At 42.7% G+C, this 243,793-nt stretch overlaps 1 protein-coding gene across 1 annotated transcript; it reads left to right on the top strand.

The window, feature by feature from the left end:
* The first annotated feature begins 213 nt into the window (after positions 1-213).
* Positions 214-234,803, top strand: NIBAN1 (niban apoptosis regulator 1). The gene is made up of 14 exons (XM_030205896.1): positions 214-471; positions 111,905-112,035; positions 119,910-120,041; positions 124,932-125,046; positions 151,284-151,451; positions 189,850-189,965; positions 200,585-200,689; positions 210,724-210,886; positions 214,609-214,796; positions 223,430-223,591; positions 223,976-224,086; positions 224,437-224,544; positions 231,481-231,592; positions 232,319-234,803. Exons 1-14 carry the CDS (start codon positions 417-419, stop codon positions 233,554-233,556), a joined length of 2,904 nt encoding a protein of 967 aa, XP_030061756.1. The 5' UTR covers positions 214-416; the 3' UTR covers positions 233,557-234,803.
* Positions 234,804-243,793: the final 8,990 nt, after the last annotated feature.

Below are 243,793 nucleotides of genomic sequence, written 5' to 3'. Positions count from 1 at the left end.
TGATTTGCTTCTTTGGCTCAGTGGAATCAATTAGCTAGTGTCAGCCTCATGACAGCAGAATAAATCGGAGGTATGTCAATTCAGATCCATCCAGCAGGTGGTGCAAATCCATCTCTGTCTGTGGTGGTGTCATGTGCCATATGAAAAAGAAGTTTTGTAATATTAGTAAAGTATAGGGAGGAGTTTCATGGGCTGCCTGCCTGCTGAGCAAGTTTCATTGTATGCATACTGTTTGCCTCTGGCAGGAAGTTTGCACTATACCAAAAACAGTTAAATTGAGGAGGAGAGGAAGACAGTACCCAGTAGACCTACTTTCTATGCTGAGTACAGCGTGAGATTCCTCTGCTATCCCAAGCAAGTAAAAAGAGGATTTTTAAATCTGCCCAGTGAGAACCAGGACCCATTCCTCCAGCAGAATGGGGGGATCTGCTTCAAGTCAGCTGGATGAAAGCAAGTGCAGCTACATTAGAGGTACATTTTTCTTGTCTGCAATGTAACTTTGAGATTTTCAGTGCTTTCTTACAGGTGCATACAGGACAGATATGCAAAAACACAAAAGTACTTTTCTCTCACCTGCATCAGGGCTGTAATACTTGTGAATCAGAATAACTCAGTTGCATTTTATTTGGCAGGGAGTCATATGTTCTTTATGTGCTCATTTATTTATTTATTTACTACATTTATATCTCGCCTTTATCCAAGATGGGTAACAATAGTCACATACATAGTCTTAAACACGTAACAATCGCTGAGCATATGATGATAAAACATGATCAATAAAATGGATGTAGCCTCCCCTCAAAAAAACACACAGTCAGACATTTAAGTCTGGAATGGATTTCAAAAGTATTGGTCTCAAAGTGCACTGTTCTGCAGGGAGGAGACAGTTACTGTACACTAAGCAGTATGACGCCCGTACCTTGTTTTTAACAAATTTCAAATAAAAAGACAGATCCGAGTTCATTCAGCTGTGAGCACAGCCAGCAGTTAATGCATCCTCTGTCTGCTTCAGATGTGGTGCAAAAATAATTTGCGATCTTCTTATTGTACCTTGCAGACACAGTGAACACTTTTAACTCAGGCTGCATGAAATTCTTTATTTTCTTTGCTTCCCCAAAGGTAATAATGTAATAGAATGATTAAGAAGGGATGTATACATCATATCCTTTTCTATCGGACACTTCCAGAAATCATGCTCTAGCATTAGCAAAGTTAATAAGTTTTAGGTCTGTGCTTGCAAATAGAAATTTGTGGGAGTGGCTCTGGATCAGATATATCAAATCATATTATTGGATCGTATTTTGTTCTTAATGACAAACACAACCTGGAAAAGAGATATATAGAAAGTGATATCAGAAAGGGTTTACTTAGGCTACCAGTCTGCCTGTTGTGTTTATCTATTGTGATGTCACAGGCAGAGTCAGATTTACAGCGCATATGCCTCTTGTCACAGGATCTTCAGCATCTTTCTGACCTCTCTTCGCCCCCTCCCCTCCACCTATAGCTGACTTCATGCTTTCTAGTTGGGATTTTCTGTCAGGCAATGCCAATTTCCCTACCTGGAACATTTGTCACTAACCTGGAAGCTTTTTGAGCTTGCATCTTCCCCCCCCCCCCCCAAAAAAAAAAAAAAAAAAAATTACTACTGGTGCTTCCCATAACAGAATGGATTTTCTCCCCCTTCCTTCCCACTGGCAGGAGAGTGCTAATTACATTAAGTGCTAATTATTTTGCTTACACCTTTTCTGTAGTAGCTCAAGGTGAATTATATTCAGGTACAACTTTCAGCAGTATCTATTCTCTTTTTGCTTCAGTCTGAAGTCCGTATATACAGTACCACTGGGCGCAGCAGACTGGGGATCTGTAAATCTCTGACCTCAGACTGAAGCCAACAGAGGAAGAGAGGCATAAATGGGCCATACAGTGTTCCTTTCCTCCTGCTGGTGGAAGATAAAGAATGGGAAGAGGACTGTGCTAGGGGGAGGGGGTTGGAGATGAGCCGGCATTAGGGGGTGGCAAACAGGGCAATTACCCTGGGCTCCCATGCTACAAGGAGCTCCCAAGCCACCTTCTTGCTGAAGGAGGCATAGGTTGAAGGCCAGTTTTGGGGCCTTTTCTCTAGTTTCTGCCCTGGACCCCTGAATGTTTAACACCAGTTCCGGGGTTGTAGGGGGGAGGGTAGAGCTGATATTGAAGCACAAGACCTCCCAACCTTACCATGGATTGATACTTGATGTCATCTTCCATTTGCCATTTTTAAAATAAGTTTCTTACCTTATTTTAGCGTATGGCACCCTGTGTTGAAATGGTGCCCCCTAGGCATGGGTCTACTATGCCTAATGGGAAATTTGGTCATGGTCATGTGGCTTAGTCTGTGGTCTTCTTCACCACTAAGGTTTCTTTGAGTCTGTCCCATGTGTGTTTGAATTTCTGTCACAGTTTTGGTTTCTTTTGTCACTACTAGAAGTCTATTCCAGATGTCTACCATCTTCTCAGTGAAAACTTACATTCTCACATTCTTCTTGAATCTGTTTCTTTTCAGCTTCGTATGATGATCACATTTCTCTGTACATCTTAGATCTCCTAATCCTGGCAAGACTTTCTTAGCATAATCATTCATTATTCTAAAAGTCTGCCCTTCCAAAGTCTGTGAACTTTGTACTAGGATAGAGTGGCTCTGATCCAGTGTTTACGTTGAACCACATAGAACAGTGATTCCTGGACCTCAGATTGTCCCACACCATAGCTTCAGGACAGCTATCACCATTTGTCAGTACAGTCTAGTGTCACTTTGTCACAAGTGGGTTCCTCTCTGTAATAAAGTAGGACAGATGTCCCACAAAAAAATACATACAAATAAATAATAGAAATGAAAAATAATATTTAATACAAAACAATATACAAGGAGGTGAACATTCAGGTTAGAAAATATATTTAATATGTAACGTAAACAAATATATATGAATAAAATGACAAACAAGAGGGATGACTTCTACCCGTTATCTACTAGACAACCAGGGATTGGGAATAAAGGCTACAGGGTGGGGGTTCCTTGGGGGGGCTTGTTGATATTCCAAGGAAAGAGAGGGAGGGAAGGGGGATTGGAATTGAGGCCTGTTGATGCTCCACTGGGAGGGAGGGAGGGGGATCGGAACACTTCAGGCCAGTATCTGTAAGTTAAGTGCTAATTATTTTGCTCACACCTTTTCTGTAGTAGCTCAAGGTGAATTATATTCAGGTACAACTTTCAGCAGTATCTATTTCTCCTCTTTTTTGCTTCAGTCTGAAGTCTGTGTATACAATACCAGTGGGGATCTACAAGTCTCTGACTTCATACTGAAGCCAACAGAGGAAGAAGCATAAACAGTCCATAAGTGCTCCTTTCCTCTTGCTGGTGGGAGTCAAAGAATGGGAAGAGGACTGTATTGGGTGGGGGGGGGGGGGGGGGGGGGGGGGGGAAGCAGGCATAGTTAGGACTGCTTTTTGTTGGTCCTATATGCCTGCTTAGCTGTACAGGTACAGACACTGAATATTGCCGGCACTCGTATAACTGCTGGCTCCTCCCTGACTCCACCCCCATAATGCCCCATATAACCCAGTTCCAAAATGGCTAGTTAGTGCTGATATTCAGTGGCATTGCCTGGCTAAGTGCCATTGAATATCAGCAGATAACCAACCTCAAGCGATTTAAGTAGGTAGGGCAGGAGCAGATATTTACTTTTCTCTGTATGAGCTTTGCTGAATTTTCAACGTGAAAGCATATGTGTACTTCTTTTGTCACATAAGGTTAGGCACCCCATTGTGTGCATATGTGCTAAAAAGTAACATTTAATCATATAAGCACCCTAAGTGCTACTGTATGAGGGCATGCATAAGTGCTATAGCATGCAAATGCACGGGGTGTATATATGGGATATGGGCGTGTTTCCTAACTATGTGAACAAATGATAAAATATTATGTTACATGCACTTTGCTGCATTTAGGGATGCTCAGTTACAATAGTAATTTTTAGTTGTTGGCAGCTTCTACAAGAGAGGAGTTAATTTTAGTAGCCCTTCAATGAGGCCTATGCTCACTCCTTTTATTATCTTTGCTAGCCAGGGGTCCAGAGGGCAGGTTGTAAGCCAAAGACCTTTTAGGATTTTTTTCAAGAGCTTCCTGGTTGAATGAGTCCCAGATGGCTGTGCATGGTGGAAGTGTTCTCCTCATCAGCTGGTGGGGGCTTTGATGGGACTCCGTTACTTAACAAATTAAAGGTGTTTACCTATATAAAGGTGAGAAAGCATAGTTGCCTTCTATTAATGTGAAGTGAAAGGAAGGAAAACACCGTTTCTTTAAAGATTTAATCAACATGTTGCTTTATATATATTTATTTATTTAGATTTTGCTCACACCTTTTTCAGGGGAAGATGCATCAATGAAACGTAAAACAACTGAAAACGTAAAAGTCATTAACGTTTTAGAAAAAACGATGGATGCACTAAAAAAACAAGTCGCACATGTTCGGTGCGGTATTCTAAAGTCGGATGCATGAAAGAATCGTTAAACTGGTGTAATCCCTGCAAGCGGTAGAGGAAACGCATGCGCACAACCGCTAAACCTACGATATCACCGTGGCTATTGTACGTCCTTTATGGACGGCCTTGCCCCCCCGCCCCGCCCGAGGTCGCCGCTGCTCCCCGCTCCCCCCTGCATTAAAATCGTGACTTTTTTTAGCCAGCCCCTCCTTTCCTCTCTTTCTGCTTTTTTAGAAAACACAGCTCCCGCCATCCTCCGCCCCCGTGCCCCGTCCCCGCCGTCCCCCCCAGAGGTCGTCGCTGTTGAAAACACAGCAGCAAGACTGATATTTAAAAAGTTGAAATACGAAAGAGCAACTCCATTGCTTGAAATGCTACACTGGCTTCTAATCAAGGCAAGACTGTTTTTCAAAACTGGCACCCTCATTTTCAAAATACTATTTGGAATGGCTCCTGAATACATGCCAAATCTGACAGAAATCTGTTATGTGTTTGCAGCTGAAGGGCCAGGAGCAGGACTGCAGAAGACAAACACAAATAGGAACGGAGGGGTGGTAGTCCCTGAACAATTTTCAGAGGACTGTGTTTGTAAGGAGCTGATGGACAAAGCGATGGGGATGGATGGCATACATCCGAGGGTACTGAAGGAACATAGTATGTGGCAATGAAGATATACTTACTGGTTAGCACAGGAACGTTCATGCTTCATCCCTGGAATGGATAAAAAGAAGCTAAAAGGATCAGCGGCAAAGGTTAGGACATTAAATCAGGCATGGACTTTGTTTAAAAATACCATCTTGGAAGCCCAGACCAGATGCATTTCATGTATTTACAAAGGTGGAAAGAAGAGAAAACGACAGCTAGCATGGTTAAAAGGTGAAGTGAAAGAGGCTATTAGAACCAAAAGAATGACCTTCAAAGAATGGAAAAAGGACCCAAACAAAGAAAATAAGAAGCAACACTGGCAAGTTAGATGCAATGCATTGATAATGAAGGTTAAAAGAGAATGTGAAGAGAAACTTGTTGTAGAGGCAAAAACTCATAGTAATACCTTTTTCAGGTGCATCAGAAGCAGAAAGTCTGTGAGGGAATCTGTGGGACCATTAGATCATTAATGAGCAAAAGGGGCACTCAGGGAGGACAAGGCCATAGTGGAGAAACTAATGAATTATTTGCTTCGGTCTTTATGGAAGAGATCTATCTGTATCAGAAATGGTTTTCAAGGTGATGAGGTAGAGGAACTGAAAGAAATCTTGGTGAACCTGGAAGATGTACTGAGCCAAATCGACAAATTAAAGAGTAGTAAATCACCTGGACCAGATAGAATGCATCTAAAGGTACTGAAATAACTCAAACATGAAATTGCTGATCTGCTGTTAGTAATCTGTAACCTGTCATTAAAGTTGTCCATAGTACCTGAAGATTGGAGGATGACTAATGTAATACCAATTATTAACAAGGGTTCCAGTGGTAATCCGGGCAATGACAGACCAATATGCCTGACGTCAGTGCCGGGTAAAATAGTGGAAACTATTATAAAGAATAAAATTATGAAACACATAAATAAACATGGTTTGATGGAACAGTCAGCATGGTTTCAGCCAAGGGAAATCTTGCCTCACCAATGTGCATCATTTCTTTGACGGCATGAATAAACATGTAGGTAAAGGTGAAATGGTTCATATAGTATATCTAGATTTTCAGTAAACTTTTGACAAAGTTCCTCATGAGAGACTCCTGAGAAAATTAGAGTCATAGGATAGGAGGCAATGTTCTGTTGTGGATTAGGAATTAGTTATTGGACAGAAAACAGAGGGTAGGGTTAAATGGCCATTTCTCTCAATAGAGGAGGGTCAATAGTGGAGTGCCACAGGGATCTGTACTGGAACCGGTGCTATTTAACATTTAGAAATGATCTGGAAATCGGAACAACGAGTGAGGTGATTACATTTTCAGATGACACAAAACTATTCAAGATTGTTAAAACACATGTGCTGCTTTGTAAAAGGAATATGTAGGGTGTAAAGAAAACATATGTAGGGTGTAAAGAAAACACATTTAAATCATTGCAAACTGTTGAAAACACAGCAGCAAGACTGATATTTAAAAAGTTGAAATACGAAAGAGCAACTCCATTGCTTGAAATGCTACACTGGCTTCTAATCAAGGCAAGACTGTTTTTCAAAACTGGCACCCTCATTTTCAAAATACTATTTGGAATGGCTCCTGAATACATGCCAAATCTGACTGAACTATTCCCAAGAAACACAAGCCCTGAAAACAGAGGCTACTTACTTCTTCATCTACCCAACTGCAGAAACATAACTTACAAAACCATCTATACAGCTGGATTTAGTTATCTGGGCTCCAAATGGTGGAACTCAATACCCAAGGCCACAAGAAGTATTAACTATCTTCAGTTCAGAAAAGAACTGAAGACCCTACCTTTTCAAAATTTATACAGCTAAATGCATAGGGTAACGTCAAATTCCACTCTACAACACACTACTGTAACTTCACTCTGTGACTGCAACACACTATGGTAATTTCGCCTAACTGTATATTGTAAGCCAAATTGAACCAAAACCTGTTTTTGGATAATAGTGGAATACAAGAATGCATAACAAACTAACTAACTACCGTATTTTTCGGACTATAAGACGCACCGGACCATAAGACGCACCTAGGTTTTAGAGGAGGGAAATAGGAAAAAAATATTTTCCTTTTTCCCTCCTCTAAAACCTAGGTGCTCCGGTGCGTCTTGCCGAGTTTTGGATCGCCGTCCTCTACTTACGCGATGCCATGTTCCCTGGTGGTCTAGTGACATCGGGGCAGGAAAGAGCCCCCTCTTTCCTGCCCATCGTGCTGCTCTCCGTGCTCCTGACTGCTTCCTGACGGTCTCGGCGAGATTCAAAATGGCCGCCGAGAATCTCGGCAGCCATTTTGAATATCGCCGAGACCGTCAGGAAGCAGTCAGGAGCACGGAGAGCAGCACGATGGGCAGGAAAGAGGGGGCTCTTTCCTGCCCCGATGTCACTAGACCACCAGGGAACATGGCATCGCGTAAGTAGGGGACGGCGATCCAAAACTCGCTACCTTCGGACTATAAGACGCACCCCCCATTTCCTCCCATATTTGGGGGGAAAAAAGTGCGTCTTATAGTCCGAAAAATACGGTAAATAAATAAACCCTTAGTGAGGGCTTTTCTGCGGGCTTGTTCATGCAATTGAAATACAATAGGGAGGTTCACAGAGCAGAAAGTTTAGTTTGTTCAGTCTTTTTGCCCAATCTTTGTACTTTTTTTTCCAGTTTGTTTCACATATTTTATTTAATAAAAATGTTTAAAAATGCACATTTGAATTTATTAACATGCAGTAATTCATAAGTTGCAGTCTTTGTAAACAGCGTAGTTACAAACAAACACAGCAATGGACAATGAAGCTGGGTTCTGAACCCTTTGGGATTAGAGCGTTTGATTGGAGCTCGTTGAGCGACTTTGAAAGCAATACTGCATGTAGTACTCATGCCAATGTTTATTTCTCATCAACATATTTGATTTAAGGTGACCTGTGTACTGTATTAACCAGTGACATTGGACTCCTGTTACAGGCGGGGTGGCCGAAACACAAGCCCGTATCGAGTCGTGCCTTGTTTTATCAACACCATCACTGACTGTGTGTGTTGCTTCATTGTCATCTTCACTGTGTTTATTTGAAATTCATAAGTTAACAGAGAAATAGCCTAATGGTTTGAACAGCAGTTTGGGAACCAGAGGGCTCAAGTTCAAATGCCATGTTAGCTTCTTGTGGCCTTGGGTAAGCCACGTAACCTTCTATTCAATTGTCTTGGTTTGGCTAGGGATGGTGCTGGTAATCTCACCCTGTTTAGGACCTGCCATTGAAACTATCACACTTCTGGTGGTCCCCCAAGCTGTTCACAGCTGCTGCTTGTGGGTGGCAGGGATGAAACAGAATTCATAAGTTAATATGTGCTAAATTGATTTTGTGCATACTTAAGTTTTTAAGGTGCACTACCAAAAGCACATCCTTAAATCACAGGTGAAGGACAGCTGGCTCAGCATGTGTACTCTAAAATGGAGCTCTCCACAGAGAAACATTTGTGAAGGCCAATCCTATAACTGGGCATGTGTGGTTATGCACGCAAGTGCCAAGATAATTGGTATTATGCACGTATGTGTAATACGTGCTATTCTATAACAGAGTGTAAGTGCTATAGCGTGTAACTGTAAGCGGGCAATACATGTGAGTAGTTCATGGGAGCGGCATGATGTGTCTCCAGCATATGCATGTAACATATAGAATACTAAGGTTATGCATATTGCATGGTGCATAGGCACATCCATTTACACCTGATCAGTTTGACCAAGGTACCTTACCGGAAGAGATGTGTTGTCCCCTAGAGAAGGGAGAAGGCTGGACAGCTTATGATAGTGTTTCTCCAGATTTAATTATGAAAATCTCCTCTAGTGTTAGCAACAGCTATTGTCTTGAAGACATATTTAGACCTGTAGTAATAAAGGTACTTAAGGAACTTTAGGCACCTGTTTTTTTTCTGTAATTATCAATAGAAGTTTTGAGCATGGAATAGTTCCCAAAATATTTTAAAAAGCAGTGGTAAGACCATTAGTTAAGAATAGTAAGATGAATAAGAGCTTGTTGGATAATTACAGACCAATCACATCACTGCCTTTTCTGGCAAAAGTCATGGAACGAACTGTGTATAATCAATTAGTGGAATTTCTTGATACACATAATATATTGCATATTAATCAATTTGGATTTAGGCCACATCATGACACAGAAACTTTGCTATTATCTTTGTTTGACAGTGTGCAGACTGATTTTAATGATGGTCAGCATTTTTTGTTAGTGGTTTTAGGTATCTCAGCTGCTTTTGACATGATAAACCACCTGATCTTGTTGAACAGATTGTAATCCATTGGTACAGAAGGAAAGGTTTTGACTTGGTTTATCTCCTTCCTCTGTGAAAGACAATTTTATGTAGCACAGAGGGAGGATGTTTCCAACTCTAAACTGTTTAAAACTGGTGTTCCTCGGGGATCTTGTTTATCAGCAGTGTTATTTGACATTTTTTTGTTGCCATTATGCCAGTTGTTGAATTGCTTTAACATTCAATTCAGACTCTATGCAGATAATATCCAGTTCTTGGTTCCATTTGCTAGTGCAGTGCAAGCTACTTGTGATATGTTGATGTTGATGATTCATTCCATATATGTTGCTGGATGAAAGCAAATTGTCTTAAATTGAATGTTAATTAAACCAAGATTCTGCTGCTTGCCACATATGTTTCTTTGGATATACCTTCCAATTGCAAGTTTAGAAACGAGAATATTCCAATTGTGCACAAATTCTGTAATCTGGGGATCCTTGTCAATTCCATTCTGTTAATGAGAGATCAGGTACACAAGATTATTAAGGATGTGTTCTATAAGTTGAGACAGGTGCAGCATTTAATGTCATTACTCAAGCCTTATAATTTTAGGGCAGTGGTACAAAGTTTAATGTCACCAACCAAGCTTTGATTATTGCAATGGGCTGCTCACAGGGATCCAGAAGTACTTTATAAAAGCTTTACAAGTAGCCTAGAATGCAGTAGCTAGGATTCTGAGTGGTGGGAATTGATATAAACATTTTGGAGTAGATTCTATATATGGTGCCAAAAAAATTGGCACCAAAAACAAAATCCCTAAATTACCACATGGATTATAGTATTTGCCGAGCACCCATCCATGTGACTAAATTTAATTATGGGACTAAATTTAATTGCGCGCAGTTACGCCAAGTAAAACTTGGCGTATATGCCAGTGACTAACATAGGTGCGGAGCAGGTGTATTCTGTAATAATACACATAATTTGTAGAAATGCCCACAACCTGCCCATTCCACACCCATGGCCATGCCCCCTTTTCAACTATGCGACTTAGAATTTACATGCATCACATTACATAATATGTTTAGACAGTTGTGCGCATGAATTATAATTAATGACAATTAGTGTCAGTAATTGCTTAAATGGCAATTATTGGCACTGATTGACTTGTTAACTAATTAAGTTGCATGTACAAATCCAGAATATGACCAGATTTGCATGCGTAATTTAAGTCACGGTATATAGAATCTGGGGGATTCCCATCGAATACAGAATCCAATATTAGATCATTTGTATAGTCTTTAAAATAATAAAGTCAAAGTCTCCAAAGTTTTAGTTTCCAGATTTCATATATATCAACCACTGCGATTACTAAGATTGGCCAATCATATTCTACTAGACATTCTCTTATTTCGTGTGATAAAATTGGAGGAATTCAGGAATTCAATCTTTTATGCTGTGGGCCCTATGCTTTGGAATAAATTGCCTCTGAGATTAAGAAGGGTCAGGAACATGAATAAGTTCAAAAGAGAATTGAAAACCTTTCTTTTCATAAAGGCATTTGAGTTGGTGGAAGAATGAACTGAGAAGTTGGAATTTATCAAAGTCAGAAATTGGTTATTATTTGTTACATGATAGAGGTATATAAAATAATGAGTGGAGTGGAACAGGTGGATGTGAAGCGTCTGTTCACGCTTTCCAAAAATACTAGGGGGCATGCGATGAAACTACAGTGTAGTAAATTTAAAACAAATCAGAGAAAATTTTTCTTCACCCAACGCATAATTAAACTCTGGAATTCGTTGCCGGAGAACGTGGTGAAGGCGGTTAGCTTAGCAGAGTTTAAAAGGGGGGTTAGACAGTTTCCTAAAGAACAAGTCCATAAACCACTACTAAATGGACTTGGGAAAAATCCACAATTCCAGGAATAACATGTATAGAATGTTTGTACGTTTGGGAAGCTCGCCAGGTGCCCTTGGCCTGGATTGGCCGCTGTCGTGGACAGGATGCTGGGCTTGATGGACCCTTGGTCTTTTCCCAGTGTGGCATTACTTATGTTCTTATGTACTTATTCCTTTAAAGCTGAGGCTGTTTACTCACAGACTCCTGATGCAGGTGGAAACGCCGAAACACGGCACCGTGCCAAGTTTTAGAGATGCTTTCACTACAATGAATTCGTCATACACTGAACTTCATATGTCTTGGTCTGTGTTGGAAGTTCCATTGGATACCCTACTCTTTTGCTTTTTCCTGGCTGAGAACCACCATTCTAGTTAAAGGGCTTCATATTGAGTTGAGATAGAATTGGCTTACTTTCTAGAATAAAATAGTTTATTTTGTAAACTGGATTGAGAATGCTCAGCAGAAATGACTTATGTACCATCTACTGGTTACATTCCATATGTCTGACCCTTTATACATGTGTGTGTGTATATTTATGTAGATGGCACAGAGATGCAAATTTCCCCTGAAATTTTGAATGGAGGAATGAACAAACATGGAAGAAAGGAGGAAAGTGGAAATAATTATACTTGAGTAGCAATAAAGTGTATGGTGTATACTGTGATAGATAAAACCATGTCCTTGGGTCCCTGTTGCCTTCTCACTACAGGATTATCTATAAGATAGCTTTGAAACTCCAGGGTCAGAGGAGAAACCTGGACCGGTCTCAGAAGAGATGTGGAATTGTAATGCTTGATTGGTTCAGATGATGTAGTAAGTAGGGGGAGGAATAAAGGAGGGGACAATATACCACCTTCTGTGGTTTTTGGAACTACATTCAAGGCAGTTTACAGGTACTTTTTGGACCTGGGACAATAGAAGGTCTTTTTTTTTTGTTACATTTGTACCCCATGCTTTCCCACTCATAGCAGGCTCAATGTGGTTTACATGGGGCAATGGAGGGTTAAGTGACTTGCCCAGAGTTACAAGGAGCTGCCTGTGCCTGAAGTGGGAATTGAACTCAGTTCCTCAGGACCAAAGTCCACCATCCTAACTACTAGGCCACCAAGTAACTTGCCCAGAGTCACAAGGAGCTACAGTGGGAATTAAACCCAGTCCCCCAGAATCAAAGTCCACTGTGCTAACCAGTAGGCTAAACCAGGATCAGAACCAGATCCAGGACCAGGACCATAGGAAGATAAAATAACCCCCTTCCCTTCTTATGTGATAAAGTTGTAACTGCCAGAAATCTTATGCAGCAGACAGACTGGGAGAGGAGCTGCTGTGATCCTTGGAGGAGGGGCAGCAGTAGTAGTACAACCTCGGGAAGCTGATAGCTTGAACCTAGGAGGGCACAAAGTGCTCAAGAACCTGGGAGTTGGAGTGCACAGCCTTTTCCCAGTGTGGCATTACTTATGTACTTATGTAGATCTGTATATTTTATGTGATCCTCCAAGAACCTTTGGATTGAGTGTATTGTTTTAAAATACATAAATAAAAATAAATAAATACATAAGTAAATTGACCTGGTGCAAGTGGGCGTGTCTAAATTTAGGTGTGCCAGTTTGGATGTACATCAGTGTCCTGTATCAGAAGCGGCACTTCCAGATGCTGTTATAGAATAGGGGTACCTAAATCAGGGTTCCCTGTTATAGAATTGGCCCCATACCCCTCAATATTCAAAATAATTTAACTGGTTGGTGACAGCCGCTGACTGGTTGAATCGCAGATGCTGACTATCCCCGAATATTAAGTGGGAGATAACTGGTTATCTCTGCTGAATATTTGTGGTTAGCATGTAACCATGAGCCAGTTACAGTGGGGGAAATAAGTATTTGATCCCTTGCTGATTTTGTAAGTTTGCCCACTGACAAAGACATGAGCAGCCCATAATTGAAGGGTAGGTTATTGGTAACAGTGAGAGATAGCACATCACAAATTAAATCCGGAAAATCACATTGTGGAAAGTATATGAATTTATTTGCATTCTGCAGAGGGAAATAAGTATTTGATCCCCCACCAACCAGTAAGAGATCTGGCCCCTACAGACCAGGTAGATGCTCCAAATCAACTCGTTACCTGCATGACAGACAGCTGTCGGCAATGGTCACCTGTATGAAAGACACCTGTCCACAGACTCAGTGAATCAGTCAGACTCTAACCTCTACAAAATGGCCAAGAGCAAGGAGCTGTCTAAGGATGTCAGGGACAAGATCATACACCTGCACAAGGCTGGAATGGGCTACAAAACCATCAGTAAGACGCTGGGCAAGAAGGAGACAACTGTTGGTGCCATAGTAAGAAAATGGAAGAAGTACAAAATGACTGTCAATCGACAAAGATCTGGGGCTCCACGCAAAATCTCACCTCGTGGGGTATCCTTGATCATGAGGAAGGTTAGAAATCAGCCTACAACTACAAGGGGGGAACTTGTCAATGATCTCAAGGCAGCTGGGACCACTGTCACCACGAAAACCATTGGTAACACATTACGACATAACGGATTGCAATCCTGCAGTGCCCGCAAGGTCCCCCTGCTCCGGAAGGCACATGTGACGGCCCGTCTGAAGTTTGCCAGTGAACACCTGGATGATGCCGAGAGTGATTGGGAGAAGGTGCTGTGGTCAGATGAGACAAAAATTGAGCTCTTTGGCATGAACTCAACTCGCCGTGTTTGGAGGAAGAGAAATGCTGCCTATGACCCAAAGAACACCGTCCCCACTGTCAAGCATGGAGGCGGAAATGTTATGTTTTGGGGGTGTTTCTCTGCTAAGGGCACAGGACTACTTCACCGCATCAATGGGAGAATGGATGGGGCCATGTACCGTACAATTCTGAGTGACAACCTCCTTCCCTCCGCCAGGGCCTTAAAAATGGGTCGTGGCTGGGTCTTCCAGCACGACAATGACCCAAAACATACAGCCAAGGCAACAAAGGAGTGGCTCAGGAAGAAGCACATTAGGGTCATGGAGTGGCCTAGCCAGTCACCAGACCTTAATCCCATTGAAAACTTATGGAGGGAGCTGAAGCTGCGAGTTGCCAAGCGACAGCCCAGAACTCTTAATGATTTAGAGATGATCTGCAAAGAGGAGTGGACCAAAATTCCTCCTGACATGTGTGCAAACCTCATCATCAACTACAGAAGACGTATGACCGCTGTGCTTGCCAACAAGGGTTTTGCCACCAAGTATTAGGTCTTGTTTGCCAGAGGGATCAAATACTTATTTCCCTCTGCAGAATGCAAATAAATTCATATACTTTCCACAATGTGATTTTCCGGATTTAATTTGTGATGTGCTATCTCTCACTGTTACCAATAACCTACCCTTCAATTATGGGCTGCTCATGTCTTTGTCAGTGGGCAAACTTACAAAATCAGCAAGGGATCAAATACTTATTTCCCCCACTGTATCTTGGGGGCATTCCAGGAGAAGGTCAAAGTTATGCCCCGATATTCAATGCTGACCAGGCAAGGTTAGCACATAGATAGGACTGCATAAATAGTGTCCTATCTTTATGTGTTAGCTGATGCCCACTTAGTGCTGAATATCAGCTTAACCGGGCATGTGATATCTGGCCAGTGAAAAATCAGATATTCCATGCCACTCGCTGGAAACGGTCTGGCATTGAATAACTGGGGTCAGCGCCGGTGCCTACTGCTGACTGAATATGGGGTCCATAGTGTTTTTAAAGATCTTCAATAGTTGTGTTGCAAACAATGACTCAAAAAGGAAACTAAGTAATAAATCTGCATTGCCTATGACATGGCATAGCAGGGACTTGGCTGAATGGTCATTCTAAATCTGTTTACTTTCATTGCACTTCTGTGAGAAAGAACATGGGGATGAGAACCGAATTCCCTGCTTCAGTTGATGAATATGTTGTCAGATGTAGAAATTAGCAAATACAATGCAAATTCTTCTGTTTCTACAGAGTGAGGCAAAAAAAAGAAATCCTAGAGTTTTTTTTGCCATTTTCTCAGCAACCACTTTGAATTTCAACGAGAAATGTTACTTACTTATTTAGTCATTATACCTGCTTATTAATTATTAAACAACATTTAATTATCTTAAGCTATGCCGATGTTACTGATATTTTAGAATTACTACTTAGTGATTTTTGGTCGTTAATAATGTTCAAGCTAAAATACAGTAAAATAACATCATTCAAGTGATAAAATTAACAGTGTGTCAGAATTTCACAGCCATTGTGAATGGTGAAAGTATCCACCCCCAGCTTTAACACAGGCCTTCAGTTGCTTTGGGAAATTCTTAACAGCCTTGTGGATCGATCGATGCCTGTGGCAGGCTGTCCCAGATCATCTTCAGTGCTTCTTTGAGTTCAGTGATTGTTTGCGGCTTTGGGTGGAGCTTGTGATAGACCTCCAACATTGCTTCCCAGACAAAAGTCTACATCACTGTGACATCATTAATAATGAGCTGCTACCCCTTTTTTTTTCCAAATAATGATAGTTTTACAGTGCAAACACTTTTGAACACGCGAAAACCGCTAGGTGGACATGCTAAAAAGTCTGTAACTTCACCATGTTTGAAGATAATCTCATTCCACTTGGCACATAAATGTAGATAGTAACAGGAAATAAAGCTTTAAATTTTCACTTTGAAATTCCAAGTGGTTGCTGAGAAAACAGCAAAAAACTTGTTTTTTTTTTTTGCTTCACCCTATGTATTTTAATACAGCAAGTTTCAACCAAAAACTAAAAAGCATTTACTGCTCTTAACAGTACTTCCAAGTCAGATACCAGAATGCCCCCCCCCCCACACACACACAGAGGACAATAAACGGGTGTCTATGTGGAGCTTATTCTGTAAAGGAAATTAGGCGCCTACTTTACTTTATAGAATACTCGCATAAGCAGGTACATATGTGCTTATGTGGTTGGCATGAACACTTACATTAGCCATAGAGCTGATATTATTATTATTATTTATTTAGATTTTGCTCACACCTTTTTCAGTAGTAGCTCAAGGTGAGTTACATTCAGGTACACTGGATATTTCTCTGTCCCAGGAGGGCTCACAATCTAAGTTTGTACCTGAGGCAATGGAGGGTTAAGTGACTTGCCCAAGATCACAAGGAACAACAGTGCTTACATCTAGATTCAAGAGATACAAACATAATTTACAGAGTTCCATAAAGTTCCATAAAGTGTGAGCCCTGCCTACCTGCAGACAATGCATTATCCAAGATATGTATGCAATTGTAGAATTCATAAGTATCCAATATCAAGCTTATGCTTAAATATATATAATGTATAACTACAGCTCTAAATATGTCAAATCAAACTTTAATATACATCTGTAGTTACTTCTAATCAAGCTTCAATTCTGACTTTAAGCTAACGAGCAGAGGCGTAGCCAGGTTTTGATCTCAGGGGAGCAGACTTTTATAAAGCAGGTGCCGGTTGGTGTCAGCTAGACAGTAGTGTCTGTGTTGTTGCTCAGGGGCTGTGGTGGGCAATGATTAATACAGGCTGTCTCTGTTGCGTCCTGCCTACAAGGAAACAGTAAGTTACATCAGGAGGCAGGACACAGAAGAGGTCCCTGGACAGGCAACCTGTCTTCTTAACTTCAAATAAAAATATTCAAACTGTGACCATCACCTCAGGAATAGCACACCCAGTCCTTCCACTGCTAGACACCTTGTTTAAATCAGATGGGCTTTTGTTTGTGTGGTGACTCTACAGGATGTGAAGAACACTAGTCTTGAGCATTTTTATTTTGGGTGAAAAGGGCCACCAAAGGTGGCCATTGCCCCAGAGCTTACTTTCAAATAGGGCTAGACACTTTGTGAAATAACACAAACCCTGCAAAAAGACACCCAAAACCTATACTGAAAACTTACCACACCAAAACAGCCCTAACCCACCTTTGAAAAGACAATGCTGTAAATATTACAGTGGGACCTAGAGAAGTGTTTTCCTAGGTGGTCCTGGAGTACCCTCTTGCCATTCAGGTTTTCAGGCTATCCACAATGAATCTGCATGAAAAAGATTTGCATGTAATAGAGGCAGTATATGCAAATCAACGTCATGCATATTTATTGTGGATATCCTGAAAACCTGCCTGGCAAGGGGGTACTCCAGGACTGCCCTAGAACACAAAACTTACCACACCATAACAGCCCTAACCCACCTATCAGAAGACAGTGCTATATATATATATATATATACTTACTATTGGGAGACTGGAACAAACTGCACTGTTACACATTCCTACACAGATACTACATGCTGGCAGAATCCTTCACCTCAGTCACACATGCAGAACATGGACAGACCCTCATCTATATAACATAAGAGTAGCAATACTGGGTCAGCCCAATGGTCCATCTAGCCCAGTATCCTGTTTCCAACGTGGCCAACCCAGGTCACAAGCACTTGGCAGAAACCCAAATTGTGACAACATTCCATGCTACCAATCTAATGCAGAATAGGGAGCCACAAAAAAAAAAAGAAACCAAAAAAACAACAAAAGTTGAAATAGAGATCCCCCCCCTGCCAAAGGAAGCCAGACTCTAAACAGTGCAATACTGGTAAAAAAGAGACAGAAATGCATTTTCTCCTGTACTTTGCAAAATAAAAATAGAAAAAAAATGTATGTTTTACAAAGCAGGTACATCTCAGTCCTTACAAAGTATTAAACAAAAAAAAACATTTTTCTACCTTTGTTGTCTGGGAATTTGGCTGGTCCTAGTCTTTTTTTCCATGTTCCATGAGTCAGCCTTACAAATTCTTTTCCAGGTTGGCCTGTCCATTTCTTCTCTCACCTCTTGTCTTCTTCCTTTCCTTCTCTACATCTGTTTGGCACTGATCTTTTGTTTTATGCCCCCACTATCAAATAGCTGTGTATAGAGCTGCCAAGTGATCCAGTTCCAGAAGAGAGATTTTTCAACCAGTCCTAGTGTGAACTCGCATCCCAAATTCATGTGGGATTTGCAGTCGACCTAAATGTTGAGATTTGGGCGTCCCCGACCGTATTATCGAAACAAAAGATGGATGCCCATTTTGTTTTGATAGTATGGGTTTCCCCGCCCCTTTGCGGGGCCATCCTGTGAGGATGACCTCATGAAAACTTGGGCGCCTCGTTCGATTATGCCCCTCTGTGTGATATAAATATATTTTTTAAATCCTTTATCCTCCACCTTTCAAGACACTGCCTATCCTGTTGGATAGTGATGGCACAAGGAAAGCAAGTTTGGTCCAGTGAAGACTAACTCAAAATAACTTGTTCCTTAGCTGGGCCCTAGTATTACCATATTCTACCAGCAAGAATAATTTTTGATGCTGTTTTAGTGATATTCAACTGTTATTTCTTTACTCCTCCAGCTTTTAAGGCACTGCCTATCCAACTGAAACAGCTTTAGCATTGTTACAGATGGACCAACAATAAAGAACAACAATGTGTATGCAGCAGATCATGTTTGCTTGCTTTGAACTGTACAGCTATGACAGCTACGTGGGGGGGGGGGGGGGTGGAAACAGATTAGAAATTACCCAAATTGGCTTCCTTGTTAAGTGGACTAGATAGGCTTACTTCCATTCCGGTCAATTAAACCTTCCTGGGCAGCTTTCTCCAGTCCCCCCCCCCCCCCCCCCCCCCCCGAGCTTTGCATTTTTCACCTTCTCTTCTGCCCGTCTCTCCCGTCTACTCTATTGCAAGTTCCTGTTTTCTGCAGAGGTGGGACGTGCCTGAGGAGAGAGAGGCCCCAATGCTGACAGAACGCTGATTGTGAATTGCCGGTGCTGCGCAGGAGGGAGAAAGCTTCAGGGAAGTAAAAAGTGACCACGTGGAAGGGAGAGACAGGCAGAAGAGACTGGAAAAGATTAAAGACTCGAGAGGGAGGGAGCAGAAAAAAATATTTATTGGCACGAGGCGCATAGGCACCATTTTTTCTAAACCGCTCCCCCTGCTCCCCACCTAGCTACGCCACTGCTAACGAGGACTATCAGAGATGGACTTCCTTGAGAGAAATTTCTCTCTTGAACGGGAAGTAGGTATTATACCCAGTTCTTCACTGGTCCAAGTTCTTAATAAGATTTTGTCATTTATTTTTAGTATATTTTATACTAGTAAAAAAGGCCCGTTTCTGACTGTGTGTATGTTTGATAGAGTGTGTGTGAGAGTGACTGTGTGATAGGGAGTGAGTGAATGTGTGTGTGTGTTTGACAGAGAGAGTGAGACAGAGTGTGACAGGGTTGATGCTGCTTTAGTGGGAGTGGGTGGCAGGCGGTTTAGAGTTTGGTCAGCGTTGTTGTGTTGTGTGGGCTGTTTGTAAGAGTGCTGGTAATTTTTTTTTTTAAAGTTTTGAGGAGAGATGCAATGAGTGTGTGTGAGGAACTGAGGGGTGGAGGGGTTACCATTGCTGGAGGGTGGGGTGTCAGTGATTGAGTGTGGAATACATAGAGTGTGAGTGCCTATGTATCTATGTCCTGCATCAGTGTATGTGTGTGAGTTGGGGGTGGGGGAGGGGTGTTAACTGGGATCCTGGTTGGAGGTTGTTTAGCGTTGAGTGAGTGGTGATGTATCCATGTCGTGTGTGTGTGTGAGATTGACAGGGGGAGGGGGGCTGGGGTTTTTAGGGGGCTGGGAGGCAAAGGGGGGAAGTGGGAGTGGCCATGTTGTATCCATGTCCTTTGTGTGTGAGATTGACAGGGGGAGGGGGCGTGGGGGGGTTGTAGGGAGTTTGGGGGGCGAAGGGATCTGGTTTTGGCTGACCTCATGTGTCGGGCAGTGGCGTACCACGGGGGTGGCATTGGGGGTGGTCCACCCTGGGTGCATGCCGGTCAGCTACGTTGGTTTCCATGCTCCCTCTGCCCCGGAACAGGTTACTTCCTGTTCCGGGGCAGAGGGAGAATGGAAACCAACGAAGTTGACCGGCCTGCGGCACCACCCACCCCCAGAGGCGTGCACCCGGGGGGAGGGGTTTGTTCGCCGGGATGGGGGAGGTCGCAACACCGGGGGGGGGGGGGGGGCGGGGTGCATTGGCGGTCCACCCTGGGTGTCAGCGCCCCTAGGAACGCCACTGGTGTCGGGGCTCATTGTGAGGGAAGTGAGATGTGTGTCCATGTTTTTTTACAGCAGCTTAGCAGTTCTTCTGTTTAGAGATTGACAGGGGGTGGTGTGATGGGGGGGAACTGGGATCGTGCATCAGTGTGTATGTGTGTGAGAGGGTTGATGGTGGCAGGGTGTGAACTGGGATCTGGTTTTGGCTCACCTCATGTGTTTGGGCTAATTTTGAGCCAAGTCAGATGATTGTCAAATTTTTTTTTTTTACAGCAAGTTGGGGGTTGGGAAGGGTGGAACTGGGATCCTTCATCAGTGTGTATGTGAGAGAGAGGGTTGATGGTGGAAGGTAGGGGCAGGCTTTGCTAATTGTGAGGCTGCAGTGTATTTCTGTGTTGGTGTGTGTGCCAGTATCAGAGGAGAGTATCAGAGGTGGGGGTATGGTTTGGAAACTGTGAGGCTGCATATGTGTATTGCTTTGTGAGACAGATTTTTTTTTCAGCCTTACCTTCTTTGTTTGTGCTGGCTGTGGTCGTCTGCCTTCCGTTTACTTGATGGGTTTTTTTTTTTCTATCATTCATCCTGTCTGAGTGATTGAGTTGTTATGGGGGGGTGTGGCTTGGTGGGCAACCTTCCTTGTTTCTCCTCACTGTCCTCTTTAGAGATTGACAGGGGGAGGGTTATAGGCATAGGCGGTCGGTGGCCCAACTATTTGGGGAGGCTAAAGGGGGCGGGGTTATGGGTGGGGCCAGGGGTGGAGCTTAAATCCATAATTGTCTGATCACACACAGAAAAAAAAAAAATAAATGTCACAATTAATACCTTTTATTAAATTTAGATATTAGCTATGTATCATATGTCAAAGAATAAAGTGGTTGCTCAAAGCATATACTAACCACAATCGCTCAACTGCAAAACACTATGCACAACTTTGTGCAAAAACACACTCTGAACCTTACTGTACCATAAATATTACACTGGGCAGAACCTAATACACCAATATACCACCCATACGGAAAATGTAGACCGTCAACAATATTGAAACAAGGGATCATAATATCACAATTCTCATGTAGAGCCACAAAACATCCTAATTCATGTTTAATGTGGGATAAAATGTCATAAATAAGTAAATAAACTTTTAATGTTGAACACCTAATTCTCAAAGTGGACATATTCCAAACACTATAATGAAAATAAAATGATCTTTTCTACCTTTGTTGTCTGGTGACTTTGTTTTTCTGATTGTGCTGGCCCAGTATCCGATTCTGCTGCTATCTGTCCTCTTAACTCCGTTTCCAGGGCTTCCTTTCCATTTATTTGTTTACTTTCCGCATTTCTTCTTAATTTCTTGTCCTACATCCGTAAGTAAAAGCTGGGTCCTCCGCAAACTTGACTGTCCAGTGGATCCAGCTTTTGCCTATTTTCTTCATCCATGTGCAGTTTTTCTACTCTCTTCCTTTTCTGTTATCTCATCTCCTTCCTCACTCCTCCCTCCCCCTCCATGTCCAGCAACCCTCCTCTCCTCTCCCCCCCTACCCTCCATCTACCCATATCCAGCAACTCTCCTCTCCCCTGCCCTCGCCTCTCCCCTTCTTCCACCATGTCCAGCAACCCTCCTCTCCCCTTCCCTCCATCCAGCAACCTTCCTCTCCCCTTCTTCCACCATGTCCAGCAACCCTCCTCTCCCCTTCCCTCCATCCAGCAACCCTCCTCTCCCCTTCTTCCACCATGTACAGCAACCCTCCTCTCCCCTTCCCTCCATCCAGCAACCCTCCTCTCCCCTTCTTCCACCATGTCCAGCAACCCTCCTCTCCCCTTCCCTCCATCCAGTAACCCTCCTCTCCCCTTCTTCCACCATGTCCAGCAACCCTCCTCTCCCCTCCATCCAGCAACCCTCCTCTCCCCGTCTTCCACCATGTCCAGCAACCCTCCTCTCCCCTTCCCTCCATCCAGCAACCCTCCTCTCCCCTTCTTCCACCATGTGCAGCAACCCTCCTCTCCTCTCCCGTCTGCCCTGTTTCCTTCCTGCCCCCCCCCCCGCCGTACCTTTAAATATTATAGTTTTGCTGGAGTCGCGGGCAGCCGGCATTGAAGACATCGGCAGGCTTACGCCAGTTCCAGCAGCCTTCCCTTCCCTCGTTGCAAGTCGGATGATGGCTCCGCCCTCGTAGAAACAGGAAATACGTCAGAAGAGGGCGGAGCCATCATCCGACTTTCAACGAGGGAAGGGAAGGCTGCTGGAACTGGCATAAGCCTGCCGATGTCTTCAATGCCGGCTGCCCGCGACTCCAGCAAAACTATAATATTTAAAGGTACGGCGGGGGGCGGGGCGGGGCAGTGGCGGGCTGGGGAGGCTTAGCCTCCCCAAGCCTCTTATACGGGGCGCCTATGGTTATAGGGTGTGTGAAGGGGGGGAACTGGGATCCTGCTGTGAGACAGAGTTTGTTTTACGTTGTTTCTCTTGGCTGTGCTGCTGTCTGTTTCATTTGCTTCAGCTGAGTTTTTTTTTCTATCACTCATCATGCCTCAGTGAGTGAGTCCTTAGGGAGGAGGTGTGGCTTGGTGGGCGACCTTCTCCAGCTGTCCCGACTCCCTTCCCTTCCTGTCAGCAGGTTTTTTTTTTGTTTTCAATCACTGAGGCTGCCTCATGCGATTGGTTGAGTGTCATTGCTCCGCCCCCGACGTCATAACATTTGACGCGTGGGCGGGGCAGACACTCAAGGAGCAAAAAGCGGTCTCAGCCACCTCACTTTAGAATGTTGGGAAAGTGAGGCTTCATTAGAACGTTGGAGGTGCGTTTTATATAGATAGATTGTTTTCTTCATTTATTCTTTTATTATGTAAACAAAGTACTGTACTTATCTTTTTATCTTTTGTCTATGGAGATTCTGTTCTATGTTATTCTCAGTCTCCTTTTCTTCGTTGTAGGGGAAATTATTGTCCACAGATTTCAGATGCTAAATGAATTTTGTGCCAAGGAAAGCAAGTGATTATGCTGCAGTTTGATCTATCTACAGCTTTTGATAAAATTGGCCATGCTTTAATGATCTTTTTGTTAAGTGAAATAGGAGTTTCAGGCTTGGTTCTTAACTGGTTTAGAGACTTTCTAGGTCACAGGATTTATAGGGTAAAGCTAATGGGAGCTTTTTTTGGGAAGGGACTACATGAACTAGAATTCCAGTTTTATACATAAGAACATGTGTTTTTACAGAGCGAAGGTCCATCAAGCCCAGTACCATGTTTCCAACAGTGGCTAATCCAGGTCACAAGTACCTGGCAAGATCCCAAAACAGCAAAACAAATTTTATGCTGCTTATCCTAGAAATAACAGTGGATTTTTCCAAGTCCATCTTAATAATGGCTTATGGGCTTTTCTTTTAGGAAATTATCCAAACCTTGTTTAAACCCTGGCACATGATATTTTAATGTTGATGCCTGCTTTAGATGATATTTCTTAAACTTCTCAGTATATAGAGCAAGTGGAAAGCTGGTGCCTGACCTATTATTTAAAATTAAATAAAGATAAAACCAAAATATTATAGATCAATATCATGCATAGTTTGTTACTGGGGACACCGTCTTTATCTTTTGGCTTATCTTTTACTGTTGGTATTATAGATTCATGACTTTCCTTGGAGTCTTAGGTAAATTCAATAGTTAGATCTTGTTCAAGCTATGGCAACTTTGAGTGTTAAGATCTTATGTTCATTAAAATCAATTTCATATGATTCAGGCACTAATCCTCACCCAACTGGATTTCTGTAATGCACTGTATGCAGGAATTTCCATTACTTCCAAAAACAAACTTCAATTGTTAGAAAATATTGCTGCTAACCTCTGGCTTCTGTATAGCGTGACTTAGGTTGCTCATGCAAATCCGGTCATATTGTGGATTTCCATGTGCAACTTAATTAGTTAACAAGCCAATCAGCATAGAAAATTAACAAGCAATTATTGACACTAATTGGCTTTAATTAGAATTTAAGTGCACAACTGTCTAAGCATATTCTGTAACATGATGAGCATAAATTCTAAGTTGCATAGTTGAAAAGGGGACATGGCCATGGGCGTGGAATGGGCAGGTTGTGAGCATTTCTAAAATCTATATGCGTTGTTATAGCATATACCTGGTCCGCGCCTAAGTTAGTTGCAAGCATTTATACCAGGTGTTAGGTAGAGTAAATGGGCATGTCTACCTTTTAGTCACAGGGACGGGAGCTACTTATGTTTTTAAAACCACACCTAAGTTTAGGCAAGGTTTATAGGAGTGGCTTAGTGGTTAGTGCACCAGTCTTGTAATCCAGAGGCGGCCAGTTCAAATCCCACCTCTGTTCCTTGTGGTCTTGGGCAAGTCACTTAACCCTCTATTACCTCAGGTACAAACTTAGATTGTGAGCCCTCCTGGGACAGAGAAATATCCAGAGTACCTGAATGTAACTCACCTTGAGCTACTACTGAAAAATGTGTAAGCAAAATCTAAATAAATAAATAAAATAGTGCTAACCAAGGTTTTTTCGGTGCCAATTTCTTCAGTGACATATATAGGATCTGGCCCCATTAAGGACAAATAATACGTTTGTCTTTTATTATGCATTATTTGGCCATATTCATGCATTATTCCCTTAATGCATATTAGTAATTATCCCTCTTACAAATCTATCTATATGTATAATGTACTGTATATTTCTTTGCGTGGTCATTGGGGTTCCCTCAGTTCTCTTGTAATTTGTTTGAAAATGATAAGCAAAATTTAAGAAAGAAATGTATCTTTGTAGTGACTATCAAAAGAAGAAGAACAACAACAAAGATCACTGCAGAAGAATTTAGCACTTAGGATGACTCTTCCAGGGTCTGGTGATATTAGAAGGTGTTGTCTAAAGATGAAACACTTGGAAGAATTATCCTAAGCCCTACTGAAGTCTTAAAGTGGATGTAGAAAAACCTAATGTGATTTTCAATGAGGCATTTCAGCGTCATCAATTCATATTTTCAGCACAGTTGATGTGGTGCATCAGATTGAATAGCATTAATCATGGGCGGAGAAAAATGCTTAAAAAGTTATATTCTGCAAAATGTGAGGCCTAGCACCCATCAAGAGAAGTCTTTTCCTCCTTGTAGTGCCAGTCTTGCCTATGGAGGGGTCTCTTTAGGAGTTGCGTTCAGTTGTAACGGTCTCCTGAAAGGTCTCAAACAAGCATTCAAAGGTGAGGGAGTAAAAGAAGAGGAAGCCAAAGCTAATCCAAACAATTGGGTTTTTATTGTTTCTAAAGCACTGTGGCTCAATTGTCAAAAAGGCTCAACACGGCCATGTTTTGGCTGGAGTGCCTTCATCAGGAGCCTTATCTTACCAACAATAAGGATTGGTACAATGTTATATACATCAAAAAAATTGCTGAATCCGATTCACGGGTACGAAGCCAAAGTGCATCATCAGAAAGATCTCATCAGAGTTTGGAAGACAATTTAGTACGTGGCACTTCAAAGTTCATTTCATCTACAAGTGGTTTTCTCATTTTGAGATCATGTAGAAGTGTGTAATATGATTGAGAATCAGAGAGTAAGCAGCGCCATGGGCTATACTTTAGAGATTGATGTTACCACATCTCTCACATGCCATAAATATTTCAGTTGCAGGAAATGTGGTTGGTATTGAAGTATGATGTTTTGTGTTTCCTGTGAAACTTTGCAGTAGCAGGTGCTAAGTTCCTTAAATTTGAAAGCAAAAGTCTCCTCTGTGCTGGTAATGTGTCCTTGCAATTGCGATGGTGACATACAGGATGTCCCAGTCATTCTACAGTCTCTGTCTTTGGCTCTCAAATTGTGCTTCCAAAGCTTAAACCTAAGGCATTTGTAATTTACTACTGCCTCACAGTCAGAATCTTTCTCAGAGATTTCCAGCTGTGCACTGTAGGTTTCCCCTTTCAGTTGCTACACAATGATGTAAGGTTAAAACAATGCAATTTTTTAAAGAGAGATTTTAGAATTGTACCTCTCTATTGAGGCATGCAGAACAAAGGAGATGGTCAGATTGGTTAACTGGCTGAATTTCTAATATCTCTTTCTCTTTCTGAATCATGATCATTGCACTCCAAAACTTGGACCACCCTGTCCTAGATCCTACTGTTGCCTGGGATGGCTCAGCAATTAAGCCATGTTTTTTGACACAGCAGCATTACAAGCATATCATGATATTTGTTGGGGCTGTCATCTTGATGCTTGCCATAATCTGAAGTCATTCTATATACTAGCACGAATTCTCACATTTTTGTGGGTAGTCAAAAAATGCCTATGAGAAGCTTTCTTTTCCCATAGAAATCTGTGCATTTTTAATAATACATATTGCTGTAATTCTTTTCCCTCTTTGGTTAAGGCAGCATCCCAAGATATTCCAAAAATGTTCCTAATTAACAAAGGGCTCCTTTTACTAAGCCGCGCTACTGATCCCCCCCCTGCAGCAAATGCAACAAAGCCCAAAGAAATTGAATGGGCTTTGTCGCATTTGACGCACGGGAATCGCTAGCGCTGCTTAGTAAAAGGAGGTCAAAGTTGCTTTCTCTCAAGTTTTATAGTACTACTGGGTTATGAAACCACACACTTCAAAAGTTATTTAAGGGACTAAATGAAACAACAATCAAGTATGTGCTTTTTAATGTATAATTATTATATTTCTTTAAAAGTTTTTATATACCACTTATCCATTTGAAGACAGCAACCAAACAAAATAAACACACAAAAAGTATCCATCAAGCCCCACCCCATTAAAACAACAAACTAGGCATGTTCATTCATTTGAAACCAAAGGAGAAAAACAAAAGCAGAAGAGACCCCTTTTGAGAAAACAGCACAAAAGAAACAACAAAATAAGGGGGCAACCACTGAAGTTCCAACTTTGGGACATTTGTTAACAAATGAGAACCATAGAATAAACACCCTAAATGTCCACAATGGGGAAGCCACTGCTTTCCCTGGGATCAGTAGTATGAATTTTGCTACTGTTTGGGATTCTGTCAGGTACTTGTGACCTGGATTGGCCACTGTTGGATACTGGGCTAGATGGACCATTGGTCTGGCCCAGTATAGCTATTCTTATGTTCTTATGACTGACCATTTAGTAAAAGCCAAGAAATGCGGGTGCAGAATTGTATCAGAAAAGCCGGGGTCCTCAGAGGGTTTGACCTTGAAGGGTGAAGCAGGGCTTGAAATATCAATCTCAGGGCCCCCATGGACTATTTCATGAAGACAGCACTGATTAAAAATTCTCAAAATTTGGGAATATTATAAATTAAAGCCTTTTGCCATAATATTTTAAGTTGTATCTATCAAAAATAAAGTTTTAATTTATTTTTATCCTTCTGGGAGCTAATTATGCATGTACAACATGACTAAAACATATAAGTTAGGCTGCCACAGCAAGCTTATCTGATTACTTTTCCAAAAGGATCTAGGATGAGGAACATTTCTGACCAGTTCCGGTGAAGTTTGAGGTTTTACACCAGCTGGCTTCTCTGCCCCTGATGCAGCCGGATTTTGGTGAAACATGGCCACGTCGGGTAACTGTATTTGAATCCTGGGAGCTTTTATGAATTAATAAAGACTGCTTTTCTTCATAATGCCTACTTTTCTTTAGTGTTAGCCTTTAATACAAGCCGAGCAGTCTGTTACCAACAGTATACCAGGGCTCTCTAGATGCCTTTTCTGATGCCCCAGCTCTTATGTGTGTTTGGGGGTAGGGGGTGGGATGGGAGGAAATTGCAATACCTGTCTGGATCCAAGAATGGACAAGTGCTTTGGGGCTACTGCTCCTTGGGGGAGAGGGGGCTCAGATGAGACTACGCATGATGTTGGATTTCTGGACACAGAGAGAGAGCCTTAGGCTAGGGACTAAAAGTATTTTTGTATAACTTGAGGTGATAGTGTTTGCTTGCCTTGCAGGACTTATATAAAGTTAATTATGGCCAAATGTTCTGTGGGATAAAACATGATCTAAAGCATGGTGTGAGTTCTGGATTACATGAGTGGACTAGAGTAACCTTCTAGCTATAGTGCCTCATTTGCTTTTCTTGTTTCAACATGTTCCATGTAATATGCCGCTTCAGGTGGTCAAGGGAGCTTACTTCTCGAGTTCTATGTGGAATAAGAAACTAGCCAGAATCCATATGCAGATATTGTTTCAGCAAAAGGAGGTGGGAGGTATGGCTATGTGTAATGTCAAATGTTTTTTATTGGGTGGCACAAATTCAGTGTCTTCGTGTGTGTGTAAATGAGGAGTGTAAAGAGGTATTATCAGATCTGTTGGAGCTGGGGTCCTGTTTATTTTATTTTTAAATTTGTTATATACCTTCTGTAAGCTCAAAAGCTATTGAAGAGGTGTACATTCAGGCAGGGGCGTAGCCAGACCTTACGGTGGGAGGGGGCCAGAGTCCGAGGTTGGGGGCACATTTTGAGTGCCGCCCCGCTGCCACCCCCCCACCACGCCTCGCTTCACCTCCCCTCCCCCTGCCACCGCCTTGCGCCTTCTCACACCCCCCTGGCCTCGCAAATACCTTTGCTGGCTGGGGTTGGGGACCCCTGCCAGCTGAAGCATTCTTCAGCACCGTCTCCAGCGCAGTCATGTTCCTGCCCTGCTCTTCTTGCTCCTCCTGTCCTGTGCATGCTGACTTCCTCAGTTTCCTGTAAAGGAGCGTCAGCATGCACAGGACAGGAGGAGCAAGAAGAGCAGGGCAGGAATGCGGCTGCGCCGGAGAGGGCACTGAAGAAGGGGCCTGGACATAATTTGCGAGAACCCAAGCCCCTGTGGCCCCCTGTAGCTACGCCCCTGCATTCAGGTACAATAGGTATTTTTCTGTTCCTGAGGGCTCACAGTGTAGGTTTGTCTATGAAGCAAGTGACTCGCCCAAGATCATAGGGGCCGCAGTGGGATTTGAACCAGACTCACCTGGTTCTCAGCCTGCTGCTGTAACCATTAAGCTACTCCTCCATCAGTCTATTCCAGGGGCTGACTGACCATTCGGGCAACTGGGCAGTGCCCAAGGGTCCAGGGGCTCTAGGGGTCTAGAGGCTCTGCCCGGTTGCCCACCGGTGCCACATATTACATCCCTCCTCTGCCCTACCTTGAAGGGCCCTGGTGGTATAGTAGCCTCTGTGGAGGCAAGAAAGAATCCCACTCTTTCCTGCCCACTGCCGCTACTCTGCCTGGCGATGCTGTGTTTTAAAAATGGCTGCCAAGACTTCCTGACTGCCGAGACCCGCAAGACTACTGCGGTAAGTCATGGCAGCCATTTTGAAAACACGGCAGCGCCGGGCATATTAGCAATAGCAGTCAAGAAAGAGTGGGGTTCTTTCCTGCCCCTGAAGAAGCCACTAGACCAGAAGGACCCATCAAGGTAGGTCCAGGGAGGGCCCACTTTGCCTCAGGGTGTGTGTGTGGTGGTGGTGGTGGTGGTGGTGGCAACTGCGGCGGTGTGGGAGCTGGGCTGCGGTGCAGTGGTGGGGTGGTGGGCAGTGGCCAGGGGGGGGGGCCCAATGACCTTTACTGCCTGGAGGCCCTGGCCACTGTCAGTCCACCCTTTGGACTATTCCCTCACTGTTGACTGCAAATGCTGCACTGCCTTGTGTTAGATGACTCTACAGAGATTTTCCTATTTTAGCACATACATTGAAGACCTAGAGAGCAGTGGTTAAATATCTGGGGGAGCAAGAGTTGGCTATTTCTCTTGATGTCCCTGGCAGACAACCTGTATTTTTCAGTCTGTTTCTTCACTGCGTCACCACGGGATTGGTGGCAGAAGGGACTGAAGGTAGTAGGGCAGTTATGGGAGGTGGGGTCATTGAAATCCTCTGAAGAAGAACTAGTAAATGAATTTGATTTGGCTAGGAACTCCCTAGGCAATTATTTGCAGTTAAGGGAGGCTGTGCAGAGGGCTAAGGGGGGAGATGGAGGTAGTTCACTTCAGTCAACTTCAGTCCATAATGGGAATAGAGGAGGTCTATAAAATGCCCCATAGTTTGCTGTTGGTCTTCTACCAAGAGCTACTAGACAGAAGGGAAGGGTGGATGTGTCATACTTCGGGAGTGGTAGCACAGTGGAATGAAGATCTACGGTTGCAATTAGATGAACAACTTTACATTAAACTTATGGCAGGCAAATTGCCAGTTGCATACAAGTGCCTACTTTGGCAGATTTTTAAGTTCCATTTTTTCCCCTATTACTGCGAGTTTCCAAATGTGGGAATAGCATTTTCTTCATCTGGCATCTGCTATCCAAACTTTCCTCATTTGAGTTTAGGAAGAAGACATTTTGCTGATTGCATAGTTTATTTATAGTTATTCTTCCATACATCTGATTTATATAATACTACACTTTGTAGTGTGCAATACAAATTATCTTTTGCTTTTGGTAGCTGGCTCTTCTGGAATGCATTTGCAAGCAGTTTAAGATTGGATTCATTCCAGAGAAAGTCAGATGCAAACTTGTTCTTGTAGTGTGAAAGGTGCACTTGTCCTAAAAGTTTTGTTTGGTATGAGTTTGTAGCAGACTTCAATGTCAAATGCTTCAATTGTGGTGCATGCAGTGCCTCAGAAATCTTTTGTACTTGAACTGAGGGTGCCGGCATGGATCACTGCAGTATGTACCATGGTAACAAACCAGGAAATTCCTGAGTGAAAGCAATTAAGTCACTGCTATTTTTATTCTTTAATACTGGCCAGCCCTACTGGTTTTGGTTTAAATTCACTGGTGGTGTTGGGAGGTATATCTTATCATGATGACCAGAGTATTCCCAATTTTTGGAAGGGTCAAGAGACTATAATTTGCATGGAAAAAATATGCTGGCTATTACTGTAGCTTTCAAACGTCTTACTGCTCTTTCCTGTCATCACATTTTTAAAATGTAGTTAACCTAAGCATCCATACTGTTTGCAGGTACAATTTCTTTGTATAATGAAAAGGGCTGGATCATCATTCTTTTAGATCTATACAGGATGTATTGGTGAAAATTCCCTCTGTTAAACAGTGTTGATTGTAAACTACTATAAAGACCACTTAAAGAGGTTTAGCCCCCAAATTTGGAATTGCATTCTGGGGGAGATAAGATTAGAAAGGAACTGTAAGATATTCTGTAGATTGGCTTTTCCAGCAATGGTTAGACTCCATTGATTAATAATAAATTTAGATTTATATTTTATAGGATGATTGTCTGATATTGTTTGAATAAGTTAATTTGTTATCAATTAGGAGGCTAATGTAGTAGAAAGACTAACTATAAGATGATGTAAGTTGCCTTGAGCTACTACTAGGGATGGAAGTGGGATAGAAATGACAGGAGGTTGTTGAATTTCGTCAGCATGTGCTTCACTGCTAATTTCATCATCTGTTTCATCATCAGCCGTTGCCTGCGTGTAGGCGCATATCTGGACATCAGTGCTGTCATCAGCTGCTTGTAGATCGTAATCAATAGCTACGTAGTGATGAAACTCCTTTTCAGTAACACCTGCTGGGATGTCAATAGCCTGTTCATCTGACGCGCTTGCAACAGCTGCATTTGTTTCGTCCCTCTCCACATCCCTAACAAAGTTTGCCCGCTTGTAGCAGTTCACAATGGTTACCTGTGTAGCATGATTCCAGGCTTCTTTCTGCATATGTAGGGAATCCAACAGTGATAGATTACGAGCCAGTTCAACAGCACGTTTATCCCAGTGGCGTAGCCAGAAGTCAATTTTTGGGTGGGCCAACAGGTTGGATGGGTGGGCACTAGACAGTGGTGTGCTGGTAAATGTCTCCCCGGTCCCCCCCCCCCCCCCCCCCCCCCCGTCCACCTGTGCATCCCAGGTTCCAATCTAATTCATGTTTAATGTGGGATACAATGCCATAAATAAGTAAATAAATATAAACTTTTAATGTTGAGCACCTCTATTCCAAACACTATAATGAAAATAAAATAATTTTTTTCTACCTTTGTTGTCTGGTGACTTTGTTTTTCTGATCATGCTGGTCCAGTATCCGATTCTGCTGCTATCTGTCCTCTTAACTCCGTTTCCAGGGATTCCTTTCCATTTATTTCTTTACTTTCTGCCTTTCTTCTTCATTTCTTGCTCTATACCCGTAAGTAAAAGCTGGGTCCTCCGCAGACTTGACTGTCCAGTGGATCCAGCTTCTGCCTATTTTCTTCATCCATGTGCAGGTTTTCTCCTCTCTTCCTTTTCCCTCATCTCCTTCCTCACTCTTCCATCCCCTCCATCCATGTCCAGCATTTCTTCTCTCTCCCTTCCCTCTCCTCCAAACATCATGTCCAGCAACCCTCCTCTCTCCGGCTCCCTAAGCCCAAAGGAGTAGCGCTGTAAGCACCCCGCTTCAACCTTTCAGCTCACCCTGCTCCAGCCACCATGCAGCGAAGTGGAGGAAGAACAGCTACCATGTGGCTGCGTGGCACCCCACAGCCTACTACTACTATAAATCACTTCTAACAACCTCCCGTTGCTGGTCCCGCTGTGAAGGAAGAACACACGGCCTCCGTTCGGCTGCCCTTGCTGCACGTTGCCTCACAACCTCGCTTTTCACCTCTCATCCCTTGCTGCTCCGCTTAACATGCAGCGGAGTGAAGGAAGAACACGCGGCCTCCGAGGTGTACAGCCTCATGGTCCCGCACCCTCATTGCTTCGCCACCTGCCTCGCCTAACTCCCCACGCTGTATCACCTCCGTTCGGTTGCCCTTGCTGCACGTTGCCTCACAACCTCTCCACGTTTCCTCTGCCGCGTCCTGCCCCAGCAGAAACAGGAAGTTCTGATAATGGGGACGGGACGCGGCAAAGGAGACGCTTCCGGGTTAGAAGGAGGCAGCGTGAATCGCTACCGCTGCTGCTGAGACGGAGGGAGATAGGTCGTGCGATGTGGCAGCGGTAGGCAGCGTCTGGGAAGCGCTTGAGAGAGAGGGAGGGAGGCAGATGCAGGATCGGAGCTCAGCCTGTTCCCTCCGCTCTGCTGCCTCCTCTGCTGGGTGGGCCTGAATCCAAACTGGGTGGGCCTAGGCCCACCCAGGCCCATCCGTGGCTACGCCCCTGGTTTATCCTTGCCAATCTGGTCATCCATAACGCTCATCAGACGACGTAGCACAAGAGCCCGATAATGTTGTTTGAAATTGGCTATTATGCCCTGATCCATAGGTTGGATCAGAGAGGTAGTGTTTGGTGGCAGGAAGACCACCTTGATGTTAGACAGCCTGACATCATCACTGTGTGCAGCACAATTTATTTATTTATTTATTTATTGCATTTGTAATTATCCCACATTATCCCACCTCTTTGCAGGCTCAATGTGGCTTACAATTCATCATGGAAATTGGAAATTGAAGAGAATATACATTTGGTTTACAGAGGGTATTGGTTACATGGTGTTGAAATACATAATAGTTTTAAAGTAAAAGACATTATAAGACATTTCTGGATATATTAAAGAATATACAGTTACACGTGCTGGTCTTTGTGATATATCTTGTCGAAGAGATAGGTTTTCAAGTTTACGGAAATTGGTCAATTCATAGACCGTCTTCAGGTTGCGTGGTAACGCGTTCCAGAACTGTGTGCTCATATAGGAAAAGGTAGATGCGTGCATTGAGCAATTATCACAAAGCAACAAAATTTGATGCTTTTGTGCCCGCATTCTAGTGTCTAACTTCTTTAGCCACTGCTTCCAAATTTCCCCAGTCATCCATGAATTTGCGTTAGCCTCGTATGACACAGGAAGTCGCTTAACATTCTTGAAGCAACGGGGCTGTTTGCTCTTTCCAGTGACGAGTGATTCCAACTTCTCACTTCCATCCATATTGCAGCAAAGGAGGATTGTCAGTCGGTCCTTCGACGTTTTACTTCCTGTAGTTTCGGCTTGTTTGAATGCAAGTGTTCCATCAGGAATCGCTCGCCAGTAGAGACCGTCTTCATCAGCATTGAAAATGTCACGCGGTGCAAACTCGTTCAAGATGGTAGGAAGAACTGAAACAACCCAATTTTCAGCACCAAGTCATCAGCGTCTTGTTTTTCACCATGCTGTTTCTTGAATTTTATGTTGTTCCTCTCCTTCCATCTTTCCAACCATCCAACAGTGGCTTTGAATTCAGTTAGTCCAAGACTTTCAGCTAGCTGATTAGCTTTCTCCATAAGCAGTGGACCACTGACAGGAAACTGTCTGCTCCTGACTTGAGAAAACCACCGAAGAAGAGCATCTTCCACCTCCTCAGCTTTTCCCACCCGTTTTCGTTTCCAGTGTGGATTTGTATTGTTTTGCCAGTCTTCCAGAAGCTGGTCTTTCTGCTTCAAGGTATGTGAAATTTGACTGGGATTGACATAATAGATGTTTGACTTTTTCTAATTTTTTAAGAACTTCTATTCATTCAGCCAGTGTTAAAGTCTTACAGTTGTGCAACAACGACTCCAGTGTACACTGTAACAACATTCTTTCGCTTCTGCCTGTGGCAGTTAACCAACAAGATTTCAAATTTACCGCCACTTTGTCACGCGCCAATCGGCTTTCATATTCCGCGCGTGCGCTTATGCAGAGTCTTTCCTGCAGAGAAGTGGTCTTAAACCATGTATATAAGCAAATCTTGCACTTATCAGTGGTGCGCTAAACCGAAGTTTGTCCCCATAGAAATTGATGGCGCCAAAAACGGGACCGAAGTGCGGCATGCAGTTAAACAGAGCATGCGCTTATCCGACGTGCACTTAAATGGAGTGCACTGTAATATATATATATAAGCAAATATATATATATATATATATATATATATATACTGTATGTATATATATAAGCAAATATGGCATGCAAGCTTACAATATAGGTGTTTTGCAGAAAAGGATTACACAATATAGAATTTGTAAATATATAGATATTGTTACAACAACCATGAAAACCACGTACGACCACCTTCAATTCAGGAAAAAACTAAAAACCCACCTGTTTCAAAAGGTTTACCCCACCAACCCAACTTAAATACCTGAACTCAATGTGGACTCTAAAAAGAGGAAGACCTTTCTTCCCAAGAACCATTTTTCGCAACCTGGTACAGTCTACAGTGCTTAGTCACTTAGATTACTGCAATGCACTCTACGCTGGATGTAAAGAACAAATCATCAAGAAACTTCAAACCACCCAGAACACTGCAGCAAGACTCATATTCGGCAAAACAAGATATGAAAGTGCTAAACCCCTAAGGGAAAAATTACACTGGCTTCCACTTAAAGAACGCATCGCGTTCAAGGTATGCTCCTTAGTTCATAAAATCATTCATGGAAATGCCCCAGCCTACATGTTAGACCTGGTAGACCTACCACCCACGAACGCTAAAAGGTCATCCCGATTCCCGCACATTCCTTAATCTTCACTTCCCCAGTTGTAAAGGCCTAAAACAAACTAACGCATGCGTCAAACTTTTCTTACCTAAGTACACAGTTATGGAACGCATTGCCGCGCAACATAAAAACTACTTATGAACCAACAAACTTTCGCAAATTCCTGAAGACCTACCTCTTCAACAAGGCATACCAACCTGATCAGCAACTATAAATGTATTATCTCACCACCTTATCTGCTATCTGTACTGTTATTGCTTATATCTGCTTATTTAACTTTCGCTTACGCTATTCTTTATGACATCCCCAACTACCTATTATAAGCACTGTTTTCTACTTATACCTATCTGTTCAATTTTGATTACGCTACCCTGTATGCAACACTAACTGTTTTCTTCTAATCCATTTTCTACCAATAACGACACATTGTAAGCCACATTGAGCCTGCAAAGAGGTGGGAAAATGTGAGATACAAATGCAATAAATAGATAAATAAATAAACTCCGTGACACTATAATACCACAGTCCGTACTGATCACCAAACAATCTCATCTGTTCTTGCTATCCTCTTTATGGTCCCACCACATGTTCCTTCATGTAGTCCCTACCCTTCTACCTCAACTAAACCATGATTTGTATTTGTTTTACTCCGGAGCCTATCAACACCTCTCCGGTACCATGTAAGCCACATTGAGCCTGCAAATAGGTGGGAAAATGTGGGGTACAAATGTAACAAACAAACTAAACTAAACTAGGCAAACATACATTTGTGGGTCTTCCTACTATGGAGCTCCATTTATTTATTAAGATTTATTTACCGCCTTTTTGAAGGAATTCACTCAAGGCAGTGTACAGCGAGAATAAGTCAAACAAAAGCAATAGACAATTGCAGCAATAAAAATATTCAAACAACAATACAAAGTATGGCATAGTATGCTACATTATAATGCCAACACAATATGTAAGAAAACATTTTAATAGACAGCAAAAATGGAACATATAGATAAAAAAAGATAGAGTAACAGGAGTAAGAAAATAAGGGACTAGTTAAAGAGAGTTGCAAATGAGGTCAGAAAATTCTGCAGGACACAAAACACATCTTGGAATCCCTATGGATTGAAATTCCATGTCTAAAGGGGAAAAGGATAGTAATAGGAGTGTACTACCGTCCATCTGGCCAGGATGCACAGACAGATGTAGAAATGTTATCAGATATTACTGTTCTCATCCTCTCAAATTATTCACTTTCCCTGCCCCCCCCCCCCCCCCCCCGCCAATCTTCATTCTTGGTCTTCTTCCCACATTTTGGGGTCCTTTTACTAAGTGGCGGTAAAAAGACCCTGCAGTGGTGTCGGTGCATGGCAACCACAGGGGTCCTTTTACTGCCACCATTTCTGGGGGGAGCCCTTACTGCCTCCTATTTAGATGGCAGTAGAGGCTCCTGAGCTAACCCAGCACTAAAAAATTCGAAATAATTTTTGAAAGCCAGAAATGTCACACGGGGGGAGTCAAGACTAACGCTGGGCTCTTGCAGTTGCCCAGCGGTAGGGCTGAATTGCCACATGCCAAGCTCGCGTTAGCCCTACCATGGCTTGGTAAAAGTGCCTCCTCATCTCTCTAGAAGTAGCAGAGGAAAATGCAGAGCCTAGCGGTGGGCATGTTGGCACTCATAGTTTGTGATTGAGCATGGGGACTAAGCAAACACGTGTTTTGAATGGAGTGTCTGCATGATTAGAACTAAAGAGCTGTTTCCAGGAGGCAGAGATCAGAGAGAGTCCTGGATTTCTGCCAACCTTATTCTGGTGCATAATGTGACCTGTAGCACAGATTTCAATGGGTAGAAGCAGGGATTATAAATAGCACATTGAATTGGGATGTAAGTTCAAAAACAGAACTGGCCAAAAAGCTTCCTCCTGGAACTGAGTAACTTGACAGCTTTGGAACAGTGAGCTCAAAACCAGGGAGGCTGAGCAAGTCATTTTCACACTCCATTACCTCTAGTACAAATCAGAGTTGCCAAGGGTGTACTGCCCCAGAGAATATGTATCTGAGGACAGGGGCGGCCTGACCATTAGGCCACCTGAGGTGGGGGCCTCATGCGGCACTCTTCATGGGTGGAATCTCTCCACTCTTTGGGGAGCGGCCATCCTGTTCGTGGCATTTACCTGTTTCATCACGTTCCAAACCTGGCAGTGGCAGCGATTCCCATACACTGCCACTGCCACCGGCGCCCGCCTCTTCCCTTTACTGCGGCTGCCTCTCTGATGTAACTTCCTGTTTTGTCAGAGGCTCAGGCAGCCTCAGTAAAGGGAAGAGGCAGGTGTCAGCGGCAGGGCAGTGTATGGGAATCGCTGCCGCTGCTGGGTTTGGAACGTGACAAAACAGGTAAACACCACGAAAGGGGGGAGCATCTTGGCCTGGGGGGGGGGGGGCGGCATCTGTCTGAGGAATAGATTTACAAATTTTTATATGTGAAAAAAACTTCACAAATGTAAGAAGCAAAATAAACTGATATCTAGTTTTCTCTTTAGTGCTTCTGAATGGATATGGACAGAGCAGTGCCGTAGCGAGGGTGCCTGACACCCGGGGCGGGTCACCGCTGCGCACCCCCCCCCCGGGTGCAGGGCATGGCGCCACCCCCGAAACGCACCCTACCTTGCAGCGGGGGGCAGGCGAGAGGGCCGATCCGCCCCCAGTGCACGTCACTGGGAGCTGCGTCGGCTCTGCTGCTTCCCTGCTGTCTCTGCCCCGGAACAGGAAGTAACCTGTTCCGGGGCAGAAAGAGCAGGGAACCAGCGAGCCAACACCCCCCCCCCCAGCGCTTGGACCCGGGGCGGACCGCCCCACCGCACCCCCCTTCCTACGCCACTGGGACAGAGCGAGCTGGTATTAGGATAGTTTTCAATGTACTTTGCGCAGGTTATTGAAAAATTAGAAGGATAAATTCCCTTCATAGTACATACACAAATAAATGTGTACCAATGGACCTCTCCACTCCAGTCCAAATTTGTAAAGGGAAGCTCTATTTATATGAGATTGGCTGTTTCAGAGACACAAACATTATACACATGCATGCAGTCCCTCGCAATTCAGTCAGGCTCTGTCTTCTCTTGGTTTTCTTCTTTTCTCACAGGACAGTCTTACCAGGTAGTTATCCCCTCCTTTTCTGCTTCCCCTCGGCCCCTGACCTGTGGAGTGCCACAGGGCTCTGTTCTTTCTCCTCTTCTTTTTAACTTGTTCATTAGTCCCTTGGCAACTTTTATTCAGTTTTATGGTGTTTCCTTCCACTTTTATGCTGACAATATCCTCTTGCTTTTCCTAACTAACCAATACTCACCCTCAACACAAACACTTCAGGATTGTCTAGAGGCAGTTCACAAATGGCTTTTGGAGCATGGACTGATTCTAAATGTTGGTTTTTCTGGAGATCAACTCCAGGTACCTCTTTAAGTCTCTTTGGCACCTCTATTACCCCAGTTGACTCATTCAGATATTTGGATATTATTTTAGACTCACGACTGACATTCTCTGCACAGATTTCCCAACTATGCAAAACAGGTTTCTTTATTCTTCGCCAACTTTGGTCAAATAGAAATTATTTTGATCATGATACATTTTATCTTCTCATCCTCTCCCTCTTAATATCCAGAATTGACTACTGTAACATAATATATTTAGGATCCCCTCATTATTCTTTAAAGTGTCTTCAAACACTGCAAAAAACTGCAATCAAGCTTCTCTGTCATGCTAAAAAAATGGACCATGTTTCACCTTTACTTCAGAAAGTTCGCTTTGGGTATGTAAATTGTAAAAGTTATAAATAAAGAATAAAAAAAATATCAATGCCTATTGAGTAAAGAGTTATTCATTAACTTTTGACTATTATGTTTAAAGCTTTCTGGTTGGGCTCACCTGTGAAGCGTCTGTTCACGCTTTCCAAAAATACTAGGACTAGGGGGCATTCGATGAAGCTACAATGTAGTAAATTTAAAACGAAATCGGAGAAAATGTTTCTTCACTCAACGTGTATTTAAACTCTGGAATTCGTTGCCAGAGAATGTGGTAAAGGTGGTTAGCTTAGCGGAGCTTAAAAAAGGTTTGGACAGCTTCCTAAAGGAAAAGTCCATAGACCGTTATTAAATGGACTTGGGGAAAATCCACTATTTCTGGGATAAGCAGTATAAAATGTTTTGTACATTTTTGGGATCTTGCTGGATATCTGTGACCTGGATTGGCCTCTGTTGGAAACAGGATGCTGGGCTTGATGGACCTTTGGTCTTTCCCAGTATGGCAATACTTATGTATTTATGATTATTTGGTAATCTTACAATCCTGTACTCACCCACCCGTTGTTATGATCGCTCAACGATTACCGTTTAGTTTTGTCGAACCCCAAACAAGCCAGTTTAGAATCTGGTGGAAGAGGAGGTAGGAGGCATTGTCAATGGCTCAAAGGGGGAAGGAAATGTGGGGATAGGGAAGGGGAGATGAGATGCTGACCACCTTGAGAGGGAGGAGATAGAAGGGAAGGGGAGATGCTGGCAACCTTGGTGGGGGGGTGGTAGAGAGGGAAAGTGGAGATGCTGGCCAAATGGGGACGTGGAGTTGAGAGGGGAAGGAGAATTCCTGGCAACCTGGGGGGGCATGGGGAGAGCAAGGGGAGATGCTGAACTATGGAGGCAGAGGGTGGGGTGTTAAGGCTTTGAGCCACTCATAGGGGGGTTGTATGGTTGAAGTTTTGCCTTGAGCATCTGATACCTTTGAACTTGCCCTGGTAATGAATTGTTCCTACAACCAACAGATGGAGTTACTAAAATGTGGTACCATATTAATACATGCCAAGGCTGTTGTTGTTTTACTGTAGGTACAAGTTTTGATTTTTGTTACCTCCACTGTTCCCTTGTCTATTTTACTGTAGGTCTCATTTATGCAATGGAGCCTGGTTACTAATAATGGTGCACGTTAGTAACTCTAGTTGCTGGTTAGTCATGTCAAAACCCCAGAGAGTCCACAGGTCAACGCAGTAGTCATGTCTGTTTGGCTCTCATGGATCATGTCTCATACCTCTGTTCTTGAAAAAATTGTTAAATGACCTTTAAAATACAGTCTAGAATGTGTTTTTTGTATTAATAAGATTCACTGCTGGCATATATTTATGATGAAAAATATAATGGAGATAACATGCAGTTCATACCAACTCTCCTTACAACAAACTGACTTCATCTCGTAAAGGGCTTTAGTGTGTTACCTCCATGGATCTGTGGTCCAACTCCTTATAGGGAAATTACTTAAACATATTTCCCTTTCTCCACTGCTGTCTTCTTCCTTTACCTAATCCATTTCAGTAGGGGATTAAGCAGTGCGTAAAGGATTAGACAGTACCTTGCTTCTTCCACTGGGCCTTCCTCTTAAAGATATACCGGACATGGACACATATGGGGAAGATCCAGTTTGAATAAAAGTTGCATACTGAAAAAAATAAGTCTCGATTCTTTGATCATTTTCAGAATAGTTGCGTTAGGAAACATTTTCCCCTACAGTGAAAACATTTACATATCTTTGGGATTGGGAAGATGTTGGCTAGGTTTTCTTTTCCGTTGTCCTGCAGACATAAATATAATGGATTGGGAGAGAAAGCAATACACTCACATAAGAAAGGCATGATTGAGTGTGCATAAAATGGAATTTAGCACACATTACAAATGTGTGTGACTCATGCTTTATATCCTGTGGTATGATCCTCTTTTACCACTCATTGGAGAGTGAGTCATTGTGATTCTAAACTAGCTTGTTTTTAACTTTTTTTTTTTTTTTTACATGGGAGCCCATAAACATTTTAAAGAGAAAGACCTGCAGCCCTGTGGTAGGTAGAATTGAATTTCTGCTCATAAGAGCTCCTCTCATTGACCAGGAGATGCAATTTTGGGATAAGGAAATGCAAATTAACTTTCTTATGATTAAAATATGTAGAGAAAGGGTTTTGATATGATGTACTTATAGAGACATTGGAAATTCTGTAATCAATGCTTGCAGAAAATCCCAAAAGACTCTACTAATAGTAGCATAAGTCAGACTTTTCAGTGACATTACTAGTTGCTGAAAGGAGCATTACACTTTTGCCCTTTCCATTCTGAACAGATTCTAGAAGGTAGGAGTTACTCCAGTGCCCAGTATTCTAAGAAGGGGACAGGACTTCTCTGGAGTATATAACCCTGTGTAGGGGCAGACTGACAGTGTTCTGGGCCCCCTTGGGCACTACCTGTGCCCCCCCATCTGAACCCTCCCCCCTACACACACTAGTGCACCCTCCCCAGTCCTAACTTGAAGGAGCCTGATGGTCTAGTGCAGGGGTAGGTAACTCCAGTCCTCGAGAGCTGCAGGCAGGTCAGGTTTTCAGGATATCCACATTGAATATGCAGGAAATAGATTTGCAAGCACTGCCTCCATGGTATGCAAATCTATCTCCTGCATATTCATTGTGGATATCCTGAAAACCTGACCTGCCTGCGGCTCTCGAGGACCGGAGTTGCCCACCCCTGGTCTAGTGGCCTGTTTGGTGGCAGGAAAGATCCCCACTCTTTCCTGCCTCCTGCTGCTGCTCTGTCTGACACCATCTTGTTTTCAAAATGCTTGCTGAGACTTCCCGTGGTAGCTGTGCGAGTCTCGGCAGTCTTATGAGTCTTCCACAGGGAAGTCTCAGCAGTCATTTTGAAAATACAGCAGCACCGGACAGAGTAGCAGCAGCAGGCAGGAAAGAGAAAGAGTGGGGATTTCAACTCGGGCATTCGGCACACACTCAGACGTATCAACCCCCGCCCCCTTCAATACCACACTACAAGCCGTATCTTCGATAGAATTGGATTTATTTTGGCCGCAGCCAGGAACATCAAAATTGTTACAACTTAAACAAATTACATTACATCTTCTACTAATCATTATGCCAGCATGCATTTCTACCCGGGTACACAGCTTCTACACGTAGTTGCATATTCTGGGCCACAGGCCAAGCCGTACCAAGCCCCTGTGGCCCCCTGTGCTGTTTTCCAAGCACCCGACGTCACTTGGTGTCTCCCGTTGAAGGAGGCACCTACCACATTTACAAAATGACGTTCTAGGCCTCCCGGCCGCCCAAGCCAGGAGACAAGCTGTATACATGTTGTTTCCCGTTGAAGGAGGCACCTACCACATTTACAAAATGACGTTCTAGGCCTCCCAGCCGCCCAAGCCAGGAGACAAGCTGTATACACGTTGTTTCCTTATAACAAGGCTGCTCACATGCAAGCCTACCATTTGCATCAACTTGATAATTTTCCACACAACTCTTTCTGCAGCAGTAGTTACCCCAAACTTGTAACTGTTATGTGTCAAGCTGCTGTGTACCCATTGCTGGCTGTGCGTAAACATTGTAGTCTAATGCCTCGCTGCGACAAATCTTGCCTCTCAAGTGGGTGGGCGGGTGGGCGTTGCTCTTCTCCTGCTTCCAAATTCAAAAGGACTTCCTGTGCAGTTCAAATTCCTCTCTCCTCCTCCCTTGCTCCTCCCCTTCTTTCCTGCCCCCTCCCCTTGCTACCCCTTGTTTCCCTCCCACTACTACCTCTGCTCTCTAGCTAGGCCCTCCCTGTACCCTCCCCCACACTTCTGTCTTCGCTGGCCTTCAGCCCGGTTGTGGTCGGCCCCCCTTTAATGGGTGTGCCTGGTGCTTTCTTGCCTCCAAAGGGGCCACTAGATCACCAGGGCCCTTTAAGGTAAGAGTGGTGGGGGGGGGGGGCCTCTGGGCCCTCAGGCACTGCCCAGTTGCCCCTATAGTCAGTCTGCCCTGCCCTATGCAGATTTCAAATCCCTGTCTTTGATTTGCCTCCTGGTCTCTGACCACACATTGAAGGAAGAGTCCTCCAGTCTAAAGCCATAGCCAACTAAGTCCAAACAGGTCTAGTGGTAGAGACACCTGATTTATTTATTTATTTATTACATTAGTACCCCACGCTTTCCCATACATGGCAGGCTCAATGTCCCTAATCAGGACTGTGTATAGGTAGAAATCTAGGAGCAGATACAGTAATCGGAAGTTGCTTAAGTTCTCTGCTGCACCCTCTCTTAGAGCTTGGGAGTGTGAGTGAAGTTGGGCTTATGGGGTTAGATTCAGTAAATGGTGCTCAAAACTCAGTGCCAAAAGAAAATTGGCGCTCAGTACTATTCTATAATGGGCACTCAAAGATGACTTCCCATTATAAAATGGCACTGAGTGCTGACTTCGGCACCCAAATTTGGGCACCATGACTTGTGCCTGCTGAAACCAGGTGTATTTCCCACTGCCCAATTTGGATGCACATCCCTGGTATTGTGTAAAACTGCATGCAAATTTTAGGAATGCTTTTGACCCGCCCATGCACCTCCCGTGGCCATGCCCCCTTTTGGGTTGCACACTATGGGATTTGGGTGCACATTGTTATAGAATAGCGCAGAGCAAGATGTGTGCACAAATGCAAACTGGTGCCAGTTAGCACCCAATTGTTGGTACTAATTGCTCCTTTTGCCGGTTTAGTTGGGCGCACACCTTGGAATCAGTGCCTAAGTTTGGGTACCATATATAGAATTTGAAGGACTATGTAAATCCAGCTGGGCATATCATCCAAAGGCTGAAGGAAATACAGGCAGCCTCCTGGGCAGTGGTATAACCATGGGGGGCCTTGGGGGCCTGGCCCCCCCAGTTTGGGTTCAGGGGCCCCACAAGGTCTGCTGGTTTGGCTGGCGGGGGTCTCCAAGCCCTGCCAACAGAAGCTTTCCTTTGACAATATTTGCCGCTGTGCTGCCTGCCCTGCTTTACTCCTCCCCTGTGCGCATGCTCATTTTTAGTGAAAATCAGCATGTGTCAGCTTCATGCAGGTTCAATTTCAGTGAAAACAAGCATGCGCACCAGGGTGGGAAAGCAGGGCAGGCAGCTTGGCAGCGAATATCACCGCAAGGCTGGTGGGGCTTGGGGACCCACACCAGACCAGGTATGTGGGGTTATGGAGGGGGTCGAGAGCAGCGGGGAGGAGGGACACAATTGAGGTCTGGCTTACGCCTGTTCTCCTGGGCATACCACCTCCACTCAGGACTAGTTTGCTTCAGAGACTCAGGAAGCCTGAGACTCCCAGCACTGCTAATCTCAGAGTGCCGATTATTTTTGATATCTACTCAGTGCTATTTTTGTAGGAAAAAAGGTGCCGGTACTCATTATGGGCAGGGTCACCACATATGGCTCCACCCCTATGATAGCCACACCCACATTAGTCACACCCCTTATACCAGCCATGGCGTATATAAACAAGCATCATTGAAAATATTATACTAGTATAAGAGAAAAAAATAACTTGTGATTTTTTTTTCATTATAAATAATTTCTGTAAGCTGTTACAGCTCCAGTATACCCAGTGCAAAATAAGACAGCAGATGTACATTCTCAAATTGGACATATTCCAAACACTAAAATTATTTTTTCTACTTTTGTTGTCTGGTGACTTTGTTTTTCTATCCATGTTGGTCTCAGTCTCTGATTCTGCTGCTCTCTATCTGTTCTCTTAACTCCGTTTCCAGGGCTTCCTTTCCATTTATTTACTTTGCTCCTTTCTTCTTCATTTCTTGCCCTACATCCATAAGTAAAGGGTCCTCCTCCATGGAACTGACTGGAGGAGGTATAACGTCGATCCAGCTTTTGCCTATTTTCTCCATCCATGTGCAGTTTTCTCCTCTCTTCCCTTTCCCTCATCTCCATCCATGTGTATCTTCTTCTATTTTCTTTCCTCCCCTGTATCCATATCTAATATAATAATTTGCTCCTGCAACGTTCCAATGTGTCTCACTGGGATCGTAACCATCTCCTGACGTCACTCTCCTCCAACGTTCTCTGTCCCTCCCTCCCAGTTCCAGGGTTCCCCCTCCCTCCCAGTTCCAGGGTCATCCCTCCCTTCCTCCCTCCCTCCCTTCCAGTTCCAGGCCCCCTCCCTCTGATTTTTAAAACTCATCTTCACTTACCATGTTGGGGTTACGGCGGCCAGCAGCAGCGTTAAACAGCGTACAGGCTCGGCCCTTCTCTGTCTCTCAGCTCTGGTCTCGCCCTCATTTCCTGTTTCCGCAAGGGCAGGACCAGAGCTGAGAGACAGAGAAGGGCCAAGCCTGCACGCTGTTTAACGCTGCTGCCGGCCGCCGTAACCCCGATGTGGTAAGTGAAGATGAGTTTTAAAAATCGGAGGGAGGGGGCCTGGAACTGGAAGGGAGGGAGAGAGGAAGGGAGGGACGACGACCCTGGAATTGGGCGGGAGGGGGGACCCTGGAACTCGGAGGGAGGGAGGGAGGGATGGAGGAGGGACCCAGGAACTCGGAGGGAGGGAAGGAGAGAGAGAGGGGAGGGAGGGGGGCCTGGATCTCGAAGGGAGGGAGGGGGCCTGGAACTCGGAGGGAGATGGAGGGGGGGAGGTGTGACGCAAATGTAGGGGGGGAGGGCAAGGGATAGAGGAGAATTGCTGCACCACGATGGATGGAGGTGGCAGGGGAGAGATGCTGCACATGGATGGATGGAGGGGGGCAGGGCACAGAGGACGTTTGCTGCATATGGATGAATGCAGGGGAAAGAGCATAATTGATGCACACCACGGGACACACACTACACTCTCTCACTCACACAGACAGACACACACATTCTGTCTCTCAATCACACACTCTTTCTCTCACACACATACTCACTCTCTCACACATACTCATTCACTCTCACACATACTCTCTCCTAACAGTTCCCTTAAAAACATAATTGCCATTAGAGGACAACCTTGCTAGAGTATCCAAATATTTGTATCCGGAGAAACAGATGTCAGGAGAAAAGATATTTTGGGGTTGATATTGAAAGTCATAGACGGTCGGTAGCCAACTGTTTTGGGGAGGCTAAAGGGGGCGGAGCTTACCTCTGTGGCGATGTCAATGATGTCGCGTCGCTGCCAAGAGGGCGGAGCTGACCTCCGTATTCTCCGTGGAAGCGACATCAATGACGTCGCTGCCACGGAACTAAAACAATTAAACCGCATGCGCGAGGGGGGCGGGTAGGGTGGGCGCAACACCCAGAAGTCGACCATTGGGCTGGGGAGGCTTAGCCTCCCCAAGCCTCTTATATGGGGCGCCTATGTTGAAAGTGATTTAACTGGCTAAGAGAGTATCCTGGGTGGTTAAATCGCTTATGTAGGGCTGTCTTCTGATATTCAACGTCACTTAACCATGCAATATTCAGCACTTAATCGGACCACATAAAACTCAATCCTATCTTTATCTGATTTTGCTTAGGCCAGTAGTTCCCAAACCTGGTCCTGGAGGCACCCCAGCCAGTCAGGTTTTCGGGATATCCATAAAAAATATTTGCCTCCACTGCATGCAAATCTCTCTCATGAATATTCATTGTGGATATCCTGAAAACCTGACTGGCTGGGGTGCCTCCAAGACCAGGTTTGAGAACCACTGGCTAAGGTTAAGTACTGAATAAGGCATGTAACTGGATAAGGAATAGACAGCTTCACAAACCTGGATGTTCAGTGCTGGTGTCCGGATATAACCCCACAATGAGGGGTCCTTTTTCACAAAGGCACAGTAAAATCTGAACTGCTCGTGTTTTGGATTCACACTGGGCCATTTCTTTACTGTGTGTGGAAAAAAGTTTTTTTTTTGTGGGCAACAAAATCAAAACTAGTGCGCGCCTATTTATGGCCTGAGCCCTTAACGCCACCCATTGACTTAGCAGTAAAGGCTCATGCTCTACCTGCATGGTAACTGTGCAGCACACGCTAACTGTTGATTACCGCCGGGAATGCACCCCATTGTAGAAAATAGAAAATTATTTTCTTCCATGGAATTTGGCACGTGCCAAACTTGGAACTACCACCAGTTGCATGCACTAGCCCAACGGTAGTGCTGATTTGGCACATGCAACCCATGCGTTAGCCCTCCTGTGCCTTTGTAAAAGGGCCCCTGAATATCCAGTCATAATGCCAGCTGTGGCCAAAAAACACCGACTGCCCCTGCTGAATTTTTATCCTTTTGTAAATACAGTAGCTTTGCCTAATGCCTATCCCAAAGTAATTGCTGTTATAGTGGTTCTATTTATTTTTCTGATAAAGAGTTTAGTAAACAAGTTGGTTCAGAATATATTTACTGTAGTAATCTGACATACTGCGTGAGAGAAGTCGCATGTGTGATAATTGTCTGTGGCCTTCTGGTGCCAAACCGAGAAATTACTATTTATGTATTAAGGGTTGCTCCTATCCCAGGCACATACTAGGCAACGGACTAGGCAAACTGATAAATCCCCAGCTACATACTTATGCAGACACATAAGAATGAAGTCCGGATTTTATCCCTTGTGTTGTGGCTCAGTGGAAGGGACACATTTATTTATGAGTTTATTCATAGTTATATTGGGCTTCTCCCCAAAGGCCCAAAGCAAGAAAATAGAACATATATCATGAGCCATTTTAAAAACATAAAATATATAAATACACACACATATGACTCGCATAACATACATCAATCCACTTCTTGCTATGGTGTGCTCTGACTTTATAATAACATATATGTAAATGCAAATGAAATATCCTATTAAATATATGTCATTAATGAAGCAGAAAAGTAACTGGTATTCATTGTGGGAAGCTCTATTGTTTTAGTGGTGTCTGTTTGTTTTTAACATCCTTCCTTCTAACAGACAAGTGTTGGTTGTGCTGTGCACATTGGTTCACAAAGAATTAATTCACTTTTTTTAATTTTACTAGGTATCTATTTTAATGACTTTGGCCTTCTTCATGCCCACATTTCTTCCTCTGCCTATATTTTTGAATTTTATCTTTGGCCAGTGGTGTACCAAGGGGGGGCGGTCCGCCCCAGGTGCATGCCGCTGGGGGGTGCCGCAGGGTGCGCCTGTCGGCTACGAGTTAGCTAACTTTGCTTGTTCGCTGCAGCTCCCTCTGCCCCGGAACAGGTTAGTTCCCCCAAAACCCACTACCCCCAACTGTATACAACTAAAATAGCCCTTACAGATGAAGGGGCACCTAGATGTGGGCACAGTGGGTTTTGGAGGGCTTGCTGTTTCCTCCACAAACGTAACAAGTAGGGGAGGATGGGGTTGGGTCCGCCTGTCTGAAGTGCACTGCACCCACTAAAACTGCTCCAGGGACCTGCATGCGCTGTCATGGACCTGAGTATTACATCTGAGGCTGGCACAACATATTTTAAAAGGTTTTTTTGAGGGTGTGATGGAGTTAGTGACCACTGGGGGAGTAAGGGGAGGTCATCCCCGATTCCCTCCGTAGTCATCTGGTCATTTCGGGCACCTTTTTGTGCCTTATTCTTAAGAAAAACAGGTCCGGGTGAAAACGTCCAAGTGTTCGTCAGGGCCGTCCTTGCTTTTTTTGATTATGGGTCAAGGATGTCCAAGTGTTAGGCACGCCCAAGTCCCGCCTTTGCTATGCCTCCGACACGCCCCCTTGAACTTTGACCGTCCTTGTGACGGAGTACAGTTGGAGATGTCCTAAATCGGGTTTCAATTATACCGATTTGGACGTCCCTGGGAGAAGGACATCCATCTTCCGATTTATGTCGAAAGATGGCCGTCCTCTTTCGAAAATGGGCCCAATAGTAACATAGTAAATGACAGCAGATAAAGACCTGTACAGTCCATCCAGTCTGCCCAACAATATAAACTCATTTTACATGGTATGCGATACTTTATATGTATACCCAAGTTTGATTTGTCCTTGCCATTTTCAGGGCGCAGACCATAGAAGTCTGCCCAGCACTTTTCTTGTACTTAAAATTCTGAAGCTAACGTCGAAGCCCTTTAAAATTTACATTCCAGCCCATCTATATCTATTCAGTCACGATCAGGGCCCAGACTGTAGAAGTCTGGCCAGCACTGGTTTTGCTTCCTAATAACTGGTGTTGCCACCCAATCTCCACCAAGATTCCGTGGATCCACTTCTTCTAATGTTTATCCCACACATGTTTGAATTCCATTACCGTTTTCATCTCCACCACCTCTGGCGGGAGAGCATTTCATGTATCCACCACCCTCTCCGTGAAAAAAATACTTCCTGACATTACTCCTGAGTCTACCCTTTTCAACCTCAATTCATGTGCTCTAGTTCTATTGCTTTCCCATCTCTGGAAAAGGTTTGTTTGCAGATCAATACCTTTCAAATATTTGAATATTTGTATGATGTCACCCATTTCTCCTTTCCTTCAAGGAATACACACGCAGGTCGGCAAGTCTCTCCTCGTACGGTTTGCAACGCAAAGCCCATACCATTTTTCTAGCTTTTCTTTGTACTGCTTCCAGTCTTTGTACATCTTTAGCAAGATACGGCCTCTAAAACTGAACAAGTCATGGGAAAACCCTTCATACTATATGGTTTTGAATACTTTTCATTGGATTAATGTAAGAATAATCCAAAGATGTAGCATATGAACTTTCCATGTATATGCCATCTTCATGGAGCTTGGGACAAATTTAAAATTTGTTTGCTCATAGTCATAAGGAAGGGGAGAGGAAGGAGAAGACCTCTCCAAAATTGATGGGTGTGTATGGAGAAGATGAAGAGAAAGTCCCCCTTCATTCCTCACAAATTATTTGCAAGGGAGTGGCCCCCAGTCCTAACCTTTCTGCTCAGATCTTCCCCCTCATCTCTAGGCCCGTCACCACCACTGCTGCTGTCATTTTAGGCCACCAGCTGTGGGAACATTCACTGTACAATCAACAGAGGCAGAAAGCTCAGTGAGGGATCTCAGAGCTGATGTGCATTCACAGGTCCTGGAAATCCTCTGCTTCTGAGCACGAATTTCCTGTTACTATAGAAACCCCTTACTAGGGATAGGTCTTCTATAGAGCCAGTGACCGTATGTTGGTACTGAGGCTCCACACTGAGCTTTGTGCTTGTGGTTATTGTACAGCAAATGTTCCAGTAGTTTAAGATGACAGTCACAACTGCCTGGATGGTAGGAGCAGTGCTCCGGTGTCTGTCAAAATTTGGCATGTGAGGCTTTTGCCTTTGTTGTTAATGCTTAAATTTGCACTGTATTGAGCCCATTTCAGAAGATGGTGATGTGGTATCCATCAGGATAGAGTCACATATAAGATTTTGGCTTGCTGGTTTGATAGTAGCTTCACCGCTTGTAATCAGCATTTATCTTTCAGCCACTCCTCGATAGTGTGTTCATTTGGATTAGTAGGACCTCAGCATACTGAAAATCTAATAGTGTCATACACTGTTGCTACAAACTCTGCAGTGCCTTAGCCCCCTGCATAGCTGCAGGTGGTCTGGAAGAAGAGTCTGAGTTGCTTACCAAATTACATTGCCAGGTCAAGTCAGGGCCAAAAGAGAGGTACTCCTCTCTTTTTTGCTTCCTGTAGTACCATTCACTTCCTGTTTCCTACTACTCCTTTCTGTTCCTTGACACTCTGCACATGTTGCCACCCTCTCTACTCTACTGCACAAGAGTTGTACCATAGATAGTATGAGGGATACCCAAGCATAGTCAGGAGTGCAGTGATAGGTGGGAGATAAATATTTTTATAATCAGAATAATATGCACCACTATTAGGCTTATCAGTGGTACTGAGAGGAAATAATTAGTCTCAGACAAGGAGTAGGGCTGAGTGAGCAAGGTTTGGTGCAAGGAGCCTAGAGGGAGACTGCAGGGGCTTTGCACCAGGAGCAGTTGGGTGGGACTCCTTGTTCCTTATCCCAAGAGTGTAGGGAAGGAGAACTTCAAAACTGTGGAGAAGGAGAAGGAGTGAAAAGGGGAAGAAATTGGAGCACTGTTGATTGGAGGAGAAGGAGGGCTTGGAAAGGAAGGAGCACTGCAATATGAAGGAAAAAAATAGCTCGAAAGAAGAGCCCAACTACCTGGAAGAGAGTCATGAGAGGCCAGAGATTGGAGAGTGTGAGAGTGTGTCAGGAAACAGTCCTGTATGTCTCCAGGTTCATGGTGGCCAGCCCGGGGCCCTTCAAAGTGGATCCACAGTTATAGAAAGGGACCTCTAGTGCCAAGAGTGTAGCAAAGCCCTCCACTTCTGCAATGCTTCCCGCTCGATATGGGGAGAGAAGATTCACTGAATGCTATGCCCTGGGTGTGATATTTTGTGCATCTTTGCATAGTCACTGATAATTAGGGCAGTTAGTCATTTAAGACCAATTACTCATCATGACCAAACCCCGTGGAATGATGGGAAAAAAAACAGATTTCACTGTGTCTTATACAGTGTGGAAAAAAATAAATGTCTTCATTCTTCTCCATGAGGATGAAAGAGATCACCCTACAGCATCTTGGCACAGAAAATGTTTTCTAACTGTGGAAAGATAGATATTTAAAGGCTACATGGTACCCTGTGGTGGAGTCGAGTGAATGTGCCAGCATATGAAAGCTGAAATATTACATCCAAGTGAAGGAAGATAATAAAGTGTGAAGTATAAAAAGATAGGTGGATACAATTTCACCGGTGTTGCAAAGGCATAATATGATATGTCAAGTTACAACATAAGCATGGAAATGCAGGGACGATGAGTGTCCTTTCATGTAATGTATGATAAAGGCAACCCAGACCAAAGAGGTTCCATCAACACTTGCATTTACACAATAGCTGTATTAATGTTTATAAATTGCCTCTAGGAATGTAAAATATTCACGTGCAGGCTAATGCACAATGAAACCCTCAGCGACAGAACATTTAGCAGATCTGTTCCCACAAAATACAAATCAATGCATATGAGCCTCCTGAGCAAACTGCGAGGTCACATGCACAATTGACTGCGTGGGAGTGACTTTCCAAATAGTTAATGAACATACCTCTCCATATAGACCCTTGTGTCACTCAAGTTGGTCTCACACACACAAGGAGTGACACAGGCTGCACATACTGCAGCAGGACATGTTTATCCACTCATACCCTAGCTGAGATAATATTTAATCACCTCTGTAACCTCATGTGCAATTTTTCTTTAAATTTGTCACCTTATTTTCTTATTCCTCTTACTCTCTTACCTATATATATGTTCCATCTTTACTTATACCCTAAGCTGTCTATTAAAATGTTTTATTAGATATTGTGTTGACATTGTAAGTAGTATACTATCAGGCTCATTTTCGAAAGAGGACGCCCATCTTTTGACACAAATCGGAAGATGGGCGTCCTTCTCACAGGGTCGCCCAAATCAGTACAATCGAAAGCCGATTTTGGGCGCCCCCAACTGCTTTCTGTTGTGGGGATGACCAAAGTTCACGGGGGCGTGTTGGAGGCGTAGCGAAGGTGGGACTTGGGCGTGCCTAACACATGGACATCCTCGACCCATAATGGAAAAGGGCGCCCCTGACGAACACTTGGACGACTTTACCTGCTCCTGTTTTTCTTACGACCAAGGCACAAAAAGGTGCCTGAACAGAACAGATGACCACTGGAGAGAATCGGGGATGACCTCCCCTTACTCCCCCAGTGGTCACTAAACTCCTCCCACCCTCAAAAAATATCTTTTAAAATATTTTGTGCCAGCCTCAAATGTTATACTCAGGTCCATTACAGCAGTATGCAGGTCCCTGGAGCAGTTTTAGTGGGTGCAGTGCACTTCAGGCAGGCGGACCCAGGCTAACCCCCACCCCCACCTGTTACACTTGTGGTGGTAAATGTGAGCCCTCTAAAACCCACTGTACCCACATCTAGGTGCCCCCATTCACCCGTAAGGGCTATGGTAGTGGTGTACAGTTGTGGGTAGTGAGGTTTTTTTGGGGGGGGGGGTTGGGGGGGGGTTCAGCACACAAGGTAAGGGAGCTATGTACTTGGTCCCCCTGACATGCCCGGTTGGTGTCCTGACATGTCAGGGGGACCAGTGCACTACGAATGCTGGCTCCTCCCACGACCAAAGGGCTTGCATTTAGTCGTTTCTGAGGTTGGGATATACAGTTATGGGTAACAGGCATATTAGGGAGAAAGGAGAAATGTGAACATCTGTAAGAGATGTCTGAACATACTGTCATAGGAAAACTGGCATAGTTCATGAGTTATGAAAGCATTTTTGTTAACATTTTTAATACAATGTGCATTGTAGATGTGATCATTTCCTCAAATTGACTATAGCCTTGATTAAGTATCATATCAAGGTTATACATTATACTATGTTTCAGTTGGTAAAATCCACCCTTCCTCACCTCTAACAATGGTTCATTTTTATATGTTAAAAGCATGATGTTATGTTGTTAGGAGTTATTTTCCCCATTTAGCTGAAAAGCTCAATTTTCCATTCATTTCTGTGTCATCAATAGAAAAAGGGTTCATGTTTGGACATATATTCCTGTTTCCATCCCTTAATCAGAGAGTGAGTGTACTTGATGTGGTCATTCCACCTCTGTTACACATGCAGAAGATGATGGAAGATGGAAAAAAAGATCAGGTGAAGTGCTACAATTAACATAAGAATAGCCATACTGGGTCAGACCAATGGTTCATCTAGCCCAGTATCCTGCTTCCAACGGTGGCCAATCTAGGTCACAAATTCCTGGCAGAAACCCAATTAGTAGCAACATTCCATGCTACCAATCCCAGGGCAAGCAGTGGCTTCCCCCATGTCCATCTCAATAACAGACTAGGGACTTTTCCTCCAGGAACTTGTCCAAACCTTTTTAAAACCCAGATATGCTAACCGCCGTTACCACATCCTCCAGTATCGAGTTCCAAAGCTTAACTATTGTTTGAGTAAAAAATATTTCTTCCTATTTGTTTTAAAAGTATTTCCATGTAATTTCATTGAGTTTCCCCTAGTCTTTATACTTTTTGAAAGAGTGAGAAATTGATTCACTTCTACTTGTTCTACACCACTCAGGAGTTTATAGACCTCAATCATATCCCCCTCAGCCATCTCTTTTCTAAGCTGAAGAGCCCTAACCTCTTTAGCCTTTCCTCATATGGGAGGAGTTCCATCCCCTTTATCATTTTGGTTGCTCTTCTTTGAACCTTTTCTAATTCCACTATATGTTTTTTGAGAGACAGTGATCAGAATTGAATGCAATACTTAGGAAGACTTGCTAAAACTTCATATGAATTCCATTTATGCAGTGTCATTTTGACCATATGATCAAACTTGGCAAATATTTTTGGCTGCAAATTTAGCTAAATCTAGAATTTGGGTGAGTCGAATTTTCTAATCTAGAGTGATCTAATCTGGTTTATAGGTCTAATCTGGTTTATACATTAGCAGAATTCTAGGACTGGAGCTCACAAATATCTCTTGCCAACCCCACAGCAATGCATCAGATCAATTTGCATATATCAGAAACCTGGGATATGTACATTTGTCTCATACATACACACTGTGGACATGTCCAGAATTATACGTATAAGAAATGAACCGGGTTTAGGTTCTTCCCAAGGGCAGTGCCACTTAAGTGTATAATCTGTATAAGCAGCAATATTCAGCCACTTCATAGTGCATACAGTGTATAGATTTAGCTGTGCAACCTGAAAAGCAGGTATAGCTGTAATGTATACTTTGGATGTTCTGCTTCTACCTGTATATTCAGTAGCACTAATTGTATAGCACCACTGAACACACATTTAATTTGAAATGTATGCATTAGGTACTTCAAATTATACCTTGCCCATCCTGCTGAATGTTGGGCTCTCTATTTCTGGAAACATGAGATCAGGAGACTGTCACAGACTCTTTGTCCTTGGGCATGCTATATTATTTCCCTGTGTCCCTGTAACATAGTGGAGATTGACATTGGAACAGGTGGTACCAATACAGAATCAACAAAAAGAAAAGAAAGAAAATCCTTCACATTTACATCATTCGATCTAGAGCGCACATCATGTCAGAGTTTCAGTCCAAGTTTTTATCCTGTTTACTCCTTCTGTCAGCAAAGCAAATCATCAGTCCAGAGCATCTGTTTTCTTCTTGAGCTCCTCCAGTAACAATTATAGAGTTCTCCACATGCCAATAATATCTCATGGAGCTCCTTGGAGTATCTCCAGGGACCTTAATCTCGGATAGTGCCAAAGAAAAGTCCTAGGAAGATGTTCTGGCTTTCTCTCTGGGTAGGCTGACAGCAAGAAATCACATGCACAGTGCAAAAAAGGAATAGAAGCAAAAACCTTAAACAGAAAAGAGAAAATGGAAGTGCAGAAACAAGTGAACATTTCCTTGACATTAAAAGTCACACCTAAGAGTTTGAGACAGATTACACAATCAACACATTAAGCAGAAAAAATGGAGAAAAAAAAACTGCAGCCACAAAAATATAATAAACAGTAATAACATAGTTGTTAGCACAAAACCTCAGGTAATTTGATTCTGTTCTTAACTCAGAGGGAAGCTTATTGCATACAGTCAGTCCTTTTGCCTGAAAGTTTTCTCTCTGGGAAAGGAAAATTTAAGATGACATCATCCAATAGAGCCTCTGAGCCTGGCATGGTAAAAAGTGTTCTGAAACACTATGACTTTGTAAAACTTTCTAACAGGCAGATCTATGCATGTGCAGAATGTTCTGTGCTGGTTTCTTCATGTGAGGCCTCCTCAGTTCATGTTACTCTGTAGAACCCTTCAGGTGTGATTTACATCTCTGCAGGTTATTATTTGAAAAGTAAATGGAATTTCTCCAATTCACCTTGGGTCACCTCAGATTTCATGTCCCTTCCTTTTGGAACATTTTTAGGCTTTTCAGACAGTTTAAAGTTTTATTTGTGTGGCTGTAAATGCAAACTGCACTGGTTCATTGAGTGGTATCAGTATTTTTCTTCTAATGTCCCAGAGACCAAAGAGCATCAGCAGTTTCTAGAAGCTTGGGTGGTGCAACAGAACCATATTAGTCATCAATACACAACACTGATTCCTGCACTACCTCAGGCCCGAACATAAGAGATTCAGCTGCATCACGTGCCAGAAGATGTCTTCATGCCTATCAAGAGCATAAAGATGAACTCTTCAGTTTGTCCCACCCAGGAGCTGCACTGGAATCTGGAGTGACGCTCAGTTTAGTGGCACTGATTCCCCTCAAAGTCCAGCATCAATAGAGGCCCTCTATAACAACAATCATCAAAGTCCCACCCAAAGAAAATCAAGTATTCTGCTGTTTTGGACCTGGCATCAAAGGATCCTGATGCAGAGCATTGAGCAAATTCAAAGAGGCATCTAAATTGGTCCTTGTCAGAGCACAATGCTAGGAGCAGGAGGACCTTGGTAGCTGCTATTTGTCCCAAATAACCCTTCAAAAAGGGTTGCTTGTCCTCAGCTACATCTGGGGGAATAGAACAGTTTCCATAAGGTATGGTCACTGATAGCCATCAAGGAACCCAGGAAGATATCTCTCCTCTTCCTTTAGCCAACTCAGAACTGGTGTCTCTGATGAGGAATTGAATAGGAGGATCAAGGAGATGCTGAACTGCCTATATATTGCCACAGATTGCAATGATACCAATACAGATGGAGGCTTTGCTGATCCTAGAAGATGTGTTGAACGTTGGAGGTATGGCATTGATATAAAGGCATCAAAAGGCTTCATTGTTGGTACCAGATATTCTGATATCAATCTACAGTGTACTGGGGGAGGAAACTTCACCTATGCATAAATCTGCATTGAAATCTAGGCCTCAACAAAAAACAGGAAGCCTCATAGAGGCCTTGGAGCTCATTTTCGAAAGAGAATAACGTCTAAAAAGTGGCATAAAGTAGCATTTGGACGTTTTTCTCACAAAACATCCAAATCAATATCTTGAAAACCAATTTTTAGATGTTTTGCTATGAAGTCTGTCAGAAGTGTGTTCAAAAGGGGGGGTGTCAGGGGCATGTTAGGGGCAGGATTTGGGCATTCCTAAGATGTAGACATTTTTCAGCCATAATGGAACAAAACCAAACCACCCAGGACTAAAACTAAGATGTTTTGAGCTAGACCTGTTTTTAGAACGAACAGGGCACAAAAGGGTGCCAAAATGACCAGATGACCACTGGAGGAAATCAGGGGTGACCCCCCCAATACCCCCCAAGTGGTTACTGATCCCCCTCCCACCCCCAAAAAATATGAATAAAAATATGACTTACCAGCCTCTATGACAATCTCAGATGTTAGAGCCAGATCTATTAGAGCAGCATACATGTCTGTGGAGTACTATAGTGGTCAGTGCAATGCATCATTGCATGGGGGACTCAGGTTTCTATCTCCCTCTACCTGTGACTTTTGTGGTGGAAACTGTGAGCCCTCCAAAACTCACCAGAAGCCCACTGTACCCACATATAGGTGCCCCCTTCACCCATAAGGACTATTGTAGTGATGTACAGTTGTGGGCAGTGGATTTTGGGGGGCTCAGCAGACAAAATAAGGAAGCAACAGTGAGATGTGAACCTGGGAGCTTGTTTTTCAAGTCCATTGCAGTGCCCCCTAGGGTCCCCCATTTATCTCCTGGGATGTCTGAGGGACCAGTCTACTGAAAATGCTGGCCTCTCCAACCTCCCAATGGCTTGATTTTCTACATTTTTCACTTGGATGTTGTTGTTTTTTTTCTTCGAAAATGTACCAAAAAACAAAATGTCCAAAGCACAAACAAAACCTTGTTAGAAACAGTATTTCTAAAATAAAAAATAGACATTTTTCTTTTTTTGAAAATGACCTTATTTTCTATTCGGATTTTAAACATCCAAAGTCGGACTTAGATGTCATATTGAAAATACCCCTCCATGTCTGCTAGCCAAGTATGTAGTCAAACATCACCTGTAGAATACTTTTCTGATTATAGAGGGTCAGCTTACAGATCATAAAGTCTCTCTGAAGAAGATGAATTGCCTGCTTTTCTATTTTACTCCTCTCTTTTGTAGAAAAGAATAGCACACCCCCAATCACATTCATCTGTTCTCCCCACCCCTCAGCAAAACACCCCCACTCACGCTCACCCATTCTCACACACTCTTCAGCAAGACACCCCAGTCACACTCACCCACTCATACACCGCTCAGCAGAAACCCCCCACTCAAACCCTCTTCACCAGTACACCCCCATTCACCCCATTCTCACACCCCCCTCAGTAGTACACCCCCTCTCATACATTCTTACCCCCTCAGTACCACCCCCCCATTCATACTCACCCTTTCTCACACTTCCCCTCAACAGTACAACTCCTCAGTAGCACACCTTCACCCTAACTCATACTCACTCATTGTAACATACCCATTCACACTCACTCTCAGCAGCACACCCCCACTTAGCCATTTTCACGCACCCCTCAGCACTGTCAATGTTTAAGGCTCACTTAAAGTAGAATATATTTAAAGCAGACCATAGTTTTGGGGCCAGTCATAGATCCAGATACTAAATAGTTTGTTTTCTATCCAGGGTGGTTGAAACTACAATGGAAAATGAAATACGTCTTGCAGATCTGCGAAAAAGACAGCCTAAACTAAGACTTGCTTCTTCTGGAATAGCTGCCTCATTACTTCAAGGAGGCCAAACCGCTCACTCAACTTTAAAATTGCTTCTTAACTTAGCTCATATTGAGAACTCAGTTTGTCAAATAAACAAAGGAACAGGCATAGCCAAATTATTACAACAATGTAGCCTCATTGTTTGGAATAAATGCACCATGGCTCATAAGCATGCTCTAGAAACAGTCAACAGAAGCCTACAAGACTTGAGAAGTAATGAAAATTTGATAGGAGGAATTGTTACAGTCCTTTCTGGTGACTTTCAACAAACATTGCCTGTCATTCAAAAAGGTACAATGTATGATGAACTCAAAGCTTGCCTCAAGTCCTCCACTCTTAAAAACTGACCAAAAATATGCAAACAAAAACTTAGGCAATTAATCTGTTGAACTATTTTCAAAAAAGCTTCTGGAGATAGGAGAAGGAAAAATAAAATGTGGTGCTGATGGACAAATAACTTTAACTCCAGATTTATGCAACATTGTAGAAGAAATTAATAGTTTAAAGTAAAAAATATTTCTAAACATTGCAAATCATTATCAAAAACACAAATGGCTATGCAAACAAGCAATTCTAGCTCCAAAAAAACTTAAACATCAATAAAATGAACAACAATGTCCAAGAAATGCTATCAGGTGAAACTAAAGAGTATTTGTCCATTGACACAATGCAAGATACTAATGGCATTGTAAATTACCCAACTATTACCCTCTAAAGCACTCCTTCCCAACATATGACCATTTCCAACTTGTTCTTAAAATATTTATACTTTTTATTTGTGTATACTTTTCTACAATACCACCATTTTATTACAGCACTTCTTCATCCACCCACACCGTGTTCACCATAAAACATTGCTAATATGACATCATCACCTATACAAAATTCTTGATCTTATCAACTGAGGCCACTCGATTGAAGCACTGGCAGATCTCTTTACTCTTAGTGCAAGGCGCCTCCTTAGTTCACCAGGCGCTTAAAGTGCAAGTCATTGTCCCGCAATGTCCAACAGTGTCCAAAAAACCGCAGGTGCGGCAGTTACTTTTAATCTAGCCTCAGGTGAGCATACCAAATCTTCCTCTCCCCGCTTTTATGGCTATTCATTACCAATACGGTGTTGTGGGCTGCGTGAAGGCTACTGGAATAAATGCTAGAATTTCATTCATCAATCTTCCTTAGACATCACTGGTCCTCAATGCGAGACCACATATCGGTATAACCCTCTTCAGGAGAACCAAATCACCCATTAGCTGCTTGCCCCCAGGACTATCATCCCAGACCGGGTTATTGGAAGTGTTTTCGAGGGTAATAGTTGAATATAATTGTACTCCAGGTATAGGACATTTTCCCCTGTGGCATTGTAATTGTAAATTATCCACCAGGAATGCCACATCAACTACACTTAAAAATTGGTTAGCCAATCATACTGCTATGAAATCTAAATGCTCCAAAGCTATGCAATGGCATGTTTAGCTCTTAAAACTCTAATGCCACATGTTATTGAAGCTACAATTTTGATAGGTTGTGCCAAAGAATAGCATGTTTTTATACCTAAAATTCCTCTTATTTCATCTATCACATACAGTTCAAAAGACTGCAGTTTCCAGTTCAACTGGCCTTTGCAATGTCGATAAATAAGGCTCAAGATCAAACGATAAAAGTCACAGGTGTCAGCTTAAAAAAACCCATATTTTTCACATGGCCAATTATATGTCGCCTGTTCACGAGTTGGCTCAAATAAGTCTTTATTTATTTATTTATATGTATATGCTCCAAATTGCAAAACAAAAAGTGTTATCTATCAAAATGTGCTCAAATGAGAACGTATTACAAATCATATTAAACATATTTAATATTTATCTACTCCTGGGTGTTCTGTTTCTGTTTGTACAAATAAAAATATATATATATACATATATTTCTCCCGTCAAATGATTCCTCTATGTGGTCCTACCACATGAACCTTACCCTATCACAATTTCACCTTGTATTTGCATACACCGGAGTCTGCAACTGCTCTCCGGCACTATGTAAGCCACATTGAGCCTACAAAGAGGTGGGGTACAAATGTAACAAATAAAAAAATAAAATAAAAAAATAAATATCTATACCTATTCTTTATGTTTCATTTCTTGCATTAAAGACATCAAACAAAATGTAACAACCATCATAAATGAGTTAAAAATACATACTTATACAGTGTTATTGCACACAAATAAATCTTGCTTTTCTCAGTTACAAAGTACTACTACCTATTGCTGAACGATGCCAGCGGGGACAGCTAGTAATCTCTAAAGAAAAGTAGGGACATACTTTCCTTTACAGAATAGGCTACAAATATTACTACTACTACTACTACTAATTATTTCTATAGCGCTACTAGATGTGTGTTATTTATTTATTGGGCTTTATCAACTGCCTTTATTAAAAGATTCACTCAAGGGGCTGTACAGCAGGTACAGCTTGACATAAAACTTACAATTTTGTTAACAGCATAATAATAGTTAAAATGATAAAATAAGCATAAATAAAATCAATGGAGTAGACTTAGAGATGGCAAATTTAAACCTAGTAATAGGACTAACATGAAACAGTATCAGAAATATAAGCATTTAACAGCTCTGTAGAACAATAATATAACAGAAATATAATACAAGAGAGCAGAATACAAATGGTACCATAATAGGGAGCATGTAACATTCGTATGACATAGATAGGATGCTCGCGATGTCAGCAAAATACAAATGAAACACCTTAATAGGCTCACATTAGAATATTCACATAACATAGACATGATGCAAGTGTACAATACAATGAAACATTGTAATAGATTGCTGAGTGGGCAAGTGCAGTTGAGATATTCAGGACAAGATGGGTAGTACAAAGTCCTTGGGATATGCAACTGGGTGACTATCAGGCTCATTTTCAAAAGAGATGGACATCCATCTTTTGACATAAATCGGAAAATGGATGTCCATCTTCCAGGGATGTCCAAATCGGTATAATCGAAACATGATTTTGAACGTCTCCAGCTGCAGTCCATCAGAAGGATGTCCTGATCTCAAGGGGGTGTGCCAGGAGGTGTGTTCAAGGTGGAATGTGGATGTTCCTAAGACATGGCAAAACAAAGACCCAAGACGTTTTGAGTTAGACCTGTTTTTATAATGAATAACTGTAGTGGGAATTGAACCCACTTCCCCAGGATCAAAGTCTGCTGCACTAACCACTAGGCTACTCCTCTACTCCACACACGAGGTGCCCCAAAAGATCAGATGACTACTGGAGGGACTCGGGGATCACCTCCCCTTCCTCCCCCAAATCACAAAACATTTTTCCAAACAGCACTTTCAAAAGGAAAAGATAGACTTTTTTTGTAGAAAATGACCTTTCCTGTTCTGATTTTGGACATTTTACAAAAAACGACCAAATTCAGACTTAGATGTCGTGGTAACATGGTAATATAGTAGATGACGGCAGAGAAAGACCTGTACGGTTCATCCAGTCTGCCCATCAAGATAAAGTTGCTGTTAGACAGGTAGTCAGTTTACTCAAAATTGTGGGTAAGTCTAGTTCAGTGGGTATGAGTAACTGGACATCATCAGTATAGATATAGAATTTTGTGTCCGTCAACAGAAGCAACTATGCTAAAGACTTGAGGTGGCTACAACACAGGTGACAGTCCCCCAAATTCTATATTTAGCGCCTTAAGTTGTGTGTGTTAATTTTTCTGCACGGCCAATTGTCATATCCAAACATGCCCCTTGCGCATTTGACTTGCCCAAAGTCACAAGGAGCAGCAGTGGGAGTTAAACCCATGTTGCCAGGATCAAAGCCTGCTGCATTAACTATTAAACCACTGCTCCTCTGTTTTGGATGTCCTGCATTTGGACGTCTTTGTGTTTGAAAATGGCTGAAAATCAAAGACGTCCAAATCCAAGGATGTCCATATCTAAGGACGTCCATGGTATTTTCGAAAACAATGATGGACGTCCATCTTTTTTCAAAAACGACCTTTTCCCCGCCTCCAAATTTGGACGTTTTACAAAGATGTCCAAATTCCAACTTAGATGTTTCTTTTGAAAATGCGCCTCTAAATAGAAGACAAATTATATGTATAGTTGAATAAGATATGATGAACTGGTCTAAATTACAGGCTGTGCAGCAAGTTATCCAGGTGCAGAGTAAGTAGATTGTCAGTTGCCACAGGTATTAAAGTCTTGGAAGAAAAGCCATGTTTTTTTCTGCTTCCTGAAGTAGAGATAGTCTTGAATTCAGTATGACCCCAACTTAGAGTGAGTTCTAGAGTGTGGGGGGCTTCTCCTGAGAAGGCTTGCTGGCAATTTCTTTTGATGAGGGTGTAAACTGTGATGCTCCTTGACAGGACCTTAGAGGCTTCAAAAATGTATGAAGACTAATTTATTCTTTAGGTACTGTGGCCCATTTTGTGTGAGGGCCTTGAAAATCAAAGATACAGTTTTGAATTTAGCCCTTTAATGTACTGATAGCCAGTGTATCTTTTGCGGGAAGGGTGTGATGTGGTCATGCCACTTGCAGCCCTGTATCAGTTGTGCTGCGGCATTCTGAATGAGTTGGAGCTGGTACAAAATATAATTGGTTTGACCAATGTACAGGGCATTATGGACCTTTGTGGTCAGACTCATCTTTTCAATACATGGAGAGAGATTTTGTAGTTGCCGTGGGTGACAGAAATAGTTTTTAAAGGTTGTTTGAATTTGTGGAATCAAATTAATTGGTGAGACTCGCAGTATTTTAAGATTTTTGGTGGTCAACAAGAAGAAGGATCAATGTGTAACTCCAGTATGGTGAGAAAAATTAAATGAACACAGACTTGTTGCGGCCACATTTCAGCAGATGACAAAAAAAGATAATACAAAAGGAAACCCTTCATCTCCTATACAAGCTCAGTTTTAATGTGACCTGTGGTGAAGCTGGTTGTTGGCAGTGAAAAACTTCTTGTAAAACAGTCTTCAAAGCAGAACGCTATTAAAACGAAGACTTTCTGTGATAGACGGATGGACAGGTAGTGTCACAGAGCAATATTATCAGTTGTCCTTCAGTATTATTCCTGCTGATGCTGTCTATTGTTTTCTCATAAAGGAGATTTTAGGAAGAAATCATATTTTCCAAATGGTATTTTCAAATCAGGTACCTGTCCATTTGTGTTAGGAACTCACAGATTCTCTTTTTTTTTATTCAAGAAGAGTTTATTCTTTATTGCGCATTCCTAAGTTGCTGTTAGACAGGTAGTCAGTTTGCTCAAAATTGTGGGTAAGTCTAGTTCAGTGGGTATGAGTAATTGGACATCATCAGCATAGATATAGAATTTTGTGTCCGTCAATAGAAGCAACTAAGCTAAAGTCTTGAGGTGGCTATAAAGCAAAATAGGTGACAGTCCCCCAAATTCTATATATGGCGCCTTGTGTGTGCTAATTTGGCTGCATGGCCAATTGAATGCACAACTTAATTGATTAGCAAGCCAATCAGTGCCAATAATTGGTTCTTAGCAACCAATTAGCAGCACTAATTAGCTTTAATTAGAATTTATGTGCACAACTTTCTAGGGGTATTCTACAATGCAGTGTGTAAATTGAAGAGGGGGCATGGTCATGGGTATGGCATGGGCGGGTTGTGGGCATTTAAAAAAACTATGCACACTATTATGGAATACACCAGATCTGCGACTAACTTAGGTGCAGGTATTTAGGCCTGGTTTTAGGTGGCCTAAATGGGTGCACCTACATTTTAGTCACAAGAACGGCATGTAGGCATATTCTATAAACTATGTCTAACTTTAGAATCACGCTAACCATGTGGTTTTTAGCTGCCGATTTTTAAGGCATCATTTATAGAATTTGGCCTAGTGTGTATTCCTGTGGTATGCTACAGTTCAGTGCTGTTGCTGAAAAGAACTGATTATTGTCCCTCTGATACCTGTTTCTCCCAACCTTGTAAGCATGATATTATGATCCACAGTGTTGATAGCTGCTGAGAAATCCAACAAAACCTGTATCAAAATAGATCCCTTGTTATGGTGTCTATGGAGATCGTCAAGAACTGTCCCTGTTCCATACCGAGATTGGAAGCCAAATTTATATGGGTCTAACCAGTTACTTTCCTTTAGCCAGTCACTGAGTTGGATTCAGGCTGTCTTTTGTATAAGTTTTGTCAGGAAAGGGATGTTAGAAACTGGCTGTTAGTTTTTGAGCTTGTCTTGGTAGGGTGCACTTAAAAATAGGCACACGGTTATCGAATTACCCTCTTACTATGTTTTTGCTCTACCCTGCTCTATTTTTAAAGTTCCTTATTGCCTCCTGCTTTCAGTTTTTTGCCTCCCTGTTTTTAGTCACACCAAGATCCCTAGTCCAAGACTTCCCAAACTTGTTTTAGTGAGCCCATACTCAGTTGGAATTTGAGGATATCTTAATTGGCCATGAATGAGAAATTTGCATACCATGGAGATTGAGTATATGTAAATTTACCTCATGCATATTCATTGTGGATATCTTGAACATTGGAGTGGCTGTAAAGACCCCAGTACAGGTGTGGGGAGCCTCAGGCTAGAGAGTCTTGTGACTATAAAGTCAGAGAGAAAAATGCAAAGTGGAGGAGCTGGGGGGGAGATTGTGGCCTTGCACATACTTTTTTCCCCATTAGTTTCCATCCTGATCATCTAATTCCAGGTCATAGGAAACAAGCGCTCTTTATCAAACTTCACTTTCAAAACACAAGAATAACTTGGAAGCAAGAACTGAAAAATGAGGACTGAAACTGAAGGAATAACAACATTCCAGAAAGTATGGGATAAGCAGAGAGTATTGCTAGTTGCACAGAAGTGAAGGGAACGCCAAAGATCAAGGGTGTCTGTATGGCAGTGCACCAGGAATGCAATTGAGCAGACTAGATGGGCCACATGGCCCTTATCTGCCATCATTTTCTTAATTTCTATGAGTGAATCATTTGTTCCCAAGAACTTGGAGCCAAATGCTCAACAAAAAGCAGTAGTTTCCAGGTCAGTCCTGAGGCTTCAGCTAACATGCTTAGTTTTTAGGATGTTCACAATGAAGATGTATGAGATATATTTGTATATATTGGGTCTTCAGTGTATGCAAATCATTATCACACATCTTTTCTGTGGATATCCAGAAAACCAGACCTGTTAGGTAATGCTGCTGAATTGAGCTGGAAAAGATGATCCTGGAGCAGAAATGGTGAACTCTGATCCTGCAGTATCACAAACAGATCTGAGTTTCAGGATTTCCTCAATGAATATTTATTTCCCCAATGAATCTACATACATTTGATCCACAGAATAGGCTCACTTGCACAGTTTAACTATCCTGCAAATCAAACTTTTTTGCTGCACCTAAAGGAACAGAATTCATTATCAGTGCTCTAGGTACTTGCCATTTTGCCTATTTTGTGTGGAACTTTCTTAAAGATTCTATTCTTAATGTTCTCTTTATTAATCATCAAATTAAACACAAGTATAACTTGATGCAAAAAGGTACCAAAAGATAAAAGCAGTACAGTCTCAAAACATAGGAAAGAAAGAAAAGAAAAAAGTACTCTAATACATCTTTAAATATAAAAAGAGCTAAGGACACAGGAAAGGGAAGGGAAATGGGACTTGATATACTGCCTTTCTGTGGTATTTTGCAACTACATTCAAAGCGGTTTACATATATACAGGTACTTATTTTGTACCTGGGGCAATGGAGAGTTAAGTGACTTGCCCACAATCACAAGGAGCTGCAGTGGGAATCAAACCCAGTTTCCCAGGATCAAAGTCCACTGCACTAACCAGTAGTCTACTCCTCCACAGAAGAAAAGAATTAGGTCAGAAGGAGAAGAAGAAAGATAACAAACCATCTATTATTCACATGGAAAAATCACATGCCAGTTTTCCCTTATATTAACCCAAAAACCACAGTAATTACCTACTGACAATTTTTTCTAGAATCTAACAGGAAACCTAACTGACAGACAGATGATCAAAACCCCACACTGTTCCAAACAGCACTCCAAAAATAGTGCTGGAACAGCGCGGGGCGTTATTAGACCTATGATCAGAGATAATTGCATGAAAATTTAAGAACGCAAAGACTGAGACCCTCATAATCAAAAGCCCTGCGCTTTTCCAAACAGCGCTCTAAAATAGAGCTGGAACAGCGCGGGGCTTTACCGCACCAATGATCAGAGATAATGCATGCAAATTTAAGCAGCACAATTATCTCCGATCATTGGGTAGAAGTGCGGGCGAATTGTGCCGAGCATGTGCTGAGCACAATCCTTCCGCACTTGTTTGACAGGTCTGGGCTGTCAAAAGCCCAAACCTGTCAAACACAGGGGCTGGAGGACCACCAGGCCCCAACTACCCCTGCCCCGAGCAATGGGGGCTGGAGGTCTGGCGGACCTCTGGTCCCCCGATGATCCCCCCCAGGTTCAGGGAGGGCTAGAGATCGAGTGGGTCTCCAGCCCCCCCTAGCTCCCCCAGCAAAGGGTCCCTGGTGGCCTAGTGGGTGACCAACCAACCCTCCCAGTGACGGGGGCTGGAGGTCCGCTGGACCTCCGTTTCTCCCTGACGATCCCCCCCCAGGTTCAGGGAGGGCTGGAGATCCGGTGGGTCTCCAGCCCCCCCTAGTCCCCCAGCAAGGGGTCCCTGGTGGTCCAGACCCCCCTACCTTGTGTGTTGGAGGAGGGAGGGTAACCTGCCTCTCTCCTCTTCCTGCGACGCCGCAAAATGGCAGCGCCCAGCCCTGCCCAATGTATCCTGGGATGCACTGGGCGGGGCTATACACCATATAAGGGTGTAACTCTAACTGTAAAACAAAGCCATCCTATTCCTAACAAAATAAACAGAGGACATATTCTCTATTGTGGGGAAGTACAGAAGAAATCAAAATCATCCCTTCAAATTCTTTCCTCCATGAGAGATTTCTCAAGCAAGCCAGATAAATCCAAGTTGTCAGGTGAACCATCACCATCAGTGGATCTCTCGTCTTCAACTTTTCTCTTCATTTAAACTGTAAGAGGCTTTACTAATCAGGGAATGAGCAGTTTCAGGAATTTTAAGTACTTCCTGCATATACAATTAAAAAAAAAACCTTTTGGGTGGAGAGAGGAAGCTGTGGAAAGTTGAGAACTCCTAAAGTATCTGCAAAATGGTATATGTAAACCGCTTTGACTTTCTTCAGAAAAGGCAGTATATTAAGTGTAGAATAAATATAAACATAAATTCAGATATCCAACTAACTTCTCTAGACTTTCCCACTAACAATGGACCTGGACCACATTCCTATCCTAAATCAATCTTATCTGAACTGATGATGATTGAGTGTTTGTTCCAGATTTTTATTCTCCCAACACAAACTGGGTAACTTCTTGGCCTGTATTTTTTTTTTTAATTACATTTGTACCCCACACTTTCCCACTCATGGCAGGCTCAATGCGGCAGGCAATGGAGGGTTAAGTGACTTGCCCAGAGTCACAAGGAGCTGCCTGTGCTGGGAATTGAACTCAGTTTCTCAGGACCAAAGTCCACCATCCTAACCACTAGGCCACTCCATCTTTAAATGCATGTCCATAGAAATAGCAATAGACGAGGAAAGAAGATTTTCCAATGAGACAATGCCAAATACTGGGGACCTCTGAAGCAGGGTCATTAATGCTAGCGCAGAAAAGGGGAGAGTGACCAGCATACTCCCTCCAGGAGTTCCTCACTACCTGGATGTTAGACATCCAAAAGCTTTGTTCTCTTCAACTTGGTCTTCTTCTGCTGCTCTTCTGGACATTACCAATGTCACCCAGGTTGTTCTGTACTCAGCTCCAGCCTTCAAGAAGCCTAACCCTCCATAAGCTGAGTTTGGTGGTATGAGGCTTGTGGTACTATTATAATATCAGGACTCAAAGAGAATTTTCCTTCTGGTTGGTTGGAACGCCCTTGATCCAGTCGAACAAAGGATGCATCCAGTGTCTAAGATGTTTTGTCAAACAGTTCAGGGCATCAAATACAAAAACACACATGCAGCAAATTTTACTTACCGAGGCACACAACTCTGGAATGCACTACCAAAAGACATAAGAAGCATAACCAACTATTTAAAATCCTGGACCTGCTGTGTCAGAGGCGGAGAGGAGCTCTTACCTGGAGAGTAGCGGACAAGTGTTCGGAGGACCCTTGGGCCGGCTGTGGCAGATTTGATTAACACCTTGCCATTCCCACTCACATCACCATTGCGGGATGGCCCTGCCCTATAAAAGTGTTCTAGTCCCTGCTGTGTCAGAGGCGGAGAGGAGCTCTTACCTGGAGAGTAGCAGACAAGTGCTTGGAGGACCCTTGGACTGGCTGTGGCAGATTTGATTAACACCTTGCCGTTCCTGCTGATGTCACCATCTCAGGACAGCCCTGCACTACAAAAGTCTGCTAGTTCCTTCCTGTTGTGGATGAGTGTAGTGATAGAATAGATATCTGCTATTTTGTTTTAGTCTTCATATTGGGGGTCACATAAGTATACAAGTTTATTGAAGTGAGGTCATATTAGATAAAGGTTAGTTAAGCACTGTGCTAATCTCTCTCTGCTTGTCACAGGTCTGAACCACTTTAGTAATTCTTGTATTCTAAGAAATTTTTTCACAGCTGAACAGAATTTTTAAAAAGAGATAATTTTGAGACTGACACATGAAGACATCTGCCCTGCTTGGTTTTATCTTATACAATCTATATACAGCAAGATATAAATCTATAGGCAGAGTCAGATTCAGCTGTCCACTGACATGAATCCACTAGTAACCATTGATGAACTCTCCCACTTACTGAGAAGCAGTTAAAAAGTGTCTGGGAAGCAGAACTAGTCCCTCAGAATTATACACTTCCCAGGAGAAATTCCAGTTTTGCTTTGTCAACATCTGATGAGCCAGTTTGAAAACAATGCTCTTTTAACGAGTCTTGGCCAAATGGTTCAAAATATTAACTCACCGGTTTCTTTACTTTGGTGCTTCATTTTTAGGTTTTATTTTTGAATCCTTATTCTTGTTTTTCCGATATACACTTGCTTTTTTTACAAATATAATTACATGAGTATAAATATAATTACATGAGTTTTAGGAAAATTGTCCAAAATCTAGTAGTGAACATGGCTATTTTCAAACCAGAAAAACGTCCAAATTTTTGTTTCAAAAATGGCCATTTGCTAGATGCGTTTGTGTTCAGTGTGTCTATCTTTTAGGACCATTAAAAAAAAGGTCCAAGGAAAAAACTCACAAAAACAAGCCACTGGGATGTATTAGGGGAGGGAGGTCTGCATTCTTAGTAGACTGACCACACAGACATCCTAGCAGAGCAGTAGGGCACCCTAGGGGACACTGCAGTGGACTTCACATAAAAGGTCCCAAGTACACATATCATTATTACTCCCTTATATTGTATGGTGAGCCCCCCCCCCAAACCCATCAGAAACCTACTGTACCCAACTGTACACTACAATAGCCCTTATGCTTGCAGGTGTCACCTCTATGTAGGTACAGTAGGTTTTTGGTGGGTTTTGGAGGGCTCATATGTTCCACCATAAGTGTACCAGTTAGAATGGGATATGGGCTTGGGTCACTGCATCGCCCAGAAGGCTACTCCAGGGACCTACTTGCTGCTCTAATAGGACTGGCCATAATTTCTGATGCTGTCATAGAGACTGGTATGTACTATTTCTTTTTTTTTTTATTCTTTATTTATAAGTTTCATTATTACATTTACATAACATAAATGTTAATTGGGAAAAAAAGAAATATATTATGCAGGAAAATCTAAATAAATAAAATTTGAAATAGCATATACATTCGTCCACTATATATTTTAGGCAAGATACAAGGAAAAATATTATAAAGAAAAATAATTTTGAAATATTATTTCTTAAGAGAGAGGGGATATGTTAAAGGACCACTAGCGATTGCCAGCATTCACATTTGTAGGGGCATCCCGACTACTAACTACTTCTCCTTCATGAGATAAAATAAACTCCTGTAGTTTCCTTGATTAAAAAAAAAAACATAATTAACTGCATTTAGAGAAATTAAACATCTACATTGAAATTTTAGTAGGAAAGTCCCATTCAAAGCAAGAACCTTTGATTTCAAATCTATAAATTGTTTTCTTCTTTTCTGAGTCTCTCTGTTCAAGTCAGGAAACACCTGTATTTTAGTTCCAAGAAATTGTGTTGAAATGTGTCTGAAATAAAGTCGGAGTATGTTGTTTCTATCAGTCTCGAATGCAAAAGTCACTATTATTTTATTTTATTTTTATTTTATTGCATTTGTATCCCACATTTTCCCACCTATTTGCGGGCTCAGTGTGGCTTACAATACGTTATGAAAAATGGAAATACAATTTGTTACAATTCAGGTTATGGATTACATTATGAGGGTAAGCAAGATAAGGTCAAAATCGTAAGGACTAAATTGATTGAAAAGAAGAATGAGACATTGGAAGGAGAGAACGGGATATTGAGGGGTGCTGTGTGAAGCCTATGGTATGCATTTTTCTGAGAGTAAATGTATGAGTGTGGTGAGGTTAGGGGTTTGAATTCATAAGTGGATGTGTTGATGTATTGCTGAGCAGTACGTGTGAGCTTTATGTGTTTTGGTTCTTTCCATACATTTTTTCAAAAAGATGTGTCTTCAATGACTTACGGAAATTGGTTTGTTCATGTATCGTTTTCAGGTTATGTGGCAGTTTGTTCCAGAACTGCGTGCTCATGTAAGAAAAGGTTGATGCGTGCAGCGTCTTGTATTTCAGGCCCTTGCAGTTAGGGAAGTGGAGATTGAGGAAAGTTCGGGATGATCTTTTTGCATTTCTAGGTGGTAAGTCAATTAACTCTGACATGTAGGCTGGGGCTTCGCCATGGATGATTTTGTGGACCAGTGTGCATACTTTAAAAGTAATGCGTTCTTTGAGTGGGAGCCAGTGTAGCTTCTCTCGGAAGGGTTTTGCACTTTCATATTTTGGTATTCCGAAGATGAGTCTGGCTGCTGTATTTTGGGCTGTTTGAAGTTTCCTCTGGATTTGCTCTTTGCAGCCTGCGTACAGTGAGTTGCAGTAATCCAGATGGCTGAGTGCTAGTGATTGTAGTAGGCTGCGGAAGACGGATCTAGGGAAGAATGGTCTAATTCTTTTCAGTTTCCACATGCAGTGAAACATCTTTTTGGTTGTGTTGTTTGCATGGGTTTCAAGTGTTAGGTGGCGGTCGATAGTAACTCCAAGGATTTTTAGCGTTTCTGAGATTGGAAGATTCAGGTTAGGCGTGTTTATGGTGGTAAATTCATTCGTGTTGTATTGGGAGGTGAGTACCAGGCATTGAGTTTTTTCTGCATTTAGTTTCAAATGAAATGCATCAGCCCAGGTGTTCATGATACGTAGACTTTGGTTGATTTCCTTGGTGATTTCTTTGATGTCTTTTTTGAAAGGGATGTATATTGTTACATCATCGGCGTAGATGTAAGGGTTGAAGTTGTGGTTGGATAGGAGTTTTGCCAAAGGGGTCATCATTAGGTTGAAGATAGTCGGTGAGAGGGGTGATCCTTGTGGTACTCCACATTCAGGTGTCCATGCGGCAGACGTGGCTGAGTTTGATGTGACTTGGTATGAGCGTTGGGTTAGGAACCCCTTGAACCAATTTAGGATGTTTCCTCCCATGCCAAAGTATTCGAGTATGTGTACTAGGATTCCGTGGTCTACCATGTCGAAGGCACTGGACATGTCAAATTGTAGGAGGAGTATGTTGTTGCCGGTTGCAATCAGTTGTTTGAATTTAGACATGAGGGTGATTAATACTGTTTCTGTGCTGTGATTCGATCGGAATCCTGATTGGGCATCGTGCAGTATTGAATGTTTGTTTAAATAGTTAGTGAGTTGTTTAGTTACCACTCCTTCGGTTATTTTGGTTATTAGTGGTATGGATGCTACTGGTCTGTAGTTGGTTATTTCCCTTGCGCTTTTCTTTGTGTCTTTTGGTATAGGGGTGAGTAAGATTTTTCCTTTCTCTTTAGGGAAAAGTCCGTTTTGTAGCATGAAGTTTATGTGGTTTGTTAAGTCTATTATGAACTGTTCAGGAGCTGATTTCATGAGGTTATTAGGGCATGTATCTAGTTTGCAGTGGGATTTGGCGTATCTTCTAAGTGTTTCAGAGATGAGGTTTTCTGATAGTAGTTCGAATTCAGTCCAAGTTCTGTCTGCTGGGTAAATTCCGTCTTCTGGGTCTAGACAATCTAAGAGTGTGGCGTATTCAATAGGGCTGGCAGGTATTTGGAGTCTTAATTGTATAATTTTCTCCTTGAAGTATTTCGCAAGGTTGTCAGCTTCAGGTGTATCTTTGCTGTTGTTTGTGACTGGTGTGGTGTCTAACAGTTTGTTCACGAGGTAGAAGAGTTTGTGTGTGTCTTTGTAGTTTGGTCCTATTATTGTCTTGTAGTGTAGTCTTTTAGTCTGTTTTATTGTATATTTGTATTTCCTCCGCAGTCGTTTCCAAGCATTTTGAGTTTGTTCATCTCTTTTTTGTTCCATGCACGTTCTAGTTTCCTGACTTGTGTTTTAAGCTTTTTCAGCTCTTCGGTGAACCATGGGTTTGATTTTTTTCTGTGTGTTGTTCTGGTTTGGATTGGGGCAATTTTGTTTAGTGTTGTTGTGCATAAGTCGTCCCATTCTTGGAGGAATTGGATGGTGTCAGCATTGGTTGACCATTCGTTCTTGTAGATCTGTTGCCAGAATGTTATGGGGTCTATTTTTCCTCTCGTGGTGTATGTTGTTCGCTCATGTTTGTTGACTGTGTTTATGTGCGTTTTATGCCATTTGAGAGAGACATTTGCTTTATGGTGGTCCGACCATAATGTAGGTGTCCATCTTGTGTTGGTCAGTGTGATAGCTGAATCCGGGTCGAATTTGTGTGTTATGATGTCCAGTGTATGTCCTTTTTCGTGTGTTGGTTGCGTGTAGGGTGCATGTAAATCCCAGAGTTTTAGGAATTCTTTACATTAAAGTTGTACGCTCCGTAATCACATCAAGGGCACTTTCCAAAAATTCCGTTAAATTAACTTGTTGTTGAAGATCAGCAGGAGCCGATGTCCAAATAATATAGTATGCTTTAACAATAGGAGGAAATGCTTCTGTAGGAATCATCAATACTTCTGTACAATGCTTCTTAAGCATATCAATAGGGGTAATCAAAGGAGATCTCGGAAACTTAAGGAATCTCAGATTATTCTTCCTCATTTGGTTATCTAAATGTTCTAATCTTTTATCCAAGACATTTCTATCCTGGATCAAGGCTCCAGTGGAACTTTGCAATTTTTTAATTTCACCTTCATTCATTTCGGTTTTTTGTTCATTTAATTGAACTCTTTCAGTAAAAGAAGTTTAAAATTGATTCAATGCAAAAAGTTCTTGCTTAAATGAGTTATTTACCTGAAGAAATTAAGTGTTTAAAGTCTGGATAGCTTCCCACAACACATCTAGTGTTACTACCGCAGGTTTTACAATCGTCCCGAGACTTCCAGAAGTAACTCCCCCGATTGGAGAAAATAGAGGGGCACCAGCCCCAACTGTTTCTGTTGGTGTCTTTTCCATCGGGGTAGATGAGACAGCAGGGCCTCTCCCAGCCTTCGAAGTGGAATTAACATCTTCGGGAAACTCCCTTCGGGGCTCAGCTGCTGTCATTGTTTCCCTTCCTGGTCTCGGGGGTGGTATCTGGTAGAGCGGACTTAACGAAGCTGCTTCTATGCTGGTTTCCCCAGCTGAACAAGGGAATTCAATCAAGGTAGGCCTTTGCATAGCCAGTGGTGAAGCTCTAAAATCTTCTAGCATCTTCTGTCTGAGAGTGGGATTAACTCCGGGGTTAGGGGAGGCTTTCACCCCAGTTTTCCCTTTCCTTTTCTCCATTTGAAATGGGGAAAAAGTACTTCTCCTCAAGAAAATGCGATTCAGATTGCAAGAGCTCTCAAACCACGTCTCCTCCCAAGATGCCATCTTGCCCCGGCTGCCTGGTATGTACTATTTCTTTCACATCTTTGGGAAGTGGGAGGGGGGGTCTGTGACCACTGGGGTAGCAAGAGGGGTCATGTCTTAATCCATCCAGTGGTCATCTGGTCATTTAGGGTATAGATGGGGATCCAAGATGGCGCTATGAGAGTGTCATACCTGGCGGTGCTCTGTCTCTCTGGGCATTGCTGCTCATTTGGGCTCACTAGAGCGAAATGGGAAAGAGGAGAGGAAAGATCAGAGAGCCTCCCCCAGCTCCCTCCTCTATACCCTCGATGAAGCAGGCAACTTTGGTGCACTTTCGAGTGCAACCAGCTTCTTCCCCTGCTACTTCTTCACCTCTTCCGGAGGCAGGAGCCTCTGGAGGCAGTTTGAGTGGGACTTCTTTGAGCCCTGTCGAACGTGCAGCTCCCCTACAACCAAGAAGTAGATCCACAGTTGCAGTTGAAACAGCGTTGAAAACCCAGTTCGGGGAGAATCCTGCTCTTTCAGGGGGGACTTTGACTATGAGTACAGTTCCAACTTTGAGTTTGAAATACCAGCATATTAACAAGATCCTTGGTGAAGGTATTTTTAACTCTTCAACTCTGATTCAAGGCGGACATTGGTGAGACCAGCCGTAGTGACATTGGAGTCACTGTGAGACGCCACTGGTAATATGCAAACTTCTCTTCTGGATATTACAAGACAAAATACTAAGGATTTAATTTCTGTTTCTGATGCAGTCTTGGTGCAGGCTGAGGCCACGGGCCAATTAGCCCTTGAAGTTGATTCCCTTAAGTCTAAAATACAGACTATGGAAAGTTTGGAGGTAGCTTCAATTAAGCAAAAAATGTTGCAAGACGTTTGGAATATCTGGAGAATCAATCTAAAAGACTTAATTTGAAACTTTTGAACTTCCCAAAGTATCAATTATTATCTGCACTGGACATGTTTAAGAAATATGTGGTGAAAGTTTTAAAAATACCCTCTGATGTTTTACCACCTATCACCAGGGCTCAATATATTCCAAACTCTGAGATTCCGAATGGTTTGGCTGCTCAACCCAGAAGTGAAGGGGATTTGAACTTAACAGCTTTTTGGAATCTTCTTTGGAGGTTATTACTCAAAGGACTGCATTGGTGGTGACTTTTGCCTTTGAACCTGACCATAATTCTGTATTAAAGCGTTCCTTTCGACATATGGGATCGTTGTTTATGGGTTCAAAAATAAGGGTGTTTCCTGATTTGGCACGAGGAATACAGGCAAGGCATAAGGCCTTTTTGGCCCTGTGGCCCAGGATACAGGCTCTTGGCGCTAGTTATGTGTTACGTTTTCCTTGTAATTGTATAATATTGATTGAGGGAAAACAAATTCAATTTTTTGAGCCCAAACAACTAGAAGAATGTTTGAATGCCAGAGATGAAGTGCATGTTAAAATGTAGTTCCTAAGTTCACTGTTAGTAGGTGGCTGAAGTAAACAGGTGGGAGGGACGTATCTCCTATAAGTATTAAATTATTTTTTGTTTGTCTTTTATTTCCTTTATTTTGGATCCTGTTACTTCTTATTGTGGATGAAAAAATAGAATTTATTCTTGAATTATTATTAAGTTCATGTATTTTTCTGAGTTTGTATTGTATCCTGATAACTGTGATACTATTTGGATTTTGTATATTATTTTGAAAAATTATAAACTTAAAAAAACAAAAAAACCCAAAACAGGTCTAGAACAAAACGTATAACTTTTAGCCCTGGACATTTTTGCTGTGTTCCATTATGGCAGAAAAAAGTTCACGTTTTAGGAATGCCCAAATCCTGCCCCCAACACGCCCCCTTGTGATTTACATGCACTGCAGAGAAAAACATCTCAAATCAAAGTTTTGAAAATCACAATTCAGAAGGTTTTTTTGGAGAAAATGTACAAATGCCACTTTATGTCATTTTTGAGATGTTTTTCTCTTTGGACAATGAGCCCCAATGGCATCTATATGTCTTTATAGAATACACTAAAAATTGGCACCTATTTGGCTTTCACACATAGTACTTTCTAAAGTATTCATCATTAAATAAAGGAGGATCTTCATTTTGCTTCACTTGCTTATTATTTCAAGACAAAAACTTACGTTAATGCTTCTGTTGTCAAATTCTTCTTCCCTTTCTCTTCTGTTTGTTGGTTCAGCAAATAGGACACCCTGGGTGATTTGAGCAGATGTTGGCTTCCTGTTGAAGAAAGGCCCCTGAGTTATTCATTGTATTTCTTAACCACTGTATGTGTTTCAGCATTTCCCCCTCTGCTCTTAGAATGCCTTCTCAGTGTGCAAAGCCCACATTGCTTCCTGTTCAAACTGTGGCCTCATTTCCCATTCATTCATTTTCTCTGCTTTAGGATAATGAGTAACACTAGCATCACTAGAATTGTCCCAAGATTTTATTCTAGTTTCTCCTATATCCACTATGTGGTTCAATGTAAATCCATTTCTACTAGGATCTTGTTCTGTCAAGTCAAAATTGTATTTTGAGATTTTTGTTTGCTATTTAAAACAAATTGGAACAGTTTCCTATTTCTGATGTCAACTTTATTTCGTATTTTCCAGAACTAGAGAGGGCTTGAGTAGCTCCATACTCTGTTTCCTGGATCATCAGTTTTCTTCTGGGGTACCAGAGAGCAGGACACAGCTCCTTTAAGAGCTCATTCCTGTCCTTGGCCCTGCTAACAGAAGTTACCAATAGAGCAGTACTCAGCTTTCTCAGCTCCCAGACCTGGAGAGCCAGCAGGGCCATATCTATCTCTATATTTAGGGCATCAAACCAGTCAGTGATTCAGGGGCCGATGTACAGAACTCTGGCACTGTAAGGAAAGCGCTGGAAAAACACTGGCTCATTTATGAGCCGGAATTACTAACTGATACACAACACTAACAGCATGCAAATTATATGCACACTGCTAGTGTTGTGCATTGGTCGGTAACGGGTCCTAGCATTCCTGGTGAATGTCCAGTGGACCCCTTCTGACCCCCCCACCTAAACAAAATCCTTGGTGGTCCAGTGGACCCTCTCCCTACTCCCACCTAAAATGAATCCCTGACAGTCCAGTGGACCCCCTCCCAACCCCCCTGCCCCCTAAGGACATCATTGGTGGTCCGGTGGACCTCCCCAACTTTGCAGGCCCTAGGCTAGGCCAGACCCCCCTAGGCTAGGCTAGGCCAGACCCCTCCTAGGCTAGGCTAGGCCAGACCCCCCCTAGGCTAGGCTAGGCCAGACCCCCTGATGGTCTATCTGGATTTCACTCCACTACCCCAGACCCTTCCACCCACCTTGACGTAGGAGGAAGGAGGATCATCTTGTCCCTCTTGTCTCGGGCCTGACTGCTTCCAAAATGGTGGCACCCATTCACTAAAACAAGCATGCTGGATGGGAGGGGAAGAGAGAGCAGGGCAGGCAATGTGGCAGTGCCGGAGACCAGCGCTAGACAAATGCTTCAGTTGGTGGGGGTTGGGGATCCCCACCAGTCAAACCAGGGGCAAGAGCCAATTGGGGGGGAGGGGCAGGCCCCTATGGCCCCCCATAGCTTCGTCACTGCATCAGAGGGCAATTATGAGAATCTTTGCTGTGTCTACCAGGGGCAGACTGGCCCATTGGAACAATAGGGCAGTGCCTGAAGGCACAGTAGTAAGGGGCCACTCTTCCCTAGGCTCCATCTAATTTAATCACTTTTGAAAGGTAGCTAGGGGCGTATGACCCTTATTGCCCGGAGGACCAGATCACTGTCTGCCCCTGGTGTCTACCATCACCTTAAAAATACAAAAGCACATGTTATTTCTCTCCTTTTCTTAACTGTCTGTTTTTGTACATTCAGGCTTTTAAAAAAGGGCATATACAAATATAAGCCCCGATAAGTACTGATATGTTTGCTGTGAAATAGGTATTTACATGTGTAAAGCCTGCATGATTGCGTTCTTTTTCTGCACATGTAGGTTTATAAAATGGATGCTTCAGCAGTATGTGCCAACAAATACATGTGCACTTTTGTTAAATACCAGGGAATTGTGAAGGCCTTGGCCTGGCTATCCCATTTTTGATATGCAGGTTACTTTTTTTTGTACATTAAAAATTCTAATAAAAAAAATTACAGTTAACACGAAGGCATATGTAATGAAGAAATGTCAAGTGCAAATTAGGCTTTAGAGAGTGCATGTCCGTTAGCACTGCATACTCTCAATCGTGCACCATCTAGCATAAGTCTAAAATTTAACACTTAACTTTGGACCCTATCTTAATAGTTTAGCATGTGGGCTCTTTGGCTATTTTAAGGGTTCAGCTAACGAGATGTATGGGAGCTATTGATGGAGGAAAAGTGACCATTACAGAAGAAGATGTGGAGTAGAGGATAGGAGAGAGGAGGAGAACAGCGAGAGAGCAAAAGACAGAGAGAAAAGGGAGAGACACCCATACATGCCTTACAACTCCTAAAAAAGTCCACATTTATTTAAAAAAGAGGCACTATTACTATTTTATTTATTTATTACATTTGTACCCCGTACTTTCCCACACACAGCAGGTTCAATGCGGCTTACAAAGTAAATAGAATTATAAAGTATTGTAAGGAGAATATTACAAACTGAAATAAACATAGTAATAGTAAGGTTTAAGAATATGTGAATTGAACATGGAAAGGTAAACAAGGCAAGATAGGCAAAAGGAAAGAGATTGGGAGCGGTATGGTGTAGGGAAGATGGAGACGAGAAGACTGGGGATCAGTATAAGGAGTTTGGGAGACATGGTTTAAGGTATAATCATCTTCAGAGCAGGAGTTGTGTGGGTGGGCTTATAAGGTTAAGTTGGGTCGTTAGGGTAAGCTTGCTTGAAGAGATGTGTCTTTAACATTTTTCTGAAGGGTAGATAATCGTTAATTGTTCGGATGGATCTTGGTAGAGCGTTCCAAAGCTGGCTGCCCAAAAATGAGAAACTGGATGCATAGGAGGTTTGTATTTAATTCCTTTGCAGTTGGGAAGGTGTAAATTGAGGTAAGTACCTGAGGACATTGATCTATTTCTGATTGGGAGGTCGATCAGGTCAGTCATGTAGCTAGGGGATTCTCCGTATATGATCTTATGAATCATTGTATGGACTTTGAAGTTTATTCTTTCTCTGATGGGGAGCCAATGAAGCTTCTCTCGAAGAGGTGATGCGCTTTCAAATCTTGATTTGCCAAAGATAAGTCTGGCTGCCGTGTTCTGGGTAGTCTGAAGTGACGATAAGCCTACTGCAGGCTCACCGTGTGCCAATCTGAAGCTACCGCTGGCCCAACACGGGTGCCAGCAGTAGTTCCACCCTCAATGCGTGGTATTTCCGGCGCTAGCGGAAATATTCAAAAAATATTTCCGCAGGGGGTTACCTGGTGGTAATCAGGCAGTGCTGCGTGCTACTGAGTTACTGCTGGGTTAGCGCATTACTGCCACATAGGTGGTGGTAAGTGTTCCCACCCCCCACATGGCCATGTGGTAAGAACAATAGCTATATCTTTTTCTAGCCTTAGCGCACAGCAAAAATGGCCTCTGCTGCTAGCGTAGGGCCCTTTTTACCGCAGCTTAGTAAAAGGGCCCCAAATGTTCAGTTTATAACAATATACAGAAAATAGTTGTCTACTCTATATAGAAAAGGGAATTCAATAAATACCCTGGATTCTATATGGCACGCTTAGAGATCCGTGCTGAAATCCAGGTGTGTAATAATATAACAATGCGTGTAAATTATTTAGCTTAACAAGCTAATCAGAATTGATAACAGTACTTAACAAGCAATAATGAACACTAATTGGCAATAATTAGAATTTACGCGTACAACTTGCAAAGCATATTCGGTAATGAACTGTGCCTAAATCCTAATGTGCACAGTTCAAAAGGGGCATGGCTATGGGTGTTTTGTGGGCAGTCCAAAATTTACATATGTAGTTATAGAATATGGCCCAGTGCATGTAAATCTATGCGCAGGGATAGTTTTAGGCACTGGGATATCAACCAAGCGTATTCTATATACCGTGCCTAAATCTAGGCACCGCTTATAGAATACACTTAGGTGGAAATGTTTACCGCGTGGATTTTTTAGGCGCCTTATATAGAATCTGGCCCATAGCGCTTAAAAATGGGCACTGAAAAAAAAAAGCATTAAACACTCTTCTATACAGGGTCAACACGATTCCCACGCTTAACATGGTGCCAGACTTATGTCTGCTGAAATCTAGTGTAAATGCTGCTGCCCAAGTTAGGACTGCTTACCCAGTATTCTTTAACTACATGTGCAACGTTTTGAAAGACTCTGACATACCCATGCCCCTCCCATGGCCACATCCCATTTTGGGATCCATGCCATGGGAGTTAGGTGCCTTGCCTTATAGACTAGCAAGTAGCCAGATGCACATGCAAATTCTAATGGGAGCCAATTAACATCAGTAATTGGTTGTTGGCACCCAATTATTTATGGTTAAGAGCTCATTAACCAACTAATTTGCACACACACATCTCAGCAGTGTGTCTAAATTTGGGCACCATATATAGAATTTGGGGGACAGTGTATAAGGTACAATGGACTCCTTCAAAGCGGCACTACCAATTAGTGCTGCACTGAATGCAAAGAAGCCCATTCAATTCCCATGGGCTTCTTCACATTTAAGGGGTCTTTTACTAAGCTGTGGTAGCAATTTTAGCGCACACTAATGATTAGCATGCACTAGACGCTAGAGACGCCCGTAGGAATATATGGGCATTCCTCACGTTTAGCATGTGCTAATCATTAGCGCATGCTAAAAACACTACCGCAGATTAGTAAAAGGCCCCCTCAGCGCACGCTAATCAGTAGCAGTGCTTTGTATAAGGCACCAAGTGGGTTAACATGAGTGCTAATAGCGCTGTGAAGGCTATTTAGTGCATTGTAGATGCCTATGGAAGGACATAGTTAATAATGTGAGCTACCATTAAGACTTGTTATTTTACTGTTAATCCAACTATCAGTAAGTAGATCTCAGTGCATAAAATGAGACCTTTGGTAAAATAGAACAAGTTACTGATACAATGATATGTGTAAAGAGTAGCACGTGTTAGTACAGTGAAACCTTGGTTTTCGTTGACTTCGGATTTCGTCGTTTTCGGTTTTCGTCAAATTTATTAGCGAAAAATTTGTCTCGGTTTTCGTTGGTTGCTTCGGATTTCGTCGGCGTGCCCACGCTGCTAATTTTGCGTTCTCCTGCGGCGTTCTTCTGGGGTGTTGTTTCTCGTTGTGTGATCACTGCCAGCTCTCAGACAACAGATTGCAAATAAGAAAAATTTCTTATTGCCTCGGTTTTCATCGGTTTCGGTTTTCGCCGATTATTTTCGGACGGATTATCAATGAAAACCGAGGTTTCACTGTAATTACATCCCCGAGTGGTATATAGAATACTCTTAGGTGGAAATCTTAGCGCCTAAAACAAAGCACGTCCATTGAGGCCCACAAAAACATGGCCTAAATACCTGTGAATAGATTTACACGCACTGGGCCATATTGTATAACTAAGCACATAAATTTTGGAATGCCCATGAAATGCCCATTTCCTGGCCATAAACATGCCCCTTTTGAACTGTGCCCATTAAAATTTAGGCGCAGTTCATTACAGAATACACTTAGCAAGTAGTGCGCATGAATTCTAATTATTGTCAATTAGTGTTTGTTACTGCTTAAGTGCTGTTATCAATGCTGATTAGTTTGTTAATCCAATTAAGCATTATGTTAAATTATCATTGATGTTAGGATTGTTTAGCTTGTGCATGAGTTTTAGTACATACAGTAGGCTCCTTGACATTTTTCCCAAGAGCAGAAGAAAACGGCAAGCCCACATAAAGACAATTTCTTAATTTAAAGCAGTTACCCCCAGATTCTATACAGCGCGCCTAGAGATCCAAGCTGAAATCTGGACATTAGAGGTGAGGGTCCAGGGTGTTAATCCAATTTCTGAACTTATGAAGATCCTCCTCCATACCTGTCCAAAAACTATTATATCATCTAGAAATCTCTTCTAGAATATTATATCTTGGAACCAATGGGAAGAATAGATGTGAGTCTCCTCAAATTAACACCCTGGGTCCTCACCTCCAATTTTCTTTACATTATCATCAACAGTGTATTGATTTTTTGGATGTACATCTTTTTTGAGCAGGGAATGTGATTGGTACATCTCTCTATAATAAACTGATGGATAAAAATGCTTTTTTACACTTTGACAGCTTTCACCCTTATGCTCTAAAAGTCAGCATTCCTATTGGTCAATTTTTGTGCCTACGCCGTTTATGTTCTTCTTTGGATGATTTTAAATTTCAGGCTGAAATTTTAAAACAATGGTTTGCCTCTAGGGATTATCCAACTAAAGTGATTAAGCAGGCATATATGCGAGTGAGATTTGTTCAATGTGAGCTGCTATTACAGTACAAACAACAAACTATTACGTGTGTGTGGGGGGGGGGGGGGGGGGGGGGGAGGTTTTTGAGTAATAGAGTTTGGGGCTTACTGCCAAGAGGGGAGATCACATTTCTTGGACTTAAGCTTTGGCTCAGGACGTGCTGTACAATTGTATTAATTGATAGTAGCAGAATATAAATTTGAATATTAAATTAAAATTAAATTACTGGCCTACCAGGGAATTGATGGCCCCTGGAGATCAGGACTTCTCACATGGGGCCAACAGGGTAATTTTTTTATTTAAAAAATGGGCATGCATTCTTTTTCACAAAATTTCACATTAATATGCAAATGTTTACTAGAAAATCAGCCTCATAATATTTTACTTCAAGAAAGATTTGTGCATTAAAACAACAAATGCAGGCATTTTGGGAGGGGGGAATGCTATGTATCGTGCTGAAAAAATTGGGGCTGAAAATAACCACACATAGCGCTAGATTTAAGTGTGGTTTATAGAATACGTGTATGCCTGTCCCTGCAACTAAAGTTAGGCGCAGCGATTTACACCAACTAAAACCTGCTGTAAATGCCTAACTTAGGCGTGGACCAAACATATTCTATAATACTATACGTAATTTTTAGGAAAACTCATGGCCCGCCGATGCCCCTCCCATGGCTGTGCCCCCTTTTGAGATCCGTGCTTTAGAATTTATAAGCACCACGTTATAGAATACACTTAGAAAGTTGTGCGCCTAAATTCTAATTAGTGCCAATTAATTCTGATAATTGCTTGTTATCACCCAATTATTAGCGCTGATTGGCTTGTTCAATTAAGTTGTGTGCGCAATTTGGCTGCACTGCCAAATCTGCACACATAACCTTAGTTGCCATATATAGAATTCCTCCTTTTGTGCATTTGCTACTGGTTTTGCAATTTTTTAAATATTGCAACACTTTCTCTGTCTCCATGTACCAAGCTGTGACAGTTTTCATAGTAGGCCGTAAGTGGGGTGAAGTTGCCAATACCACCTCTTAGCATTCCCAAGACAATGATTTGAACTTAGGCCTTCTGGTTCCCAGCCCTCTGCTCTGCCCTTTTGCAGCTTCCTATACCAGCCTCAATGTGTTTGGTAGTACAAGGCTTTCATGATATGTCTTTTTGGAAAAAAAAGGAAGCGGCAAACTATGAAACAACACTGTAGGGAAGCAGAAACACTGAAACACATTCTCTGAATTGATGCAAAGTGAATACATAGGTTTTCCTATAACATAGGCTGTTCTAGCAGCTAGAGAACTAGAGTACATTATGTCAGCTATGATTCAGAAAAGGTTTGTGGATTTTCAACTGCAGTGGATACCAGCGTTAAGTAATGTGTGCCAGAAAGGCTATATTAGAAGTAAATATTTTTCACAGTCTAGTATGCTTCAGACAGATGTATAAATTACGAAGGGTTGCTTACAGCCAGTATTAAGACATCTAGAAATAAACGCTCAATCAAGACTACTTATCACTGTTAGGGTTGGTTTTACTAAACATTTTCCCCATAAAAGAGGCAATTCTATAAAAAAGGCATTAATATTTATGTAGCAGGCAAATCCAAGATAAACAACAACACAAAGGTCATAGGGTAAAGGGTTAAAAATAATAATAAAAAGTTAAATGTGGCCCCTTTCAGGGGCTTACCTGGCCTTTGGGGTGGTCCTGGTGGTCGTCTGGCCATCCGGGGCTGCTCCGGAGTCCAAAGGTCTCTCCGGGGACTTTTTTTTTGTGCCCGTCTTTTTGAGACCCTATTCGAGTTCGGTGGTTTTCGGGCCGTTTTTTGGCCCATTTGACTGGCTTTTCATCGGTGGCCAGTGTTTTCCAGCTGGCCCGGGCTCGCTCTCTGTGTTTTTGGGTCCCGTTTTGGAACAGGAGCAAGCCCTAGGGCTGGTGGGGCAGGCAGCATCTGAAAAAGCGGCAGGTGTGAGTGGTGCGCCGCCGTGACTGCCGATGAGCAGGGCACTGAGGAAAGCGGCCAGCTCCAGGCATGGTGTGCACATGCGCGCTGGATCCGGTGCATGTGTGGATTAGGCTCAGGAGCTCCGGTAGGCCGCAAAGTGAAGCCGGGGCCTCGAGTTTTGTGTTGCATGCTAGAGGATTTAGGCATATGGGGTTATAGAATAGGGCATGGTGAGATGCACACACAAATTTCAATCATTTCTAATTAACATAAGAACATAAGAGTAGCCATATAGTCCATCTAGCCCAGTTTCCTGTTTCCAACAATGGCCAAGCCAGGTCACAAGTACCTGGCAGAAACCCAAATTGTGGCAACATTCCATGCCACCAATCCCAGGGCAAGCAGTGGCTTCCCCATTTCTGTCTCAATAGCAGACTATAGACTTTTGCTCCAGGAACTTGTCCAAACCTTTTTTAAACCCAAATATGCTAACCACTGTTACTAAATCCTGTGGCAAAGTGTTTCAGAGCTTAACTATTCGTTGAGTAAACAAATATTTCCTCTTATTTGTTTTAGAAGTATTTCTATGTAAGTTCCTTGAGTGTCCCCTACTCTTTGCACTTTGGGAACGAGTAAAAAATTGATTTACATCTACTTGTTCTACACTACTAAGGTTTTTATACACCTCAGTCATATCTCCCCTCATCTTGTCTCTTTTCCAAGCTGAAAAGCCCTAACCTCTTTAGCCTTTCCTCATACAAGAGGAGTTCCATCCCCTTTATCATTTTGGTAATATGAGAGGAGTTCCATCCCTTTACCAATAATTTACATCAATTAATTACAATTAATTGGCTTGTAACCTAATTAATTTGTGCATGGGTCTTGGATCGGCATGCAAATTTCAGTACCGAAATCTCTGCGCAATATAGAGAATCTGGGGATTGTTTCCAAAAGAGTGTGTGGACTTAACAACATTACTTTGTAAAAACAAAACGAAAGAAACCCCCTTGAAAAACATACATTCCTGGAAGCTACCCAGGGAACAATGCAACATGAAATGTTTCAAGGTCTACATCCTGAGTGCCGGCACAGTGAGCACATTATAATCATGCTGCCATTACACATGCAATGGGGTTGAATATATGGAATAATTTAAGTGCTGCAGTCAGTGTTGAATTTATTCTGGTTACTGTGCGAGCTGAATATCAGGCCATAATTCCTGCCAGAGTCCAATATCAGTTTCACATTAAGTACTGAAAGGATCACCTTGTTGGGAATTTTAATAATTTGAACATAGTTTTTGAACATATCCAGTGTTCTCTTCATCCAGTGCCACCTTGGGAAATAGCAATGATGTAGAATTAATGCAGTTTATTGCTTACTGGATAGAGCTAAACTTTACTTTAAGGATGTCTCAGCCTGAGGTGCATGGGTTCATGGTGCCCTCATCCAGGGGGCTATGCCCGGAAATGTCCAGGGATCTGTGAGTCCCTAACTGGAGGACAGGAATAGTGCAAAGGTATTAGCTGCTTTGGAAAGTCTTCAGCTTTGCCTCCCTTCTAATTAACCATCAAGTCCCTAAACCCTCTATCCCTGAGAATTGAACTCAACAACCATGATTACACCAACATCACCTTTCCCAGAACAATCATGTGCAAAACAGACATTATACTTTGTTTTGTATATACTTATATAATGAAGACAATTTCCAAAAGCCATTTATCCAGGTAAATGGACTTTGAAAACTGCTGCCCTTCCTATCCTTAGACCACCAGGGCATCTTTCAGGTAGGGCCAGGAGGGGCGGGGGAGCTATGGGGAGGTGGGGGAAGGGTTTTTGGAAGGTGGTGGATGCTTTTAGTGGCGGGTGGTCTTCAGAAGGGGAGCTTTTTCTTGGGAGGGCTTTTGGGAGGGTGAAAGATATGCTGGGGGGGGGGGGGCTTTGGGGTGGGCTTTGGGAGGAGAATGAACACAGACCGTACTTTCTATCTATTTTACTGTTTTTAATTTCACATTGGTTTTATTGTGCTCCAGTGAACAACTGGTTGTTCTCAATGTGTTACATATATTATTGTTTGTTTAATTATTTCTATTAATTATAATTGTTTTATTTGTTTATTTATCAATTCCTAACCCCTGATGCAGCCATAGGACGAAATGTGGCCATGTTGGATGATTGTTTTAATAAACTTGCCCAGCACTTCAGTACTTCTGGTCTGCTTTTTTGTTTGCAGCTTCCTTGATATTTGGTGCAGGGCCGTGACCGGGCACTGGCATTGAACATCCCCTTGTAACTTGGCTGCTAAAACATATGTGGTTAAGTGCAATATTCAGCCCTTAATCACATAAGATGAACTGTATAACAGTGGCGTAGGAAGGGGGTGGGGTGGTCAGCCCCGGGTGCACGCCGCTGGGGGTGTGTCGGCTCTGCTGGTTCCCTGCTCTCTCTGCCCCGGAACAGGTTACTTCCTGTTCTGGGGCAGAGAGAGCAGGGAACCAGTGGAGCTGACGCAGCTCACAGTGATGTGCACTCAGGGCGGACCGGCTCTCCTGCCCGCCCCTTTTCTACTCTAGTGGTAAGAATGCGCTCCGGGGGGGGGGGGGGGGGGGTGCGCAGCAGCGAACCGCCCTGGGTGGCAGCCGCCCTCGCTACGGCACTGCTGTGTAAGATAGGTCTGCTTTTTATGTGAGGTTAAGAACTGAATTTAACCGCAGAAGTGCCAACTCTGCCCCTGGAATGGCCATAAATTAGCCAATTTCAGCTCAGGCATTAACTGTGAGTATTCGGTTTTGTACTGCCAAATATTTGCGGTTAGCCACAGACAAATGATTTAAATGACCGGGAGCCTCCCTGGGCTGTTTAAATCACATTGAATACCGGGTGGACTTAAAAATATTATTTTCAGTCTGTTAAAATCAGTACATAAATAGTAGTTATGCAGTACAGTTTGCACAAATTTGTTGTGTTTAACTGTCTATCATGTAGAAACTCTGTCAGCTTTTTTTATGTAGGGATTCACTGAAATATGTAATTTAACCGGAAGTCCCTAAGCTTTTGCACACCACAGCATTTAGAAATGGGGATCTTTTATGTTGTTCAAGATTTCATAACTTCAACTTTATTTTTGTTGCTATACATAAAATAACCAGTCACATAGCAATTAAATGTGGAGAGCTGTGGGCTTTGTCCAAGCTGGGAACTATTACAGAAGTACATTTTGTTCTGCTGGACTGGCAAAAGAAACTCCTCCTCTGCACTGTATTACAAATCTCTAAGAACAGAAAAATTCAAATGCCTTTTTCTTGCAAGAGAAGCTTCTGAGTTACTATGGTTCAAAATGTGCAGCTATGAGATGCACATGGGGGAATGGAATCTGAGTAATCTCTGACAAGAAATTTTTTGTTGGTGGATGAAACTTGGGCTGAAATCTAGAGAGGAAGGGGACTTTCCAGTGGCAGAGAAATCATTTGTGTGTATATACAGAGGAGAGATACACAAGTCCCTTCTTCGCGAATCTTCAAAGTGGTCTGATTTTCACATTCTCTGCAATAAATATGAATGCATTTTTGCCTAAGAACCTGATTAAATTTGTATATCTGGAAAAATCATTACAGTGTGTAGCATTCGAAGACCAACAAAAATGTGTCAAACAAAAATGACACACGTAAAGCCTCATTTTGCATAGGGGCTCTACATAGGAAATGGGATATCCAGGTTATCACATTCGTATTTTCTGACAGTATTATACAAAAGGCCCTGCTGAACGTGGAGCCTTCTGTAAAATATATATAGGGACACTGGCAAAAACACATTTCTTTGCTGGCTTATGTAGTAGTAGCAGCCACTTCATAAACCTACATGTGCAAAAAATACTGGCCAAATAGCCAAAAAGAAGCACTAGGAACCTTCAAAATTGGGACACAGATCCTTTAATTGTATAACTTGAACACCAATCTTTCAAGTTATACGATTAAAGGATCTGTGTCCTGATTTTGAAGGCTACTAGTGCTTCTTTTTGGCTATTTGGACTTTGTTCTGTACTTTGGACCTTCTCTGTGTTGGCTTGTCGACACAAAAGTACTAGCATCATTCTACATCTTCCTTGTATAGATGACAGTAACTATATGGAATCACCAAATTTCAACACAAGTCACATGTAGCAGTGCATTCTGTTTTTAATATAAAAGAATTAAAGCAGTGGTTCCCAAACCTGGTCCTGGAGGCACCCCAGCCAGTCAAGTTTTCAGTGTATCCACAATGAATATTTATGATATAGATTTGCATGCAGTGGTTGTATTGATGCTGCTTTATATTGAAATCCAATTTGGTTCTTTATGGAAAAATATGGAATATCAAGCAAAATAGATAAAATAGCCAAATCTGGAAAAGACCCATTGGAGTCCAGAAGGTTTTGACCCATTTCCTTTTTGTGTCTTATGTGCTACATCAGTGAAAAAGCTCACACTGATTTGCATTGCACCATGTGTTGATAAAGGTTGATCCTAGAATAAGCTGGATTTTTCTTAGATAAATCATTCACAAGCCCTCTACTTAATCTCACATAATACATGGGTAGTTTCCAGAAAGGTTTATTACAGTAGCTGTCAGTCAGGGCCAGCTTTAGGGGGGGGGGGGGGGTGCAAACTGGGCAGTTACCCTGGGCCTCACTGCAACAAGGGGCCCCAAGCTTGCTCAAAGCTGAAGAAGGCACAGCTTGCTGGTTGACTTTGGTGGCTCACTCCCAAATTTCCGCCCTGGCCCTTTTATGAGCAATTTATAATACCATTACTCATTGGTGGTTGCTCATCAAATTCTTGGAGATGACTAAATATTTCTATCTAGCCAAACACATTAGGATTCTTGAGAACTGACAATTCTTTGTAGCATTAGATGGAAAGCGAAGTTGAAAGTGCTGGCTAACAAAGCTGCAGCCTTCCACATAGCAGCATGCTCATGATTATACTATAACTGGCCAGTCTACCTGGGTATCAGCATTTCATCTCCATGGATAGTTTTTTCTGACAATGCAGGGCATGGATTTCTATTGCTTTGTTTCGTTTCATTTTTATTACATTCATATATTAATTTTATAACCACAAATAAAAGTACAGCACAGAAAGTACAGTTAAGGAGAGGAGAACTGGAACCTGCTGCTCAAGACTGTGGATTATGAATGCGATGGTTCACAGCAAACACAAGAAAAACTGGTATAACCAACAGATTCTGTAAAAAAAAAAAAAGAGCTGGAAATAGTTACTTATCTTGTAGCTGACTGCAAAGTGCTGATGGCAGAAACTTTTAATATAGAAAGGCACAACAAGGTGGCATGCCTCATTCATTGGAACTCTGTACACATTATATCATTGTACCAGAAAAGCATTGAGATCATGACCCTAAGCAGTGGCGTACCCACAGGTGGGCTTGGGTGGGCCAGGGCCCACCCATTTATGGCTCAGGCCCACCCAACAGTAGCACATGTTTAGTGGTAACTGGTGGTAATCCCAAGCTCCACCAGCTGAAGATTTTCCCCTGATGGTAACGAAAACGCTACTCTCCATGACACCGGCACCTGTGCATGCTCAGTTTTCAGTGATGCCTGCTGCCAAGGTGGAAAGAAGCGTTTTCCCACCAGCTGAGATAATTTTTTTTTTTTTTGGGGGGGGGGGGGGGGGAAGAACACTTGGTGCCCAATTTTTGCTTAGGCGCACCCAAAATCTGTTGTCTGGCTATGCCCCTGACCCTAAGAGGTCCTTTTACTAAGCTGTGGCAAAAGGGGGACTGTGCTGGTGTCAGTGCACATTTTTGATGTGCGCTGAGACCCCCTTTAACTGCAGCAGGTAAAAGGCTGTTTAAAAAAAAAAAGAAAAGAAATGGCCATGCGGCAAGTGAAGCACCTGCCACAGGGCCATTTCTGGGAGGGAGCACTTACCATCACCCATTGAGGTGGCGGTAATGGCTTCTGTGCTAACCCAGCGGTAACCGGGCAGCGTGCAGCACCACCCAATTACCGCTGGGTAAACACCGGTGCTACAAATATTTTTGTAGTGCTGGAAATGGGCCGTGCTGGGGGTGGGAACTACCGCGGGGCTGCTGCAGTAGCCCGGTGGCACTTCCGGTTTAGCAAGCGGTAAGCCCGCTTTGGGCTTACTGCCGCTTAGTAAAAGACCCCCTAAGAGAAGGTTTTTGTCACACTTTTACTCTCTGAGCAAATGTACTTCACTCAGACACCAATAAAACTTTTCACTCCAGATTTATGTTAAATGTAAAATAACTTTTACTGGAACATTGCAACAGGCAGATATGCAAACCTCATACATCTTTTGTAACAAACAGTTCACATTAACAGAGAGGTTTTTGTGCCAGTCCAGACTATCAGTAGAAGTTCTAATAACTGAATTGATAATCTGTTGAATGTCCTAGAGTATTTACATATTTACAATTCCATCCAGTCTTCCAACACCCATCCTCTTCGGCAGAACAATCCAAGGCTGTAGCTTCCCACTCTTTACGAAGGCAAGCTGTCTTGCTGGGCTTTTACCCAGCTGCTGGACCTCTTCAAGACCAGACCTCCCTGTCTGTCCTCCTTTCAAAGAGGCACTTCTTCAAGCTGCTCTCTCCAATACCGAACAGGCTTCTCCCTGCTCTGGTTCCAGGGGGGTTAACCCTTTCCACTAACCTGGAGCTTTACTCTAGTTACTGCTCTTGTTAGCAGAAACTCCCCCTTGGCTCAGCCTTAGATTATTGAGCCTGATCAGGATTCCCCCTCTCCTCATGGGTCCTGGCGAGGGTGAAGGCTACCAAAGACCATGTGCTCTCTAATAACATTCAAAATCCACCCCACATATGACATTCCTTGTCACTTATCTCCTAATACCTCCCTCTGGGCTGAGTTCTCTAACCCCCCCCCCCCCCCAACTCTATCCCTCTCCCCATTGAATCTGAAGAGTTATGTGAATATTACAATAACAAAGGGCTCACATTTTTTCATTCTATATTTATCACGCATTTAGCCCCCCTTGAAAGCTCCTGTCACATAAGAAGTGAGACGTAGCCTCTTTCTGTCTTCTATACTGCTTCTGGTCATAGTCTGATGACGCAGGTTGCCCTGCCTGATTGATCCATCTAGAATGCACTCTTGCTTGATTGGTTCTTAGGAGTGCATCTTCTCTGATTGGCTTCATATATATATTTGAACCCTGCAGCTACTATTCTACCTTGCCCTCAGATAGGTCTTATTTGCAAGGTACTGAGTTCTGTTCTTCTGCTGATCTTTGTTATCTGACCCTTGCCTGCCTTCTTCATATGAACCTGCTCTGCCAGCTTTGATCTTAACCTGTTTCCTGATCACTCTTCTGCCTGTTGTTTTGGTATTCCTGTTGGATCTGACCATGGTGTTCATGTGCCCTGGGCTGTCTCCTGCTTCCTTCTCTCTGATGATTGGGATCTACTCTGTCTCTATGTGGAACATGTTGGGTTTGTGCTCCAAGTCCTGACAGCCTCACTTAATCCAAAGGGTAAGAGAACTGTTATAGGTGAAAATACACAGCCTAGGCCTAGGGTCCCTGGTGTTCCTTGTGGTATTTGACCTGGCAATGGCAATATTTATGCAAATGAACAAACAATAAAACAACCTAGATCAAGAGGGGAAAGGAAACCATGGAAGAAGACCAGAAGAAGGCACCCTAGAGCATTCATGGGGTCAGATAATATTGTCAAGAAAACAAATATTATATCCTCATATCTCAGCTGGCATAATGAGTGGCTGATGAAACTAGCACTGTGATACCATGCGATTACCTCAGATTGTCTGATGATCTTCAGAAAGCAAATCTGCACAGTACAGATTTCATTAGCAAATATTTGCAGTGTACTGTGTAGTCAGTCTGAGGGCAAATAGATGATTTACATTGGGTAAACATGATGTAGAAATCACAGGACAGGCACAGGTAAAGAAGACAAGTCTCATCATTATGGAAAACACCATCAAGTCTGATAGGACTGTTATCATGCACCAAACTTTCATGAAGGTGGAAATAAAACGGGATAGTGAGGATCTGAAATTTTTTATAGACCTCAATGCATTTTGTACAAAAGAGGTCTAAGGCAGCACTAAAGCATTGTGAACCTGACCTTTAAAATAACATTTATTTTATTTTTGTTACATTTGTACCCTGTGTTTTCCCACTCATGGCAGGCTCAATGTGGCTTACATGGGGCAATGGAGGGTTAAGTGACTTGCCCAGAGTCACAAGGAGCTGCCTGTGCCTGAGGTGGGAATTGAGCTCAGTTCCTCAGGACCAAGGTCCACCACCCTAACAACTAGGCCACTCCTCCAGCCCCCCATTCACAATAAACTTCAGTTAACTCAGGAATGCTGTATTATCTCTGCTCAACAGTGGGGGCTATCAAAGGGTGTTGAGGGGAGAGGGGGGTAGTGGAGGAGTGGCCTAGTGGGTAGAGCATTAGTTATGATATCCAGAGGTAGCCAGCTCAAATCTCACTGCTGCTCCGTGTGATCTTGGGCAAGCCACTTAACCCTCCATTGCCTCAGGTGCAAACTTAGATTGTGAGCCCTCCAGGAACAGGGAAATATCCAGCATACCTGAATGTAACTCACCTTGAGCTACTACTGAAAAAGATATGAGCAAAATCTAAATAAATAAAATATCATTCTTCATAATACTAGTTTTCTTCTTTTTCTCTTGAGGATTATATTATTGCTTATATACAGCTTAGTGACTGAGAAGAAAACACAGCAGCTTTGTGAGAAGAATTCAAAGGGTTAGCGTATGCACATCTGCACTGAATGCTGTCATCCAGAACGTGAAAAATGTCATGTTTTCCACCCTAGCTGTTTATTGCCATCCAGAAAGGAATAATACAGTCTTGCTTTCCTTTAATTTTCAAACAGGCCTTTTCAAAGCTTATACTTGCTAAATGCAGCTGAGGCTGCCCATTCAATGGAGCATTGGGAAATCTTGGCTCTGCTTCATATAAACAAGTTTTGAAACAGAACTAAATTTGGAAAAGAATTAGGGGAACTTATTACTCAAGGACTCTGACCACTCTGAAAACAAACATGTTTGGGCTATGTTGTAGTGAAGGGGCATTAGCAGTGATGTACTGTGACAAGTTTATCAGCAAATAATTACCTTGTTGTAGAACTACATACAGATTACTTTTCCATTTAGTTAAATTATGTAATTAATTTTTGTCTTATTTTGTAACTGGCTTCTTCATATATTCTTATTTGTTCTGGAGGGGCACACAATCCCCTTTATCTGCAGTTCCAAATCCAGATGAGATATTCAAAGTCCATGGCGACATTTGTTAAGAAAGGATGACTATACAGCACCATCTGTGTGGGGTGAAGAAGACCCCAGCCTGGTCCAAAAATTCTACATAAGTACATAAGTATTGCCATACTGGGAAAGACCAAAGGTCCATCAAGCCCAACATCCTGTTTCCAACAGTGACCAATCCAGGTCACAATATACCTGGTAAGATCCCAAAAAAGTACAAAACATTTTATACTGCTTATCCCAGAAATAGTGGATTTTCCCCAAGCCCATTGAATAACGGTCTATGGACTTTTCCTTTAGGAAGCTGTCCAAACCTTTTTAAAACTCCGCTAAGCTAACTTCCTTTTCCACATTCTCTGGCAACGAATTGCAGAGTTTAATTACACGTTGAGTGAAGAAAAATTTTCTCTGATTCATTTTAAATTTACTACATTGTAGCTTCATTGCATGCCCCCTAGTTCTAGTATTTTTGGAAAGCGTAAACAGACGCTTCACATCTACCCGTTCAACTCCACTCATTATTTTATAGACCTCTATCATATTTCCCCTCAGCCGCCTTTTCTCCAAGCTGAAGAGCCCTAGCTGCTTTAGCCTTTCCTCATAGGGAAGTCGTCTCATCCCCTTTATCATTTTCGTCGCCCTGACTCATCCTCTTTCTGTGCACATATCCATAATTCTGTAACCTTAGGACCCAGTATTCAGCCAGCGGTGGGCAACACGTTTACTGTCTGCCGCTGGCATTAAACTGGATACTCATTGCCAGGCCATTTCTGGCGACCGGCGTTGAATATCTGGGTTTATTTTGGCTGCTAAAAAGTTAACCCACTGTGCTGATATTCAGCACGAACTGGTCAACTGTTTAGTTGTTAAAGATAGGCCTGCTATTTAAGTGGCCTATTTTGACCACTCAACATACCTGGTTTGAGGCTGAATATCTGTGCTTAACTGGCTAGTCGCATGATATAGTCTGTTGGCGGCTAGCTGCTAACTGGGATGTTCAGCAGGAGATAACCCATATTGTCCACTGAATATCCGCAGGCGCTTAAACGCTATTTAACCGGCCAGGAGCCATTCCTTGTCGGTTAAATAGTTTTGAATATTGGGGGATGGGGGTTGTGCCTAAATATAAGTGCCATTTGCATGCTGAGATTATACAGTATTAGCACTTGTGTAACATTCATGCTTGTAAGTGCTGATTGGGTGCTAAGCAGAATTCTACAAGCTTAGCGAGCAACCTGCATAGCGTGCAGCTGCAAGGGGAATGCACACATGTGCGAGTCACACACTTAATCAATATAAGTTATGCGCTAAAGTGTAACATTTACACTTGCCTTTCACATTATTTATTTATTTTATTTGTTACATTTATATCCCACATTTTCCCACCTGTTTGTAGGCTCAATGTGGCTTACATAGTAATGGAGAGGTGTTACAGACTCCGGTGTAAACAAAAACAAAGTGTGTTGTGGTAAGATAAAGTTCATGTGGCCCAGACACACTAGGGAATCATATAACGGAAGAGTTGTGTTATGTCCATTACGTTCTTTAGTTTTGTTGTGTTACAGAGATCAGGCATTTGTGTTGGATCTGTAGTTTAGGTGGTCGTTCGTAGTTTTCAAGGCTTTTGGTAATTCGTTCCACTGTTGTGTGCTTATGTAGGAAAAACTGGATGCGTAAGTTGATTTGTATTTGTTTCCTTTGCAGCTTGGGTAGTGCAGATTTAGGTACATTTGTGTTGATTCAGATGTGTTTCTAGTTGGTAGGTCGATCAAGTCTGTCATGTATCCCGGAGCTTCACTGTAGATAATTTTGTGAACCAGAATGCAGATTTTGAAAGCAATGCATTCTTTGATTGGGAGCTAGTGTAGTTTTTCACAAAGGGGTTTTGCACTTTCAAATTGCGTTTTTCTGAAGATAAGCCTGGCTGCCGTGTTTTGAGCGGTCTGAATTTTCTTTAAGGTTTGTTCTTTGCATCCCGCATAAATTCCATTGCAGTAGACTACATGGCTTAGTACCATTGATTTTATCAGGTTGCAAAATATTCCCCTCGGGAAGAATTGTTTCACGCGTTTGAGTTTCCACATTGAGTGGAACATTTTCTTTGTTGTGGATGTCACTTGGCTCTTGAAGAGTTATGCTAGTCCTTGCTCTCAGTAAAATACAGGCCAATGGCTCATAATAAGAGCTAGGCTTCTTAAAATCAAAATCATCTCTGATACAAAAGAGAACTAGCTTGTAAGAATCAGTGATCACCTTTGACACAGTTACATTTCACTGTAGCAAGTGCTGAGCTAGCAAGGGAGGGGGGCATTTGCTCTGGTGTTAAGTTGCGGTCCATTGTAACACCGAGAATTTTCAGGCTGTCTGAGATAGGGAGAGTGTAATCTGGGATGTTGATAATAGTGGGGTTGTCCGCGCTGTGTAGGGATGAGAGGATGAGACAGTGTGTTTTTTCTTTGTTTAGTTTTAGTTGAAATGCATTTGCCCAAGAGTCCATGATCAAGCTGATCTTGATTTCATTGGTGATTTCTGTCAGTTTAGATTTGTAAGGAATGAATATTGTGACATCGTCTGAATAGATGAAAGGGTTAAGGCCTTGGTTGGATAAAGACTTGGCTAGTGGGGTCATCATTAGGTTGAAGAGGATCGGTGATAGCGGTGATCCTTGGGGTACTCCGCAGTCTGCTTTCTACGGTGATGATATGTTTGAGTTTGATTTTACTTGATATGTTCTTGTGGTTAGGAAACTCTTGATCCAGCTAACTATGTTTCCACCAATCCTGAACTTATCTAGTAGTCTTATTAATATATTATGGTTTACCATGTCGAATGCATTAGACATGTCGAATTGGAGGAGGAGGATGTTTTTGCCTATTGCTATTTCCTGCTTGAATTTGGTTAGGAGAGTGAGTAGTACTGTTTCTGTGCTGTGGAGGGGGCGAAAACCTGACTGTGATTTGTGTAATATTATGTAAGTAATAATGACTAGATGTTGACATTCTCTATTCTATAATGGAATCTGGATGCCCAGATGCTGTAATAAAATTTGTGCTCAGCACCCTGCATTTTAGTACCCACATTTGAGTGCCTTCTTAGAATTGCCCCATATAGAGCTACAAGGTCTTTCTTGTTCAGAGGTTCTCAATCTATCCCTTGAGATACACACTGCCAGTTGGGTTTTCAGGATATCCTCTATGAGTATTCATATTTGCATATTTAAGGTCCACACGTTGATTCATAAGATTATCTATGAAGAAGCCCCAGGTTACAAGTATAATTTGATCGACCTTCCAGCAAGAAATGGTTCAAAATCTTCTCGAACTTATCTCAATCTTCATCTCCCTAATTGCAAAGGACTTAAGTACAAAACATATTAGACATCCAACTTCTCAGTATTGGGCAGCCAACTCTTGAATGCCTTACCAAGATCCATCCGTTTAGTCAATGACCATCTACCTTTTCGGAAGCTGCTAAAACCTTACCTCCTCAAGTAAGCCTACAATAAAAACTTGACTTAATCTGCAAGTCCATCGGTACTACCTAAACTAGACTACGAAGACTTTATCTGGAATTTGTCCCATATTTTTCTTCTAGTTCACTCCTCTTCCTACACCTTCTTATCCATTCTGTGCATCCCTCTTCTTCCCTCCCTTTCACTCTCCCATTATAAATAATACGCTAACCCAATTACACACCCATCTCCCATTCCCTACCTCTACCATCCTCCTTCCTTACCCATCTCACCTATCCACATCTTATGATCACTTTCAATTTTACTATATCACATCTACATGCATTTTATATTACTTTGTTTAATCTGCATTACTATTTAAACAACCTCCTCTTTACTTACTGTATCACAGCTGCATCCATGTTATGCTACTTTGTTTAAACTGTAGGATTTGTAAGCCGCATTGAACCTGCTAATGAGTGGGAAAGCGCAGGGTATAAATGTTACAAATAAATAATAAATAAATAAATATACTGCCTCTGCTAATGTGTATATATTGTGGATATTCTGAAATCCTGACTGGGACTGGACTGAGAACTGTGAAAAAAAATTACAGAAGGTGGAGGAAGAAAGACACTACTATGAAAAATCACAGGAAAAAGCAAAGGAGCAGGCTATTGAGACAAATGGCTGTCAAAAAACTATTGAGAGACAATTTGCTGATGACACAAAGTTATTCAAAGTTGTTAACTCGCGACTGGATTGTGAAAAATTACAAGAGGACCTTACGAGGCTGGGAGACTGGGTGGCTAAATGGCAGATGACGTTTAACGTGAGCAAGTGCAAGGTGATGCATGTGGGAAAAAAGAACCCGAATTATAGCTACGTTATGCAAGGTTCCACGTTAGGAGTTACGGACCAAGAAAGGGATCTGGGTGTCGTCGTCGATAATACACTGAAACCTTCTGCTCAGTGTGCTGCTGCGGCTAGGAAAGCAAATAGAATGTTGGTTATTATTAGGAAAGGTATGGAAAACAGGTGTGAGGATGTTATAATGCCGTTGTATTGCTCCATGGTGCGACCGCACCTTGAGTATTGTGTTCAATTCTGGTCGCCACATCTCAAGAAAGATATAGTAGAATTGGAAAAGGTGCAGCGAAAGGCGACTAAAACGATAGCGGGGATGGGATGACTTTCCTATGAAGAAAGACTAAGGAGGCTAGGGCTTTTCAGCTTGGAGAAGAGACGGCTAAGGGGAGACATGATAGAGGTATATAAAATAATGAGTGGAATGGAACAGGTGGATGTGAAGCATCTGTTCACGCTTTCCAAAAATACTAGGACTAGGGGGCATGTGATAAAACTACAGGGTAGTAAATTTAAAACAAATCGTAGAAAATATTTCTTCACCCAACGCATAATTAAACTCTGGAATTCGTTGCTGGAGAACGTGGTGAAGGCGGTTAGCTTAGCAGAGTTTAAAAAGGGGTTAGACGGTTTCCTAAAGGACAAGTCCATAAACCACTACTAAATGGACTTGGGAAAAATCCACAATTCCAGGAATAACATGTATAGAATGTTTGGGAAGCTTGCCAGGTACCCTTGGTCTGGATTGGCCGCTGTTGTGGACAGGATGCTGGGCTCGATGGACCCTTGGTCTTTTCCCAGTGTGGCATTACTTATGTACTTATTCCTTTAAAGCTGAGGCTGTTTACTCACAGACTTCTGATGCAGGTGGAAACGCCGAAACACGGCACCGTGCCAAGTTTTAGAGATGCTTTCACTACAATGAATTCGTCATACACTGAACTTCATATGTCTTGGTCTGTGTTGGAAGTTCCATTGGATACCCTACTCTTTTGCTTTTTCCTGGCTGAGAACCACCATTTTAGTTAAAGGGCTTCATATTGAGTTGAGATAGAATTGGCTACTTTCTAGAATAAAATAGTTTATTTTGTAAACTGGATTGAGAATGCTCAGCAGAAATGAATTATGTACCATCTACTGGTTACATTCCATATGTCTGACCCTTTATACATGTGTGTGTGTATATTTATGTAGATGACACAGAGATGCAAATTTCCCCTGAAAGTTTGAATGGAGGAATGAACAAACATGGAAGAAAGGAGGAAAGTGGAAATAATTATACTTGAGTAGCAATAAAGTGTATGGTGTATACTGTGATAGATAAAACCATGTCCTTGGGTCCCTGTTGCCTTCTCACTACAGGATTATCTATAAGATAGCTTTGAAACTCCAGGGTCAGAGGAGAAACCTGGACCGGTCTCAGAAGAGATGTGGAATTGTAATGCTTGATTGGTTCAGATGATGTAGTAAGTAGGGGGAGGAATAAAGGAGGGGACAATATCTTATCATGGGAAGGGGGATGGAACTTGATATACCACCTTCTGTGGTTTTTGGAACTACATTCAAGGCAGTTTACAGGTACGTTTTGGACGTGGGACAATAAAAGGTCTTTTTTTGTTGTTACATTTGTACCCCACGCTTTCCCACTCATGGCAGGCTCAATGTGGTTTACATGGGGCAATGGAGGGTTAAGTGACTTGCCCAGAGTCACAAGGAGCTGCCTGTGCCTAAAGTTGGAATTGAACTCAGTTCCTCAGGACCAAAGTCCACCATCCTAACCACTAGGCCACCAAGTAACTTGCCCAGAGTCACAAGGAGCTACAGTGGGAATTAAACCCAGTCCCCCAGAATCAAAGTCCACTGTGCTAACCAGTAGGCTAAATCAGGATCAGAACCAGATCCAGGACCAGGACCATAGGAAGATAAAATAACCCCCTTCCCTCCTTATGTGATAAAGTGGTAACTGCCAGAAATCCTATGCAGCAGACAGACTGGGAGAGGAGCTGCTGTGATCCTTGGAGGAGGGGCAGCAGCAGTACAACCTCGGGAAGCTGATAGCTTGAACCTAGGAGGGCACAAAGTGCTCAAGAACCTGGGAGTTGGAGTGCACAGCCTGTCCTCCAATGCAGGAGCAGAAAAGCTAAGCCAATCAGAGTCAGGCTAGGGTGGAGCTCTGGAAACCTAGGGGATCCACTTGCCTGACTTTATAAAATATCTTCATTACAGAAGGAAGGCAGCAGCTAATATCCAGGGCTAGAGGATTCTGTTCCCTGCATATCAGAAGCAGGTTTTGGGCTGAGATTCCTGTGGGGAAGGAGGAAAAGCAAGCCAGAAAAGATGGGGGTGGCTTCAGGACTTAAGCCTTGGAAGCTAAGAACCAGCACGAAGGATAAGCCCCTCTGAAACCTTGCCCAGTGTGGAGTGCTGGGAGCTTTCTGTGCTTGGGATTGCTGGCCAAATGAAGGACAAGGATGGTGCCTTTCTTAGAAGCTAAGCTTGAACTCCAGTTGGGGAACAGAAAAGGAGACTCTTGACTAGAAAGAACTGTATTTAATTTTGCTATTAAGAAGCCTATTTTTCAGCTAATGTTTTGTTTGGCTTTGAAACGGGTGTTGATATTTTCTGACACTGAAGAAGCTGTGTGGGAAAAAAAGCAATAAAAGTGCTTTTATTTTGGTTAACCGGAAGACCTGGACTGGCTCATCTTACTTCCATGGAATGAACTCTGGAAAGAATTCCACTGCTGATTCAAAGGAACAGGCACCCCAGTGCAGTGCTCCTTATTCTCCACGTTATAATGCATACATGGATTAAATATTTTGCATGAACAAGAATGATAACATTTACAAAAGAGTCCTTTTACTAAGCTGTGCTAAAATGTGGCCTTAGTGTACCCTTACACGAGTTTTCCCTGTGCATTAAGGCCCTTTGTACCGTAGCTGGGAAAATGGCTGATTTTCTATTTTTCCTATTAATGGCCATGCGTTCATGTTGCCATTAATGTGTGGCCATTAAAAAGAATTACCCTCTTGAGCACTTACCGACACTTATTTTGTAGGTAGCAAGTGCTCATGTGATAATCCTGCACTAACCACAATAATGCTAACTGATTAGCATAGGAATGCCTACCCTCCACCCCCACCCTGCCCCATCCAACAAAAAATAAAACATATGTTTTGGTACTCGGTTAGCAAGTGTCAATTTGAAACTTACCAGAAGTCACCTGAGTACGTCCTGCGATAAGCCTTTTTAAGTTGTGGTAAGCACTAGCCCATACTATGCCCCTTGACACAAAAACTAACAATTAGCAACATACTAAATGTACAAAAGGTCAATTCCCATAGGCTTCTTCGCATTCAATTCATGCTAATTGGTAGCATCGCTTTGTAAAAGGAGGCCATAGGCTGGCTACAGATACAAGAGAAAATCAACCAAAGTATTCTGTAAAAATCAATTGGCCATATGGAATTTACAGTAAAGTATATTGTATGTTTTAATATCTTTTGCAAATTGGTTGCTACACATATCCTTTGTACCAATAAAATATATAATAAAATTACGTACAGTACATTCGTATATACATTTTTGTTGAGAGAGAGAGAGAGCTCGGTGTTAAACATTTACCAGAACACCACTGGATCTAGTCCTTTAGTGGAATACAGGACATAGTACGAGAGGTAATGGTGTTGGGTCCATTGAGAAACAGTGACCATAACATGATCAAATTTGAGCTGATATCTGGAGTGAAGTCACTAAGGAAATCTACTGTAGCAGCATCTCATTTTCAAAAGGGCAACTAGAAAAAAAGGGGGGAAATGGCTAAAAGGATCGGCCGCAAAGATTAGGACTTTAAGTCAGGCATGGACATTGTTTAAAAATATGATCTTGGAAGCCCAGAAAAGATGTATTTCCACATGTTAACAAAGGTAGAAAAAAGAGCAAACGTCAGCCAGCATGGTTAAAAGGTGTAGTGAAAGAAGCTATTAGAGCCAAAAGAACATCCTTCAAAGAATAGAAAAAGGAACTGAATGAAGAAAATAAGAATCAGCATAAGCACTGGCAAGCTAGATGCAAAGCATTGATAATGAAGGCAAAAAGAGAAAACGAAAAGAAATTTGCCGTAGTGGCAAAAATTCATAATAACCTTTTCAGGTACATCAGAAGCAGAAAGCCGGTGAAGGAATTGTGGGATTATTATATCATCAAGGAGTAAAAGGGGCACTCAGGGAGAACAAAGCCATAGCGGAAAGACTGAGACCCTCATGATCAAAAGCCCCGCGTTGTTCCAAACAGCACTCTAAAATAGAGCTGGAACAGCGCAGGGCTTTACCGCACCAATGATCAGAGATAATGCATGCAAATTTAAGCAGCGCAATTATCTCTGATCATGGGGTAGAAGTGTGGGCGAATTGTGCCGAGCATGCACTCAGCACAATCCTCCTGCACTTGTTTGACAGGTCTGAGCTGTCAAAATCCCAAACCTGTCAAACACAGGGGCTGGAGGTCCATGGGACCACCAGGCCCTGACTACCCCTGCCCCGAGCAACGGGGGCTGGCGGTCCGGCGGACCTCCGGTCCCCCCGACGATCCCACCCCCCCAGGTTCAGGGAGGGCTGGAGATCCGGTGGGTCTCCAGCCCCCCAAACCCCCAGAAAAAGACTCCCTGGTGGTCCAGTGGCCGCCAGTCAACCCCCTCCCTCCCTCCCTCCCAGCGAGCGACAGGGGTGGGCGGACCTCCAGCCCACCCCAACTCCCAGAGTTGTCTGCCGCCGAATCCCTGGTAAAAATAACCCCGAACCCCCTCCCGGCCTCCCTACCTTAGTTGGAGGAGGGATGCAGCCTGCCTCCCTCCTCTTCCTTCGACGCTGCAAAATGGCGGCGCCTAGCCCTGCCCAGTGCATCCTGGGATGCGCTGGGCGGGGCTACACACATATAAACCAGGGAGGACAAAGCCATAGAGGAAAGACTGAATGAATTATTTGAGAAATCTACCTGTATCGGAAATGGATTTCAAGAGTGACAATGTAGAGGAACTGATAGAAATCTCAGTGAGTATGGAAGACGTACTGAGACAAATCAACAAATTAAAGAGTGATAAATCACCTGGACTAGGTGTACACCCCAGGGTACTGAAAGAGCTCAAACATAAAATTGCTGATCTGCTAAAATGATCTGTAACCTGTCATTAAAATCATCCATAGTACTTGGAGATTGGAAGGTGGCCAATATAACATCAATTTTTAAAAAGGTTCAGTGGTGATCCATGAAATTACAGATCAGTAAACATGATTCACTGCCTGGCAAAATAATGGAAACTATTATAAAGAATAAAATTATGAAATACATAGGCAAACTTGGTTTAATGGGTCAGCATGGGTTCAGCCAAGTGAAGTCTTGCCTCACTGATTTGTGTCATATCTTTGAAGGCGTGAATAAACATGTGGATGAACATGATCTGATTGATGTAGTGTATCTAGATTTTCAGAAAGCTTTTGACAAAGCACCTCATGAGAGACTCCTGAGAAAATTAAAAAGTCATGGGCTAGGAGGCAATGTTCTTTTGTGGACTAGGAATTGATTATTGGACAGAAAACAGATGGTAGAGATAAATGGTCATTTTTCTCATTGGAGGAAGGTGAACAGTGGAGTGCTGTAGGGATCTGTTTTGAGACCGGTACTATTAACATATTTATAAATGATCTAGAAATGGGAACAACAAATGAGGTGATTAAATTTTCAGATGACACAAAACTATTCAAAGTTATCAAAGCACGTGTGGACTATGAAAAATTGCAGGAAGGAAATTGGAAAACTGGGTATCCAAATGTCAGATGAAGTACATACGTATTGCCACACTGGGACAGACCAAAGGTGCATCAAGCCCAGCATCCTGTTTCCAACAGTGGCCAATCCAGGTCACAAATACCTGGCAAATCCCCCAAAAGCTCAATATGTTTTATGCTGCTTATCCCAGAAATAAGCAGTGGATTTTCCTTTAGGAAGCTGCCTAGACCCTTTTTAAACCCTGCTAAGCTAACCGCCTTTACCACATTCTCTGGCAATGAATTTCAGAGTTTAATTACACGTTGAGTAAAGAAAAATTTTCTCAGATTCTTATTGAAGCTACAAAGTAGTAAATTTTTTGCATGCTCCCTAGTCCTAGCATTTTTGGAAAGAGTAAACAAATGATTCACGTCTACCCATTCCACTTCACTCATTATTTTATAGACCTCTATCATATCTTCCCTCAGCCATCTCTTCTCCAAGCTGAAGAACCTTAGACGCTTCAGCCTTTCCTCATAGGGAAGTCGTCCCATCCCCTTTATCATTTTCGCCGCCCTTCTCTGTACCTTTTCTAATTTCACTATATCTTTTTTGAGATTCGGCAACCAGAATTGAACACAATATTCGAAGTGCGGTCGCACCATGGACCGATACAAAGGCATTATAATGCCCTCACTTTTGTTTTCCATTCCTTTCCTAATAATACCTAACATTCTATTTGCTTTCTTAGCCGCAGCAGCACACTTCTGTCTAGTGTGCAGCGGTGGCCAAAAAAAGCAAACAGGATGCTAGGAACTATTACGAAAACATTGGTAAATAATAAAGCCAAGAATATTATAATGCCTCTGTATCACTCCGTGGTGTGACCTCTCCTTGAGTACTGCATTCAGTTTTGGTCACCGTATTTAAAAAAAAAATGTAGCAGAATTGGAAAAGGTTCAAAGAACATTGACCAAAAAGTTAAAGGGGATAGAACTCCTCTCATATGAGGAACGGTTAAAAAGGTTAGGGCTCTTCAGCTTGGAAAAGAGATGGCTGAGGGGGAATATGATTGAGGTCTACAAAATCCCGAGTGGTGAAGAATGGATAAAAGTGAATCAATTCTTTATTCTTCCGAAGACCATAGACACTCAATGAAATTACTTTTAAAACAAATCGGAAGACATATTTTTCACTCAAAGAATAGCTAAGCTCTTGAACTTGTTGCCAGAGGATGTGGTAACAGCAGAGTATCTGGGTTTCAAAGGTTTTGACAAGTTCCTAGAGGAAAAGTCAATAGACTGCTGTAGACATGAGGAAGCTACTGCTTGCTCTGTGATCAGTAGCATGGAATGTTGCTACTGTTTGTGTTTCTGCCAGCTACTTGTGACCTAAGTTTGCCACAGTTGGAAGCAGGATACTGGGCTAGATGGATCCAGTATGGCTACACTTATGTCCCCCCCCCCCCCCCCCCCCACAATATTCTTCAGCATTTAATTGGCCAGGATCTGTACCTGGATGGTTAAATGCCCCATAACCAGCTATCCATTAATTTTCTGCAGGGCATGGCAGGTTTACCCTAGTATTCGATAATAGAATTCAGGCACCCAGATGCTGTTTTAGGATAGGTGCTCCCTGCATAGGAGCCAACTTTTCAAGATGAGGTGGGGGGGGGGGGGGGGCTAAACTCAACACATGTGAATGCTCCCTGCTTACAATAAAGGAATTTGGTCAATTTTGGGTTCTTCAAGCACCCACAGAGCTGCCGCCTATGGCTCCGTGCATTTCATTGGTGCACCTAAATAGAGGTGCCCACTTATATAATTGTCACCTTATTGTTCACATGCACTTGTGTATTGCATAAAGTATGTGCGTGCATTGGAGCTGCAGCCCTGCTCTGCCCAAAGTATGCCCCAGGAAACCCCTACATATATGTTTGCGTACTGCAACACAGTTTTGTAAAAGGCCTTTTCCAAGTGTTTATGAATTTCCTTCCTACATGGGCACTACCTCCACTGTTGCAACTTGCAACACAGATATTGAGGCAGAGTTTCTGGGGGTAATTGAGAGGTTTAGTTTGCTCATTTTCCTTGTTGTTTCTGAGAGGAAATAGGTTTCTTCACCTGTTTATTCTTCTCTCAGGAATTCAGCCTTGGTATCTAATTCATGGGAGTTTATAGGATTCTGACTCTTATTTTCAATACGAGATCTCTTTTCTGGTCTAGAGCACAGATTCCTCCCCTTGGGAACTGGCAGTTGTGTCAGGGAATCAGTTGTTTCTATGCCTCATCTTGTCAATTCCTCATTCCTTCCCACTGTAGGCTTCCATCAGACTTTCCTCTCCCCTTCCAGAGAATTCCCTGATCTCCTTTACTGATTTCCACCAATCTCTTGGATGAGTCACATATGATATCTCTGCAGACATGGACTTGGACACTATGCTATTACTTAGCCATAGGGTTTTCCCCTACATCTAAGCTTGTACTTGAGGTAAAGGGGATTAAGGAGCCTCAGTGAGATTTGAACAGTGGTATCCCTGGTTCTCAGCTCACTACTCTAACCATTAAGCTACTCCTCCATTCTCAATCTACATACACATACATATATACACACATTATTGGCAGTGCTGCTGAACATCCTGGTATAAACTGGAATATTGAACATAAGAGTAGCCATACTGGGTCAAACCAATGGTCCATGTAGCCAAGTATCCTGTTTTCTAAACAGTAGCCAAGCCAGGTCACAAGTACCTGGCAGAAACCCAAATTGAGGCAACATTCCATACTACAAATCCCATGGCAAGCAGTTGCTTCCTATGTGTGTCTGAATAGCAGACTATGGACTTTTCCTCCAGGAATTTGTCCAAACCTTTTTAAAACCCAGATACGCTACCACATCCTCCGGCAAAGAGTTCCGGAGCTTAACTATTTGTTGAGTGAAAAAATATTTCCTCCTATTTGTTTTAAAAGTATTTCCATATAACTTCCTTGAGTGTCCCCTAGTCTTTGTACTTTTGGAATGAGTAAAACATTGATTTACTTCCGCTCGTTCTACACCACTCAGGATTTTGTAGATCTCAATCACATCTCGCCTCATCTGTCTTTTTTCCAAGCTGAAGAGCCCTAACCTCTTTAGCCTTTCCTCATACGAGAGGAGTTCCATCCCCTTTATCATTTGGTCGCTCTTTTTTGAACCTTTTCTAACTCTGCTATATCTTTTTTGAGATACGGCGACCAGAACTGAACGCAATACTCAAGGTGTGGATGCACCATGGAGCAATACAGAGGCATTATAGTATATAAGTGCATAAGTAGTGCCATACTGGGACAGACCAAAGGTCCATCATAATGATGTTTTAGTAGTATCTGCTTTTTGTGTGATCCAGTTATATCAGAGGTGCCTAAATTTAGGATTTACCCATATTGATTTATAGAATAGGCACACCTATGAGCATAAATTATGTCACTAATTGGCATTTAGGTTCAGGTTTATTAAATTTGATTAACCACCAAAAGAAAAAAAATCTATCAAGGTGGAGTACATACAAATATAATAGAGATACACATCATCAGAAAGGAACTCCAACATTATGACAGGATATAGAAGAAAAGGTACTGTCTGCTTACCATGCTTCCAGACCCCAGCCCATAATCCCACACTAGCTGACCTGACCAAGCATGCGAACAAAAAGAGCTCAGGGATCGCTATTAAAAGCTTCCCGGAAAAGGTGTGTGTTAAGCGGTTTCTTAAAGGAGGGCAAAAAAGATTCTGAATGCAAAGACACTGGAATCTGGTTCCAGAACTCGGGGCCCATCACATTAAACATGGAGTTCCTATAAATCGTTAGAGAAACTTAGGGGATGGATGACACTGACAACAAATGCTGCTGAGCAGAACGAAGAGATTGAAGTGGGATATAGGGAGTCAAATACTGAGACAGAAATTATGGGATGCCCACCCTAAAAATGTTGAGAGTAAAAATAATACGTTGAATCCCTCTGCTCAGTGTGCAGTAGTATCTAAGAAAGCAAATAGGATGTTAAGAATTATTAGGAAAGGAAAGGAGAACAAAAATGAGAACTTTATAATGCCTTTGTATCACTCCATGGAGCGACCACACCTCAAATACTGTGTGCAATTCTGATCATCACATCTCAAAAAATATATAGCGGAATTAGAAAAGATACAGAGGAGGGGTTATAGAATAGGATGCAGGGAGAGATATATGTACAAATTTCAATTTTTGCCAATTAACTGCAATAATTGATAACACCAATTAATTGCAAATAATTTGCTTGCAGATCTTTGATACAGCATACACCCCACTATTCACTCATCAGGGTCCATCAGGCCTGTTTCAGCAATGGCCTCTGTGTTCAGTATCTTCAGTACACTATCCCGGCCTCAACATCTGAGACTGACTTGAGACATCAATAGTGCTTCTAAACAGACTAACCAAACATTAATTGCAGAAAGAGCCCAAGATTTGTTCCAGTGACATGGCTAACAACTGTTCCATTTAGAAATGAGTACTGTTGGCTAACACTGAAATGTACAGGATGGGTGTGTTGCACTTTTTACACTGAAGTTAGCACAAGTGTTGCAATTTGCTGCTTTCCAAAAGAGTCTCTGGGCCTGGGGCTAATTTTTCAAAGCAATGAACTTACAAAGTCCCACAGGATACTATGGAACTTTGTAAGTCTTAAGTGCTTTGAAAATATACCTCTTTGTATTTTGTTGAACAGAAACAGTTCTAGCAAAAACCAAAATATCCTATATAATAAAAAGCACCTCCAACGTTCTGAAGCTGACTCCATGGCAGTGAAGCCTTGAATCATTCGTGCTCTCTGTAAGGCTGTATCCATCTCCTGAATTGACGTCATGTACTTCCGGATACGTCACACGCAGCAGTACCAATCACTGGAAGGGAACGCTGCAGAGTTCCCAGGCAACGGAACGCGACATCACACAAATGAGGGTGTCGTCGTCCCTCCCTTCCTCCCTCCCTTCCAGTTCCAGGCCCCCTCCCTCCAAAATTTAAAAGTCAGGTTTACAGCGGCCGGCAGCAGCGGTAAAAAGCGTGCAGGCTCGGCCCTTCTCTCTCTCTCTCAGCTCTGGTCCTGCCGTTGCGGAAACAGGAAATGAGGGCAGGACCAGAGCTGAGAGAGAGAGAAGGGCCGAGCCTGCATGCCTTTTACCGCTCCTGACGGCCGCCGTAACCCTGACTTGGTAAGTGAAGATGACTTCTAAAATTTGGAGGGAGGGGTGCTGGAACTGGAAGGGAGGAAGGGAGGGAGGAAGGGAGAGACGACGACCCTAGAACTGGGAGGGAGGGGGGATCCTGGAACTGGGAGGGAGGGAGGGAGGGAGGGGGACGACAACCCTGGAACTCGGAGGGAGGGAGGGAATGACCCTGGAACTTGGAGGGAGGGAGGGGGAGGACGACCCTGGAACTCGGAGTGAGGGAGGGGACAACCCTGGAACTCAGAGTGAGGGAGGGAGGGCATGACCCTGGAACTCGGAGTGAGGGAGGGGATGACCCTGGAACTCAGAGTGAGGGAGGGAGGGCATGACCCTGTAACTCGGAGGGAGGGAGGGGATGACCCTGGAACTGGGAGGGAGGGAGGGGGCGACTCTGGAACTGGGAGGGAGAGAGTGGGGCCCATGGCACGCACTCTCATTCTCACACTGATACCTGCATAAATTTTTTTTAAAAATAAAAGAGCCTCCAAGCCCCCCGACAATGTCCCCTTTCCCTCCCCCTCCCCCTCCCCCCAGCCCACGGCAAAAACTTCCCATCGCCCCCCTAGCCATCCAGGCAGGTCTCCCTGTACCTACTCCTGGTGGTCCAGCGGGGCCGTTGGAGTCAGCAGTGCAGCCCCCTTGTTCCTGCCTCTTGCGGCACTGTTCTAAAATGGCTGCCATGACCTCTCATTGCAGCTCACAGTACAACATGAAGGAAGTACTGTGAGCTGCCATAAGAGGTAGCAGCAGCCATTTTAGAATGGCGCCACAAAGGGCAGGAGTGATGATGCTGCGCTTCTGCCTCCAATGACCACCACTGGACCACCAGCCTAGAGGTAAGCTGGTGGGGGCTACCTGGATATTGGGTTGGGGGGTTCCGGGAGGCCTATATCATGTGGGCTTGGGGAGGGAGTGGGGAAGGGCTCCGTACGTCTAGTAGCGCTATAGAAATGATAAGTAGTAGTAGAAGGAGCGTGAATTGTTGGGGAGAGGTGGAAGGGGTTGAGAGAATTAAAAAAAAAGGTTATGTGGGTCCCAGCCCGATATTCAGCCTGCATAACTGCCTTATGTGGGCCCGGCTGAATATCGGCTGGGCCCACTCCGGGTGGCCAGACCACCCAAAATTATTCCCCAATTTCAGTGCCAGTTCCTGGGCATAGCCCAGCACTGAATATTGAGGGATAATTTAGTCAGTGATGATCAGTGTTTAACAAATCTCCGACCACCACCAGCTGAATATTGGGGAGAATGAAACATCTTAATTGATAGTCATGGAGTAAATGCAGTTTAGAAAACAGACACATAGAAAGATGGGTAGAACAAAGCCATTTGGGATAAACTGATGGTTGGCTCAATTGAAGGCAAATAATATGTACAGTTAAATAAGGTATGTGGAACTGGACTTAGTTGCAGGGTGTGTGACAAGCTAGTCTAGATGTTGAGTGGACAGTCAGTCACCACTTGCAGTAGGGATCTTGATTACAAAATGTTGCCAGTTTTGGCTTCCTGCAGTTTGAAGTATCTGAGGATCTTTCTGTTGTTACTACTCTTTCAAACTCTACCCCTCTTCCACAAAAACACTTCAAAAAATAATTGTTGCATTCCTGATGAACTTGTTCAGACAGTAGGTCAGACAGGAACCAAGAAAGCTAATGAAGATAGCTAACTGTTTTGCTGTCTTTCAGGGAAAACGGAAGCATTGATAAAGAACTTCAGCCCCCATTACAAACGCCAGTATGCTGTTGCTTTCTTCAATCAGATACAGAATGATGTGGAACAGCATCGAGATTCAGTATCACAGTTTCTGAAGAGCAAGGTAAAAGAAGAGGCATTAAAAAAAAATCTGTGACGGTTTTTGATATTAGATGTACTGTGTTACCAAAAACCATCAGGAAATCTGAGAGGGAGACCTGAGTTAAACTGCGGTTTATTGGAATGGTTACCCGACTTGGTCACATTTGACCCTCAGGCTGTATTGGGATAAAAAAAAATAAAAAAACATACAGTACATGAATACGGTTTCTGTTTGAGTCGTCCTGATGTCCTGCATGTTCCTACGTGCATGTAGGGACATCAGGACGACTCACACAGAAACAGAATCCTTCCATCCAGATCAGCTGCAGCAACGTGCTGGCCTGGAGACCGGCGCTGAAGAGGACTTCAGCTGGCGGGGGTTGGGGACCTCTGCCAGCACAGGTGCCTGACGGCGGAAGCGGGCAGGAGGGGGGGGTCGAAAGGGGAGGGGTGCTGGGGGAGGGTCAAAAGTGGCAGGGGGGGGTCGGTGGGGCAGGGGGGGGTCGGTGGCGCGGGGGGGGGGGCTAAAATGTGCCCCCTCACCTCGGGCTCTGGACCCCCCTCCCACTGAAGTCTGGCTATGCCCCTGAGTGTAAACCATCATTGGCGCACCTAAATACAGGCCTGTGGAGTCGGAGGTATGGAGCCCGATATTCAGCCGGTGGCTACTGGCATTAAATCTGGCTATTCAATGCCAGGCCATTTCCAGTGACCGGAATCGAATATCTGGGTTTATTCGAACTCCTAAAAGGTTAACTGACTAGGCTGATATTCTGTGCTAACCAGTTAACTTTGTAGCGGTCAAAGATAGGCCTGCTATTTAAGCGGCCTATTGTGACCACTCATTATAGCCGGTTTGGGGCTGAATATCTGCACCTAACTTACTAAGTTGTACAAAGACATAAACCTCACCAGACAGTCCTTCCACACTATCACTCACAAAAATGTTAAAAAGAGCTGGCCCTATGACCGATCCCTGTGGTACACCAATGATAACATCCTTTTTCTTGGAGCAAATCCATTTACCACTACACTCTGTCTCCTTCCACTTAACCAGGTTTTAACCCAGTCAATCACTTTAGGGCCCATGCTGAGGGCACGCAATTTATTTATCAGTTGCCTGTGCGGAACCGCGTCAAAGGCTTTGCTAAAGTCCAAATACATCTAGTGCCCCTCTGGAGTAGCCTAGTGGCTAGTGCAGTGGACTTTGATCCTGGGGAACTGAGTTTGATTCCCACTGCAGCTCCTTGTGACTCTGGGCAAGTTACTTAACCCTCCATTGCTCCTAGTACAAAATAAGTATCTGAATATACATAAATTACTTTGAATGTAGTTGCAGAAAGGCAGTATATCAAGCCCCATTTCCCTTTCCCTTATATCCAACTGTTTGGTCACCCAGTCAAAAAAAATTAATCAGATTTGTCTGACAAGACTTGCTTCTAGTGAAACTGTGCTGCCTCAGGTCCTGCAGTCCATTCATTCGACATTTCACAGTCTTCTGCTTTAGAGGCATTTTCATTCATTTACTCACCACTGAGATCAGACTAACAGGCCTGTAATTCCCAACCTCCTCTTTATTTCCGCTCTTGTGCAGAGGGATTACATCTGCCCTTCTCCAGTCCTCTGGAAGGTCAGACAATGGAACTGCCAGAACTTTTCCAAGTTCCTTGAGATGGCTTCTACGATTACAGCCTCTAGATCTAGAAAATTATTTCCCATACCAAAGGCATTGGTATACAAAGCTCTCCAGAAATTACCCTTTTCCCCCATTTCTATTAAAATATTTGATGCCTTATATTTCTAAGGGTTATTAATGACTTTGGGGCTTTTCTCACTCATTCCCAGCGAATTTAGTTTAAAGCCCTCTTTAGTACATTAGCCAGTCTTTTACAGAAGACACTTCATCCCTTCTTTGATAGCTCTTGGAAAATCATCCCATTGGCTAGGAAACTGAAACAGTCACGTTGGCACATCCATGCAGCCACACAAGCTCCAGGATGACAGCTTCCCTCATTTGGCCTTTACCTTGAACAGGAAGGATCAATGAGAACATAGCCTGTGCACCTAACTGTCCCAGAGCCATAAAGTCACATTTGATACGTTCAGTGGGATACCTAGCAGTATCATTTGTGTCAACATTGATGAATAGCATAGGATAATGGTCAGTAGGCTTGATGCTACATCTTGAATATTGGCACTAGGTAGACAGCACACCTCCCTGGACATCATGTCTGGTTGGCATATGACGCCTCTGTACCTCTCAGAGGAGAATCACCAACCACCACTACATTTTGCTTCTTATTGGCCACTGATCCAGCAGCTGTGGGATTTTTGAGCTTTGTTCCTCCTGCTCTTGAGTCATTTTCAGCTCTTCTACCTCCAGGGTTCCAAACTGGTTCTTCAGTTCAACAGAAGATGGAGTTGAGTAGTTGATTTTGCAGGATCCGGCGATGTGTCCAACTGTCCTCTTTCTGCATAATATCTTCTTCCCCTTTGCTGGAAATCCTTGATGCCTCAAGATGCATTTCCGGAATGGATATCTGTTTGTCACAGATGCTTCTTAGTCATGCCACCTCTTCTCTTAGTTCTTGTACTTATTTCATGAGGGATTCAATGTGCATACCTTTAGCACATGAAACCAGTCCCTCACCTTGGATCAAGCATTCAGTCTGGACAGAGGCAGAAGCTGTAAGGAGAGCAGCAGCTTTGGGGGGCACGATGTTTCTTAGTCATACTTCAACTATAGAAGCTTTTTGTACATGTAGATAGAAAGAAAAAGACCCACCAAAATCCCAACCCTATTTTTTCCTTCACCTGTTCTGTAAGTTACAAGAAGTAGGTAGTTACTTTAAAGCGAGATCTAAGAACTTGTTCAGATTCCCTATGTGCATAGGCAGTCGGTGGTCCAACTGTTTGGGGAGGCTAAAGGGGGTGGGGTTAGGGGTGGGGCCAGGGGTGGTGCTTAAATCCATAATTGTCTGATAACACAGAAAAAAAAAAATAAAAGTCACAATTAATACCTTTTATTAAATTTAGATATTAGATATGTATCATATGTCAAAGAATAAAGTGGTTGCTCAAAGCATATACTAACCACAATCGCTCAACTGCAAAACACTATGCACAACTTTGTGCAAAAACACACTCAGAACCTTACTGTACCATAAATATTACACTGAGCAGAACCTAATACACCAATACACCACCCATACGGAAAATGCAGACCGTCAACAATATGAAACAAGGGATCATAATATCATGATACGTGTAGAGCCACAAAACACCTTAATTCTTGTTTAATGTGGGATAAAATGCCATAAATAAGTAAATAAATATAAACTTTTAATGTTGAGCACCTAATTCTCAAAGTGCACATATTCCAAACACTATAATGAAAGTAAAATGATCTTTTCTACCTTTGTTGTCTGGTGACTTTGTTTTTCTGATCATGCTGGCCCAGTATCCGATTCTGCTGCTATCTGTCCTCTTAACTCCGTTTCCAGGGCTTCCTTTCCATTTATTTCTTTATTTTCCGCCTTTCTTCTTCATTTCTTGCCCTACATCCATAAGTAAAAGCTGGGTCCTCCACAGACTTGACTGTCCAGTGGATCCAGCTTCTGCCTATTTTCTTCCTCCATGTGCAGTTTTTCTCTCTTCCTTTTCCCTCATCTCATCTCCTTCCTCACTCTTCCCTCCCCTTCATGTTCAGCAACCCTCCTCTCCCCTCCATTCACGCATGTCCAGCAACCCTCCTCTCTCCTCCCCTCCATCCACCCATGTCCAGCAACTCTCCTCTCCCCTGCCCTCCCCTCTCCCATGTCCAGCAACCCTCCTCTCCCCTCCCCTCCATCCACCATGTCCAGCAACCCTCCTCTCCTCTCCCCTCCACTCCATCCACCCATGTCCAGCAACTCTGCTCTCCCCTGCCCTCCCCTCTCCCATGTTCAGCAACCCTCCTCTCCCCTCCATCCACCATGTCCAACAACCCTCCTCTCCCCTCCCCTCCATCCACCCATTTCCAGCAACCCCTCCCCTCCATCCACCCATGTCTAGCAACCCTCCTCTCCCCTGCCCTCCATCCACCCTCCTCTCCCCTTCCCTCCATCCACCCATGTCCAGCAACTCTCCTCTCCCCTTCATCCACCATGTGCAGCAACCTTCCTCTCCCCTCCCCTCCATCCACCCATGTCCAGGTCGTCCATCATCTCTCCCGTCTGCCCTCAGCTCCCCGATAGCCCTCCTTTCCTTCCTGCCCCGGCCCCCCGCCCTACCTTTAAATATTGCATTTTTCCTGGAGTCGCGGGCGGCACCGGCATTGAAAGCACCAGCAGGCTCATCTTGGCTCCAGCCTTCCCTCACATGGCTCCGCCCTCTTCTGACGTATTTTCTGTTTCCGCGAGGGCGGAGCCATGCGAGAGAAGGCTGGAGCCAAGATGAGCCTGCTGCTGCTTTCAATGCCAGCGCCACCCGCGACTCCAGGAAAAATACAATATTTAAAGGTAGGGCGGGGGGCCGGGGCAGGAAGGAAACGAGGACTATCGGGGAGCTGAGGGCAGACGGGAGAGATGATGGACGACCTGGCTGGGGAACGGGGAAGCCTGCAGCTCGCGGGGTGGAGGCAGCAGGGGGAAAAGGTCACTCACGGTCGGTTGGGCTGGGGAGGCTTAGCCTCCCCAAGCCTTTTATACGAGGTGCCTATGCCTATGTGGCTGCAGGTCTATGTACTTCCTTTCCTATTATTGGAGTATACAGTGATTTAGCTTATCCTTTCAGACTTCAGAATTGTATTTTATGTATCTGATATGTAGTGTACTGTGTTTGCTTTGTAGGCTTAATTCAAGGGATTAATCTTACTAATTAGAGACCCAGAAATAAAACTGATCTCTATTAATCAGTACATATATTGGCATGCACTGAGAACCAAATGTATATAGCTATACCTTATGCATATTGAAAAAAATAATTAATAATATTCACCCCAGCAATCCAGAAACCCAGACAGAGAATATGTACCTCATGATAGGGCTGAAAAATACTGCAGTAGGGTATTATCTTTAAGTGATAAGAATACAGCTGACCTTTTGTGTGACTTTTTAGGTATTATTTTTCAGAAATCTGAAAGTGCCTATTAAAGGACAGTCCATCTGTCCATCTGGTTGCATATTTGTGCATGCACAAACATTTGCATGGTCTAAAGTAGAAGAACAGGGAATGTGTGTGGGAACAGTAGCAGGTGGAGGGCAGGATACAGCAGTGGCTTTTAGTGTCAGCCTGACCCCATGACAGCAGGAGAGGATATGTGTTTAAGAGCTTCTCCTGTTGTCACTCCAGCTGGGAATGTTTACAAGGAAAATCAGGAAGCAGCTCCTGGTTAATGTTTTATAGCTAAAGAGATGCTCTGTTGCTCAGCCTCATCCTAAAGAGAAACCTTCATGTGCAGGCATGAGGAGAGCAGGACAGAGGGATCAGAGGGGTAAGAAAACATGGGGGACGGGTGAGGGAATAAGAAGGGTGAGAGAATGCGTTGCCAGGTGAGGTCAGAAAAGAGTGTAACAGCCCACACACATACACTAGCCTCCCCTCCCCCCACACACCTGCCTCCCCACTCTGTTCAATCTCAGATAGCCTCCCCCCCCACCCCGTCTCATACACTTACATTCCTTCCTACACATGCACCCCCCCCCATACATATATTTTTTCCAGATACACACAAGCACACACATATATACACACCTAAACCACCTGCAAATAGGTGGGAAAATGTGGGATACAAGTGTAATAAATAAATAAAAAATAACCATAGAAGCAAACACACAAACTGCAACAAAAATATATCCCCGCCCACAAACCCCCTGCAGCCTACCAAGCCAGACTTCACTATTCCTCTAGTAAGGTCTCCCACAACATACCTGACTTTGCTGAAAGGGAAGGGGAAATACGTTAATGTGCTAACTTGTTGTAGCCTGATTTCACCTTTAGAATTTCAATGTGAAACTGAATTTGCTTAGATGTTCATATTAGAAGCATCCACATGTCTAAATGGCAGTGTTTAAGAGACAGGAAGAGGGGCAGGTGAGAGATATGCATGGAGACAGGAGGGGGACAAAGCAGTGCGATTTTCAAAGCAGTACATTTTTATGGTTTATAGTAGTGGCCTGTTCTTGAGGCCTGTTAAAGGGGTAACATAGCAATCTGCTCTTCATAGACCTATTTTAATTAAATCAGCTAATTGCACCAAAGGCTGTGGGTGCACTAACTTGTTTAGTTTTGACAGAGCCTAGGTGTAGCCTGCCTTCAGTTTAACTGCTCCTGGGAGATTAGGCAGCGCACCAGAGTTTCAGTAATGATGGGTACCATGTAGTTTGCACTGTACACATATAAACTGTTGGCCCAATAGTGAGTAGTTGTGTTTGGCAATTTCTTTTACACTGCTGGCTGTAGCAGTTAAAAAAAATTATAAAAAATACAGATATTGTAATGCCATTTAGACATGTGGAAACTCACTACATCCAAATGGCATGATATTAAGGCCCTCCCATTAGCACACCCTGCCATCATCCTACACATCACCAAACCCACACCATCATCAGACCCCCATCTCGGCAACAACAGCCCCCTCAACATCACAAGCTCTTTCCCCAACATCAGCAGCTCTTTCCCTGACATCACCAGCCTCCTCTTCTGGCATGAATGGCCTCACTCAGACATTACAAGCCTCCTTCTCAGCACCAACAGTCTCTCCTAACAAGAACAGACCCATCCTCCCTGAAGGCCCCCCATGTGTGGACACAAGCCTGACAAATGGCATCCTCCTCTTTTCTCCCAGGGCTCGAGGCCCCCCAAATTGGCCTAGGGCTGCAAGTCCACCTTCCCACCATCCTGCACAATGCAATCCCTGGGCTTACTGAGGGTCCCTGGTGTTTAATGGGACAGAAATATGCTCATTTGCTCCTGCCTCATGTCCTCTGGGATCCAAAATGGCTGCTGAGAACTTTAGCGGTAATATTGAGATACTAGTGTTAGAGGTCAAGCTTTCATATATGGACTTTTTACTAGTAGACATCTTGGCGGCAATTTTGGATCCCAGAGGCCATTAGTTGGGGAGTGAGTGGGCATTTCTTCACCCCACTACACCAGGGACTCCTGGTAAGCCCGTGGACATCATCAGGGGGAATGAGTGGAAGGGCAACTTGCAGCCTCAGGCCGATTTTAGGGGGTTACAGGAAGGCTGCCACATGTTGAGCATGTGCCCACACATGGGAGCCTGTAGGGAAGGGGTCTGTTCTTTCAGGGGGTGGTGTTGGTGCTGCAGGATGGTCTTTTGGTGCTGGGGGGGGCTGATGATATTAGGGAGGGAGCTGTTCTTATAGGGAGAGGGGCTTTTAATGCTAGGATGGGGGCTCTGTTGATGTCAAGAGAGGGGGAATTTGGGGATCATCACATCAGGACGGAGGCCGCCTTTGCTGAGGGGGGAGTGATCTTAGAAAGCTGTTCCCATGTCTATGCAAGGGTGGAAAGTATAGTTTTTTTCTCCACATTTAGCTTTGGAAAATCGCTGTTCCCTCTGGATATAGGCGGGCTTTATACTATGCAGCCCTGCTCGTATTTTACAAAAGGCTGTGCATTTGCAGAGCATCTTGTAAAATACTGTGGGAATTCCACACATCCTGACTTGAACACTGAAATTCCCCTCTACACAGCCTTTCTAAAATGCCACGCCACATTTCTAATCGGTTCTTCTACATTAAGTGTCTCCTTATATTTAACATCTTAACTCAGAGAATAACAATCCCACTACTCCCATGCATGTGTGTTTAAGTCTGGAATAAAATGTATTGATTAGAAAAAGGTTAGCATGCTGAACTGTTGTGAGATCTATAAAATTTCTCTTCCCAGCCTTCCTCAGATCAAGCTATGGTCTTGTACGAAGCAGAACTTTCACAGTTTGCAGATGACTTGAAAAAGTGGAAAGACAGATACATTGTGGTGAAAAATGAGTATGCCGTGGAGAGCTATGAAAGTAGAGAGGTAAGCCTCAGATTCTAAGCCAGGGGGTTCCCAAACCTGTTCTGGGGGAACCCCAGACACTCAGGTTTTCTGGATATCCACACTGAATATGCATGAAAGAAATTTAAATGCAGTGGAAGCAGTGCATGCAAATCAATCTCATGAACAGGCATGCTTTTCTGAAGCAGGCTGCAAACACTGTAGAACTGTTTATAGCTATTCTGCATGCTGTTTTAGATTCTTTAATTGGTAATTTTTCAATTTGCATTTCTTATCTTTTCATTACTTTTTATCCTTTAATTGTTTTGGGCTGCATGTTGATTAAAAGTATGTTATTGGGGAAAATAACCTACCTTTAATTGTGTGATTAATTGCAATTAAAATTTTAATCACCATGCAGCTCTACTCTTGAATATTCATGAGAGATATCCAGAAAACCTGACTGGCTGAGGTTCCCCCAAGACAGATTTGTGAACTGTTCTAAGCACAGTAATGTCAGGGCTGCATATGCAGTTGATTATAGTCCATTTCTGCTTGATTAAAGATCAAAAACAGCTTGCAAATAACTTGTAAATTTCTGGCAGTGGTGAATTTAAGTACTTATGAAGACATTGATGCTGATGCATGTATTTGATAAGATACTCGCATGGAGGGTAATTCTACAGGGTGGGGCAAAAAAAGTAACCCCCTAGAGTTTTTTGGTGTTTTCACAGCAACTGCTTGGAAAGTCAATGTGAAATTTTACAACTTTATTTGTTATTACTATCTACATTTATGTGCTGAATGGAATGATATTATCTCTAAACACAGTAAAGTTACAGACGTTATTGTGCCCAGCAATTTTTGCACGTTCAAAAATGTTTACACAATAAAACTTCCATTATCTATATATATAAAAGGCACCACTGAAGCCTCCAGCCGGAAGTGTGAAGTGCCAGAGATATCCGGTTTCCCCATGACTGAAGGAAAACAGCACAGCAGGAAATCCCACGAAACAGTGAAGGACTCAGAGGGGGGAGGGGAGAGAGATGCCCTCACTCTCTCTGTAACAAAAACACAGAACAGCAGGAAACAACACTGAAGGACTGGACTCGGAGGGGGGAGGGAGAGAGGGCAGAGGGCAGGGACAGGGACACACACACTCCCACATGCACACTCTGAAGAAAACCTTGCTAGCCCCCGGTTCATTTGCATCAGAAACGGTTTTTTTTTACTAGTTTGAAATAAAGAAAAAAGAAACCCCAAAACAGGATACTAGCTTACTGTTAATGACGTCAAAGTGACATAGAGCTTTGTAAACAAGAATTTGAATAATTTGTATTTGATAATATGATAATTTACAGATAATTTCTTTAAAAGCATTTCAGATTGGAACAGCAATCATGGGCAAGGTGTCAGCAGATGATCTGGGACAGCCTACCACAGAGTCAGTGGACGAGGCTGTTGAGAACTTCTCAAAGCAACTGAAGGCCTCTGTTAAAGCTGGGGGTAGGGGTGACTGCAAAATTCTGACACATTCCCCCTGATATTCACCTGGCGGTGGTCAGTGTTTTTTTAAATGCTGATTGACACCGGTGCCAGGTCATGTCTGGGCACTGGCACTGAATATCGGGGGCTAATTTTGGATGAGCTGGCCACCCCGTCAATATTCAGCCAGGGCCTACATAAGACAGTTATGTGGGTCCTGGCTGAATATCAGGCCGGCACCCACATAACTAATTAAAAAAAACCTGCATCCCTGGTGGTCCAGCGGTGGTGGTTGGGGGCAGGTGTGCAGCTCCTTTGCTCTTGCCCCTTGTGGTACCCTTCCAAAATGGCTACCATGACCTCAGTGCTGGCTGAGTGACTTGGGTGCTGGCACTGAAAATTGCTGGCACTCACATAACCCAGGCTCTAACCTGGTGCTGCCCCTTGTACCATCCCAATCTGAGCAATGTTTTGGTGAGGTGAGCGGTCAGAGATGATATTCAGCAGCACTGCCCAGTTTAATGCCACTGAATATCGGTGGCTGGGCAGCTCAGAGCAATTTAAGCGGGTCGGAGCCTCTCCAGCCCGCTAAAATAGCTCTGAATATCAGGGCCATTGTTAATTGTATCATTTGAATGATGTTATGTTAGTGTGTTTTAGCTTTAATATTTTTAATGTGCAAAAAATCAATATAGCTTAAGATAATAAAATGTTGTTTAATAGTAGTAAGTTCAATGATTTAATAAGTACATAAAATTTCTCATTGAAATTCAAGGTGGTTGGTTGCAGAGAAAACTAGAAGAAATTGTTGGGGATTACTTTATTGTGCCACACTGTGTTCAACAGGGAACCTACCAAATGTGTTAGTTATGTTGCCTAAGCACTCTGGGGCAATTCTACAATTGGATGCTTATATTAAGGTGCTCCAACAGAAATCCACACATGCAGAGAACTCTATGGCCCCATGGGAGAGGAAAAAAGTGGGTAGAGGACCACGGGCTCCAGAGACGTTTAGATCTGACTTTTTTGCTTATCAGATTTGAAGGCACATATCGTCTTTACAAAGGTCTTTTTTAAGACCACTTTATTGTGAAATGCTTCACATCCGGAGATTTTGAAGTTTATTTTAAAAGACTCCTGAAGCAGGCCTTTTGGGCCCAAACACAGCGTTGTGCTGAGTCCTTGATTAATAAATCTTCTTAAACATAAGATTGTCCTTCTCATCTCTGCAGTCCGTGGCCCTCTACCCACTTTTTTCCTCTCCATTAAGGTGCCTCAAAGATGCTTGATGAGAACCTATTCTATAATACACAGTAACCCAGTAAACGACGACAGATAAAGACTTTCATGGTCCATCCAGTCTGCCGAACAAAATAGCCAGAGCCATGCCTGCCACTCTGTGTGAGCCCCAGTCACCCATTCTTAAACACTATTGCCTCTGGTACAACTTAGATTGTAATTGCTCCCAGAAGAGGGAAATACCTACCACACCTGAATATAACTCAACTCGAACTACTACTGAAAAAGGTATGAGCCAAGCCATTATAAATACATTACATAGGGGTCCTTTTACAAAGACACGCTAACAGATTTAGCGCATGCTAAATGATAAGACGCCCTTAGGAATATAGGACTAGATTTTATATATCGCACTAAAAATTTGACACCATAATGAAATTCACTTAGGAGTGTTTTATAAAATACGCCTAAATTTCCACATCGTTTATAGAATATGCCAAGCGCTGATGCACACGACTAAATTTAGTCGGGGCCAATTACAGCAGGTAAAACCTGGTGTAAATCCGAACGCCTAAATTAGATGCGGAGTGGGTGTATTCTATAAAAACATGCATACATTTTAGAAACGCCCACAATCTGCCCATCCCACAACCATACCCACGCCCCTTTTCAACTATGCGACTTAGAATTTCCACACACCATGTTACAGAACACACTTAGGGGTCCTTTACAAAGGCGCTCTAGCGTTTTTAGCGCACACTACAAATAAACGTGGGCATCTCTAGTGTTTAGCATGTGCTAATCATTAGTAGACACTAAAAACACTAGCATGCCTTTGTAAAAGACCCCCTTAGCAGGTAGTGTGCATAAATTCTAATTAATGCCAATTAGAGCTGATTGTTAACATCTAATTATGAGCGCTGATTAGCTTGTTAACTAATTAAGTTATGAACATTGTTATGGAATACGCTTCAATTTCTGCGTGGAAATCTTGGAGCGACATATAGAATTCCAGGGCTAATGGGTGCCTTATCATTTATGGCATGCTAATTATTAATGTGCAGTAAATCTGTTAGCACACCTTAGTAAACGGACCCCATAGAAGTAGGTGTCATTTAACTGGCACCTAACATATATGTATATTCTCCAGGGCAAGTTTATAAATGTCTACTTGAGTGTGTAAAATAGTCTCAAGTTGCTTATACAATTACCCTAAAGAAAGCCATTTTCAAAAGCTATTTTCTGTGTAAATGGCTGTCTACCCAGTTAAGAAGGCTTATGAAAATTATCTGTATTTTCATGGGAAACAACAATGCGTGCAGTTTCACATTTTCAAAACTATGCGTGTTATTTTTGTTGGAAAGAGTACCAGAAGGTGCAAATCTCTGCAACTACATTTTTGTGCAGTTTTCAAAGGGAACTGTAAATGTGCACTTCTCCTTTGAAACTTTGTGAAAAATTTGCAATTATAAATACCCATGCACTTTGCACCTGTCCATACAGTTCTGAAAATTACGCTTACATGAAGCAACACTGAATTAGATTGCTGTACTGTTTGGTCTGTTTGCATGATGTAGAACGAAGGCCTTTCATAATGGTTCATTGCTGGGAAATGAATGTGATAGGAGTGAAGTGGGGGGGGGGGGGGGGGGTGTCTCTCCAATGAGGTCACTAGAAGCACCATTAGAGTCTGAAGCTTGAAGCCATTCTGAAACAGTTTTCTAAGCTGGCTGAAAAAGATTATAGCGTAAATGAAATGTAATCCTTATCAGAGGGCCCTGGAATGCCGGGCTGATGTTTCTTCATTTGATTGGTTAACACAGAACATTGTTTCTTGAAGAGGTGCTTTCTTTCTGATAGGGATATCTGAGCACCGTAATCAGAACAACCATCATGGCAGGTTTAGAGCAGTCTTTACATTATATTTTTAACATTACAGTTTAAAAGTTTACAATAATAGTAATTTGTGGGGGTCAGTTATTTCCTCTGGAAAATTACCTGGTGTGATTAAGAGGACCTTGACATTTCCTTGGGACCTGAGCCCCCCCCCCCCCCCCCAACAGATCCTTAACTGACAGCAAATTCCCTTCCTATCAAATCCTATTATTTAAATACTGTTACTACTAATGTTTTATTTTTTAGATGGATACTCATTAACAGGAAGTTAAGTAAAATTCTCCTTCTTCTTTTATTCTCTTCCTTCAGTCCTGCCAAAAGGGAGCTGACCCTAAAAGTAAAATCTTTCCCTCTGGAGGGAAGATGGTACTGTCAGAGGAAGAATACAATGCATTATCTGATAAGCACTTCCCTGATCCCATTGGTAAGCAGCCCTGCAGACTGTCATAGCCATTTTCTGGATATGCTTATTTATTTTTTAATGCAACTGATATGAAATGGTGTCTGTTAACGCCAGAATCTATCAGCTGGGAGTTCTTAGCATATGTTTTTTTATGCCATCTTTTCAGTATCAATTGCCTTCTCTTAGTTAGATTTGAGATTTCCATGTTCAGATTTGTGTCCTGCGGCTTTGATTCATAAACCAGCAGCGGGAGCTTTGTAGTAATGGTTACCAATAGAAATAAAACAAAATAAAACATGGAAAAGAAAATAAGATGATACCTTTTTTATTGGACATAACTTAATACATTTCTTGATTAGCTTTCGAAGGTTGCCCTTCTTCGCCAGATCAGAAATAAAGCAAATGTTGGTAGATGACAGTATATATAAGTGAAACATCAAAGCATTCCAGTGACAGTCTAACAGGATGGGGGTGAATAGGTGAGAGACAGGAAGAGGGACAGGTGAGAGATATGCATGGAGACAGGAGGGGGGCAAAGCAGTATGATTTTCAAAGCAGTACATTTTTATGGTTTATAGTAGTGGCCTGTTCTTGAGGACTGTTAAAGGGGTAACATAGCAATCTGCTCTACATAGACCTATTTTAATTAAATCAGCTAATTGCACCAAAGGCTGTGGGTGCACTAACTTGTTTAGTTTTGACAGAGCCTAGGTGTAGCCTGCCTTCAGTTTAACTGCTCCTGGGAGATTAGGCAGTGCACCAGAGTTTCAGTAATGATGGGTGCCATGTAGTTTGCACTGTACACATATAAACTGTTGGCCCAATAGTGAGTAGTTGTGTTTGGCAATTTCTTTTACACTGCTGGCTGTAGCAGTTAAAAAAAATTATAAAAATACAGATATTCAGTGCCTGTATCTGGATAGTGGCTGGTGCTGAATATCCAGACAGAGCGGTCACTGGCAACTAGGAATGTAGCTACATGGGGCCACGGGAGCATGGCCCCCCGTAGATTTGGCCCTGGCCCCCCACCGCTAACCACTTCGACCCCCCCTCCCGCCGCCAACTCTTCCCCGTTGTCGCCGTTGGCTACCTTTGCTGGTGGGGGTCCCCAGCCCCCGCCAGCCGAAGTCCTCTTCTCCGGCTCGGCCACGTTGCTGATCTGCAGGACGTCAGACTCACAGAAACAGAAGCCTTGCAGATCAGCAACGCGGCCATGCCGGAGAAGAGGACTTCGGAAGCAAAGGTACCTGATGACGATGGCGGCAGCGGGGAGGGTTGGCGGCAGCAGGAGGGGGGGTCGAAAGGGTTGGCACTGGGGAGGTCAAAGGTGGTGGTGGCGGTGGGGGGGGGGTATAAAATGGTGGTGGGGGGTCAGTGGCACCAGGGGGGCTAAAATGTGCCCCCTCACCTTGGGCTGTGGACCCCCCTCCTGCTGAAGTCTGGCTACTCCCCTGCTGGCAACATCATAGCCATCTGAATATTGCTTCTATTTGGATAGCTCTGGAGACTGCCCATGCTCTATCCACAACCCTACCTAGATAATGCAGTTGAAAATCACTGGATAGACCTGGCCAATGACACTTATCTGGATAGCAGAGTTTGCTGTCAGGATAAATGCTTTTAAAGTAAGTTTACCGGTCCCAGGGGCTCTGCTAATTTACGTAATTACAGAGATACCAAGACACGCATTAGGCATGTGACACATGCATTTGTCTGCCCTTACACGCTCACATACCAAGCACCCCTCTTCTTACACTCCCCTGCTGTTCGGCATTTGTTCCTTTCTCTTCCCTCCTTCTCCTTCTGCCCCCACATGTCCAGAATTTATTTTCTCTGTCTTTCACTTTCCCTGGTGCAGCATCTCTCTTCCCCCACCATTCTCCAGCATATCTCCCTCTCCGCCCCCCCCAGTCCACCTTCAAACTTATCTTTATCATGAGTGGTTGCTGGGGGGTGGCAGTGATTAATACATGCTACCTCCCACTAGCCCCAGAGCCTTCCTTCTGCTCTGCCGCATCCCATACTCTCAGACAACTTCCTATTTCCACCAGAGCAGAATGTAGTGACCTCTGGTGATAAAGACAAGTTTTAAGGTGGAATGCAGGAGGGAGTGAGAGAGATGCTAGATCTGGAGGGGAAAGGGAGGGAGATTTACTGAATCACAAGGGGAGGAAAGGGAGGAATACTGGACCATGAAGGGAGGGAGAGATGTTAGACCATAAGGAAAAGGGAGGGAAGAGAGGGAGAGAGATTTGACCATAGAGCAGGGGAGGAGAACGAGCAGAAGAGATGCTTCACCATGGAAGAAGGTAGAAGGGAGATGCAAGACTGTTGTCCTTTGTGTCAGGGGTCCTCACACTATTGACCTAGAATGCATGTAAAACAAGAGGTATGAGGAGGTACTTTTGGGAGGAGGAGGGGGTTTGTGGACCAACTTACAAGTTTCTCTTTGCGTATTTTGCATCCATTTTATATATGGGATTGAACCAGAGGAAGTTAAATAATTTTTGGTGCTCCTTTCATTTGCAAATTAAACAACATATGGATATTTCCAAATTTATACCCCAGGTGCATCACTACTACTACTACTATTTAGCATTTTATCACTAGAAAACTTCACTCATTGGCCTTCAGTTTCACTCACTGTGGTGGTAGATCTCTTTGGGATGGGCCAAAATTTGGGACCTTGGTGTCTCTGTGATTGCAGAGTGTTATGATTAAATCAAAAAACTGTGGTTTAAGAGAACACCTGAAAAGCAAATTCAGATTCCCTCTATCACTGAATCTTTGGGACTCTGGACAACTCACTTCACTCACCAATGCATCATGTTATCTAATTGTAATTGAAGAACAATATTAATAACACTGAGGCCAATACAGAAAGCCATGTGGTAGAGCTGTGTGCCGATGGCTGAGTGCATGGCTTCCACTGTGAAATTAGGGAGAAAATAAATTGGGCTATGCAGGAAGCTATTGAGATATAAATTCAAAGCACACCAAACTTGCCTTCTAATCAGAGAAACTCTGCCGGACACATGTGCTCAAAGGTTCTGCTTTAAGGGCAGCTTCAATGTGCGTATGTCCAAAGAAAGCGAAAATGCCAGCACATCCGCATATGAACCAGAATGTTGTCCTGTGCATAAATATTAGCCTTACCAAAAATGTGTTTTGCATAACAGATTTTTGTGAGGTGGACATTTATGTGTAGAACAACATTTTAGTTCCTGCACAGATGTATGCTGGCACTTTTGTGTTCTTTGAACAAGCGCACAGAGCTACTGCCTCCTGTTCTGTCTTTTCACTTGTTAAGGTCACAGACAAAAAAGAAAAAAATTCACATTACGTACCAAAAACTGGAATCAATTCCTCTCGACTCACTCATCTATGCTGCCTTGGACCTGGTGGTAAATTTCTCGTATTGTGCGTGTTTTAAAATTCCCTCTTTGCTTCTGTGCATTTCGGTGGAATACCTAATGGATTAATTACCATCTATTTTAATGTACTGTGCACTCATGCATTTCACATGAGTTACCTTCTATGCTGAACTCCTTTGTGCATTGTGGGGTAGATAATAGATTTAAGAAAGAGCCCCAAAATTTAGGTGTTGGGATGATGCACGTTAAGGGTGAATTCTATAATGGCAGTTCCACATGGAGCAGCTATTATAGATACTAGCATTAAGTCTGCAGTTTCTTTCCTGCCTGTAGGCATGAACATTTATGCAGTGCCCCCTTGTGGGCATCCCTGGGTCCAGGCCTGGTTGGTCTTCCTTGGGCCGGATCCTTTGGGCCCTGGAATGATTGGCATCTGGTGCCTCCACCTGTGGAAGAAAATTGTTAGTGAGTGGGATTTCCTTCCTTTCCCCCACAAAATTCAAAAAGACCAGTGTGAAGGCTGACTGAAAAGTTAAAAAGTATTTGTAATTTATTTTATATGAAGCATTGAGACCTTTGCTTATGATAATCAACTTATTAAGTCCTCTGAATGAATGGTGCTCAATAAGCAAACTACTAAACAAGTACTCTTGAACCCAGTCAGTCTGCTTGCCAATGTAGCGGCTTTAATCACTTCTTCATGGTCCTTTATTAAGTCATTTTATTGGAGTGGCAGTATTATCTATGTCCCCCTTACGACACTGACTGTGTCCCCAAAGGCCTTGACCTGGGCTGGCTCCCAGGGGCTGCTCTGCTGCTGAACCTCACCCTGAGCTGCTCCCAAGGACTGCTCAGCTTTTCAGCCTAGGCACCAATTTTGCCCTCAACCAGGGGGCCAGAGCCCAAAGTAGGGGGGGAACATTTTAGCCCGCCTCCCCCAGCCACCGCCCCTCCCCTGCCGCTTCTGACCCTCCCCACCGCCGCTTCCGACTGCCACCCCAGAGCCAATTTGCCCCCCATAGCTACGCCACTGCCCTCAACAACCTATTTTTCTGCCTTGCCCATGCACCCGAAGGCTGCTTTCCTGCTGTTATCAGGAGGAGCCTGACATAGCTCTTATAGCCTGTGGCCTGCAATTCCAGGGTTTCCACAATGGAAGGAAGTCTCCTTCTTAACCAAAAGGCCAAGAGCCAGAGACCTGAGACAGAATCTCTGTTGCAGAGAGACATGACCCTGAGTCTGAAACCCAGGAAAGGTCATGGCTAGCCTACTCCATTTATATTCTGATGAGGAGTTTCCCTACCCCATGATCAGTCTCAGTTACCTTTACTTACTGTGTGTGCATTATTAACCTCAACTTTATTTATCTATCCCCAAAGTGTGTAAATATTGATCATGTAGTCTATGTTTCCTTACAGTGAGAAATCCACATATCCACTCATTGTGCTGCTCACCTCCTCCCCCCTTAGCTCAGTGTTGTAGTGATTTTCAATTGGTTACATTTCACCCACAGGGGCTGCTACCAGAGCACAAGGTTGGCTGCAGGCAATTTTCACCAGTTGCAGATTGCAACTTGCTGGGCGGTCCAGCGGTCGCATAGCCCGCCCCACATCAGCTGGCTGATTGGCTCTGTCTCTATGTCAAATTTGGAGCAGGAATGAGGCTTGGTGCATCTCAAGCCTCATTCTGGCTCCCAGAGATAGGTTCGTTACTTTTTAAAAGTACTTAAGTGAAAAGTAAAAGTACTGGCTTCAAAAGTAGTAAAGTAAAAGTAGAAAATCTATTAAAAAAATACTCAAGTAAAAGTAATAAAGTACAGCTCTTAAAAGTACTCTTTTTACTATGAAGTAAAAAGTATTATTAACAAGTTAAGCCACAGAATTTAGTAGTTTACAAGCAAATTTCCAGGGGGGGTCATACAAGGTTCTTCCTAGACCCCCCCCCCCCCCCCCCCCCCCGTGCATTGCAGTGGGCAGAAGAAATTAATACACATATTGGAAAACAAAATAAGCTGGATTAGTACAGATCAGTCTTACACAGACATTTGGGGTCCTGTTTATTAAGGCAGCTAGCATTTTCACTGTGCGCTAACCCTAGAGACACCCATATATTCCTATGGGTGTCTCTAGTGTTAGCACATGCTAATTTTTAGCATGCGCTAAAAACGTTAGCACGCTTACAGCGTGGCTTAGTAAACAGGGTCCTTAATGCTAACAGAATACCCAGCCTTTTTCAAACATGAACAGAGGTGAAATATAGAATAAGTAACCACAAAATAAAAATAGAAATATGTAGACAAAAATTAAACTGAACCCCTGAGAAGCCATACTCTGCATACAGTGCAAAACCAAAAAAACAGAAACAGTTACACATTCCTTTGTACCATGCAAAATATAAAGAGAGCAGATATACATTTCAAAAACTTACATATTCCAATTGCTACATTAAAAATTAACAAATAAAACAAAAAGAGAAATTAAGTGATACATTTTTATTAGACTAACATTAACATTTTTTGATTAGTTTTTGGAGGCGAAAAACTCTTCCTTAAGTCAGGACAAGCGTACTATTACATTACTGTACTGTCTGAACCTGAAGAAGTAGGTTTTGGTCTCCGAAAGTCAGTCAAAAAATCTCTCTATATAAAAGGCACCACCAACGTTCTAAATGAAGCCTCCAGCCGGAAGTGTGAAATGGTGTAGATATCCGGTTTCCCCATGAGTGTCTGCCCCGCCCTCTCTCTCTCTGTAACACAGCAGGAATCCTGACAAAGACAAACAGTGAAAAACACAGCAGGAATCCTGCATAATTACCAAACACTGCTCTCCGAAACTGGGAGGGGGGAGGGAGGGGAGAGAGGGCAGAGGGGAGGGGGGAGAGAGGGGAGGGGGGAAACTCTCACTCTCTCTCAGTCACACACACACTCGCACATTCACTCTCCCTCAAACGTGCACACTCTGATAAAAACCTTGCTAGCGCCCATTTCATTTGCATCAGAAACGGACCTTTTTTTACTAGTATATATATAAAAAGGTGCCATCTTATTTTTTTTCTTTTATTTCTATTTATTAACTTTTGACGTAGACTACCACAGTTACTGCATTACTTTATCCTAAACTAAAAATAAAATTATTTTTTCTACCTTTGCTGTCTGGCCATTTAAGTTTTTCCAATTTTGTTATTCCCAATCTCTGGTTACTGCTTTCCTGTCTTCTTAAACTCTCTTTCCAAGGGTCTCCTCTCTGTGTGTCATTTTTTTCTCCTGTCTTCTTTACTTCTTCCACTATAACCAACTCCAACACTGATCTGTTCCAGCTCTGTGGGTGCTTGAGCATCCCCAATATTGAGCAAACCCTGTGTCCAGGGAGGGGTAATTTCTATTGGGTTTAGCATCTCCAGTCATTCTGAAAAGTTGACTCCTATGTCCCCACCTATCTAGTCTTGTCCAGTTTCCCTCACTTTCCCCAGCTCATAGCCTATGTCTCTGCCCCCACCTTTATCCAGCATTACCCCATCTCTCTGTCACGCTCTCTCCTTCCCCTCCCATCCAGTCTTGCTTTGTTTCTCTCTCCCTCCCCACCGATCCAGTGTTGCCCAATTTCTCTTTCCTCCAGCCCATAGCATCTGTTTTCCCCCCTTATATCCAGTATTGCCCCATCTCTATCTCCCTCCCCACCCATCCAGTCTTGTCTAATTCCTCTCCCTTTCCTCTCCTATCCATTGCATCCCTGCAGTACAGTCTCCCTCCCTCCCTCCCTCCCATGCACCTCCACTGGGCCTACACTAATATACTACCAGCTCTCTGTAGCACTGCTAGTGCTTCCTGCACCAGTCCCCTAAGTATACATCAGGGGAGGCAGGCCTGGTGCAGGAAGCAGTAGCGACACTGCAGATTCGGGTCCCACACGTCTCCCATGGTAGTTTATTAGTGCAAGCCTGGAAGTTTGGGCCCAATGAGCTGCAAGCCATATCTGTCTTCACTTGGAAATCCTGTAGAGGGGGAGAAGCAGAGAGATGGCAAATACTTTTTTTTTAACTACTTTTCAGATTTATGCTTTGTTACTAAGTACAAAAGTACACCTTAAATGTAACTCGTTACAAATAAAAAGTGTTGCATAAATAAAGTAACTTGTTACAAGTAAAAGGACTGCCAACTGTACTTAAGTATTTATTTTATTTATTTTTATTACATTTGTACCCCGCCCACTCATGAAGTACTGTAACAAAGTACAAGTACTTCGTTACTACCCACCTCTGCCATCTCCAAATTTGACCAATAGGAGGAGAAGTGGGTGATGAGGTCATTAGCTGATGAGGTCATTAGCTGATGACTCATCATCACGCTGGTGGTCTGGACTGGAGTCTCGAGCACAACGCACATTTAGTACAGCAGCATTATGGGAAGAGTAGGCAAAGTCGAGTGCGCTTGCACAGGTGGGACCCCTCCCCCCCATACACACACACACTCAGATAGCCCTTTGGGCATATCTGGGCTTCTTTTTGGACATGGGTTGTGCTGGGAAATTTCTTCCCATCTGGCAACCCTGCCAGAGCACAATGGCAGTTAAAATGCTGTCTTTCTCCCTCAGACAATTCACCTGAGCCAGAGAGAATAAATTTGCCTTTAAAAATCATTTTGACCAGAGAATTTTCCTCTCCTGTGTCTCAAAAATCCCTCCCTTTAGTATGTATGTGTGTATGGGGGAGGGGGAGGTACGGTCACTTCACTTATGCCAAGTCAAAGCCTGGTATAAGTGCTCATGTCTAACTGTTGGCAGTTAGGTGCGTAGCTCCTTCTATCCTGTAACATGCACACTTAACTCCTAGGCGCACCCCGGAAGTTGGTGAAATAGAATTTGCGTTCAAAGCCTCTAGAAAAGTGACTAAGGACAATTGGACATGCAATAGCTAATTGGTGCCAATTAGTACAAATTAACTCCAATTTAAGCCAGTAATTTAGTATTAACTCCAACTAATAGCTAAGTATTAAATTAAGTTGCATGCACAACTGACCTTATTCTATAAATTGCGCATATGCTAAGCATAAATTTGAGCATGCAAATGATAGAATTAGGGTGTGTGTGCCCAGTAATGTACGTATACACCTCACAGAAACTGCATGCTTCTGCTCGTAGTGGCTTTCTTCATCCATCCCATTGTTCTTTCCTGTTCCTTGCAATCTTTTCCTGAAATATTAATGTAGAAATGTGTCAAGCCATTGTTGACTACATGGAGGACTGAATTACAGATGATGTTTTTAATTTAATTTTATTGGATTGGTTTACCACAATCATCCAAGTTGGGAACTCAGTTCTATGTGGCTTACATAAGATAAGTAGATAGACAACAAGTGCAGGTCAAGGATGCATGATAGGGCAGTGAGCAATGGAATTGTGGTTACAAGAACAGGGGTGGGGGAGGGGGAGATTTTGTTTAGAGTAAACTATTCCTTGGTTTGAGTCATGAAGCCCATAGGGAATAAGGAGGTCCTGTGTGGGAGAGGGTGGGGATACATGATCATCATTTGATTATCGGGTATGCTTTGCAACACTGATCTAAATCACATCGATCAACAGAAATTTCTTGTATAAAAACGTTTTCAGGTTTTTTTAACGAAAGCTTTCGTAGGTGGTGTCATGTCGTCTGTCTTTGCGCAAAGCATTCCACCAGATGTTGTTGCTATAGAAATTTTTTACAAAAGCTTTCGTAGGTGGTGTCAGATCATCTGTCTTTGCTCAAAGCATTCCACCAGATCTTGTTGCTATATAAATCCAGATTATTAGAGCAGTTCCAATTAGAGCATCCTTTCTATTAAGTCTGACCACAGAGCCATAGTTTAATAAGAAGACAGAAATTTATAGTACAATTGCAAATGCCTCACATTTTAATTGCTAGCAAAATAATGAGCTTTCAGATAAATCACTGCACTAGGCAGGATTTTCTTTGTACTGTTTTATTGTTTAGGTCATTTAAAAAGAAATAATAAACCCAGTTTTACTTTTACCATATGTTTTGTGTAGACTTTCTAGACTCCATTCCCCCTAGGAAAGAGGGCCATTTCCTGAATCAGATTATTAATGAACTGCAGGAAAATCTGTGAAAAGAAAGCAGCAGCTATGCTTGCCCTTAACTACAAGAACTAAAAAGCAGATGTCCTTTGCAGCTGATAATGGAGTAAACAGAGATCCATAGGCCATTTTTTGTGATGCTTCACACTAGATTAAACTGGATTTCATTGAAGAAGCTGATATCTAGATACATCAACCTGGAAATCCAAGGCTAAACTAAAAACCATAAATGGAGGAGTAGCCTAGCGGTTAGTGCAGTGGACTTTAATTCTGGAGAACTGGGTTCAATTCCCACTGCAGCTTCTTGGGACTCTAGGCAAGTCACTTAACCCTACAGCTCCTTGTGACTCTGAGCAAGTCACTTAACCCTCCATTGCCCCTGGTACAAAATAAGTACCTGAATATATGTAAACCGCTCAGAAAGGCGGTATATCAAGTCCCATTTCCCTTTCTCTTTCATTGCCCCATGTACAAAATAAGTACCCTGTATATAACATGTAAAGTGCATTGATTGTAGCCACAGAAAGGCAGTATATCAAATCCCATCCCCCTTTCCCTAAGTTTATGTCCCACAACAAGTAAAAGATTTAGGGGTTGATATTTAAAGTGATTTAACTTTAGTGCTGCTGAAGATGTCCAGTTAGCACCAAACTCAAAACTAGCTTTTTTGGGGGTGTTACAGGGGTGGAGTCAGCACCTTGCCAGTAAAGTGCCAATATCCAGCACTTAACAGGCCAAGTTTACCACATAAAAAAGGATCACATAAAAGTCAGTTCTATCTTTATATGGTGTCCCATAGCCCGTTAAGTGTTGAATATCGCACTTAACCAGCTATGCTTTAGCTGGCTCTACAAACCTAGAAATTCAATGCCAAAGCCCAGATATGGCTCGGTATTGAATTTCTGGGCATAACATCAGTGGCGGTCAGTGAAATGCTGAGCGCTGCCGACTGAATATCGACTCCCTTATACCTTTTCCCTGTCAGACTCGGTTTCCAATTTAAATTATTTGACCTAGAAAGTGCTTTGCATATAGATGCCTCTGCTTTATAGCAGCACCTGAACTTGGATGTCATTAGTCAGCTGCACTGAAATGCTTCCTCTCTTAAGGAAGAAAGCAGATCAACTTTAGCGTTCTTCCTGCCAGCATGCAATTTTATCGATACAACCTGTTGGTGAAACTCAGATGAATTCTGGTGCTCCCTTGTGTTTTCTTTCTCCTCCCTTTCGTTTCTCCTTAGCACCTAGCTGGATAATATCTGACCGCAGAAACCTGTTAGCACTGACTCAGTTAAAGCCTGGCTATTGCAGTGTCAATGGGGGGCTCATTTTCAAAGCACAAAGGGACCCTTTTTCTAAGCTGCGTATGGCAGAAACTGGGCGGTAATCGTCATTCTACACGTGTAGATGATTACCACACGGTTAACGTGTGAGACCTTACCACTGTCAATGGCTGGCGGCAAGGTCTCAGACCCAAATGGACAAGTTCCAATTTTGATTCTGCCGCACGCCCATTTACGGCAGAAATTTAAAAAAGGCCTTTTTTACAGGCATGCTGATAAATGGATCTGCACCCGCCGAACACACACGCCTACACTAGTGCAGCCCATATTTCGGCACACCTTAGTAAAAGGACCCCTTAGACTTACAAAGTTCCATAGGTTACCACAATCATCCAAGTTGGGAACTCAGTTCTATGTGGCTTACATAAGATAAGCAGATAGACAACAAGTGCAGTTCAAGGATGCATGATAGGGCAGTGAGCAATGGAGTTGTGGTTACAAGAATAGGGGTGTAAGTCTAAGAGCTTTGAAAATACACCTGTAGGTCACCTCCATTTGTCTTCTCCTTATCACCTCTTCCCTTTTGTCTGCAAACCTATTTATATCACTATTGTGTACATTTCTTCCAAGCATGCTTGAATTTTGTCACAGCAGTGGCGTAGCCACAGGTGGGCCTGGGTGGGCCAGGGCCTACCCACTTAGGGCTCAGGCCCACCTAATAGTAGCACACGTTTAGTGGTAGCTGGTGGGGATCCCAAGCTCCACCAGCTGAAGACTTCCCTCTGATGGTAACGAAAACGCTACTCTCCACAATACCGGTACCTGCTCATGCTCAGTTTTCAGCGTATTCCTGCTGCACTGCCAAGGTGGAAAGAAGCGTTTTCCCACCAGCTGAGATATTTTTTTGGTGGGGGTGAGGAGAACACTTGGTGCCCACCCACTTCTTGCCTAGACCCACCCAAAATCTGTTGCCTGGCTATGCCCCTGTGTCATAGCAGCCATCTATAGGGTCAATAGAGGAGTGCCGCAAGGATCTGTACTGGGACCAGTGCTGTTAACATATTTAAAAAAGATCTGGAAAATGGAACAACGAGTGAGATGATTAAATTTGCAGATGACACAAAACTATTCAAAGTTGTCAAAACACATGCAGTTTGTGAAAAATTGCAGAAAGACCTTAGGAAACTGGAAGACTGGGCATCCAAATGAGAGATGATATTTAATGTGGACAAATGCAAAGTGATGCACATTGGGAAGAATAATCCAAATTAAGTTATCTGATGCTAGGGTCCACCTTAGGAGTCAGCACTCAAGAAAAAGATCTAGGTGTCATTGTAGACAATACACTGAAATCTTCTGCCCAGTGTGCAGTGGTGACCAAAAAAGCAAAGAGGATGCTAAGAATTATTAGGAAAGAATGCATAATAAGACCAAGAATATTATAATGCCTCTGTATCTCTCCATGGTGTGACCTCAGCTTGAGTACTGCATTCAATTCTGGTCACTGTATCTTAAAAAAGATATAGCGGAATTAGAAAAGGTTCAAAGAAGAGCAACCAAAATGATAAAGGTGATGGAATGCCTCTCATATGAGGAAAGGCTAAAGAGGTTAGGGCTCTTCAGCTTGGAAAAGAGAAGTCTGAGGGGGGATATGATTGAGGGCCATAAAATCCTGAGTGGTATAGAATGGGTAGAAGTAAATTGATTTTTCAAAATGTACAAAGACCAGGGGACACTCGATAAAACTAAATGGAAATACTTTTAAAACAAATAGGAGAAAATATTTTTTCACTCAGAGTAGTTAAGCTCTAGAACTGGCTGCGGGAGGATGTGGTAACAGTGGTTAGTGTATTTGATTTTTAAAAAGGTTTGGACAAGTTCCTAGAGGAAAAGTCCATAGCCTGTTATTGATGGCGGGATTGTAGCATGGAATGTTGCTACTATTTGGGTTTCTGCCAGATACGTGTGACCTGGATTGGCCACTGTTGGAAGCAGGGTACTGGGCTAGATGGACCATTGGTCTGACCCAGTATCAGGCTTATTTTCGAAAGAGAAGGACGCCCATCTTTTGACACAAATCGCACCCTTCTCACAGGGTTGCCCAAATCGGTATAATGGAAAGCCGATTTTGGGCGTCCCCAACTGCTTTCTGTCGTGGGGACGACCAATGTTCCCGGGGGTGTGTTGGAAGCATAGCGAAGGCAGGACCTGGACGTGCCTAACACATGGGCATTCTTGAACCATAATGGAAAAAAAGGGCGTCCCTGATGAACACTTGGATGACTTTACCTGGTGCTTTTTTTCTTACGACCAAGCCACAAAAAGGTGCCCAAACTGACCAGATGACCACTGGAGGGAATCAGGGATGACCTCCCCTTACTCCCCCAGTGGTCACTAACCCCCTCCCACCCTCAAAATTGTTTTTAAAAATATTTTTTGCCAGCCTCTATGCCAGCCTCAAATGTCATACCCAGCTCCATGACAGCAGTATGCAGGCCCTGGAGCAGTTTTAGTGGGTGCAGTGCACTTCAGGCAGGCGGACCCAGGCCCATCCCCCCCTACCTGTTACACTTGTGGTAGTAAATGTGAGCCCTTCAAAACCCACCAGAAACTACTACTACTACTACTACTACTATTTTTCTGTAGCACTACCCACTGTACCCACATCTAGGTGGCCCCCTTCACCCATAAGGTCTAGGGTAGTGGTGTACAGTTGTGGGTAGTGGGTTTTGGGGGGCTCAGCACACAAGGTAAGGGAGCTATGTACCTGGGAGCTTTTTCTGAAGTCCACTGCAGTGCCCCCTAGGGTACCCGGTTGGTGCCCTGGCATGTCAGGGGAACCAGTGCACTACAAATGCTGGCTCCTCCCATGACCAAAGGGCTTGCATTTGTTCGTTTCTGAGATGGGCGTCCTTAGTTTTCATTATCGCAGAAAATCAGAAACGACCAAGTCTAAGGATGACCATCTTTAGGGACGACCTAAATGTCAAGTTTTGGGCGTCCCCGACCATATTATTGAAACGAAAGATGGACGCCCATCTTGTTTCAATAATACAGGTGGAGGAGTAGCCTAGTGGTTAGTGCAGACTTTGATCCTGGGGAACTGAGTTTGATTCCCACTGCAGCTCCTTGTGACTCTGGGCAAGTCACTTAACCCTCCATTGCCCCTGATACAAAATAAGTACCTGAATATATGTAAACCGCTTTGAATGTAGTTGCAAAAACCTCAGAAAGGCGGTATATCAAGTCCCATTTCCCTTTCCCACCCCTTCGCTGGGACATCCTGCGAGGGCGTCCTTAGGAAAACTTGGGCACGCCTTTCGATTATGCCCCTCCACGCCTATTCTTATGTGGTTAGCACTGGATCTGTGCACACATTGTGCACCAAATGCTCTAATGGTTTCAGTACGCTTGCTGAAACCATTAGCACAGACTGCATTAATATTCAAAAACAAAATTAGATTGTAAGCCCTCTAGGGAGAGGAAAATACCCAGTGTACCTGAATTTAACTCACCTTGAGCTACAAAAGGTGTGAGCAAAATCCAAATAATTAAATACATAAATAAATTTAAATGCATATTAATGCAGTCATTATACATCTTGCAGCAATGCTTTAAAAAAACGTTTCTCAAGCTCGTTTAGCGTGAGAAACTTTCTGCCAGGTCTGGGGCAGCGTTAGAAGGGTTATTTGAAAGGAGAGGTGTCTAGTGACACCCTGCTGCATTGGCCCCCCAAAACTGCCCCCCCTCCCTACTCGACCCATTTTGAGCATCAGTCCTCACTTCCCCTAATATAATTTTTAAAGATGCCCTGGTAGGCCAGTGGACCCCCCTTGGCCCAGCCCCTTCCCTCCCATCACAAATTGCCCTCTGGTCCAGTGGCCTCCCTGGCCCTCTCTCTCCCATCACAAAATGCCCTAATGGTCCATTGGCCCCCCTGGCCTGACCCCCTTCCCCAATCACAAATTGTCCTGGTGGTCTTGTGGAGGTCCACCCTCCAGACCCCATACCTGGTAGGAAGCAGGAGTGATGCCCACTCACTCCTGCCTCTCCATGCACCATCTTCAAAATGGCAGTGCTCCACCCAACTCAGTGCATCCTGGGATGCACTGGGTGTGGTCTTGTGGAGGTCCACCCCCTAGACCCCATACCTGGTAGGAAGCAGGAGTGATGCCTCTGTCCCTGCCCTATTCCCGTAGGCCCTGTCTCCGTCCCCGCCCCATCCCATCCCCGCAGGTTCTGTTCCTGTCCCCGCCCCGTCCCCATGGGCTATGTCCTCATCTGCAGAAGCCTCGAACAATTATGTTTTTATATTTAAATCTTCTTATTAAAGTATAAAAAGGAACAATATGCTGTGCAACTATTGTATATAAATTACAAATAGAAAACAGTAATAACAGCGAGCAGCCATAGGAACCTTCCTCACCACCACCCTCTATCCTTCCAACCCCAACAATATCTGATTTCTACTACCCCAAGGAATCCTAATCCACCCTGTTAAAATGTCCAGGGGTACAAAATACAACTCGTTCTGTGTGCCATAGAGGGGAGAAATATGCCTATGAAGCACTGTTATGATTTTTAAAATCTGTGAAGTCATCAACAGTCTCAGGATTCAATCTACCTCTCCTGTCTTCTACAGTCCTTCCAGCAATAGAAGATATCTTCTTAGAAGATGTGCTGGTAGCAGGATGTACAGGATCCCCTATGCAAATTTTGCTAGTTCTGGCCAGCATATTTGCTTGTTTTTCCAAAAAATCAAAATATCGTTGTCTGCATCACTCAAACATAAATAACAGTCCAGTTCATTAACAGGCTTCAAAGTAGAAAATGACATGGGGACAAAGTTTGTCCCCATCCCCGTGAGCTCTGTCCCCATCCCCGCCCCGTCCGATCTGTCCCCGTCCCCTCAAGCTCTGTCCCCATCCCCGTGTCATTCTCTAATGTAAAATGCACTCAGTGAAACCCTCTGGCTAATTGTACAGTATAATCAGCTTGCTTCTTTACTTGATCCTTGCTGTGGGATCTGGGATTGGGAAAGCTCACATACTAGCACCCTATCCATTCATGGTGGTCTAAATAAAAGTATTACAGCCCACAATAGGTGCATTTGACAGAGAAAGACACAGACAGAGCTGCACTGGTGAGTTTGATATCTGGTATATTGATAATTTCAAAAAGCCAGTAGCAAGAGGAGGAAATCCAAGTCTCACAAATATGCAACAGTAAAATGAAATACCTTAAAATAAGCTTAAAAACCTTTCAAACGCAAATGTGAAATGCTGCTTGATTCTCTATGCAGGAGCCGCTAAGCACAGGGTGCTTATTTTGTATTCTTTGGAGTTACTTGCTTTTTAATGTTCATTCATGAGTTCACTAACCGCCTTATTTTCGAAAGAGAAAGACGCCCATATTTCGACCCAAATCGGGAGATGGGCGTCTTTCTCCCGTAGGCGCCCAAATTGGTATAATCGAAAGCTGAATTTGGGCGTCTTCAACTGCAATCTGTTGCTGAAACGGCCAAAGTTGATGGGGCATGTCGGCTGAGGAGAGATTGGCGTCCTCGGCTGATAATCGAAAAAAGAAAGGTGTTTTTAGCGTGAATTTGGGTCACTTATTTTTGGACCCTTTTTTTTCACGAACAAGTCCCAAAAAAGTGCCCTAAATGACTAGTTGACCACCGGAGGGAATTGGGGATGGCCACTCCTGACTCCCCCAGTGGTCACTAACCCCCTCCCACCAAAAAAAAAAAACAACTTTAAAAACTTTTTTTTTCCAGCCTGTATGCCAGCCTCAAATGTTGTACCCAGCTCCATCACAGCAGTATGCAGGTCCCTGGAGCAGTTGCTAGTGGGTGCAGTGGACTTCACCCAGGTGGACCCAGGCCCATCCCCCCTACCTGTTACACTTGTGGTGGCAAATGTGAGCCCTCCAAACCGCCCCGAAAACCCACTTTACCCACATCTAGGCGCCCCCCTTCAGCCATAAGTGCTATGGTAATGGTGTAGAGTTGTGGGCTGTGGGTTTTGGGGGGATTTGGGGGGCTCAGCACCCAAGGGAAGGGAGCTATGGACTTCAGAGGTAGTTAACTTTTTTTTTTAATTGTTACAAGTGCCTCCTAGGGTGCCCGGTTGGTGTCCTGGCATGTCAGGGGGACCAGTGCACTACGAATCCTGGCTCCTCCCACGACCCAATGCCTTGGATTTGGTCGTTTTTGAGCTGGGTGCCTTTGGTTTCCATTATCACTGAAAAACGATACCGCCCAGCTCAAATCCACACAAATCTGATGCATTTGGCTGGCACAAACCGTATTATCGGAAAAAAGATGAACGCCCATTTTTTTCAAAAATACGGTTTGTCCTGCCCCTTCACGACCCATTCTCGGAGATAGACGCTCATGGAGATGGGCGTTCGCGTTCGATTATGCCCCTCTAAGTGTGTTCTCATCCATGCATTTGAAAGTTTGTAAAGCTTATTTTAAGGTATTTCGACTCCTGATGCAGGCACTCAGAGGTCTAGTTAGGGGTATGAAGATGGAAGGATCCTCTCACTCAGAACACTGGCCATGCTGTTGCTTCAAGAAAAAAAAGAATGCAACATACATTCCCAGGCTATATAATAAAGAGATGAAAACTCCGCAGTTGTTGGGTAAACTCAGCAAATATTATAATAGTTAAATTACGTAGCCTGGCACTCTAATTAAAAAAATACTGACTCCTTACCCTGCATACTGGACCATCATGATATTAATTGTACATATATATGGATGTGGAGACGAGATAGAAGATTTTCCTATAGAGCTCATCACACAAACAGTACCGATTCAAGGGTATTAGGCACCCTAGGCCACCTTTCAGCCCTGTGTCCTCCTCCCAAGTATTTTTCAGGCCCCTAGTTTCCTTAGCAGATTATTAATTTATTGTCTTACTTGCCAAATCACTATGGTTTAGGGTGTTAGAAAACGCATAAAAGGGGCCCCATATTCAGCTGGTGGTGGGCAGCATGTTTGCTGTCTGCCGCCGGTGTTAAACCTGGATATTCAATGCCGGGTCATTCCCAGAGACCGACATTGAATATCCGGGTTAATTTTGGCCGCTAAAAAGTTAACTGGCTATGCTGATATTCAGCACTAACCAGTTAACTTTTTAACTGTCAAACATAGGCCTACTATTTAAGCGGCCTATTTCGACCACTCAACATAGTCGGTTTGGCAGTACATAAGTACATAACTATTGCCATACTGGGACAGACTAAGGGTCCATCAAGCCCAGCATCCTGTTTCCAACAGTGGAAACCAGGTCACAAATACCTGGCAAGATCCCAAAAAAGTTCAATAGATTTTATTCCGCTTATCCCAGAAATAAGCAATGGGTTTTCCCCAAGTCAATTTAATAATGGTCTTTGGACTTTTCCTTTAGGAAGCCATCCAGACCTTTTTTAAACCTCGCTAAGCTAACTGCCTTTACCACATTCTCTGGCAACGAATTCCAGAGTTGAATTACACGTTGGATGAAGAAAAAGTTTCTCCGATTCGTATTAAATTTACTACTTTGTAGTACATCACATGCCTCCTAGTCCTAGTATTTTTGGAAAGAGTAAACAAACGATTCATGTCTACCCGCTCCACTCCACTCATTATTTTATATACCTCTATCATATCTCCCCTCAACCGTCTTTTCTCCAAGCTGAAGAGCCCTAGACACTTTAGCCATTCCTCATAGGGAAGTCGCTAACATATAAGTATACACTTTATAATAACATATAACAAATCTTTAAAGTTCACTCAAAGTAATCTCAGGAATAATAAACACTATGCCTTGTAGGTATTTAAATGCTTCTATTATATCTTCCCCTCCCACCTTTCTTCCAAAGTATACATTATTGAGATTAAGTCTGCCCCCCTATGCTTTATGACAAAGACCACTGACAATTTTAGTTGCTACCCTCTGGATCAACTCTATTCTGTTTATATCTTTTTGAAGGTGTGGTCTGTAGAACTGTACACAGTATTCTGATTGAGGTCTCACCAAAGTCTTATACAAGTCCTCCTCCTTTTTCATGCACAAAATTACTTTACCCCCTAAACTGTACCACTCCTTCAGGTTTCTGCAGCCCAAATTCACGACCCCACATTTTTTAACATTAAATCCTAGCTGCTGAATTCTGAACCATTCTTTCAAGTTTCGCTAGGTCCCTCCTTATATTATCCATACTATCAGGGGTGTCTGCTTTATTGCAGATTTTTGGCATCATACACAAGGCAGCATACCTTACCAGACAGCACTTCAGCTATATCAGATACAAAATTGTTAACAAGAACCAGACCAAGAACTAAAGCTTCCAGCATACCACTGGTAACATTCCTTTCCTCCATTTGAAGAGTTTTAGGGGGGGGGGGGGATTTCAAGCATTTATTTATTTATTTAATGGAGTGGCGTGGAGGAGTGGCCTAGTTGTTAGGGCACCAGTCTTGACATCCAGAGGTGCCTCATTCAAATCCCACTGCTGCTCCTTGTGATCTTGGGTAAGTCACTTAGCCCTCCATTACCTCAGGTACAAACTTAGATTGTGAGCCTTCCAGGGACAGCGAAATACCCAGTGTACCTGAATATGACTCACCTTGAGCTACTACTGAGAAAGGTGTGAGCAAAATCTAAATAAATATATAAACAAACTATGAATCCGAGGTGCCAGTGTTAGAGACACTTCCTTAAACAAGGTGGTAATGCTATAAATAAATATACATGCATACTAGCATATACGTGTACATATCTTACATAGCATGTATTTTACAGATGGCCATACGCATAGGCGGAGTATCCAGTTTCTGGATTCTGCTTTCCTTTGATTTAACTCTATTCCCAGTGTCTCCTGTCCATTGCTGTATCTCTTTGCTTCTTTCACTTCCTCCTCAACACCCATCTCTTATATTGATCTTTCACTTTCAGATTTCTTCCATTTTATTTTTCTGTTTCTGTGTCTACTCAGACTATACCCTTCCTCAGTGTTCAGTCCTCATTCTCCCTTTTATTAAAAAATGTATCTATCTATAGATTTCTGTCTCTTTCACACAGCCTTCCTAATTCCCATCACTCTCTCTCTCTCTCTCTACTTCCCCAGCCTCTCACTAACTCCCCTTCTCTTCCCTCTCCTATTCCATATCCAGCATTTTCCCTTCTCTTCCTTCTTTCCTGCTATGTGTCCAGCATGTCCCCTTCCATTCCCTACTCCCCATGTCCAGCATCTCTACCCTTCTTTTCCCTACCCTACGCAATGTCTCTCTCCTTCTCTTGTCTACTTCTGGTGTCCAACACCTCCCTTTCTCTTCCTCTTTCCTCTTCTCTTGCCCATTTCCAGATGTCGAGCATTTTCCCTTTCCTATCCCTACCTCATTGTCAAGCATCTCTCTCACCTCTTCACTTTCCCAGGCTAGGCCTGTTTCCTGTCTTCATCCACTGCTCCTGTCCCAGGGGCGTAGCCAGACACCCATATTTGGATGGGCCTGGGCCCAAGATGGGTGGGCAGAAGAACTCCGCCCTGTCCCACAAGTGATCTCACTCTCTTGCCTGCGTGCCATTTGGTCTCTCAAACATCCCCCCTACCCCGAATACCTTTTAAAAGCAGATTTTCATCGGCAGCGAGCAGCAACTAACACACACTGCTCATATTAGCCCCACAGTCTTCCCTCTGATGCAACTTCCTGTTTCCACATAGGCGGGAATACATCAGAAGGAAGGCTGTTATGCAGGAGGGCCAGTTGTTGAGAGTTTTCAGCTGGTGGGGCTTGGGGATCCCTGCCAGCCACATCATAGGTGTGCTGCTACTGGGTGGGCCTGAGCCCAAAGTGGGTGGGCCTGGGCCCATCCATGCCCACCCTTGGCTACGCCACTGTCCTGTCTACCTGTATCCAGCTGCCCTGTGATACTTAAGAGCTGTGAGCACAACACAGGGTTTTGAGCACAGTTGCATGCTCAAGGCCTGATACATTCCACCTCTCTGACACAAACTTTCTGTTGGAGGTGGCAGGATATAGCAGGCCTTTAGTATGCACCTGTGCTGAAATTCTCCTTGTTGCTCTAACAGCTGTCAAGTGCCACTATCTTGCCATACTGACACCTCACCACACTCCCAAATTCTGCCATCCTAGGTGGAAGGTTTAGTTCATTTAGTGGTAGGACCAACCCTGCAGAAGATCTTTCCTTAGTGATGGGAAAAAGTAGGGTCTATTGTAGTTTACCAGTTGGGAAAATAAGCAAACTAACTGGTCCCAGTGGTCTTCATCTGCTGTCAGTCCTCTGGCTTTCTTCATTAATCTATACAGTCAGAGTTTGACAGGAGAACTCCTCACCCCTGGGAATCAACTTGTGTAAACTGTACTGATGATTTCATACAATTAATTAGTTTGTCAGGTGAATCATGTGCTGCAGTTTATTCTTGTAAAGCTCTCTGAGCTGGCCATAAGAAAAGTGCTCCTGGCAATAGATCCCGTGTCTTAAATTTTGAAGAGACAGAGTCATATTTTGCAAAGTGCAATTAACTGCTTTGATGCCTATGGCTATGCTTAGTTTTTCATTAGCCCAGTGAGACACAAACAGAGGTGTTGCTAAACTTAACTACAGGATTATGCATTATTCTGATCATGGCGGGCTACAGGGAATCAGAAATACAGCTAGATCAAAGCAGCACCACATAAACCTGTTTGGGTTGATGTGGCAGAGGTTGCAAATAAAGGGCCAGTTTGGGGGCGTATTTGTAGTGGTTCTGCTTCTTCCTCACCCTGAACCTCTTAATTCAAGCCATGGCGAATAACTTGTTTCTTATCTCTAGACATCTTCCCAAAGATGTCTATTCAGAAAAACCTGAAATATCTCCTCCTATTTATCAAGTGGAGAATCAACACATATGAAGGACAAGTATTATAGCCAAATACAGGCAAGCTGCTATATTTAACAGTTCCATGACTTCAGAATTTGGGCTGTAAGTTATGTTTCAACAGGTTACTACAAAGCTCCATAAGCTTCCTTGTCTGGCTGTTTCTCCCCAAAAGGTTACAGGTTAATGCAAACAATGATTGTATTGTTCTTTTTTCTGTTGCTATTCAACTGCAATATATTATTACTGCACTGGAAAATGCGTACACAGTAAAATGAGACAGGTTGCTTCAAAGGACAAATGCATCTGCCACTAACCACATAAGCTAGAATACTTTCAAATATTGAAATGTGTTAGGACTTGAACATTGTTTTTACAGTAATAATAATAAACCTTTGTAACTAGCTGCTAAGTAAGCCATGGTGAGAACTTTAAGATGAAATAAGCTAGTTTCTTGGGAAACAAAAGCACTCAGAACGACTGAAATGTAAAATTTTGGGATTGTGAAGTAACAAACATTGTGAATAGGTCCATAATGAGAAGGTAGCTAAATTGATGAACTTCTAAGTTCATTCTGCATATCTGGGGGGTCAATAGATATAGAGTTTGCTATGGTACAGATTTGTGAATGGACTGATCCTGACTTGTGGTGTTGGTGCTAATGAAACAGTATGGATACTAAAGAAGTCCCACCTTCAGTCTGGCAACCTTTGAGCTGTCATAGAGAAGAAAGGTCTCCTGAAGGGACAGCATCACTGTGGAGAGCCAGGAAGTGATCCTATTGCCAGGATCTGCCTTCCAGGGTATGCAATGTCCTCTTGCACTGAGGATGTCTCTTCAGAGGCTTCTGCCCAGGAGAGAAGGGTTAGGATGGCCATTGTAGTTGGAGATTCAATCATTAGGCACGTAGATAGCTGAGTGGCTGATGGATGTGAGGATCCCTTGGCCACATGCCTGCCTGGTGTGAAAGTGGCGGATCTCACTCGGCACCTAGATAAGGTTTAGACAGTGCTGGGAAGGAGTCTGCTGTTTTGGAACACAGATATCTCAGCAGAGCAGAGGGGCTGTCTAGTGGTCAGTGTAGTGGAGTTCACATAAAAGGACCCAGGTACAAATCCCACCTTAACACCCTTATTTTGTATTGTGAGCCCTCCAGAAACACCTAAAAACCCACTGTACCTAATTATACACCAGTACAATAACCCCGAGGCCTGCAGATGTCTCCTATCTATAGGTATAGCTGGTATTTTGTGGGTTTTGGAAGGCTCACAATTTTCACCACAAGTGCACTAGTAAAAGTGGGATATAGGACCTGGGTCTCTTTCTACAGTCCACTGCACTGACCAATAGCCTATTCCTGGACCAGTTTGCTGCTCTAATAGGAATGGCATAATATCTGAAGCTGTGAAAGAGCCTGTCACTGTTATATCTTTGGGGGTGGGAGGGGGGGGGGGTCACTGACCACTGGGGGATTAAGGGAGAGTCATGCCTTAATCTCTCCAGTGGTCGGCTAGAGCACCTTTTTGTGACTTAGTCGTGATGGAATCAGATCCAGATTTTTAAAAAGTCCCAATTTTCGCCCTAGACATTTTTATCCTATTCCATTATACCTGAAAAGTCAAAATTGTGGGCCTTCCCAAACATGCCTCCTTGTGATTTAGATGAACTGCGGAGAAAACCATCTCAAATCAGAGTTTTGAAAATCATGACTTGGATGTTTTCCCATGAAAAATGACCACCTGGCACTGGGGGAGCGGAGAGTGGGCATCCGATGGCACTGGCACATGTTTTAAATGTGATGGATTGTGTAAAAAATAGGTGCCAGTGGTGTCAGAAGTCCGTTTGGGGGAGCGGTCGCTCCCCTGGCGCCCCCTAGCTATGCCACTGCACCTGCCGCTTTGTGCCTCTTTTGAAATGTTTTTCTCTTTTGAACATGAGCGACATAGCATCTTATCTTTAAACCAAGCTTTGTTACAGTATCAATTATAGGAATTACCAAGCTGACATCATCTGCATAAATGTAAATACTCTCAACTCATCCAATTTTTTACCTAAGGAAGATAATAGCATATTAAATAGTATAGGAGACAGTGGAGACTCCACATTTTGGTTGCCAAAGCTCTGAAAACAAATCTTTCATTTTCACTTTATACGCTGTAGTTGTCAAAAAGCCCTTGAAGCATTTAAAACTGGTCCTGAAATTCCAAGTTCATTTAAATAGTACAATAGTATATTATAATCAACAACATCAAATGCAGAAGCTAGATCAAACTGAATGAATAGTACTTGGGTCCCTGTCCCTAACCAAGGTCTAATTTCTGAGACTGTCAGGCTTATTTTCGAAAGAGAAGGAAGCCCATCTTTCGACACAAATCGGAAGATGGGCGTCCTTCTCACAGGGTCGCCCAAATTGGCATAATCGAAAGCCGATTTTGGGCATCCCCAACTGCTTTCTGTCGCGGGGACGACCACAGTTCCCGGGGGGGGGGGGGGGGTGTTGGAGGCGTGGTGAAGGCGGGACTTGGGCGTCCCTAATACATGGGCATCCTCGACCCATAATGGAAAAAAAAGGGTGTCCCTGACGAGCATTTGGACAACTTTACCTGGTCCAGTTTTTCTTACAACCAAGGCCCAAAAAGGTGCCCAAACTGACCAGATGACCACTGGAGGGAATCGGGGATGACCTCCCCTTACTCCCCCAGTGGTCACTAACCCCCTCCCACCCTCAAAAAAGAACTTTAAAAATATTTTGTGCCAGCCTCTATGCTAGCCTCAAATGTCATACTCAGGTCCATCGCAGGAATGTCCTGAGAGGACGTCCTCAGAAAAACTTGGATGCCCTTTTCGATTATGGCCCTCAAAGGTACCTAACACTGTCTTTGTGTTAAACATTTTCCTAAATCCAGATTGAGATTGATGTAAAATGTTGAATCTATCCAAATAATCCATCAATTGTTGAGAAACTGTACCTTTCCTGATCTTCACTAGTAGCAGAATGGAAACTACAGGTCTATAATTTGACACTGTAGATAAATTGCAATTTGGATCCTCCAGTATAGGAGTAAGTATTATGTTCCCCAAATAATATGGGAAGTCCCCCATGTAAATCCTAGTCTCAACCAATTGTGTAACTAAATCAAAAATTCACGTGATGTTGATTTCAGTAAATATGCAAAAGAAGATGGGGGGGGGGGGGGGGATTATTCATTCATTCAAGGTGGTAGAGACAAAAACAGTGACGGTATTCAAAAAGGCATGGGATGAACATAGAGGAACACTATGTAGAAAATAGTTGGTAGAAAACAAATTAAAAAATAAACCCTTACATGGCTGCAGGGGGTGGATGTGTGAGCGACACTTGGACCGCTACTCTAGATGTGAAGAACTAAGCCAATGCTAGGCAGACTTTGTAGGTCTGTGTTTGTATATGGCAATTCAGTTTAGGATAGGCTGGAAAGGGCTTCAATGACAACTTCAGTAGCTAGAACCGAGGACAGTGCTGGGCAGACTTTTACTGTCTGGGTCTTGCAAATGATAAGACGGATTTGGATAGGCTGGAGTGAGCTTTGATAGCAACACCAGTAGGTGGAACAGTGGACTTCTACGGTCTATGTCCCAGAAACGCCAAAGAAAAACTTGGGATAAAGTATATAATATCACATTCATTGTTGATTTAATTATGAATTGATAATGAGTGTGACTGTTGGGCAGACTGGATGGACTGTTAAGGAATCTATATAATATTGATATCAAACCTTTAATGGAGCATTTAACTTCACATAGACCTACCAGGCCAGACTCTGGGTGATCCGACTGAGTACTGACATCTCTACTCAGTTTAAAATGTGCAATCTAGAGATAAGTATAATGATAGGTAAATGGAATCTGATAATCTTGTTGCAGCAAAATTTTAATATTTGTTACTGTTCAAGCACATGATAAACCACAAATGTGGCTCAGTAATTAGGCTTGATGGTGAGGTTTTTTTGTTTTTGTTTTGGCACTCAGAATGTTAGATGGTCCTTGGTAACTGATCCTAAAGGATGTAATCTTCATCCGGTATTCAAATTATGTGACTTTGTATTAGGACAACTGATTTTCTTCTCTAGGTTGTCCAATAGGCTATTATTTGAAGACAATTAAGTTTTCTTCTGTAAACCCATATGCTCTAGGTAAAGGCCTTATTGGCCCTTTTACTAAGTTGCAGTAAAAGGGGTCCTGTGCTAGTGGTGGCAGCCATTTTTGCCGCACGCCAGGGCCCCTTTTACCACAGCAGGTGAAAAGGCCAGAAAAAGGAATGGCTGTGCGGTAAGTTAAGTTCACATTTGTTGACCATTTCGGGGGAGCACTTACCACTACCTGGGGGCAGCATTGCCCCATTACTGCTGGATAACTCCTGCGCTAGAAAATCAGACCTGATTTGATGTCATGCCAGAAATGGCACACACGGGGGGTGGAACAACCACCGGTGCCTGCATTAGGCCTGCGGCAATTCTAGTTTGGTGAGCAGCAAGCATGTTGCCACGCAGCAACCTTTTAGTAAAAGTGCCCCTTGCTGAATTCTAGATCTTGCTAAATTAGAATATAAGAAAGTTACTTTTTAAAGAAGTGAGTCTATTGTAACCTGTATGGCTTTTGTATACATTTTCCCATGTTTTTTAGCTTCCACTGAAAAGGAGAATGCCCAGGCATATGTTGTCCTGCCCAGTTCGTTTGCTGTTTATCTTTGGCACCCCTACAGAAGACACAGTTTCTATTGTTTCCAGGATGAGGGAGCTCAGAAACACTTTGGAGCAGTATTGCACGACTGTATCAGACATCAGAACCATGGTAGGTAAAGAAGCCTTTTCTAAAAAATACAGCACGTTGCGTAAGATCAGACTGTTGTGAAACCTTTGGTGCAGACACATTGAATACACTTAATTAGAGGTGGGAAATAAAAGCCTGGTTTATTTATTTTGAATGTATTTTCAGATCTTGTAGCATTTTGGAGGCAATTCTGTAAGTGGGTTCCTCCTTTAAGGCACCTGATGCCATGCAGTGACAGCCTATACTATAATGGTATCTGGGTGTCCAGGTTCCATTATAGAATACTAGCATAAGCCATAGAGCTGCTGTAACTGCAGACACCTAAATGCTATGTCTAACTTTGTTCTGCAAATTACACATGTAAGTGACAGTCCCACCCATGTTGCTCTCATAATCTGCCCATATTTAATTCTGGCATTTATATTCTGCTTAACCCATCAAGTTCAAGGTGGAAAACAATTACATGTTATGAGTAGATGTTCTCTCTGTCCCTAGAGGGCTCACAATCTTGTTTTTTGTACCCAAGGCAATGGAGGGTTAAGTGACTTGCCCAAGGTTACAAGGAGCTGCACTGTGAATTGAACCCAGGATGCTGGGCTCAAGGCCTGCTGCATTGACCATTAAGTCACTCCTGAACGCCCCCTTGTATTTATGCACTAAAGCTACTTACTAGTGCCCTTACAGAATAGTGCTTAGGCTAGTGCTTCCCAGTCCTTTTGTGCCTGTGATCCCAGGATTGCAGCCAAATAAAATGGTGTGACCCTCTGGAGGTGTAGAATAATGATGCACCTATATAGAGGTCACCTAGGTCATGACCCCAAAAGCAGGTTTTGGGACCCCATTTGGGGTCCCAACCCACAGTTTGGGAAGCTCTGGCATCGGTGATTTGCTGCCACATACGTGTGTCAGTGGTAGTATTCTGTACACGTACACGCTAATGCGATGCATAAATGTGAGTACCCTGTTCTAGAATTACTCTTATATCCAGGGCTTTTTTTGAGGGGGTACTGAGTACTGGCACCTTTTCCATTATCTGCTAAAACTGACCCATGGCCCCCAAGTTTTAATGAAAGAGCTCAGGCTCTACACACCAATTTTATTTATTGCATTTATTTATTGCATTTGTATCCCACATTGTCATACAGATTCTGTGACAGGTTGCAGGGGGCCTGACTATTCTGGGGTGGGTCCCTCAGTGATAACCCAGCTCTTGAAGGGTGGCCTGGCATTTGAATACCGGCACCCTTTTTGCTAGAAAAAATGCACTGCTTATAGGTCATTGTTAATATTTTGGGTTCTTTTAATCACTCTTCACTATTCTTTCCTCAAGAACATAATGTGCCCGATATTCAGCCAGCAGCAGGCAACGCTTTTGCTGTCTGCCGTTGGTATTAAACCTGAATATTCAGTGCCAGGCCATGTCCAGTGATCGGCATTGAATATCTGTTTTTTTCTTAAAAATATACATGCATAAAATGAGCTTTATAAAGTTGATGCCAGGTGTAAAAGTATGCAGAATGGCATATGCATGCACACTTTTGTAGTCATTGCTGGGGTCATGGGTTGGGTGGAGCATGGGCAGCGTCATAGATTATAAAATTCAGTGCAGTCCGGTGGGGCACCAATACTCCCACCCTGGCCCCTCTAGAGTTAACATGGTCCTGTTCCACTCCTTTTGGTCTTGTGGATAAGATAAAACTCTCACTTTGCCCACCATCTTGACAAAGTTAGTTTTCCTGGAGTCTAAGGCCCTCATTTTGAATGAATCAGCACTGTCCGTACTTTAATACAAAACCATATCATCCAGTGATCATCTAGGATATGATGATTTATTTATTTATTTATTTTATTGCATTTGTGTCCCACATTCCCCCACTTATTTGCAGGCTCAATGTGGCTTACATAGATTTGTTGACATTGTCATATCAGGATATTAGATACAGTTAGTCATGTGTAGCGATCAATGAAGGGAAGAGGGAAGAAAGGAGGGAGCGATTAGGATAGTTATAGAAGGTGGGATTTCATATTTGAGTAGGTTGGTGAAGTGACTTAGTGAGGTTATCAGTTCTCTTTGATCACCTACTAACCCCAGATATTCAGATATTCAGTGCCAGGTATTCAGATATTCAGTGCCAGAGCATGTGTGGCTCCTGGAATGGAATATCTGGATATTTGTGCTTACCCAGAAGTTAATCGAGTACTGACCAATATTCAGACTGGTCAGTGTATTTTTTTTATAGCAAAAAAGGTGTTGGTACTCAAATAAGTAGGCTATTCTTCAGGGGTGGGGTGATCCTTGAAGGACCTACCCCATAATAGCCATGCCCCCTAAACACGCCATAGAATCTATGAAAAGGCTGCATTGGTGTGCAGAACCTGGGCTCTTTCATCAATGCTTGCAAACAATGGGTGAGTTTTAGCATGCAATAGAAAAGGTGCCAGTACTTAGTACCCCTGAGTACCTCCTGAAAAAAGCCTTGAGACAGATGCCTGGCTAACTTGGTGCATAAATTTATGACAGCCTTATTGCTATCCTAACTTTATGTGTTCACTTAACTGGTTAGCGGACCAAATATGGCTGCTAACTGGATAAGTTGTGGTCCCAACCAAACTTTATCCCTGGACCACCCCTATCCCAGCTGGTTAGGGAGTGGCCAGTTAACAGAGATATTCATCAGTACTGCCTGGTTAAGTGCCTCTGAAAATCGGTTGCTGGCAAGCTCAGTTGAGTTTAACCAGGCAGGAGTCTCTCCTGCCCGGTTAAACCCCTTTGAAAATTGGGCCCAATAGTTTTATTTTTAAGACATATGACAAGCCTAGGCATATTAAGGGCACTGTATACAAAGGTGCTCTAGCATTTTTAGCATGCACTAAAAATTAGCACGTGCTAATTGTTTAGATGCCCATAATATTCCTATGGTCATTTACACAGTTAGCATGTGCTCATTTTTGCACATGCTAAAAATGCTAGCGTGCCTTTGTAAACAGGGCCCTTAGATTGGAAAAGAATTCAGGCAAGCCCACAAATATACTGAAAGGATCAATGGCACAGTTAGGATTGCACAGGTCCCAGGAGGCAAAATTAGGATGGGCCTCTATAACCCATCCTAGCCACTTTAGCCTTTCCTCATAGGGAAGTCGTCCCATCCCCTTTATCATTTTTGTCAACCTTCTCTGTACCTTTTCTAATTCTGCTATATCTTTTTTGAGATGCGGTGAACAGAATTGCACACAATATTCAAGGTGCGGTCGCACCATGGAGTGATACAAAGCCATTACAAAGGCACAAGTGCACGTGTGCACGGAACTGACATTTTTGCCCGTTTAGTTGCATGATTGCCTTTTAACATGGAAAATTATGTGCCTAATTGGTGTTTAACTTCAGGTGATCTGTGTAGAATTAATGCAATTTAAACAGCAAAATTATGTGTTATTTTACCATAATGCACGTTAGTGTAAGTCACAGCAGGCTACATAATAATGAGATGCAAAGCGTCCAAATGCATGGAAAGTACCTCATTATTATGCAAATCGAACCATGCAACTTGAATTGAACTCTGCAAGTTGCATTGGTTGTGGAAAAATAACACCAGATCAATACTGGTGTTAATTTTCTTGCTTTGGAGTATCGGGCCACTAACATGTAGGTTGACATTCCCAGGCACCATGTTAAAGGGGCCAGAGCTTTTTCAAATTAACAGCGCTCCCACTACCGCCCAAACAGACCCCCTCTGAAGACTTCCACCTACCTGAGGAGATCCTTCTGAAGACTCGCCTATATACTCTATCCAATGACACCCCCCCACACACAAAGATCCCCTGACATCTAATCACATATTCCCATCTGGTAAGTCAAATACCTGTTGAAATGAATGTCTTCAATCTGCTTCAAAAATCTTGAATATCTGAAATAGCTCTCAGATCCTCCAGCATGCATTTCACAATTTTGGGGCAAAAAACGAAAACGCTCAGCTTCAAGTAATCTGAAGCTCGCCTGTTTTAAATGATGGTATTGCCAAAGCATTCTGTAAACACTTCCTCACTTTCTGTGCTGAATGACTGTATAGTAATACAGATGCTAATTATGCAGACAATAAATTCAGCACCTTAAATCTATTCTGATATTCCACTGAAGATGTAGCATGCAGTGGGTAATATGATCAAACCTAGATCTATTTAATACAATCCATGCAGCCATATTTTAAACCAATTGCAAAGCTTTGAGCTATAATATCCATTTTGTCACATGCTAATTTCATACTGGCTTGTTTGCAACCTTTGAAAACAGCTATTACAGTGATGATCCTCCAAAAAGTGAAAGCAGTCAAAAGGAAGAGACACCCCTACATAGAAGCACATGCTCCTCCTTTTTCTCTTTGGAATCTCCTCTTGCACTTTTTTGGAAGGCCCATAGATGTCCCATAATATGTTTTTGGCAGGAGTGGCTGAGTCACAAGAAAAGAGAGATGACTGCTGAAGTGTTATTCTGTTTACACAGTAAGGTGTCACTTCACGGTAGCCTCTCTGTTTGCTGGATGACTGCAAGAAGGGTTGCAGCTCATGGGATTATCGGCGCTTATGATCCAAAGCTAGGATTACTCATTTGCAGAAGGCATGCATATGAAAATTACATTTCTTGCAACATGTTCAAAGGAAATTGACTGTGGGAATAGTCTGAACAGACCCAGAGGTAAACCCAGAGCTCAAAGCATGTAATAGTTTGCAAATTTTCTTGGTCAGGTGCATGGGGCCACTAACATGTAGGCTGACATTCCCAGGCACCATCTTAAAGGGACTAGAGCTGGTATATTAATTAAATAACATATTCAGAAAGCATTTCACAAAGTCCCTCATGAAAAGTACCTAAGGAAACCAAATAATCATTAAATAGGAGGCAATATCTTACTGTGGATCAGCAACTGGTTAAAAAGCAGGAAGCAAAGACTAGGATTAGATGGTCAGTTTTCCAAGAAAAGAATAAATAATGGAGTGCCTCAGGAATCTGTGCTGAAACTACTGTTGTTTAGCATCTTCATTAATGATCTATAAAAGGGAACATCAGATTTGCTGATGATTTGCAACAGAATTATTCAAAGTCATTAAAGTAGCATGGTAACTGAGCTCAAGAAGAAGGCTCTGCCTTCAAAAGCTTCTCAAAGTTAGTCCAATAAAAAATGTTTACCTGTGTGTTGTGCTGGGAAAATTTGCAACAGGTTTGAGGCAGCGTAGAAAGGTTTGTTGAGAGGAGTGGGTGTCCAGTGGTACTCCTGTCCCTCCAACATGACCACCTTGCCCCGAATTGCTTCACTTCCCACTCCCCCTTCCCCCAGATATTAAAAACGAGGCTCCAAGGTGGTGTAGTGACCCCTGGCTCCCCCTGCATCCTGACCCCCCTTCCTCTAATATTAAAGAAAAAGATGCACATCTGGTAAGCCCTGCCCTGTGTATCCCAGAATGCCACAATTTTGAATATGGCGGCAACTGAGGCAGGAGTGAGTGGGTATTGCGCCTGCCTGTTCAAGGTACAGGGTCAGGGGGCCTCTGCTTGTGGTCACGGAGTGGGTGGATGGCCCACTAGACTACCAGGGAATATGTGTGTGTGTGGGGGTGGTGGGTGGGAGGGAGGGGGCTGGGGGTCACTATAGGGCATATTTTTTTTATAATAGTAGGAGGGGGGTTGATCATGTGGTGGTTGGGTGGATGTTGCTAGACATTATGTTTATGTTTTAGAGGGGTGGCAGGAAGAAGGGTTGGGGATGGAGTCATAGGAGCCAACTTTTCAAAATGATTGGGGGTGCTGAAAATCTTTTTTTTACAGGTGGTGCATTCCCCCCTTCCCTTCATCCCCCGCCACTCCCCCTTATCCCCCGCCTCCCTCCACCTGCCTCCGAGTTCCAGGCCCCCCTCCCTTCTTCCCTCCCAGTTCCAGTCCCTCCCAGTTCGGCCCCCCTCCCTCTCCTCTCTCTCTCCTTTCCCTCCCCCTCCCTCCCTCCCAGTTCCAGGGTCCCCCCTTCCTTCTTCCCAGTTCCAGGGTCCCCCCTCCCTCCCTCCGAGTTCCAGGGTCGTCATCCCTCCCTCCCTCCCTCCCTTCCAGTTCCAGGCCCCCTCCCTCCGAATTTAAAAGTCATCCTGACTTACCTCATCGGGGTTACGGCGGCCGGCAGCAGCAGCGGTAAAAAGCATGCAGGTTCGGCACTTCAGTTTTCCCTTCTCTGTCTTTCAGCTCTGGTCCCGCCCTCATTTCCTGTTTCCTCAAGGGCGGGACCAGAGCTGAGAGATAGAGAAGGGAAAATTGAAGTAAGTGCCGAGCCTGCATGCTTTTTACCGCTGCTGCCGGCCGCCGTAACCCCAATGAGGTAAGTCAGAATAACTTTTAAAATTCGGAGGGAGGGGGCCTGGAACTGGAAGGGAGGGAGGGACGACGACCCTGGAACTGGGAGGGAGGGAGGGGGAACGCTGGAACTGGGAGGGAGGGGGGACGGACGACAACCCTGGAACTCAGAGGGAGGGAGGGAGGGAGGAAACGAACTTCCGGTGGGTGAATATTGGGGGTGCTCGAGCACCCACGGAGTCGGCGCCTATGGATGGGGTAATGAGCTAATGCATGCTGTGTATGCTTGTGTTTTTTTTTTAGTCAACCCTTCCTGTCAGTGCCTGAGCCAATCACTGCTCAGGCACTGACAGGAAAGTTGACATTTAGCAAAGAGCTGCAAATTCCTGCTGTGATTTTAACATGACGGTAATTTGCATGTTCATTGAATATAACATACCACAGTTTTTTATTTGTGGTAATTTTGCGGTAGAGTGCAGGCTCTACCACAATGCTTTGTGTATGGACTCCTCAGTGTATTGTTTTTCTTAGCTCTTTGTTAATAGTTAATGCATATTAAACACATGAAAGGCAATTCTATAATGGGTCGCATGTAGGTTTTAGAATGCTACCATTTGCATGCGTAAAAGTATCGCTTAACATGTTTAAGTGCTAACAGTGTGCTCTGCCATATTATCTAACCGACATAAACAAATGGCGACGTGGGGGAGGGGTTAAGTGACAGGGATGCCAGGGAGTGATGCCACCTGGTCGAATGGCTAGACTGATGAGCAGGGAATGAAATCTATTTCATAAAAAGTGAGAAAGATTGCAAATAATGATCAGTCCACGAGACAGAAGTAGAATGAAAGTTATCTAGATAAAATAAAGAAGGAAGTCTAGGGATAACTAAATCCAGAATATGACCTGTGGTATGAGTGGCCTTTGTAATATGTTGTTTCAAACCTAGGTCCTCAAGAAGGGATAGAAATCTAGATGTTTTAGGATGGTTATAATCATAATCGCTTACAATAAGTAGATTAGAATATATTGTAACTGCATCTGCTATTCGGAACCAGAGAGTGAAGGACAGTAGAAGATTAATAAGTGAATTGGAAAAGGACCAGTCAGTTCAGCTACCATCAGTTTGGGATATGGTAGGTTATGTGACAGTAGTTCATGGTGTCTAAGAGAATCAGAGAATATAACAGTAATGCCACCCCCACGCTTACACAGATGAGAAAAAGAGTGAACTGAAAAAACCCGGGGGAGGCACTGAAGAAGATAGGGAACTTCTCTCAGTAATAACCAGGTTTCAGTCGAGCATAAAAGATCTGAGAAGAGAGTATAGTGTTGTGTACTAATTGAGTTGCCATTGAAACCCACTCCAGCCTATCTCAATCTGTCTTGCCATGTATGAGACACAGACGGTACAAGTTTGCCTGGCACTTGCCTCAGTTCTTTATAGCCAGAGTCGCTATCTAACCACCACTTGACACATCAACACACATGCAATTATTTAAGTACTGTTGGTTTTTACCATCCATTTTCTAATTAGGGATCCTCTGTGTTCATCCCATAGTATTAAGTATGTCCAAAGCACTAAGGTGATTATTTTAGAGGCGCTATTCATATTTTGGAAGTCTTAAAACCGGCATTTAGACATTTATGTTGCATGGATGTCCAATTACTGATTTTATAAAGCCAGAACATGGACGTCTAACACTGCAGTACGTCCATATGGCAAAGAGGCGTAGTCTGGGTATGTTTTAGGTGCGTCTAGAGAGGGGCCAAAAGATGGATGTTTAGCTCTGATTGCAGAAGGGGAAGGGATGTCTATGTTCAAAAAGATGGACATCTGTATTTAGACCTGTTACTTGGCATGTTCAAGTTACAGAAAAATGTTCTGATTGAGCAGTTCTCCACTGAATGGAGATAAAGGAAGTCACAGTAGGTATTCATCTGTCCCTGGAGCAGGGGCGTAACCAGACTTCGGCGAGAGGGGGTCCAGAGCCTGGGGTGAGGGGGCACATTTTAGCCCTCCCCGCTGACCCCCCGTCATTGCCAACCGCCGCCGCCGCCATCACCACCAAAAACTTTGACCCCCCCCCCTGCCGACAACACTCTCGACCCCCCCTCCCGACATCAACCCTCCCCCACCGTCACCTACCTTTGCTGGCGGGGTACCCCAACCCCCACCAGCTGAGGTTCTCTTCTTTCTTCATTCTGTTTCTGAGTCTGATGTCCTGCATGTGCAGGACATCAGACTAAGAAACAGAACGAAGGAAGAAGAGGACCTCGGCTGGTGGGGGTTGGGGTCCCCCACCAGCAAAGGTAGGCGATGGCGGGTAGACGGTGGGTTGGCGGCGGGAGAAGGGTTGAAAGAGCCATCGGCAGGGGGGTCCAGGGCCAAATCTACGGGGGCCCAGGCCCCAGTGGCCCCACCTAGCTACACCCCTGCCCTGGAGTGCTCACAATTTTATTTGAAAAAAAAAAACCCAAAACAAAAGCTACAGTAGGACTTGAACAGGCAACCTATAGATCTCTGTTCTAGTACTCAGCAGGCTGGTTTTAACCACTAAGCTGTTCCTCAGCATGGGTAGGTGGGTGTCATTTTATAATATGGACATTCCTTTGCTGCCACAATGCCATCCGTATCCCTGTTTTTGCCCCATTCATAATTTGGATGTTTCAGTTTGTAAAATGGATATTCATGCTGGACATTTCCAGCACATGGACATCCATCTCACATATATTTTAGAAAAGGTTATATCCTATTGTAAAATACATGTGAGATGAACATCCATTTATGGCATACTGATGTTGATGTCCATATTCTGAGTTGGATGTCCATTCTAAAATGCCCCTTTATGGATCCAGAAGCAAAACTTTCTCTTCTGCTGGAGGAATCCTGGGGAGATTCATGGGTTTCATAATGGTCCAAAGCTAGAAGATTCCTTGCTCCAGTTGACATTATGTGTGTGGCATCTTCCAGCTTTGTGTTGCTGCTTTGTGGAAGATTGTTTCCTGTTTTTTCATCTTTCATAATGGTCCAGTAGGATAATGGAAGTGGGAATGGGGTGGGGAACAGTATATTAGCCTCTTTGTTTAAAATGAGTTCACATTCTGACATCTGGTCCAGTGGCGTAGCCAAGGGTGGGCTCGGGTGGGCCCAGGCCCATCCACTTTGGGTTCAGGCCCACCCAGTAGCAGCACATCTCTAATGTGGCTGGCAGGGATTCTCAAGCCCCATCAGCCGAAAACTCCCAACTGTCCCTCCTGCACACCTTTTAAATAGCAGATCTCTGCCTGCAGTAAGCAGCGACTGATACATACTGTTCTCACTGGCCTCGAGGCCTTCCCTCTGATGTATTCCCGTCTATGCGGAAACAGGAAGTTGCATCAGAGGAAAGGCTGTGGGGCCAGCATGAGCAGTGTGTATTAGTTGCTGCTCGCTGTTGGTGAAAATCTGCTATTTAAAAGGTATTCAGGGAAGGGTGGATGTTTGAGAGACCATATGGATGCAGGCAAGAGAGGGAGAGACCAAATCACTTGTGGGACAAGGCGGAGTTCTTCTGCCCACCCATCTTGGGCCCAGGCCCACCCAAATTTGGGTGTCTGGCTACGCCCCTGATCTGGTCCCTGAATTCTGGCAGCCAAAAATGCAAGGCTGTGTGATGCAGTGTATACTAATATTCATTTATATTGAAAACTTCAGTATTACTGGTGGAAAAGGACACAAGGAAGAGAAATACCAGCAGAGATGTGCTGGGCAGGATGGGACTCCCAGGGCACCTGGATTGTTTTGCTAAATTATTTTATGAAAATAGAGAGGCTAATGTACTGTAACCCCCTCTTCCAATATCCTCCTGGAGAAGAGGATATATCTGAGATCTGCTGGGCCAGTATGAAACCCATGGAGGTCCTTGGGATTCCTCTGGCAGGGTGAAAGTCTTGCTTCAGGAAACTTAGTGCTTTGAACACACTTAGTTCCCCAACAACTTCATTGAACCCCAATGCATTTTATATTGTTGAAGAAAGGATATAATGTAGGATGCATATTGGTCCCGGAGAAAACTGGATTTTATACAGTTTTTGATACTTGTGATTGAACTACTATAAGAAGTATTCAAATGTTCATGAGCTTCCAAAACTACATATTGCAGTTCTTCAGATGTGATGAAGTATCCATAATTTCTTAATATAAAGCATGATTTCAGAATTTAGAGAGGTAGATGGATCCAAGTCTTAGAGGAGGACCTTGTTACCATGGCAAGACAATACTTTGAAGATTGACTGCTGTCATGGAAACTGGTCTTTAACAGATGACATCAAGCTGAGCAGTATTCCTGAAAGCTTAATTTGAAATCAGATTATATCTTGCATTTGTGGTTTAGACACCTCCTTCTCTGCTTTGCCAAATGTGATGACGAATTGTTTATAGTTTGATGTGACGTATAAACTGCAGATAATCAGATCTTGATGGGAGCCCTTGGCTGCTAAGACACTGCTGCTCTGCTCTAAGTTGAATGCGTCTGACTGACATGGTAACAGTGAGACAAACAGGACTAAAACTAAACTGGAAGGCTATAGGAATCATTTTTGTTTTTTTGACTGCTCCAGTTAGAAATTCAAACTGCCCCTACATGTTAGCTACTTTTCCTGAGATCAAACTCTACACAGTAAAAGACATAGAGGGTAATTTACTAATAGTTATCATGTATTAATGCCTTTAAAGTGCATTATCTGCTTTATGGCTCATTTTATTCCTAAGGGTCTTGCAGCAGATAACATGTGAAAATGGCATTAGCACGCATTTTCTGTTAGTAAATGGTGACCTTTAACATTTTTCACTGTTTGGTTCTCCTTTTTTAGGAGGATGGGGATTTTGACTTTAAATTTAAGATTCTGATCACAACAAGGACAGTTTTTAAAGCCACTTAAGATGCCTGACTTGGTTTTCTGGAAACTGTCTCCCCTCAGTACTGGTTAAAGTAAGTGGAGTGGTAATAGCAAAGATAATTTATTTTTATTTTTTTGCATTGAGACCTGGCAGTCCTGGGGACATTTTTAAGTTATGGAAAGAAAATAAACATGATTAGTCTGAGTTTTCAACTGAAAACACATAGTTGAAAAAGGAGGTGCACATATCTGCTCATATTTTGCATCCCCAGCAAGTTTGAAAGTGAAAGTCCATGAATATTATTTTCACTTTGAAAATTGGTGAAAAGTCTATCGATAAAAAATACCTGTGGTGTGGTCTGTACCCCAATGCAGAGTTTGAAAATGTCCTGTGCAAGCATAATACTGATCTAATCCTTGGGCATTTGTAAACATAGAATAAAACAATCTGCAAAAAACTATTTGCCGAATGTCGGTTATCCCTTGACCTTTCCATAGCCTTTGATGATGGGTTACTTCTTGCCCCTCTCTCAGGGCTTCTTTTACAAAGCCGTGCTAGCGATTCCCGCGTGGCAAATAAGAGGAAACCCATAGGAATTGAATGGGTTTCCTCTCGTTTGCCGCACTGGGAATCGGTAGTGCAGCTTTGTAAAAGAGGCCCTCAGACTTTAATATCAGAATAACTATTCTTAACTGATTCAGCTCATACCTTTCTAATCATACTTGTCAAGTTTTAGTCAATTCCTCTCTCTCGGGTTTGCTTACTTTCACTGGGGTGCCACAAAGCTCTGTTCTAGCCCTTTTTTATTTAATTTGTTTCTTGTTCCCCTTGTTACCATGATTCAGTTACTGGGAAGCAAATATTTTCTGATGATATTCAGCTTTATTTTATGGATTCTGCTTCACTAGATCTTTCATCACTTAATCATTTTGTTTTACTCAATTTTTGCAGTTTCTAATCGATTGATTCTAAATTCTCAAAAGTGTCTGGCCATATGGTTAACAGGATGTTCTATTGCCCCTTCATTTTCTTCTCTGCTTTAGGTCAGAAAATTGGTCTCTCTTTTAGAGTGCTTGGGGTTGCTCTGGATACGGAACTCACATTTGAACCACGCATTTCAAGTTTCAATTTATTTGATATACCACCCTATAGTCAAGCCATCCGGGCAGTATACAATATAATAATTCATATAAGGAAGAAAAGAACAGAATGAACTACAACCAATAAATAAGAAAGAGAAGATAAAAGTTACTTTGCTGCGGCTTTCACAGACAGCTGCACCTCCAGCATGCTCATCCCTGGAGGACAATCAGGAAGAGAATAGAGAGGATGATGGGCCCAATCACTCGACCAGAAAAATTCTATCAGAATCAAACCACCTTTCTTCACACAGATCTGGCTCTTTTCAAGCAAAAAATAAATTAAGTTCTTCTCATTCTCCACGTCAGTTATTAAACATTTAGGGCTAGATTCTATATATGGTGCCTGAAAATTCCGCATGGAAAAAAATACACCTAGGCGGATTCTCTGAAGTACACCTATATTTTATAGAATAGGATTAAATTTCCACACGGTATTTAGAATATGCCTAGTGCTTCTCCATGTGACCAAATTCAGTCGTGGCCATGTACACCGTGTTTTACGTGGTGTAACTCCCGACACCTAAACTGGACACAGGGCCGGGTGTATTTTATAACAACGAAATGCCTCACCCATGACCACACCCCCTTTTCAACTATGTGACTTAAAATTTAAGGACATCACATTACAGAATATACTTAGCTCCTAATGTCTTTTCTCTGCCCTAAATCCGCCTCTGTTACCTTCCACTCTTGATGCTCCTAAACTTAAAGAGTTTAATGAAATTCTGAGTAAATATTTATGCACTCAGCTCTAGTAAATTTTCAAAGAGGCCAATTTATGAGCATAACTCTTAAAGTTAGGAGTATAAATCTTTTGAATATTGGGCCCCTGCTAATAGTCTACCAAGAGACTATCATGCAAGTGACAGCCCTCTTATGTTGCTCACAACTTGCGTACAGGAAGCTACCTTTACTTTTTTATAAAGAAAAGTACAGTCCTATATTTCGTAACAGAATACTTGTACAAGTGGAGAGAAAATGTGTACATCTAGGTATAGCCACTTACACCAGCCCTATAGTCCAAGCTCCACCCATGTGCACACCCATTGGTACATGCCATAAAAGCATAAGAGATCATTTATATATGTGAATGATTAGAATACTTCAATTTGCATACATTCTTGCCACGCAAGACTAGGCAGCTCTTTACAGAATTTCCCCCTTTATTCTTCATTTACAAGCACAAGCTTATCATTTATTAATTATTATTACTAATTTGGATGTTGCTCACATCTTGTGCAGTGGTAGCTCATGGTGAGTTATTGACTTTAGGTTCCTGTAGTAGATAGCTTTTCAGGTTCTCTAACTCCTAGGGATTCCTCTGGCCAGGGGCGTAGCCAGACACCCAATTTTGGGTGGGCCTGGGCCCAAGATGGTGGGCAGAACCCCACCCCAACCCATAGGTGATTTGGTCTCTCCTCTCGCCTGCAAGCCATATGGTCTCTCAAATATCCCTCCTCTCCTGCACACCTTTTAAAATTTCAGATTTTCAGTGAGGAGCAACTAACACACACTACTCATGTAGGCCCCACATCCTTCCCAGTGATGCAGCTTCCTGTTTTCACATAGGCGGGAATACGTCAGAGGGAAGTCTGTGGGGCCGGTGTAAGTAGTATGTATCAGTCGCTGCTTCCTGCAGGCGAAGATCTGCTATTTATAAGGTATGGAGGAGGGACAGTTGTTGGGAGTTTTCAGCTTGGGAATCTCTGCTGGCCACATCATAGGTGTGCTGCTTCTGGTGGGCCTGAGCTCAAAGTGGGTGGGCCTGGGCCCACCCAAGCCCACCCTTGGCTATGCCACTGCCTCTGGCACTTCAGTTACAATGTTTTGATCTCTTTGACTTTGCTTTCCTACATGATTGTAGTGGATGAGCACTCTCTCATTTCCCCCCTTTGCTTGCTATACCAAGTGGGCACAATCTCTTACCAAATTCTACTGTGTCAGCACAGGGAAATGCTGGGTGAGATTGTAAGGTTTCCAGTCTCCTATTGGCAACGCCCAGCTCACAGAAACTCTTCTGGTCTTCAAAAACACAACCAGGGACTCTTTCACACAAGGGGCAAGAAGCTCTAAGGATAAAGTCTATCTTCTAGTACTTAGAAAAGTTGAAGGTTTTCTCCATGGTGTGGTAGTCTAGACAAAATGAGAAACAGCTCACAAAACCTGGATGTGTAGTCTTCGTATCTGAAACGTTTATTCTCTTCTAAATAAGACATTTGTTCTGTAGCAAAAACCAAGCTTAGGGGTAGGGACAGCTTTCAATGCATGTAGGGATTATTATATATAGAAGATAATGATACTGAAGTCAGATAAGCAAGACTGTGTGCTGTGCTGGCTGTTGCCATGAGGCTCTGGTTGTTATAAATATAGCAGAGAGTTGTAGAGCTATTCCCGGTACGGAAATGACCTCATCTGAGTTGTCAGTTAGTGGTTGAAACTTCTGTTGTGTTATCTGCGTACACATTGAAGCTTTGTGTTATTTCTGCCTTATGGTGCTACCATGCTCCCAATAAAACACTTTTTAATATGATTTTAGTGGTCTGAAGCCAGCAAAAATACTTTTGAGATGTAGTTTAACCAGCGAGAGGACAGACCAGTTTTCTTTGTTGGAATGATACTGTTTAGGGCAGTGGCCTTTGCTAATTTTAAAATTGGGGCTATATTAGGTCCAAAAGGACTGAAGGAGAACTGACATATATCTTCTCACATGGGGCTTCAACACCGACCAATGCATGCCAGCATCCATCCCCATTAGAACACCTGACCTTGGTCACACATGCACAACACAGATAGCCCCTCTTGAAATACAGGATAAGTGGCCACTAACTAAAAGTACTACTGTAGGCAAAAATTAAACTGAAACTCTAAGATACCAAACTCTGCATGAAGTGCAACAGCAGAGAAAAAGGAAGAAATGAATTTCTTCCTGTAAAGTGCAAAATTTAAAGACAGCAGATGTAAATTCTCAGAACTGATATACCGTATTTTTCGGACTATAAGACGCACTTTTTTCCCCAAAAATTTGGGAGGAAAATGGGGGGTGCGTCTTATAGTCCGAAGGTAGCGAGTTCGGGATCGCCCTCCCCTACTTACGTGACGCGATGTTCCCTGGTGGTCTAGTGACGTCGGGGCAGGAAAGAGCCCCCTCTTTCCTGCCCAGCGCGCTGCTCTCCGTCCTCCTGACTGGTTCCTGACGGTCTCGGCGAGATTCAAAATGGCCGCCGAGAATCTCGGTGGCCATTTTGAATCTCGCCGAGACCGTCAGGAACCAGTCAGGAGGACGGAGAGCAGCGCGCTGGGCAGGAAAGAGGGGGCTCTTTCCTGCCCCGACGTCACTAGACCACCAGGGAACATCGCGTCACGTAAGTAGGGGAGGGCGATCCCGAACTCGGACAAGACGCACCGGAGCACCTAGGTTTTAGAGGAGGGAAAAAGGAAAACATTTTTTTTCCTATTTCCCTCCTCTAAAACCTAGGTGCGTCTTATGGTCCGAAAAATACGGTATTTCAATCACTAAACTGAAAATAAAATCATTTGCCCTACCTTTGTTGTCTGGTGATTTTATATTTCTAGTTATAGTGTAAGGTTCGATTTCCCTCTGTATGTGCTCCTAACTCAGTTTCTAGGTCCTCCTGTCCATTTGCGGTTTCTTTACTCTCCTCCTTTCTTCTTCTCTTATTGCCCTATCTCCATGTTTGGCATTAATCTTTCACATTCAGCATTCTTTCATTCTCTTATCTCCTTAAATCTATTCAGTTTTCTCAGTGACGTAGCCAGACCTGACATTTTGGGTAGGCCCAGAGCTAATATAGGTGGACTCTGGTCCTGGGGAGCTGAGGAACTGAGTTCGATTCCCACTTCAGGCACAGCTCCTTGTGACTCTGGGCAAGTCACTTAACCCTCCATTGCCCCAGGTACAAATAAGTACCTGTATATGTAAGCCGCATTGAGCCTGCCATGAGTGGGAAAGCACGGGGTACAAATGTAACTAAAATAAAATAAATATAGGTGTGAGTAGTGTTTCTTGGGATACTCCTCCTAAGTAATGCCTTAGAGTGCACTTGATGAAGGATTTCTATTAGAAATCTGCCCAAACCTTGGAGCCTATGCCGCAGACCTTAACACCACCAATTCTGAAAACACAAATACCAATAACAGTACCTTTTAAAAAAAAGCAGCAATGAATATACACAACAGTGATGTATCCCATTAGAAAAGTCAGACAAATCAGACTGATATAGATCCCCACACAAACCACATGCCAGCAGAATCTCTCACCTTGGTCACATGCAGAACACAAAGAAACCTTCTTCAATTACAGAATAAAGGACCAAAAAATTGAAATTGTCCTGTAATCTAGCATCAGCCCTACCTTTCCTCTCCCTACCTCCATCATCCATCCCTATAGCCCAGCATTAGTCCTTCCCTTTCCTTCTTACCCCCATCCATCCCTCTAGCCTGGAATCTACCCTACTCTACCCTTCCCTACCCCCTCACTCCTCCCTGTAGCCTAGTGTCAGACCTGCCATACCTCCTACCCATCCCCCATAGTCTGGAATATCCCCTGCCCTTCCCAATCTCTCTCTCCCCCCTCTGAGGCGCATTAAATATCAAACCTTTTTTTATGTCCTGGGCACTGCAGAGCCCACCCCCACCCAGAAACCCACCTACATTATATATAAAACTTTTTTTTTAATTATTTTAACCTGGGCATTGAGCTCACCCCTACCCAGAAACCCACCACCATTAAATATACCTTCCCCCTCAGGCTGTGAAGAGCCCACCCCTACCCAGATGGCCACCAGCATTACACATATTAAAATATTTGTTTATCTGGTCTTGAGTTTCCCAAAAGAAGTTATGGATATGAACACTATGCGGAGCACCAACTGTACTGGCTCCTTATAGATTGTGCCTGTTGTGGCCATGGGGGTGTGCAGAGGTCTGGGAAGGCTGATCACTGAGGGCCCAATCCCAGTCCAGCAGGGAGTATGGGTCAGGGAGCTCAGTGCTGACACAAGCACAGGCATAATAAGTGGTGCGATTACTGCAACCACAAATGGCATCTTCTGTTTCCTGGCCACTGCTGCTTCTCCCAATGAGCAGCAGCGGCTGCGGAAAGCAACAAATTATAAATACGGTGCCACAGCCTTCAGGCATGTGCTGTTGGCTCTGCCTGTCCTCTGCCCTGGAACAAGAAGTTGACATTACCAGGGGCAGCCGGCAGAGCCAACAGCACATGCCTGAAGGCTGTGGCCCCGCACTTGCTATTTTGCCACCACTGCTGTCCCACAGGCTTTGCTTTGGTAGGACTTGAACCAGAAGAAGCCAGGCATTGGCTTCCAGGGCTTGGCCTGATGACGCAGTGGCTTGGGGCCACCACCACCAAGGGATGATGGCAGTTGATCTCTCTCTCTTCCCTTCCTCCTATCCTTCCAAATTTTCTTCTCTTCATGTCCCCCCATCCTCTGCTCTCTCCACCTCAGCTCAGGGCTATGATAATTTCTAAACTGGGATTTAAAAAAAAAAAAAAAAAAGAAAGAAAAAACAGGAAAAGTACTAAAGGCTCTGCAAATTACAGCAATGAAAGCAAGAGGCAGCCCAGGTCTCATTCACCAAGAGCCAAAAGTGGGTGGACACACAATCTCCCCCATGCTTTGTTCCCCCATGGACCAGTGACCCCCAACAAAAATAAATACCTGAGCTGGCAGGAATCTGCAAGCCCCACCAACTGGAAGAGGTCCTCTGGTGCCAGATCAAGTCATTCTCCTACTTGATATAGCCAGCGGCACTGTCCATATGTTGCTACTATGCCAGCCTCTCCCCTCCTGCATATGCTGAGTTCTTGCATGAGCATGAATGAGGAGGGAGGGAGGCAGGGCTGGTCTTAGGCAGGGGTGAAAGGGGAGGTCGCACAGGGCCTCATGCTCCTAGAGGCCCTGCATCTCTGGCACGTCTGTCCTCCTGTCTTGGAACACCTCCCTGCTCCGTACCTTAATGTGCATCCACATTTCAGTAGAGAGCATCAGGCAGCGGCAGCGATTTTCATATCCTGTCAGCTGCTGAGCCCAGAGTCTCCTTGCTGCTGCGTCCCACCCCCTTTTGATGTCATTTCCTGCTTCCGCAAGGGCAGGAGGCAGCAGTGAGGAGGCTCTGGGCTCGGCAGCTGACGGGATACAAAAATTGCTGGTGCTGTCTGACACTCTCTACTGAAACATGGTAGATGCACATCAAGGTATGGGGTGAGGTGGGGTTCCAAGAGCTCTAAACCTCCTTTTAATCTGATAAATTATGGCTTTTGGTGGCAGACGCGGGTGGATGCAGGTGCAGATGGGGGCCCATTGAACTGGTCTGCACAGGGCCCCGCAATTGCTAAGAATGGCCCTAGAGGGAGAAGTTGCTGCATGGCAGCAATGCATGGACAGTGCTACTGGCTGCAGACAGTAGGAGAATGAACTGTTTTAGCCACCGATGTACCTCTTCCAGCTGACAGGGCTTGGGGATCACTGTCAGCCATAACAAAAAAAGGCAGTAAAATTTGAGTGGGTATAAGTGTATAAGTGCTATTAGTCTATAAGTGTGTGCATTTTATTGGTGCCTACCTTTATGTGTACCCAGTGCTGTAGCGAGGGTGGCTGACACCCGGGGCGGTTCGCCGCTGCGCACCCCCTCTCGGCGCACACACGCCCCCCCCCGGAGTGCGCACCCTTCTCCCTGAGTGCATTCTTACCAAAGGGGACGGGCAGGAGGGCCGCTCCGCCCCGAGTTCACGTCGCTGGGAGCTGCTCTCTCTGGCCCGGAACAGGAAGTAACCTGTTCTGGGGCAGAGAGAGCAGGTCTTTTTCTGCCTCATAGTAACATAGTAACATAGTAGATGACGGCAGAAAAAGACCTGCACGTCCATCCAGTCTGCCCAACAAGATAACTCATATTTGCTGCTTTTTGTGTATACCCTACTTTGATTTGTACCTGTGCTTTTCAGGGCACAGACCATATAAGTCTGCCCTGCACTATCCCCGTCTCTCAACCACCAGCCCCACCTCCCAACCACCGGCTCTGCCCAGCACTATCCTCACCTCCCCAGCCCTGCCTCCCAACCCCGGCTCTGGCACAGACCGTACAAGTCTGTCCAGCACTATCCCCGCCTCCCAACCACCTGTCCCGCTTCCCACCACCGGCTCTGGCACAGACTGTATAAGTCTGCCCAGCCCTATCCCCGCCTCCCAACCACCAGCCCCGCCTCTCGATCTTGACTAAGCTCCTGAGGATCCATTCCTTCGGCACAGGATTCCTTTATGCTTATCCCACGCATGTTTGAATTCCGTTACCGTTTTCATTTCCACCACCTCCCGCGGGAGGGCATTCCAAGCATCCACTACTCTCTCCATGAAAAAATACTTCCTGACATTTTTCTTGAGTCTGCCCCCCTTCAATCTCATTTCAGTGAATCAGTGGAGCCGACACCCCCCCAGCGGCGTGCACCCGGGGCGGACCGTCCCACCGCCCCCTCTTCCTATGCCACTGTGTGTACCTTATAGAATTGCCCTTCATGGTTTATTTCATTAGTTGCAGAGAGTTTGTTTTCTTGGAACATGGTAGCTAAAGTACTTCTGAATTTCTCATATCTTACAATCTTCAAGATCTGCTAGCAAGTACTGCAGTCTTGAAGTCAGATGAGTTAAAAAAAAAAAGCTAAGAAAAGCCATGCTGAGTAAGATCAAGATCCGTCAAACTCAGCACCCTGTTGCGGATGATGGCTGGCTCATTCAGATCACAAGTAACCAGCAGATCACAAAAAGTAGATCTATTTCTCATAGCTTATTTCCAGAGATAAGTGATGGCTCTCCCAGTTCTTCCTGGCTAATAATTTTTTATGGACTTTTCCTTCAGAAACTTGCCCAGACCTCTTTTAAACCACACTATGTTAGTTGACTTGACCACATCCTTCAACAACAGAATCCACAGTGTAATTAGGTGCTGCATGAAAAAAATGTACTGTGTGTAGTTTGTTTTCAGTCTGTTAGTAGTTATCTACATAGCATATTTTCAAAGCAGACTTACAAACTTCCATAGTAACCTATGGAAGTTTATAAGTCTAACTGCTTTGAAAATACGCTATGTAGCTAACTACTAACAGGCTGAAAACAAACCACACACACGGGTACCTGTTCAACTGTTTCACCTCACTCATAATTTTATAAACAATTTCTGTTAAAGTGGTTTAAAATATGTATAGTCAAAGGTCTACTATTTTTCACTGGTTGAGTTGGCCCTTGGAGTCTGTAGCCATCATAGTAAAACACCAGCAGATCCAAAGGTCTGGCAAGAAAGAATGACAGTGCACAACGGGATAACAATTACACTCTGGGGCCCTTTTACTAAGCCACAGCAAAAAGTGGCCTTCGGCAGTGCGAGCACACATTTTGGATGCGTGTCGGGCCATTTTTTCCTGCATCCTGGAAAAAGGGTCTTTTTTTTTAAGGGGCTGGAAAATGGACGTGCAGCAAAATAAAAACCAGCGTGCATCCATTTTTGGCCTGAGACCTTACCGCCACCCATTGACTTAGCAGTAAGGTCTCACTCGCTACCTGGGCAGTAAGCATGCAGCACATGGCCACTGCTGTTTACCACCAGGTAAGTGCCACGTGGTAGAAAATAAAAAATATTTTCTACCGCATGTTTTTGACTTGCAACAAATTCAGAATTACTGCCCGGGGCATGCGGTAGCTGGGCGATAATGCTGATTTGGCATACACTGTATGTAGGGCCTTGTGTGCCTTTGTAAAAGGGCCCCTGTGTGCGCTGTTCCTGTGGCTGCTATCTCCTCTCCCATGAGCATTTAATTTAATCTTTGGTTGAGTCATACTTTTTTATGGGAAACCTGTATCGATGTGTGCTACAAAGCACCAATAAAAGTGCATTAAAAGAGTATAATAAAATATAATGCATTACAAATAATCATCATGGAAGCCAATAACCAAATAATTCATCATAATAATTCATACTCTCCCCTTGTGTATTTTAATTATTTATTTATATCTTTTACAACCTGCCTATTAACTAGGCGAGGAACAAAAAACACACATAATAAAATATACAAAACATGGCAAACAACAAACATATTACAAATCATATATAAAATTTAAAACTAAAAACAGAAAGCAAAATAACAAATCCTTTTATATAATTTAATATGGCAGCATAATAGAACCAGTCCCAAGCCTTCTTACTCCATAAAGGCTTGAATAAACAAAAGGGTTTTCAACTTTCTCTTAAATTCAGTAACAGAAATTAACATCCAAATATTTCCAGGGAGTTTGTTCTATAGGCCTGGACCAGCCAAGGAGAAAATACCGTTACAGGTATCAACATATTGAACCTTCACTAAAGAAGGCTGCACCAATAGCCGAGTTCCTGTTGATCTCAAGGAGCGAGCTCATTCATAGAACTTCAGAGTATTCTTCAAATCTTCAGGACCACCACAGGTCAAAATCTTAAAACAATCATCAATACTTTAAATGTTATCCTGAAGCTCACAGGTAGCCAATGTAAGACTTTGTAAGAAGATGTAACATGCTCAGTACGTTGTAATCCCACAATCATGCGTACAGCAGCGTGTTGTACAACCTGTAATGCTTTACAGCAAGATTGAGATAAACCCAGGTAAAGACTATTACAATAATCTAATCTAGACAAAATTAAACTCTGGACTACTATCCAAAAATCAGATTGAGGAATTATAGGTTTAATTTTGCTTAGAAAATATAACTGATAGAAATAAGGTTGAACTACCTTTGCTACCTGTGTCTTAAAATTCAACTGTGCATCCAGTGCAACTTCAAGACTCACAATCTGATGTTTATTAGGAACATGAAAGCCTTAGAGTTGTACTGGGTCAACCTGACTACAAACCTACAATTCCAGTCTTTGCTAAACTTAAAGCTAACCTATTATTCTTCATCCAAAGTTGAATAGCATCTACACATTGCTGGAATTTTAGATGACCAGTTACAAAATCATCATCAACCAAAAAGAAAAACTGAACGGTATCTGCATAAACCCTAAAACCAACCTCCAAGCCTCTTAACAGATCACAAAAGGGTTAAAGAATATAGCTGATTGGACAGACCCCGGTGGAGAATCCACATAAAAAAAATGGACCTCAATCATATCAGTCCATTTTACTACCATCCTGCGATTCTCCAAATAAAATGACAACCACTCATGAACTTTTCCCCTCAGACCCATATCCCATAAATGCTGTAATAAAATACTATGATTTATCAAATCAAATGCAGAGGAGATATCAAGTGAGACAAGACAAAATTTTGCTTATGCATTAATTCCTCTCTTTATCACATCCACAGAGGATACTAATAAAGTTTCCGTGCTGTTCCCTTCTTGAAAACCATACTGGCCTAACAATGCCGTTTTGTCAATAAATGACATCAATTGCTTCAATACCAACTTCTCAATAATTTTACTCAATGCTGATAATACAGAAATCGGCCTATATTTAGAAAGAACAGATACATCCAAATGGGTCAGGTATCCTCTCCTTACCCAATGATTTATTCATCATTTGCAACAAAGCAGGAGCAAGTTTATCACCCAAACCTCTTAAAATACTGAAGAGCATCAGTTGGTTTCAATGAACAGGCAACATTTTTAACTTTGCACTCTTGAACATCCTCAAAAACTTCCCAAACAGAGGTGTTCTGAGCCAGCTTATTTAATCATAGCTGCTATACCAGATCTACCTGATTCAAGACAGATTGTCCTTTGGAAACAAAAAAATCAGCTGTGAAAGATTGGTTATTGCAGTCCAATCTTTGAGTGCCAGTAAGAAAGTGAAAACTGTTAAACAACTCTCTTGTTTTTGCTGCTATAGAGATGTGACAAGGTTGAAATAAGGGTTCCATCAGAGGGGCAGTCTGAGCAAGAAGTAGTGAGAGAAAAAGAAAGGAAACTGAAGACAGAGAAGGGACAGGAGGCTGATAGGCTCAGGGATGAGGGGCATCTGAGAGACATACAACATAAGTTGGGTGTCTGAAAGAGGGAGTAATTTAATTTAGGCATTTATAATCCACTTAATCATCAAGTTCAAGGTGGAGAACAAGCACACATTATCAGCAGAAACTTTCTTTGTTTCGGGTAGGCCAACAGGTTGGATGAGTGGGCACTAGAGATGCCAACTTTTTGAAAGAGAAAAAAGTCACCTAATGCACCCATGCTTTTTCCCTACCCCACCTCTACCTCACTCCTAATTACTTCAATGAGGGTAGCTGTGCAGGCTTCAGTGGCCAACTGAGAGCTAAGGGAAGTACAAGAGACTGCACTCTTCTTCAGCCCCCATTGAGCCACAGTCCAACACACATATGGTATGAAGCCAAATACATTCCACATCCAGAGAACCTCCCGGGCTTCCACCAACAATGGATACAGAGCAGAGCAAGGACACTCCTCCATAAAACTCACCATACAAAGAAACTTTGGTAATCTCAATAAAAGACATTGTAAAGTAATTTAAAAAATCTATAAACAAAAAGTCACTCAGAATCTAGAGCAAATATACCATGCCAGTACTAACCTCGAAAACAAGGATCCTACCTATGAAAAGGTAGTGCAATAATTTACCCAGTGAGGCCCTAAAATATTGATACATCTATCGAGAAAACTGAACAAGCCAAATTACTACAGAATGCTACATAGAAACTTCATGGTGACAGAATACCTCGGGGTTACACACAGAGAACACAAATGCTAAATACAGAATAAGTGACCACAAACTCTATAAATATAAATTAAGCTGAAACCCTAAGAAGCCAGACCTTGCATATAGTAAACACTAGAGAAACAAGAAAAAAAGGCATTTTCTCCTGTGCAAAATATAAAGATAGCACATGCCAGGGATGGTGGTTGGGGGAGTGTGTGCAGCAAGGTCAATTGTGCATGGCTGTTTGGCCAGAGAGAGCCCCAAGCCTGCCAGAAGCTGAAGAAGGCACAGCCTGGTAATGGACTTTGGGGGGTGGGGTGTCATCTCCAAGATTTCTTCCCTGAGCCCCAACCATGTCTAACACCAGCTCTGGCAAGATGTACATGCCAAATGTGACATATTCTAATCACAAAATAGAAAATAAAAATAATTTTTTTGTACCTTTTTGCTGTCTGGTAATTTTATTTTCCAGATCATATTGGTCCTAGTCTCTGGTTTCTGCTTCTTTCTGTCTTTCCTGTCCATTTGACATTTCTTCTGTCTCCATGCCCACCACCTATCTCCCATCTCTGTGTCCCTATATTTCCTTGTTCAGCATCTCCCCTGTGTTCATATCTCCGCATCCATCATCATTCCTTTGTGCACTCAAGTACCCCATGTTCAGCATCTCCTTTCTGTGTTCCTGTTCTCCCCCTTGTCTGGCATCTCCCCTCTGTGTCCATTGTATCTCTATTCCCATATCTCTCTTCCCACCCCCGTGTCAGGCATTGCCCCTCTGTGTCCATATGCCATCCCAATACAGCATCTCACCAATGTCCCTGTCCCCATGCTCCTACCCAATACCCATCATCTCCCTTCTGTTTTTCTATACCTCTCTAAGTCCCCTTTCTCCCTCCCCCACACCAATGTGTTCCTTTCCTTTATGACCCCACCCCAACCAGCTTCTTTCCTTATCTCTTCCCTCCTCCTTATGCATTTGGTTCATTCTCCCATTTTGGGTTCAGCATTTGACCCCCTCTTCCATTATCTCCTTGGTCCAACATCCCTCTCCCTTCCCTCTAACCCTAACCCCTCTCCCTCCCATAGGTCCAGCACATCTCTCTCCATTCCCTCCAGCCCTCCCCTGCATATCCGGCACCTCTCTTCCTTCGGTCAAGCCCCCCTTGTATGCCCAGCACCTCTCCCCCTTCCCACCTGCCCCCTACATATCCAGCATCTCTCTCCCTTCCCTCCCCCTACATATCCAGTACCTCTCTCCCTTCGCCCCAGCCCCCTTGCATGCCCATCACCTCTCCTCCTTCCCTCCCACCCACATATCTAGCACCTCTCTCCCTTCCCTCCTCCTACATATCCAGCACCTCTCTCCCTTACATTCCCTCCCCTTGCAGTTCCATATCTCTATCCCTTCCCTCCAGCACTTCCTTACGTGCCCAGAGCCTCTCTCCCTTCCCCCAACCTCCCGCCCGCATGCATGCATGTCCAGCGCCTCTTCCCTTCCCTCCAACCCCCATGTCCAGCGCCTCTCTCCCCTCCCACAGTTCAGACACTGCCACCTCCACCTCTGTGTCTTCCTTAACCTTCCCCATCCCTGCCGATAGCACTTCATGCTATCATTGCCACCCAGCAGGAACTCCACACAGTGCTGCATCAGAGCCTTCTCTCTCTGCTGCGTCCCGCCCAGCCTGCATAAACAGGAAGTTGCATCAAAGGGTGAGACGTGGTAGAGAGAAGGCCCTGACACATTGTGTGGAGTTCCTGCCCGGTGGCATGATAGCATTAAAGTGCAAGTGCTACCTTGGCGGGGGCGTGGGAGTATAGGAAAGACGTAAAACTGCTGGAACTGCAGGAGGAGTGAGAGGCGCTAGATATGTGAGGGTGGAGGGAAGGGAAGAGGCACTGGACATGCAGGAGGCTGGAGGGAAGGAAGAGAGGGGATGTTTTCATTGGCTGGGGTGTAGCTCTTCAAATTTAATGATTTAAGTAGTAACTTTCCACAGGTAAAACAGTGCTTTGTCTTTACAGTATTGCTGAAAACTATAATTAGGCAGAGAGTAGGACTGAAAGGTCAATTAACCACATGAGAAAAGGTCATTAGTGGAGTGCCCAAGGCTCTAAAAGAAGCAGTTCTAGTAATAATCTTGGTTACTTTTCATAAACAAGGGGTATAGTTGAAAGCCATGCCTGAAGGAGGAGGCAAACTGGTTACAGAAAAAATTAGGTAGGGTCGACGTGACTGGATGGCAGTAGCTGTAAAGCAGAAATAGGATGTGGGTGGTGGCATGTGCTAGAGACATTCAATAAGGTACCATTAAGTAAGATAGATCACAGGAAGGGACAACATGAACAGTGTTGCTTTTGGAGTTCACAGAAGATTAAGTGGCTCATGATATACTGATTAGAAAACACTATGGCTTCCAGAGACCCTTGCCTGCAGACAGATTAATAGACTTGCGTGCTTAGCTTAGCTACTCATGCAGTCATGCCCTATGCTTTGGAAGGGCATATCTCAGGAAGCTGGACAGCACACTTTAATAGATAGGCAGAGAAAGGTATTTCTGGTTATGGTCTCAACATTTAATTTCCCACACAAACCTAACATAACAGGGAGTGGGAGAAATCTTGCTGGTGTTTAAATTAATATGAATATTCAGTCTGAATAAGTGGAATGCAGTGACCACTACTGCTATACATTTAGTTAAATTAAATAAATTGCTTATTTAGATAGTGGCTAAAAATCACCATGTTTGCTTTGCCCCAAATTCAGCCCCTTGCTATACAGATAGGTGGACTTTTGATGTGATACATGCGGAGAGTAATTTGATAACAGGCTCCCCATGTGTGAAGACCAAGTAGGCACCTGTTTCAAGCCTATGTTATGCAGACACATAGGTATCAATCGGGTTTATTTTACAAACACTTCTACGTGTAATTAGCAGCATTTACACATATGTAGATCAGCTACACATATTTTTGACACCTATCAGACAGGACTTAAAAGGATCTGGGTTTCCTATCATATTACAGGTGATAAAATTACACTGTTTTGTCACCTGCAGGTTACCCATCCACCTCTCCTTGTTTCTACCTGTCACTCCTTTCCCATCCCTACCCATCCCTCAAGACTGTCATTGGAATACTTTTTATGTTTCAGTTATATACGTTTTGATATTGTCATTTTTTGGTCATAAGCAATCTGAAGAAGAAGGCTCTGCTTTTGAAGCTTTTTAAAAAATGTTTTATGTTAGTCCAATAAAAAAGGCATTGTCTTATATTCCTTTCTTTTTTCTTTTTTTGTTTTATTTCTATTCATTACTTTTAAAGGGGGTTATCATGCAGCCACACTCCTTTCTCTAGTTATTCATGCAAGTAGCAACTTTAGAAGCTGCTATATATCTGTGTTAAGTTATGTTATATTATATACTGCTTTTATTCCGCAAATACCATGAATCTATAAAAACAAATTGCCAAAAACCCTAATACATATCACATCAAAGATCATCTCACATTAGCATAACTAATGATCATATCAAATAGCTCCTGCAAATAAAAATGTCTTCAGAGCTTTTCTTAATTAGTCAAGATCCGAAGTTTAATACATAGAAATCCCATAGAAAGACAACTTGATACAGTAGTAGATAGAAGAAGCAAACATCCTACGTTTAGTAATCCATCTAATACAAGGAAAAGCCAGTAGCATTTGATTTCAGGTTCGAATTCCAGCTTTCAATGTAACCCAATCCATAAGATAAAGGGGAGTGTTACCATATAAAATCTTAAATGTTAACACACAGAGCTTAAATTTTGATCTCGCGTATACAGGAAGCCAATGAAGCCTCTGCAATAATGATGAAGCTGATCCATATTTACTTAGGGGTATGTTTACTAAGGTGCATTAGCGTTTTTAATGCGCCTTTAAAGTTAAGGCGCGTTAAACACTGCAAAATCACTCTAAAAATGCTAATAAAATTGAAATTTCTATGCATTCCAGTGGTCATCTTGGATGCATTCCAATGTCGCAAATAAAGTAATTGGAAAGCGAGAGTGCTGTACACAATGCAAAAACAATTAAAAGTGCTCTAATGGTTCCAGAATTGCTTTACAGTTATCCAATAGGGCAAAATAAAGTTCTATAGGCAATAATCTTATGAATAAATAAATAGGTCAATACAGTTAAAAACATCTATAAGCCATGACCATATACATAAATAAATACATCGCTAATACAATTAAAAACATAATATAAATAACATCATAAATAATAGACAAATAAATATTAGAATAAAACAATTATGCATGCCTCCAAGCTTCCAGGCCCGCCAGCAGCGTCTCAGTGATGAAAGTGCTTTCTTCTGCCTGCTCCGGATGCACCGTCTATACAGCTGTCAGAAGCCTCCAAGTTTATAGATCTGCAGAGTGGGACGGGCGTGGAGCGAGGAGGGGGGGGGGGGAGTGATACCGCACTAGTCAGGGGACGGGGAGGAAGGACACCCATGCAGCACCACGGGGGTAAAGGCGGCAGCACTGCACCAGTTGGGGGGGGGGGGGGAGGAAGACGTCCATGCCAGCACCCCCTCATGATCTGCATCCAGGGCGATCCGCCCCTACCACCCCACCCTCAGTACACCACTGCTTAGGTTACATATAGTAACATAGTAGATGACGGCAGAAAAAGACCTGCACGGTCCATCCAGTCTGCCCAACAAGACAACTCGTGTGCTACTTTTTGTGTATACCCTACTTTGATTTGTACCTATGCTCTTCAGGGCACAGACCGTAAAAGTCTGCCCAGCACTATCCCCGCCTCCCAACCACCAGCCCCGCCTCCCAAACATTGGCTCTGGCACAGACCGTATAAGTCTGCCCAGCACTATCCCCGCCTCCCATGTAGCATGGTTTTGCTGGAGTCAGACTTGTGGGAGGAAGGGGATTGGAGGGAAGGGGGAGAGCTACTGGATGTGGGAGGAAGAGGAGGGGATCTGAATGAAAGGGAGAGAGTTGCTGGAGGTGAGAGGAAAAGTAGGAGGGGATCTGGATGGAAGGGAGAGAGCTGCTGGACTTGAGAGGGAGAGGAGGAAGGGGCTGGTGAGCTGCTGGACAAGGGAGGGAGAGGAAGAAGGGAGAAAACTGCTAGAGGGGGAAGGAAAAGGAGGAGGGGATCTGGATGGAAGGGAGAGTGCTGCTGGACATGGGAGGGAGAGGAGGAGGGGACTGGATGGAAGGGAGAGAGCTACTGGAGGAAGAGGAGGAAGGGATCTGGATGGAAGGGAGAGAGCTGCTGGATGTGGGAGGAGGAGGAGGGGGCTGGAGAAAAACAGCTGCTGGATGTGGGAGGAAGAGGAGGAGGGGACTAGATGGAAGGGACAGAGCTGCTGGACATGGGAGGAGAACTGGAGGGAAGGGAGAGAACTGCTGGTACAGCAGAAGGAGGGAGAGAAGCGAAACAGAGATACCAGACCAAGGAGATGAAGGAAAAGGGAACAAATAGTAAACCTACAGTGTGAAGGAGGAAGGGAAGGTGGGGTGGGCAGGAAGGCAGGGAATCAAGCAACCAAACCAGATGCTGGAAAGGGAACGAAGTGAGAGGGAGAGAAGCTGGATGGGGTAGGGTCAGAGAGGGTAGAGATATATTGGTACTGGGGATGAAGAGAGGGGAGAAACTGGACAGAGAAATATAGGGATACAGAGAAAGGGAGATACTAAACATGGAGGAAGATAGAGGTACAGAGATTGAAGAAGATGGATAGTGGACATGGAGAGCGAGTAGAAATATCAGATGGACATGAGACCTTGGTGAGTGAGTTAAGAGAAGACAGAAGAATGTAGAAATCAGAGCCTGGGACCAACATGACTTGCAAAAATAAAATGAGCAGACAACAAAAGGTAGAAAAAATAATTTTATTTTTCTATTTTGTGACTATAATATATCAGATTTGAAATGTACATCCTGCCAGAGCTGGTGTTATATATGGCTGGGGCCCAAGGCAGATATTTTATTTGTTACATTTGTATCCCACGTTTTCCCACTTATTTGCAGGCTCAATGTGGCTTACATAGTACCGGAGAGGCGTTCGCCGACTCCGGTATGAACAAATACAAAATGATGTTGTGGTAAAATAAGGTTCATGTGGAACAGACACATTAGGGAATCGTAAAGCAGAAGAGTTATGTTATGTCCTTTACATGCTTTGGTTTCGTTGTGTTGCAGAGTTCAGACATTTAAGTTGGATCGGTTTTAGGAGAGGACCCCAAAGCTTACTAACAGGCTGCACCGTCTTCAGCTTCCAGCTGGCCTGGGGTTCTCCCTGGCTAGGGGGCCAAACACAGTTGCCCTAGTTGTACCTCCCCTAACACTGTCTCTTGCATGTGCTATCATATTTTGCACAGTATAGGAGAAAATGCATCTCTTTGTATTTTTCTGTGCTGTGCTAAATGCAAGGTCTGGTCTTTTGGGATTTTGATTTAATTTGTTTATGGTTTGTGGCATATTTGGCATTTGTGTTCTGTGTGTGTGACCAAAGTATTCTGCTAGCATCAGTTTTCTATAGTACTTTGGCTTGTTCAGTTTTCTTGATGGATTGATATTTTAGGGCCCCACTGTAATATTTAGGGCATATTTGGGGGTAGCACATGTGCAGTGGCGTTCCTAGGGTGGCTGACACCTGGGCCGGATCGCTGATGTGCCCCCCTGGGTGCAGCGCCAACCCCCACCCGGCGAAAGGACATCTCTCCCCGGCGAAAGGACACCCCCCCGGGTGCATTTTTACCTGCTGGGGGGGGGGGGGGGTGCCGCGCGCCTGTCGGCTTCGCTTGTTCCATGCTCCCTCTGCCCAGGAACAAACCTGTTCCGGGGCAGAGGGAGCATGGAACGAGTGGAGCCGACAGGCACGTGGCACCCCCCCAGCGGCGTGCACCCGGGGCGGACCGCACCCACCGCCCCCCCCCTAGGAACGCCACTGCATATGTGTGTTTGCAGACTGTGGCTCAGTGGAGGATGAAGAGTGCACCCTCTTATATTTCCCCTAGCCCTCAATGTGGCCTGTAGCCATAGAGGCCAGCACTGCTACTCCCATTGAAGATATTGGTCCCTCCGAAGGGACACCACCTTGTAGTGGTGGAGGGGCTTCTGTGTTTCAATGACTCAGAGGGCTATGCTGAAGGGTTACCCATATCAGACAGGCCTCTGAGGAGAAACCAGACAAAGAGTGTCCCAAACTGGGAGAGTGGTAAGATGGTGATCTGAAGTTCGTATGCCCAGCGGCCCAGCTGCCCTCTGAAGTTTGTCTTCTTTATGTAAATTCCCTCTCTGCAATTGCACTTTCCTTAACTGAGAGGAAGGGAACAACCAACGGTCAGCCACTGATGGCCAGCGTTTTGACCCCTGAGCAGCAAGTGCGGGACCGCTGCGCGTCGAACTGCCCACAGATGAAAGGGTTGGCGAGTCCTTTGATTAGCGCCGTCAAAGGAGTGTCGATGCTCTTGGACCTGGAAAAACAACTCCATCGCTCCCGAATTATTCAACCACCATGTCCAAAGGAGTGGAGGAGTGAGTTAGAGGCATATGCTGAAACGGAGGATGTTTACAGCAGAACCCGAATCGGCGGAACCACTCCTAAACACCTCAAGAGAAATCACCTTGGAGCTTTTGGCTTCCATGGAGGTTACATTGAATGCCACCTGGAAGGCGCTTCGGGACCTGACGGCGGTAGTAAATAACTTTGTTTCAGATATAATCTTATTGGAGAGTTACATGGACAATTTGACTGAACCCTTTGAGAGTGAAAAATTGATATAATAAATGAAGTTCTACACAAGCTAGAAGTGGTTATGATCCTGAAAATGATAATGGACCAGAAACTTTGAATGATAAGGTGGATGTTATTGTGGATGATTACTGTCGAGATTATTGTTTTTCCCAGAGTTCCAGGTATGACTCCTAAAGTTTTCCTCAGAAATATTTTCTTAATTATTAATTATTACTTCGAAAGGAGTGAAGCCTGTGAAAACTGGGATTGCTTTAATCAGTGGGATTTGAATTAGAGACTTAAGTATATGTATTGTTAAATAATTTCTGGTTTTTAAAAGATAGAGAATGTAATCAGATGTATTATTTCTAACTAAAATCTGGACAATAAGTATGTTCTCAATGAAATGAATTGACTATACACCGTATTTGGTCTTGAAGAAGCCAACCAGTTGATCAATGTGGAATAATGAATTAGATGAGTAATATCTGGGGATAATCAGGTTAATACCATGTTTTCTTTTTTTCTGTTTACTGTTTAATTGATCTCCTTGTCTTATCTCACTCTCCCTATTTTTCTTCACTTTGTGGTCTAAGAAAGAGAAAGATTGTATATAATCCATATATCTAGTTGGGATTGTTTTCTTCTTATCTTGTATTAATGTGCAGTCATCTCTGTATTACTGTTTGCAAGTGACCCTTGTAAAATGAAAAATTATAAATAAATGATTAAAAAAAAAAGAAGATATTGGGAGTGGGGTAGGTATGAGGTAGGAGTAGGGGCATGGGCAGGACCTATCAGGTGGCAGGTGTTTCTCTAGTGCCCATCCATCCAACCTGTTGGCCCACCCAAAAATTGCCTTCTGGCTACGCCACTGTTTTATCACAGCAGGTTTTTTTTTTTAATTAAAAGTTTGCAATCTAATACAAATAAGCATTAAGAAAAAAATATATCAAGAAAACTTTACAAATAAAAAACACACAATTCAAGCCCACATCAAGAGGGGAACAATGAGCACATTCCGCTACAGAAATTAACAAACAAAAACTTCAATACACAAATCTTGCAGGAAAAAAAATCAAACTAATAATCCCTAAATAACCTGCTACAATAACTAAAAATTAACAGAAGTCTTAGTAAAAAGAATTTTTTTCTAAATGTACAGGATCCAAGAACATGTAGATATGGTTCTCAAACATGGCGTTTTTTTTTTAAAAAAGAAAATGGCTGTGTGGTAAGTACAAACTTGCTGTGTGGCCATTTCCTGGGGGAGCCTACAGGAGGCGGTAAGGGCTCCCGCGCTAACCTGATGGTAAAAATAAAAAATATTTCTGGTCATGCCGGAAATGGAACATGCTGGGGGCAGCACTACCATTGGCTTTGGCGGTAGTGCCGGATTGGCACATGTCAATGCCATGGTAGCTCTACCGTGGTGTTGTAAAAGGGCACCTATGTTAGGAGAGAACTGGGCAGGTTATAGCACATGGTACTTAAAGCATGGGTGCACTTATCGCCTCCTCAAATTGAAGTGTGTCCGCCCTAACTGTAAACAATATTAACATGTAGTAAAGAACCTTTCAGAGTGGTAACTACAGAAGACATGCTGGGCACATTTCTAACAATTACTGCATAAACTTCATGTATACCACACATTAATTTTCACTGTTAAAGTGTGGCAAATGCAAAAACTTACTGCACTTTAGTAAAAGGGGCCGATGTGCATTCGAGTGAGTTAACATGGTACACACACTTTAGTAAATCTAGTCCTGTGATGGGACTTATAGAACACTGTCCCTCAGCCTAAGAATAGTCCCTCTCTAACTAGTCTGGGCCATCTTAAGAGCACTGGTCTCACCCTAGGAGGAAGTGAGCCAGGAGGGGTGGAGTCAATACCTGGGAGTTTAAAAGACAGGACCAGGCTGAGGGTAAGGAGGCCCAGGGAGGTTAGATGTGAATCCCCACTGTATGCCGCTGAAGCTCCTGTTCAGTAATCATGACCTGGCTGAGGTAAGCCATTGTTACTGTTGCAGGAATTACTACTATTGTTAGCAGAATCTGTGGTACTTCAGGAGTCAAACACCACACACCAGAATGAGAGAGAAATCTTCTTTATTTGCCAGCAAACAAAGTAGGACATCAGCACTAGGTCTCTTCTTCTCTTTCTCAGCTCTCTGTGTCTTGTGGCTTCTGTCTCAGCTCCTTCTCTTCTTCTGACGTAAGCTGCTTCTGCTCTCAGTTATATAGGGTCCTACACCTCTCTAGCCCCCCTTTCTCACCAGATGGTAAAGAATAGATTGATTACCCTGTCTTGAAATAATTATCTCTATACATTTACTCCAAAATATCAGTTACATAGGTTTGAGATATTTCCTAAACTGACCTATGACCTGGGGCCTCTCAAACTAGACAATGTGGCACCTATCTCTTGCATTTTATTATTATTTCTCATATTCCCAATCATAGCTTAAACTGCTAACTGGACTCTGGCATTCATTAAGGGGTCAAGGGCCAAGGGGCCAGTCTTGCTTAATGGCATACATACATTTATTACTTTCAGAATACCAGTCCTATACTTAGCTATAATTAATCAAGACTTTCCCTGACCTCTTTCACTTATTAGCTTCCTACACAGAACTCGCTAGGACTGTGGATAATTCAAACCAGATGATGACCTCTTAAACTGCAGACAAAGCTCACTTGAAAAGTCAGGCAAAGATGTAACACTGAATTGAAAAGATATTCTACATAGAAATAGAACTTATTAATTACACAGAATAAAACATATTCTAAAATAAGCAGAAATCAGAATTCCCTATGAGACAAATTCTAAATCATCTAGAATTATCTATATCTAAGCTATCTCCTTCTAACCAGCATTCAATCTAATCCTTTTAAAACTACAGTATGCCTTGCTTGCTGATCCCCTCGAGATTATCCAGATGTGGTAAATAATTACTTCTCTCTGACCTTTCTAACCTCTAGTCTAGCAAAAGCTAGACTTCTGAGTAAATTAAACCCAGATGGCATTCCTCCACTTTACAGGACTGAAAAGTTAAAATTAATATGATTTCTCTGCCCAAGCTGCCTCATTACTACTGGATTTAACCTTGCAAGTTTTGTTTTAAGATGTGGCTGGACCCAGACCTGGACCTCAGAGGAAAACCTAGAACTTCTAGGCAGTGTTTGGGGTGTGGCAACCCTGCAGTTACAGACTGTGTTTGGCCTGCTGCCAGAGGCCTGCTTAAGACTATGTATGCTGAACTGCAGAGGATTTTCCACCCTATGTCTCGGGCCCTGTGAAGAAACAGGCCTGAGGACTCCTTTAAATAAATACTTATTTTGTTTCCATCCCTTTGTCCGGCTGTGTTATTTCACCGGCCCACTCCCAACCCTTGCTTTGGGAGCTCACAAGCCCCAAGAGAACTGGTAATTGTAACGCTCTTTAGGTTATAAGCACTAACTGCTGGTGCCAACATGCCTACTGCTTAAATAAATTCTTTATTCATCTGTAGAATCTAAACATCTCTCATTACTTTCATCTGGCAGTAAGCCTGGATGCCTTGTTTTAATTGTGAATAAAATAAATGTGTGTTTTGCCAGCTTTGTTTGGCACCATTAACTTTCAGGTGCCATTATTAGAGACAGTTGTGTAGTGAATCAAGTCAACAGCGGGAAATAGATAACAGTTCAAAATGTGCATTAATGTTGTTCGAAACTGATCTGTGACCGAATTTCAGCAAGCAATTCTTTTTTTCTTCTTATATACCTTCATGGCCTGGGGTGTCTCAAGCACATTGACACCCGAATTCTCTGATGTGCCATTCTGTGGAATGATGGGATCTGTAGAGGGCACCAGAGCTTGCAAAGCAACCTTATTATAGCCAAGAAATGAGGCATCCAAAAATGGAAAGCAAGGAGGGGAAATTGCCTTTAATTTTCTCCCTTCATTTCTTCCATCTAGGAGCAGAAGCAGCTGTTAAAAATAAAAACATCTGGGCCAGTCACAGTTTCACTTCTTCACTGCTTTGACAGTTTCCTCTTCATTCTGCAAAAGCAGAGCTCCTGCACAAACTGCTGCATGCTCCTGCTCCCTTGTGGTTGATTGTAATATAAGTCTAAGACCTGGCTGAGCTTGATGGCGTAACCTCAGAGAATGCTTTAATGTAAAACCCCAAACAGAATAGGAAGCTAATTTTGCAGCCTCGTTCTCTGCAAACTAATGCATTCCCCATTCCCTAAAAAGTTAAACCAACCCAAAGATTAGGTGAACTAATGCAGGATTGTGCGACCTCAACATGAGCGGAGAAGTAGCCTAATGGTTACTGCAGTGGGCTCTGATCCTGGCAACCTGGGCTCAATTCCCACTGCAGCTCCTTGTGGTCTTGAGCAAGTCACTTAACCCTCCATTGCCCCAGGTGCAAATCTTAGATTGTGAGCCCTCTAGGGACAGAGCAAGTACCTGCATGCATTGCATACATCTAGTAGTGCTACAGAAATGGTTAGTAGTAGTATCTTCATGCTGTTAATCCTAGATCATTCATACTCTCTGTCCCTGTCATTTGAACCTGTATTGCCCACCAGCAGCTTTGAAGTTAATGGGCCATTTCTGCTTCATTATATTTCACTGAAGGCTTGGTTTCTCTTTGGCTCACTGTACATCGAGAAGGAAACAAAGGACAGTCTGAATGTTTTAGCCTCCTGTCTCTAGTCTGGGATTTGCAGTTCTACAGTGCAGTGTTTTTACTGGGGGGGGGGGGGGGGGACAGCATCGCTGTAATACTTATACAATGTAATACATGCATGATATATATTTCATATAAACATAGTATAACATGTTTTAAAGCATTGATGTGGAAGTTAACAAAATGATATTGCTGAAGAGCTATGCGGTGAGGAGCAGAAGCGCAGAGCCCATACTTGCTCTCTGGCAGGGCTGATGTAGTGGGACATCATAAGGAGAAGCAGTGTGGTGCTGGTACAGAGAGAAGAAGAAAAGCAGGGTTAAATGCAGCACTTTCTCCTCAAATAGATCTATGTCTATTAACAATATATGATTTGTGTGTAGTTAGGGAGAACCAGTAAATGTAAAACCCTATTTTAGGCACCTAGGAGGGTTTTATTAAATTATGCAACCCACGTGTAGGCGTGTTCTGAGGCAGAGTTTCGATAGAAGATGGGCTGAGTTGTGATTTACCTGCATAGTTTATAAAATACATGCATACATGTCTATTTTATGCACTAACATACATGCTTGATCCAGAGCAAAAGGAGAGGGTGGTTGATGCCTGGAATGCCCTCCCAAAGGAGGGGGTGGAGAAAACAACTGTGGCGGGAATTCAAAAAGGCGTGGGATGAACATGGAGGATCGCTAATTAGAAAATGAATGGTATAAAAAGCAAAACTTAAAGGGTTGCGTATGTGTTTGCATGGCAACTCTGCCTCTATCAACTAAGGCTAGTGCTGGGCTGGCTTGTATGGTCTGAATCCCTCATATAGCAATCTGGTTGTAGGATGGGCTGGAGAGAGCATCAATGGAAACTCCAGTAATTTGGAACGTGAGGACAGTGCTGGGCAGACTTTTGTGGTCTGTGTCCTGCAAATTACAAGAGCGATTTGGAAAGGCTGGAGTGGGCTTTGATGGCAACTCCAGTAGTTGGAACTTAAGGACTAAGCTGGGCGGACTTCTTTGGTCTATGCTCAAGAAATACCAAAGAAAGACCATGATCAAATATATAATATCATGTTCATTGTTGATTTAATCTTGAACTGATTATGAATGTGACTGTGTGCAGCAGACTAGATGGACCCTTCAAGTATTTATCTGCTGTCACTTACTATGTTACTATATTACTATGCATAAATGTCCATGTTTTCAGTCTGATGAAATGCTGGAGAAGGATAAGGTCCCCACGGAGAAAGACCAAGAACAACGAAGCAGTGAGGCAATCAAACGCACTTGAAGAACCAAGGAGACTTTATTTAGTTTATTTTGTTTTGCTTAGTGAAATAAGGCATTTAAATACCCCAGTGGCATTAATGCACAGGAGGTGAGACTTTTACAAATGAAGGAAACCTCTGGAATGAGAGGGCATAAGATGAAGTTAAGAGGAAATAGGCTTAGGACGAATCTGAGGAAATAACTGTTTCATGGAAAGGGTGGTGGTTGCATGAAATGGCCTCCCGGTGGAGGTCGTGGAGAAGACTGTGCCAGAGTTTAAGAAGGTGTGGGACAGACATGTGGGATCTCCTAGGAAAAGGAGGAGTTAGTGGTTACTGTGGATGGGCAGACTGAATGGGCCAAATGGCCCTTTTCTGCCATCATGTTTCTATGTTTCTTCAAGTGCATTTGATTTTCTCACTGTTTCGTTTTTCTCCGTGTTTTCAGTCTAGCTGCAATTTCTAACTGAATATGTCTTTGACAAGAGTTCGAGAGTTATCCTCTGAAGAAATGATAACTCTTGAAAGCTTGTCAAAGCTAACTTATTATTGGATTAATTTAATGTATCACCTACAACTTGGTTGTTGATCCAGGTGATTAAACTACAGTAGTAAACATGTCCATTATTTTCTCTATAGAACTTAAAATTTGTCCCTGTTTCCTTTAAGACTTTTTCAAGATGATGACATGTGAAGTCCAGGCATTCTCAGAAGCTGTCCAATTCTTTCGGCAGGAAAAGGGTCACTATGGCTCCTGGGAGATGATGACCGGTAATGAAATTCAGGTAAAGTGGACATGTCCATCTTCATTAATTTTTAGGTTCACCGCCTTCCTGTTGGTCACCACTAGGGGCGCCATAGAGTGCAAGTCCGGATCCTAATGGCTGGTAAGGTGAGGAAGTGGTCCCTGAAGGAGTCTCCACACAGGTATGGCTGGTACTGAGTGGGAACTGTAGCCTTCCTGCTATTCCTGCTCCCCCTGTGAATAATATAACTATAGTCAAGCACAGACAATAATAAGCTCTGGACCACTAAATGGAAAGTCAGAGTGTCTAACAGATGGCAGATTCTCCTTAATTTTTTTTAGCATGAGGAAAGATATTTTAACTAGTATATTGACTTGAGATTCAAGAGGCAGAGAACCTGTAAATCTTATCCTTAATAATTAGTTCCCTAAGTTGTGAACTAAATATGGGTGCTGACCCTTGTTTGATGGTTTCTTGGCAGACTGTTAGTGAAGTGCTTTGCCAAGGCCTTCTCTAGTTATCTTTACCCCTTGTTAAGGCTACCTACTCATTTACTACTACTACTACTACTACTACTACTACTACTACTACTACTACCATAGGTGCCCAGTATAAGAGGCTTGGAGAGGCTAAGCCTCCCCCCTGCTGCAGCAGAATAGATCAGCTGTGGAGTCCAGCTGCTCTGAGGGGATTAAATTGTTGATTTACCTCCATCCTCACAGCAGGAGCTGCTGTGAAAGTCCTCTAGCAGTTGTAGAAATTGGTTTATGGTTTGTTTACCTTACTGCTGGGAAAGCAGGGGGGGGGGGGGGGGGGGGAGGTTGGCTGGAGGTGTCCTGGGTTGCCAGGGAGATATTTAACGAGGATGACTTCCTGACCTGCACTGAGGACAGATAGCAGCAGAATCATACTGGGCCAGCATGATCAGAAAAAGTCACCAGACAACAAAGGTAGAAAAGATCATTTTATTTTCATTATAATGTTTGGAATATGTCCACTTTGAGAATCAGGTGCTCAACATTAAAAGTTTATATTTATGTACTTATTTATGGCATTTTATCCCACATTAAACATGAATTAGGGTGTTTTGTGGCTCTACATGAGAATTGTGGTGATATGGTCCCTTGTTTCATATTGTTGACAGTCTGCATTTTCCGTATGGGTGGTATATTGGTGTATTAGGTCTGCCCAGTGTAATATTTATGGTACAGTAAGGTTCTGAGTGTGTTTTTGGACAAAGTTGTGCATAGTGTTTTGCAGTTGAGCGATTGTGGTTAGAATATGCTTTGAGCAACCACTTTATTCTTTGACATATGATACATATCTAATATCAAAATTTAATAAAAGGTATTAATTGTGACTTTTATATATTTTTTTTTTCTGCGTGTTATCAGACAATTATGGATTTAAGCTCCACCCCTGGCCCCACCCCTAACCCCGCCCCCTTTAGCCTCCCCAGTGAAGTGACTTGAGGAGAGGGCTAATGTGAGCATAGCGACTCTGGCGGAAAATGAGTCGCGCAGCACAGTTTTGGACTGATTGAAGAGGAGAGAGATGGCTAAGTGGGAGGCCGGTGAGAAGCAGGCTGCAATAATCTAGGCGAGAGGTGATAAGAGTGTGGATAAGGGTTCTGGTAGAGTGCTCAGACAGGAAGGGATGGATTTTGCTGATGTTATAGAGAAAGAAATGACAGGTTTTGGCAATCTGCTGAATGTGAGTAGAGAAGGAGAGAGAGGAGTCAAAGATGACCCCAAGGTTACGAGCTGATGAGACAGGGAGAATGAGAGGGCCATCCACCGAAATAGAGAAAGGGGGGAGAGGAGATGTGGGTTTAGGGGGAAAGATGAGAAGCTCGGTTTTGGCCATGTTAAGTTTCAGATGACGTTGAGACATCTAGGCAGCGATATCAGATAGGTAGGCTGATACTTTGGTCTGGATGCTGGCTGAGATTTCGGGGGTAGAGAAGTAGATCTGGGAGTCATCAGTCATTTACTGACCAAAAGTGGATGAATGGTTGAGCTGGCTATTTGACAGAAATCTCAGTGGAGGATTTGAACTCAGGTTGTGGGTGCAGTAAGCAAGGCAACACACACACACACAGAAGGTGTTCTCTCCACAGAAAAACAACGAAGCAAAGGAAACAGTGGATCCAAAAAAGTCCTCTCACAAGTGGTGTATCCTTAAACAAGTTCTTTATTTCAAATCATTAAAACAACGACCTGACACGAATCGTGTTTCGGCCGTAAAGGCCTGCGTCAGGGGTCTATAAATAAACATAAATACAATCATTGAGCAACATATAAATCTCATATGTAACACACATAAATAAAAACATATATATATCAAAACACATTTATCCATAAAAATGATATAAATATACATGCAAAGAGGAACGTACCTATTCACTTCCAATACAGCAAATGAAAATGATCATGTGGATAAAATTAACAACCAGGATTTGAACTCAGGTTGTGGGTGCAGTAAGCAAGGGACCTACCAATTGCACCACAATGCTTCATACCCAAGGGTCTCACTAAGGGATTTAGTATTAATTTGTTATAATGGAGAACTTTATGGAGAGGGGAGGTCCCCAGCTTTGTGGTTTAAGGATGAGTGATGTAGCATCCTGTTCCCAAGGATGGATGCAGCGTATAAAAGGTGATTCACAGAAACTGAGAAGACAGTATCAGACTTCATTTTTTTAAGGCTTCAGAAAGCTGAGAGGCAGCCATAGGCCTTTAGGTTCCTGTTGTGGAGGTGAGCTGTTCATGTCCACACTGCTGAAAAAGATTGGAGGAGTTCTAAGGAGGGACTGCACTGTTCTATGTGGTCTGGAAGTCAAGTATGCCAAGACCCCAAGACTCATTGGTCTGTTTGGAGACTATGAACACCAGACATGTTATGTGCTAGCAATTATTTCTGTAGGAAAAGACAATCCAGGAAGTGGAGGAGTAGCCTAGTGGTTAATACAGTGGACTTTGATCCTAGGGAACTGGATTTGATTCCCACTGCAGCGCCTTGTGACTCTGGGCAAGTCACTTAACCCTCCATTGCCTCAGGTACCAATAAGTATTTGTACATACAATGTAAACTACTTTGAATGTAGTTGTAAAAACCACAGAAAGGCAGTATATCAAGTCCCATTTTCTTTCTCCTTCCAAGAAGAGGGATAGAGGCCTGGAAGGTAATCCTTGGGGAGTTATAACTTTTCCTACATCTACTAAAGAAGCTTGAAAAGGGATTTTTTGTGGATTTGATATAAAGCTGAAGAAGTTATGGCTCTTGGAATTGGATAAGATATAGCTGAGGGGAAATATAATAGCAGTCTATAGAATGCTGAGTTAAGGAATAAACACAGTCTGTTTGTTTACTCTTTCAAAAAATACAAAGACCTAACACCTTTAAAACAAATAGGAATTTTTTTTCACTCAATACACAATTATGCTCTGGCTTTTGTAGCCTGAAGATGTGGTTAGCACACCTGGTTTTAAAAAAGGTTTTGGACAAGTTCTTGGAGGAAAAGCCCATAAACTGTTATTAACAAGGTAGACTTGAGGAAAGCCACTCCCTGGGGGGTAGGCAGCATGAAATCTATCTAGGTTGGCCATTGTTGGAAATAGGATACTTAGTTTGGCAGTTCTTATGTTTTTACCGTTGACTATATATTTTTTGTAAAAATTTGGACTGCATAAAGCTACAAACTATTTCTTCTTTGCTGTGGACTCTTTGTACTGTTCTGCTGATTTTTTTTTCCTTCTATAAATTGTATTTCTGGTTTGGAACAAGCATTCAGCATGTGGGGATTTTATTGGAGAGACTAAGTGAATGATCCCTTGTGGTCTTGCAGCTGTCACTGTTCTCCAACCCAGATTCTTTGTCGCAGACATTTCAGTTATTTTTTCATACTCCAATTCTCTGAAGAGTGCCCTGGAAAAAGACAAGAATTCTAATTAAGCTGTGGACTGGGATCTTGAGTGGTTACAGTGTAGGGTATAAGCAAGGATGGAATATATAGATAGGTAAGAGGAGTTAGAAAATAAGGTGACTTATTTAAAGAAAGTTGCACATGAGGTTAGAGAGATGGTTGAATATTATCTCAGCTAGGATAGGAGTGGATAAACATGCCCTGCTGCAGTATGTGCAGCCCGTGTCACTCCTTGTGTGTGAGTGAGACTAGCAAGTTAGTTACTTCTTCCCTGATTTCCAAAGATGTAACACCATCTCTAGTAGTTCTTAATAATTTTTTTTCAAACAATTTTAACTTCTATAAACTGGAAAATGTGACTTATGGGTCAGTTTTTAGTAAGCATCTCAGTACTAATGATAACCAGATCATTAGCTCGATTATCTTTAAAATGATTTTTCAGTCTCTACTAAATGGAGAGGTTAGTGGTTGAACATTTTTGTAAATTTCAAAGTTGTGACCAGAGTTCTCTAGAAATTTTTAATTGGTTAGTGCTGAAAATCCATGTTGTCTGATAGCCTTTCCTGGGAAAGCCTTGAGAGCAACCCCTTTACTAACCAGCTGAATATGTACAACTTGTGAATCTGGCTAGACAGATTTATCCAGTCACTAGGAGACATTTTCAAAGGCATAGGTTTTACCTGTGTAACTTCCAAAACTAACTGGATAAAATGTTTTTTTAAAACAGTCCCCTTGAGGGTAATTTTTAAAGGGTATTTCTATGGATAAACTAGTGTGTTAGCCACAAAAATATCCTTTTATAAAATTGCCCTCTGATTTGCATGTAGAGATACATGCAAAAGTCCTCACTGACAAATGTCCTGCAAGTAAAATCAGCCAGCCAATTGTGCTTACATAGAAAAGTACACACACATGTATGTAGGGTCAGCTTATCTATTGGACTATGTGAAGCAATGGCTCTGGATGCCAGTGATAAAGGGATTGGCCACTGTTGGAAGCAGGATAGTGGATTAGATGGACCACTGTTCTGACCCAGTATGTCTATTCTTATGTTCTTAAGCTTGATTCTGCATGAAGTGTGAAGCACCAGACAGTTCCACCCTGGATTTCTTTACAGATATTTAGCATTTCCTTTGGTTTGAAGAATAATGTTTAAAAAAAAGAATTCCTGCTCAAATATTTAGTCTGTTTCCATTTAATTTCTGCCCGACTTGCCAATTTTTTTTTTCATTAGAAGCTCTTTGTGTCTGACAGAGAGACAGTCTTTCCAAAATATGTTTAAGCATTCTTCCCAGCGTTACAGATCAGAAAGACCACTTGGCTTATGGTGGTTCTGGCTTTCTGTAATGACCATTCAGTGGAGAGGAAAGAAAGCACAGTCCTGTAAGAGCAAGCTATGCCAGAAAAAAAAAAATCTTACTTTTTATGGGAAAACAATTTTGCCCAAGCCTATTCATGAAAGAACCCCCCCCCCCCCCCAAAAAAAAATTATAGATGCTGATATTCAAACACTTTGGCTGATGAACATATAGCTCCACTATCCCAGCACCGATCCCTGAGGCACTCCACTACTCACCTTTCCCTCATCTGAGTGAATTCCATTAACCACCATCCTCTGGTGTCTGTCAACTAGTTCCTAATCCAGTTTACCACGTTGGGTCCTATCTTCAGTGTAAGAACCAAGATGAAGGGATTGATGGCAAAAATTGTAAGAAGTTTGGTTCAGAAAATGGAGTCTGTCTTTGAAAAGATGGCATCCAGGATCACAAGATCTGAATACTGTTCTCTCTATATTAGAAAAGATGTTTACAAGTCAGGAAACGGCCGTTATTAAGAAATATCATAAAGGGGGGGGGGGGGGGGAAAGGAGGAGGAAGGTGGGCACCTGACCTGCGGTTAAGTATGATTCACAGATGAAAAAAAAAGTGTCTCTCCGTTGAATTGAATGGACAGAAAAGACTATAAAAGAAATGCAAATCTGGGTAGAATTTGGAGTTTTCCCCAACGCTACCCAGAGGGCAGAGCTATGGTCGGTTGAACAGAGAATCTGACTGATGTGTGTACCAGCTTGAAGTTCCAATTGGTGAGAATAACGACTATCTCTATCACTACCTTTTCTAGTCTGTGCCTCAATTTCTTAAATTATCTATCTGTTTCCTGTAATATTCTTACACCTCAGGTAGGAAAATATGTGGCCCAAAATACACATAGATACTAAAACTCAGACAGCCGAGGTCCTGGGTCTTAGATTTAAAATGAGCCTTCTGACTCCCTCTCTCCGCCTCTGTGTCAAAGTGCGGTCCTCTGAGACCCACACTTCATCCCCATGGGAATGGGCTGTCCGGAGGTATAGAAAGGGGTAATTAAAACATTTCATTAGAAGCTCTTTGTGTCTGACAGAGAGACAGTCTTTCCAAAATATGTTTAAGCATTCTTCCCAGCGTTACAGATCAGAAAGACCACTTGGCTTATGGTGGTTCTGGCTTTCTGTAATGACCATTCAGTGGAGAGGAAAGAAAGCACAGTCCTGTAAGACCAAGCTATGCCAGAAAAAAAAATCTTACTCTTTATGGAAAAACAATTTTGCCCAAGCCTATTCATGAAGAACCCCCCCCCCCCCCAAATTATAGATGCTGATATTCAAACACTTTGGCTGATGAACATATAGCTCCACTATCCCAGCACCAGCACCGATCCCTGAGGCACTCCACTACTCACCTTTCCCTCATCTGAGTGAATTCCATTAACCACCATCCTCTGGTGTCTGTCAACTAGTTCCTAATCCAGTTTACCAAGTTGGGTCCTATCTTCAGCCTGTCAAGTTTATTCAAGAGCCTCCTGTGGGGAACTGTGTCAAAAGCTTTGCTGAAATCTAAATAGATTACACCTATAGCACGTCCTTGATTCAGTTCTCTGGTCACCCAGTCAAAGAATTCAATGAGATTCATTTGGCATGATCTACCTTTGGTAAAACCATGTTGTCTCAGATCTTGCAACTTATTGGCTTCCAAGAAATTCACCATCCTTTCCTTCAGCATCACTTTCATTACTTTTCCAATAACCAAAGTGAGGCTTACCGGCCTGTAGTTTCCAGCTTCTTCCCTAATACCACTTTTGTGAAGAGGGACCACATCCGCTGTTCAATCCCATGGAATCTCTCCTGTCTCCCAAGGATTTGTTAAACAAATCTTGAAGAGGACCCGCCAGAACCTCTCTGAGCTCCCTCAATATCCTGGGATGGATCCCGTCTGGTCCCATGGCTTTGTCCACCTTTAGATTTTCAAATTGTTCATACACGCTCTCTTTTGTGAACGATGCTATATCTGCTCCATTCTCATATGTACTTTTGCCAGTCAATCATGGCATTTGGATAAATCATGGCATATGGATGTTGGGGTCCACCTTAGGAGTGAGCACTCAAGAAAAAGACCTAGGTGTCCTTGTAGACAATATGCTGAAATCTTCTGCCAGTGTGCGACAGTAGCCAAAATACAAACTGGATGCTAGGAATTGTTAGGAAAGGGATGAAAAATAAGGCCAAGAATATTATAATGCCTCTGTATCGCACCATGGTGCGACCTCATCTTGAGTATTGCGTTCAATTCTGGTTGCCGTATCTCAAAGGTTCAAAGAAGAGCGACCAAAATGTTAAAGGGATTGGAACTTCTTCCATTTGAGGAAAGGCTGAAAATTGCCAGCATTCAGATAACTGTATGGCTCCACACCATACTCTTTATCAGGCCAGTCAGAGTGATTTTCTGCCTAATACTTTTCACATAGTACATAGACCAGGGACAATCAATGAAATTACATGGAAATACTTGTAAAACAAATAGGAGGGAATATTTTTTCACTTAAAAATTAGTAAAGCTCTAGAACTCGCTGCCGGAGGATGTGGTAACAGCGGTTAGTGGATCTGGGTTAAAAAAAGGTTTGGACAAGTTCATTTGCTGCACTCCAAAGACGAGGCTCATCTTCGGAGTGCAGCAAACGAGACACAGAAGTATGTAGATGTCTTGTAACGGCAGCAGACGAGATTATTGGAATTAAGACTTTACAAGCGAGTCAAACCCATGAAGCAGCAATAGCGAAATGGGGACTCCCAAAAAGGGTTACGACTGAAGCTACAGACTGAGAGTGCAACACCATTTTGTTTGGAGTTAAGATAAGTAATCGGTAGCATCATCAGAGCACTAAATTGTAAAGCAGAAAACATAGATATATTCCGTGATATAGAGTCACTCTGTGATCTCACTACTCTGGATACAGGGATTTGTCCACCTTTGATTTTTTGGACATTCAACTGAGTGTGGAGTTTTTTTGGGCCATATGATGTTGTGCTGGGCCCACGCCTTATAGTCCGATTACATAACTTTTGGCGCCAAAATGGGGTAAGCAAGTTACATGCTTAACTGCAACTCGGAGCTATTTTATAAGGTAGCGCTTGAGTGCCTTAGTAGACAAATGCACAGGGAGCATGCATGTGGGCAGGGCATGGGTGGGCTGTGTAGGGTCATACACTCACAGCGAAACTTATAGAATTTTGTAAGTTGCACATGTAAATGCCAACAATTGGCTGCAAACATTTACACCTGCCTTTTACATGGCACAAGTGATAGCGCTTGAATGTTGGCATGCACATGCCACCTCATGCGCTATTCTATAGTGGAATCTGGGCACCCAGTTGCTGTTATAGAATACTATCTTAGCACCTTTTATAGATTTCTCCCCATGAGGTCAGTATTCAAAGGGTTTAACCAGGGGCAGTTCTTCAAGATGGCAGCTGCAAACTAAGACACTGCATGGAGGAGTTACCTTATTTGGCTTGTGCCTAAAAGGTTTCCTCAGTCTGTCTGGAGACAAGCGATGGGAAGGGAGAGAAAGAGGGAGGTTGAATGGCAGGTACATGGCAGATGTTTCACAATACTACCTAGCTATTCACAGTGGGTATTTATTTTATTTATTTATTTATGTATTTATTTATGTATGTATTTGTTACATTTGTATCCCACATTTCCCACCTATTTGTATGCTCAATGTGGCTTACATAGTACCGAAGAGGCATTTGCAGACTCCGGTGAGAACAAATATAAGGTGGTGATGTGGTAAGATAAAGTTCATGTGGCGTAGCCACATTAGGGAATCGTACAACGGAAGAGTTGAGTTATGTCCATTATGTACTTTAGTTTTGTTGTGTTGCAGGGATCAGGCATTTAAATTGGATCGGAGAGGTATGCCTTTTTGAACAGGTTGGTTTTTAGTGATTTCTGGAAGTTTAGGTGGTCATACGTCATTTTCAAGGCTTTTGGTAATGTGTTCCACAGTTGTGTGCTTATGTAGGAAAAGCTGGATGCGTAAGTTGATTTATATTTACGTCCTTTGCAGCTTGGGCAGTGCAGATTTAGATATGTTCGTGTTGATTCTGATGTGTTTTTAGTTGGTAAGTCGATCAAGTCTGTCACGTATCCCGGGGCTTCACCGTAGATAATTTTGTGAACCAGGGTGCAGATTTTGAAGGCAATGCGTTCTTTGATTGGGAGCCAGTGTAGTTTTTCACGGAGGGGTTTTGCGCTTTCAAATCGCGTTTTTCCAAATATAAGCTTAGCTGCTGTGTTTTGAGTGGTCTGGAGTTTCTTTAAGGTTTGTTCTTTGCATCTCGCATAAATTCCATTGCAGTAGTCTACGTGGCTTAGTACCACGTAGTATTGATATAACCGCGTTAGATTACTCCTCCTGCCTTCACTTTCCATGTACCGCTGTATATGTTGCCATGCTGATGTCTCTATATTTGCCTTATGGCATGGAGGAAGAGGCTGTTGTGGGGGCTTCAGTGTTCTTATTTCCAGGACACCTGGCACATTGTGCAGGAGTGGAGGAGGTAGCCAAGTGGTTAGAACAGTTGGCTTGATACTCAGGCTAGTTCAAAACCCACCACTGGTATCTTCAGCTGTTCATTTCACCCTTGATTACTACAGGTACATAATTGGTATGTAAATAGTGCTGTGGTCACAACTGACTGATGAAATCAGGAGCTTTATTGTAGGAGGTGGTTGACCTCTGCCAGGTCCTCCTGTATTTCAGATAGCTTCTCTTCCTGCACTCTGGGATGATGAATAATTTCTTTTCTTTGGCCATTATCAGCCTGGCCAGAAGGAGGGTGTCCTGATCACTAAAATTAGGTTGTCTTCTGGTGGTTCCCATTTTGCACACTGTTCCCATATGCATGACCATAATGCATTACACACTGACATCAGCACATTTACATCATCGAGGAAAATAGTGGCACACAATCAGCGTGGGAATTAGGTGCAACGCTCCAGTTAGGCGCAGGTTTCTATGATTTTATTCAATAAAGGGCATGAAACAGATGGTGCCCTCTATGGAATCGTGTCATAAAAATCCATGTCCCTACTTGGGCGTATGCCCATTTCTTTAAGCACCATTTATAGAATTTAGACCTAAAAGGCTCCATGTTCACTGAGCCTTTTCTAAAATGCCCTATACAAAATTATCCTCTATGTGCAATATAGTGAGCTACAGTATTGAAAATAATATGGGTTGTATAGGTTCTGCTGTTGGTAGGAGCAGTAACTAGGCCTAGATTGGTGTGGTGATCAGTTTAGGCCTGGCACATGTCCTGTTTCTATAATTATGAACGTCAAGACCAGAACACTTCTTATTTTTCAGATGTTATTAGGTGAAATAGTGCCTGTTTACAAATTGTGTCTTTCAGATCTTAAGCAATCTAGTGATGGAAGAACTCCTGCCATCCCTCCAGACTGACCTCCTGCCAAAAATGAAAGGCAAGAAGAATGACAGGAAGAGAGCCTGGTTCAGTGTGAGTAATTGTGATGCTTGTTGAAATGTGAAAAAATATAGATATCATCAAACAAGGATGATTTGTGCTGCAGAACTCATATTGTTACAGTTTGTATGTGAACAAGAAAGCATAGTAATGAAGTAAATACTGGCAATCCAAAACACGTCATAAACTAAAACAGTTGGATATGATTGGAGTACTATGCACAGTTCTGGAGACCACACATTGAAAAGAATATAAACAGGATGGAATCGGTCCAGAGGGCAGCTACTAAAATGGTCAGTGGTCTGCATCATAAAACATATGGGACAAACTTAAAGATCTCAAATGTTTACTTTAGAAGAAAGGCATCAGAAGGGAGATATAATAGAGACGTTCAGATACCTCCTTGGTATAAATGTGCAGGAGGCATTTTCTGCCCCCGACTCTAGGAGGGTACACGTAGCTTTACCTTTACCTTTCACCACTTTACTCAGAAGACCTTCCCTTTCTGGGATTGCTTGGGAACATATGCCACCAGCAGCTTCTTCAGCAACAAGGTTGTCTCTGTAGAGGCTGTACCACTGGACAGGATCTTCTATACTCCGAGGCATTTACCTTCAACCACCTGCTCTGTTAAAGGAAGTATCATTGGACTCTTATTGCCAACCATTTTCACTTATTTCAGTTTCTCTGGAGCTCTTTTATACTTCTGGTACTGATTGATATCATATATCCACTAAAGACTCCATAAGTACATAAGTACATAAGTAGTGCCATACTGGGAAAGACCAAAGGTCCATCTAGCCCAGCATCCTGTCACCGACAGTGGCCAATCCAGGTCAAGGGCACCTGGCACGCTCCCCAAACGTAAAAACATTCCAGACAAGTTATACCTAAAAATGCGGAATTTTTCCAAGTCCATTTAATAGCGGTCTATGGACTTGTCCTTTAGGAATCTATCTAACCCCTTTTTAAACTCCGTCAAGCTAACCGCCCGTACCACGTTCTCCGGTAATGAATTCCAGAGTCTAATTACACGTTGGGTGAAGAAAAATTTTCTCCGATTCGTTTTAAATTTACCACACTGTAGCTTCAACTCATGCCCTCTAGTCCTAGTATTTTTGGATAGCGTGAACAGTCGCTTCACATCCACCCGATCCATTCCACTCATTATTTTATACACTTCTATCATATCTCCCCTCAGCCGTCTCTTCTCCAAGCTGAAAAGCCCTAGCCTTCTCAGCCTCTCTTCATAGGAAAGTCGTCCCATCCCCACTATCATTTTCGTCGCCCTTCGCTGTACCTTTTCCAATTCTACTATATCTTTTTTGAGATACGGAGACCAGTACTGAACACAATACTCCAGGTGCGGTCGCACCATGGAGCGATACAACGGCATTATAACATCCGCACACCTGGACTCCATACCCTTCCTAATAACACCCAACATTCTATTCGCTTTCCTAGCCGCAGCAGCACACTGAGCAGAAGGTTTCAGCGTATCATCGACGACGACACCCAGATCCCTTTCTTGATCCGTAACTCCTAACGCGGAACCTTGCAAGACGTAGTCTATCACTAGGAACAAACACAGAGAACTAGCAGAGCTATGCACAGGCTACAAGCCAGACGGTGCCTAAGCTGGCTAGTCTACACTAGGAACAATCACAGTCTTGGGATAGTGGCTAGCAAGGGCGGCTAGTCTAACACTAGGAACAAATACAGACTCGGGATAGTGGCTAGCAAGGGCGGCTAGTCTAACACTAGGAACAAACACAGAGAACTAGCAGAGCTATGCACAGGCTACAAGCCAGACGGTGCCTAAGCTGGCTAGTCTAAACAAACACAGAGCACTAGCAAAGCTATGCACAGGCTACAAGCCAGACGGTGCCTAAGCTAACTAGTCATGCACTGGAAACACACACAGAGAACTAGCAGAGCTATGCACAGGCTACAAGCCAGACGGTGCCTAAGCTAGCTAGTCTAAACAAACATAGAACACTAGCAAAGCTATACACAGGCTACAAGCCAGACGGTGCCTAAGCTAGCTAGTCTAACAAACATAGAAACTCACACAGAGCAAACACTGAAACTTATGAAAAATCTTTTGCTTTATTAACAATAAATATCAATCATTCACACACCATTGGGTTATCCTACTTGGACATTCACACGCTACTGCCTTCCATCCATATACATAAACACAGTGTATAGCAATCGGTATCTCTCTCAAGACAAATACATCTAATCATAAACAAATTTTAGTCTGATACCGAATAGTCAGTCATTGGTTTCATAATGGATGCTAGTTCTATAAATGAAAACTTGCATATGATCTCATATCCAATGTTCCGTTGTAGCTACAACGGCTTTGTAAACGTTGTAGCAGATATATATGAGATTGGACCATTCCACCAACCACGGAGATGTTTCTTAATGAGGGCAAATGTCACTGCAGATGTCCAAACCCACAAAAAGTGGAGGCTAGAAGCGAATATCCAAGTGTGAAAACATCAATGTACCGGTCCCTCAATGTACCGGTTCCTTGATATCAGCCAAGTTTTTTCATGTCCGTGCCTTATTAGAATCTGCAGAAAGTTCTGAGAAGTTTTCAAAGAGGCTTTCTACGTGCTTATAAGATGTTTATTCTGCTGATACCAGGAATCCTTTCTTCTGACATCTATTCTTGGGGCATTTTTTTTTATTATGGATGAACCTGTCAGATACTACTTGTGCCATACATTGCATGTCAGCTTCCATACATCTCAGTACTGGCAATGTGGTTTCATTGGATGTGGTTAGTTTGTGTCGCGTCTCTCGCGCTTGCCGCGCTCTCGAGGACCTTGGCATACTTTCAGGCTTCTTCCTCGGGAGCACGGGGTTTGTGAGTCCATAGGCCACTACCGTGGAGCGGCAGTGGCAGGCAAGATCACCTTCCAGGTGGAGAGGAGACAACACTGGACCGGAACCCTGGACTGGAGTTCTACACAGGAATACTCGGAACTGGAACGCACCGGACGGGTGCGCACTGGAGTGGGGCCCGCTGGACTGGACACACTGGAGTGGCCCCACTGGACTGGAACATACAGGAGTGAAACCCGCTGGACTGGAACACACTGGAGCGGAACCCGCGGAACTGGAACATCCTGGACCTAGGCTTCACCTACACTTGACTGCCTTTCCCCGAGGGTTGAGCCCTCAGGTTCTGGCAGCTGGTAGGACTTACAGGAACAGCAGGAATGAAGATCCAGGAGTGCCCCCTGGCACCTAGGCGAAGGCAAGGCAGACAAGCAGGGACTGTCCGGGTTCTGGCAGTCGGCAGGATTCAACACAATGACTAGTAAACTGTACCCAGGCTAATAGGAACGCTATACCCAGGCAAACCAGTCATACACAGGAACATACACAGAGCAAACTCAGGAGACTTGGAAGGCTATACACCAGCTAACAACTAAGCTGTGCCCAAGCTAACAAGTCATGCACTGGAAACAACACAGAACACTAGCAAAGCTTTACACAGGCTACAAGCCACACGGTGCCTAAGCTGGCTAGTCAAGTATTAGGAACAAACCCAGGGAACTAGCAAAGCTATACACAGGCTACAAGCCACACGGTGCCTAAGCTGGCTAGTCTATCACTAGGAACAAACACAGAGAACTAGCAGAGCTATGCACAGGCAACAAGCCAGACGGTGCCTAAGCTGGCTAGTCTATCACTAGGAACAAACACAGAGAACTAGCAGAGCTATGCACAGGCTACAAGCCAGACGGTGCCTAAGCTGGCTAGTCTACACTAGGAACAATCACAGTCTTGGGATAGTGGCTAGCAAGGGCGGCTAGTCTAACACTAGGAACAAACACAGAGAACTAGCAGAGCTATGCACAGGCTACAAGCCAGACGGTGCCTAAGCTAACTAGTCATGCACTGGAAACACACACAGAGAACTAGCAGAGCTATGCACAGGCTACAAGCCAGACGGTGCCTAAGCTAGCTAGTCTAAACAAACATAGAACACTAGCAAAGCTATACACAGGCTACAAGCCAGACGGTGCCTAAGCTAGCTAGTCTAACAAACATAGAAACTCACACAGAGCAAACACTGAAACTGTGTACAGAGCACTCTATACACCAGGACCTTTAGATGAGATGCAAAGGCCAGGACTGTAGTCTCCAAGTGATTAATAAAGCCCTTCAACACCAGAGCCACAGCTGCAGCAATCACCTTGCAACCAAACAGAGGCTTGACACACAGAGCAGTCAGCCCATAGGAAGGAACAGCGGGAGCCATCTTGGATACTGGCAAAGAGGAGGAGGCATAGCCCACACAGGTGAGGTTCAGTAGGGCAATCAGCACACAGAGCCAGAGAGAACCTAAGACAGACACAGACACAGAGACAAGCAGAAGCCAGCACAGACACTGACTCCCAGAAACAGGGTAAGTCTGAGGGTTGTCACGGCCACGGACGGGACAGTTTGCCCATATGGTGTCCTGTAGACTCTCAGTCACTTGTAGTAGTGACTTAACTATGATAGTGCACATCAGACTCGGTGTCCACAGTGCATCTGGTCTCAATTCTGGTCTTACAAACTGTACAAATTACTATGCCCAGGTTTCTCCATTGCACAAAACATTTGCTCATTTGATCCTTCTGTTCTGGAAAGCCATTGGCAGCTGGTTGTTTTCAGCACAAAGTTCAAAGTTTTTATCTTAATCTTTAAGATTCTGAGGAGTGACCAATTGCTGTGTTTATCCAATACCTTTATTCCTTATGTTTCTGTTAGGGTCTTATGTTCTCAAGAAGACAAACAGCTAGCAATTTTTTGATCGTACAAGAGACTCAGCCTTCTTTATACTTGCCCATCTCTTGTGGAATGCTCTACCCAAGTATTAACAATTAGAAATATATATTCAAAGGTTCAAAACTAACTTAAAGGTTCACTACTTTTCTGGGGCCTTTTGCCTTGACAATGAATGTTGATGGAGGGTCAAGATCTGGTACATGGGTCTACTTAATTCTTTTCTATTTATTGGCCCTAACTCTTTACTTAGTTTGCTATTTTTTTCTCTCTTATTTTCCTGCTTTGCTGATGAAACATATATTATTTTGCTTTTTACAGTTTTTGGTATGCTACTATAAACTGCCTGTAAGGGTAGGGCCCCTGCTTATAGCTTAATAAATCTTGCTGTTATATCTCTTGCAATTTATAACTCAGAAGATGCCTTAATTCAGCATGAACTTTGTCAGTATTTGCCAAGGTTTGCAATATCAGCAGGAAAGTCCCCTAGCCCACTTGACTGATGTAATAGATGGGCAGTCATGGTAACATGTACTTATTGTTTTGGAACAATGACTCCTGAACAATTTGACCCAGCATTTGCAGAATCTGGGGTTCGGAGAAAACCCTCCTGAATGACATAAAAAGGACAGTCCTGTGGTTCTTCAAGTCATAACTTCTGGAGCCAGAACTGTTTTGTTTATCACAACCTCGGGGACACCACCTCTGACAAATCAAGATAAAAAGAGCATCTTGGAGACCAGAAATCATCTGACAACCCAATCATAACTGGACTGGAAAGTGTCTCATGTCTCCCATTCAGCTCATGAACTTCTCTGCTTCTGAAACACCAAAGATCCTACCCTGCCAGCTCCAGCACCTGCTGACTCACCTTCATCCAAGGAAGGAGAGGCTTGCTTTCATCAGGTATAAATACAAGCTCTATCAGTTATTGGGTAATAGGCAGAAGGCCTGTATTGTGGCCCAGGATGTGTGTGTTTCCTCTGATTCACTTTTATCTTTGACAAATATTTAATGACGTTAACCCCCTTGTTTACTAAGCTGCATTAGTGGCTGCCCTGTGCTAATGCTGACACAGCCCAATCACTTTGCTGCATGGAAACTTCTAGTGCAACTTAGTAAACAGGGAGGTAAATGAAGTGTTGGTTGCTTTTCTCTGAGTTAGCTTGCTTGTGCATTTGTTACTGACATGCTGAGTATTGCTGTTCAGTTAAGGTTGCTCTATTTGCTTGTAAATATAATTAGCTTTATTTTTCTAACTCTGGGCTTGTCTCTGTTGCTTGTCAATATAATTTCAGGTGATAGAATTTAGATTGGGTCATAGAGAAATGTAAGTAATAAATTCAGAGTGTTAACTATAATATTCCATTACACAACTTCACGTTCCTCAGTGCTCTGTTCTCCAGTAGGAGGCAGTAGCACTGTAATCCACTCCTATTACATATCTGTTGTGTTCACAAAAGGGCAGTATAGGAAGTGTGGAAATAAACATAAGCATCAACATCTCTAGTCATTGTCATCAAAACTAGACTCTTATCAATGGTCTCTTCTCTCTTTTCTTCCAATTTGCTATCAGTAGGGTGATCATATCTCTGCATCTGATTCTGAGTCCAAGTATGGCATCGATTTTGCAGTTCTGCTGTGTACTTTTCTGGTACCTTGACCTTTGGCCTAACTGCTTGTTCTGAGTCTACCTATAGACTTTCTTTCTGACTACGTACAGAATACCTTATTTCACTCTGGCATTCCTGAGGAATATGTCCCAGTGCATCACATAGGTAACACACTAGCTCTCCTATCTCATTATTTTGGGGAGGTTGCCTTTGCAGGTATGATACTTGGTGAGGATTAACTTCAGTTTATCTGGGTTGACTGAAGCTCTCTACTGGCCTACTGGAATTGCAAGTCTGATACAGTTCTTTTTGCTTTTTCGTCATTCACTCTATGATTTTGCTCAACTCTAGGATGGTCAATGCTAACAGATTCACCTCTATCACTGCAGCTGTCACCAGTTCTTCGGCTCAGCTTATTTGCAGAATTCTCATGGATTCAATTTCTCTGATTATCGAGGGCATCTCTTTCTCTTCTGCCCAGGAAATGGCTCCATACAGAATCTCTGGAAACATTCTAGGTTTTTTTTTACTCACCCAGCTGTTCATTTTGTCTAACGATTGTTGCAAAGTGTTCTGTCAGCATGATTTCTATGTTCCTGACTCTGGTAGTATCTCTGATTATTCTTGCTAGCTGTTCCGACTATTCTTGCTGGCTCATTGAACTCCTGAATCTGGCTACTTAGTAGAACTTTGTCTTCATACACTTTATCAAAAGATCAAAACTTTTTCTACCAAATCGATGGCTCTACTTCACTGTGTCTTTCACTTGTTCTTTCAAGTAGTCTTTCACAACCTCAGCCTGGTCCTCAGGGGGCACTTGCAGAATTTTCAAGGCTGTTTCATTTGGCTAATACACTATTACTTGAACAGATCATATGTCATGGTAGGGAATTCATAGAAGTATGGCATATTCTAGTCAGGGATATTCTTCTCCCTAGGTAATATTGTGAACATGCTCTGACTCATGTGTAGTCTGTCCATTTTCTTTCTGTTGATGAGTGACAATTTCTCCCTCCTGCTCCATGATTCATGTATTAAACCTTACCACAGACAGTGGAATCCAGTACTGTGGTACTCTCTTGACTTGATGGGAGCATATACATCTCCAGCTAGTGACTGCATTATCCTGTTCATGATGCCAAATGTGACCCTCATGCAAACCATGGCATGACAAGTGGTATGGGCTCTCTTTCTTCTGGGGCGCACATATGTTACTGTGGCTGACCTTTGCTTCAGGATCCTGATCCTTCCTGTTGGACAAGGCTCAACAGATACTACTCCTCCATGAGGTCGCTATTTACACCCATGTAATGTTTCCCTGGAGGTAGGTACAAGGGGCTGGCTCTGAAAGAATATGTCAACATTATTATGGGAGAGTAAAAAAGTAGTGGGCAATACCAGACATATAAGGTATATAACCAAATGTTATTGTCTTTTTTGGAAGTAGGTAGTTGAATAGTGCATAAGATTGAAAAAGCCATTATTCAGAAACATACAAGAAAAACAAGTAAATGCTAGCAAATGAAAGCAACTAGGTCACAAAGCATTACCCATATTTCACCAACTCTCTGTACCTTTTTAAGTATGTCAGTTGTTATAACACAAAGATATATGCACTTGCTTTCTGCAGCAAGTGTTACCCAGTCCGTGAGACACTTCAGACAAGTATGTAACCCTCTGGTGTTAATTGAGCTCAATTGATTTAGTGCATTGGCCAGTGGTGCAGGCTTAGGTCTCACTGGTGGGATTCTTGTAGTATGTGTTGCATGGCAATGTAGAATGTTCCGATACAAAACAGAATTCATGGTGCCATCTTGCTTGACAGTTGAGATGAGGTTCTTATATTAGAAGGCAATGTTTGGTTTTCACCAAACAAATGTTTGTTATTGTGATCAAAAAGCTCAATTTTTGACTCATATGTCCAGAGTACATTATTCTAGAATTCTTTTGGGCCATCTAGCTGTACTTTGGTGAATCTGAGATGGGTAGCAATGAGTACTTTGTGTTCAGTTCTGTTGTCTTCATCTCAGGGATAGTGTGGAACAAGAAAAGATTCATAGAAGGGTGATGAAAATGATAACAGGGATGGAACACTTCACTTATTAAATGCTTAATAGGTTAAGGCTCTTCAGTTTAGAAAAGCAATAACTGAGAGGGTATAATAGAAGCTTATACAATCAGAGTGGAATGGAATGGTTTAACAGAGAATGGCTGTTCAACCTTTCAAACAACATTAAAATAAGAGGATACTCTATGAAACTATCTTACCAGCAAATTCCTTAAAATGTGCTATGAAAATTTGATATACTTTTTGTGATCAGCTGGGTATTTGTGACCCAGACTAACCACTGTTGGAGAATGGATGCTGGGCTTGATGGACCTCAGTCTGACTCATAATGGCTTATTTTCTGGTGGTTATTTAGAAGCTCTGTTCTTGTTTTGGACATCTGAAAACTGCCATTTAAACGTCCATATTGCATGGATGTCCAAATTCCAATTATATAAAGCCAGGATATGGTTAAGACTTCTGTCCATTGTAAAGAACAACATCCCAGTAGCTGAATCTGGAACAAAGGAAGAGGTTGAGTATTACCTGGAATGTTTAGAAATTTGCATTTCTAAAAGTGGCAAACGCTTGTATCAAGTTGCATGCTGCACTTCCCAGCAATGCAACAGTAGAATGGCTCTTTAGTTGCTCAGGACAAATTTTAGTGCCACGATGATGCTGTCTTAATGATGATGATAACATTGAGAAACTGATTTTTATGTGGTGTAAACTGAAGTGACAGTGAGAATTCTAAGACTTTAAACACAAAGCAGAGTAATCATAAAATATTTAGCATTAGTTAATTGGTGATTTGCTGAGAATTTATCAACTCTGATTTTAAACATGAAACATTTCTTCCTAAGTGCAATGGTTGTTCAATTGATTTTAGGAAGTAGTTAACTACTTTTGCAGTAGTCTTGTGTAGTTAAACTACTACAAAAAATGTAGTTAAACTGCTTTTTTAGTAAACTAACTATAGTTAAAGTATTTGGTGCCCAGCATTGAGCACAACTTGTGGTAAAATAGCCCATCTTAAGCCTATCCCACATTGATAACTTCCCCTTTTAATTGTGCTAAGGAAACTAGGCAGTCGCTTATTTCACACATACTAATTTTGAAATAATCAGGATTATTTCTACTTTGTACATGATTATTTCTGAAGAAACAGAGAATTATGATTATTTCTGAAGAAACAGAGAATTATTTAACTTATACCCTTTTTATTGCATAGTAAAGACTGGCTCCCATCAAACAATGGTACTATGGTAGGAACTTGAAATTTTCATTATTTTAAGTGAAGTTTGCAAATTTTTATTAAGCACTGCCCTATATGTTTGTTTCTTTCATCCAACAGTAGTCTACATTCTAGTGTAATATCTACTCCCTGACCTCTTCCCATTTCACCAGAAACTACAGATGCTTATCAGTTACCTATTTTGTCATCTTTGCTGACCTAAGTTCAGCGCTGAGTGTGGCAGCAAATAGCATGGAATAACATGAAACTTGTAGAAGCCACCTCTAGTCCTTACTGTCAGAATTTGCAAAACCCTTTTATAGTTGATCACAGCAGTGATTTCTAAATGCACTAACATGTGTTTTATCTTTGTGTCCAGATTGTGGAAGAAGCTTATAATCTGGTCCAGGCCCAGGTGTCAGAAGTTTTCCAGGCACTGCAAGAAGAATGCAGTACTCTGGCTAAACAGCTGGAGGGAACTATTCGTTCAGACATGGATCAGATCGTGAAGTCAAAGGAGTTTTTAGCTATGAAGATTAAAGGTCAATGGACAGAGTACATTGTTTTCAGCTATTCTTGGTTTGTTGAATCAGCATATTCCTAAAGCCATTCAAGGAATCTTGACTATGAACATATCTCCCAAAGTAATGTAATAAAAGTTCCTAAGAGGCCTCCAGATGTGGTAGTTAGCTTTGATTTTTTAAACTCACAAATATATCTGCTTTTTTGGGGCTATTAGTTTAAGGGCAATGTTTCAGTTGCAATTCACAACATAACACTGAATACAGAAGATCCATACCAAAACATTCAAATAGGCTACGTCAATGCCAGATCCGTAGTAAACAAAACAACAACAATAACAGACTGGATCACATCAGCGAAATTTGATCTACTCTTCATCACTGAAACATGGATCCATGATCAAAAGGACCCTATCATCTTAAACCTATGTCCTCCAGGATATAAAATCACCCACTGGATCAGGAAAGAAAAAAGAGGAGGGGGCATAGCACTCATATACCCATCTCACTTCACGATTGAAACCACTGCAGTATCTATAACAACCCACCTCGAAATGGCCTCAATTGGAATCCACCATAAAACCCTGCTCGACCACCTAAATTGCATACTATTCTATAGACCACCATGCAACTGGAACGAAACATTACCTGACTCTTCCTCCCCCCTCTCTTAGTTCCCCCAACTGCACCTATCTTACATGTACCTTATCTACCACAACATCACCTTGTATTCATTCGTACTGTGCATTTGTTCAGACCGGAATCGGCTAATGCCGTAAAGGTAATATGTAAGCCACATTGAGCCTGCAAAAAGGGTGGGGAAAATGTGGGATACAAATGCAACAAATAAATAAATAAATAAATAAACAAACAAACCCAGAGCTCCCACAGAAATCCCTTTTCTTCAGAGACAAACTATTCCTTTTGATAAACGTGTGCATGTATTCAGTGCTTCAAAGCACTGGCATAGAGGTTTCTTCAAACAATCTGTCAGGGACAGATATGTTGTGTTCCAACAATTACTACTTTTAGGTAGACTTTCTGTTCTGAGGCTGTACAGCATTGAATAAATGCTGCAGTACTCCTTTATTTGTGTATGTGAACTTTTTTAATACTAATCAGTATTTTGGGGTAAAAGGTTTATTGTGTGCCAGGGCAAACCTATACCCCTCTGAATCAAATGCACAATCTCTCCCTTTTGGGATCCTTATCCAATAGAGATAATCTTGTACACAGTATCTCCTCCAGCTTTTGAGTGGGGCTTCTTTTTCCTTGTCCCTTTGGCTTAAGTTTCAACCTGCTGCTTCATTCCTTGATTTAGTAACAAACAGAGGAGGGGGTAAAACCTCTGACTCTTACGTCACTTCACACTGGACACAGATTCCAAAGTCAAGGGAGACTTCACACAAGACACAAACTCAGATGGAACCAAGGACTGAGCCCTAAACACATGTTACTTCTATCAGGAAAAATTATTCACTACACTACTAAAAATCCACACATCCTTTAAAATCTCAGATTTATATAATAGAAGGCAGGCTAAGTATCTATCACAGACCATCCACTGCCAATAATCCAACTAAAAGGTTAGGTTGTGGTAATCCTCGGCAAAATGTCCATCCATGCCACAAAGGAACTATCAAGCTCTAATATCCTATGCCCTGTAGTCCATCTATCTCCGCTTCTCTTTTTCCACAGACTAGAGAGTTACACGGAGACAGAAAGTTTACCCAGCCACACCCATTCCCAATGGAATCTAACCCACACCCATGTGTACCTGCTAAGATCCATTCCATCCCCACCCATCTCCACAATTAATCTCCTCCATCCCCACCCATACCCGCATGAGTCAATGGTATTATTTACTCTCATAGCCTTCTGTTTTCTCCTAACCTCAACAGTGTCCCATGGTTTTTTGGATGGTATTCACTATTCAACCAATGAGTGTTCCAAGCCTTAGTCTGGTGTTCCAGCTGAATCTCTGGGCATTCCACGCCTCATTCTGGCACTCCAACTGCCTCTCTTCATACTTTCCAAGTCTCATTCTGGAGCCACCAGAAATTTTGACTACACTTCCATGGGAATCGAATGGCAATTTCTTTCATCCCTGCGGGATTCCCACAATCCCCATTCCCATGCAGCTCTCTATCACAGACATGTTGCTCTTTGATATTTATTTATATTTATTTAAAATATTTATAATGTGCACTATGACTCTAGGCAATGTACAAAAACATACATAATAAATATGTAAAACCAGAAAAAAATATATGCAAAAAAATGTAGGCATCAAAAATCAGCTGCTGGTGGTTTTTGGACTGCTGGCGGTAGTATCCTCAGATATTCAATGCTGGGCCATGTCCAGGCACCAGCATTGAATATCCAGTTCTACATAACTGGGCAACACTTACCAGGTTAAGTGTGATATTCAATACTTAACCGGGTAAGATAAACTGGATAAAAATAGGACTGTGTTGTGTGGCCTGTTATTCCAGTTAACTTATCATAACATACAATCAATAAAATAAACATAACTACAGCACCTAGACTCCTCTAATCAAATGATAAGTTCTATGGTAATAGCATATGCCTATAACGTAAGCCTGTAATCAACATAAATGAAAGGCCCACTGGAAAACATGCACCTTTAGCTTCTTATGAAAAGCAATCATATATGTTATCATTCTTAACTCACCTAGGGCCCTGTTTACTAAGGTGCGTGTGTTTTTAGCATGCCTACACTTAGCGCTTGTGCTAACCATGTAGGTGCCTATAAGGATATTGTAGGCACGTACATGATTAACGAGCATTAAAAATGTTATCGCGCCTATAACGCTGCTTAGTAAACAGGGCCCCTAGTAAGGCATTCCAATAGCATAGGCGGCCACCTCTTTTCCTGTCCACCTAATAACATAGTAACATAGTAGATGACGGCAGAAAAAGACCTGCACGGTCCATCCAGTCTGCCCAAGAAGACAAATTCATATGTGCTACTTTTTTTATTTGTACTGTCCTCTTCAGGGCACAGACCGTATAAGTCTGGCCAGCCCTATCCCCGCTTCCCAACCCCCAACCCCGCCTCCCACCACCAGCTGTGGCACAGACTGTATAAGTCTGCCCAGCACTATCCTCGCCTCCCAACTACCAGTCCCGCCTCCCACCACCAGCTCTGGCACAGACCGTATAAGTCTGCCCAGCACTATCCCTGCCTCCCACCACCGGCTCTGGCACAGACCGTATAAGTCTGCCTAGCAGTATCCCCGCCGCCCAACCACCAGCCCCGGCACAGACCATATAAGTCTGCCCAGCATTAGTCCCGCCTCCCAACCACCAGCCCCGGCACAGACCGTATAAGTCTGCCCAGCACTAGCCCTGCCTCCCAACCACCAGCTCTGCCACCCATTCTAGGCTAAGCTCCTGAGGATCCCTTCCTTCTGCACAGGATTCCTTTATGTTTATCCCATGCAGGAATACTGTGCAGAAGGAAGGGATCCTCAGGAGCTTAGCCTGTCTTATCTTCTTTCATTAGCAGCCCTGGGTACCACTTATCTGCACCCAGTGCATCTATCATAAGCACTTTGCAGAGTGGCAAGTATGACAACATATGGATTCCCGTACTGGCTGGAACTTCATCAGCACAGTCCTAGGCATAGATACCACTCTTGATCGCCTAAGCATATTACATATTTGCAGATTGGAGACTGTAGAGCATGTTTCCTTACATGTTATTCTATGTACTTTAGCCATGGTGTCTGAATCAGCGGAGAAGTGCTGTGCAGAGAATATCCAGCCATTTTTGGCTTCTGTATTAGAGGAGCTCATGGGCCCAGTAAGCTCTGGATTTAATGAAGTTCGTTCATTGTTTGAAAATGAAGTCAGTGAGATCAGCCAGAACTTCCAGGCAACAAATGATGCTGCACAGCTGAAGGAGGTAAAGTGTAAATTATTTGGATTTTGTTTCATGGTATCATAGAACCAATTTATAATACAACTTAAAGTGCAGCATGACTTCATGACATATTTTGTGTGAGTTTTGTAAATACCCTACTTTTCCAAAAAAAAGAAAAGATAAAAAGAACATGCTAACTTTCATGTTGACAAATTTTGCTTTGGTATCATAGAGGTAACAAATTTTATATTGTGTACATGCCATATAGTACAGAAGTTATGAATAAAGCAAGGGGGTTGGATAAAACAGGAGAGAAAGTGAGCCTATCTAGTCTATTATGTGAGCTGAAGCCAGTAGGCGGAGCTTGATAGCAGCAGGTGGAGCTTGCCATGGTTTTAGTACACCCAAAACAATAGCAAACACTATTGAAAACAATAACAAAAGATTATTAGAAATAAGGGACTGCCTATGAGTAATCCATCTATAAAAAGTCTAAATCTGTTCCAGTTAGATAGGCAGTGCCTTAAAAGGTGGAGGGCAAAAGATTTTTTTAACTTATTAGACAGATTTTTAATTTATTTGAAAGCTTCCCATATCTAGATATAAATATCATGAAATAAAAATTGAATATCACTAAAAGAAGCTTCAAAAATTATTGTAGCTGGTAGAAACAGCACTAATAAAGGCTGTATTTTGTGCTCATTTTTCTACACTGTTCTATACAATAGAGATGGCCAAATTTCAGTGAGGATATCCTATTTCTTGATGGGTTCATCTTAACCATTGTAATCTACTTTAAGAAGCCAGATGTTAAAAAGATGATGGAATATATTGAAATTAAACAGAAGTAGAATTAAACTCTCCTTTCATTGGGGCACATGGAATCACATCTTCATCTTTTGTAGAAGTTTACCTTTTAGATACACAAATGGATTATTCTGTTTTTAAACGTTTCAGGGGCAAGTAGTTTTATAAGTGAAAATGAAAACAAATATTTTGTTTCATGCCGATCTCTTTTGTTTAACTACAACTAAATGGGCTATAAGCCCCTAACGCAGTCCATTGGTTTTCTTACATTTTGTTCTTGTGATGACTTATACTGTGTCAAAACTGAAAACTCTTATCTCTATCTGGTCAATAATAAAAGGAGCTCATTGTGAACACTGTCCAGCCTAACAGGTTGTTTTGTGGCTGTACATGAGGAATTGTGATATTGAATAAATGAGTGTATGTTTGTGTTCCTAGTCATGCATCCAAAGTTTATATAATCCTTTCAAGAAATCCAGTTAATCGTTTAACTTATTAGTGAAACATAACCACAGAGGCATAGTATGGTCGCATTTGCAATATGATAATACTAGGGCCCAGCTAAGGAACGGGTTATTTTGAGTTAGTCTTCACTGGACCAAACTTGTTTTCCTTGTGCCATCACTATCCAGCAGGTAGGCAGTGTCTTAAAAGGTGGAGGAGAAAGGATTTGAAAATAAACCTTTATATCACGTGGAGGGGCATAATCAAACGCGAACGCCTATCTCCATGGGTGTCTATGTCTGAAAACGGGTAAGTGAAGAGGCAGGACAGACCATATTTTCGAAAAAAATGGACGTTTTTGAGCTGGACGTTTGTTTTTTTTAGCGATAATGGAAACTAAAAACGCCCAGCTCAAAAACGTCCTAATCTGAGCCATTTGGTCATGGGAGGGGCCAGGATTCATAATACACTGGCCCCCCTGATATGCCAGGACACCAACTGGGCACCCTAGAGGTCAGTGCGATGGACTTCAGAAACAGCTCCCACATGCATAGCTCCCTTACCACGGGTGCTGAGCACCCAACCCCCTCCCCCAAAACCCACTACCCACAAATGTACAACACTACCATAGCTTTTAGGGGTGAAGGGGGCACCTACATGTAGGTACAGTGGGTTTTGGAGGCCTCCCATTTACCAGCACAAGTGTTACAGGTGGGGGGGGGGGGGGGGGGATGGGCCTGGGTCCACCTGGCTGAAGTGCACTGTGGTACCCACTAAAAGTGCTTCAGGGACCTGCATACACGCAGGCCTCTAGGAGTTGTTGCTGCTATATAACATTGGCACACCAGTTGACACCTGAAGACTAATCTCTCCAAAAACGTCCTTTATTGGAATAAGCACGCTTACTCACAGTTAACTGCAGATCAGAGGTTGTGCCCCACTGGCAACAAGTCTCGCTGGTACTGAGATTAGCAGTAGGTCAGAGCTGGCAGAATGCTGTACAATGCCCTCTTTCAGCCACATTCAAGGGAAGAACTAAGTTTTCTAACGTGGCTAACACGTGAAAGGGATCTAAAACTGGCTTACAAAAATGGCCACTACCTCATGGACTACCAGAAACAAAACAGGGCACACTCTGACCCAGTAAGCAGGGGGAAAAGCACCATGGGAGTAGAGCCTACCAACTACCAGCATCGTGAGCATTTGCCACAGCCTAGTAGAATCACGGAGCCCAATACCCTACACCCACCACAATGCATTGCTGATGTGACTCTGCAGTGCGCATAACAGAAAAGGTGTCACACTCACCCGAGATCCACATCAGAACCAGGGAAAGGCTGTCACAGGATAGAACACATTCTGCTGTCATAGAGGTGGGTACGGCATTTGAGGCTGGCATAGAGGCTGGGAAAAAAGTTTTTAAAGTGGGGTTTTTTTTGGTGGGAGGGGGTTAGTGACCACTGGGGGAGTCTGGGGAGGTCATTCCCGATTCCCTCCAGTGGTCATCTGGGCAGTTGGGGCACTTTTTTCGGACCTGTTCGTGAAAAAAAAGGGTAAAAAAAAAGTGACCCAAAATCGCAGTAAAAACGCCTTTTTTTTCGATTATCAGCTAAAGACGCCCATCTCTCCTCGGCCACGCCCCAGTTCCGCCTTCACCACGCCTCCGACAAGCCCCCGTCAACTTTACCCGTTTCCGCGACGGATTGCAGTTGGAAACGCCCAAAATTGGCTTTCGATTATACCGATTTGGGCGCCCACGGAAGAAAGACGCCCATCTCCCAATGTGGGTCGCAATATAGGCGTTTTTCTCTTTCGATTATAAGCAGGATATTATCCCAAGCAAAGTCGGGTTCAATGTAGCTTACATTTGAAAATGCAGTGAGACAGAATAATAGAATTCAGTTATATCATTGGAACAAATAGATGAATATGTCTGAAACATTTAACAAAGTTGAGATTAGCATATATACCCAACTGGGCATTTAAAAGTTTGTCACATGTTCAGAAATCATAGCTATAAATATAGGCAGTTATTCAAAGATTATCACATGCACACACCAGAACAGGCATCCATCACATTGCAAAAATAAACAACAACTTCTACAGAGTATATCCAAAATTTAATTTTTATTTTCTTATTTCCATCTTCCAAAATTCCAGACAGCAGATGTACAGATCAGCAGGACCCAAAGCACTCCAAAACAAGTAAAATCAGAAACAAAACAGTTTATACCTAATTGTTCAACCACCCTTAGGATTCACCTTTGGGTTAAAAAGCAAACCATGTGTATGTAAAGTCTGGATAAACAAATTAAAACAATCAAAGTTTAAAGCAAATGCCCATATGTAATACGTGGTAGCAATAATGAAATGATGGAATATTCACATAGCAGGCACCCTGAGCCAACAGATTTATTTTCCATGGAACATAATTAACTTTGTATGAACTTGGAGGCTAATAGTGTACTGAACTGGACAATGTTGGCAATTTAGACTGACTCTGGACTTTTGCATAAAGCTAGCTCTGCCCTCATTCAATATCTGTCTTTTAAATAATAGTAATAAAAATATCAAGTGCCTTTTTATGAAATACCTCTGCAATCCACAAAACAAAAGGAGCAAGTTCCCACATTCCATCTTTTTCTTTTGATTTAGGCACAGGAAAAAAGAGATTTAAAATATTCCTAATTCATGTTTAATGTGCGGTATAAATGTCATAAATAAATAAATAAATAGATAGAAACTCTGAATACTGAGCACCTGATTCTCGTAACATGATATCTATTTTAGTGGTCCTTTACTAAAAGAAAAAAATTCTCTGCACGAATATAACAGTGCTAGGGTATCCCATAACAAATTGCTACTCTACCTATGAAAAGTTATTCCATTAGTATACGTCCTCTGTGTACATCCGTATACTGCACAAGCTGGCATGTTTGAAAATATAAATGAAATTAAATACAAATGCTACCAACAATAAAGAACGACGTGGATGCAGCAGCTCATAAGTTTGCTTGCTTTGTTTTGAGAGTATGGCGAGGACGGCTACGTGAGGGAAGAGGAAACTGAGACAGCCCTAACTGATTTCAATGATTTGACTTTACTTGGTCTCCTGTTTTATCTAACCTTCTTGGAATTAAGAGTATTTAATTCAAGCTTCCTTAGCAGTCTCCAAACTGCTCAGGATGCTTGAGTTATGTACACCCTACCAGCCAATGGAGACTAGTGTCTTGACCAGTCTGGAGGGCCTAAAGGAAAGAAAATTTGCATGTAAGACCTTATTTCTCCTTCAAGTTATTATTATTATTTTTTTTTTTACTATACTGTCCATTGAATACCTTCTGAGCAGTGTACAAATAAAATATTAGAAAAGAGAAAAAGTAACTCCCTTATCAATAGGAAAGGTAAGTGAAAGGAAGATAAGTATCGTCCTGCTAGGGTTTCCCGACCTATGAGAGAGGAATACTATTAATCTATGTTGAGAAAGCATCTCTAAATAAAAATGTTTTCAGTCCTGATTGAAATATTTTTTAGATAAGTTTCAGACCTTAAATGAATTAGGAGGGTGTTCCACAGCCTAGGAGCAACCACACTCAAAATTTTATTTTGAATATAATCATATAATTTTATCTGCCTAAAGGTAGGAAGTAAAAGCAGTTGCTGTTGACTTGATCTTAATGTTCTGCCAGGGGAATAGGGTATCAGAATGAGTGATAAGAAAAGCAGATAACCAAATTTATAGGCCAGGAATAAATTTTATATGTACTACAGTTCGATAATGGCAATCGGTGCTCTTGTTTGAGTAAGAGGATGACATGATCATATTTCTTAGCCCTGCTAATACATTTAACACAGTATTTTGCACATTTTGAAGGTGCTGGGTGTCTGAAAGATTAACCCTTTAGTGTCCAGTGTTCCCAACAATCTGTTCCCATATGGCTTATTACGGGAACATTGGACACTAAAGGTTTAATCCGTGGCATAAGGCATTACATTAGTCCATGTTACTGATGACCAGGGCGTGCACTAAGATTCAAAGAGTACTTTCTTTGGAATTTGTTTTGTAAAAATGTTAGATTTCAAATAAGATTCTAGTGAATTGGTAGAAGAGTACATAGCCTGTTACTTCTGATTAAATACTAGCAATGGGATGAAAATCATGATCTGTGATAATAGGGTTATATCCTGCCCAAAATGGGAGTAATTTTTACAAAGTATTTTCTGTATGTAAAGCATGTATTTACATGTGGAAATAGGCCCTTACAAAATTGCATGTGGGTATATATGCGTAAAAAGTATAACAGGTAAGGAGAACACCCCAGCTAACATAAACCCAACAACAGTGGAATATCTTTAATGTAGATTCTAAACTGCATCCTATGTTGTCTCAGTAGCAGAGCCAATGGTAAACGTAGATAATAAATAGTACTGCCAATAGCGGCAGTTTTTGCAGGATGCCAGATTCTATAGCCCACCAAACACATTCCTCCCCATTCACAACAATCTTTTAGAAGTGGCCACATAGAAAGGAAGCAAACCATATTATCACATCCAGGGACAGATCACAAGTATGTGGGCCAGGACCCCCCTTTTCCTGGCCACAACTATTAAGTACATTTATTTATTTGGATTTTGCTCACACCTTTTTCAGTAGTAGCTCAAGGTGAGATACATTCAGGTACACTGGATATTTCTCTGTCCCAGGAGGGCTCACAATCTAAGCTTCTACCTGAGGCAATGGAGGGTTAAGTGACTTGCCCAAGATCACAAGGAGCAGCAGTGGGATTTAACATTATTTTACTATCCATCACACAAGGAATATAATGCACATACAACTGTTCAAGTTTTTAAAATTTATACAAGTGTGCATATAACATCAAGTTACTGTTAGATAGAGGGTATTGACGCAAGCATTAATAAATGGTAAATGTCAGGGTTTCAGCAGTTTATAAATAGATTTATCATGTTTCTGAAACACACAACCACCAGACTGCACAGGTAGGCTGCTACACAAAGCCCACCTTGATAAGGAGAAGGTCCCCTACACCTTTGAGTCTTTGGGCCTAATTCCAGTAGGCCCATGTGGGGATCCATCCCTGCTGATATCCCAGTTCCTCCTGCCTTTGTGGTGGACAGATCCAACATTACCAACAAGGCAGTAACATTCTGACCTAAGACTCTCCAAAAATGGTCTATTATAGACACTTCAAAAATTCTAAATGGGAACTCAAACGGCTCTCTGGGGAGTTGCCTGGAGGGCCATGCATTACAATTATTTGATCAATTTTACCTCTCTGTGCAGAGAGTCCAGGGGTTAAAACCATTTCTGAAACGGTCAGTCCTCATGGGCAAAAAGGTAATTCTCCAGCACTGGATAGGAGCGGAACCGCCTACCCTTCAGCAGTGGCGGGCTAGGATGATACATTTATATGCGTTGGAGCGCCAGGGGGTCAGAGACCTAGCCTCGAACACGGGGGAAGCATATTGTCAGTGGTAGTCACCATTTTGGGACTTGTTAACCCCAGTAGCATGCAGTAGAATCTTGAATTCGTAAGGGTATATCATGGAGCATGGGGGAGGGGGGATGGGGGGAGGGTTACGGGGAGGTGGCGTTCTGTTGGTTCTATGTGTATACAAGGTAGAAGTGTGGTGGGAGTGCCGAGGGCTATAAGAGTCAAGGTCCTTGGTGCTCCGATTTGTACAACATGCCTCTGTGTCTCATGTTCTTGCCTTTGGTTCTGTTTATTATTTAGGAAATTTCAATAAAAAGATTCAAACATAAATCAGTGCTAAAAATGAACACCAGCTTGTGCCTAAAGCTGTTAATCTTTCACAGTTTCCATAGAGATATACCAAAATATTTAACAAATGAAACCTCAAAGCTTCCCAGTGAGGAAATTCAATAATGAATAAAAAAAGTACCACCACCTAGTACACCTCAACTGCAAACAGAGCAGGGTAATATCACTGGTTTCTTAATGAATTAAAGGGGGAAAAAAACCAATTAAAAAAAACTCCATCTAATGGAGAAAAACCATTGGTTCCAAAAATTCCCCTCTGAATCTCATGAAAATATGGAACTGGGAAAAATGTGCTGTAAAAATTGATAATAGCAATCACACTATAAAGGGAAAATCCCCCAAAATAATTTAAATAAACATTCAATGGACCTGTATCGAAAATTGACACATCAAAAAATGATAAAACAGCTTGTACTTATCTAACCAGAGAAGTACTCCAAACCAATCTTTTGTATAGACTTCTGCCGTCTCTCTAACGATATTCTCTGGTAGTAGCATTCTAAGCTTTCACCCATCTTCAGTTCAGTTCAGTTCACTGTTGAAATTCATGCCAAGCAAAAACAAAAATCTTCCATGACACTTCCATGGTCTTGGAACTGTGACATTGTCACTCAGCATCGAGCCACCATCAAGTAACTCCACTAGCTGCATCAAAAGACACTTTCAATCAGCTTACTCAAAGAAGGGAGATTTGAGACCGGCTGATAGCCTCAAAGGTCTGCAATGTCCAAATTAGCAGTGGACACCACAGTGGACAAATCACAGAGTACTGCATTTTGGGGGGAGCGTTCCTCCATCAGAGATACATTTATCACTTGAATCAAAAAATGTGAATAATGATTCCCTTGACAATCGTATTAGCTGAAATGGACAGAGAACCAATACACAGCCCTTCAGCTTCATCTGCACTAAGTCCTTTTCCACTTTCTCCTGTTCTACCTCCCAAAATACTTTCCATGGTGGCCAGACAGCACCCCATGTAGAGCTGCAGTGCACCCAGCCTTGAAAACATTTCTGTTTCTAAGTGGTTTCACTTTAGTATCAAAAAATACAGAGATCTGATTTCTCAATGAACTTCTTCTACTAATTAAAAACAAAAATGCAGAGATCAATCACTCTGTCCTGTGCTATGGTCATCTCTCTCTTTGTACTAAACAATACTTTTGGACAGATAACTGCAGTCCAGATCCTCACAGTTTATTATTTTTTTTACTTAATGCTTTCTTTCAATACTTACGCAAATGCATTATATAACATTTATGAGATTACTACTACTACTACTACTTATCATTTCTAAAGCACTACTAGATGTATGCAGCGCTGTACACTTGAACATGAAGAGACAGTCCCTGCTCGACAGAGCTTACAATCTAATTAGGACAGACAAACAGGACAAACAAGAGATAAGGGAATATTAAAGTGAGGATGATAAAATAAGGGTTCTGATCAAGAAACACTGAAGGTCTAATATGAATAAATCATGGATCTCATATTCGACCTTCAGTGTTTCTCAGCTTCTTTATCTCCACATTTCACTACCTATTTCTGCATATCCCAGTGAACTGACACAGAAACACACTAACTTTTTCTGTAATACTATCTGTTTCTGTGCTTGGGATACAGAGATTGAGCCAGCTGGCAAATCTACCATCAAACTCCAAGAAAATGGAACCCTGCTATCTGAAAGTTAACCTGCTAAGAGAACAACTCCAAGACCTCAAAAGCCGATTCAAGTTCTACTGTATTGACTTTGTTGTTCAGAGGACACAGAATTACATGCAGGAGGTGAGATCTTTTTTTTCAAATATCTTTATTGATTTAAAAGTTAGGCACTGTACAAACTTTCAAACCACATATAGATATGAGATCAAAACCTGAAAAGAGCAGCATAAGGCTTAAAACAGGCAGACGATAACAACCCAGCTTCTGAATATTTTTGAACAGCAAAACAAACCAAACTGAGCTCCAAAATACTACCTGAGATCTGTTTTATACCTTGTGATTTTCTCTGGGTATTATCAGCCCATTGTAAAACCTTTGGAAAATGTTTTTGCATTGATAACATTTTCCATTATTGGAACACCATACTGCAGAAGGGTGTTGCATTTGTTCTGAATTTGTTTTCCTTGAAATGTAAAGCATAATTCTTTCAAATGTCTCTGTTTCCAGCTGATGGAAAATGCGGTGTTCACTTTTGAGCAACTTCTGTCTCACACTCTTAAAGGAGACTCATCCAAAACTGCAGTTGCCATAGAGAAAGTGAAACTGCGCGTACTGAAGGTAGACAAATATTATGTTTTGCATCTTTTATATTTCAAATATGTATCTGTCTCTCTCTCACAATTGTACTTTCAAAGAGTGAAACTGGAAGAAATAGGATTTGAACCCTGACTTCCTTGCTTCACACTCTGATTCTTTAAGTGATAAACTACTCTTAACTGGATCTCATGTTCCATTGAATAAGATGTACTTTTCATTAGCAAATTATTTTAATGCCTTGGTAAATTATAATGTCTTGTTCAGCATGACTGTACTCTATTGTTCATGTTGGGTTTTATAGAAGTATGCTAGAACTGCAATACATGTGGCACTCAGAAGTAACTCTTGATGTCTTCCTTCTATATTGACAGCAATATGACTATGACAGCAGCACCACAAGGAAAAAAATATTTCAGGAAGCACTGGTTCAGATCACTTTGCCAACACTGCAGAAGACGATAGCTTCAACTTGCAAACCGGTGACTTATTGTAGTTCTATTAAGTATAGATGATCAATATTCAATTAGGTTGAAGGAGGACCCTTGCATTCCAAGCTAGGGGAGGAAGTATAATATGGCAGGTTGAATATCTGACCTCTCTATGTTGTAACACAGTTTCTGCCCCCAAAACATTGCTTTAACTTTAATATGTTCCAAGTTCCATTTAGTCCTTAATATATTTGCCATTTAGTTTACTATTGAGATAGACATGGGGAAGCCACTACTTGCCCTGGGACTGGTAACATGTAATTTGCTAATATTTGGGTATCTAACAAGGTACTTGTGACCTGGATTGGCCACTCTTGGATACAGGATACTGGGCTAGGTGGACCACTGGTCTGACCCAGTATGGCTATTCTTATATTCCTATTTCCCCAAACTGGGCAAAACAAGGATTTGTCTTAATGTAGCCTTTCATGGTCAACCTACTGAAATACATGTACACCCCCCCCTTTTATCTCTGACTAAGCTTGGAGTACCACAAAAACATAGGAATTTAATCTTTCCTGTACCTTCTCTCTCATATACTTAGTTCCCCTTATGTGAATCCACCCCCCCCAGAAAAAGGGGAGAGGGAGAAATGATAGCATCCAGTGTCCAAGGCCTCTCTATAGCCACACCCCCTTTGAGTTGCACGCTATGGGATTTGGGCACCCAGCATTATAAAATAGCGCACAGCCAGATGTGAGCACATATCCCAATGGGTGCCAATTAACCTCAATAATAGGTTGTTAGCGTCCAATTATTGCTCATTAATGACTCATTAGCCAATTAAGATGTACATACATCTCAGCACTGCACCCAAATCTGAGCGCCATATAGAATCCAGGGGTATATGTGGAAGTGTGAGACCTACTCAGTATCTGCCTATGTGTAATGCCCACCTGTAAAACACATGCTACATGAGACATGCATATTTACAGAATAGTGCTTAGGTGGGTTTTGGGCATTTTGGTGTATATGGAGGCACCCTAGCCAGTTAGGTTTTTGGGCTATTCACAATGAATATTCATGACAGAGATTTGCATGTAGTGGAGGCACAGCATGCAAATATCTCTCATGAATATTCATTGTGGATAGCCAAAAATCATGACTGGCTGGGGTGCCTCCAGGACCAGGTATGGAAACCAGTGCTCTAATCATTTACAAGTGCAATTGATATATAAATATTAACACATGTTTCATACAATTACCCCCTACGGGAATAATTTTATAAAGCTTATTACCATATTTATCCCCTAAATCTATAAAAGCCGCCAAAAACTGTATATGCAAATTTGGGCACACTCTCAATTGTGCATAGAATTTAACTGAATAACGAGCCAATTAGTGCCAATAATTGGCTTTTTAAGAAGCAATTATCAGTACTAATTAGATTTGATTATGTCGGTGCACAAATTTAGGTGAGGGATCCACACCTAAATTTTACGTGCAGCCCAAAAGAGGGAGCATAAATGGGAGGGTCATGGATGTAATTGGGGCATCGCACGTAAATTTAGGCGCAGTCATTTGCACCAAGCTTTTGTTGGTGCAAATGGTGATGCCTAAATTTATTCTTGACCCCAGTGCCTAAGCGCTATTCTATAAATCGTGCCTAACTTTTAGTGTGGCTTATAGAATACCGCTTTTTTCGGGGCCAATTTTTTGGCACATTATATAGAATTCCCCCTTAAAGTATGCTTTACCCACAAAAACTGGCGCAGGTATGCACACATAAAAAGTAGATTCATCACAAGATTGTGCCTTCTTTCATGCCAGTGTTTCACAAGCTGTTCCTGGAGTACCCCCTAGCCAGTCTGGTTTTCCAGATAACCACGAGAAATTCGCATGAGAAAAATTTGCGTGCAGTGGAGGCTGCACATGTAAATCTATCTCATGGACATTTAGGACTAGATTCTATATATGGCACCCAGAATTTAGACACATCGGATAGAGACGCCTAGGTGTATTCTGGGCTTCTTTTACAAAGCCATGCTAGCAATTCCCACACGGAAAATGAGAGGAGACCCATAGGAATTGAATGAACTTCCTTTCATTTACCGCACCGAGAATCGGTAGCGTGGCTTTGTAAAAGAGGCCCTCTATTAGAAACGCCTAAATGTAGGTGCCGTATATAGAATACGCCTTGTGCCTGGTGGACGCGCCTACATCTAGGAAAGGAATGCCAAATAAGACCATTAATATTATAATGCTTCAGTATCGCACCATGGTGCGACCTCACCTTGAGTATTGTGTTCAATTCTGGTCACTGTATCTCGAAAAAGATAAAGTGGAATTAGAAAAAGAAGAACAACCAGAATGATAAAGGGGAACTCCTCCTATATTAGGAAAGGCTAAAGTGTTAAGAGCTCTTCAGCTTGGAAAAGAGACAACTGAGGGGGGATATGATTGAGGCCTAAAAAATCCTGAGTGGTGTAGAACGGGTAGAAGAGAATTGATTTTTCACTCTTTCAAAATGTACAAAGACCAGGGGACACTCAATGTAGTTACATGGAAAAACTTTTAAAACAAATAGGAAGAAATATTTTCTTCACTCAAAGAATAGTTAAGTTCTGGAACTTGCTGTCGGAGTATGTGGTAACAGTGGTTAGCATATCTGGGTTTAAAAAAGGTTTGGACAAGTTCCTGAAGGCAAAGTCCATAGTCTGTTATTGAGATGGACATGGGGAAATCCACTGCCTGCCCTGGGATTGGTAGCATGGAATGTTGCTACTAATTGGGTTTCTGCCAAGTACTTGTGACCTGGATTGGCCATTGTTGGAAGCAGGATACTGGGCTAGATGGACCATTGGTTTGACCCAGTATGGGAATCGCTAAGCATGGCTTTGTAAAAGAAGCCCTAGGTGCAGTGAAAGCAAATTAAAGAGTGGGAGAGGACACATATGTGATTGCCCTGTCTCCTTTCCTCCACACTTCCAGCTTTCCTATTTGTTCTGTAAGTGAAAGTTCACAAAAGAGACAATGGATTTATTTTGGCCTAGTGCTTTCCTCCCTCTCTTAGAGTTCCAGCTCAATTGGAACTGTTCCTCTACCAGGAGATCACCCACATACCTTATTTTTATCCTCTCCAAACTTAACATATTCATTGCAGTGATCATGCTTCCCTCTGATACCCGATAAGCATGGACATTGAGTCTGACCACTAGGTGTCACCATTATGTCACAATGGCATATGCAGTTATTATTATTATTATTTCACCTACAAGGTTTCTGTTCATACCAGTAACTCTAACAAAAACTCTCTCTCTCTCTAACTGATATTCTGTTCATTAACATATCTTACAAAATTAATTCAACACATGTTAACTTATGAACTAATATGTAAAGTTGATTTGAGCATATTAAAGTTCTAATGCATGTAAAAAAAATTTTTATTAACACAAATGTGTGAAACAAACCAAAATCATTAAAAAATCATGGGAAAATGCCAAACAAACCAAAACTTTTTTCCCTTTGCCCATCAGCAGCATCTCCAAGCAAAAACCAGGCTTAGGAACCACAGTAACATAGTAAATGATGGCAGATAAAGACCTGTATGGTCCATCCAGTCTGCCCAACAAGATAAACTTATTTTACATGGTATGTGATACTTTATATGTATACCAGAGTTTGATTTGTCCTTGCCTTTCTCAGGGCACAGACAGTAGAAGTCTGCCCAGTACTGTTCTTGTACTAAGTTCTGAAGCTAACATTGAAGCCCCTTAAAATTTATACTCCAGCCCGTCCCTATCTATTCAGTCACAATCAGGGCGTAGACCGTAGAAGTCTGCCCAGCTCCCATTTTGTTTCCCAATTACTGGCGTCGCCACCCAATCTCAGCTAAGATGCCATGGAACCATTCCTTTTAAACAGGATTCCTTTGTGTTTATCCCACGCATGTTTGAATTCCATTACCATTGTCATCTCCACCACCTCCCGCGGGAGGGCATTCCACATATCCACCACCCTCTCCGTGAAAAAATACTTCCTGACATTAGTCCTGAGTCTGCCCCCCTCAATTCATGTCCTCTAGTTCTACCGCCTTCCCATCTCTGGAAAAGGTTCATTTGCAGACTAATACCTTTCAAATATTTGAATGTCTGTATCATGTCACCCCTGTTTCTCCTTTCCTCCAAGGTATACATGTTCAGGCCAGCAAGTCTCTCCTCGTACGGTCTGCAACACAAATCCCATACCATTTTTGTAGGTTTTCTTTGCACCGCTTCCAGTCTTTTTACATCTTTAGCAAAATTGAACACAACACTTCAAGTGGGGCCTCACCAACGACTTGTAGAGGAGCATCCAAACCTCCTTTCTTCTGCTGATTTCTCTACGCAGCCTAGCATCCTTTTGGCCATGGCCATCACCTTGTTGCATTGTTTCTTCACCTTCAGATCCTCCACCATAGGGGCTTCACGTTTCAAAAGCTTCAAACATGAACGATGTTCCATTAATTGTGTTTTTAGACATCTTGTAGTCTGTCCTTTTGAAGCGTGAAGCCCCTATGGTGACTCATTGTGAAACGGCCGGACATATGTTCGACGACTTAAGATGCACAGTCTTGGAACATTTAGAACCCATCTAGAGGAGAGGAGACTGAAGCCATCGATTGTGACAATTAGAGCAGAAATGGATTTTCTATTTTAACACTACTGAACTGGAAGGACTGAACATTAGGGTAGAATGGTCAGCATTTTTTTGACTTCTGCTTTGCTGATTTGAGTTCTCCTTAATAGAAAAAGATCTGCTGAGTGAGTGTGTGTTTAGGGTCCTGGGGATTGGATGTTTCGAAATAATGATGTGGATACCTTGACTCGTTCCTGATTGGTCATCCTTGATTTTGGAGGGTTGAGCACATAGTATTTACGGGTGATCAAAGGCGCATGATTGTCAGTTACATGCTCGTCTTTGGAGTGCAGTAAATGAGACACAGGATTGTGAGCATGTCTATGGAAGGCAGCAGACGAGAAATTGGTTTTAAAACCTTATAGCATGATGAACCCCTGAAGCAGCGACAGCGAAACGGGGATTCCCTGTTGGGTCACGATCAGCGTTTGTGATTGTCAGCGCGATACAACTTGATTGTAGTCAAGTTAAGTGACTTTCGGTTATAGTGCAATATAAGATTGTAAAGAATTGAATTTGATATCCTGTGATCTATGGATACATGAACCCATCTATCATCCGACACTAAGCTACTGTGGAGTTTTTTTTTGAGCTAGATGATGTTGTGCCTGGCCCACGCCTTATAGTCTGATATTCTTGGGCTGACTGGGTGGCGTTACTGAAGCTTTTTTTCTCCACCATGGTGCATAGTATTGTTTCACAATTGAGGTGATAGCTGTTTCCTTGTACCCAATTATCTACACAGCGGATGTGAAGCTGTAATTTGAATTTCAAGTTAAAATTTAATGCCAAGAAGTGTAGAGTGATGCACTTGGGGTGCGGAAACCCAAAAGAGAGATACCGGATAGGAAGGGAGAGATTAGTAATCTCGACTCAGGAGAAAGACTTTGGGGTGTTGGTGTCAGAGGATCTGAAGGTGAAGAAACAATGCAACAAGGCGACAGCAGTGGCCAGAAGGATGCTAGGCTGCGTAGAGAGGGGCATAACCAGCAGAAGAAAGGAGGTGTTGATGCTCCTCTACAAGTCGTTGGTGAGGTCCTAGTTGGAGTATTGTGTTCAGGTTTGGAGGTCGTATCTTGCTAAAGATGTAAAAAGACTGGAAGCGGTGCAAAGAAAACCACTTTTGGTCCTAAGTTCAACCCTTTCAGCTTATTCACGAGTCTTCTGTGGGGGACTGTATCAAAGGCTTTGCTTAATTCCAAGTAGATTACATCTAGTGCACGTCCCTCATCCAGTTCTTTGGTCACCCAGTCAAAGAAGTCAATCAGATTCGTTTGGCGGTCAAGCCATGTTGCCTCGGGTCCTGTAACCCGTCGGCTTCTAGAAAGTTAACTATCCTTTCTTTCAGTAGCGACTCCATTATTTTTCCTACCACCGACATGAGACTTACCGGTTTGTAGTTTCCCACTTCTTTCCTGTCTCCACTTTTGTGAAGAGGGACCAGATCCGCTCGTCTCCAATCTCGTGGAACCTCTCCTGTTTCTAAAGATCTCAGTTCGTCCACAGTAATTGCCACTGAATTAGCCATTATTCCCAAAATGCTATGAATGGTGCTTAAAATTGTGTGCAAATTTTAATTGAATAGCAAGCCAATTAGCGTGGATAATTGGGTGTTAATGATCAATTATCGGCACTAATTGGCCTTAATTGAAATTTGCACATGCATTTATAGTCACACGGATCCGCGCATAAATTTTACGCATGGTTCCAAAAAGGGAGTGCTGCCAATGGAGAGTCATAGGCAGATCAGGGGTGTTGATATGCGCTATTATATAATAAGGGGTATCTGTGCCTAATTTAGGCATGAGGATTTATATCAGGGTTTAAATCCTTGCATCTAAAGTTAGGTGCTATGTATATTCTGTAAATGGCAGCTATCTTTCAGAATTGCACTTAGCACATTTTTTCAGCTCTGATTTTTTGGCACAATTTATAGGATTCGGTCCAATGTTTTTATTTTAAAAACTGCTGTTTTCACCGCTTTCCCCGCAGCCTGCAGGTCCAAAGGCTGTTCCTTTGTTCGTTCTTTCACTGTACCAGTGACCAATGTGGGTGTGTCAGCCAGTCAAGCAATCTTATTGGCTGAACACTCCTTGGTGCTTTGCGATTTCTTAAAGAATGAAGCAGGTAGACTTTTGTTAAAGTTACTGGCATGTACAGAAACCTATAACTGTGCCTCTTTATTGATCCCATGGCAGGATCCAGAAATTGACAGCAATACTCATGAGCCAGAGCCATGGCATAAGTGCAGGAAGAAAAAATAAATACCATTTTTGTGTTTTTAATTGGTTTTTGCCTTTAACTTCATAGGAACTTCAAAAGTTTGAACAGTTCATTTTTGCTGATTACACAAATGTGATACAAGTTGAAAATGTCTACGAAGAGATTTTACTGCAGATGCTTCTTGATGAGGCAGTAAAAGGTAGGAGGACACTTAGACCTTCCCAAATCGTGACCTGTAAGAATCTAGGGGCCCTTTTACATAGCGACGGTACTGCTCGCTATTCCGAGACTACATCCCTTTCCTACTTCAGTGGACAGTACTTTTCTCCGTAGGGTTCCTTGTTCATCAGGAGCTGTCAGATGGTGATACTGGATCCCCATGGACTAGGAGAGAAGACGATTTAAGGAGTTTTAAGTTGTAACAGTAATCAATAGAAATATGCCGGGCCATTTCCAGTGATTAACATTGAATATCCAGAGTTTTTGGTCGCTAAAAAGTTAACCGGCTAGGCAGATATTCAGCGCTAACCGGTTAACTTTTTAGCGGTCAAAGATAGGCCTGCTATTTAAGTGGCCTATTTTGACTGCTCAACATCCGTTCAATATCTGCGCCTAACCAGCTATGTCGTGCAGTATAGCTGGTTAGTGGCTAGGCGCTAACTGGGATATTCAGCATGAGATAACCAGTTATCTCCTGCAGAATATCCATAGTTAGGTGCTTAAACCCTATTTAACCAGCCAGGAGCCATTCCTGGCCGGTTAAATAATTTTGAATATCTGGGGGAGTGTAATCTTTATAGAATTCAACATATGCCACAGTACATTATGAATCAGAGAAAGCTGTATTATATGCCTCATAGATGAGTACATTTTTAGTAAGTCTTACAAAGCTATTTATAGTGTTTTTATATTTTATCATTGCCAGTGATCCAGGAAGCTGCCAGTTTGAAGAAGCACAACCTATTTGAGGACAATGCTCACTTGACCTGTGAGAGCGTGTCCAGTTTAACTGATCTGAAGACCCCTTCAGGATCAGCACAAGCCAGTCCTGCAAAGATGCAGACCCCCTTGAAAGCAAGTTCAGACAATAACACATCTGCTGAAGATGTATTTGCTGATCAGGAGAAGCACAGTAATGATCAAGAGCCCAATAATTTTATAGCAGAGAAGCCTGATGCTGAAACATTGCCTGATAAGGCAGTTGTTTCTGATGGAGATTCAACTGTTTCTTCCAGCACGACTGATGAACAAAAGTCATTCCCTGTAAAACTTGAGGGTAACGAAGAGGCAACATATCCAGATAAGGGGAGGGAAGAAGGAGTAGAAGAAAAGATAGAAGATGAACACAAAAAGATGACACAAAAAACTCACAATGTGGCCTTGGATGACGTAAATGAAATCAGGAGTCTGTTGACAGTGACTGTTGAAGCACCAGCAAATGTTCAACAGCAAAACATAGAGGAGATTATTCAAGGAGGAGGAATTATACAAATCGAGAAACATGTTGAAGAAAATATTGAAAAACAAAGAGAAGAAATCCAGGTAGAGAAAGCAGCAAAAGAAGAGATGAAACACTCAGGGCTTACTTCCGAGCAAATCTGCGAGGATTGTCTGGGGACTGAAGGTGCTATTTCAGAATCATGTGATGGGCTGTTGCTTTCGGATAGACCAAAAGTCTCTGGCATGGAAATGTACGGGCAAGATGAAAAGAGGAAAGCATCAGAAACAGTGGAAAGTGTAGATACTAAAGAAGACATTGATGAGGTTTCTGCTGGTCCCACAGCACAAGCCCAGGAATGTATTGAAAGGGTACACTCAGAAACAAAGGCAGCAGGACATGATCTTTCCCATGTGGTCCAAGATGCCGTGGCTACTGATAAAAGTGTTCAAGACGGTGTGGCTGAAGACAAAGTGATGACACAACAGTCAGATGACACTACACCATCTGACAAGGTTTCTGATTTTGCTCCGCTGGAAGATTTACATCAGCAAATTACAACGGATGTTGAACCAGAAAATCTTCCTGAAAACCTGGGTGGTGAACATAGGTCAGCCGCTGAAGAATCTGCTTTTGATACTGAAATCAGAAGTTCAGCTTCGAATGAGGGTGCGAGTCAAGAGTTCAGCGAAAGCCTCTGCATGAAGCAGCATTCTGAAGAGTGAAACAGCAATTTTGGTGATACAATCATTAACTAAAGATAAGTTTTCAGAGCTCAGCACGAATTTTAATTTGGTCTTCAGTGTCTTAGGAGTGAAAGGTTTACTTCTTAAGTTGTACAGTTGCAATAAATCTACTTAGTTTGGTGTTTTGTAGCAAAATCACATGCAGTACTTTATATGGATGTTCAAAATTAAGTATTTTAACACTTCTTTCATGTTTGTGTAGTGCTGACAGCACTGTGCAAAGGAACGGTAGGTAAGTCAGTACGGAAACAGAAAATATGAGTGAGCACTCTACTGCAGAGAACTTACAATAGAAAGGGAAAAATATTAGGGATATGCAAATACAAAATTTTCAGTTCATTTTTGAACTTTCTGGATGACTTTCAGACATTTTTTTCAGTTCTTTTCAAATTTTATTAATTTGAAAAACATTTTAGGTGCGTAAAAACGTTTTTACATGTGGAAATTGTGCACATTAATAAGTAAGTTAATGATTTTGTGTGAACTGTTTACACATGTAAAATTAATGAACTGAATGCAGGGTAGTGAATGGACATGTCTAGTAAAGAAGGAGACCTACAAGAACTCTGAAGATGAGGAATTGTTATGACTTCCCATTGTTTCTGTAGTCAATGGGACAAGAATTGACAGACATGGACTCAAACAGTAATAACATTTGCAACTTTAGAGGTGAATGTTCTAGCTTGTGATTTTTATGAGAAAAGGTGCTTTGTGCAATAAAAGAAAGTCCCAAAATGCACAAAAATGCTGAAAATACGGCATTTTCACCTCTTTACATGCAACGTCCCTTTTGCAAAAACATCAGTCTCTTAAGCATAAAAATGTATTTAAACTCAGTATTAATGAGCTATTTCATAAGTTTGTATTGTGGCAGCTCATTAGCTGCAGGCCTGTTTTTACCAAAAGTGCCTCAGTGATGTGTAATTATGGAAAATGTTTCTACCCAGTGCATTTATGTTGCAAATTTTTGTGAGGTAGGCTGCTAACTCATGGGAAATTCTGCAGATTAGTACATCGACTTTTTTTGTGATCGATGCAAAATGAGCATGCATCTGTGTCAGAGATAGTGGAAAATGTAGATGCAAAAAGAAGACATCGTGGGGTTTCTGAATGTGGATCTTGCAAACGATGTTAGGTTATAAAAGGGATATTGAGGGGTCCTTTTAATAAGCTGCGGCATTAGAGCGCTTGTTTTTGATGTGCGCTGAGGCCCCTTTTTACCGCAGTGGGTAAAAGGCTGGGTTTTTTAAAAAGAAATGGCTGTGCAGCAAGTGAAGCACTTGTAGTATGGCCATTTCAGGGGAGAGCACATACCACCACCCATTGAGGTGGCGGTAAGGGCTCCCGCACTAACCCGGCAGTAACCAGGCAATGCACGTCACTGCCCGATGGGTAAACATCAGCGCTACAAAAAAATTTTTTTTAATGTTCGCGCCGGACATGGCACGCGCAAGACCCCCTGAAGTTGGGACATTCACAATTCCCATTCTATTTTACAGAATATATGAACGTAGAATCTTTTGTAAAATACTTATAGGGACATAGGAAATGCATGAGTATTTTCCCCAAATATGCAATCATAGCAACCATTTTGGGGACAAAAAAATTCACATAAAAAAAAGAGCGACATGAGTCTGTACTTTGCATGTGTAAGGGCTGGCGCTTACATATCTTAAGTGCTGTCTTTCAGAAAACTATAAGTAACGCAGGTGCCAATTAAGGATCCAAGCTCCTAAGGTCATATTTTTAGATTTTTGTGTCATTTTAAAGACTAGAAGGTTAAGCACAATTGCTTCCTCAATCACTCCTGTGAAGCCCTAGCTGAGATGAGCAGTTTACTGACACCTGCAAACCCCAGTGGAGGTGCAGAAGCCAATAGGGAACATTTTAAAAATATGCATGTATTCCCATTGCAAGACTGGAAGTAAGCGTACATTTTTTACATTACCCAAACCATTCCCAAAACACGTCTCCTTAGAATCTATGCATTCCACAGCATCTCTCCATATAAAGTGGAACTGTAAAATTCGCATTTATTCACATATGCTGTTTTTCCATGTAAACGTCACACACTGCAGTCTTTTAGAGCATTTTAATGAGGTATCCCTGGCAAAGGATTCTTATGTAACATTCAGCATCATGTAGTTTGTATTACTACTTTATTGCAACTATATTGCCCAATCCATACTACAAATAAATATACACTGTAAGCTTCAACATTCTGACTACCTTGGTTCATGCAAACAGTGGCATGCCAAGTGCCATGCTTTTCTGGACTCTGTCAACAAACCTTCTTTGGCTGCCTTTTTTTCTCTCTGCTGTATCTTAACCTATTGGTTGCTGATATGATATAAACATGGGGGAGGGGAGGTCAGCCAATGAATCTTAAACATAAATTTATGACTATTCATTAAGGGCTAGATTCTATATATCATGCCTAAAAAATTGGCACTGAAAAAACAAATACGCCTAGGTGTATTTTATAGACTATGCTCAACACCTGTGTTCTGTAACTATAGTGGAGTGGAGGAGTGGCCTAGTGGTTAGGGTGGTGGACTTTGGTCCTGAGAAACTGAGTTCAGTTCCCACCTCTGGCACAGGCAGCTCCCTATGACTCTGTGCAAGTCACTTAACCCTCCATTGCCCCATGTAAGCTGCATTGCACCTGCCATGAGTGGGAAAGCATGGGGTATGAATGTAACTAAATAAAATATTTAGTCACATCAAATAAAACCTGGTGTAAATGCTGGTGCCTAAATTACACGCAGAATGGGCATATTCTATAACGGAGCATGTAAATTCTAGGAATGCCCACATCCTGCCCATGGCCACACCTCCTTTTCAGATCTGCATCTTAGAATTTATGCACATCACTTAGACAATTGTGGGCAAAGTCAATTAGTTTCAATAATTGCTTGTTAAGTTCAATTATCAGCACTGATTGGCTTGTTATGCTAATTAAGTTGTATGCACAAATCCAGAATATGACTGCATTTGTGCACACAACTCAAGTTGCACTGTATAGAAATCTGGGAGTAAATGTAGCAATTTGGCTCATAGCAGGATTAAGCTTTAAAGGGAAATCTGAAAGAAAAATTACTTCCAATCTGTCTGTTTGAAGTTGCTGTGTTTTGAACTGCCAGCGTGCATCACCAAATGCAAACTTTCCATAGACATAGTAGAGAGGCTGTGCCAGATCCGTTTGCTTTGAGAACACTGCTATAAGGAGTTACAGAGGATGGGCAGACTGGATAGTCATATGGCCTTTACCTGCTGTCATGTTTCTACACACAATTCTTCTGGTTAAAGATACTCTGCTACAGTGTTTGATTAATTCTAATCTGAATGATATGATTACTGAACCAGTAAAAAAACAAACAAATTACAGGAAATGTATTTATTGCAGTGAATATGGTTAAAGCTTAGAAGAGCCAAGATTTAAGATTGAAAAACAACCTCAACCAAAAGCCTCATGAAGTCTATTCCAGATAGTTGGTGGAACAAGGTGGAATACATAGAATCTGGAGTTGAAAATGGAGGAGAAGGTTACAGAGAAGATTATCTTGTGCAATAGATGGAGGTGATGAAGAAGAGGGTAGGATGAGATAAGAGTGGAGAGGTAATGAGGAACTGAAAAGTGTACCATTTCAAGGTGAGGAAGAGAAGCTTGAATTGGATTAGAAGCCAATGGAGTGCCTTGACAAGGGAAGTCACATGATTATAAATTCATTGTTACAAAAGATAAATAGATGAGCATATCTTGTTCATATTTAAATCAATATATCTGTGTTTTTAAATTAATAGAAGACCGTTCAATGATTCCTAAACATTATAAATATAATTTGTAGCTTCCAATAAATAAATTAATTCATGTTCCAGAAAAGGTGTAAAGTATGAGTCCTTATTATTCCTTTTGACATTAATGTTTATTAAATCCAGTATGTCTCTTGCTTTAGCAGAAAACATAGGCGCCCCTTCACTAAAGCTTAACTCACAGTAAATACTGTATGTACTATTTTATACCTATCAGCCATGTAGCACTTAGCACATGCTAATGTCCGTTAGCACGTGCTATGCTTTAGTAAAAGGACCCCATAATTTTTTACCTCCATTGTTGGAGAATTCATGTTTCCAGATCTTTTTGGTTTCAGCTGAAACTCATTCTGCAGCTGAAACCAGAACCAAAACTGGCCTGGCCCAGTCCCCACTCTCTCTCTCCCTCCTTCCTTCTCTGATGCCAAAGTGCCCACCCTCCCAAACCACAGAAGCTCCCGCTCCCACGTCTTTTCTTCCTCCCTCCTTCCACGAACATAAGAAGACACCCTGGGCCCACTCGTAGCTCTTACCGCCCCTTCGTATAGCAGCGAGTTGAGGCAGGAGTGAACTCCAGCTGCTCCTGCCTATCTTGTGTCTGCAGTCAAAATGGCTGCCATGACTTATAGCAGCAGTCTCACAAGATTACCACTGGAAGTTGCAGCAGCCATTATGAGATTTGAGTTGTCATGGGCAGAAGTGATAGGACACATCAGAGGGAACTTGAAGATTCTGACAGTAGTGGGATTTTTTTTTTTGATTCATTTATATGAGATTGTGGACATGCACAATGGAATTCGGGTACTTCCAGTTATTCAAAGTTGTTAATGCACAAGAGGATTGTGAAAAATTGCGAGAGGACCTTACGAGACTGGGAGAATGGACATGCAAATGGCAGATGATATTCAATGTGAACAAGTGCAAAATGATGCATGTAGGGAAGAAGAACCCAAACTATAGCTGCATGATGCAAAGTTCCACATTAGGAGTCACTGCCCAGGAAAACGATTTAGGTGTCATCATTGCTGATATGTTGAAACCCTCTGGTTATTGTGGAATGACAGCTAAGAAAGCAAATAGAATGTTAGGAATTATTAGAAAAGAAATGGAGAACAAAACAGAGTATTATAATGCATTTGTATCACTCCACGGTGCAACCACATCTCAAAAAAGATATAGTGTAATTAGAAAAAGTACAGAGAAGGGTGATGCAAAAGGATATGATGACTTTCCTATGAGGAAAGGTTAAAGAGGCTAGGACTCATTATCTTGGAGAAGAGACCACTGAAGGGGAAATAAGATAGAAGTCTACTGAGTGAAATGGAAAAGATGGATTTGAATCACTTGTTTACTCTTTCCAAAAATGTAATGAAACTATGAAGTAGTAAATTTAAAACAAATTGAAGAAAATGTTTCTTTACTCAACATATAATTAAATTCTGGAATTCGTTGCCAGAGAATATTTATTTATTTGTTGCATTTGAATTTGGTAAAAGCAGTTAGCTTAGCAGGGTTTTAAAAAGTTTGGACAAGTTTCTAAAAGAAAAGTCCATAAGCCATTATAAGATGGCCATGGGAAAATCCACTTCTTACACCTAGGATAAGCAGTATAAAATCTGCTTTACTCTTTTAGTATCTTGCCATATGCTTGTGACTTGGATTGGCCACTGTTGAAAACAGGATACTGAGCTTGATAGATCTTTGGACTGTCCAGCTATGACAATACTTATGCACTTAGAGCAGGGATTCTCAACCAAATCCTTGGGACACACCTAGCCAGTCTGGTTTTCAGGATACCCACAATGAATATGCATGAGATAGACTTGCATAGAATGGAGGTAGTGCATTCAAACCTATCACATGCATATTCATTTTGTGTATTGTGAAAACCTGACTGGCTAGGTGGGTCCCAAGGACTGGTTTGAGAACCCCTGACTTAGAGTATTGGCATAGAAAGCAAAAAAAGAATTAGTGGTCTTATGTTTTTTATTTCAAGGTTTAAACACAACCTATACCAATTATATTGAAAAAGAAGCTATTGCAGAGAAACAAAGACCAACAAAAACCCCTCTGTGGAAACATCTAACTTCTCTTTTGAACACAAGAGATACAGAACACAATGGTAATCTGTATAAGGAACTTTAATTCTGGCTGACTTTGAGCTCATTTTCGAAACAGAAAAAAATTCCAAAATAATGTCACAAAGTGGCAGATGGTTTTTTTTTTCCGCAAAAACATTCAAATCACTATTTTTGAAACTACCTTTTAAGACATTTTTCTATGCAGTTCATCTAAATCTCAAGGAGGCGTGTTGGAGGTGTGTTTTGGGTGGGCTTATAATGTGGACATTTTTCAATGATAATGGAACAGTGTAAAAACATTCAGGGCAAAAAATAAATCTTTTTTTTTTTTTTTTTTTAGTTAGATCTGCTTCAATAACGACTAAGTGCCAAACAAGTGCTCACACTGACCGGATGACCCAGTGGTAAAAGCATGACACCCTCTTAATCCCCCAGTCGTTTCTGACCCCTCCCACCCCCCTAAGAGGTGAAAGTGATAGTGCATATCAGGGTTTATGACAGCTGCAGATATAATGACCATTCCGGTTACAGCAGCAAGCAGGTTCCTGGCGTAGCCTAGTGATTGGTGCAGTGGACTATAGAGAAGGGGACCCAGGCCCATATCCCACTTTAACTAGCACACTTGTGACAGAAAGTGTGAGCGCTCCAAAAACCACAAAATACCTGTGGAACACACATATAGGTGACAGCCGCAGGCATAAGTACCTAGCACACCACTAGTACTGGTGTATAGTGGTGTATACAGTACATGTTTTGCTATTCCTGGAAAATTCACCATAAAATATAAGGGGGTTATGATGTGATGTGTACCTGGGACCAGTTTACTGCAGTGCCACCTTGGCTGTCCCACTGCTCTGATGGGATGTCTGTGTAGTCAGTCTAGTAAGACTACTGGCCCCCAGACAACCCAATGCTTTGTTTTTGTACATTTTTCCCTTGGACATTTTTTGTTTGAAAATAGCCCTTAAACAAAGACACACTAAGCACAAAAACATCTAAAATAGGGAGATTTTTGAACCAACACTTTTCTGGTTCGAAAATTACCATGTTTGGCACTGGATGTTTGGACATTTTTTGTAGAACGTACAGAATCGTATTTGGACTTCATTTAAAAAAAAATGCCCCTCCACATATAGAGGGAAATATTGTGCAGCTTCAAGCTAAAGAAGTACTCCTACCTTCTATCCCTTTTGGGCCTGGCATCTCCAGTTGCTTCCCCTGGTGAAAGTCTTCACCCTTCAAAGTCTTTGAAAACCTTTCCCCCTTTCAAGTATCTTTCCCCAGTACATGGCAATATTGGAGAAACAGGCCAGATGCTTAAGACAAGATTCAATCTGCACAGACATCACATGAAAATAGCCGGTGCCAGTCAAGCCCCCACCCCTGTGGGCCAACACTTTACAAGACCAGAACACTGCACCAGTGATTTCACAGTAAGAATACTGAAAGGTAATTTTAAAACAATACAGGAACATAAGACCTTTGAAATAAGAATGATTGAATATTTTGACACCCAACAAACAGAACTTAATAAGGATCTGGGTTTTCTAACCCATTATAAACCATAAAGCTGTATTTCTCTGTTTATTACCCTCCTCTCACCTACCAACACCCATCCTGTTAGAATATCAATGAAATGCTTTGATGTCCCCATGCATACCCCCACCCTCCCACTCTGTCAGACTGTCAAAGTAATGCTTTGATGTTTCTCTTATATATACTATCTGCTAACACATTTGCTTATTTCCGATCTGACGAAGAAGGGCAACCTTCGAAAGCTAATCAAGAAATGTATTAAGTTATGTCCAATAAAAAAGGTATCATCTTATTTTCTTTTCCATGTTTTGTTTTGTTTGATTTCTATTGATAACCTTTAAGAGTGGACTAACAAGGCTACCACACCTCTCTACATCCAGATCCAGCAACCAGAAGAAAATTGTAATGTGGAACACTCATCATCACTGTCCTTACCAGCAACGGACTCTGCTCTGCTTTCTTTCATCATATTTGGATGTTTCCTGTAGAAAGTCCTGAGGGTTTTACCTGTTTCTTGGAGCCCTATAGCCTTTTATCCCCCCCTTCTCCTGCACAGGCTAATTTTATAAAAGGGAGACCATGTCAAAAGTCCAAACATTGTGCATATTTTATAAAAGCAGTGAGGTAATTTATCAGGAGCCACTTAGTTTTAGGTGGCAGAAAGGTGCATAAATGGTAGTAGTTTAGACATTTACATGTGGAAATGATCTTCTCCATGCATAAATGACCTCTTATAGAATACCAACTAGTGGAAAAGTAAGCACCATGATTTGATGTTGCATACGTTGCTGATGGGTGTGCACATGAGCAGAGTTCGGGCAGAGAGCATAGGTAGGCATATAAATTATAGACTTCAATCATTTACGTATGCATGTGCTAACCTTTAGGCATGGTCAAACAGGCTAAAAAAATATTCAAATAATGGAAGTAGAGCACATAAATATCATCCAATAGACAAAACTCTACTGGAATAATAGTAAACACCTTAGAGCCCAATTTCATAAAATCATTGGTACCTAAGCTTTACGTACCAAATCATCAGTGGTTCTAAAATTTGAAAAGAATTTAAAAAACAAAACATTATCTTAATTTATATTCTAGTTCACTAACTTAAGACATAAATGTAAAAGTCAGGAACGCACTTAGCTTGATTCTAAGCAGGAGCAATAGCAGCTGTAGCAACTTTAAAGCTAGTTTCCATCATTGGTATGGGGACTATTTTGCGGAACTTTAGGCATGAGCATTTGCATCAGCCATAGGGCTGCCATAAGTGATCGCACTCTAAAATATGCATATTTTTGGCTATTTGCATTCCTATTCAATATAGACAGATGCCAAAACCAGTGAATACAGTGGTTGTCTGCTTATAGAATTACCCTGGCATCTGTTGCAACTAGATACTGTGTTTCTGGAAATATTGGTGAAATTGTATCATGGAAAAAGCATTACCATACCACTACACAGGAGCCTTCCAACCATATTTGATGTGGCCAGTGTCAGTGGTTTCAGACCTCTATGACAGGGTCTCAGTGCCATTGCGGGCTGTTTCTGTGCTGCCCTTAGCCCCCCCCCCCCCCCCATGCCTGAAACAGTGGCGTAGCCAGACAGCCAGTTTTGGATGGGCCTGAGCCCAAAGTAGGTGGGCACAAAATTTTCTCTGCTTTGCTTTGAGTGAACTGAAATCACAGCTGCGCGGTGGAGGAGGGGGGGGGGGTGGAAAGTGGAAACAGATTACAAATTGACTTCCTTACCTTGCTTACAGTGGGCTAGATAGGCTCACTTCCACTCTGGTCTTGGCCAGTGCTTTCTCCCTTCTCCATCCCCTCCCGAGTTTTGCATTTCTCCCTCTCTTCTGCCCGCTCTCCCCGTCCGCCTGGTCTGGTCATTTTTACTGCCCTGAAGCGCCGTTCTCCCTCCAGCACCGGCGATTCCCATAGTCAGCCTTCTGCCAGCATGCGTCGTCGGGGCCTCTCCTCAGGCACGCGTCCCACCTTTGCGGAAAACAGGAAGTTGCAGAGTAGGCGGGATGTGCCTAAGAAGAGGCCACAACGACGCACGCTGGCAGAAGGCTGGCTATGGGAATCGCCGGTGCTGGAGGGAAAATCGTGCTTTAGGACAGTAAAAGAGAGCAGACCGCGCGGACGGGGAAAGCGGGCAGAAGATGCAGGAAATGATTGGAGTCTTGCTTGGGAGAGCTACGCCACTGGTTGGGTTGGGGCTAGTTAGGGTAGGCGGGCCTGGAGCAAAAGTGGCTGGGCCTGGGCCCGTCCAGGCCCGCCCGTGCCTACGCCCCTGAAATAAGCCCCTCCTTCAGGTAAACAAAATAATATTTAACCGTAGGTTACAGTAAGTAGCAGGGGTAAGGTGAAAAGGTAGCTGGATGAAGTGGATCTAGGCAGGAGAGGATCCAGAGTGACTAAAAGGATAATTCACAGGAGCAGAAACAGAGAAAATTGAGATGACAGGTGTAGTGGAGTAGTCACAGGTGGGTCTAGGCCCACCCAAAATACGGGCACCCTTATGGCTAGTGGAGATCCACCTGTCTCTAACCTCCCACCCCGCGTGCATGCTCAGTTTTCGCACATGTGCGAAAACCAAGTATGTGCAGGAGGGGAGAGGCCAGAACGGCGGCAACGGGCAGAAAGTGCTGCTGGCTGTAGCAAGTGGGGAAATCACTTGATCTGGCTGCAAGAGAACATCTTCAGCTGGTGGGATTTGGGGATCTCCACCAGCTCAGGTATTTATTCTTTCGCTGTGATTATTATGTCTGGCTACATCACTGGGCG

The sequence above is a fragment of the Microcaecilia unicolor genome, chromosome 6 (assembly GCF_901765095.1).
Source record: "Microcaecilia unicolor chromosome 6, aMicUni1.1, whole genome shotgun sequence".
Classification (NCBI taxonomy): Eukaryota; Metazoa; Chordata; class Amphibia; order Gymnophiona; family Siphonopidae; genus Microcaecilia; species Microcaecilia unicolor.
This window is presented reverse-complemented; position numbering and strand designations above follow the sequence as displayed.

Excerpts from the sequence above, each read along its gene's own strand:
- NIBAN1 (XM_030205896.1), top strand. The coding sequence starts at position 417 with ATGGGGGGATCTGCTTCAAGTCAGCTGGATGAAAGCAAGTGCAGCTAC. Across the intron at positions 472-111,904 it reads CAAGTGCAGCTACATTAGAG|GGAAAACGGAAGCATTGATA; the intron begins GTACATTTTTCT and ends GCTGTCTTTCAG. Across the intron at positions 231,593-232,318 it reads TCTTGATGAGGCAGTAAAAG|TGATCCAGGAAGCTGCCAGT; the intron begins GTAGGAGGACAC and ends TATCATTGCCAG.